The sequence below is a fragment of the Pseudonaja textilis genome, chromosome 16, assembly GCF_049901715.1.
Source record: "Pseudonaja textilis isolate UNSWEBS1 chromosome 16, rPseTex1.2, whole genome shotgun sequence".
In the NCBI taxonomy this organism is placed as follows: Eukaryota; Metazoa; Chordata; class Lepidosauria; order Squamata; family Elapidae; genus Pseudonaja; species Pseudonaja textilis.
In genome coordinates, this window is record NC_142005.1 from 5974750 (window position 1) to 6254784 (window position 280035).

General features: G+C 48.2%; 9 protein-coding genes across 44 annotated transcripts in view; 5 read left to right on the plus strand and 4 right to left on the minus strand.

Annotated features, from left to right (window-relative positions):
• RTN3 (reticulon 3) overlaps nucleotides 1–18962 on the plus strand; it is a 40774-nt gene extending 21812 nt beyond the window's left edge. Inside the window, exons 3-9 of the mRNA XM_087913709.1 lie at nucleotides 3196–5121; nucleotides 11213–11420; nucleotides 12178–12316; nucleotides 13355–13424; nucleotides 15794–15840; nucleotides 16769–16827; nucleotides 17795–18962. Of these exons, the coding sequence (XP_087769835.1) occupies nucleotides 3196–5121; nucleotides 11213–11420; nucleotides 12178–12316; nucleotides 13355–13424; nucleotides 15794–15840; nucleotides 16769–16827; nucleotides 17795–17840 (2495 nt within the window). The 3' untranslated portion in view covers nucleotides 17841–18962. The remainder of the gene's footprint in view (nucleotides 1–3195; nucleotides 5122–11212; nucleotides 11421–12177; nucleotides 12317–13354; nucleotides 13425–15793; nucleotides 15841–16768; nucleotides 16828–17794) is intronic.
• Nucleotides 18963–23927: 4965 nt separating this feature from the next.
• On the minus strand, nucleotides 23928–35907 carry ZFTA (zinc finger translocation associated). Of its 3 annotated transcripts, none has more exons than XM_087913668.1 (5): nucleotides 35817–35907; nucleotides 30804–31283; nucleotides 28285–28671; nucleotides 26360–26782; nucleotides 23928–25236 (listed from the first exon to the last, which is right to left on the minus strand). In XM_087913668.1, the coding sequence occupies exons 1-5, from the start codon at nucleotides 35890–35892 to the stop codon at nucleotides 24713–24715; spliced, it is 1890 nt and encodes a 629-aa protein (XP_087769794.1). In that variant the 5' UTR covers nucleotides 35893–35907; the 3' UTR covers nucleotides 23928–24712. The 3 variants fall into 3 exon arrangements, with proteins under 3 accessions (XP_087769794.1, XP_087769795.1, XP_026572191.2); XM_087913669.1 differs by lacking the exon at nucleotides 35817–35907 and adding an exon at nucleotides 35384–35660; XM_026716406.2 differs by lacking the exon at nucleotides 35817–35907 and adding an exon at nucleotides 34028–34135.
• SPINDOC (spindlin interactor and repressor of chromatin binding) lies at nucleotides 28312–50680 on the plus strand. Of its 4 annotated transcripts, none has more exons than XM_087913677.1 (9): nucleotides 28561–28689; nucleotides 37467–37533; nucleotides 41016–41213; nucleotides 42996–43274; nucleotides 43370–43471; nucleotides 45118–45213; nucleotides 46804–46923; nucleotides 47895–47945; nucleotides 49066–50680. In XM_087913677.1, exons 3-9 carry the CDS (start codon nucleotides 41057–41059, stop codon nucleotides 49497–49499), a joined length of 1239 nt encoding a protein of 412 aa, XP_087769803.1. In that variant the 5' UTR covers nucleotides 28561–28689; nucleotides 37467–37533; nucleotides 41016–41056; the 3' UTR covers nucleotides 49500–50680. The 4 variants fall into 4 exon arrangements, with proteins under 4 accessions (XP_087769805.1, XP_087769803.1, XP_026572233.1 ...); XM_026716448.2 differs by lacking the exon at nucleotides 28561–28689 and adding an exon at nucleotides 35727–36140; XM_087913679.1 differs by lacking the exon at nucleotides 43370–43471 and having other exon boundaries at nucleotides 28312–28689.
• A 4472-nt stretch (nucleotides 50681–55152) lies between these two features.
• Nucleotides 55153–67037, minus strand: LOC113446598 (dual specificity protein phosphatase 10-like). The gene is made up of 4 exons (XM_087913672.1): nucleotides 66784–67037; nucleotides 58843–60041; nucleotides 57233–57532; nucleotides 55153–55937 (listed from the first exon to the last, which is right to left on the minus strand). The coding sequence occupies exons 2-4, from the start codon at nucleotides 60026–60028 to the stop codon at nucleotides 55672–55674; spliced, it is 1752 nt and encodes a 583-aa protein (XP_087769798.1). The 5' UTR covers nucleotides 60029–60041; nucleotides 66784–67037; the 3' UTR covers nucleotides 55153–55671.
• A 13198-nt stretch (nucleotides 67038–80235) lies between these two features.
• Nucleotides 80236–198364, plus strand: MARK2 (microtubule affinity regulating kinase 2). 16 transcript variants are annotated; one of them, XM_087913647.1, is made up of 19 exons: nucleotides 80236–80820; nucleotides 157023–157202; nucleotides 158443–158496; nucleotides 160398–160446; nucleotides 161877–161942; nucleotides 164863–164933; nucleotides 166652–166708; nucleotides 169035–169271; nucleotides 171244–171363; nucleotides 178611–178710; nucleotides 179489–179601; nucleotides 182094–182226; nucleotides 183634–183812; nucleotides 184797–184894; nucleotides 187443–187601; nucleotides 189044–189295; nucleotides 191414–191440; nucleotides 195178–195222; nucleotides 196010–198364. In XM_087913647.1, exons 1-19 carry the CDS (start codon nucleotides 80767–80769, stop codon nucleotides 196374–196376), a joined length of 2361 nt encoding a protein of 786 aa, XP_087769773.1. In that variant the 5' UTR covers nucleotides 80236–80766; the 3' UTR covers nucleotides 196377–198364. The 16 variants fall into 16 exon arrangements, with proteins under 16 accessions (XP_087769773.1, XP_087769776.1, XP_087769783.1 ...); XM_087913656.1 differs by lacking the exon at nucleotides 80236–80820 and adding an exon at nucleotides 82215–82233; XM_087913654.1 differs by lacking the exon at nucleotides 80236–80820 and adding an exon at nucleotides 82454–82625.
• Nucleotides 198365–198896: 532 nt separating this feature from the next.
• RCOR2 (REST corepressor 2) lies at nucleotides 198897–212912 on the minus strand. The gene is made up of 12 exons (XM_026716500.2): nucleotides 212740–212912; nucleotides 209551–209607; nucleotides 208548–208628; nucleotides 207190–207242; nucleotides 206841–207002; nucleotides 205034–205158; nucleotides 203978–204047; nucleotides 203183–203398; nucleotides 201848–201925; nucleotides 201021–201078; nucleotides 199959–200179; nucleotides 198897–199860 (listed from the first exon to the last, which is right to left on the minus strand). The coding sequence occupies exons 1-12, from the start codon at nucleotides 212852–212854 to the stop codon at nucleotides 199510–199512; spliced, it is 1587 nt and encodes a 528-aa protein (XP_026572285.2). The 5' UTR covers nucleotides 212855–212912; the 3' UTR covers nucleotides 198897–199509.
• Nucleotides 212913–234490: 21578 nt separating this feature from the next.
• On the plus strand, nucleotides 234491–244323 carry NAA40 (N-alpha-acetyltransferase 40, NatD catalytic subunit). 6 transcript variants are annotated; one of them, XM_087913699.1, is made up of 9 exons: nucleotides 234491–234554; nucleotides 236464–236592; nucleotides 236739–236857; nucleotides 238699–238751; nucleotides 238956–239051; nucleotides 240315–240473; nucleotides 241524–241607; nucleotides 242570–242647; nucleotides 242901–244323. In XM_087913699.1, exons 3-9 carry the CDS (start codon nucleotides 236819–236821, stop codon nucleotides 243040–243042), a joined length of 651 nt encoding a protein of 216 aa, XP_087769825.1. In that variant the 5' UTR covers nucleotides 234491–234554; nucleotides 236464–236592; nucleotides 236739–236818; the 3' UTR covers nucleotides 243043–244323. The 6 variants fall into 6 exon arrangements, with proteins under 6 accessions (XP_087769825.1, XP_087769824.1, XP_026572198.1 ...); XM_087913698.1 differs by having other exon boundaries at nucleotides 236762–236857; XM_026716413.2 differs by lacking the exon at nucleotides 236464–236592.
• Nucleotides 244324–250691: 6368 nt separating this feature from the next.
• On the plus strand, nucleotides 250692–262443 carry OTUB1 (OTU deubiquitinase, ubiquitin aldehyde binding 1). The gene is made up of 7 exons (XM_087913693.1): nucleotides 250692–251042; nucleotides 257800–257861; nucleotides 258546–258644; nucleotides 259461–259579; nucleotides 259715–259799; nucleotides 260319–260513; nucleotides 261942–262443. The coding sequence occupies exons 1-7, from the start codon at nucleotides 250736–250738 to the stop codon at nucleotides 262137–262139; spliced, it is 1065 nt and encodes a 354-aa protein (XP_087769819.1). The 5' UTR covers nucleotides 250692–250735; the 3' UTR covers nucleotides 262140–262443.
• Nucleotides 262444–264410: 1967 nt separating this feature from the next.
• MACROD1 (mono-ADP ribosylhydrolase 1) overlaps nucleotides 264411–280035 on the minus strand; it is a 195053-nt gene continuing 179428 nt past the window's right edge. For 2 of the 11 annotated variants that reach the window (XM_087913688.1, XM_087913691.1), the window contains 7 exons: nucleotides 275691–275807; nucleotides 268288–268409; nucleotides 266896–266926; nucleotides 266741–266814; nucleotides 266204–266285; nucleotides 265941–265972; nucleotides 264411–264588 (listed from right to left, as the gene is read on the minus strand). In XM_087913688.1, the coding sequence (XP_087769814.1) occupies nucleotides 265968–265972; nucleotides 266204–266285; nucleotides 266741–266814; nucleotides 266896–266926; nucleotides 268288–268409; nucleotides 275691–275807 (431 nt within the window). In that variant the 3' untranslated portion in view covers nucleotides 264411–264588; nucleotides 265941–265967. Of the gene's footprint in view, nucleotides 264592–265940; nucleotides 266034–266203; nucleotides 266286–266740; nucleotides 266815–266895; nucleotides 266927–268287; nucleotides 268410–275690; nucleotides 275808–280035 lie in introns of all 11 variants that reach the window. The other 9 variants (XM_087913689.1, XM_087913692.1, XM_087913682.1 and 6 more) reach the window with 5 other exon arrangements.

A 280035-nucleotide genomic window follows, 5' to 3' on the forward strand; every position in this document is an offset into this window, starting at 1 on the left:
AATGCACGTTGAGGCTGAGTTGCCTTGTTCTGAGAGTTCCGCTCACAGGTGTGTTTCCAGTTTTCAGGGGTCGAACACGAAAGACTCCATGTTCAACTGCAAATATTAAAGGTGTTGCGAAGGTCACACTAGAAGTGCCTGCAGGCTGGAGCATGTTTTCCCCTGGCTTCCCATTGATCAATGGTGCAATCCGATGTTAAGTGATAGGTGGTGTGTATTAAGATTGCAAAAATTGCCTTTATCTCTTAAATCTAACGGGGGAAGCTGACCATAATCTTCCTTTAACTCCTGGAGAACACAGTTCCTATATCCCTTAAGCACGATGTCCGATTGAAGAGAATATTTGTAACTTGGGGTTGAACCTTGAGAGAGCAAACCCCATTCTCGTGTACCACTGATGACGTTACCCAGTTGGGTCGTGAAACGTCTTAAAGAAAAGCACCGATAGCTCAGAAAACAACCCTGCATTAATATTTCCTGCATCTTTCCCTGCGCTTGTTTAAGAAAACAGCCTGTCTTGTGGGTGATTTCGGAAGACAAATCTCCTGCGTAACCAAAAAAGATGTGGGGGGTTTTTTCCCAGTGTGTGTGTGTGTGGGGGGGATGATGCCTTCAGGAGTTGGCACACCATTCCACTTTGATAATCCCTGCCCACACCCAGGAAAAATGAGCTTCCCTGAATTTAGCCCAGCTAATTTTCTTTTTGGGCTTGGAACTTCGGTTGCCTTGATTCTGCGTATTCTCCTAATCTAGTGCCTTCTAGATAGTTTAGGATTACGGTTGGGATTTCTGAAAGTTGCAGCTGGGTCATGTCCGGAAATGGATGTTCCCGCTTGGGGAATGGAATTCCTTGGCATTCGTGAGAAAATAGATGTTTGGATTTGGGATCTGTTTGGCTCAATAGCACTTAGACTTACGTATCACTTCCCAGTGCTTCCCAGCCCTCTCCAAGCACAGTTTACAGAGTCAGCCTCTTGCCCCCAGAAATCTGGGTCTTTATTTTACCGACCTCGGAAGGACGGAAGGCTGAGTCAACCTTGAGCCGGTCAGGATTGAACTGCTGGCAGAGTTAGCCTGAAATATTGCATTATAACCACGAGGGAGGGAGGGTAATAGCAATAGTACTTAGACTTATATACCGCTTCAAAGTGCTTTACAGTCCTCTCTTAGTAGTTTACAGAGTCAGCCTCTTGCCCTCAACAATCTGGCTCCTCCTTTTAGCCACTTCAGAAGGACAGAAGCCTGAGTCAGCCTTGAGCCTGGTGAGGTTCGAGCTGCTGGCAGCCAGCAGTCAGCAGAAGTAGCCTGCAGTACTGCTTTCCAACCACCGCATCACCATCTCCAATACGGGTAGTCCTCCAGTTACAACTGTAGTTAAGCCTGGCAGTTACCATTTTTAAGTCGTGACGGTCATAAATCAAGGCACCAGGTGAGCAGACCTGACTTTACGACCATTCCCCCCCCCCCCAGCAATCATTAAATGAGCATTTGGTTGTTAAGCGAACTCATACACAATCGGCATTTACCGCAAGAAACTTGGAAGAAACGCCGGTTTCTGGCCAACGCGTTGTAAATCGTGGTCATTAGACCATGATATGTTGCAAATGGTTGTAAGGGCTCCCAAAACACAGTCATGTGACCTTTGTGGTGGTGGGAGCAACATCAGAACTTCAAAACCAGGTTGTAAATAGGGGTTTTTTTGGGGGGAGGGTCATCATAACCTTGAACGGTTGCAAGTTGAGAATTACCTTTCCAGGTTGCTCAGTTCTTTCCTGGCCTTGGTGATGTTGGACATGAATTTTGAAACTTGATACAAGCAAAGCAGGTATTCCACCTATATTCTCCCCTCCCCTCCCTCCCCCCAGGTCATCTGGCCCGTTATCTTTCAGGGTTGTAGCTGGAAGAAACAATACAGCGACTCCTCGACTTACGACCACAGTTGAGCCCAGAATTTCTGTTGCTCAGCAGGACGGCTGTTAAGGGGACTTTTTACCTTGTTTTACCACGTTTCTTTGCCACGGTTGTTATAAGTGAATCGCTGCAGTTTCGTTAAAGTTAGTCACAAGGTTGTTAAGGGAATCTAGCTTTCCCCGTTGACTAGGCTTGTCGGAAGGGCACTAAAGGGGATTGGGTGACACTTACACACACACACACACACACACACACCCTGGGGATGCTGCGACCGTCGTAAATATGACCCAGTTGCCAAATGTCCGAATTTTGATCATGGAGGTGCTGCAACGGTCGTTAAGTGTGGAAAAAAACGGTCGTGAGTCCCTTTTTCCAGTGCCATTGTGACTTCAAACGTTCACTAAATGAACTGTTGTAAAGGACTATCTATAGTAAATAAACAGCAAATGCATCTCACTCCCTTCCAGCACTGATGGTGTTAAATAGTTTGGTGATGAAACATCTGCGAGCAAGAAGTTTTGAACCGTTCACTCCATAAACTGTTGTAATGATATATTTGCTTTAGGAGTAGCACAAAGTAGATCAGACAAAAGTAAGCGTTGATCCCAAAGTAGCCGTAGAAATAAGATATACCGCAAGGGGAAACCCAGGTTGTATCATTCCGACAACGTCTGTCTGACCTGCAAAGCACCCGACAACCTTCTACAACAGGGCTCTCCAAACTTGACAGCTTTAAGACTTGTGGGCTTCAACTCCCAGAATTCCTCCTCCTCCAGTCTTGTTAGCTCAGGAATTCTGGGAGTTGGAAGTCCACAAGTCTTAAAGCTGTCAGGTTTGGAGAGCCTTGTTCAAACAACCTGTTGAGACAGTTTTATTTGCATTTGGGGCAGGGGTGGCTGCTTCTGTTCACCTGCCCAGCATGATCTGTTCTTTTGCCTTTCTCTCTCTGGCTGACTTCGGCTGTGTCCCTCCCATGAAATTAAATGTTGGTCACTATTTATTTATTTTTTTACGTTTACATGGATTGCAGCCTCCCTACGATGTTCCTGTCCTTCAGGGGGACGGTCTTATGCATGCGCGCAGAGTTTGGTAGGGTAGAATCGTGGCTTTCGTTTCGTGACGAGCATGTTGCCTGCTTGATTGTGGCATTTTTGTCGCCGATCCTGTGTGCGTCCTTCTCTCTCTCTCTCTCTGTATCCCCGTTTCAATCGGGGGATCTTCCTGGGTCCGGTTCAGCTTGCCGGATGCAGTTCCCTGCTCCTTTCCTGTCTTCTTTCCCATCAGCTGGAGTTTATTTAACACATTCCGGGAATCAGAGGGAAGCCAACAGCAAATCTGCTCTCCCCAAAGACCAATCCGAGGAAGTCTTGGAAGGACCAAAACAAGGAAGCGTCCAAGGGACCAAGGAAGGTTCAAGGATAGAGACCGTATCGGTGGGATCTCCTCGCCAAATGGAATTGCCCTTTTCGGTTGGATCCAAAATGCATAGCTGCGGCCCCATCACGGAAGCGACTCCTCCGCGGGAGAATTTCAAAGGAGCTAGTTCTCTGGATGGTAAGACAGATCAGAATGGATGCCAGCCAGAAGCAGAACGAGCGTCAAAAGGAGACACCACCTTTGCACTGTTGGCCAACTCGGAAGACGAACACGAGAAGGTTCCTTCTGAGATTCTCGGTTCACATTCCACGGCGTCTCCCAGGGTCGCCGTTGAGCCACCCGTGGAAAAAGACTCCCCCGAATCTCCCTTTGAGGTCATTGCTGACCAACTGGAATTTGATACGGAGTTCAAAGAGGTCCTGACCAGCAATTCCAAGGAGATCGGGAGCAACTGGGTGATACACGGCGAAAGGGAGCTGTTGACTGACATCCCAGAAGACAGCATTTGCGAGTTCCAGGCAAAACCCCGTAGCAGCGGGCGGCCTCCCTCAGGACCGGGGCTCTCTCGCCAGTCTTCAGGCACCACGGCGGCTCTAGAGGAAGTCTCCAAATGTGTCCGTGAACTGCACAGCTTCACCAACGAGCTGCTTAACTGGGACTTGATTCCCAAGGACCTGGAAGACAAGGGGGATGACTTTATCAACGCAGGCTTTAAGGCCTCGTCCACCGAAACCAGCGGCGGTGTTCCAGAACCGGTGGCGAGGCCTAGCGATATGGAAACTGGCAAGGCTCACCAGCCTGTGACAATCAGCCTCCACCCAAAAGGCAAGCCGTCTCCAAAAGTAGAGAAGAATCAAGCCACGGTTGGCCAAGCCATAGCTACAGTGAAAAGTGCTCCTCCGGAAGCCGTCCAGATGACAGCCGAGCTCTCCTGGCCAAATCCATGCTTGCCTGAAGCCGCCGATGCGGATAGCTCTGGAGAATCTGACGACACGGTCATTGAAGATGCTCCAGATGACCTGACATTCCCGAATAAGCTGGTGGTTGAGAATTGCCAGGGGTTCTCCAAACTCACAGGCTCTTCTGAAGCAGAAATTGAATATATAGACGAGGAGGAGGCATCTGATGAGCTTCAGGAAGACCAAATGGCCTCCCAGTCCTTGGAAAGCCGTTGGCGATTTGCTGATGAGTTCAAAGCAATCCAGCCGGCGGAGAGACTCTCTCCTGCATCTCAGCCCTCCAGAGAACCTTCTAAAGCCAAGCAGGCATTCGATGCTGGGGAACTGGAGGTGCCGAGGAAGACTCCCAAGGCCGAAGATCCTTCGAGGAAGATCACTTTGGACAGCGTCAAAGAGGTGGTGTGCCCCGACGGGCTGGGCAGTGAGAGTTTTATGGACTTCATGAAGGAGTGCTTGAAATCCAAAGGGGGTGAGTCTCCCGAAGACCCAGTGGAGATGTTCTCGGAGGCCGAGCTGAAGGCGGCTCGTTCCCAAGGAGCGTGGCCCTACTTCCAGCAGCCGCCCCAAGCCAAGCCAGATTTCGAACACGAGCACATCACCATCACAGCCCTCAAAGAGGTGGGGAGGAAAGGCGAGATGGAGAGGCCTGCGCTCTTCTCTCCCCCCAGAGGGAGGCATTCCAGACAGTACTGTGAGTTCCCGCCCGATGCTCCAGCGAAGTCTGCCTTGGAGAAGAGACCTCTCTGCCTCGAGCAGGCCGTCGACGTGATGCTGGTTCCCGCCAGTGTCAGTCTTGGGAAAACTTCTCACCCGCTTGCTCCCGAGCCGTCGTCCGTACTACACGCCATTACCAAATTACTGGCTCAATTCTCAGGTAAACCACACAAGAAGGTAATGATGTGGCTTGCATGTGGCTTCCTGCGTTTCCGTGGCTATTGGGTTATTGATCCAATTCAGTGTGTGGAGTGTGAAGGATGTGTGTTTGTGTTTATTTTCGTGGTCATGATGTGCACTGAAGCTGGTGTTTGATTTCGTTGTACGAGGTGCAAGGACAATAAAATAAACAAAAACTAAAGTAAACTGAAACTACATTTATTTCCACTGGGGTGACAGTGGACACTTGGATAAGCTTACTTTTACCTTCTTATTTGTAAAATTAATAATATTATTTTTAATAACAACAACAATAATAATAATAAGCAGCATTCTGATGAAGTTTCATTTCCAAAGACACTTTTGTCGCACATACAAAAATCTTTTTGCTTTCTAAAAATATTATCCCATTTATCCGTTTAGAACTTTCTCGCATCACAATCTTGTTAAGCTTTTGGCTTCTAAATTGAAATTCTTTTAAGATAGTAGTTTTTTTCCCCCATTCTACTTACAAAATGAAGATAGCTCACCGAGTATCTTTTGTTCTTTCAGAATATCTCTCTTAAGTTGTAAATTAGTTGTATCCAAAAGTGTATAAGAAAGCGAGGTTTCTGTAGGTCGTATCCATAAAGGCTGCGTAACGATTTTGGGTCACGTTGGTTTCCTTAGCGGGTCTCTTGCAAGAGCAAATCTACATGTTAAGATCCAATTAAACTGATTTCTTGCTGAAAAGTTATGTACAAGAATCTTCTCAACTAACAATCAGCAGCTGCTTGGAGTTAGATAAGGCTCAACAGAATAGCAAGGAGGTTGGACTTAGTCCGTTTATGGCTACGTAAGGATTCTAGGCTGGTTCCTCTTTTGACTCGGCCTCCAGTTTCTGCCAGCTCCCAAGCTGTTCAATGCACAATCGAGTGCAAGAACCTCAGTTCTTGAGATCTAACTATCCACAGTTCAAGAGGCTGATCTCCTGACTTCTTCCTTCTCCAGAGAGAACCTTATCAGCCCGGCTGCTAATTTCGCCACGACGCTTTCCCCACTCATGAAATGCTCACGGAGACAACTAAATTGCACAGACTCTCACCAAGATCAGTCACTAAATTAGAGCTTTCTAGGCAAGAACTACAGGTAATCCTCAACTTACAACCAGCTGCTTGGTGACTGTTACGATGGACCCACAAGTGATTTACAACCTGATTTCGAAGTCTATGATGGGTACACACGCACACACACTTTAATGCTTTTTGACAGTTTCTGGCATCTGTTTTTCCAGCAAAAAATGCCCATTAGGTAAAATGGATTCGCTTAATGACTGTCGTGTTTGCTTAGGGACTGCAATCACAACCGTCATCCTGGACCAATTATGGCCGTAAGTCGAGGACTACCTGTAACGTATGACGGGGATAGTCCTCCAAAACTGCACCCCGTAAACTATTGACAGTGAATTTGCAGCCGTTTTTTTTTTTAATCCAGTGACTATTTCTAATAACGAAGAAAATTCAAAGCAGTTGGTTAGGAAGGGAACCAGTCCAGCTATTAGGATTGGGGTGGGGGGGCATCCCAGGACTTTGGGGCTGTCCCAAAAAGGAGGGAGGTGAACTTATTATCCAAAGCACCTGAAGGCGGGAAGTTGATTAAAGAGAGATCCAACCCAGAACTGAAGAGAAACCCGAGAGAACAGTTCATCAGCAGAACCGCTTGCCTTCATCGCGGGAGGTTTTCAAGAAGAGATTGTCTGAAATAATATAAGGACTCCTGCCTCGAGCAGGGGTTGGACTAGAAGGCCTCCGATGTCCCTTCCAGCCCTACAATTCTAGGTTTTGTTTTGGGGTGGTGGGGCAGAGGAAGAGCCATTGGTGGGATTTCGCACAACTGGTCAAAGAGTGTGGGAGCTTCCTAACCCTGGAGCTAAAAATCTGGCAAAAATGTTACGTGTGTTTTCTCTCACCAAGTATTCCGAAGATCTCCCCTGCATCTGTAGTTTAGATCAGAATGGGGTTTGAACATGGCATGGTATAAAAAAAATAAAAATAAAAGAGATGTTTTTGATATCCCAGAAGGAAAACATGGGAAGGGCTGCGCGCTCAGTTTGGGGAGATGGCATCTTTAACAATAGATAGAAGGGGCCGACACCCCCCCTCACCCCTTTCCCCCCACCCCCCTCTCCTTTCTAGGTCATGGAGCCTCCAAAGGATGGGCTTTGATAAACTTTTATTCTTGGCTAGCTGCCTGTGGCCCATGGACCCCCTGAAGGGGGAGTGGATTTCCACCCAGCCACCCAAACAGAGGAAGCCTTGTGTCGCGTTGTAAATGCCGCTTCTGTGTTGCTCCCACGAGTCTGGGTTCTTTTTTGGGGAGGGGGGATTGAGGAGGGGGGCTTGTCTGAGTTTAGCCCCATATGCTTTTTCTGTGTGCAAAGCCTGAGCTCTTATTCTCCAGATCTCTGGCTTAGATGGGGGTCCCAGCATTCAATAACACCGATAACGCTGGTAATGGCCCTCGATGTGCGACCCACATTTCTGTGGTGAAGGGAACAGCATTTGTCAAGCGAGTTTTTGCTCCCCATTTTAGAACCTTTCTTCCTGCAGTGGTCGTAAGTGTGAAAAACGGTCCTAATAAGTCCCGTTGCAACTTCAAAAGATCACTAAACGAACGGTCGTAAGTGGAGGACTACCTGCATTGTAAACTGGGAGGATTTTGAAATATAGGGGAGAGGCGGTTGGTGGCTAAATAAATAGATAAAACGGTTGAAAGAGTAGTCTTGTATCTCAGTTGAATCTGCTCTTTGAGGAATATAAATTGCATTTGTTATATGTGCATTTTCCACATCAAAACGCTCTCAGTTTGCTCTCTTAAGTAGGAAAGCTTAAATTACCAGGCCTGCAGTATAAAGCTGCAAAGCCCTGAAATCGCCCCCTTTTCGGTTTTTGGAAAAGCAGGAGAAAAAGGAAGAGATCAGGCGAAGACAAACCAAAAAAGTTTTTTTTATTGTTTGGCATTTAAATCCCCCCCCTCCTCTCCACAGCATTATCCAAAAATTTAAGAAACAGGGATGTTTGCATTCTACCTTTCCTCTCCTTAAAAAGAGCTGAAATGCAGGATTTTAGTGCAAAAGTAAATTGCGATGAAAACTTTATAAAAAACTCTGTCAACAATCAAGTTGAAATCTACAAAAGCTTCCTTTTTTAAAAAAAAAGAAAACCTTGTCTCACTTAATACTGGCTGTGCCTATTCTCCACAAAAATATTCTGGAAACAGAATTATTATCGGTGTATTTCTTTTATTACAAATAACTGTGGTACTCCGTGTTCAGAAACTTCCTCCTGAGGAGAATGGAAGAAGAATTAAGAGAGGGTTTTATTCCGTCATAATTTTTTTTTTTTTTTGAAAGCTTCTGTGTTGCTTCTCGACAGTCTTAATGAATTGGAGATTGCAATTCCCAACTGTTGTGACTAGAGGCTGATTTTATGTGACTACGACTACAAATCTGTGTCAACTTTTTTTTTTTTAAAAAAAAGATTTTCTATTCCTTTTTTTCTTTCCTTTATATTTTGAAACTGATTGTGATGACCCAGAGGGGTGTGGCACAAAGGCAACACAGTCAGATGATCAGTAGGAGTCCCTTTATTAGCTCCAACTTTGCCCCCAATGTCCTCATTACCTTCTGGCTGGAGAAAAACACTCCCAGGAACAGCCTTTGACTGCAGAGAATCAAGTCCAAAACGTGGTCAACAAAAACTGTAATTATAAGTCCAATCAAGGCAAAATGAGGTAATTAGTCTGGCAGGGCAGGAGCAAGAATTCCAGACCCGAAGGAACGGCAATAACTCAACACGGTTGGGAGGACACCAGGAACATAGATAGCTAAAGTCAACAATTTAAGTCAGGTTTGCTCCCAGTAGCTGCAGCACTCAGCTTGCATCTCTTTTAAACTCTTCCCAGCTGTGGCTAATGAAGGGATTCAGGGCCCTTTCCTCCCCCCGTAAGCCATGCAACTCATGTTGCTCCCTTCTCCGTTCCTCCCTGCGTGCCCTAGAATGAAGAGGGGGTGGGCCTGGGTCTTCCTCCGAACTCCCTCTCCCTTGTTCTCCCTCCCTCCTGCTCTGCCCAGCCGGACTTTGCCCTTCCCCAGTTTCCTCCACAGCCAACGGAGCCACACTCCCACTCCCTGTGTCAGTTGTTCGTCTTCCTCCTTGGATTCAGACTCCAACAGGGGCGTGACACTGATTCAGATGGGGGGGCGGGCTTCCCTTTAGTTTAAAATGAGAACCTGAATGCATCGTTAGAAGGCTGCAAAACAGCCCAATTGTAAATGCAGGTAGTCCTTGACTTACCACAAACGAGCTCAAAATTTCTGTGGCTAAGGGAAGCATTTGTTAAGTGAGCTTTGCCCCATCCTATGACCTTCTTTGCCACTGTTATTAAGCTAATCACAGTTGTCAAATAGGTCACACGGTTGTTAAGTGAATCTGGCTTTGACTTGGCTTGTCAGAAGGGTCCCCACAGTGGGTCACTGTGACCGTCATAAATATGAACCCATTGCCAAGCGCCTGAAATTTTAAAATCGCTTGACCCTGGGGGACGTTGCGACGGCCGTAAGTGTGAAAAACGGTCCTAAGTCACTTTTTTTCCCCCAGGGGCGTTGTAACTTAGAACTGTCACTCAGTGAACTGTGGTGAGTCGAGGACTCCCCTTAGTTGTTATTTGTTTTTATTTTTTTATTTTCAAATTTAAACACTGCCCATCTGGCTGCGCAATGTAGAGGTTTCCCCTGCAGGGCTGTTGTGCTCCCTTTTATCGTGGATAGCAATAGACTTATATACCGCTTCACGGCGCTTTCCAGCCCTCTCTAAGCGGTTTACGGAGTCAGCCTCTTTCCCCTAACAGTCTGGGTCCTCATTTTACCCACTTCGGAAGGACGGAAGGCTGAGTCAACCTGGAGCCAGTCAGGATTGAACTGCTGGCAGAGTTAGCCTGCAATACTGCATTCTGGGAGGGAGGGAGGGAGGGAAGGAAAGGAAGGAAGGAAGGAAGGAAGGAATAGTACGTAGACTTATATACTGCTTCACAGTGCTTTATAGGGCTCTAAGCGGTTTTACAGAGTCAGCCTCTTGCCCCCAACAATTTAGGTCCTCATTTTACCCACCTCAGAAGGATGGAAGGCTGAGTCAATCTTGAGCTGGTCAGAATTGAACTGCTGGCAGTTGGCAGAATTAACCTGCAATGCTGCATTCTAACCAGAAGGAAGGAAGGAAGGAAGGAAGGAAGGAAGGAAAATAGATAGCAATAGTCGTAGAGTTATATACCGCTTCACAGTGCTTTACAGGGCTCTAAGCGGTTTACAGAGTCGGCCTCTTGCCCCCAACCATTGTGGTCCTCATTTTACTCACCTCGGAAGGACGGAAGGCTGAGTCAATCTTGAGCTGGTCAGAATTGAACTGCTGGCAGTTGGCAGAATTAACCTGCAATGCTGCATTCTAACCAGAAGGAAGGAAGGAAGGAAGGAAGGAAGGAAGGAAGGAAGGAAGGAAGGAAGGAAGGAAGGAAGGAAGGAAGGAAAATAGCAATAGTACGTAGAGTTATATACCGCTTCACAGTGCTTTACAGGGCTCTAAGCGGTTTACAGAGTCGACCTCTTGCCCCCAACCATTGTGGTCCTCATTTTACTCACCTCGGAAGGACGGAAGGCTGAGTCAATCTTGAGCTGGTCAGAATTGAACTGCTGGCAGTTGGCAGAATTAACCTGCAATGCTGCATTCTAACCAGAAGGAAGGAAGGAAGGAAGGAAGGAAGGAAGGAAGGAAGGAAGGAAGGAAGGAAGGAAGGAAAATAGCAATAGTACGTAGAGTTATATACCGCTTCACAGTGCTTTACAGGGCTCTAAGCGGTTTACAGAGTCGGCCTCTTGCCCCCAACCATTGTGGTCCTCATTTTACCCACCTCGGAAGGACGGAAGGCTGAGCCAACCTTGAGCCTAGTGAGACTCGAACTGCCAAATTGCAGGCAGCAGAGGCCGCCTGCAGTGCCGCCCCTCCAAACCCTGCGCCCCCCCGCGGCTCTCCTCCGCTAACTCTCTCCCGCTTCCTCCCCAGTGCGAGATCTGATCTTCTGGAGGGACGTCAAGAAGACGGGCACCGTCTTCAGCACCACCCTAATCCTGCTGCTCTCCCTGGCCGCCTTCAGCGTCATCAGCGTCGTCTCGTACCTCATCCTGGCCCTGCTCTCCGTCACCATCTGCTTCCGGGTCTACAAGTCCGTCATCCAAGCGGTGCAAAAATCCGAAGATGGCCACCCCTTCAAGTGAGCGGGCTTTGGGGGGGGTCCCCCTTTGGGTCTCTTCTGCCCGCGGTTGTCCCTTCTGTGAGACGGGCAGATCTCCACGGAGTGGTTTGGGGTTCCCAGGGGCCCTCCGAGTGCTGGACAAGAGCGTATTCAATGTGCGTTTATGGGGCACAATAAAGAATAAACACTGTTGTGCGGCGTTTCTCAACCTCTGCAACCTTTAAGGTGTGTGTCCCAGAGGTGCTTTTATTTTCATTTTTTTCAAGAGGCAACTGGACTTTCGCTTCTCATCCAGGGAGCTTCTTCAGCTCTGACTGGATGGTGGGGAATGGAAGGGTTTAGACTCCTTGCAAGACAGCTGGTCATTTGCATCCTTTTTAGAGAGCCGTTGAGGCCACTTGGGAGGTTCACCTGTGTCCTCGGGGTCACCTGAGTGGTGCAAATGGGTGTGGAAGGACCCATTGATCTGAGGACAGAGATTTACCTGAGGACACAGCTGGTCATTTGCATCCTTTCAGAGGGTCCTTGAGGCCACTTGGAGGTTCATCTGTGTCCTCAGGGTCGCCTGAGTGGTGCAAATGGGTATGGAAGGACCCATTGACCTGAGGACAGAGATTTACCTGAGGACACAGCTGGTCATTTGCATCCTTTCAGAGGGTCCTTGAGGCCGCTGGGAGGTTCACCTGTGTCCTCGGGGTCACTAAGGGATCAGCCGTAAGCTGAAGACTACCTCTGTGTTTCCTTCGCTGTGACACTCTCCCCCTTCCCTCCTCAGAGCCTACCTAGACATGGACGTCACTCTCTCCTCCGAGACCTTCCATCACTACGTCAGCGCCGCCCTGGTCCACATCAATCACATCCTGAAAGCCATCCTGCGCCTCTTCCTGGTGGAAGATTTGGTGGATTCACTGAAGGTCAGCGCCAGGCCTGACTCGGGCATTTGGGCCAAGGGTGCTTTGCCGGGAGCGTGGAACGGTTGGCGGGTGGTAACTCAGCAGGAGGCAAGGGGCTTCCATTCCTCACTCTCTTGGGGGCAGAGACTAAGCGGCTTCCCACCCCTTTTCCTAACCTTGTTGAGTTTGGGCTTAGTGTTGAGGTGGGGAATCATTGGGCACATTAAAAACGTGAACTAAGCAGCTTCCCAGGTAAGCCACAGGTAGCCCTGTAGGGAAGGGGCTGGCTTCTCTTTTCCCTTCTCGGAGGAGGAGAAAGGGGTGGCTCCCTCCACCCCGCCCCACTTCGTCTACTAGAGGTGCAGTGGCCTAGCACCGCAATGGCAAACCTATGGCACGTGCCACTTCTGCCAGCACCTGGAAGAGCCCCACTGCGCATGCATGCCCACCGCCCGCCCGCCAGTTGATCGTTGGGAATCTGGCATGCATACACGGGGCGGTGTGTGTGTCTTACAAGCATGCTCAGGGGGCGTGAGGGGAGGCGCATGCATTGCCTTCCGGGTGCTGGCATGGGAGCGCACGCGCAGTTTTCGGCATGGGAGCCCCAAAAGGGAAGCTGCCACTGGCCTAGCGGTTAAGACACCGGGCTTGTCACCAGAAGGTTGACCATTCGAGACCCCGGCACCTTGCAAAGGGGTGAGCTCCCGTTCCTTGCTCCAGCTCCCACTCCTCCCCCCCCCCCAGCAGTTTGAAAGCGTGCGAAATGCGAGTAGATAAATAGGTACCACTCTGGCGGGAAGGCTGCAGCGTTCTGTGCCCCTTTGGCCTAGAGTCATGCTGGCCACATGAAGACGGGCGCATCTTCGGACAGCTCTGGCTCCCTTGGTTAAGACACGGAGGTGAGCAACCGTCCCTAAAGTCGGACACCGGTGGGCAGAGGAAAACCTGACCGCTATCAAAAGAGATTTGGCCGCCCCAGTTTCACTGTTCAGTGCCCCCGAGCGCACACGCCTGCCCTCCCACTCTTGCTAACTCTGCCCTGTCCTGTTTGGTCTGCAGCTCGCAGTCGTCATGTGGCTGATGACGTACGTCGGGGCCATTTTTAATGGGATCACCCTCCTCATCCTTGGTAAGTTGCAAACAGAGATAGAGGTGAAAGCATGGACGGCTCCCCAGTGACCAGGCAGGCAGTCAGGGGGCCGAGACCCCCATTTGCTTCCTCCTCCGTTCGTTACTCTTTGTTTTGGTTTTAGATTTATATCCCATGCTTCATTGGGGACCTCAAAAGGGCGTTTGTTTTTCCCCAGAACCACAGCCCTGTGAGGTAGGCTGACTTGAGGGGGATGGACAGGCCCAGAGTCTCTCGGGGAGCTTCTTGAGGCTGAGGGGAGGACTTGAACCCAGGTCTCTCCAGTACTACCAGTCTGTCACCTTCCCCTCTACAGCACCCCACCTCTTCCAAAATATATTTTAATTTATTATACTTTAATGTTTAAATGTGTTTTTATTTTATTTCTACTTTATTTTAATTTATTTTAAATTTTATTTTATTTTTATTTCATTTCTATTCTATTTTATTCATAACCCATCTCTCTACCAAGTGACTCCAGGCGGCTTTGATTGATTCTTAAGTTTGCTCTCGAAAGTACGCAGCCCGATAAAGGAAGAGACATCAGGAAGGAGAAGGTTTTTTTAAAAAAGAGAAAAAACGTTATCTAAGGCACCTGTTTGAAAAACTGGCAGTTCTTATGCCCATCCAGAATGAAAAATGGTCTGGGTAGCATGATAAGAAAAGGGACATCAGCAATGGCCAAAGCTAAAAAAAAAGCCTTTCTTTGCTTGACCGCATGATAAAACAGCCCAAGAAAGGTTTAAATGACCCTCCATCGCCTTCTACTGCTGTGGATTTCCTGCCAGCCCTAAACCTTCCTCTTTTTGAGTGTCTAGAGATGATGGTTCTTGCCTAATTTGTTAGAGTAGAGTAGAGTAGAGAATGGGATGGGATGGGATGGAATAAGAATAGCACAGCATAGCATAGAATGAGGAAAAGGAATGGAATAGCTTTTTCAGAAAATAGAATAGGATATTGGAATAAAGAGTAGAGTAGAATAGAATATAGGGGATAGAAATTAGAATAGAATTAGAATAGAATGGAATGGAATGGAATAGAATGGAATAGAATGGAATAGAATGGAATAAGAATAGCATAGAATGAGGAACAGGAATGGAATAGATTTTTCAGAAAATAGAATAGGATATTGGAATAAAGAGTAGAGTAGAATAGAATATAGGGGATAGAAATTAGAATAGAATTAGAATGGAATGGAATGGAATAGAATGGAATAAGAATAGCATAGAATGAGGAACAGGAATGGAATAGATTTTTCAGAAAATAGAATAGGATATTGGAATAAGAGTAGAGTAGAATAGAATATAGGGGATAGAAATTAGAATAGAATTAGAATAGAATGGAATGGAATGGAATAGAATGGAATAGAATGGAATAGAATGGAATAAGAATAGCATAGAATGAGGAACAGGAATGGAATAGATTTTTCAGAAAATAGAATAGGATATTGGAATAAAGAGTAGAGTAGAATAGAATATAGGGGATAGAAATTAGAATAGAATTAGAATAGAATGGAATGGAATGGAATAGAATGGAATAGAATGGAATAGAATGGAATAAGAATAGCATAGAATGAGGAACAGGAATGGAATAGATTTTTTAGAAAATAGAATAGGATATTGGAATGAAGAGTAGAGTAGAATAGAATAGAAGAATAGAATATAGGGGATAGAAATTAGAATAGAATAGAATAGAATAGAATAGAATAGAATAGAATAGAATAGAATAGAATAGAATAGAATAGAATAGAATAGAATAGAATAGAATAGAATAACAGAGTTGGAAGGGACCTTGGAGGTCTTCTAGTCTAATTCCCTGCTGAGGCAGGAAACCCTACACCCATTTCAGACAAATGCTTATCCAACATCTTTTTAAGAACTTCCAATGTTGGAGCATTCACAACTTCTGGAGGCGAGCAGTTCCACGGGTTAACTCTTCTCACTGTCGGGAAATATCTCCTCAGTTCTAGGTTGCCCTCTCTCCTTGATTAGTTTCCATCCGTTGCTTCTTGTCCTGCCTTCAGGGGCTTTGGAGAATAGCTTGACTCCCTCTTCTTCTTTAGTGGCAGCCCCTGAGATATTGGAAGGCTGTTATCGTGGTCCTTCTTTTCATCGGACCAGACACACCCGGTTCCTGCAGCCGTCCTTCGTTACGTTTGAGCCTCCAGTCCCCTAATCAAAAATCCCACAGCTTCCCCGCAGCTTCCCCGCTTCTGAGGGAAAGAGCATCTACCGTAGAGAGGCCTGCTTTCAATTCTGAGGCCTGTCCTCAATTTTTTTAAGTAGCTTTTGGAGATCTGTTGATTGGCCCCACAGCCTCTCTGGAATCAAGCTTCACCCCATTTGACCTCTTTTTTCTTCTTTTTTTAGGGGAATTGCTGGTTTTCAGCATGCCGGTCGTTTATGAGAAATATAAGGTAAGGTAACTTCGGTCCCAAGAATTCTGGGCAAGCCATTTAGGAATATTAATAATAATGATAATGATAATAGGGTTTGTGTCTCCCAGGATTGCTGAAATAATGGGATTTTGGAGAAAGTTGATGACTTTGACAATATTAAGGGACTTTGGCCACTTCCTGGCTTTTTTTTATCTAGATAAAACAACAACAGGGAATCGCAAACTTCTTCTCAAGCTTTGAAACATGCAGAGAACAGGGCAGTGTGTTCAAAAAAAAAAAAAAAAGAGGAACAGAATTTGTGATCCCATTTTGGGGGCATCTGGACAGCTTGTTAGGACTGGAAGAGTAAATAAGAACGGAAGGCGATGTGTTTTATTTCTTCTTTATTTTTCAAGCATGGAATATTGCTGCATTCTTTTTCAGCATTTTATTCCCTCTCGCGTTGTTTTTTTAAATGGGGAACAGAAAATTAAGAGGATGGGGACTTGTGTTGAAAGTCTAAAGATAGGGTTTTCCCTACCTCGGGCACCTTTTAAGACATGTAGATTTCAACTCTCAGAATTCCCAAGCCGGCAAGGCACAAAGCAGGACTGGCTGGGGAATTCTGGGAGTTGGTCCACATGTCTTCAAGTGCCCGAGGTCGGAAAACACTGGCCTAAAAGCAGGGGGCGACAGACCAGAATGGGAGAGAGGAGGAGGGGGGGTCAAACACATCATCAGTCTTGAGTCTCTTCAAGCCCACAAGAGATCTGAGGCCAGGCCACCATGAATTCCATTGAAATCCCAATATGTTTGGACAGCAATTCACATTCTTGTAGAGAGAATAACCTTGTAATAAACTTTTCATTTGAACTGCTACCACCTTGGGCAGAGTTGTATAAAATTTGACAATGTATGACCCTCTTTGCTGTCCCTGACTACCTTCCCTGTTGCCTTTGGTCCTCAGACTCAGATCGACCATTATGTCGGGATCATCCGGGATCAAGCCAAATCCGCCATGACAAAGTGAGTAGCGTGAAAAGACACTGAGAGCAGTTCTAGGCAGTCTCTGAGGTGGAAATGAAGAAGGCTCTGTCTCATAGTTGTGAGGCATTTCTCCCCACTGCCAGCTGCTCAGAATGGGTGGAGGTGGTTTAGGTGTGCTAAGGGGGGTGGGGGTCTGTCCCAGGACTCCCCTTGGCCCTTAGCCCAAACTGAGGTAGTTGGGCTTCACAGGGGAGGAGGGAAGGAAGGAAGGAAGGAATGGAGAGTGGGAGGGAAGAAGGAAGAGGAGGAAGGGCAAAGAAAAATGTGAAGGAAAGGAAGGGATCGACATACGGGAAGGAAAGAGAGAGATGATAAATAGGATGGATGGATGGAAGGAAGGAATGAAAAGGAGGAATAGTGGGTTGGAAGAAGGAAAAGAGGGAGGGGAAAGAAAAATGAGAAGGAAGGGAAGGAGAAAGGGATCGACAGATGGGAAGGGAAGAGAGAGATGATAGAGGAAGGAAGGAAGAAAGGAAGGAAAAGGAGAAACTGGGTTGGAAGAAGGAAAAGAGGGATGGGAAGGAAAGAGATGGAGGAAGGAAGGGAGGGAGGGAGGGAAGGAAATTTCACTTTGCTGGACAATCAAAAATCGTAGCCTCCACATTTGACAATCAAATATGAAACCTCTTAAAAATAATTGGGGGATTACGGATATTAAAAATGCTCAAAGGGCTATTAACCGTCCTCCCCTTCTGTTTTTACCTTTATCTCTTTTTTTCTCCCTCCCCTGGGCTGGTGAAGGCTCTCAGAAGCAAATACTCTTCTGTTTTAAGCTTCCTCAGTCCCTCCCAGAGGCCAAAAAAAAAAAGGAGGCCTTTGCAAGCCGTTCAATCTCCGTCCTTAAAAAAAGAATTGAAAATCGGCTGCAGCCAGAACCCACCGGGGAGTTTTCCGCGGCGCTGCTCCTCCGTTCTCAGGGCCTTTCGTTCTCTCTTTCTTCCCCCAGGATCCAAGCGAAGCTGCCCGGCACCGTGAAGAAAAAGCCCGAATAATCTTCTCCGGCACACGAAGACCCAGCCATTAACAAAATCCACACCACCACCACCAACAACAACAACAAAAAAAACAAATTTACTCCCTTTGTGTCATGGCTATAATCACTGTTACTCGTATCTTATGAAGGAACTTGCCAAGTCAGCTTGATGTCTGCGTTCCAAGCTTACTGATTGTGTTTTATTATTATTATTATAATATTGTTATTATTATTATTATTATTACCATCATCATCCTCACCCCTTCCCTCCCCAAAAGCCGAAACACTGAGCTCTTCGTAATGCACTGGAATAATCATGAACTGGTTTATCGGGTAGTTTTAAAAACTTGAGAAAAGGGGGGTGGGTGGGTGACGGCTTTGGAAAGAGCCCCCTGCAAGCGGGGGGGGGGGAATCCTTGGAGATAAACACCCCCACCTCCCACCACCCCCCCATCGTTCCTCAGTTTCCCCCCAGAGGGAAGGAAAGTTTCCCTTCGCTCCCCCCACCCTCCTTCCCTGGTGAAATGTGGGGTCTCCAATTTGGGTAGGTGGGTGGGTGGATGAAGGAATCTGCTGCACCAGCTTTGCAGCTTCCTTATCCCCCCCCCAAAAGATGTTCTTAATTAAGGAAGCTCTGGGCAGCCTTTCTCTCCCCCCAAAAAAATAGAAATATTCTGCGTCCCCCATCGTGACTTCGCTCCTTCTCTTTCTTTTAGCTCATCCTCCATTTTTTCTTCCTTCCCTCCACCCGAATCCTGTATATATATTTTTTTCTTCCTCCGGTGTGTGATCCTGAACTGAAAAAAAAAAAAAAGTCTGCAACTGCTGTAACAAATGGCTGTCCTAAAAACACACACACACACACACACACACAAAAATTCAAACCCCCCCCCCTCCACTTCCCTCTTTTTCATCCCGTTTTAGCCTCAAAAGGCAGCCAGGAATCCCTCCCTCTTCTTCCTTCAAAGACCTTCCCTCGTTTTTTCGTTTTTTTCTTTTCCCCTTCCCCTTTTCTCGATTCTTGCTTTGGGAAAAAAAGAGAGAGAGAGAGAGAGAGGAGCATGGCCAAAATTCAGATTCAGGGAAGAGCAAAGAGGCTAGTCCTCGTGGAGGTGCGCAGCCTTTGGGGCAGAGAAAGTTTTTTTTAAGTAAAATAAAATAAATTCCCGGGGATTTCCATGGCTGTTTTCCCTTTCCAGCGAAAATGGAAACTTAACTGGGCTTTGAAAGAGAGAGAAATAAAGAGGCCGTATTTGTTGACAGGCTGACAATTGAAGGGTAGGGGGATTTTTTTGGGGGGGAGGAAAGACCCCAAAAGAAATAGGAAGCTGATATAGGAAGGGTTGCCTTCCCCACCCCAGCCGAGGCTGCCCCGGTTCCTTCCCCTTCCCGCAACCCACCCACCCAGGCTCGGGGAAGGGAGACCCTCGACGAATCTGGCTCAGTAAGAGCACCCCACCAAGGAGAAAAGCCCCACGGGGTAGAGCGGCCGGCTGGTTCTTGGGGTGCCACTCAGGCACCCCGTTTTTTTCCCCCCCGAAAAAGAATTGCAGGCATTTCCAACATGCTTCTATGCCACCCTCTGCTCCCGAGGAGAACCCCCCTAAGCCTCTGATTTCTCTCTCCCCTTCAAAAAAAAACCCCTCCCCACCTTTCCCCCTCCCCAAAATACCCCTTTTAAAAGCCTTTTTCTGCACCCAGATGCTTCCAACATCTGTTCCCGTCACCGCTGTGTTTGCCTGCTGTGGAACAAGACGCCCTTTTGCGCCCGGGCAGACTTTATTTTTTATTTTTAAAAGAATGTATAACGTAGATGGCAAAAAACAAGAATTACCCACAACGGCCCTTCGCATCCGATGTGCTTTATAATGGGACGGGGGGCGCCAGGAAAGCTTGAGGCTTAACAGTGTGGGGTGTGGGGGGGGGGAAGAGGGGGGGTTCTCGACTGTCCTTTGATGTGGTGTTGAATAATAAAGGAGCACTTGGTGATCTCGAATCTTTGGTTTGCCCCCCCAAAAAAATAAGAGAGCAACACGAAACCGGGACGGTGGCGTCGTCCTTTCGAGGCAGCGCTTGTGGATTTTGAAACGCTTCAAAACTTTTTTTTTTTTGCAATTAGAAAAAATGAAGGCAATTAACCCTCTTTTGGGGGGATGGTGGCCCTTCCCCCATGCCCTCAAATCTGTTGTGCTTTTGGGGGTCCGGTTGCCTTCATTTTTTAATGGCACAGCAGCGTCCGCTAAAGAGTAACCAGTTTATATTTCATATTTCTTAACACACGGTGTGGCGGTGAAGGCGTCAAACTAGAATAGAGGCCTTCAAACTTGGCAACAGCTATGCTGGCTGGAAAATTCTGGGCGTTGGAAGTCCATAAGTCTTTAAAAATTGCCAAGTTTGGGGACCCCTGAGCTAGGAGATGGGGAGTTCTAGTACCACTTTGGGCACAAAGCCAGCTGGGTCACCCTGGGCCGGCCCCATTCTTCCAGCCCTAAGAAGGTGGCAATGGCAAAACCCTTCAGAAAAACCTTGCCAAGAGGTTTCTCTAGGCAGATTCCGAGAATCAGACACAACTAAATGGAAAGGGTGGGTGGGATCAGCTTAAGAACAATTGAATGACCCATATTTACTTCCTACTTAATTTGGAAGGTTGCCCCTCCCAAAAAAACCCCAACCCCCCCAAATAGTTCCATCGTTGGTGCTGAGCAAGGGCCAGCCTGGTTGAGTTCTTCCCTGGCATTGCGTTTGTCTTAAGACGCGTTTCCAAGATTGGCGGCTTTTAAGACTTGTGGCTTTTCGACTCCCAGAATTCCCCAGCCTGGATTTCCTTGATGGGTGGGGGATTCTGGGAGTTGGAAGTCCACAAGTCTTTTAAAAAGTTAACCCTTTTGGAGAGCCCTGGTTTAAGATGAGGAATGCGACAACTTGCTTGATTGCCGACGCCAGAATCGGCCCACGGTTGAGCTCCCATCAAATGGCTAGAAACGGCAAAGCAGCTGGTCATCCACTCCATTTTGGGGGGAAGGACACTCCAGAGGCAAAAGGTCACCTCAGCTGGACAACAGCCGAAGGCCACAGGCACAGCCACCTGGAAGTGAAGAGAAAACCTGCAAAACGGCAAAATCTTGTATTTTCTGATCCAACATCTTCGCCTTCCATGATGGCAGATTGCTTCCTTCTCCTCTCCAGAGATGGCCAGGATTCGAACGCACTTCCTTGCCCATCCCCCCCCTTTGAAAATAGCCCATCTGGGGATCTCCCAGTCTTGGCACTCGATCTCATACTGCAAAACCAGATCCACACGATCTAGTGTTTTGTTTTTAAACTCCCACAGCAGCAAAAGGGAAAACTCGTGAGGCCCCAAAACTTTGCAAAGAAGGAGCCTTCGGAGTTGCGTTTTAAAATAGCAGAACTTTTAAAGGGATTTTTCCCCCCCTTCCTTCCATAACCTGTTTTTACAAAATGTTGTGCTCGTATATATAATATATATATAATATAAAAACATTTTGTATCGATGCAAAACACTTTCCCCACCACAAGCAACGGAGACAAAAGTTCCCACACAGTCACAAGGTTGTCATCATCGGCGATGGGGGTTTTTTTGGTGGCAAAACTCTTTGAGGACATAAACCGGGCCAGCCACGAAACTGGCCATTTAGGGACGATGAATGGAAGGAAGAAACGAGGCGACATCATTTTGGGAAGAGAGGAAAAAGCAGGCAACTCTCGTTCGCCAAAAATATGGGTGTGCCTGGTTTATAGATGGCTCCTTTTTCGTCCACAAAGCAAACCTTGGGAGCTGTTGAAAAACCAGTTTATCCCGCTGCGAGTTCTACCAGCAGGAGCCCCGCCGAATCTAGCGGAGAATTTTCTGCGTAATTACTCTCAATAAAAAAAAAAAAAAATTAAAAGTTCAGGGACCCTTCGGGGCAACGGCTGCAAAAACAGTTAGGATCGCTTTGGCTGTTTTGAGGCAACGCAGAATATCAAAGCGACGCCAGCAGCTTTTAGGGTGGCTTGAGCCCGAGAGCTAACATACAGTTTGATTGCCCTCCGATTGCAGCCTGCAACTCTATAAAAGACCGGGTGAAAATTGGGCACATATATTATTATTATTTTTGCGGATGAGCCCGGGCACCCCTAGGATGCAGGGTCGCAGGCAAGAAGTTCCAGAAGGTGTAATTCAAGAAGATCCGGAAAGTCTTTTAATGACGATTGGTGGTTTAGTCGTTTTTTGGCTCAGCAATCCAGTTAAACCAAGTCAGTTTCCCAGATCAGCCAGTCACTCTAATATGCCAAATCCTTTTTTTTCCCCCTCTCATCTCCTACCAATTTGATCCCTAATAAAGGAAAATATTTGTAGCTCAGGGTTAAAATAAGGTGGTGCCCTCTGAGCTTGGTTGTTTTCCTGCAGATGTTTCATAACCCAGCTAGATAACGTCATCAGTGCTAGAAGCACCATTTGAAACAAACCTTGCTAACACTGATGAAGTTACCAAGTTGGGTCCTGAAACGTCTGCAAGAAAACAATCTAGCTCAGAGAGCCCCAGTGTCCCCACTGTCCTTCCTCCTCCCCTTTTTCTTCACAATCCCAACTCCCTTCTAGCACTGATGACGTTACCCAGCTGGGTCATGAAACGTCTGCAAGAAAAGCAACAAGCTTAGGAACTCTTCCATTTGATCCCCGCTTCTTTCCAAAGTCCTGTTTCCTGAAAGACCCTCCTTGCTGGCCCATTACAGGTCAAACAATTTGGGTGCAGCCTAGAGGGTCTTCCGAGAAAGCCCACCCCTCTCCTTCCTTCTCCACCAGCAGACGTAGTCTCCCATCATTTCTTAGCCAGGATTTATATCTACCGTTCCAAATTGTGCCCTGTTCTTTGGAAGGATCTGCAACCCGCTTACTACTTGCTGCAGAAGGAAAACCCAGGGCTCGGATGGAGGTCCTCCGTGGTCTCAAACTACACAGGAACCGAACCTGGAATCCAGGAGGACCGAAGTGCCAAAATTCATAGCAGAAGAGCAAAGACCTGCAGAACCATCTATACGAGACACGTTTGATTGTTTTTCCTGGACTGCATTAGTTGGGATATTTCAAAGGGTTGGTTCAATTCTTCACGGAAGAAAACGTGACCGATGCCGCTTCTATGCCTGGCATGGTCACGAAACCCAGAATCAATCGATTTATCTTGTGATGGGTCAGCTCTTCGACACCTGCTTTCAAGTACAGCACCAAGAGAAAACTGCGAACTCAGCTCAATTTTTTCCCTGGGATTTTCCTTTAAGTGGCGCCACCTAAGCCCAGCCCCTCCCCCCCCCTCCGGTTCTGGGTGCAAGTCACCGTTATTCAGCTTTGGGGCGCAGGAGAAACAGAATTCATAATATCCTCAGAGAAATTCTCCTGTGGCAGGGGTGGCTAACCTTTTTGGGTTCCTGTGCTGTAAACTGCACGCGTGCCAGAAGGCAATGCGCCCTCCCACCACGCCTGCATGCATGCACGATCCCTGTCGCCCCTTTACCTGCATTGCGCATGCGCGCGCCTCCCAGGCTGATTTTTCAGCCTCCCAGAAACTCAAGGGAAGCCTCTGCAGCCTTTGTAGGCCGAAAAATGGGTCACTTCCTGTATTTCTGTAAATACAGGAAGTGATGAAACGGGCCTGTTTTTCGGCCTACAAAGGCTGCAGAGGCTTCCCTCGAGCCTCTGGGAGGCCGAGAAAGGCCCCAAACAGGCCGAAAAAATCAGCTGGAAGGCACACGCATACACAGTGGAGATAAGTTTGGCTGGGGCTCATGTGCCCGCACAAAATGGCTCTGCGTGCCACCTTTGGCGCCCGTGCCATAGGTTCACCATCCCAGTCCTATAGGCTTTGGAATAAAAAGGCCTTGCTTATTGCAGGGCACTGTTGCAAAACTGAAAGCTTAAGAATAAGCACCACCCGCCCACAATGCCTGGCGCTAATCCCTCCCACGTCACAACTCCGCTTCCCACCGCAGGCTGGCCAACATTTCCTCCACTCCTTCTCCCGCCTGTTCCGCTTTCTTTGTTTCTTAACGCTTGATTCCAGAGGAGAAATCCCTGTGGGTTTGTAGCATGCAACTTCCCCAAAAAAAATTTTCTTCCTTTTTTTTTTTTTTAAAGAAGGAAAACCTAAAAGGCTGGCCCGTCTGCACCAGGTCCATAACACCTGAGTTCCAGGTAAGGGTTATTATTATTCTTAGGCCCAGCCTTGGCTTGGAGAGCTGCTTTCTAATCCTGAGCAACAACTGTGGTAAGGCAAGGATGTTTTTTTTCCCCAAAAAAAACTAGTTGACAACCGAAGCTGCCGCAGGCCGGCTCGTACCTCTGAATACCGCAACACAAGAATCCCAAATAAAATAAAATAAAACCACATCTACCAGCCTATTAAGTGCTTTCCTGAAGCAAAGTCGCAGGAGAAGGAACGCCATGCGTGAAGGTTCAGCAGCTCACACGCCTGCTATTTCGTTCCCCGCCCCCCAACGACGATTACAGTTTCAAGATAAAGTCTACCTCTCGATTTTCCATTCCTGACATCCTTGCATTTTTTTTCCCTGTTTGGCTTGATTTTTTTTGTGTGTGTTTTCCAGCTCTCCATGTACCATAAGCTCCTAGCCCCCAAGTTTTCGGAGTCAAAAATCTCTGCAGCCCAGAGAGGCAAAACAAAAAAAATAATAATATTGTCGCTGCTGGAACACAACATGCAATGAAACAAATTCTCCAGACGTGAAGGAAAAGAATAATTTTGGGGCCTCTGCAAGCGTCGGCTCCAGTCGCAGCTTCTCCGAAAAACACCCTCTCGGCTGTCGGCAGGGAGAGGAGAAACCGTTCTGATTCACCGTTTTTTTTTTTTTCCCCAATGGTGCCAAGAGCCCGTTTGGCTAAACGGCACACAGAGAGAGTTTGTAACCCAACGCCATTTTCCCTGCCTCTTTCGTGCCGGGCTTAACGTCCCGAGTTTCGGAATTGATGCCCGCAGCGGGCGTTTTGGGACCTGTCGCCCTGTCGCGCCTGGCGATGCGCTCGTTTTCGCTGTAAGCTTCGAGGATTGTCTGTTTCTCCAGCTCGGTGTACTCCAGAGAGAACCGATGCACCTGGAGGATGTGCCGTTTGATGGTGCTGACTTTTAGGGTGGCCAATGTGCCCCCGCACACCATGCAGATCAAACCGTGTTTCTGCTCGTCGTAGTCCATCAGGTACTGCACCCGCCAGCGAGGCTGGTAGTTCCGGCGTTGGCTCCGGCGAGACAGGGCCCCGGCCGGCGTGGAGGCAACCCCTGGAGACGACGGCTGAGGCAGGGCCAGCCTTTCTGCTCCGGGTGCCTCTTCCTCCCTCTTAGGAGTGGCCCAGGCCTCCGGGGAATCCTCTGGAGAGGCAGGTGGCTTGTAAACACGCTGCGATTCGGCTGGAAAGCGAGAACAAAAGAGAGTGACGAGCTTGTCAGGGACAATTGTGCTTTTATGCAAAGGGACAGAGGCTGGGATTCCTCACTGGTTCTTCCCCTTTTCAGCTTGAAGCGATGCTGTTCAACGTTTGCAACTTTAAAGGATCTAGACTTTAACTCCAAGAATTAAGGTGGGTGGACTTCAACTCCCAGAATCCCCCAGCCAGCATGCTTTGATATATGTAGACTTCAATTCCCAGAATCCCCCAGCCATCCTGCTTTAAGATAGATGGACTTCAACTCCTTAGAATTAAGATAGATGGACTTCAATTCCCAGAATCCCCCAGCCATCCTACTTTAAGATAGATGGACTTCAACTCCCAGAATTAAGATAGATGGACTTCAATTCCCAGAATCCCCCAGCCATCCTGCTTTAAAATAGATGGACTTCAACTCCTAGAATTAAGATAGATGGACTTCAATTCCCAGAATTCCCCAGCTATCTGCTTCAAGATAGATGGACTTCAATTCCCACAATCCCCCCCCATCAGCATGCTTTAAGATGGGTAGACTTCAACTCTCAGAATCTCCCAGCCAGCTCTAACCCTAATCCATGCTGAAGGGCGAATCCTGGAAAAGTCCATTTTAAAGTTACCATGGTTGAGAATCACTCAGTCACGTGCCTCACTTTTAAAACAAAAACCTGTACAGCGACCAGGGCAGTTCCATCCTCCTCATGACAACCTATACCTATAGGGACGCGATGGCTCAGGGGCTAAGACGCTGAGCCTGTCAATCAGAAAGGTCAGCAGTTTGGCGGTTCAAATCCCTAGCGCCTCATCACGGAGCGAGCTCCCGTTCCTTGTCCCAGCTTCTGCCAACCTAGCAGTTCAAAAGCACGTTCAAAAAATGCAAGTAGAAAAATAGGGACCCCTTTGGTGGGAAGGGAACCGCGTTCCGTGCGCCTTCGTCGTTTAGTCCTGCCACATAACCATGGAAACGTCTTTGGACAGTGCTGGCTCTCTGGCTTTGCAACGGAGAGCAGCTCCCCCTAGAGCCGGAAAGGACTAGCACGGATGTGCGAGGGGAACCTTTTTACCTTTACCATGACACCTGTGTAACCCACGTACAGGCGTTCCCTCACCTTGGTCCGCCTCCGCATCCGTTTCCGGCTGGGAGTCGTCGGCGTCCGTAAGACGGGCCACCTTTTGGTTCCACTCCTGCACGATGAGAGCTTTGACGTGGTGACTGAGCTGCGTGGAGTCGGGGTGCTTCTGCTGGATGTGCCTCTTGATGGTGCTCATTTTGAGCGTGGCCAGGGTGCTCCCACAAACCATGCACACCAACCCGTGGCGCAGCCCATTGTAGTCCATTAAATACTCCACCCGCCAGTGTTCCTGGAAGTAGCGGCGGTGGTCTCGGCCGCGGGCCGGAACACGAGGGCTGCTCCCTTCCGAGTCCCACGGGCCGGCCTCATCCATCCCTTCCTCTGCCGGGGGGCGATCTGGGGAAGTCGAAGAGTCCAGCTCTTTCGTGCTCAGATCCTGCTGGGCAGACATGCCAGTTTCTGGATGGGCAATGAAAAACAGAAAAAAAACATACGATGAACGGTTGCAGGAAATGGGCCTGGCTAGTCTAGGGAAGAGAAGGACCAGGGGAGACAGGATAGTAGCCTTCCAATATTTGAGGGGCTGCCCCAGAGAGGAGGAAGGGGGTCAAGCTGTTTTCAAAAGCACCAGACAAGGAATAATGGATGGAAACTGATCGAGGAGAGATTCAACCTAGAAATAAAGAGGAATTTTCTGACAGGGAGAACAATCAACCAATAGAACGGAAGTTGCCTTCAGAAGTTGTGGGAGCTTCATCCCTGGAGGCTTTCAAGAAGAGACTGGACTGCCACCTGTCAGAAATGGTGCAGGGTCTCCTGCTTAGACGGGTGGGGGGGTGGCAAGTGGTTCCACTGGTTAATTGTTCTCACTGTCAATAAATTTCTCCTTAGTTCTAGCTTGCTTCTCTCGATTACTTTCCATCCGTCGCTGCTTCTTTTTTTATAAGTTTTATTTTATTTTATTTGAAATACATGCAATTCATCTTTCATTTAACGGTGTGACAAAAACCTTGTGCAATAACACTTAAATCTGGCAACCATATTCATCACTTCGATATTAATTCTTTATTCTTATCCTTAATGAGATACATAATATTTCTATCACTCTAACACTCCTCTTCTTATCGTGTTTAATTCTAAAAACCTATTTTCTGTATTTCGCTAGTCTATTAGCTCCTTCTAGCTTTCATATTTTTTTCCTCTGGCCATCGATAAAATAGTTCCCGTATCTGGTAATATTCAGTTTGCTCCTTCTCTTTAATTGCAAGCGCTCATCTATTCATTCCTGCACATTCTGAATATTTTTCTGATCACGTTTTCACCAGTAGGAATCTCTTCACTTTTTCCCATCTGTTGCTTCTTGTCCTGTTGCCAATAGGTTCATCCCCCTCGTCTTCTTTTTTTCCATTTTATTTATTTATTTTTTAAAAATTGCATATCTGTTTACATTGTTAACAGTACTGTGTCATTAATAATACATATATTTACACTTATTCCTGTACGTTAATTCTTATTTCTGTGTTCTACCCATTTGTGCCATCTATCCCAAACCGTTTAATATTCCGATTCGTCCTTGCCTTTTAATTCCGCTGGGAGTTTATCAATCTCAGCACAGTTTTTTTGTATCCGGTTCTCTTCAGATGGTATCTTTTGTTTTCCAGCCCTGTGCAAAAACTATCCTCGCCGCCGTTATTATACGTAAAATGATGTATTTGTTTGCTAAATTTCACCCTTAATTATTCCTAATCAAAATATTTCAGGTTTAAAATTCTATTTGGTGTTCTGTAATTTCTTGTAAGCGTCTTTGTATCTTCATCCAATATTTTCTATCTTTTGGGCATTGCCACCACATGTGAAAAAATGTTCCATCTTTTTGTTTGACCTCCTTTTCTTTGGGCAGCCCCTCAAATATTGGAACGCTGCTGTCACGTCACCCCTTAGTCCTGCCATATCTGTCTCACCTGCATCCTCTACATTTCTCGCCTCAGCTCCCAACACCAACTCTCGAGAGTTCCATGCCTCCAGGATAGCCCCCTTCTCGGCCGGGGTGAAGCCAAGAGAAGTGGGGTGCGCCTCCATCACGTGACGCTTGATGTCGTCCAGGTTCAAACTGGGCAGAGAGGAACCGCACATCATACAGAAGAGACGGTTGCCCTGGGGATCGTAGTCCATCAGGAATTCGGACTGGAACCAGCTCTGCAACGATTGCTTCAAATACTGCTCCAAACTCTGGGACTCGCCCTCCGAGGAAGATTTCAGGGTGAGGCTGGAGGAGCGGTGTGCCCCACGAGAGGGAAGAGGAGCCGGCCCACGGCATCTCCGGCGGCTTCCATCCAGGGAGACCTCTCCTGTGTGGAACAAGACAGGTAAAACAATTTATTTTTTCCCATTCTCCAGAAAGTTCCATTCTGTTGTCGAAAATCAGAATTTGTTGGGAGTGTTTTAGAAAAAGGAACAGAGCTGGAAGCGGCTGGGAATGAAATGGGAAGGGCTCAACCCCCCTCCTTGTTGGCTGGAGTTTGTACCAGAAGGAAATGAAGGAAGAGTTAGAACTGGCCAGACAGGTTATAGAATTGTGTTTGTTTTTGATTTTTCCTAACTTAGAAGCCCTCCTTGAACTCTGTAAGGACACCCTTCTTTTTCATTTTTTTTTAAGTTATTTCAATGTTTGTTTAATGTGCTGCCACATATTCAACATTTGACAGCAGCCTTCAAATACTGAAATAAGTAGGGGGGAAAAAACAGTCTGCAATTCCACCTGTTCGGAGCAGCTCTGGAAATACATGTAAAGCCCCCACACAACGATCACCTGAAAAGGTGGCTGACATTTTTAAATGAATTAAAATCAAAGAATGGGAAGTCAAAGAAGCTTGTTCAAGAAACCAGAGAGAGAGATAGAGAGAGATAGAGATAAGAGTTTTTTAACTCCATGGTCTTGCTTTATAAATATCTCCTGATTTTTTTCAGGAAGATCGATCGATCGATAGATTGATAGATCGATAGATAGATGATAGATACATAGACAGAAAGATAGAGATAGATAGATAGATAGATAGATAGATAGATAGATGATAGTTAGATAGATGATTAGATTACATAGATGATAGATTAGATAGACGATTGATATAGATAACATAGATGATATATAGATAGATGATAGATATCTTATCTCTTATCTATCATCTATCAATAATCTAAGATATCTATCTCATTTGATATGTATGTATGTATGTATGTATGTATAGATAGATAAGATACAGGACAGATGATATAGATAGATGATAGATAAGAGATGAGCTAGACAGAGATATAGATGAGATATAGGTAGATAGATAGACGAGATATAAATATACAGAGAGAGATAGACAGACAGACAAACAGATACGATAGAGATAGATAGATAGATAGATAGATATAGATAAATAGATAGATAGATAGATAGATAGATAGATAGATAGATAGATAGACAGATAGATAGATAGAATAAGAGATGATAGAGATCAAGACCATGTCTGTGCTTTCAAGTTAATTTTTTTTGAAGTGATTTCCTGAACATATCTCTGCATTTTTCTTGGCAAGAGTTCAAGAGTGGTTTGCCATTGCCTTCTTTCCCAGGGCTGAGCGAGGGTGACTGGCCCAAGGTCACCAGCCAGCTTTGTTTTTAAGGTGGGTCAAGAACTCACCATTTCCCATTTTCTAGCCTGGTGCTCTTAGCACTACACCAAATTGTCTCTCTAGATAGATATTAGATAGATAAATACTAGAAATTAAACAGAAATTAGATAGATGTTAGATAGAAATTAGACAAAAGAGTAGAAATTAGATAAAGATTAGAAATTAAAGATTAGAAATTAGATAAAAGATTAGAAATTAGGTAAAGATTAGAAATTAAAGATTACACATTGGACAAAAGATCAGAAATTAGATAAAGATTAGAAATTAAAGATTAGAAATTATATAAAGGATTAGAAATTAAAGATTAGAAATTAGAGACAAGACTAGAAATTAGATAAAGATTAGAAATTAAAGATTAGAAATTAGATAAAAGATCAGAAATTAGATAAAGATTAAAAATTAGATAAAGATTAGGAATTAAATATTAGAAATTATATAAAAGGTTAAAAATTAAAGATTAGAAATTAGATAAAGATTAGAAATTAAAGATTAAAAACTAGATAAAAGATCAGAAATTAGGTGAAGATTAGAAATTAAAGATTAGAATTAGATAAAAGATTAGACATTAAAGATAATTAGAAATTAAAAATCAGAAATTTGATGGAAATTTTGATAAAAATTAGAAATCCGATCGATACGGTAGATACATTTGGTAGCCACCCAACATGAGTTCTTCATTAACCTACCTGCATTTCCTGCTTTAAACTCCCAACAAGCGGACTTTGGGGCGTTCCAGTCCAGGCCAAAACCAGAGCCACCCACCCACCCAAATCTAGAATCCTGTCCCGAAAGATGCCCATCCTACCGTGATCCCTGGGGGGCGCCCCGGATCCCTTGGCAGCCTCACGGGCCCCCTCCGTCTCCATCTCCAGGCCCAGGTGTGCATCCCAACTATTCATGATGACTTCCTTCTCCTGGGTGCTCCAGGTGAGGGAGTACGCGTGTTTCTGTCGAATGTGCCTCTTGATGGTGCTCAGTTTGAGCGTGGCCAGCGAGCTGCCGCACACCATGCAGATCATGCCATGACGCGCCGCATTGAAGTCCATCAAGTATTCGGCCCGCCAGTGCTCGTGGTAATACCGCCGGTGGTCCCGCCCGGGAATCCGGCTTTTGCCAGGCCTGGACGCTCGCGCTTCGCAATGGTCCGAATATTTGCGTCCTCCGGCCAAGAGGGACATGGGATCCTTTTTGGTAATCCCCCGTAGCAAGCCGTTCCCAGCGGGACGCAAGAGATGTCCAGAGCTTGACTCACCGCTATGTTGGGAATCCGGACAGGTGGAATCTCCTGGTGAGATAAGATACAAAGGCTCAGTTTTATTGAATAGAATAGAATAGAATAGAATAGAATAGAATAGAATAGAATAGAATAGAATACATTCATCAAGAACCGTAAGATACAACACTTAGTGATAGTCATAGGTTACTAATCAGCAATCAAATCATACTAGAAAACAATAAAACAATATAAATTGTAAGGATACAACATGGTTACTTTATTCCTTTATTGTGATTGCACCTTGTACAATGAAATTAAATGCCATCTTCAGTGTACCTTATACATACAAAAACAAGACAAAAACAGACATCCTTTGCATTCTATACAACTGAACTGAAAACCTTTGATATTGCGTTAATGTTGCACTATACAGCAGAATTCAGCTCTGGGATAGCAGCTGTTTTTCAGCTTGTTTGTCCTTGATTTTAATGTCCTGCACTATCTGCCAGGTAGTCCTTGAATTTGGACCAGAATTGGCAGCAGAATTTCTGTGGTTAAGCAAGGCCGTTGCTAAGGAAGCTGCGCTAGATTTGGTCGCCTTTTTGGCATGTCAATTGTTCAACGAATCACATTTTGCAAACCTGAGTTGGCTTGTCGGAAGGAAGCCGGCTGGGAGGGTCTATAGATTGCTATAGATTAACAGAGTTGGAAAGAACCTTGTAGGTCATCTAGTCCAACCCCCACCCAAGCAGGAGACCCTGCACCATTTCTGACAGGTGGAAGTCCAGTCTCTTCTTGAAAGCCTCCAGGGATGAAGCTTCCACAACTTCTGAAGGCAACTTTTGTTCCATGGGTTGATGGTTCTCACTGTCAGAAAGTATCTCCTTATTTCCAGGTTGAATCTCTCCTTGTTCAGTTTCCATCCATTATTCCTTGTCTGGCCTTCGGGTGCTTTGGAGAATAGCTTGACCCCTTCCTCCTCTCTGGGGCAGCCCCTCAAATATTGGAAGGCTGATCTCCTGTCTCCCCTGGTCCTTCTCTTCCTTAGAGTAGCCATGCTGATCACAGGAGCCCAGGACCACAGGTTGTAAAGACATGCTGGTTGCCAGATGACCCAAGCTTTGATCAGCTGGTTTACCGGGATTTGGTTACCGTGGAGAAGCTGCAACGGTCGTAAAAGGGGAGAACTGGTCATCAGTCACTGTTTTCACTGCCGTTGTAACTTCCGTCACTAAATGAATGGGGACATGCTGAGGTTTACTTGTATGGAAGGCAACCACGGGAGAAGCTGGCCACCCAAAATTTGATTTGTGTAAGTGCCAAGGGCTATCAGTCTTGATGACCCTGGGGTGGCCCCTAAAGGATATTTGCTGAGTGACCAGTAGGCTTCCTTGGACAGTTGGTGGGCCACTAGAATTGTCCACCTTTGGTGGACATGAGGGATGACAGAGGAGGAGAAGGGAGAAGAAATGCAGGAAATTCTCGACTTGCAACCATTCGTTTACTGACTGTTACAACGGCTCTGAAAACAGTGACTTACGGCCATCATCCACACTTACGACCGTTCCGGCATCCCCTGAGTGGGTGGGTGTCTCTCCCAGTGGACATCTTCAGAGGTAGTGTGTTTGTGTGTGGTGGTTGTGTGGGTGGACTTCTGTGTGTGTGTGTGTGTGTGTGTGTGTGTGTGTGTGTGTGTGCGTCTCCCAATGGACACCTTCAGAGTGAATGTGTGTTTGTTGTGTGGGTGGACTTCTCTCCCAGTATTTGTGTGTGTGTGTGGGGGTGTCATCTTCAAAGTGAGTGAGTGTGTTAGTGTTTTTGTTGTGTTTGTTTGTGGGTGTCTATCTCTCCCAGTGGACATCTTCCGGGTGAGTGAGATTGTGCGTGTACGTGTTTGTGTCCCAGAGGACACCTTCGGAGTGAGTGAGATTGTGCCTGTGTGTACGTGTGTGTGTGTCTGTGTGTTTGTGTGTTGTGTCCCGTCTCGATGGACACCTCCTTCCAAAACCAGCAACCAGCAGTCTCCCTTCTTTTACAAGACAACAATCGAACCGGGGACACACACACACACACATGCACACACCCCACTGAAGGGGGCACTCGCCCCACAGTCCCAAGAGCAGAACTGATGCTCAACCCCAAAGACAACCCCAACCCAAACGGTCCCCCCCCAAAAAAAAAAACCTGAGGAAGGAAACCAAAAAGGGGCTGGCACAACTCTGGAAGTTTTGTGCAAAATCCAGAGAGCTGGGGCAGTAAAGCAGAGAGGATTGGGGGGTGGGGGGGTTCCCTCCTTCCAGATGGTCCCAGGAGGAGGAGGAGGAGGAGGAAGGAGGAAGGGGGGGCCCTTGCACCAGGCTACACCCCCCCCCTCAACCAAGCCAGGGAGGGGCTGGCCAGGTGAAGGGGGGGGGGAAGGGGATGCATTTTAAGCGGTGATTGTTGTTTGTTGTTATCTTCCTGCCCTCCTTTCTCTCCCTCTCATCCCCTTTTCTTGGGAAGCCCCCCCCTCCTTCTTTCCTCCCCCCCCCCCCACAAAGCTTGGGAGGCCCCCTCCCGCCTCCTTCCTTCCTCTTTGCAGTGGTTTTGAACGGGGCAGCCTTATTTCAAAGGAGGGGCAGGGGAAGAAGATTGGGGGGGGGAGGATATGGGGGGGAGGGGGCCACTTTCTACGCAAGCAGGGCCAGCAGGTGGCGCGGATGGAGAAACTGGGGCAGTTGTGGGGTGGGGGGGGGGGAGGAGGAGAGGAGTGGAGGATGGGTTGGTGGAAAGCAGAGGTCTCCGTTTTGCAAAGGGCTCCCTTTTGTTCTCACCTGAATCCAGGGGTTCCTGCTTGATGGAAAGCCGGGGGGGCTCCATGCCTGCCCCTCCGCTCGCTCCGACCGCCTCCCTCTCTCTCTTTTAGACCTCCATCGCCCCCCCACACACACACACTCTTCCCTTCCTCTCTTTTGCACCGATCGATCCCTCCTCCTCGCTCGGTTGCAATTGCATGCAATTTTTCAACTCTTTCCCCACCCCCGAATAATCATAAATAAAATGCAATATATATCTCTCTATATGTACATATATAGCGATCGATTCGGGCCGATAATTGCAAAAATCGCCTCGTCCGAGCCGCGCTTTTGCAAAGCGGGTGTCCCCACCACCACCACCACCCCCGTCCCTCCCCTTCTTTCTTCCCCGCCTGCGGCCGAGCGAGGCAGCGAGCAGGCTCCGGCTTAGCCAGGGTGGGGAAACCTTTCCCCCCGGGGCCCCTGGGGCTCCTTGCAAGGCTCCTGGGTAAATTTAAAGGGAACGCAGCCTATTTCTGCAGCGGGGGGTGGGGGCGCGGAGGGAGAAGGGGAACCAGAAGAGGGGAGGGTGGGGGGGGGCGAAAGAAATCAAATAGATAATGATATTAATACACGGTTTGCACGCTCACCAAGCCCTTCTTCCCCCCCCCCTGCTAAATCGTGCAGGGATGCACGCGTGTGCGCATTGTATATTTTGCACGCTATTGGTGTTAATTTTGCACGCTATATTGTGCTAATCGGGTTTTCCCAGCGGACGGGGGGGGTAGGTGGGAAGGACGTGGCCCTTGTGCCCCCCCCTCTTCCATGGGCAGCATTCGCTGGTCGCTTTGCAACGGAGAGGGGGAATCGAGACGCGTGCACGCACACGTTCAGACGTGCCCAAACCCAGCTTTTTTTTTAAAAAAAAAAGCAGGGGCTCTCTGGAGAGAGCAGTCTCCCAACGATGGGACTACAAGGCCCATCCTCCTCCTCCTCATGCAGCACGGTCAGCGGGGAAGCTGGGCCCGGGAGAGTTTGGGGGACGCTCCCAAATTGCAAGCCCAGGAAGTGGGGGGTGGATGGAGGAGGGTTGCTGGGACTCCCCCCCCCCCTGCGACCAGCAGCCCAGCCCCTGCAGGAGGAAGGGGGGCGTTTGTTTTCATCTTGTGATGGCATCAAAAGGGGCCGAAGTTCCACCGGTGAAGCTCACGCCATGCTGGAGAGAAGAGCCCGCTTTGCAAGCTGTCAAAGGCGGGAGGAGCCCAGAATTAACCTGGCCCCGTTGAAACAGCTGGGGGAGCTGACTTCGGGCGGAGGGAGGCTCATCGTACATTTAAATAAACCTTCCCTCTTTGCACGGTCGAGGCAGAGCTTCCCCGTTCAGGAGCAGCTTACCTGCAACTAGGAAGCAGGTAGAAACTGAGAAGTTCGCTTTCTATACGTCATTGCCTTGGGTTTTTTTTCCCTCTTCCCCCTCCCCAAATTGAGGGTCTTCATTAATGCAAAAAAAAAAAAAACGACTCGAGGGGGGACTTTTCACTCCCAATTCGCGTTGGGCTTCTTTTCTGCATTCTTTCCGAATGTTTTCCCTTGCAGTTGCGCCGCTTTCCCGACAGGTGGCAGCCGTCCCTGCCTCTCCGGCCTCTCTCATCCACGCTCTCCCACTCCACTCGGTCCCTTGTCGCCGATTGGCCTTGCGCCAGAAAAAGGGGCGGAGAAAGAAGCCGACGCGCGGCTGGCCATTGGCTGACGGGGGACCGGGCTCGCCGAACGTGAGAGCCAAGAGCAAAAAACAAAACAAAAACAGAGTATCCCCCTTAAAGCTCACGTGACGTCAACCGGAAAGGCGCCCTCCTGCCTCCGACGCCGCGTCTGCGCGCTCTCCATTGGGGCGGGCTTTCCATAGAGGCGCGGGAGGTTCTACAGACGGGCACGCGGCCCTCAGCCGCTCTAAAGCGGAAGTTCCGGCTACCTCTCCGGAGGGGGGAAAGGGAAGGCCCTTCGGACAATGGGACCATAGAGCAGCCAGGGAGCGGGAGTGGTCCGGCCGAAGGGGGCCGCTCTATGGGGCTGGGAGCCGCCATGCTCTATGATGCGCGGCGGGGGCCGCAGCCGCAGAAGCGCCGAGGAGGCCCAGCAGCTGCGCAGCCAGGTAGGAGCTCTCGGGATGGGGGGGTCTCCAGCCCCCACCGCCTCCCCCACCGCCCGGGAGGGGCAAGGCAGCGGGAAAGCAGGGTAGCCCCTCAGTGTGGGGGAGGGGCTGCTATTCTCCCCTGGGGGTGGCTGGTATTAAACCCCCCCATTACTCACCTGAGAGGGGCTGAAGTAGCCCCCCCCATCCAAAAACATCCCTTGAGTGTATTCCCCCCCAAAAAAAGGACTTTGGGGGGCTTTTCATCCCCCCTGAAAAGCAAACCCCCCCCCCAAGATATGAGGAAGGGGCGGAGGTCTCTTCTCTCCCCCACCCTCGTTTACAAGTGGGGAGCTGAAAACTCCTCCTACATCCCCTCCCTCCAAAGACACCCCCATTCCCCCATTTGCTTCTTTGGCCGCAGGAAAGAGGGGAGGGGGCAGCTCCATGCAGGTGCCAAATCACCTGGTTGGGGGTGGAGGGGGCGAGGGGGCGGGGGGTGTCTCTCTCCCAGGTTCCATGAGCAGGTGGTCTTTCCCCCCATTCAAAGACAACAAGGGGGAAACGTGGGGTGGGGGGTGCATGCAAATAAAGCAGCTTCCCTGGCTTTGAGGTGGGGTGGGGCTGCTCATCCCCACCTGGGGAGGTGTGGGGAAAGCCCCTCAGGTGAGTCTGGAAGAGGTGGGCGAGGGAGGAGGAGATGCCTGGAAAAGGCTTGGAAAAGATGGAGGGGAAGGTTTGGGGAGGGGCAAATGAGGGGGGGGGAAGCCTGAAGAATATTTGTGGGAGGGGGCCGGAGGGTGGGGAGGGGGCGGTTGTCCCAGGTTTAGGAGGCTGAGTGAGAATCTAAGCTGAACGGGTCCTTGGCTCTTCTGCTTAAAAAGTCCAGAACTGAATCTGAATGGAGACCAGAAAAATAAGAGAGAAGTGGATGTTGAAAAAAAAAAAACCCACACAAAAGCAAAACTCTATCTGATGGTGTGTGGGTGGGATTTTTTTTTTAATTGGGGGGGGGGCATGCAGTGAATTTAGTGATTCACTAATTTGGAATTCAGGGGAAAGTAGAAAAAAACAGGGGTGGAAAGATGGCTGTGTGTGTGTGTGCGCGCAAACAAGTTTTGTGCATTGAGATTTGGTGGGATGAAAGATGAATTTAAACAAAGTGAGCGATAAGGCTGTGTTTGGAGCAAAAGGTTTCTTCTTCAGAGACAGAAAGTGAAATTATTCTGTCTTGATTGATAACGTAAGCTTCCCTTTAGGAATGTTTGTCCTCAAGGGGTGGGCAACTGATTATATTATCTTTTTTTCCCCCTTCTCTCTGATTTTGGTTAATGTCCTTTGTTTTAGTCTGTGCTGATTGGTTTCTGGAGCTGAGCCCTTTCGATCACCCAATTCAGGGAGTCCTTTGTTGTAGGTAAGACAATCCGAATTCTCTTGTTTTTGTGAAAGTCTCAGAAAGCGATGGCAGTCGGCTGACCAGGCCTCCGTTTAGAAGCTAATTAGTGACTAGCTTAGTTATTCAAGCTAGCTAGTGCTTGGTTGGAAGACTACTTGGTAATCCAAGGATTGTTGGTTAGACTAAATACTCCCTGGAAGAAAACCAGGACAGGCTATTTCCAAATTCCATAAGGTTTCCTTTCATTGCATATTGTACCAATTTAGACTTTTAACTTAGGCCAAAGCATAACCGCTTGTGTTGCCGTTTAACTGGGATCAGTAGGATAGACACAATATTTTGCATTCCATTATTTTTAACCTTGCATGGTTAACTTTCGAGCGGGAGGGTGCTTCTTTTATTTATGCTAAAAAAAAATTCCTGCAGGCAAAAAAAAAAGGATTAGAAATGGGGCTTTTTAAGTATTTTTTTTAACTTTTTTTTTTTTAAAAAAAAATTGGATTTCCCAAGAAGAGCAAGTATATAATTGGCTTCAAACTGAACATCAGGGAATAGCCAGAACCTGCAAAGATGAAGTGAGGAAAGCTAAGGCTCAAACTGAATTAAGCCTTGTGACAAAAAGTCAAAAATAACAAAAAAAAGCTTCTTTCGACATGTAAAAAAGAAGAAAAAAGTCAAGGAATCGATAGTAATGGGGGAAAGTGGCAAGAAAGTGACCAGCAACAGAGAGAAAGCAGAACTTCTTAGTTCCTTTTTTTGTATCTGTCTTTACACAGAAGGGGGAACAAGAGTGCAACCTATCAAAACCAGGTTAGGAATAACAATATCTTAAAGAAAGCTAAAAGGGGTGTGGATGGTTTGTGAGTTGTGTTAACCTAATTAGGTCTTCCCGGGTTGGGCAGGTGATAGATCCTACTTTTCAGACCATCATCTTTCTTTTAATGACCCCATAATCCCTTGCGAAGTGGAGTCTAGGCAACTGAATGGAGCTAGCAATGCGTTTACTGGCCGGATGCCCTTCCTGCCACCGGTGCGGAGTTCTGTTCAGCAGATACATTCTCATTGCGCCCAGAGAGAGAAATAGCTGCCTCTACCTAGGATCAAACTCACAGCCTCCTGCTTATGAGGCGAGAGCTCCACCTCTAGGCCAGCGCACCCAAGATCCTACTTTCAGATGACCCTGTAAAGTTTCTTTGTTTGTTTGGAGCGTGACATCTTTGAGGAACACAATAACTGGTTTAGATTTAGGAGGGTTGTGATAATACAGTTGATTCTTGGACCGTGCACGTGAAACAGTCTCCAGTTTCCATGCGCTTGCCCTCACATTCCTTCCGAACCTCTTATGAAAAAAACAACAACGTACAGCTTGGGAAGGAGTTCTTTTGAGATGGGCAACCGTATAAATTAATTGAATAACTAAATAAATACACACCCGGGCTTCCTCCCTCCGCGCCTCTCATCTTGTGTAATAGTACAGGTTCCGTTTCACTTCATTTGCTCCTAAGATTTTTGTCCTTTTTAGTTTGCGTGCTCAAAACACAAAGCCTTTTTTGTCTCTTCAAAGTAAAATAGCAACCTTTGAAGTTGAGGAATCCAAAAGCGGCGGGGGAGTAAAAAAAAAATGGTGGCTTCTTTCAAAACCATTCTGCAAGGTTGTTGTTTTTGTGTAGACCCCGATTCTGCTTATTCCTCTCTTCTCACATTAATCTTTCCCCTCTTAGTTTCTACATTTAAATACAGGTAGTCCTCAACTTACACCTGTTTGTTTAATGATCATTCAACTGTAGAGATCTCCAAAATTGGGCACGTTAAGACTTGTGGACTTCAGCTCCCAGAATTCCTCAGCCAGCATGGCTGACGGAGAAATCCCGGAACCACAAATCTTACGGTTATGCCTGAGGGATTCTGGGAGTTGAAGTCCAACAGATTCACAGTTGGCAAGTTAAGGAAACCGCCTTAGGGCATTATAAGAATGAGCTTCTTCCAGCTAGTGACTTGCTGGTTGAGTTTCTACGGTAGGAGGTCTCCCAACTTGGCAGCTTTGTGGACTTCAACTCCCAGAATTCTACCATGCTGGCTGGGGAATTCTGGGACTTGAAGTCCACACGTCTTAAAAAGTGGCCAAGTTGGGAGGCCTCTCCTACTGTATTGGCATAAATGGCAATTACGGTTGCAAAAGCCCAACATCTACCCCCCCCCCCAAAAAAAACCACTAGATGAGAAAAAAGCAGATCTATTTAATGTCTGAATACATGCTGGTAGATAGCCAGATGTTATGGTTTTGGGGAATGACCTTGAGGAATTGGCTGAAAAGATGCTGCCTAGGGACCGGTCAGATAAGAGGCCTCAGCCGGACAATGGACAGAACAAGAAGCTCAAGAGAGACATCCTTCCCTAAGCTCACAATATCCCGCTAATGTAGATGTACAATAAACTAGAATTGGATTATCTGGCTCTGCCTCTTGTGTGGTCTCTCTGGTTAGACCGACGCTGTTATCTAAAACTATAGATACAGATGTTCCCTTAAGGGACTGGTGGAGTCCTTGGCTGCTATCAATAGGCCTTGATTCAGCCTGAAACCTGCTTTGTCTGTTGGGAAAGTCCCTTCACTGGGGTGTGTTGAAATGCCCAAATCTTGGGGCCTTGGCAGCAAGCCGGGATAAACCTTTTCGTGTTCGTTGAGAAGAACTTCGGCTGTTTGATTGTGGTTTGTTAATCAGGCTCAAGAACAGCCAGCTAAAAAGGACGGACGAGCTGCTTCTCTTTCGTAGTTAGCTGCTGGTGTGTTTGCAGTAAAAGCCTGTGAAGGAAATCAGACCGTGGTCTGTTTCTCTGCCTAAGCCTCCCTTCTATATAGGCAGGCCTCGTTTAGTGACTGTTCAGTGAAAGTTGCAACGGCCCTGAACAAGGGGACCTGCGAGTCTTTTCCAGACTTAGACAACTGAGGCAGCGTTCCCATGGTCACGGGATCCAAATCCAGACTCTTGGCAACTTATCGTGTTTATGACGGTGCTGCAACGGCCGTAAAGTTTGGAAAAAAACAACAGCTAGGGCTGTTGCAACTTCAGTCACTAAACGAACTGCTGTAAGTCGGCTGCCTGTGTAAAAGGCACCCTGTTTGCTAAGCAAGACAGTGGAGTGAGTTTCGCCCCCTTTTACAGCCTTTCTCACCACGGTCGTTAAGTGAATCACTGCCATTGTCGAGCTAGCCACACAGACATTAAGTGAATCAGGGTTCCCCCGTTGTCTAGCTCATCGGAAGGCCGCAAAAGGGAGATCGCGGGACCCTGTCATAAATACAAGTGGGTTGCCAAGCGCCTGATCAGGGCAGCCACGGGGATGCCATGACGGTCATAAGTGTGAGAAATGTTCCTAGGGTCACTTTTTTTTCAATGCCGTTGTAACTTCCAAGTGGTCGCTAAACAAAAAATGGTTGCAAGTCCAGTACCCGTGCTTCCTTTCTCTCTCGACGGCTGATATCATTTCCATCTCTTCCACAGTCGGGATCCGGGGTGTCTGCTCTGCCGCCTCCAGATCTCTCATGGCGCTGAAGGCGGAGGCCCCCTTGACGGACTACACCGAAGTCGCTTCAGCCATCTCACGCTTCAGGGACAAGGAGAAGATGGCTGTTGATTCCCGGCTGCACCTCCGCCCCTCGGGGAGGCAGGATGGAGCCCTTGTGAGCCCCATGGAGAAAGGTGGGGGTGTCTTTTCTCACAAGGATGCGTGGGTGGCCCTGGGGAGACAACCCAACAAGGGATGTCCGGAGCCCTGGGCAGAGACAAGGCACTGGACAACCAATATTTATAAGCACCGGAGTGTCAGGATTCCACCAATTGCCCTAATTCAATCACGATTCTCGAGCCAAACTTCAAAAAACTTCCGAGGGTTTATTAGAGGCGACCTACTGGCGCTGCCCTGTATGAATCCAACTCTGGCCTATGTCATTTACAGTGACCCTGTTTCCCCCCTCCCACCTGCGTGTGTCACAAATCAGATTCTCCAACTGAGCACCTTCACGGTCTGGGTGTCATCAATCACGTTCTCCAGTTAAATATATCCGCGGGCAAAAGCTCTGGTATTTGAGTTACATTCTTTTAAAGCTTAAGAGTTGGAATGTGCTTTGGCTTCCAAACTGCTGCACTGTTCCTCCAGATTTCCTTCCTCCTTTCCCCCTTTTTTATGGCAACTACTAAAACAGGCATAGGAACGTTTTGTGAGTTGACATGGGGATTTTAAGAAGGGAAGCGAGCTGTCTAATCCAAAGTGAGAGAGAGGTTTAGGATTAGGGCACGTTGAAGCGCTGGCGTGTAGCGTAAATCTTTGGCAAGAAGGAACGGTACAGGGGTTCTTGGAAAGCCGCCTGTTTTGGTTTATTTACGTTCCACCTTTATTACTTAAGTAAGTAACTCAAGGTGACAAACATATGTAATCCTCCTTCCTCTTTCTGCTCCTCCTCCTCCTCCTCTTTTGCCCACAACAACCTGTGTAGCGAGTAGGGTTGAAAGAGGGATTGGCCCAAAGTCACCCAGCCAGCTTTCATGGTTATGGTGGAACTAGAACTCACCGTCTCCTGGTGATTGGCCCAAAGTCACCCAGCCAGCTTTCGTGGCTAACCAGAACTAGAATTCACAATCTCCTGGTGATTGGCCCAAAGTCACCCAGCCAACTTTCATGGCTAACCAGAACTAGAATTCACAATCTCCTGGTGATTGGCCCAAAGTCACCCAGCCAGCTTTCATGGTTATGGTGGAACTAGAACTCACCGTCTCCTGGTGATTGGCCCAAAGTCACCCAGCCAGCTTTCATGGCTAACCAGAACTAGAACTCACCGTCTCCTGGTGATTGTCCCAAAGTCACCCAGCCAGCTTTCATGGTTATGGTGGAACTAGAACTCACCGTCTCCTGGTGATTGGCCCAAAGTCACCCAGCCAGCTTTCATGGTTATGGTGGAACTAGAACTCACTGTCTCCTGGTGATTGGCCCAAAGTCACCCAGCCAGCTTTCATGGTTATGGTGGAACTAGAACTCACCGTCTCCTGGTGATTGGCCAAAAGTCACCCAGCCAGCTTTCATGACTAACCAGAACTAGAACTCACCGTCTCCTGGTGATTGGCCCAAAGTCACCCAGCCAGCTTTCATGACTAACCAGAACTAGAACTCACCATCTCCTGGTTTTCACCAAAGACCAGGCCTTTTTCCTAGCTTTCATGCTTGGCTGGGGCATTCCAAAAATATCAGAGGGTCTTCCAGTTCAGGGGCCTTCAAACATGACAGCTTTAAGACTTGTGGACTTCAACTCCCAGAATTCCTCCTCTGGTCATGTTAGCTCAGGAATTCTGGGTGTTGAAGTCCGCCAGTCTTAAAACTTGCCAGATTGATAAAACCCTTGCGCTAAAGAGAAAATCCGAGTTGTAGAACCCTCTCTAGGTGCGAGTTTGCGGTTCTCAATAAAACCCCTATTTTTCTCCTCCCCGCAGGACAATACCCGTTTTCCGACTCGGACAGCCAGGATGAGCTCGGGATCTCCTGGAAGCAGGAATACTTAGTAGCCGAGAATCCGGACGACAGCCGGCTGGTGTGCATGGTGTGCGGGGGCTTCTTGGCCACCTCCGGCCCCGCGGCGGCCCACCAGCACATCCTGCAGCAACACGCGCACTCGCTGGACTTCACCCTGGAGGAGAAGCGCAACATCCTGGAAGGCTGGAGCGAAGGGGCCGTGCTGCCTCCCGCCGGCGATTCACCGCCTCCCTCCGCAGGTAAGCGCCTCCCGGCCGCCGTCGTGGCGTGACCCTCCCCCGGATCGGAAGGGCCAACCATCTTCTGATTCCGTTTCTGGCCCTTCCCATCCCAGGCGGCCCCGGCGAGAACAAGCAGCCTGCCGAAATCGAAGTCCTCCTTGATACGGAGGAAGTGCCCGTGAGCCGGAAGCGCGGGCCTGTCCACGCACGCCGCGGTGAGTGCTAGGTCACAGAAGGTGGCCGGAGGCTGCCTAGAGCGGCCCTTTTCACAGCCCCGGGCCACCTCCCTGCACCCCAGGGGTCCTTGACTTACGACCACGGTTGGGACTGAGATATCCGTGGCTACACGGGCAAACGAAGCCGTGCCCTGTTTTCCATCCGGCATCCCGAAGCAAAAACCGCGGCCTTGGCGGTCCTTCATGCGGTCATTAAGCCAATCTAGTCCGCTCCTCGAATTTTCTTGTTGGAAACCGGCGGGGAAGGCCTCCAACAGCCACCTCTCGATGCCGGGACGGTTGTTAGCGGGAGGGGCCCGTTGTCGCATCTCCCTTTTTGCCTTCCACCCCAGCGCCCTGCTATCTTCCCAACGCATCGTCGTAAGTCAACGGCTGCTGGCTGTTCTTTCAAAAAAAAAAAAAATTACCAATTACCCCGTCCCCCGAACCTGCCACCTGGGAAAGTGCGTGTCTTTTTGCAAACCCGCCTTGTTGTGAACAGTCGCACCGTGCCAGGAATTCGTGTTGTGAGTGTGTTTGTTGGCCGGCTGTCGGAATTCCTCCCCGCCTCTCCCGGCTGCAAAAGATTCCCTCGCCCTGAGCTGACCTCAGACCGAGAAAACAAAAAACCCCGATCCCCTCTTTCTCGGTGTCTGTCAAAGAGGCTGCTCAGGGATAGGTAGGTAGATATAATCCCAGCATCCTTTGCTGCAAGGCTAAGCTCCTGGGGGGGTGGGGGCTTCTGGGAGCTGTAGTCCACCCGCTGGAGAATCCCAAAATTCCCCCTCCCCCTACTGTTTTTCCCTAGCCAGGTGGCTGCAAAAGAGACTAACTCGGCTACAGGCAGGTAATCCTAGACTTACAACCCTTTCGGTCGTTAAGGGGGTTTTCTTCGTCCCTGTTTTTGTTTTTTGCGACCCCTCTCAGTGCAGTCATTAAGTAAACCGCCCCGTCCGTTAAGCGAGAGACCCGGTTACCCCCCAAAAAAGACGGGAATGAAGCCCGCCAATCCTGCTCCCTTTTGGCAACTCAGGTCGCCCTTGGTTTACGACCGCCCGCGGAGCCCCCAAGCTTCCGCCCGCTAAGCGAGACGGCTGTCAGAGTTGAAACTTTGCCCCCGTTTCACGGCGTTTCTTGCCACGGTCGTTCAGCGAATCATCGCAGTTGAATGAATCCGGCTTCCCCGTGGATTTTCCCTGTCAGGAGGTTGCAAAAGGCGGACTGTCATAAATACAAGTCGGTTGCCAAGCACCTGCATATTTCATGACGTGCCCCGTGGTTGTAAAGTGTGAAAGAAGCGGTCCCAGGTCACTTTTTCTCCCCCACCCCCCACCCCCCAGTAGGCGTAAGTAAACGAACCGTTGTAAGTTGAGGACTACCTGCGTCAGTCTTTACCCTTAGCTTGGCAAAGTAGCACGGAACAAGCCACGAACGTCTCCGAAATGCCTCGGTATTGTTTTGTCTCCACGCTAAAAGCTGCCGCTTCCTAACCGCGTCTTCTGTGCGTCTCTGTCCTCCTTTTTTGGTTTTGGTGTTTTTGGTCGTGAAAAGAAACCAGATCCTTTTCCTTCCCGAAGCTGCCCCCGCCCCATTAAAAGACCCCCGACTGAACCCCCCCGTGCTTTTCTCGTCTTCTCTCTTCGCAGCGGAGGGCTTGCACGTAGACGCCGAGCGGCGACTTTCCGTCCGACAGAGGCTACCCGCCAAGGATTCGAGGGGCCAGGAGCCCGTGGAGGCTGCAGGTAACGCGGGGTTTGCCACGGAACCGGTTGTGGCGTGTAGCTTTTGCGGGGGTTTTCCTTCCCTCTCTGTCCCCCCCACCACCACCTCTTTTGTGTGCGCTGAGCAGCGGTGGGATTCAAATTTTTTTGCTAACGGTTCTGTTGCTGGGCGTGGCAGGGCAAGGTTACTGCAAAATCCCCCTTCCCTCCCCACCCCACTAGCCTGCTTTCCAGCTCCGTTCTCCTGCGCAGGGCAACCAAAGAATACCCTGCCGATCAAATGTGGCTTGATGGGTGTGGCGTTTTGTGGGTGTGGCTTTGCGGGCATGGTGTGTGGCTTGGTGGGCGTGGCCTGGTGGGCGTGGCAGGAGGATACTGTAAAATCTCCATTCCCTCCCCACCCCACTAACCTGCTTTCCAGCTCTGTTGTCCTGTGCAGGGCAACCAAAGGAGACCCAGACGATCAACTGGGACTCAATGGGAGGCAGAGGAGAGATGGGGTTGGCGGGGCCAGTCCGAGGTGGGATGGGCCGGTTCTCCAAACGACTCAAAATTTCCGCTACCGGTTCTTTAGAACCCGTCAGAACCGGCTGAATCCCACCTCTGGTGCTGAGCTCTGTTTTAATGCCAAAACAAAGGGTTTGTTCAACAAACTCAGGAGGTGTTCCTCCAGCCTTTCAAAACTCAGGTTTCTAGCCCTCATGTAAAGCAAAGGGAAGCTTGAAAGCTGCCCAGATTGGAGGAGGATGTGATTCTATAGAGATGGCAATGTTGGACTTGGATCAAAAATGAAAGTTTGGCTTGTTTGCCTAGCTTTCAAGCGAGAGACGTTTTGTCAAATAAGCACCATATTTTGTACGAAATAAGAGGCTCGGGTGTTTCTTTGCCAGATATATCTCCAGTCCCACAACTCGGTGGTGCTTCATACTCAAGTTAGCTTTTCTTTCTGTGTGCAGTTCACAATCCCTTTTCTACTTCGTTTTGAACTCCCTGCCCTACCTGTTAGTGTTTCTAGTCCTCAAGGTCCTGGAGGAAGCCACGAAAAATGCCCTCCGTTGATTTTTAATGCTGCTTGGAAATGTTATTCAGGGCTTGAATAAAATTGTAACTTTGATTGGATTAGAGCAGTGGGAGAGGTCGCAAGGCTTATTCTTTTAACAGATGAACAGAGTTGGAAGGGACCTTGTAGGTCATCTAGTCCGACCCGCCCAAGTCGGAGACCCCATTTATCACAAAAGCCAGTACAATTAAGAAATACTCAAAGGAGTATCTAGTTGCAAAATAATAGAATAAAATAATAACAAATAAAATCTCTGCTGATTAGATTTACATCCTGCCACGTCAGATCAATCCTCGGCTTACGACCACCATTAAGCCCAACATTTCTGTTGCTAAGTGAAACAGTGAATAAGTTTTGCCCCCATTTTAACGACCTTTCTTGCCACGGTTGTTAAGCGAACCACGGCAGTTGTGAAGTTAACAACGGTTGTTAAATGAAACTGGTTTCCCCCTTGGCTTGGTCAGTTGCCAAGCCTCTGCATTTTCATCACACGACCAAAGGTTTTAAAGGGTGAAAAAAATCATATATATTTTTTTGGTTTTTCTCCCTAGGAAAAGAGTGGCTTTCGGAATGCGGCCTCCCCAGTTCGGCTCCGGCTGAGATCCGGATTTTCACCGATGGCTCCTTCCCCGCTGGATTCACCCTGAAGCTGTACTGCCGTTCTCAGCCAGGTGGGTGTGGAAACTCTCAAAACTAGTGGTGCGAATCTTGCTTTTTTTTTTAAAAAAAAAGACTCTGGAAATATTGGCGCTGTCCCGGGCTCGGCACAGATCAGGAGGTTTTTAATCTACAACTGATGTACCAGGCCAAGGTCAGTCGGCAATCTCCAGTATCTTGCCCTGATATCTCGGCAATTCTAGCATGGAAAACCTCTTCCCTTTGGTTTGGTTTTTATTTTATTTTTACGTTAAAAAGAGATGGTTTAGACAGAGTGGTGGCCTCCCCTTTCTGTTCCAGAGAATTGTTTCCTTAGCTCTTCGCTTTGTTCCATTTTTCCTTTGCTATTTATTCTTCTTATCTTCTTTATTCCCCCTTTTATTCATATTATTATTATTACTATTATTATTATTATTTACGAAACTCAGTCATCTGAACTTTTAAAAATGTATCACCACTGTTATTGATCAATTACTATTATTATTTAAATACGAAACTCAGTCAACTGAACTTTTAAAAATGTATCACCACTGTTATTGATCAATTATTATTATTATTTAAACGTGAAACTCAGTGGGGATGCTGCAATGGTCGTTAAGTGTGAAAAAGGGTCATCGGTTACTTTTTTCAGTGACACTGTAACTTTGAACTGTCACTAAAGGAACTGTTGTAAGTCGAGGACTACCTCTATTCAGTCTCCAGCTGAATTGGATTGGGAGACATACATACACACATACACACGCACACACACCTTTTTTTCAAGCACCAGAGTGACTGCAAACGGCTTCTAAACAAACGGTCATAAGTGGAGGACCGCTTGTAACCAAAGACGCTGCCTCCTTTTGGTGTCTGACTCGATAATTTGCTCCTCAAAGCTGCAGAAAACTGCTTGTCTGGGGGTGGGGATGGGGGGGACGGGACAGGAAGCTGAGTATTTGGAGGGTGCATCCCCCACAATGACCGCTGTGGTGTGTTTGGGTTGCAGAGCCATCGCAAGGCCCCGGAGCGAAGGCAAACCCCAGGAAAAAAACCGTGGGTAAGTGTGAACCTTCGTTTCTCTCGAACGTCGCATCTTTGTTTGACCTCAGGTTGCGTTTCCTTGGGCGGAGAAGGGATCCGCAGTGGGTTTCCCTCTGCCAGAGGTCACTCCTATCGTCCGGTAAAAGATTCCTCTCTCTTCCAAGGAAAGGGGATTTCTGTGCTGTCCGTTGATCCGTGTGGGTTTGGGAACCAATTAAGAAGAGGTGCCTGTTTCTCTCCATCTATTTTTTTTTTAAAAAGTCACTAGTCCTCATTGTTTTGGGGGGTGGGGAATCAATTGCACAGAAACTGGGAATGTTTGCAGAGAATTTGATGGTTGATCGAGCAGAAATTAGCATCCCATGTCCAAGGGGGAAGTGGAGAGAAGCCAACAATTTGACTCCCCTTCGCTGGGTTCCCGGCCATCTTTGTGTGCCAATTCCGTCCTTGGGGACAGATTTTGGAAATGTGATCACTTCCTGTTAAAATTATAGGAACCTGAAACACACCACAGCTGGATCCGGCCAGAACCGCCTATCCAGCTGCCTCACGGAGGCTTCGGCATTCTGGGAAATTGACAAATACGGGGAAGAAAGTCAAATATTTCGCTGCCTTGTGGTTCTTCCTTAAGGGAGCCCGTTCCTGATTTTAGAGGCTGCAAAGAACAGCAGCCATTGCAAAAAGAATAGGAGTTGGAAGGGATCTCAGAGGTCTTCTAGTCCAACCCCTCTTGCTCAAGACAAAAAGGCTTATTTGTTCATGGGCCCAAAACTTCTGTCACTAGATGAGACATTTGTTAAGTGAGTTCTGCCCCCACAGTTGTGAAGTCAATCAAGGCAGTTGATAAGTTAGTAAGCCAGTCGTTAAGTGAATCTGGCTTCCCCATTGACTTTGTCGCAAAAGGAGATCATGGGACCCTTGGACACTGCAACCGTCGTAAGTATGAATCTGTGGCCAAGCGTCTGACTTCTGATCACGTGACCACAGTGCGTGTAACGGTCGTGAGTGCAAAAAAAAAACCCCGGCCATGAGTTCCCTTTTCCCACGGTGCCATTGTAACCCCGGTCACTAAACAGGATGGTTGTAAGTCGAGGATTGACTAACCGATGACGCGCGCCCTTGCCTCTCTTCCCCAGATCGCGACTGCTCCGTTTCCCTGTTGCGGCTTCACTCCAGGGACGCTGCCAGCCACCTCCACCCAAGCCAGGACACCCTCTCCCCCCGTTGCCCGCTGGGCAGCTCCGCCGACAGCCGCCCCAAAGACTGTGGGGCAGTTCGGGGAGCGGCCCGACGGGGGAGCCCTGCTGGCAAGGAGGCCTCCACCGCCCTGGAGAAAGGCTTCAACCCCAGGTGGCGGGCGCGGTTCCTGGTGGACTTCGACGCCGCCACCGGCCACCTGGTCTGCATGGTTTGCGAGTACCCCTTGCGACGCATCTGCCTGGCCACCGTCAAGCAGCACATCCTCCAGTGCCACGCCGAGACGCTCCAGATGCCCCGCGAAGTCCGGCGTACCATCCGCGAAGTCTGGGAGAACCGGTGCCAGCCCTCCGCCCAGGCCCCAAGGAAGTGAGGGGGGGGGCTCTCCAATCCCGCTTGACTCGGGGAGCCACGAGAAAGGGTTAAAGGAGACCAAATTTGGGTGGACCAGGCAGGCGCCCAGGGGGGCGGAGCTTGAGAGGAGGCTCCACCCCTTTCCTCGGAAAGCTCCGCCCCGACACTCTTCACTCCTAATCTCCTTTTGCTGGAGGAGAGAACAGATTCTGAGCTAACTCTGCCGCTGTTGTTTTTTTTCCAAGTCTTAATTCTTATTTTTTTTTTTATTCTTATTATTTGTTTCTATTTTCAACTTTGCTTTTCCGTCCTAAGCAGAAGCAGCTCTGATTTCTCTCTGGCCCCAGGCTTTCTTTCTTCCTTCCTTTTTTTTCCTCCTTCTCGCCGGCGAAATCCCACACCGCAAGAGAAGGGAAAACGGAGAACGGGAGTCGCCGTTAAATCCGCAAGTCGCGATGGGAGCGTTTTGCCACCGCCTTCCCCTTATTTCAGGGTCGGTTCATTAAAAAGAAAAAAGAAACTCAGGGGGAAATCCTTTTTTTTGAGTTGCAGTCAGACCCTTTTGCCTTTTTTTATTATTGTTATCTCTTTTTTTTTTTATGTCCGTCTCCGCAAAAGCTGCAGGAAGAAATAAGATGTAGTCATTGCTGGGATTATCATTTTCATCGCCAGCAGCGCTGTGTTTCTGCGGTTAAAGGGACGCTGTGCTTTGGTTCCCTGGTTTAACCAAATATCAACCTGGGCTTTTCAAACAGATTCATAAACCACAGGGAGCAGTAAAATTATATTTTACGTTCTACAAGCGGTCTCCTTTCTATCGATGTGCATTTTTGAGTTCTGTGTTCCGGTTACCGTTTCACTTGTGCTCCTGCAGGGGGGGAAAAGGGGGAGAATTTCTCTTTTGTTCGAATCCTGTAGCGGCAAAAAGGTGCCCAGAGACATAAACTCTGCTGAACAAAATCCCTTCGGCCGCTTTACAGTTTTGCAACTCTGCCCACCACCGCTGGGGTGTGTCCAGCTTAAGCAGAGCCTGGCTTTGAAAACCAGCGTGGGAAGAAGCTGCAATCGTTCTGTTTGTGCCTTTATTTATCCAGGTGTCGGTCCAACAGGTGCAAGCCAGGAAGCCAAGCGAGATTTGTTTTTTTCCCTTTATTCAAAAGTGGCCGGAAGTTCTTGCTGTAATAAATGAAAGCAGGTTTATATAACGGAGTTGACTCTTAAAAGGTAGAGGAAGGACAACTGATGTCCTCTCCTATATTCCAGGGATTTACAATAAAACCACTGAAAAATCTATTTTCTTTCTACCCCCCACTCCTTTGGGGGATTGCTTGCAGTTTCAGAGTCCACCACTTGAGGGGGGCCTTTGACTTGTAAAAGGAGTCAGGGAGAGGAGAGAGGACCAAATCCTAGAGAAGACTTCCCTGCATAATTGGAATTCTCAGATATACCGTATTTCCCCATGTATAAGCCACCCCTTTTTCCAAAATTTTCAAGCCCAAAAAGTAGGGGGTGGCATATACAAAGCAGGTACACTTTTTTATACGTGAAAAATGCATAAAATAATAAAGTAGGAATAAACTGGTTTTCCAGCAGTATGCTATACTTTTTGTAAAAATTGTACGTGATGATACGATTACGAGTGCGAGTACGCGATAGAAATGCATACGCTAGGCATCGGCCTGAATGCTTCGTTCCTACTCTCGTTCCGATCACGTAGATTGCTAGCGTCGCCGCACCGCTTTGGCGTCATGACCGAAGTTGTAGATCTAGACGTCGAATTTTGTTTCTTTGTAAATTTTCTTTCTTCATAACTTGTTTCTCTAATAAAATATTTTTTTCAAAACTTCACAGTCCAAAAATTGGGGGTGGCTTATACAAAGGGGGTGCTTATACATGGGGAAATACGGTATTTGCTTCTGTGTTCTGACTCCCCCAAAAACAGATAGAGAGCACCTATGATGCAAGAGGCATGTTTTCTGCCTGCCTGCATTGTCACACATCCTACATAAAAGTGGAATTAGCAATTCTCCTAGTGCTGTGACGCGTGCCAGAGGTATCATGCAAAGCCCCCTCTAAAAGCATGCGCGCCATCCCCAACTGCTGGTTTCTGGCGTGCAAGGCCCTCTCTGCCGGCCAGGTGGTCTTCATGGGTGCTGGAGTACCCGAAAAACAGCCTGAAAGCGTCCAAAAACAGGTCCCAAAACAGCCCCCCCAAAAGGCATGCAAATACCGGGCAGCTGGTCTTTGGGGTGTCTGGCACTCCGGCATGCACGTCTGTTCCGGTTTAAGCACTTGGTGCCCAAAAGGTTGACCATCACTGTCCTAGGGCGAATTAAATCTTGCCAGTGATGGTACACTACCGGTTTGGCCCGGTTCCCACGAACCGGTAATAAAAAAAGAAGAGAGAAGCGCAGAATCGGCCCCTCCCGTTCACCCCTGGGCTTTTCTTTATCCTCTCAGCTGATTGGCACTGCAGGCCTCAGCTGGTGTGGGGAAAGCTGCCTGCATGCATCACCAAACCAGTAGCGGAACGGGTGGGACCCCACGGCTGAATCTCGCACACGCAACACACACAAACACACCCCCAAAGCCACGTCAAATATTTGGACGTTGCCAATGGATGGAAGAGAAGTCAGAATAGCGTTGAATGTTGTTTTATCAGACCCGCTCTTGTTTCCTGTCCTGGAGATGCTTTGATGGAGGCAACGGAGTTAAAACGGGGCCATTTTGGGTGTGGGGGGACCTGGGAGCCCTTCCCCCCACCCACCCCTGCCCTCCCCCTTCAAAAGAGACGCTCATTACAAAAGCAGAAATGACATTTAATAAATTAAGGGAAGACTTTTACAGTCGGGCCCAATAAATAACAAAAGCAAGGTCCAGAGAGAAGAGAAACAGGAAGGCAGGAGGAGGAACCAAACGGCGAGAGGCAGTATTGTTTTCAGTACAAAATAGTCTAAAAAGAGAGAAATAAGAGGAGAAATTGGACTTGCTACCCAACACCGTCACAACTGCTACACGGAAAGGGGGTGTTGCTCGGATCAGGGATCACGGAAGCAAAGCCAGGAGCGCAGGTTTACGGAGGCCGGTGTGTGTATACACACACACACACACGCACATGCAGATACAAAATCAGCCATTAAGCTTTGCGTGTGCATTGAAAGGTGTGTTTTTGTTGGGTTTTATTTTTCTGAGTCGCCTTTTTCAGAAACGGAATCTGTGTTTCGCAATTTAGCTGCTGTTTCCCGCCTCGCCTCTTTTTATTTATTTATTTTTTTGAAAGAAAAAAGAAAACCCTGATCAGGCTTTCAAAATATTTGGGGGAAGAAAGGGAAATAAATCAATTGGCTTAGCCGAAGAGGCTAAACTTAAAAAGTTGTGATGTCATTCTGAAGTGGGCAGACTTTTAAAACGCAGGCTCTGCTTGTCTGGGGCAAGTCGCGGATTCTGAAACTTGTTTCCTTGCTTTTAACCCCCTAAATCAGGGGTCCTCAAACTTGATAACTTTTAAGACTTCTGGACTTCCAACTTCCAGCCAGCGTTTTTTAAAAATTCTATGATTGCTAGTCTCAATTGCAATTGGCAAGTGACCACCAGGAGGCAGTATGTGACTTGGTTTTGTCTTATATAATCCCACACTGCCTCCTGGTGGTCATTCTAAGTAAGGACACACACAACAAAGGGCAAGAAATTAGCTTGGTTCGGAATTTCTGGGCGTTGAAGTCCACAAGTCTTAAAGTTGCCAAGTTTGGAGACCTCCGCCCTAAATCTATTCAATTTCTCTCCCTTTCTTTGCCAGACCCCTTCCAAGTTTTCATCATCCGGTGTGCTGGAAAAAAAATATATGATTTCCCACGCTGACCTTCATGGAAGCTTCTGCAGCAAAAGATAAGCTTGTTCCTTTACCCACCTATTCCCAGGCTCATCCTAATCAATATTTTTCCCCATTACAGGTAGCCTTACAACCACAATCGAGCCAAACACTATGCGAGACCGTTGTTAAGTGAGTTGACTTTTTTCTTTTCTTTTTTGGCTACAGTTCAGTGAACTTTTGTAGCTGTTAAGTGAATCCTATAGTCCCAAAGCAAATCTGACTTGGCCCAAGCGCCCAAATTCTGCCCCGGGGATGCTTGCAAACAGTCGCAAAATGTGAAAACTGGTCATAAGTCGCTTCCCCCCACCCCCCAGTGCTGTTGTAAATTTGAGCAGTCACTACACGGTTATAAGTCGAGGACTACCCGTACCCCAATCCTGGGAATTTCCAGAGGGTCTGTAAAATCTTGCCGCTGGCAGTATTCAGAATAAAAAAAATAAGAGATCCGGCTGCTCCAACCAAGAATAGGAACAGCGCTAAAAAACACACAAATCTAGACACTTCAAAGAGAGACAAACATGGAAACTACGAAGATATTTTTTTTATCACAGTTGGGTGGCTATTTTGTCGCTTTTGGCCTGGTGAGTGTGGAAATGGAGGGCCTGCCGGCTGCCCACTCCTCGTTGCATCTCCCCCTCCCCAGTTTTCTAAAAACCACATATATTTTTCCCCTCCCCGATCTATGCTCACTTGGCAGGTTGTAGCTGGTGATGGGTTAGAGAGAAACGAGACTCCTTGGAAGACCATTGAAAGCCACAGGGCCTGCGGCAGCAGCTCTTTGCATTCCCCATTTTTGGGGGGAAGGGGGGCATGGGGACTTTAAGACGAGCCCCACCCCTTCCGATTAAAAATATGTGTTTATGTATTGCATCTGAAGTCAGAAGTGAGCTTTTAACCCTCCCCCAATGGATTCCAGGCATCTGGAAATGGGTATATAAACTTTATAACCTGTGGACTTCGACTCCCAGAATTCCTCAGCACAGCCCGCTCAAGAATTCTGGGAGTTGAAGTCCTGCAGGTTGTAAAATTGCCTACTCCTCCCCTGCTCTGTTGAGATAGCGGCCTCTGTTGTCACTGCCTGCCGAGGATGATGGGAAGGGTAGTCTCCCTCACCAGTAGGAAGACGTAGCCTCCTTTCTGTCCCTTTGCGTTCTTCCTAAACATTTAAAAACTTTTTGTTTTGTTTTCGCAGAGACCCTGCCAAGATGGGGAGGTGGGCTACTTTAACTGTGCTCAGAGAGGGGGGGGGGCTCCTGTTTCTCATCCCTCCCCCCACTCCCCTCCTTTAAACCCTCAGTCCACATAGTCAGAAACCGATGCAAAGTTTTGGATCTGCACCTGGGAGGCGGGCAACGTAACTGCCACTTGCGGCTCGTTAAAGCAGCTGCCTCTTAATTTTTTTTTTTTCCCCCACCCAGGAAAAAGCTGGTTTAGAAAGCCTGCAGCGATCGGCCGCCTCGATCCGTTGCAAAACCTCATATTTTTTTTGCCATCGGTTCTGAAATGCTGCGCAACCCTCGTGACAAGAGACAGGGGCAGAAATTGGGGAAGGGGGTGGAAGAGAAAAAGGGAGGCCTGGCTGCCCCCCCCACACCTTTCCTTAAGCGGGGGAGGGAAGGATGATTGTCCCACTCCTAGTTTTCAATTTGTAGGAAGGGTGTGGTTTTTTTTTTGTTAGCCCAGAAGGAAAGCCAGTGCAGTGTCCAGTTTGGGGAATGCGTTCCACCCTCATCCCCCCACACCCCATTTAAACCCCCCCCTCCCCATCAAACCCTCCTTATAGATGCACAAACACAGACAATTGGCAAATGCACAAGAAATCGGGATATACTGCTGTCCACAGCATAGACAGGAAGTGACCTGGATCTTTTCTTTGAAGAAGAAAAAAAAAGGCAGTGGTAAGGAAATAGCTCCCTCTAATTTACACACACACACACACACACACACACACACCCAATAAATTAACCTGGCACACAACAGCCCCAACCCAGTCACTCCCCCTTCCCTTCCCACCTGGATGCCAAAGGTAAACCAGCTTGGAAAAGCCACGGGTGGGCGGTTGAAACCGCAGCCGCCGCCGCTTAAATTTTGTGCCGCCCAGACCCACAAAAACCAAGCTTACGGCAACCTTGCGCGTTGGGACGCACATCTACGAGGTTCTGGATTTGGCAGTCGCCTTTGCCGCTTTGACCGTCTTGGGGAGTGGGGGGGCTGCAATCCTCCTGCTGCCTCCCTACCCCTTATTGCACGCCCCTCCCGCTTTTGTTTGTCCCTAGCCCTGAGAGTTGACGGAGATCACCCGGTGGCGCTCCATCCCAGTTCACACCTCCGTCTCCACGCCAGCCAGCTTGGGGGTGAGGATGCGGGGCGTGACGCCGGCGTTGAGGTCCGTTTCGAACTGCAAAAGTTGCCCCATGAAGTTCAGGTTGGGCGAGATGACGGGCCGGCGGCCCTTGACGTACTTGTAGGCGTCGCCCATGGTCATCAAGGTGTGCTTCATCAGGTAGGCGATGACGATGGTGGCGGAGCGTGAGACGCCAGCCTGGCAGTGGACAAGGACTCCCTTGCCACTCTGGTGGGCTTCCTCTGGAGTTGGGGAGAGAAACGGCAGCGTTAAGAGGCAGGATGTGCTCAGGGACTCCACACTTGGCCCCTTTAAGAGTTGTGGACTTCAACTCCCAGAATTCCCCAGCCAGCTTTTTTTGGAAATTTATTCTATGACTCTGTTGCTTAGTGACAGACTTTCTAGTCTCAGTTGCAATTGGCAAGTGACCCACCAGGAGGCAGTATGTGACTTGGTTTTGTCTTACATAATCCCACACTGCCTCCTGGTGGTCATTCTAAGTAAGGACATGCACAACAAAGAGCCAGAAATTGCGGAATTGAGGAATTGCGGCCAAAATTTCTGTTGCCAAGGGAGACATTCGTTCGCTGAATTTTGTCCCATTTTACAACCTTCCTTGCCTCAATTATTAAATGAACCACTGCAGTTGTTAAAAGGAACACAGTTGTCACGTGAAATCTGGCTTCCCCGTTGAGTTTGCTCGTCCGAATGGTCGCCAAAGCGGATATACCTACACAACCCCAGGGACGCTGCCACCACCCTAAAGGTGGTTTGGGTGTCAAGCATCCCAGGGTAAATCATGTGATGCTGCAACGGTCGTAAGAGTGGAAAACGGCCATAAAAGACCCCCTTTTTTTTTCCAGCGCCGTTCTAACTTCGAAAGGATTGCCTGTTCTCCCTCTTAACTTTTTTCTTTCCTGTTCCCCAGATGTTAATCCCCCTCCCCCACTGAGATCTGAAATGTTTCCTGCAGAGAATTAGGGGTAGGTATGAGGATTTCCTTCCAGCATTTCCAGAGGTGGGATTCAGCCGGTTCACATCGGTTCTAGAGAACCGGTAGCAGAAATGTTGAGTAGTTCAGAGAACCGGCTAATATCGCCTCTGACTGGCCCCGCCCCCATCTATTCTCCGCCTCCCAAGTCCCAGCTGATTGGCTGGGTCTCCTTTGGTTGCCCTGCACAGGAGAACGGAGCTGGAAAGCAGGTTAGTGGGGTGGGGAGGGAAGGGAAGGGGGATTTTGCAGTATATCCTTCCCCTGCCACGCCCACCAAGCCACACCCACAGAACACCACGCCCACCAAGCCACACCCACAGCTAATGGGATGGGTCTCCTTTGGTTGCTCTGCACAGGAGAACGGACCTGGAAAGCAGGTTAGTGGGGCGGGGAGGGAAGGGGGATTTTGCAGTATCCTTCCCCTGTGACGTCAACCAAGCCAAGCCCCACCAAGCCACGCCCGTGGAACTAGTAAGAATGTGTGAATCCCACCCTATTTCCCACTTATGGGCTCCCCAACCTGGGTCAAGATTCGGCTCGTACCGATGAACTCAAACGCCTCCTCAAAATATTGCCGCAGGTCCTGTCGGTTGTTGTCGGTGGCCGGTAAGCGCTTGTAACGGAGGCGCCCGCTCTCGGCGTGGTAGAGCGGCAGGTGGGTTGTGACGTTGAGAACATGGCCCACGTTGAGGTGGAGTAAAATCTCCAGGTTCTGGGCGTCCCGCTCATTGCCCAGGTAGAGGAAGGGGAGGATGGGGCTCAGTTCGGCGTTCTCCAAGTCGGGGGTCAGCGGAGAGCCCACCTCGTTCGAGATCTCCGGAGCATCCAACCCGATCGGACTGCCTGCGGCCAAAACACGAAACGTGAGGGTGGCATTCCTGCTCGCGGGGCACAACGGAGACGTGGCGTTCAAATGCGTGGCAAAAGGGGAGGGGTGGAGGCACAGGAGATCAAGGTGCTTTCTCCCCCTCTCTACCTTTCCAATCCCGCCAGGTAAGATCCGGGGGAGGGTCTCCAAATGGCCCCCTTTCAGACTTGTGGTCTTCAACTCCCAGAATTCCCTAAGAGCTCATTTCTGGCTCTTTGTTGTGCGTGTTCTTACTTAGACCGACCACCAGGAGGCAGCGTGGGATTATATAAGGACAAAACCGGTCACCTATCCTGCCTCCTAGTGGTTGCTTACCAACTGCAACTGAGAGCCGCAATTCTGTCGTAAAGTTTTTTTTTTAAAAAAAAAATGCTGGCTGGGGAATTCTGGGAGTTGAAGTCCACAAGGGGTCAAGTTTGGCAGATGAAAAGCTTCCCTAGATTGGAAACGGAGGAGCGGGGGGTGGGGGGGAGAAGGATAAAAGATGCTTTGCCCGTTATATCAAGCTACCAGCAGGACAAGCTTCGTCCTGGTTCAATCAAAGCTTCCTCGTCGGGACTGGGAAGCAAGGCATGATGGGAGTTGTAGTTTTAGGGGGAATGACAGGTGCACTTGTCTCCGCCCTCCTCCTTAGCTCCTCCCCTCATTCAGCTGGCTAAAAGTAGGGCATCTCAAAGCATCCCTCCCAGGTTTTATTCTTATTCTTATTTTTTTCAGAATGGGCCTTGGGGATAGCAAGGGGGGTGGGGGTGGGAATGTTTTGCTGAACTACAACTCCCAGCATACCTTGCACGTGGCTCTCCCAGCAGACTCCTGGTTCAAACCACATCTGGAAAGAATTGCCTTGTTTCTCCCTGTTTTAAAGTGTTTAAACACTGCTCCAGGGGTGGCCCCTTAAATGAAAAACAAGGATATATCCCACTCTTCTTCTCCTCCTCCTCCTCCTCCTCTTCTTCTTCTTCTCCTCTTCTTCTTCTTCTTCTTCTTCTTCCTCTCCTTTTCCTTCTTCTTCAGATCTTCTTCAAATCTTCTCCATTGGCAAAAGGGGCTTATTTAGAAGGAGCTTGCTCCCACGCAGAGGGAGATAGGTGCGTTTTTAAGGTAGACTTCTCCTGAACCAAGAGGCTCTAACTTAGCATTCTTGCCTGCTGGGCCTGGTGTTCCCCTCCCTCCTTCCCTCCCTCTCTCTCCGCCCTTCAAGCTTAACGGCCACATCAAATCCTATCTTGAAACAAGGTTTAAACACAAAATGTCTCCCACAGTCCAGGTGTTTTTTTCTCCTTACCTCTCTTCCCAAGTCCTTGCTCATCTTTGTGCACCAAATCCAGGACCAGGTGCAGGTTCTGCGTAGGCGGGGCTGCCTTGGGCAGCTTGGGGGGGCTAGCCGGGGGAGATTCCAGGACCCCCCTGCAGCCAGACCCCTCCTTGGACCACAGGCACTGCCGCGAGGAAGAGTCCCGCCCGTCACAGGTGCCCCTGGATGACAGGAAGTCTAGCACAGCCAGTTTCCCTTGCTGGAACCGTCGCCGTCCCGGCGCGTCGGCAACTCCGAAGCGCATGGCTCCCTGCAGCTGAGCCTTGGTGAACTCCACCAGGTTGCGGCAGTCCAGGATCAAGGGAGAGGATTGCGGCTGGACCCACGGCGTCGTCGTGTTTATCTTCTTGTCCAGCTCGTTGGGCCAGACGTTGTGGCTGGTGTAGTTGTCCCCTTCTTCCTCCTCCTCCTCCTCCTCTTCTCCGTCCCCGCCGTAGCAGCTGGGCGCCGGCGAGGACCCCACCCGGGGGTCGTAGGCCACGATGGGGTCACTGCTGCAGAAGCTGGAGGAGGAGCTGACCGACTTGACCGAGAGGTTGCACGCCAGGCAGGCCAGGGAGCGCAAAGCCACGGGGCCACAGAAGCACCCCAGCTTCTTCACGGCCTGCGGACTGCAGGCCGGGCAGCCCAGGGAGCGCAGGCTGGACCGGCTGGAGAAGCAGCCCAGGGAGCGCAGTCCGGACTTGGCGCCAGCGTCTTCGCAGCGCATCAGCCGCCAGCAGCCCCAGCAGCCGCATTTCAAAGGGTGCATGGTGGTGGCGGGGCTGGAGAGCGTGGAGCTGGGGGTAGCATCCCCCGAAGGGTCGGCGTTCTCCTTGAGGCCCCCCCGCTTCTTGAGTCTGGCCTCAGTCAGCAGCGCCTTCAGCTGCGGCGTCAGCGGGGCTTTCCTCTCGCCCTGCTTAGCGTCCGCCGGCGGCCAGGCTGAGCCACGCTCGGGCCCTCGTCCCTGAGGCTTGAGGTCAAGGGTGTGAGAATGGCCGGGGAGAAGGATGCTGCTCCGGCGGAGGCTTTCGCAGGGGTCCTGGCCCACGGCGGAGGGCGAGAGGGGCTTCTCCCCGCCACTGCCGTGGGTGACGAAGGTGTGAGTGAGGCGTAGGGCTAAAGTCTTGGGCCTCTGCAGCACCCCGATCCGCTCTTCGAGGGGCGAGGGTGGCATTGGGAAAGCTGAGCTGCGGGGAAAAGGAAGAGGCCAAAGGGAGGTTAGTACCGTGGTCTCCCCTCCCCAAATTCCTAGCGTGCAGGGGGAGGCCTCCCAAGGAGTAAGGCTTGAGGGGGGGGACTCCCCCTCCCAGAATTCCCCAGCCAGCAAGCTTGCAAAATTTACTAAACAGCTAAATGGATTCGCCGTGCAGGAGAGGCCACAGGGCGCAATTCAGCCCTCAGCCACCCGGGCAGGTTTGCAAAGCTGGTGTTCTGAAAGCTGGCTGGGGGGTGGCGGGGGATTCTGGGAGTTGAAGTTCATGACCCTTAAAGCATGGCAGCTGGGGAATTCTGGGAGTTCTGGGAGGGAGGGAGGGAGGGAAAAGGGTGGAAGGAAGGAAGGAAGGAAAAATTGGGAGGGAGGGAAGGAAAGGAAGAAGGGAGGGAGGGAGGGAGGAAGGAAGGAAGGAAGGAATGAAAAAGGGTGGAAGGAAGGGAGGAAGGAAAAATTAAGAGGGAGGGGGAGAAGGAAGGAAAAATTAGGAGGAGGAAGGAAGGAAGGAAGGAAGGAAGGAAGGAAGGAAAATTAAGGGGGAGGGAGGGAAAAGGGTGGAAGGAAGCAAGGAAGGAAAAATTAAGAGCGAGGGAAGGAAGGAAAGGGAGGGAGGAAGGAAGGAAGGAAGGGAAAAGGGTGAAAGGAAGGGAGGAAGGAAAAATTAAGAGAGGGAGGGAGGGAAGGAAGGAAAGGAGAGGAGAAGGAAGGAAGGAAAAACTAAGTGAGGGAAGGAAAGAAAGAGAGGAAGGAAGGAAACGAAGGAGAAACTAAGAGGGAAGGAAGGAAAGAAAGAGGAAGGAAGGGAGTAGATGAGGTGTGGATGGAAGGAAGGAAGGAAAAAGGGTGGAAGGAAGGGTGGAAGGAAAAAATAAGAGGGAGGGAGGAAGGAAGGAAAGGAGAGGAGAAGGAAGGAAGGAAAAATTAAGAGGGAGGGAGGGAAGGAAGGAAAGGAGGAAGGAAGAAGGAAGGAAAGAAAAGGAAGGAAAAGTTAAGAGGGAGGGAGGGAAAAGGGTGGAAGGAAGCAAGAAAGGAAAATTAAGAGCGAGGGAAGGAAGGAAAGGAGAGGAAGGAAGGAAGGAAGGAAGGAAGGAAAAGTGGAAGGAAGGGAGGAAGGAAAAATTAAGAGGGGGGGAGAAGGAAGGAAGGAAAAATTAAGAGGGAGGGAGGAAGGAAGGAAAGGAGAGAAGAAGGAAGGAAAAACTAAGGAAAGAAAGGAGAGAGGAAGGAAGGAAAGGAAGGAAGGAGAAACTAAGAGGGAAGGAAGGGAAGAAAGAGAGGAAGGAAGGGAGTAGATGAGGTGTGGATGGAAGGGAGGAAGGAAAAATGAAGAGACGAAGGAAGGGATCAACCCCACCATTAACATCCCTCGTTCAATACCTCCTGCTATTATTTCAAACCCTGAAGACCCCCCCAGCCCCCAGCCCTTCTATTTACTGATGCTTCCCGCCTGGCGGCCACCCTCCGTGCCCCCACCCCCCACAGCCACCCAGTCGTAATCCAATAACATTTCGATGCGTTTAGGCTCACTTCTTTTTACGGCCCAGCGTTTTTTGGCAAGGCTTTTCCTCTGTCAGGTTTCCAGCTTTCTAAAGCCAGATCGTATTCTGGGTCACAGGTGCTCCTAGCCATGCAGCAAACACCCCTGCAACTCCAGGCGGAGGAGCCCATGTTTACAATACAGCCCAGAGAGCCTTATGCCCATTTCAGGGACCTGGAGACTGAGGCCAGGATAGGGAAGAGGTGGTTTTTTTTTACAATTGCTGGGACACGGCTGAATTTTGCATTTATTTATTTTTTTGCAAAATCCTTTTCCAAGCTACTTTGTCTGTTCCTAGCACAAATTTCCAACAAATCCTGAAATCTTCCATCTTGCAGAACTCAAACTAATCGTTTTCTTAAAAAAATAATAAATAAATAACATTTGGGGGATTTGAACACATTTGTCACCCTCGGCCCTTCCCTTCCGGAAGACACCTGCTTCCGTCTCACCCCAACAAAACACACGCCCCAATTCGAATTGCAATCCAGATTTTTATCCAGGGATCTACGGGTGGTCCTCATGCTACGATCACACATTTCTGCCGTTAAGGGAAACATTGGCTAAGTGAGTTTTCGCCCCATTTCTCCCCGAACTTTCTTGCCACCGTTGTTAAGTGAATCATTGCAATTTAGTCACACGGTTATTAAGTGAGACTGGCTTCCCCGTTGACTTTGGCTTGTCAAAAGGTCGCCCAAGGGGATCACGTGACACCCAGGACACTGAAAACCGTCATAAGTACGAGTCAGTGGCCAAGCATGTTAATTTTTATCAGGTGACCAGGGGGAGGCTGCAACGGTCGTAAGTGTGAAAAACGGTAGTAACTTAAGTCCCTTTTTTCAGTGCACTTCAAACGATCACTAAAAACAAACTTATAAACTGAGAATTACCTGTATTTTGCTTATAACTACCTGTTGACTAATCCCAATTCATCAAAGTAATCCCCAACCCTCTCTGGAGCAGTTGCACCCTCAAATCTACCATATAAATTCCTTGGCATGCTGCTTTCTCTTCCTGTCCCACCAACTGGCACGAATGACCAATGCCCAACAAGTCTGCTTTTCACACACACACACGCACACACACACACACACACACACAACCAGCACGACGTAACCTTGGTCCATGAGTAGTTCCACAGGTGTGCAAATCCTCTGCATTTAGGTGAACGTTGCGTTTGCACAAAGCCACGTTCAAGTCCATCGGTCGATCCCATCCCATTCCCCTGCTCAGCCCTGAATCTCTGAGGCCTACCTCGCAGGGGTGTGGAGAGATTGGGGGGAGGAGGGGGGGCTTGAAAAACAGCTCCTACTGCTTCAGGATCTGTTTGCAGCTCCTCCGTGGTGAATCTGTGCAAAGCAAGGCAGGTTCTTTGCATGCACGTTTTGACACACTTCAGTGCCGGCTTGTTGAATAATAATATTGTTTAAAGACAGGCTTTGCTCACACAAAACATATAGACACACACACACACGCACACATGGGCACATGCGGGCATTTTCCCTCTCCAGAGCTTACCTTTTTGACCTGTCCCACAGCCCACTAGGTTCCCTTAAGGCACTTTTCCTTCCTTTCAGCCGGAGAAAGTTGGACAATGTCTCTAAAAATACCGACCTGAGCTCAGAGGCTGGCATGGTGATGAGGACATTGGGGCTTCTTGGGTTTCACCCCGGGATGAGCTCACCGTTTGGCCCAGGAGATGCTGGGCAACTTTCTTGGGGGGGGGGCAGGGGGGGGCGAAGCAGGGCGGGCGAGGAGGAAGAGACAGGCAGCGAAACCAGCCAGGGGTGAAGGAAGAGCTAAAGATTTCGCAGGACTTAAGAAAAAGAAAAATGGGATGGGAATCTGTCTCTTTGCAGGACGAGGTTTCTCAGCCTCAGCAGCTTTAACATGGGTGGGCTTCAACTCCCAGGATCCCCCAGCCAGTATGATTTAAGAGGGGTGGGCTTCAACTCCCAGGATCCCCCAGCCAGCATGATTTAAGAGGGTGGGCTTCAACTCCCAGGATCCCCCAATCTGCATGCTTTAAGCTGGATGGATTTCAACTCCCAGAATCCCCCAATCTGCATGCTTTAAGCTGGATGGATTTCAACTCCCAGAATCCCCCAGCCAGTATGATTTAAGAGGGTGGGCTTCAACTCCCAGAATCCCCAATCTGCATGCTTTAAGAGGGTGGAATTTGACTCCCAGAATCCCCAGCCAGTATGATTTAAGAGGGTGGGCTTCAACTCCCAGAATCCCCCAATCTGCATGCTTTAAGAGGGGTGGAATTTGACTCCCAGAATCCCCAGCCAGCATGCAGCATGCTTTAAGAGGGGTGGACTTCCCCTTTCTCCTTGCCTTAAGAGGGGTGGACTTCAACTCCCAGAATCCCCCAGTCTGCATGCTTTAACAGGTGGAATTTAACTCCCAGAATCCCCTAGCCAGCATGCTTTAAGAGGGGTGGACTTCCCCTTTCTCCTTGCCTTAAGAGGGGTGGACTTCAACTCCCAGAATCCCCCAGTCTGCAAGCTTTCAGATAGGTGTTGTTGGGAGTTGAAGTCCTCCCATCTGTAAAGGTGTCAATTTTGAGGAAAACCGGCTGTATGATCTCCAACTGCCAAGGATGAAAGATCGGTGCGGGCATTTCTCCACCCTGGCTTGGTGGGTGAAAGCCCCACCGGTCTCTCTGGCCACTTCCTAGCCCTTCTGGGTTGGCCAACGATGGGTCTCCAGCCACGGCATCTTCACGGAGTGTGTGCCGTGGAGACAAGCCCTGGTGTCCGCCAATCAGAGCAGAGCCTCTGAAGTTGGCTTGTTAGAAATCAGCGGGCTGATTTGTGCTGCTGTGCCCAGAGGAAGAAGTCGGAACAGCCAATAAAAACATCCTCCGAAGGACGTGGCCCATCTCAATAAGCCAGTTTGCCTCCAACAAACCATGGTGATGCCAAAATGAGGGTCCCCCTGCGATGACATCACACATGCCCACCAAGATTGCAAACTCGATTCGGGTAGTAAGATATGAAAGCATCTTGACTGGGGCATTCTGGGAGTTGAAGTCCACCCCTCTTAAACCCTTCTGGATGGGGGATTCTGGGAGTTGTAGTCCACCCATATTAAAGCCTGCTGGATGGGGGATTCTGGGAGTTGAAGTCCACCCCTATTAAAGCCTGCTGGATGGGGGATTCTGGGAGTTGAAGCCCACCCATATTAAAGCCTGCTGGATGGGGGATTCTGGGGGTTGAAGCCCACCCATCCTAAAGCCTGCTGGATGGGAGATTCTGGGGGTTGAAGCCCACCCATCCTAAAGTGTGCTGGATGGGGGATTCTGGGAGTTGAAGTCCACCCATATTAAAGCCTGCTGGATGGGGGATTCTGGGAGTTGAAGTCCACCCATATTAAAGCCTGCTGGATGGGGCATTCTGGGAGTTGAAATCCACCCCTCTTAAACCTGCCAAGGTTGAGAAATACTGCTATAGATTGAGGACACTACAATCGAATCTAAGATGGGATGCAAAGACACACATCTAACTGTGAGAAAAGACACAACCCAGCAGTGTTTCAACAAACCAGCTTATCAGAAAAACAAAAAGAGTTCCTGCTTTACATAAGCGAAGCCTCACGTTCAACTCCCAGAATCCCTTGGCAGAGCTTTTGAAAATCTCCAATCTAAATCCCCGGAGATTTTGTCGCAAGTCAAGCATCATCAACAATGCGCTACCCATTACGCAGGTGAAAAAACTGAGGCTGGGAGAACCCTCCTTGCCAATGGATAGCTCAACCCAGTCACTTAAAAACAACAACTTAGTTTCAACAGCTTTGACCCAAACTCCCTTTTTTCTGCAAAAGCAGCATGTAAAACTTTAAAAAAAACATAATTGCCTACCCCCACCTTATTCACTCTACAGGTGTGTCCCTTCTAAAACATCATCTACACAACTTCAACACCTCAAGTGTGTCTACATCACCCCCCCCTCTCTTGCGTCATCTAATCTACAAATATTGTGCAACTACCGAATTGTTAAAACAAAACATGAAAAAAATGAAACAGAGAAGCTGATATCAACTTATTTAATTTCTGTCTCGCCTTTGCACCCAGAACCTTGCCCTTTTGAAGGAGGAGGTGGGTTGTTGTCTTTAAACACACTTCCCCCCACACACACAGACACATACACACACACACACATCTAATTAAAAATCCCTGCACCGAATTAAAAATTTAATTAAAAAAATAATAATAACGTGAAGCTCAGCCACCGGGGTTCCTTTGTTTTACCCAATCTCTTTCTTGGTGCCAATCCCCTGCCTGTGGATGGACACACACACACACACACACAGAGACATGCAAACCCCAACACACATACACACAAACACACACAGCAGCAGCCACCTTTGCAACCAACCCTGTGTGGCATCACAGGCTTAAAAATAACCCCTGGTGTCATAAGTCATGAGGCTCCTTGCTTTAAAACTCCAGGCTTCATAGCTAGAATGCAAAACAGAAAACCCACCCCTGCACCCCCAAAAATCCTCTGAGCATCCCTAAGAGCCTTTTGCCCCCCTCCCTCCCTCCTCCGTCTCCCACGCACCCCCGGGGAAGACGACCTGTCACAACAACCAAGACAGCCACCACAATTCACCCACGCAGCTTTCCTCTCTTCGCCCCCTCCCACCTGCACCCCAATCCTGCACCCCCCCCCTCATCTTCCTCTGCCCGGGTACCTTTGTGGCTGCGGGGTGCAGGCCTGGAAGACCCCCTCTGCACCCACCCACCCAAATAGGGCAATGGGACAGCCCCCTTTCTATTCTCTTTCTCCCCACCCACCCCCTTAATGCGAAAACAAAACAAAACCCACCCAGGGGATGCAATTCGCCTTCGGCTCCCCCAACCGGTGGACGCGTGGGGTATAGGGGCGTTTGTTGGGGGGGGCAGTTTCCACCGTTAGAGACCCCCGTTGCTTTTCCTGGCCCCCCCCCCACCCCAGGGTCCAGTTTCTCCCATGCACCGCGCAACACAAATTGCGTTAAGCGCAACGGCGGGGCTTCCTCCCTTCCCGCTCCCAATCTCTCCCCCACCTTTGCAAAAGTGGGAGGGGCAACAAAAAAAAACAAAGCAAGCATCTTCGTGTCCGCCCCCCTTTTTCCCCACGCAGCCCCCTCCCTCTCCTTCCTCCCCCTCCCAGGTGTGTTTTGCACTCACCTGCATCACATCCTCCAGCCGAAAATCATTGAAGGCGAGAGGATCGCTCGATCCCGGATGGGTCCCGGGCTCCGGATCCCTCCTTTTGGCAGGCTGCTTTTGCAAACGCGCGGGGATCGCTCCCTCCCTCCCGTCTGGTTGCGAAGTTGTGTTGTGTTGTGTTGTTGTTGTTTTTTCTTCTCCCCCCTCCCCTTTTCCTCCCCTGCTCGGGGCGGGCGTGAGGCTCCGGCTGGGGAAAGCAGGGCAGGCGCGGATGCGGGGGGGTGAGTTGGAGCCGCTTGCTGGCAGGGTGACCTCATCGTCCGCCAATCAGAAGCCGGCCCGGCTCTCCCGGGGAAGGGTGACGTCACGGGGCGGCACGTGACCCGGCAGGTGGGTCCATTCACTGGGACGCAGGCGGCAAAGGGAGACCCCCCCTTGGCAAACGTGGGGGGGGGATTTTTGCAAGGGGGGTGGGTGGGCTGGGGGTCCCACGCCGTGCATTTTTCCAGGATGCACCCAGAGAAAGGTGGAGTGCAATGCACTCACTATTACAGCCTCTTAATTCTCCCCCCCAATTAATATTATTATTCGGGTTTGTTTGTTTTTAAATTCTAATTATTATATTGTTGCTGTTATTATTGCATTTTGTGCTATTATTATTATTATTATTATTATTATTATTATTATTATTATTATTATTATTATTCGACCCTGTGGGAGCTTCATCCCTGGAAGCTTTCAAGAAGAGACTGGGCTGCCACCTGTCAGAAACGGTGTGGGGGCGGGGGTTGGACTAGATCAGGGGTCTCCAACCTTGGCAACTTGAAGACTTGTGGATTTCAACTCCCAGAATTCCTCAGCCAGCAAAGTTGCCTGAGGAATTCTGGGAGTTGAAGTCCACAAGTCTTCAAGTTACCAAGGTCGGAGACCTCTGGACTAGATGACCTACAAGGTCCCTTCCAGCTCTATTCTGATGGATTCAACCTCGAAATCCTGACAGTGAGAACATCGATCGAACTTGATGGGACAGAAGCTGCCTTCGGAAGTGGTGGGAGCTTCGTCCGTGGAAGCTTTCAAGAAGAGACAACTCAGAAATGGTGTACAGTCTCCTGGTTAGGCGGGGGTTGGACTAGATGACCTACAAGGTCCCTTCCAACTCTTCTATATGTTATTCGTTCTATTCTTTCTATTCTACATTCTATTCTATTTTATTCTTTATATTCTACATTCTATTCTATTCTGTATTCTATTATATTCATTTTTTTTTAGATGGTATCGTATTTTATTAAAAGCCATATAAATTGGGTTGGTAAATCCATCCTGCCTTTTGATCTGTAACTCAAGGCAGTGATGGTCATCGATGCCAGGTAATAATTAACTGATTTAATTTGATATTTCATTTGATATTAATTTCATATTTAATACTGTTAATTTGATAGTTCATTCTGTGGTAAGATAGCAACAGCCCTTAGACTTATATCCCGCTTCACAGTCTTTTACAGCCCGCTCTAATAAGCGGTTTACAGAGTCCGTATATTGTCCTCAATAATCTGGGTCCAAGATGGATGACCAATGCATTTTATGAATAAAGTTGATATTTAGTTCAATATTAATAATAAATCATCAAAGGTAACCATTATAAATGATATAATGGCACAGGGAAAAAAAACAATTTAGGGCCACTTAAGGGGGAATATTTGTGGCTCAGGGTTGAATCAAGGTTATGACCATTTTTCAGACTTATGACCACTGCAGTATCCCTATGGCCACATGATTAAAATTCAGACACTTGGTATCTGACTCATATTTATGACGGAGGCAGTGTCTCGGTATCTTGTGAACAAAGGAACAAATATGGTACTTACTTGCCCTATTTTTTAAGCAACAATTACCGTGTTTCTCCAACAATACGGTCTCCACCAATAGGAAGGCCCAGCGTGATTTCTAGGCATGAGATGAAATTAAGCCCCGCTCCCAAAATTTAGGCCTATTTAAACCATGCGTTTCCCCGCCATTTCTCACATCGTTTGTTAGAACTACACGAGCTGAAGAGAAAGGGGGGGGGAGGTAGCCCAGGCTAGAATACCCCGAGAGCCGATAGAAGCTCCCCGAAGGCAGAGTCCCCAGCCGCTTCGGTGCGTGGCGTGGCATGGCCGCCCGTGTCCCCTCGCCTTTAGGGCAGTCTCTTTCGGGTGATGGAAGCTCCCCAAATGCAGTCACCAGCTACTTCGATCGGCCGGTAGAAGCGGCCTCGGGCAAGTGCGCACACACACACACACTCCCCTCGCCCCGAGGCCGCTTCTGCCGGCCGATCGAAGTGGCTGGTGACTGCATTTGGGGAGCTTCCTTCGCCCCAAAAGACTGCCCTAAAGGCGAGGGGACACGGGTAGTCACTTCACGGCCTGAAGCGGCTGGGGACTCTGCTTTCGGGGAGCTTTCGTCAGCCGATAGAAGCGGCCTCGTGGCGAGGTACGTGTGCATGGGCCGCTCTAGGTGAGGGTGGAAATTAAGTCACCCCTGAAAAGAGGGCCTAGCCGTTTTTTCAGGGGTCAAAAAGAAAATAAGGCCTAGCCTTATTTTGTGAGAAACACGGTAGATATCTTCATATTAATTTGATATTTAATTCAATCTTAATGTGGCATTTCATTCAATATTAATGTGGTATTTATTTCAATATTAATTTGATATTGAATTCAATATTAATGATGATCCCTCAAAGGTAATCCTTGTAAATATCAACTAATAGTGCAAAAGATGAACAGATACAACTTGCCCTATTTTTGCAAAATAGGTTGTAGAGATGGACCCCGATAGTCCTCGACTTATGACTGTAAGAGGAACCAGGATTTCCGTGGCTAAAACGGGTCGGGCTGCTTAGGCGAATCTCACCCGCATTTTTTGCCTGTAACTTCAAACACCCAAAAGGTGTTAAAAACAGGTGCATTTTGACAGCTTGCGGGACAATCGGACTGAAATATTTAGATGCCACCAGAGAGAGAGAGAGAGAGAGAGAGGGAAAAAATGGAGAAATAGGGGAAATGCACAGTTTTACACACACACACACACACACACACACACACACACACTGTGTGATGGTGTTTTCTTTGAAAATCCCCCCACTCATCTCTGTTTCTCTTTTGTCTGGGGCTGGGCTGGGCTGGTGGGGGGGGAATTTCTGCATTCGCTCAACCTCAGACCCAAATTTGCTGTGTGTGACTCAACTCCCAGCCTGCCACAACAGGGGTGAGTCTATACATCGGTCACTGGAATGGTGTGCGCGTGTGTCATCTTGGGCGTGTGTCATGCACTTGTGACACACACAGACACACACACTGCTCTCTGCCCGGCCCTGTATGCTCACCCTTGGCAGCCTGGTGCTGAGAATCTGGGTTAGCCAAAACGGCCCTTTGCCATTTAGCTAGAGATGCTAACGTGAGCCCAACCCTGGAGCAGAGGCCAAATGGCAGGGGGACAAGAAAGGTCCTCAGGTAGACTGCCCCAGCCCTTGGAAGCTACACACACACACACATACACACGCACACACACACGGTAGACCAGCTCTGGTCAGGGCAAAACTTGGCACCGCGTGAACTGGTTTGGTAATCCTTTTTTCTGAAACCCATCGCACTACCGCCGGCCCCTCCCACATCCTGTGACTACAAATTCCATCATTTAATTGCATGTTGCAGGAAGAAGAAGCTGTTTCTCTGGTCTGACCAGTGAATTGGTTTGTCACTCTGGCTTTCGCAGGAAAAAAAAATCCAAGCCCTGTTTTCCTTCCTTCCTTCCTTCCTTCCTTCCTTCCTCCTCCTCCATCTCTCCTTCCTTCCCTCTCTCCCTCCCTCTTCTCTTTTCCTTCTTTCTTTCCATCCTCTCTTTCCCTTCCTTCCTTCCTCCCTCTTTCCTTCCATTTCTTCCTTCCTTTTTCTTCCTTCCTCCATCCTTTTGTCCCTCTTTTTCTTTTCCTTCTTTTTCTCTCCCTTCCTCTATCCCTCTCTCCCTCTTTCCTTCTTCCTCTCTTTCCCTTCCTTCCTTCCTCCCTCTTTCCTTCCATTTCTTCCTTTTTCTTCCTTCCTCCATCCTTTTGTCCCTCTTTTTCTTTTCCTTCTTTTTTCTCTCCCTTCCTCTATCCCCCTCTCCCTCTTTCCTTCTTCCTCTCTTTCCCTTCCTTCCTTCCTCCCTCTCTTTCTTTCCAATTCTTTCTTTTTTCTTTCTTTTCCTTCCTCCATCCCTCTTCTCTTTTCCTCCTTTCCGTCCCTTCCTTTATCCCTCTTCCTTTTTTCCTTCTTCTTCTCTTTCCCTTCCTTCTTCCTTCTCTCCCTCTTCCCTTCCCCTTCTTTCCTTCCTCTCTCTTTCTTTTCCTTCCTTCCCCCAAACTTTTCTGTATTGTTCCAGCCCCTCTTGTTCCCACGGGAACTGGGGAAACCATTGTGGGGTGCAGCATCCTACATCCATCCACCTTGTACCATTCCAACCATGGAAATTGTGGTTTTCTTCTCCCAGGTTTTGGCTTGAACGTGGAGGCACCCATCTGCCGGACATCCGGTCTCCAACACTTGTCATCCCTCCCCTCCTCTCTCTATACCCCCTCTTTTTAAAACAGGTAGCCATCACGGCTGGATTAACCAAAACACAGCAGGCTTAATGTCCCCATTTATCAGCCCCAACCAAAAAGAACGGGACGACTCTTTTTCACCCACGCTGGGACCTCCCCGATATTTTCGGCTCCTGGCCTCAAGTGCCTGGGGTCTGCCAGCTTCCAGCACCATCTACATCCTTGTTCCTGTCCCCTTTCTTCTTTCTCGTGCAGGTACCCGAAGGAAGATGTTTACACCTGCCCGTTTAGGCAGAACCGTTTCTAAAATTGGCCCTGTCTCTGCCTGGAAGCTTCCCAGAAAATTCCTGCGGATGAGTGATCTCACACACACACGCACACACACACACACACACACCTGTGGGATCAATCGATCTCCAGCCAACGTAATCTCGTCCTTTTCACACGCTCCCAATAGCCTCCCCCTCCCCACCTGGGAAGGAGGAGCTGGGTGCCTCCCAGCGGTGCGGGTTTTGTCTTTTAATAATCCCCTTACTGCACAAAAACCTGTCCAGCCACATCCAGGGGTGTTTGTTTACCTTGCGATATGCAAACACCCTTGGGTGCCGAATAGATTTTGGGAGCGGATGCTGAACGCAGAGCTTAAAATGCAAAATCTCCTTCGGATGCCAGCCTTCTCTCGTTTTTTTGGGGTGGGAATTGTGTTTCTTAATCCATTGGAAATCCATTTGGCCATGGTTGGGTTTCCTGGCTCGCTGTCATGCCCCGGTTGGAATCTGATTCCGAGGGGGAGGTCAAACAGCTGACAGGAAGTGCGAGTATGGTTTTGGGGGCTGTGGAGGAAATGGGAAGGGCACAGTCCAGTTGGGCATTCAGAGGAAGAGGCCCACCCTGTCTTCATCCTAGGGCATTGCAGGGAGGAACGGAGAAGGGAGCAACGTGAGTTGTGTGGTTTACGGGGAAGGAAAGGGCCCTGATCCCCTTCTTTGCCTGCAGCTGGGAAGACTATTTAAAAGGGCAAACTGCGCACAGCAAAGTTGCTGGAAGCAAAGCGTGAAATTATTCTGGTTTGTCAAGTCTTATCCAGGGGTGGGATTCGCATTTTTTTACAACCGGTTCCGTGGACATGGCTTAGGTGGTGGGCATGGCTTGGTGGTCATGTGACTGGGTGGACATGGCTTGGTGGTCATGTTATTGGCTGGATGTGGCCAACTCAATATCACTCACATTGAGGCACGCATCTCCTCGCCTGGCCTCTCATGACTGTGGGGATGCTGCAACAGTCATAAGTGTGAAAAATGGTTACAAGTCACTTTTTTCAATGGTCACTCCACATAAGCAAATACCAGCAAAGGAAGGGACAAAAACTCCAGAGACGTCCCTGAGACAGGAAGTCTAGTCCTGCCAAGAATGTAATAAGGGTTAACGGAGAGGCAGTTTCTGTAAGCAACACCAGAATGTTTCCTTCCTGCCTTCCTTACAGGATTAGCCCAGTAATTTCTTCTAACAACCGGTTCTCCCAACTGTTTAGGATGTTAACAACCGGTTCTAGCGAATAGGTGCAAACTGGTAGAATCCCACCTCTGGTCTTATCTGAGTTCTGGCATCCTCCCAACTGTGTGTATTTCATTATCTTTTGACGTCTTCAATCCCTTATCCTGCCCTGTCTCGTTAATTGCTGCAATGTGGTTTGCGCTGGTTTTTATTTATAATTTATATGTACTTTGAGTTCAAACTAAATTTCTTCCCTTTAAAAACTGTTCTTGGGAGAGTATTTTTTTCTCCAGCTGATGATAACTGGACATTGTGGGCCAAGTTGGAGGAATTATAGGGACTTTACCTACTTTTGTGACTTTGTTCCTTTTGTGCCACACCCTGGGTCATCACACTCGCTTTTAAGAATTCCCGGTTGAATTTTACGCTTTTCGCCTTGATCGGGGTTTGTTGTTTGTGGACTGGATAACATGGCTTATTGGTGCTGAATGGTTTCGAAACAGACCCTCATCGTAGAGGCACATTCCACACCATCAAGGATAAATCAAAGTTTTTATTTATATACGGATATATAATGCAGCAAAAAGGAGATCCAGAAATTTAATTACATGGGTGAAGTGTGAGACAGGAGATAAACGCTTCCAACTTTGCGTCTAAGTTACAGGTGGTCCCCAACTTTACAACCACCACGGAGCCTGAAATCTCTGTTGGCTAAGTGAGGAATTTGTTAAGTGAGCTTCATCCCATTTTATGACCTTGCAGTTATTAAATTAGTAATACAGTTGTTAAGGGAATCTGACTTCCTTCATTGACTTGGCTTATCAGAAGGTCGTAAAAGGGAGAACATTGCAACCGTTGTAGATATGAGTCCGTTGCCAAGTGTTTGAATTTTTGATCGCATGGCCATGGGGAGGCTGTGACGGTCGTAAGTGTGAAAAATGCTCCTAACCCTGGTTCAACCCCGAGCTTCAAATATTCTCCTTTTCAAATATTCTCCTGTTCAGCGGCGTTATAACTTCAAATGGTCTCTAAATGAATTGTTGTAAGTCGAGGACTACCTGTATTAATGACGCTTAGTTGAGAAGGTGCGAATATTTCACAGGGCATTGACCTCCGGAAGCAAAGGGAATTAAGAAGTGGAGCCTCCCTAGCCCACAGTAGTCTACCCCGATGGCTTAGGATACCTTATGAAATTCGAGTTGTTGTGTGTTCAGAGCTTTCCGGAGGCCTGAAAGTGACAACCATTGTGGGAACAAGGCAGGCCTAGATAAATACGTTATCCTAATCCAGGGTGTTTTTCACGGTTAAGTCCACAAAAGTGAAACAGATCGACGAAACCTCGATAGGGCTTACTCTGTGGGGCGAATGAGCCCTTTCGGTTCCTCCCCGCAGTTTCAGGAAGGAGGTTGTTCACCCAACCAATTGTGGTTTCACTTTCTCTCCCTGGTAAACCTGGAGGAAAGCTATCTGGATGAAAATAATGGTTAGAATATAGACTTATCAGAGCTGGAAGGGATTTCGGAGGTCTTCTAGTCCAACCCCTTTACTTGAGAAGGAAACCCTGTACCACTTCAGACAAAGGGTTGCCCAATCTCTTCTGTAAAAGCTGCTTTTTAGAAGGGAAGGGAAGGGAAGGGAAGGGAAGGGAAGGGAAGGGAAGGGGAAGGAAGAAAGGAAAGAAAGAAGGAAGAGAAGGAAGGAAGGGAAGAAGGAAGGGAAGGAAGGAAGGATGGAAAGAAGGAAGGAAAGAAGTAAAGGCTGGAAGGGAAGAAGGAAGGGAAGGAAGGATGGAAGGGAAGAAGGAAGGAAGGGGAAGGAAGGGTGGAAAGAAGGAAGGAAAGAAGTAAGGAAGGAAAGAAGAAAGGAAAGAAGGAAGGAAGAAGGAAGGAAGGAAGAAGGAAGAAAAAGGAAGGAAGGAAGAAAGGAAGGAAGGAAGGAAGGAAAGAAAGAAAGAAAGAAAGAAAGAAAGAAAGAAAGAGAAAGAAAGAAGGAAGGAAAGAGGAAAGAAGGAAGGGAAGGAAGGAAGAAAAGAAGGAAGGAACACAAGAGTTGAAAAGGACCCTGGAGATCTTCTAGTCCAACCCCCTTACTCGAGCATGAGACCCTATTTCAGACAAATGGCTGTCCAATCTCTTCTTAAAAACCTTCAATGTCTGAGCACCCACAACTTCTGGTGGTGAGATGTTCCACTGGTTAATTGTCCTCCCTGGCAGGAAATTCCTCCTTTAATTCCCGCTCGCTTCTCTCCTTGATCAGTTTCCATCCGTTGCTCCTCGTCCTGCCTTCTGGGGCCTTGGAGAGTAGCTTGACTCCTCCTTTTTGGGGGGCAGCCCTTGAAATATTGAAAGACAGCTATCACATCCTCCGCCCCTTGGTCCTTCTTTTCTCTAGCCGACCCAGCCGCCGTTCTTCACAAGTTTTAACCTTGCTTGAAAGATTAAACTCCCCCTGTACGAAAGCACAGCTTGTTGCTATGGGTTAACTGGGTGTTGTTTGTTGCTGTTGTTGTTGTCATATTTTCAGGCTCTCAAAAGCACACAACAACATTTATTTTTATTTTTATTTTTGCATTAAGCATCTTCGAGCCAGGCATTTCCATCCAAGTCCTTGAGCACCGGGGTAACAAAGCCAGGGGGGAACGTTGCGTGTGACATGCGCATCTCCCTTGTGGATTCATCCCAGCTGGCCTATCTCGGCACACACATAAAAAGTCCCCCCCCCCATTTCAGCTTCTTTGCCCCCCAAGGCGGGCTGGGGGGGGGGGAAATGAAACCATGATGTCATTTCTGGCCAATGGGAGCCCTTTCCTTTCACCCCAGTTGTAAATCTTCCTTTTTATTTATTTGGACAGATTTCTTCAAGCTTTTGTGTCTCCGTCAGTAAACTCCCAGAGAGAAAAAAGGATGGAATGAACAATTTTTTTAAAAAAAAATCATTTTAGAAAAAAATGAGAGGCGTTTTCGAAATATGGTACATCAAGAATTATTCTTTTATTGTTAGGCCTTCCGTAACCTTGTTAGAGACCGAAGAGATCGTTCTTTCTCTCTCATTTTTTTTTCTTTCTCTCATTCTCTATCACATTCTGTCTCTTTTTGACTTTTTCTCTCATTCTTCCCCTTATTCTCTTTCATTCTCTCTCTTATACTCTCATTCTTTTTCCTCTCTCTCATTCTCTCTCTTATTCTCTCTCATTTCTTATTTCTCTCTCTTTCTCTTATTCTCTCTTTCATATACTCTTATTTTTTTCTCTCTCTCATTCTTTCTCTTCTCTCATTTGTTTTTCCTCATTCGTTTTTCTTTCTCTTCTTCTTGCTCATTCTTCCTTTTTCTCTCCTTATTCTCTCTCTTTGTATTTTAGACTGGGCAGCTTTGTGTATAATTGTTGGTTCAGTTTCCAGCATTCTGTGGTGTTTTTTTTTTTTTTCATTGCTCCTAAGGAATTTTCTTGCCAAATTATGAATTTCACTTTCCTTATGCATCAAGATTGCTATATTTAGACAGAGGGAGTAGAGAGGTCCTTAATTAACTTGATGGAAATTCTGAGCCTGCTCCCTTTCAAAAGAATAAAATGGAAATTATCTCATTTTGCAAACCAGTCTGCTAAAGTGCGTCTCCTACTTTACAAGTCTTGCGTGAAAGACGCCAATGAGAACTAGGAACTTGGATCATTTGATGATGAATAACACCCAGCCTGCTTTGGAAGCCTGAATTTTGCCCCTTGTGGCTGAATGAGGTATTGCAAAATCAAGATGGAACATAGGACGAAATACTATATTTCCTGACAACGAGAACAATTATTCAGTGTTTAATTGAAGTTTAATTGAACAATTATTCAATTATTCGGCGATCCAACACTGGAAGTTTTTAAGAAGAGACTGGACAGTAATTATTTAGGGTCTCCCCTGCTTGGGCTGGATTGGGTTGGACTAGAAACCTCTAGGATCCTTTCCAATATGGTTTTATTGTTAAGCAGTTATAATGATTTGTATAGGAGATACCACCACCTGATGGCACAGTGAGAAATTGCAGCCTCTATGGGGAAAACAAAGCAACAGCTGTACAGTGGAATCTACTACAGTAGAAGAAATATTGCTCTCTGGTGGCTGAATCTGGTATTGCGATCACAATATGGAAAATTCCCAGAGATTACATGTTGCCCTATTTAACTCATCGAACCTGCAATACAACTAAAGGCTCAATGAGTAAAATAGGGCCATATAATGGAATTTAAGAGGAACGCCCCTGGTGGCTCGATGTGGAACTGCAACTTCAAGAGGGAAAATAGGGCAATGCAAGTAGTCCTCGACTTATGACCACAATGGAGCCCTAGATTTATGTTGCCAAGCGAGACATTTGTTAGGTGAGTTTGGTCCCCTTTTGCGACCTTTCTTGCCACAGGTGTTAAGTGAATCATTATAGTGTTATTCAATTAGTTACATGGTTGTTAAGTGAATCCTCTCTTCCCCCATTGATTTTGCTCATCAAAGGGTTGCAAAAAAAAGGGGATCACGTGACCCTGAAACGGTCATAAATACAAGTCGGTTGCCAAGTGTCCGAATTCTGATCACATGACCATGGCGATGCTGCAACAGTCATAAGTGTGAAAACTGCTCATAAGTCTCTCTTTCCATCGCAACTCTGAACGGTCACTAAAAAAAAACCTGTTGTAAGTCGAGGACTACCTGTATAATGGTGCCAAGTGGCTGCATTTTGATTATGTGACTGTTGGGATGCTGCATGGTTGTAGAGGTGAGGACTGGCCATCAGTCACTTTTTTTCAGGGCCATTGTAGCCAGCCAACATCCTGGACTAAAAATTGGTTAATCCCAAAGATAATTTACAAGGTTGATTTGAAAGGATCAGCGCAAGAATTCTCTATTTCTAAAGAAGAAATCTCTCTATATATCAATAATCTATATATCTACATATATACATACATACGTATATATAGTCAAATATCTATAGCAGGACTACTAGATTCTTAACAGCTTTGTTCCTTAGGCCATCTGTCTTATAAACTCACAGGATTCATTTTTCTCACCATGTACATGTATGCATCCGAACTAGACTATGATGTTTCTTTGTGTCATGTCTGTGTGTGCAACTGTGCATGTGGGTATATGTATAATGGTTATCCTTTGTGAGCTGAATGCAATGAAATTTCATTTTAAGGTATGCTGATCAGTGTACATTTAAAATGATGAAGTTTCTATTCTATTCTAATTCTACCGTATTCTATTCTATATTTTACTATTCTATTCTGTTATTAATTCTTATCCCATTTTTGTTTTATACAATTCTTAATCTATTCTTTTTCTATTCGTATTCTATTCTATTTCTATGTTCTATTCTATTCTTATTAATTCTTATGCTATTCCTATGCTATTACGCTATTCTATTATTTTATTCTTAATCTAGTCTTATTCTATTCTATTACATTCTATTCTAATTAATTGTTATGCTATTCCTATGCTATTACGCTATTCTATTATTCTATTCTTAATCTAGTCGTATTCTATTCTATTACTATATTCTATTCTAATTAATTGTTATGCTATTCCTATGCTATTCTTATGCTGTTCTATTCTTAATTTAGTCTTGTTCTATTCTATTTCTATATTCTATTCTTATTAATTCTTATTCTATTTCTGTGCTATTCCTATTTTATTCTATTCTTATTCTATTTCTGTATTCTATTCTATTCTTATTAATTATGCTATTCCTATGCTACTCTATTCTTATGCTATTGTATTCTTACGTTATTCTATTCTTATTCTATTCTTCTCCTTATTCTTAATCTAGTCTTATTCGACTCCACTCGACTCCACTGCATTCCATTCCAAGGCAAGGCAGGGTTCTATTTTGTTTTCTCACATGTTTTAAATAAGAAACTAGGAAAATGTCTTATCTCATTTGCGAAGGAGAGGCAGATTCTGGTTGTCTGGAAACCAGGCGGCTTCATAATAATCTGAGGGATCAGCTCAGACCTAGTTTCACCTGTCATGCTTAGCCAGCTTAACAGAAACGGCTCCCAATTCCTGCCCACCTCTTCTAGTAGACACCCTCTGCCTGCGGTTGTGACAAATTGTGGTGACAAAGCGACAAGATAAAGGTGCTTAGGATACACAATGACCCAATTCCCATATCACAATCAGTCCTAAGTATTTACTTTTGGTTTAGTGTGGAGTATGTGGGGAAATTTCCATGGGTTTCTATGGGATCTAATACAGGTAGTCCTTGACTTACAACAGTTCATTTAGTGACTATTTGAAATTACACTGGCATTTGATGAAAAGAAATATCCACAAATCTTAAGGATACCAGAGTTCATTTGGTCAAGGGAATTCTGGGAGTGGAAGTCCACATATCATAAGGCTGGTAGGGTTGGTTGCTAACTGGGCTAGCTAGCCTGTTTTTCTTCCCATAATGCAAGGGTCTGCAAACTTGACAGGTTTAAGACTTGTGGATTTCAACTCCCAGAATTCCGGAACTAACACGACCGGAGGAGGAATTCTGGGAGTCGAAGTCCACAAGTCTTAAAGATGCCAAGTTTGAAAGACCCCTGCCATTAAATGTGCAGCCAACCTGTAAAATTGCTTGGGAAATGAATGGGTGCAAAGCTGAAAATTACACCTCTCCGCTCTAGAATGCACCACTAGAGGGCAGCACAAAACCACGAAAAAAAAAAATCAAACTCTTCAGCCCTCTAGTGGTCATGCAGGGTTTGGCAGGCTAACTTTGGTGCTGTGTACTAGTAAACGGAATAAGATGCGCTTAAAAATCATTCAGCTCACAGCGGAAGGGATCATCAAATTCAATTAAAAGGCAACTTTTCCATTTTTTTTGCAGAGGCTAACCAGGGTAATTTTCCAGATAGAGATGCAGGCATTAAATAAATCAGTATTAATAAATCAGGTTTGTCCTGGCCAGCTCTGCAATCTGAATTTAAAAATCGACGTATCTTTATGCTGGTACTTGATCGCCGATCAGGAATATATTATCTTCGGGAAAATAAAACCTCACCCACTTCGCCTCTTTCCGTAAAATTCTGAGCCCGTTCGGCTATTTTCGTCTCTAGGAAAGGAAAAAAAAAGGTTCGGGTATTTCCGACTAGAACCGAACGCTTCCCCCCCCCCCTCCCTTTAAAAAAAAAATACCGTCCCCATTGATTTCCGGAAGTGCTTTATTTATTTATTTTCCCGTTTTCTTCCACCTTGACTTTCTGTCCAATCGCAAAGCAGTACAACCCTTTACCCCGCCCCCCCCCTTTCCTCCCTTTTATTTTATTTTTTCCCACCCGCCTTCCTCGTCTTTTTTTTTCCCCTCAGCCAATCAGATCGCCCGCCCAGCCTCTTCGGCTTTTTCCGAGAACCGTGGGAAGCGTCGCCGCCGCCGCTACCTCTCGGCTGTTTCCGACAGCTCGGCGGAAGTTGCCGAAGCCCGGCTGAGGAGGCCATATTGGGAGCCGCCGCTGTGTGAATCCGAGGGGCGGCAAGTGGCGTCCTGGCACCGGCGGCGGTGGAGGGAAGACGGTGCCGGAGCCCAACGAAGGAGGCCCGGCGGGGCTTGGCGACGTCCAGCCGGCCCAAGACGCCCTTCAGACGGCCGGGTTTCCCCAGCGGTGTTTTTATCTTCCGGCGCGGCCTGGTCTCTAGCGCCTCATCCCCGGCCTCGCGTGATCCGGCAAGCCGGGCACCCTTCACCCCAGCCCGGCTTAGAAGGGGAGCCTTATGCCGCGTCGGTGGTCGTGCCTTCCGACCGCCCAGTGAGCCCCGCTTCCCCCATGCTGGTGGCTTGGCCGCCCCCCTCGCCCTGAGGAGGAGGAGGAGGAGGAGGAGGAAAAGAAGAGGAAGAAGACCCCCGAGCTCTTCCAGCTGGGCCAGGGAGCAGGAAGAGGGGAAGGCGCTGAGCAGCTGGGGGGACCCCCCCTCAGGCCTTTGCCAAGGGGAGCCATGTCGAACAGCGGCCGCAGCCCTCTGCCCACCGTGACGGAGAACCTGGAGCAGGTAAAGACGGGGAGGGGGGCACAATGTAGGTGGGGGCGGGTAGGGCTGGGAGCAATGACTGGGGGTCTTTGGGGTGTCCCCCAGCGAATTGGAGATCTGGGGAAGAGCTGGGTTGCCTTTGGGGGCTTCAAACTCCTGCCCCACCTAAGCTGGGGGAAGGTTTAAATGGCCCCTCCCTTTAATCTTGCCATGCTGGTGAGGGGGAGGGTATTGGGGTGCCCTCACCCCCCCAAAAAAAATCGCCTGTTGCTGGAGCTGGAAGGAGCACTTGATGGGAGAGAAGGGGTTTTTTTGGGGGGTCTGTTTCTTCTAAGATTTGGGGAAGAAGCTGGGATTTCCCCCTTTCTTGGCAAAGGGCAACGAGAAGAAGGGCCTGTCTGGCTGCTTGCAGTGAGGCAGAGAAATGGGCTTTGCTGCATTTGGGGTGATCCAGAGGGGAAAATGGGAAAGGGGTAACTTTGCCCCACCTCACCTCACACCACTGGTTTCTGAATTGGTCCGTCTGAATTGGGAATTGGGAGTGGGGGTGGGGTGGGGGTTCCCTTGGCTTCGTCCCTCTGTGCCCCGCCAGAAAAGAATCCCTTTGCGAACACGGAAGCCAAGGAAGGAAGATGGTTGCTTTCCTTCCCCTCTTAAACTGGTTCTGCTGCTTTTGGGTGGGTGGGTGAGTCTGTCTTTCCCTTCCAAAATGTCTGCCTGTGTTTTAAAAATCTGTTCAGAGAGGCACAGAGCGAGGCTGGTGAAACATCTGGAGGATTCTTGACACCCCCCGAGGAATGGATTTGTGCCAAGGTTTGAGACGAGGTTCTCTTCCCAAAGGTGATTCCGTGGCCTTCGGAGGAAGAAGGGGAAACCGGTTGTAAATAAAGCGATTTCCCCGGGGAGGGAAGGAGCCTGTGTGGGTGACTTTGCCCTCACACCTGCTTAGGAGGTAGCTAACCCGGTTTCGCAGGGTGCCTTGGTCAGCCACCGAGAGACAGGAGGCATGAGAGAAAGGTTTCTTGGATCCAAGGAAGAGGCAGTGGAAGGTAATCTTGTTAGAGATCTTCCCCTCTTGTTTATTTTTTCTCTAGAGGAGCAAGCAGGCTGGGAAGCTGTGCTTCTGGAACCCAGAGCAGGGTAACCCCTTCCCTGCGCCTTTACGTTTCAACTATCGGTCCAACCTGGCGTGGTGATTGTGGGAGATGCGATCTAAAGGCTAAAACATGAGAAAGGTGCTTGGTGATCACTTCCTGTCGTACTGGGCTAGAAAAAGGTGCCCAACCTTTAAAAGACTTTTGTGGGTTTCAACTCCCGGAATGGTGGTGAGCATTGGCTGGCTGGGGAATTCTGGGAACTGGAGTCCACAACTCTCTTAAAAGCTGCCAAGGTTGGGCCCACCCCTGTGCTGGAAGGCTCCTTCGCCTTTTCAAGGTAAATGTTTGGTGGATTTAATTTGGCTCGTTCAAGCAGCTGAAGAATTGCATGGATTACTAAAAGGATCCAAAACCCGGAACTTGGGTTAATGCATGCCTGTAATCTTGCCTCTGGTGTACGGTTTATATTGAGCAATCGGTTCATTTTACTTTCATGTGGTACGGGGTGGATGCTGTGGCAGCCTCTGCAGAATCTACTTCCATATAAAGAGCGCAGGAAGTTAAAAGAAGGTGAGGTGGTGAAACCACTCTTAGTGCTAAGTTGATTCCTCATCGAGGTGGCTTCAACACTCAGCCGAAGTCTGTCTGGAACAAGGCAAATGGGCCCTTCAATCCAAGGTTGGAACCTCTTAAAAACTATGGAGTAGGACAGAAGTACCACCTGTGCAGGTACCTTTTTAATACACAAAAGTTGTACATTTTTACGAAGGGCAGGTTTGACACCATCCCAGTGCATAATGTCACTGGAAACTCTGATTTCCTGCTGTGGATCTACTTTAATGGCAGTAACCCTTTGTAAATAGCACACTTCAGAAATCAAAAATACTACTCCAGGAAGAATCCATACCTCTTACCAGTGTTAGACAAAACACCGTGTCCTTATTGTTCTGTCAGTTGTGGGACGGGGAGTGTAATAGTAGCCGGAGCTCAAAATTAAGCGGATAGTTTGTTTTGCCAGGGTTTGTTAGGTGAACCGCTGTGTCTGAACTCACGCCTTGTGTTGAACCATAAACCATGGTTTACAAACCACAGGCAGTAGCTGGGTTTATATAATGTTCCAAAGCCAGACCAGAGTTAACCCACTGTTGGTTTAATGCGTCAGGCCTTCCCAGGCAGATCTTTCTTGGCATTCTCACTTGTTGCTTCTCAGCTGTTTTCACAAATCATTGGATTAAGAAGCCAGCATATAAATCACTGAGGTAAACGCATGTATGAATTGCTCTTGGCTAACTGTCCTTACCACTGTTTTCAAATGAAGCATTTTAAAGAAAGAACGCAGACAAGGAGAAGTAGAAGATTAGAAGGGTAAAAATGCAAGAAGACAGAAGTAATGGTGGTGTCCTAAATGCCCTTTTGCCACTGTGTTTTTCGCTTTCTTCTTTGCCTGTGGGTAGACCCGAGATCTTGGAAGAGTTTGCGGAGACAGAGTGGCGTAGCACAGTATTTCTCAAGCTTGGGAACTTTTTGACTGGGGAATTCTGGGAGTGGAAGCCCACACCTCTTAAAAGTTCCCAAGCTTGAAAAACACAGATACGGGATGCTCCGGACGAGAAGGAACCGACGGCTCATTTCTTGCCTCCTTCACTGTGATCTTTTGCAAGGCAGAATTGGGGATGGCATGACGGGTGGTCATCCGAACTCTGTGGAGGACAAATGACAGGACGCGTGCAAAGCCTGCTCTCCCCCCACCCCGCCCCAGGTGACAATTTCCTTTTTAAGCAAGCATGGTAAAAGGCTGGGGATTTATAAAGATGATACTTCATCCAGGACAGGGGAGTCAGCTGGGGAGTCCTGGAAGGTACGAAGGGTCTCCAGGTGGCTGTGAGAAGAGGCGATCTGTTCCCATCAGGAATTTCTTCTCCCAAGGAAGCTGAGTAAATGGTTGGAGGTGAGCATGCCTACCGTTAGCTCCCTCGTGGTGGCTGCTTTTTAAGGAGAAGCCATACGCATCCATTGTGCCTTTCCTCCTACACACGTTTCTTGGCTGCCCACAGACCCAGTGTTAGCTGAGAGCCGAGCAGAAAAGCCGCCTTCCCACCCTTTTCTTTCCTTGTTCATTCCCTGCACGCAAGTTTCTCTCTCTTCTCTCTCTCTCTCTCTCTCTTCTCTCTGTCGGCTTCCTGTTTTTGTGGTTGCTCTTCGCAGCTTCCGCAATCTCTCTCTCTCTCTCTCTCTCGAATTGCGTTAGAGGGGCAATTTATTTGTGGATTGTCCCAGGTGGGTCACCCCTGTCTTTGAAGACAAAGCGAGGTGTGGCTGCAAGTGAAAATCCCCCTCCCCTGTTTAAAAAACCAGGGGGGTCTTCATCCTGCCAGTGACCCTCACTGATCGTTGTAGAGTTTTGTGTGTCTTTCAGCGGGCAGCACTCCGTTTGAGTTTCCCAGTGGAAGATACGAAATATTGGGGAGGGGGACCCAATTATAGCAGTCCTCGACTTACGGCCACAACGGAGCCCGAAATTTCCGTGGCTAACCGAGGCCCTTGTTAAGCGAGCTTCGCCCCGTTTTACGACCTTTCTCGCTGCAGTGATTGAAGTGCGTCACCTCAGTTAAGTGTTGATTTTCCTTGTCAGAAGTCACTTTTTTTTCCCAAGTGCTGTTCCAACCTTGAATGGTCACTAAACAAATTGTTGTAAGTCGGGGACCACCTGTAAGTCAGATTTGATGCTTCTGATTCATAAGCTCTTCCCCCCACACACACACACACTCTTAAATCCACCTGTGGCAATAGTTGTGCCAGTTTAACTCAAGGCCCTTTGCTGCTGTCACAAATGGTGAAGATCCAGCTGCATTTTGCATGCTTTTTTATTTTTCAGTTACTTTTTTTGCCTCCTAAAAGAGCTGGATCAGATTGGTGTTGCTTTTCAGCCACAAGATGCTATTTTTCTCTCTTATTTTACTTGGAAAGTCATGTCCTCCTCTGATATCTTCCCTCAACCTAGACAATGCTTCCTTGAACTAAGGTATAATTAACCCAAGGGCAGCCGAATCAGATCTGGTTTGTCCTTGCAAGGCAGATTCCAGAGATGGGAAGTTGAAAACACCCCCCCACCACCCCAAAAAAAAGAAAAGAAAAAGAAAAGTGGCTGAGATCAAACTATTTCTGGATTTTTTTCAGGATTGGTTTTGACCTCGTCTTTTAACTGTGAAGTTCAGTCTGCATAAAGTTTTCCACTTTCTGTGAGGCATATATTTACACCTTGACCATGTCAATCAAGCCTTACTGACCGCCCACCTTTTAAGATTCTGCTCCCTCTAAACTGAAATTTGCAGAATTTTACCAAACGGAGATAGTCCCCCGATTTCAAAATTTGTACCCTAAGTTAAAAGGAAATCTCCATCACGCGCCACTGTCCAAAAAACTCTTAGTGAACCAGGAAATTCAGGTTAGTCTCCAACGCTTGATATCAGTGAACCATCAAAAAGTTTTTAAGTTTTGGTTCATTGCACAGCCAGATGTTCAGACTGGATTTGGCATTTTTGAATCCTTCCCAAGGACCTGGGATAGACAGATGTGGAGGTTTGAATGGTGTAAGCTGTTCCGAGTTGAGCTGCCTTTTTGTAATTGACCAACGGTGGATGTGTCAATGCCAATGGTGTTCATTTGCTATGTTAGTCATGCAGTCAGCCAGATGTTCAGACTGGATTTGGCATTTTTATCCACAAATCGAGTCCTTTCCAAGGCCCTGGGAGAGGCAGATGTGGCTGTTTGGTGGTGTTAAAGGTTACTTTTCAGGATGTAAGCTGTTCCCAAGTCGACCTGCCTTTTGCAATTGACCTGTGGTGGATTTGTCAATGCCGGTGGTGTTTAAGTGGTACACCAGACATTTATCCTAATTGAAACTTTTGCTTGCATATCCTGCTTTAGATGTGGTTTTCTTTAATAAAATCCTAGTTTGTGTTTGCGTTGTCTTATAGCACACTAACCCACAAACCCCATCTTACAATGATATTAGGTTTGTAGATCGTGCTTATTAAAAATTATACTGCTTTTGTGCAGGGTATCACTTGTCTGTGTTATGTGGCCTTCAAAACCTCACAATTATGTGCGTCATCCAGATGTTGGAAAGGGAGTGAAACTCCTCAAACTACCAGCCAGCATGGAGATTCTGGGTGGTGGTGTTCATTCAGCAGGCATTAAGTTGTGGGATCGAAGCTGCCCAAACTTATCTACCTCACAGGGTGGTTGTGTATAACAAATAGGAGAAAAAAAAAACCAATTTATATGAAAGATCAGATTCTGAATTGCCTCCCTCTACAAATGATCCATTTGCTTTTAAAGGAAGAAAGCTTTAATCTCCTGTTTTGACTCCCTGTTTTTCCGCTCTTCAGAATTTAATTTGTATGATTTTTATTTTATTTTTTTGAGATAGGAAGCTGGGGAGCAAGGGGTGGCCATTAAGGCCATAAATGCTACTTTTTGTATTTTGTCCGTCACCATTTCTTTTATCATTCAGCCACAAGGCACTTTTATTACCATTCTCTCAGTCTGCTCTGCTAATACAGTTTTATCTCGTGGCCGTTAAGACGTTAGTAGGATTTGGATTTATGCAGTGGCTTTTGGGATCCCACTTGGAAAAAGACAAGCCTGTGCATAATAATATTTTATTGGGGGAATTAAATACACCCAGAGACCAAGCGTTGGCCATTACCTGCGAGAGAATGAGAACTCAAAAGTGGCAGCCGCCAAGAGTATGTCTTTGCTCTATTAAGCCCTGCTGGACTCTCAATTGTTGGGAGATTTTAAAAAGAAAAAAGACAAGAGGGAGCCGCGCTCAATTTTATGACATTTTCCCCACGCTTAAGCAAATCGCTGTAGTTGTTAAGTGAATCATACAGTCATTAAGCAGACCGGGCTTCTCCGTTGATTCTACTTGTCGGGAGCTGTCTGAGGAAGTCGCAAGCGGCAATCCCATGACCCCAGGATGCCATAACTCTGCTAAATCCATGCTGGTTTTTGAGCGCCTGCATGACGATGACAGAAGGTAGAGATGGTGAGGCACTAGGCCAGTCATAAGTCCCTTTTTTCGGTGTCTTTTCACTTTGAATGGTCACCCAACGACGGGTTGTAAGTCAAGGGGCTCCCCGCCTTCCCTATAAATGGGCCTCTGCTTTGTATCTTTCCTCCTTTTCCGTGGGTGACTCAACCCCAGTCCTTGCTGGCTTCATAGAACGTAGAATGACAAGAGTTGGAAGGGACCTTGGAGGTCTTCTAGTCCAACCCCGTCCACAAGCAGGAGAACCTATACTGCGTGGCTGTCCAGTCTCTTCTTGAAAGCCTCCAGGGACGGAGCGCCCGCAATTTCTGAAGGCAAGTCGTTCCAACTGGTTACTTCTTCTCATTGTTAGGAAATTTCTCCTTAGTTCTAAGGTTGAATCTCTCCTTGATTAATAGAACTGGACGGGGGCTTGGAGGTCATCTAGTCCAACCCCCCCCGCTCAACCAGGAGACACTTTCAGACAAAAACAGCTGTCCAGTCTCCTCTTGAAAAAAAATAAAATAAAATCCAGCGTTGAAGCATTCGCCACTTCGTTCCGCTGCTTCTTTAATTGTTCTCACCGTTAAAAAGTTTCTCCTTAGTTCTGGCCTGCTCCTCTGCCGGATTCGTTTCCCTCCATTGCTTCTCCTCCTGCCTTCGGGGTGCTTTGGGGAACAGGTGGGCCCCCTCCTCTTCTTTGGGGGGGCAGCCCCTCCAATATTGGAAGACTGGCCATCGTGCCTCCCCTGGTCCTCGTTTTTCCCCAGGCTAGCCGTGCCCGATTCCTGCCATCCTCCTCCGTGAGTTTTTCGCTTCCAGCTCCCATCAGCCTCCTCCTCCTCCTCCTCCTCCTCATTTATTTTATTTTTTCCTCTCAGTCTGAACACGCACTTAACTTAAGGCCTGGATTCTCCTCTCCCTCTAAGCATGTGTCTTAGCAACGAGGCCTAAAAAGAATGGCTAACGTGCAAGCGCAGCCTGTACAACAGCATCCTAAATATATCCGTAGCATCCCTTATGTTAGGGGAGTCACAAAAAAAAAACCCGAAAAAAATCTGGGGGGAAGGGAAGCAAAAAAAAAACCCCAAACAACCACCCCCAAAATCTCAAATTCAGCTTTTGTTCTTGGGGGGTTGTCCCAGACTTTCTGACCTTCCCAGTTTTAAGCCAAATTGCAGGCTCGAAGCACCCCATCTATCTAAAAGCCACATTTCGCCCTCGTCTCGTTTGCAATTCTCATTGGCTCCTTGAAAGCAACTAAATTTGGCTTAACATGCAGTCGTGACTGCTACAAAATAGGTTCCCCGCACCCAGCCCCTAGCCCAAATCTTTCCCTTTGCTTGTTTCAAGCTACATTTGTCGAGGCCTAGGAAAACACACACACACACACACACACACACACACACAAAATCCGCTGCAGTTGTCACAGGTAAGCTGCCCAATAAACAACTGGAATTTTAATGTCTTTTTGTCTCCTGTTGAGAGTGGGGGGGGGCTTCCCCCCCTCTCATTCACCCACCAAGCTTTACCTGTGGGGGGTTCCATTGTCCCCACCACCACCCTCCCTACACAGTCCTCGACTTAAGGACCACCATGGAGCCCAATGTTTCCCTCGCTAAAAGAAGATGGCTGTTAAGCGAATTCTGTTCCTTTCTTGTCACCCCCCCGTTGTTATAAGAGAATCCACTGCAGTGGTTCAATTAGGAACCTGGTTATTAAGTGAATCCAGCTTCCTGCATTTGTCGCAAAAGGGGAATCACGTGACACACACCCCGGGATACTGAAATTGTTATAAATAGGAGTCAGTTGCCAAGTGTCGGAATTTGGATCACGTGGGGGTGCAAGGGGTCGTGTGAAAAGCGATCGTAAGTCTCTCTTCCGTGCTGTTATAACTTCAGTCACTAAATGGATAGCTGTAAGTCAAGGACTATCTGTACATGCAGAATATTTGTTTGGTCTCGCCTATTTCCCACCCCCGGGTAAATTCTTCCTATGTGTTAGTTTCACACTTGTTGATTCAAGCTCCTTTAAAAATGAGAAGGGGAGATTTTACTCTTTTCCTTCTGCCCGGATTAAATACTTACACATACACGCTGCTTAAATCCTGTTATATAATGCAGCCGTACAAAATTCTCTTTTTACTGGAAACTTGTGTTCCCAGAGGACATCTGGTTTACTCGCTCAGTTATTCTGACGCTTTTGATGGCATCTCAGCTTCTGCTGTTTCGTGGTCAGCGAAGCCTTGCAGGGCAGCCCCAAAGCCCAATTTGATCCCTTTTCTGTTTGATCTTGACAGTTGCACACACACCACACCCCAAACCTCCCTTGGAGGGGATCTGGCTGCCCTTTGGGTCTTGGGTCCATCACCTCCTCTGGTCAGTCGAGGTGTGGTGGGGGCTGCCAGTTGGAGCTGGAAAAGGCATATGACGCCAGCAATTCCATTTTCCTATGAAATGCGAAATTTGGTGAGGAAGAGCGCAACAAAATACTCCATTGCAAAGCTCTTCTTTTTTTTTCTTGCAGGATCTTTGAATCATCTTAAATATCCCTCCCTCCTCTCTCTTTCTCTCTCTCTCTCTCACACACACACACAGAATAATGCATATGATATGGTAAAATAGCTGGGTGATAGATCTCCTTAGGATACTACGGATAAGGGTTGGTGATATGCTCAGTCCCTGATTTAAACAAAATGACTGATTCATTTCAGTGGGAGGAAGGAAATGAAGGTAATGGGAGAGAGGAAGGAAGGAAGGGAGAGTGGGAAAGAACGGAGGAAGGAAATGAAGGTATGGGGAGGGAGGGAGGAAGTAAAAGGAAAGGAAGTAAATGGATGGAAAAGGGAGAGGAGGAAGGAAGGAAATGAAGGTATGGGAGAGAGGAAGGGAGAGAGGGAAAGAATGAAGGAAGGATATGAAGGTATGGGGAGGGAGGGAGGAAGTAAAAGGATAGGAAGTAAAAGGATGAAAAAGGGAAGGAAGGAAGGAAGGAAGGAAAGGAAGGTATGGGAAGAGAGGGACAGGGGAAGGAAAGGAAAAAGGGAGGAAAGGAAGGTATGGGAAGGAAGAGAGGAAGTAAATGGATGAAAAAGGAAAGAAGGGAAGGGAGGCAGGGAAGGAAGGAAGGAAAGAAGGAAGGAAATGAAAGTATGGGAGGAGAGGGAGAGGAACTAATGGGGAAGGAAGTAAATGGATGAAAAAAGGAGGGAAGGTAGGAAGGAAGGAAGGAAGGAAATGAAGGTATGGGAAAAGAGGGAGGGAGGAAGCGAAAGGAAACGAAGTAAACGGATAAAAAAGGGAAAAGGGAAGAAAAAAGGAAAAGAGAGGGAGTTAGGAAAAGGGGAGAAACCAGGTCTTTCTGCTTAGATCTCATTGTCCTGGGATCACCCTTGTCAAACCCGTCCTGAGCTCAGAGGCCGGAGCGATGGGAGGCTTCCAACCAGGATCCTGAACCTTTTTGCCATCCTGTAAAAAATTCACAGGACATCCACGCTCTGCCTCCTTCCTACCCCCGCCCCCCCCCGGGCCTTTGAAAGTGGCTCTCGCGTTTTGCTTGCTTGCTGGCTGCCATTTCTCTCTCTTCCTTCGCCCCCCTCCTTCCCCCCCCTCTACTCTTTATAGTACAGCAAAGAGGAGCCAGGAAACGCCCGTGATTTATGGATCGCAACTAATGGTCCCAATATCTCTCCTTTCCCTGGGAACGTGGTATCGGTGGGCGGGTGGATAGGTAGCTGGGCGGCCCCAGCATCGATCAGTTCTTAGAGCATTTTCACCGGCGGGTCTTTCATTCCTCCGATAAAGCAAGGAAAGTTCCCGCACTTAGCTTTTCTTCAGAAGGGCGGAGAAGACAGGTAATGTTTCTCCCAGGCCAAACTGGTCCAACCGGTTCCCTTTAATGGTCGGTATTCTTTATTTTCCTTTTTTTTTTTCTTTAGTGCTCGGACGGGAGAGAGAAAGCAAGGGGGGAAATATTAAAACTGCAGGTAACATTAGAAGCCTCCTTACTCTTGTTTTCTGGGGCAAGAATCGCTTCTTTGCTTCCATTTTCTGGCCAATTTGATGTTATTTTGTTTCAGGTGTTCGTCCCAAAAAATACTGACCGACTCCGACAGAGATCGGCACTTAACGACCACAATTGGGGCGCCGGTGGGGGTGGGGCAGAACTTCCGTCACTAAGCAAGGTGAAAGTTCAGTGAGTCAATTTTAGGATCTTTTTTTGCCATGGTTGTTAAGCGAATCACTATGTTAACTGAATCGTAGATTGTTAAGTGAATCCGATTTCTCCCTTTTGACTTTCTCCTTGACCTTTCTTCAAAGCCTCTATAACTCAACAGGTTGATTAATAATCATTTTTATTCTTATAAATCAGAGTGAATGTTTGTAGGGCCAGCAACCCCCTATTCCGTTTTATCTATATATATGGTTTTGGTTTTATTTCAATTCATCTCCGGTCAGTGACTCTAGGCAGCTTGCAATTCAGTAAATATAGTACGATTAAAAGTTTAGATGTTCACAGATCAGCAATCTCCTCGCAGCCCTGATTAAAAGTTTAAAAACACAATAAAAGCAGTAAACCAGTAACACATTAAAAACATCCAATTCAATATACAGGCAGTATATTGACTGAGAGCAACGCTTCCATTGCTTAGCGAGGTAGTAGTTAAGTGACCTTTTTTGCCACCGTTGTTGAGCGAATCACCACATTTGTTAAGGTTTGTAACACGGTCGTTAAATGAACCCGCCTTCCCAATGGACTTTGCTGGTCAGAAGATCGCAAAAGGGGATCACGTAACCCCCAGCACGCTGCAAACGTCATAAATACGAGTCAGTTGCCAAGCATCTGAAATTTGATCGCGTGACTATGGAGATGCTGCAAAGGTCGTAAGTGTGAAAAACGGTCATAAGTTGCATTTTTCAGTGCCGTTGTAATTTTGGTCACTAAGTGAACTGTTTTTTTAAAAAAAATTTCTACTATTACATTTATTTAGTGTTTAATAAACATTGTGTTGTCTGGGTTATTTTGTTTGCTTAACAATCACAATCACAATACAAATTATATTCCTAATCTTTACCCCTTTTTTCCCCCAGCCATTGATAAAATAAATTCCATGTTTGACAGTCTCCTATTATCTTCTAACTTTGAACTAAGGGAACTGCTGTTGTAAATCGAGGACTGCCTGTACGCAAGGTTTTTTATTTTCGAAAGAAAAAGTCTGATCGAGCCATCTTAGGTAGGATTTAGTTCACAAAGCAAAGCGCCCTCTGGGTATAAATCTAGTTTTAATTAAAACTACCTGAATAGTCCAGCTAAGACTTTTTTCCTGGTACTTTTTTTGAAACTTTCTGGTTGTTGTTTTTTTTTTGTCGTTGTTTCTTTCAATCCCTCTCTCAGACATCATCATAATCCTCCTTAAAGTTCCGTTGGAGCACAGAATGTCCTGTACCCGTTTCAGTTCAGAAAATCCATTTTTCTCCACTCCCTCCTACCCACCTACCTGGGTGTCTGGCTTTGCCTAGTAACATAATGGGAGTTCTGTGGGCCCGGTTGGTGTTTTTAATACGAATATTTTGAAATGGAAATAAAAGCTTCTCGTTTAGCTTTTGCTTCGCTTCACTTTACAGGTTGTGCGTCGCGCTGCCAGCCACACCTGAGGAGCTAAATTGCTGGGTTTGGGCTGGAATCGTAATGTGGATGCATAAATAAATGATCCAGGATTGCAGCTGCTTGACGTAATTGCCCTTTGCAGCTTCACAATAGAACCGGAGTAAGAACTGTAGGTCACTTGTGATAAAAGAAAAAGTCCAGACCGGCCTTTTGTGCTTCTTTTAGCACTATATAGGTCAGTGATGGTCAACCTTTCCAGCACCGAGGGCCCAAACCGGAACGCACATGTATGCTCGTGCATGTGCACATGACAGAGTGCCGGAAAACCAAAGACCAGCTGGCTAGTGCGCGCATGCCTGTTTTGGGGGCGTTTTGGGGGCCATTTTGGGGGTGTTTTGGGCCTGAAAATAGCCCCCAAAATGTCCAAAAAAGGGCCATTTTTTCAGGCCTTTTTGGCTGGTTTTTTGGCCATTTTCAGGTTGTTTTTTGCACCGAAAAGGGCCCCAAAACAGCTGGAAAACGGCCTGGAAACCAGGCTGCTTTTGGGGTATTTTCTGGGCCATTTTTAGAGTGATTTTCACACCAAAAACGTCCTGGAAAATGTCCTCTTTTTTTGCCTGTTTTTCGAGCTATTTTCTGGCGCTCCGTGCCCGCAAAGACCAGCTGGATGGCGCGCATGCCAGAAACCAGAAGAGCAGCTGGCGAGACGGCTCTGTGTGCCACACATACCGTAGGTTCGCCATCACGGATATAGGTAGTCCTCGACTTACAACAGTTCACTTAGTGTCCGTTTGAAGTTACAATGGCACTGACGCAAGGGACTTATGACGTTTTCCCACACAGGCTGGATTCACTTAACAACTGTGTTACTGATTCAACAACTACAGTGATTCCCTTCACGGATGTGGCAAGAAATGTCAATAAGATGGGACAAAACTAATTTAACAAATGTCTCGCTTAGCGGCATGCATTTTGGCCTCGATTGTGGCCATTGAGTCGAGGACTGCCTGTCGGATTGTAATCAAGGGTAGTTCACTAAGTTTTACAGGGCGTCTTCGCCTTATGACCTGAACAACTGAGGCCGAAATTTCCCTTGTGAAGCAAGACAGTCGTTAATCAAGTTTTACTCCATTTTACAACCTTTCTTGCCTCCATGGTTAATTGAATCCCTGCAGTTGCTAAGTTAGTAACGCAGATTGTTCAGTGAATCTGGCTTCCCCGTGGGCTTTGCTTGCCAAAGCGGGAATCGCATGACCTTGGGACACTGTCACCGTCGTAAATGTGAGTCAGTTACCAAGCGTCCGAATTTTGATCGCATGACCAATGGTGGTAAGTGTGAAAAACGGCCGTAAGTCCTTTTTTCCCAGTGGCCTTGTGACTTCAAACAGCCACTAAGTGAACTGTTGTAAGTCGAGGCCTACCTATACAGTCGTGTAGCTGAATCCTCTGTGTGTATTTGCACCCAGGTGTTTTTTCCACCACGAAATAATTCGTTTGTCAAGATTTCAAAGTTTCTTTGATCTTTACCCCAGGACCCATCTCTGAAACTACACAGAATGTTTTAATATCTGCAGTATTTTCCAGATGCTCAGATTGATCTCTATTTTTATCTCCTTATATCTTTTCGCAGAATTAAGTAATGTTCCTTTTAAAAGACGTGCAAAATAGAATCTTCTTCCTTCTTAAAGTGTACTCCTGCCCCAAAGATAGAGGAACATCTTTACTTTAAAACGAAACTTTCTACTAGAAAGACACGCTTATAGATAGAGCACTTCCTTTTTTTTCCCCCGAAAGCTTTATTCAAATTTTTTAAAAAATATGCGAAGCAGCAGAAGAAAACGAAAAAGAAAGAGGAAAGAGGAAGGAACAAAACAATATTGCGGAGTGTAAACAGAAAGAACTATCGAGAAAAATAATCCTGATACGGATCAAAATTAGTAACCCTTTGAACTGGAGTAAAACACAGCAAACAGCAATTCTGTCATAAACGAAGCTGATCATGAAGAACCAAGGTTAAAATTTCAGTTTCAACCAACAACTCCTCAAGAGTGATTTCCAATTAGATACAAAGCTAGATAAAGTCTTTTCTTTCACCAAAGCGATCAATTCCACCATCTGCACCAAGTCCCGTCACTCCCGTTGTCCATCCTTCCACTGGGGGTATATTTGAATCCTCCTACCTTATAAAGAACCTTTTCTGATATAAGAAAACAGTTCTGTTTTTTCTTTCCTTCCCCAAACTGGTTTATTCATCAAACCTAAAAGAAAAGCTTTTTTTTACATATTTGCACATTTTAAGATTTCCATTCCTGATTTTCAACCTGTTTTTTTTTAACCGTGGTTGCTAAGTGAATCACTGCCATCGTTAAATGAGGCCACGCAGTCATTAAGCAAATCTAGATTTTTTTTTTCATTGCTTGCCAGAAGCCAGCTGAGAAGGTGGCAAATGGTAATCACCTGATCCCAAGGTGTACTGCACCTGTCATAAATACAATGGCCCCGTGCCTGAATTTTAATCAGGTGATCGTGGGGATACTATGACAGTCATAACTGTTGCAAGCCCCGACCCCTTTTTATTTCCAGTGCTGCTGTAACTTCAGTCACTAAACAAATGACTGCAAGTCAAAGACGACTTGGAACTTCTCCAATGCAGGTGGTCCTCGAGATACATCCACAACTGAGCCCAAAATTTACCTTGCCAAGTGAGACCTTTGTTAAAGTGAATTTTTGCTCTGTTTTACGGCCTCGAATCATTGCATTGGTTAAGCTAGCTTAACCAATGCCAGTCTGGCTTCCCCATTGACTTGAGTTATGAGAAAATCGCAGAAGGGAATTGTGTGATCATAACTTGGAATGAGTCGTTAAATGAACTGTTGTAACGTCCCGGTGGAAATGTCTCACTTCAGAAACTTCCTGTTTGCCTGATCAGATCATTTATCCGTCTGATCTTTTGAAATCTTGGCTAAAGAATAATTCCTTCCCAACCCCCCGACATCCCGGTGTGTATATTCTCCCCCTCTTTTTTTTTCTCTTTTTTTAACTTTAAGGGCCCTTTGGGGATTGAACCCAGGGCCACCTGTGAACCAAGCTGGATAGCCTGAATTTCATTACTTTCCCCCCCAAAAATGAAATGGCTGTGGTGCTTTAAGCTACTCTGCATGAGTCAGAGGAGATAGGGGAAAGGCTGTACAAACACTCTGTAATTAAGGCAGGACAAACCCCGGACTATAAATTTGGGAGTGTGTTTTTGATGGGGCGGAAAAGGACCTTACTTAGCAGAGTTGACTTTTCTTGACCCGGCTGCCAGCGGTTGAAGGCGATTCCCGGCAGAAGAGACTCCCCAAAGGCAGCTGCCCACAAAACAACAGGTAATGCTTACCACAAAACCGTTGTGTAAGGTTTGGGTGGTCCCTACCCCAGTTCTGTGGATGGAAGGGAGAACCTGTCCTGCTCGCTGAGATTGGAGATGCTAAGCCCAGTCTGATTCATCTATTCTAGTGGGAGGTGGGCCCATTTTTCTCCTTGTATTTAAGTCCACGCTGCACGTCTCTCTACAAGAAAACAATGCAAAGTGTGTTAAATTAAAATAAAGCCAGGAACCAGGAATATTTTCGGCTTTACTGTGTGCTCCAAATATCTTCCTGCATCGAATGGCTGACTTAGAATTCATAAGTGATGTCAAACTGGGTTTGTAAATGGCTAGCTCGTTACAGATAATATTTTTGGTGTATGGGCTCTTTATAATGATGATTAACTCTTATTAATTTGAGGATTGGTCCCTGTTTATTGCTAGACGTTAAAGGATGGGATGCAGATAATTTGAATATTATCTAATACACCTCCCGCCTTGTGGCTTGCAAAGCTTTTCTTGTTTTTTTCTTGCCATTCCTGCCTTTTACTTGTCTTAGTGCTTTCTAGAGATGTGCAAAAAAACACTGTTATGTTTGTGGTTTTGTTGTGCTCTCTGAGCTTCGTTGTTTTCCTGCAGACATTTCACTACCCAGCTAGGTAACCTCAACAGTGCTCTCTTCAAGGAAACTCCTTGTATATAAACAGAGCAAACCCCACTCCCTTCCAATATGGATAATGTAACCTAGCTGGGTAATGAAATGTCTGCAAGAAAGCATCTAAGCTGAGAGACGACCTCACAGAACTTCTCCTTCTTTTCCTCCATTTTGCAAGCCTCACTGCCTTCTACACTGTTAATGTTACCTGACTGGGTAATAAAACGTCTGTAAGAAAACCACCAAAGGACCCTCACAATTCAACCCCCGGGCTACAAATAATTCTCTTTTCATTTTTATGTTTATGATGTACACCCCCCCAGAGTCATTACTTGAGGTGGAAAGCTATAGAAATCAAATAAATCAAAACACTTTGAGATGGTAAGAATCCTGAATACATGTAGTTGTTTGACAGTCATTTAGAGACCATTCAAAGTTACAAAGTGACTTATGACAATTTTTCACACTTACGACCTTTGCAGCAGCCCCATGATCATCATCTTCATCTTAATTTAACAATCCCACAATCCCTTGCGGGCTAGAGTCTGGGCAACTGAATGGAGCTAGCAGAGTGTTTTACTGGCCGGATGCCCTTCCTGTTGCCGGTGGGAATTTTGTCCGGCAGATAATAAATCTCATTCTGCCCAGAGAAGAGAAATATCTGCCTCTACCTGATTGCGAGGCGAGAGCTCTGCCTCTAGGCCACCGCACGATCACGTGATTAAAATTGAGATGCTTGGCAGCCGGTTCGTGCTTACGACGGTGGCTGTGTTCCTGGGTCATATGATCCCCTTTTTGCGACCTTTTGGCCAGCAAAATCGCCTGGGAAGCTCGATTCACTTAACAGCCGTGTTTCTCACTTACCACCTGCAGTGATTCACGTAACAAGTGTGGCAAGAAGGGTTGTAAAATGGGGCAAACAAACGTCTCGCTTAAGAACGGAAACGTTGGGCCCAATCGTGGTTGTAAGTCGAGGACTGCCTGTATCGAGCCGCGTTCTTAGCCCAGTGTTACTAGAGGCGGTCAGATCAACGAGAAGCCTTTTTTTTATATAATACTAATAATTCTCCCCCTCCCCACATAAATCTGCCTACTTTTTCTTGGGGAAGTGCTCCTTGTCAATGAGAGGTTAGCGCTGTCATTACCCTTTCCTGAAAGAACAGTGCTGTACATGAAAAAAGCATTAAAAAGGGCCAGAGCCTTAAATAAAGCTGACAGTGTAAAGATTTAATACATTTCTCAGAGTAACAGAGCGATGTTTCATTCGCTGGACACAGACCCTGGGGCACAAAAGCATCTTCCACTCTTGGCGGGGCGGGAAAATAAAGCATGTTCGTTTCTAAGAAACCATTAGCTTTTTTCCCTTTGAAAAAATAAAGTATTAGATTTGTAAAGTAGATTATCCTTCCCATCGATAGATACCAGAATGGCCAATTCGGGCTGTAAACCGGCCGTGCGGTTGGGTTTGCAGGCTCTCTAAAGCATCGAGGAAGTTTATGAACCTGTGGTGTGAGATATTGTGGTCCGGTTTCATTGCCCTGTTGTCGTTTCGTTGCCTTGCTGTGAGTCTCCCTGCATTGAACGTGGAGCGTTGTTATCAACTTGCAGCCATTGGTTTAGTGATCGTTGGTTTAGTTACAGCGGCACGCACACACGCACAAAAAGTGATTTAAGATCCTTTTTCACACCTACAGCCGTGATCAAAATTCAGATGCTTGGCAACTGACTCATATTTACGACGGTTGCAATTTCTCGGGGTCATGCGGTCCCCTTTTGCGGCCTTCTGATGAAGCCAGATTTACTGAATAATCGTCGTTGCTCACATGACTAACTATAGCGATTCACTTAACAACTGTTGCAGGAAAGGTTGTAAAATGGTACAAAACTCGTTTAACGATTGTCTCGCTTAGCAGCAGAAATGTTGGGCCTCGGTTGTGGACAGCCATTTGTCTGAAATGGGATAGGGCTTCTCCATTGAGCAGGAGGTTGGACTAGAAGACCTCCAAAGCCCCTTCCACCTCGTGTTATTCTGGTTTTTTTAGTGTTGGTTTTTCTCAGAAGTTTTAGGGAAGAGGGGGCACTGCCCGTTCTTGGTGCCTATGATGGGTTAGTTGCTGCTTTTCCCCCAAGCCCATGTGCACATATATACGTGTGCAGGCTGTGATGCCTTAGTTATTTATTTTTATTGATTACATTTATATATGACCCATTTCGCAGTTCCTACCCTACGTAGGTGTCATGCCTCTGGTGGAGACTGACTCTGAGGGAGAGGAGGAACAGCTGACAGGGAGTAGAAGTGTGGCTCCGGAGGTTGTGGAGGAGGCTGGGGAAGGGCAGAGGCCGTCTGGGCAGTCAGAGGAGGACCCAGGCCCATCCCCTCTCCATCCTAGGGCCCGCAGGGAGGAGAGGATCAGGGAGAGACTGGTCTAAGGGGGAGGAGAGGGCCTTGATCCTCTTCATGGGCTGCAGCTGTGACAACTGGATAGAGGACAGACATGCGTATGGGCCAGCGCTGGAAACAAAGCATGGAAATATCTCTAGTTTATGGTTCCTCTCTGAGTTTGGCATCCTTCCCGGCGTGTGTTCTGATATCTGTGGACGTCCTCCAGCCCTTATCTTGCCTGGTTTGTGTTCCTTCTTCTTATAACTGTTTGTGTGGGAGTTTTTTTGTCTTCCATCAAGGATACTTGGAGCTTTGGAAGCAAACTGAAGGAATAAAAGGGGCTTCACCTATTTTCTGGGACTGTGTTTGTTTTGTATCCCACCCTGGGCCATCACAATAGGCTAATTCTTACAAACAGCCCAATTCTGAACCTCCTGTCACTGAGATGAGTGGCACGTAACATTTCCTAAATAATAATTCCTGATGCTGAAGTAAACCTTTTTACAGTCTGGTTCTCCTTAGTGTTAGATCAGAGCATTTTTTAAAAAAAACTGGTTATCTTTTCAGGGATTTGATTTCATCAGGGGCAGTTTAATATTTCTTCATGTAAGTCCTGTAAAAGAGAAAAAAAAGAGAGAGGGGAAAAAAAAATTCTTCAAGTGCCTGTATAAATGTTGAAGAACACTGTCCAGCGTCTCTCTCATAAGAGGTGGTTTCCAAGTTCAAAAGATCCTAGAGGTGTGAAGAAATTCAAAATATAGTGTTGACACCCCGAGAAATGCAGAAAGGAAAGCCACTTCCTCTTTCGACATTCTGCTTCCTGTCTTGTTGCAAAATTGCTTTTAAAGCAGGCTTAGGATAAACCCTTTTTCCTACAGTCTCTGCCCCACCTTCTCGGCCAGACCCATTAGAAGATAATTTGCTTAGTCTTTTAAGCTGTTTAATTAATTGATTCATTAAGCATGTGGATCTTTCGTTCAAAGCTCTCAGGGAATCGTGGAACAAACAGTGAAATGGAACCAAACCTCAAAGTTTTGGCAGATTTCATGGTTTATGATGCCTGTTCAAAGCAGGGAGATAATTTTACTAGAACTTCACACAGTCGCACAAAGCAGCAGTAAGAATAAAAGCTCTGGCTGTCAAACTTTGCAGGATTTCCCACCTGTGTGCGGCTTTTTATGGGTGCCAGAAATAAACCCACCCCTGCCTTTGAACAAGTACAATAACGGGGTAGTCCTCGAGTTATGACCACAATTGAGGAAGAACAGATTTCTGTCAATAAGTGAGGCATTGGTTAGGTGAATTTTGCCCCATTTTTGCAACCTTTCTTGCCACCGTTGTTATTAAGTTAGTGGCACCATTGTTAAGCCAGTCTTATCTTTCCTCTCGACGTTGCTCGTCAGAAAGTCGCCAAAGGGGATCCCACGACCCACACTGCGACCATCATAAATATGAGTCTGTTCCCAAAAGTCTGAATTTTGATCCCTCGACCGTGGGGATGCTACAACCGTTGTAATTATGGAAAATAAGTCATAAAGTCGCTTTTTTTTTCTCACTGCCAACGAGAATATATCTGCTGGGCGGCAGGGAGCAAAACCTCCGCATCGGTGACAAGAAAGGCCTCCGGCCAGTAAACACTCAGCTCCATTCAGTCGCCCAGACTCCACCCCTCAAGGGATTATGGGGTTGTTAAAAGAAGATGGGTGATTATTGCAACTTCGAACGGTCACTAAGTGAACCGTTGTAAGTGGAGGACTGCCCGTATTTCCTTGTACGTTTTCCTTTCTATCGCATTAAACGATATTAGAGGCGTTTTCAGGGCATTTTAAGAAGGGTGGGTGGGCGCCCGCTGCCCCAAAATGTATGTTGTGTATCTCTGCTATTTGCGGAGGATCTGTTCGTTCTACCAGATGACCTGCGAAAACAGAACATGTGGCTGAGCTGTTTTTTTTTAACTTTCCTGCTCAGGGTTCTTTTAAACTAAACGGCTCTTGTCTTTTAACTCTCCAGGACAGCGTAAATCGCCCCCCACTCCCACCCCCAGAGGGAGAAAGGGGGGGGGGGAGAAAGTCTTTAACCTTAATTATTCTGATTGCTCCCTTATGGAGCCAGAATGCTAATTGATTTCGAGGCTGGATCCAGTCCTGGCTTTGCAAACAGACCGGGGGGGGGGGGGAAGGGACTTAGGGCCGTTTTTCACACTTATGACCGTTGCAGCCTCCCCTGTGATATAACTTCAGATGCTTATTTATGACGGTCGCAGTGTCACATGATCCCCTTGGGGGAAGCCAGATTCACTTAACAGCCGTGTGACTAGCTTAACAACTGCAAGCGCTTCGCTTCACAACCGTGAAGAAAGAAAGGTTGTCAAACGGGGCAAAACCCACAGATTTCTCATTTAGCAACGAAAGTGTTGGGCTCAATTGTGGTGGTAGGTCGAGGACTTCCTGTACAGGCTGTCCTCGACTTGAGACCACAATCAGCGTCAGACTTTCCCTTTGCTAATCAAAGCGTTAAGGGAGTCACACCCAATTTGATGACCGTTTTTCCTCAGTTTTAAACGGAATCGTTGCAGTTGTTAAGTGAATCCCGCCATTAAGCGAATCCGGCTTCCCAGATTGAGTTCTCGTTGCGAGCCTGTGAGGAAAGGTCACAAAGGGAGACGACTTGACCCCGGTGATGCTGCAGATGTCATAAATTTGTGGCGGTTGCGAAGTCCCCGATTTTTTTTCCCCCATGAGTGTGAGGACGCTCTGAGTGTGTGAAGCATGAGGACGGCTGCGAGTCACTTTTTTCAGTGTCGTCGTAACTTCGAACAGTCGCTAAATGTTTGTTTGCCAAAAACACTTCCACCTCTTTGCTACGGTAGCTTTTTAAAAATTGCTTTTAATCGGGGACTGCACCAAGAAGCAAAAAAAGGACACATTTTTGGGCTCCAAAAGCTGTAAGTCACTTTTTTTCAGGGACGTTGTGACTTCAAACGGTTGCTAAAGGAATTATTGTAAGTGGAGGATTCTTTGTACAACGAACAGAGGCCAGAAACGGTTGATTTTTGGGGGGGAAAAAGAAACCCCGATATTAAACAAACCAGGGCATTGTCAATGAAGCCAGGCCGTGACAGATCCAGGGCCTGACTCAGCGTCCCAGGTGTTTGCATCCCAGGTGATCTAAATGCTGTCTGCGTGGAATTTTTTTTTTACAGCAATATATTAAGTGGGTCAAAAGCTGACTCAGTAAAGAACATTTGAGCACCTTTGGGACAACCATGACTGAGAATCTCCATAGACACATTTTCCTCTATGTATTCTGTGTGTGTGTGTGTGTGTGTGTGTGTGTAGATACCCTGTTTCCCAGAAAATACGTCCTACCCTGAAAGTAAGTCCTAGCTTGATTTTTAACACATGTTCCCAATATAAGCTCCACCCCTCAAATAAGCCCTAATTAAGATCCCGCCCACGCCAGAGTGGACGGATAAAAATTACGATAGGGTGGGGTGGAGCTGCCCTACTACTTACCCTTAGATAGTTGTAGCCAGGCCTTGCACAACCCGACACCTGCCTGGATGGCCCATCTCTTCTGCAGCCGGCAAGGCTTCCCTGAAGGCCTCTCCGGCTGAGAACAAAGCTCTGGATCGATCCAGAGCTGTTATCCGCTGCATAGGCTTTCAGGAAAGCCTTACTGGCCGCAGAAGGAGTTCCCGAAAGCCTCTGACAGCGAAAAGGAGGCTGGGGGTGACACGAACAAGTGAGGTTAGTCGGTGGATGACATCCCCCGAAAATAAGACCTGGTGCCCTTTTTGGTGGCAAAAAAATAAATAAGACAGGGTCTTATTTTCGGGAAAAACATGGTATATATTTATGTGAGTTATGTATGTGTATGGGTAGAGATATGCTTTCTCTTGAGAGCAGGCAACAGAATTTCATTTTTTTTTTTTAATTAAAAATAAAGATGACTTTATTCTTTTCATACTTCGGGCCACTGAAACATCCCCAAGGTCATTTGATCAAAATTCGGACGCTTGGCAACCGACTCATATTTATGACGGCTGCAGTGTCCTGGGCGTGTGTGTGTGTCCTGTGATTCCCCTTTTGCGACCTTTTGACAAGCGAAATCAACCGGGGGGAGGGGCAGTTCCACTTAACAACCAGGTTCACTAACTGAACAACTGCCGTGGTTCGCTTAACAAACGTGCCAAGAAAGGCTGTAAAAGGGTGGGCAAAATTTGCTTTTAAGAGGGGTCTCGCTTAGCAACGGAAACTTCAGGCTCCGTTTGTCGCTTCCCCTTTTTCCCCAGCGCCAGTGCAGATTTGGACGGCCGCTAAATGAATCTTTGTAAAACCGAGGAGCGGTCGGATTCCTCGCAGCGTGCCTCAGAGGAACGAACTGGAAATCGGTGGTTTTCGGCGCTCTCTCCAGGTGAAAGGTTGTGCATCAGATGCTTTTGGAGTTGGGAAAGGATTTTATTTTTTTTCCTGATCAGGAAAACTTTTCAAAGTGGAGGCAGATCGCCGTTCCTGGAAAAGGCGCTGCGAAATGGTCATTAGAGGGTATTTGCCCAGGATTAGTCTCTGGCCTTCCTCAATTAATTCTGTAAAGGTGAGCTATAAACACGTTCAATAAACAGAACAGAGGAATCATGGATTTTGTACTTTTATCTTTGCTCCGTTTGCGGGCAGCCCGGATGCAGCTGTCTCGTGGAAGGAGATAGGAAGGCTGCATGGAAGATAGGACCCCTATGCAGGTAAACCTCGACTTACGACCACAACGGAGCCCCAGATTCCTCTTGTGAAAGTCCACTTTGCTCACCTCGACAGAATTTTACAACCTTTCTTGCCTCCCGGTTCTGTAGTTGTTAAGTCAGGGACGGCGGTTGTTAAGCAGATCTAGCTTCCCCGTTTTTGCTTGTTGGAACGGTCGCAAAAGAGAATCCAGGACCCTGAAACCATCATAAATACGAGTCGTTTGCCAAGGGACAGAACTTTGATCCTCGTGGGGAGGCTGCAGCGGTCGTAAGTGTGGAAAAATGGTCATAAGTTGCTTATTGTAGTGCTGTTGTAACTTTGAAAACAGTCACTAAACAAAACCGCTGTGCGTTGAGGACTACCTGTATTTGAAATGATCGAATAGTAAGCAGTTCCTATGAGTTAGAACAATTCACCAGTGGAACTGCTTGCCACCAGAAGTGGTGGGTGCTCTATCAGTGGAGGCTCTTTTAAGAAGAGAACGGACAGCCACTTGCCTGGAATGATGCAGGATCTCCGCCTTGAGAAGAGGGTTGGACTAGAAGACCTCCAAAGGTCTCTTCCCACCCTGTTATTCGGCTGTGCTCTTTTCCTCCCTCCCTTTCTTCTCCGTCTCTGGATGTTTTCCAGAAAAGATTGGACAACCACTTGTCTGAAATGGTACTATAGGGCCGTGATGGCGAACCTATGGCATGCGTGCCACCGGTGGCAGGCAGAGCCACTTGTGTGGGCACGCGAGCCCGAGACAAACCTACCTGTACTGCGCATGTGCGCGCCTCCCAACAGATTTTGGGCCTGTTTGAGGCCATTTTCGTCCTCCCGGAAGTTCGGGAGGCCAAAAAACGGCCCTTCCGGAAATACCAGAAGGGCCGAAACGAGCCCATTTTTCTACCTCCTGAGGCTCCAGAGGCTTCCCTCGAGCCTCCAGGAGGGCGAAGACGTCCTCTCCCGGGCTCCCGAGGCCCTCCGAAGGCTGAAAATGGGCACTTCCGGTATTTCCGGAAGGCCCGTTTTCCGGCCTCCTGAGCCTGCGTTGCATTGTGGGTGCGCTTTCAGCACACTACACCAAAAAGGTTCGCTGTCACTGCTGTAGGGTCTCCTGCTTGATCCAGGCAGGGGTAGGACTAGAGGACCTCCAAGGCCCCTTCCAACGCCATTGTTCTGTTACCTCCCGAGTCACCTTCGACTTCCGTGGAGAAAAAAGATGACTTAGAATCCATCCCAAGAGAATCCCCGTTCGTCTGTTTTTGTGGCTCCGCCGCTTATAGTCTCTCCCCCCGCCCCCAGCCTCTGAGCTCCATAGTACACAGAAAGCAACCCTCACGTCAAGTGAAGCAGCTTGGGACGACTCCATTGTGCGCCAGGACAGTGGGACATTGTAGTGGAACTAATTAAGCCACCACAACAACAAACAGCAACAACAAAAACAGAGCTGGGTACTCAAGGGTTGAAAGAGTTTTGGGTTCAGCGTGAGTTGAGCCGGTATTTACAAAGCCGCCGTTTGGGGGATTGGAGTCTTGATCGCTTGCCTGATCTCAAAGGGGGAATCGAGCTGCTTGAAAGTCAGTCAAGGGCATAAGTGATTAATTAAACTGTTAATTAAGCAGTAACGCAATGGGGTGTGTGTGTGTGTATGTGTGTGTGTGCAGATAGATAAGAGAGATGATTGATGGATAGAAGGATAGTTAGGATAGAGAGTGAGAGATAAAGAGATAGAGAGATGAGAGAGAGATGGTAGATGAGGAAGAGAGAGATGAGAGAGATGATAGACAGATGAGAGAGAGAGAGAGAGAGAGATGGTAGATGAGGGAGGGAGAGATGAGAGAGGTGATTGATAGACAGACAGATATGGAGAGGACAGAGAGAGAGAGATGGAGAGATGATACAGAGAGAAGAGAAGATTAGATAGATAGATAGATAGATAGATAGATAGATAGATAGATAGATATGATAGAGAGATGATAGATGATAGATGATAGACATGATCGATTATCTGTCTGCCCTTCCATCTGTCTAGCTGATTATCTAAATACACACACACACACACACACACACACACATATAACAGCAAATGTATATAGTGAAGCAACTTTAGTAAAGAAATCATTTTTTTTTAAAGATGGCTGGTCAAACTTTCCAGCAGATGTCCCATTATTTCTCTCCTAATGAAGTTTTCTTGAGCATCGAGAGGGTCCCCTGTTTTAGGATGACTTCTGTTGCTTCCATTCAGTTGGTCTCCTTCTCCTCCTCTTCCTCTTCCTCCTCCTCTTTTCTTTCTTTTCTTTCTTTCTCCTCTCCCTCTTCTTCCTCTCCCTCTCCCCTCTCTTCTTTCTTTTCTTTCTTTTTCTTTCTTTCTCCTCTCCCTCTTCTTCCTCTTCCCCTCCTCTTCCTCCTCCTCTCCTCCTCCTCCTCCTCCTCCTCCTCTTCCCCCTCCCCTCTTCCCCCTCCTCTCTTCTCTTTTTTCTTTTCTTTCTCTCTTTTTCTTTCTCTCTTTTTCTGTCTTTCTCCTCTCCCTCTTCTTCCTCTTCCTCTCTTAAACCATTCTCCTCTTTTTAGAAAGAATTTTAAAATAATAATAATAATAATAATAATAATAATAATTCCCCGGTCTCCTTTCTGTTTTTCCCTTCCACCCCCCTCGGGGTCTCTCCTTTTTTCCCTGCCTGGCTGCAGAGAGTCCAGCTTCTTTGCTTCTCAGTGCTCCCTTTTCCCAGCTGCGGCTGTGTCTCACTGCATTATTTGCCCACAAGGTATGTTCAGTTTCTGGAACCCGGCCAGCCTCCTTGTTTGTCTGCTGAAATGAGCTGGGGTGATGGTGAGAAGAGACGGGACTCGGGAGCGGAAGGCGCTGTCCCATCCATCCCCTCCCTTGTAGCGTCCGAGGGGATCCGGTGGCTGCCAAAACAGCAGCAGGACGCCTTCTCTGAAATTTGCAAATCTCTCTCTGTCTCTCCTCTCTCTCCTCTCTCTCTGTTTCTCTCTTCTCTCTCTCCTCTTTCTCTGTTTCTCCTCTTTCTATCTCTTCTCTCTGTGTCTCTCTTCTCTCTCTCTCTCTCCTCTCTCTCTGTTTCTCTCTTTTTTCTATCTCTTCTCTTTCTCTCTCTGTCTCTCTCTTCTGTCTCTCTTTTCTCTCTCTCTCTTCTCTCTATGTGTGTCTCTGTTTCTCTCTCTCTTTTTTCTCTGTCTCTCCCTGTCTCTCTCTGTCTTCTCTCTTTCTCTCTCTCTCTCTCTTGGGGGGGGGGGGGGGCTGGCAGGAAGAGGCGGTGCTTTAGCCGTATACAGGGAAGTAACCTTTTGCTTCCTTTGCAAGGAAACAGCAGCCTGCTTAGAAGCCGCGGCAGCAAGCCCACCTCCACTGACGGCTCCCCCCATGACAGCGGCAATATGGAGACGACTTAATGGGTTGGTGAGTCCTGAGGGGGACTCCCGGGTTGTGCGGGGGGGGGGGTGCTGGCTTTCCTCCGCTGCGCAGGGCTCCGAGAGGCCGCAGTTGGCGACTTTTCCCTGTTGCTTGTTGTGGCGAGAGGATGGGGGGGGGGCAGGCTAGGTCACGGCTCCTTCGTTTTCTTCTTCCTCCCCTCCCCCAGATGTTGTCGGTTTCTCCGGTCATCTATCTGGTCCTCTTTTGGAGGGCAGCTTTTTGTTGAGGTCTTGTAAAACAGGGAAGGCGTTGGACAACAAACTGCCCAACCGGTATTCTGACTGGAAGGAATTGGGCTGGAGTTGTAATCCATCACATTGGGAGGAGTCCCAACACCCAGAGCGGTATTTGAAGTTTGTATTTAGCAATCCAGTAAATCTCTTTCTCTCCCCTCCCTCTCCTCTTTCCCCCTCCTCTTCCCTCTTCCTCTCTCCCCTCCCCTCCCCACCCCCTCCCCTCCTCCCCATCTCATCTTCCCTCCTTCCCTCCCCTCTCTTCCCTCCCCTCCTCACCCTCTTCTCCCCTCCCCATCCTCTCCTCTTTCCCCCCTCCCCGTCCCCTCCTCTTCCCTCCTCCCCTCCCTCCCTCTTCTCTCTTCCTTCAGAAGGCAATCAAATCCTGCCATTAAGTCGGAAGGATGATCGTTTCTGTAAACTCATCCTTTCCTCTTCTGCGATGTAGCAGTCCCGAATATGGGTCTGTCTCGGGTCTCCTTCCGCCTTTGGCCCTAAGCATGCTGGCTTCCCATGCCTAACCTTCAGAGCAGTCTTATGCTGCGCGGTCTGAAGTTGTAACCGGCAATTAGGAAAGTAAAACCGGCGGTTAGGACCGCATGGACCCTAGGCCTTAGCCGTATCCCATAAAAAGCCCTCCACTTGCAACCTCAGCCGGGCCCAGAATTTCCACGGTTAAGCAAGATGGTTGCTAAGCGAGTTGCACCCAATTTTACGTCCTTTTACCGCCATCCCCACAAACCGTGAGGGTTGCTGCCATGGTCGTAAGTGTGAAGGCTGGTTGTCAGTGTAACTTCCGAACGGCCGTAAGCCGAGGACTTCCTGTAGAAAGGCTAAGCCGGCCGTGTGGAAGTTGAGGCATCGCGAACTGGAATCTCACAAGGCTTTGTAGCTCTGAGGACGGCTTGAATGAAGCGCAAATAAACTGTCCGGGTTGAGAAGTTCCTGTTTTTCATTCCCAGGATCTTTGGATGGAGTCTGGGGGAAAAAAAAGTTTGAATGAGATCTTGAGCTTGTGAAGGGAGGAAGAAACAGCAGTTGTCTTATATGCGCCTGGCCAGTCCTGCTATTAACAGCTCCTTTTATACCTCAGCTATTTTTACAGACGGCATGACTACTTGGGCCAGCCAGGAAAACAGAGGTGCCTTAGTTCGGTGTCCTTGAATAATGTCCAAGCATGTCGTTGCTTGTACCCTCCTCCTCTGCCTCCTCTTCTTCCTCCTCCTTTTCCCTGAGTGATGGACAGTGAGAAAGGCAAATAAAAAAAACACATTCCGTTTCGAATGCTTTCAGCACTTTGCCTTAATTCAGCCTACAACCGTGATGGCGAACTTACGGCACGCGTGCCGCAAGTGGCACGCAGAGCCATTTGTGCTGGCATGCGAGCCACAGGAAAAAACTTACCTCACTGCGCATGCGCGCGCCTCACAGTGATTTTTTCAGCTGGTTTTGGGCCTTTTTCGCCCTCCCAGAGACTTGGGAAAAGCCTCTGGGAGGCTTTTCAGGACAAATAATAGGCCCGTTTCGTCTAAACAGGCCTATTATTCGTCCTGAAAAGCCTCGCAGAAGCTTTTTCCACGCCTCTGGGAGGCTGAAAAAGGCCTCAACCCAGCCGAAAAATCAGCAGCGCAGTGCAGGTAAGGGTGGGGATTGCAGAAGGCACATTAATGCATGCGCACACACAATTTTTGGCACAAGAGCCCAAAAAGGTTAGCCACCACTGGCCTACAGGTATCCCTCGACATAACCACAGTCTGTTTAGTGACCATTCAAACTTACAACAGCGCTGGGGGAAAAAAGCGCCGGACAACTGTTTTTCACACTTAATCCCCGCAGTCTCCAAATTCAGACGCTCTGCAACTGACTCATATTTATGACAGTCGCAGTGTCCCGGGGTGGGGGATAGGGTGTCATGTGACACACACACACACACACCCCATTTGACAAGCCAAGTTTACTGGGGAAATCCAGGTTCACTTCCCAGTCCTGTTGTCCATTTAACGACTGAGGCGATTTGCTTAAATAACATCCGTGGCAAGATAAGTCGTTGAAAACGGGGCAAAACCTCACCCAAGCCCATTCCTCGCTTGGCACCCTAAATCCCTGGGAGCTCAATTGCAGCCATAAGCCGAGGACCACCTGTATACTTAGCAAGGGGCAAGGTCTCTTCCAACACTCAAAATTCTCCCTCGTATCTCACGAGAAGCCTTGACTGAAGGTGGACACCCCCAGCTTGTCCAGGGTGCGCTCAAAAATGCCCGCTGCAAAATACTGTCAGAACGCCAGAAGTGTGAGACTGAAGGACATCCTCTCTGCCTCCAGCCACACACACACACACACACACACACACCAGACTCAGGTTGTCTGAATCTGGTAGAATTTGAGCTCTGCTGTTGGCCACGTATCTTCTCTGGTGTTTTCCTTCTTTCTTTGGTGCCCATGATTCCACGTTTACCCTTGCAAGAAGACCCCCGATTCTGTATTGCGACGTGTCTGAGACAAAAAACACGACTTGGGGACCCTCGTTGAGTTTTTAACACAGCACAAAAAAAAAACCCCATCGGTTGCTCTCTTTCTTCTTTGGAAGAGATTGCGAAGACCAGACTCCTCTCTAGAGCACAGAAAAACTCCCCCAGACCGTTCTCATCCTGGTCATTCATATTTCGAATTGTTACCATCAGGGAGGCGTTATAGGTGTCTTAAAATGAGGACTAATAGACTGAGAAACAGTTTATTTTCCAAGGCAATAATTGTCCTGAATCAAACAGTGCATTTGTGATTTAGCCCTATGTATATAATGACATTTTTAAACTATTTAACACTAAATGTTTTAGATAGGTTTTAGACTATTATTATTATTATTATTATTATTATTATTATTATTATTATTATTATTATTATTTGCTATTTGTTATTACTTTATTTTACTTTTTAAATACTGTGTAGTGTGATTGTGATGTGGTGTTTGGGGCACTGTGCTGGAGTAGCTTTCAAATTTCATTGTATTTTGAATGCAATGACAATAAAGCTATTCTATTCTATTCTATTCTATTCCTTCATTCCAATATCTATTCTGTTCTATTCTGTTCCATTCTAATATTCTGTCATTTTCTGGATGCTGCTTTTATTTATTCCCTCCCAAGCTTGATGACATCAGGAAGATAAATAGGAATAAAGGAACGTCCCAGCATCCCAGTTCCCTGTTATTTGCTCCGATGGTTTTGCAGATGGATTTGGGGTTTTGTTTACATCGTTGAATGGTTGGTTATAGGCAGTGAAAGAGACCCCGGGGTCTCCGGTGCGAGATGGTGAGAGTCCCTGCAAGGGCTCTTCCCTAGCATTGTGCAATTCCCCTTTTCCTTGCAGTCCATCCCAGGCTGAGTGTCCAGGATCTCCAGGGAGGAAAGGTTCCTTCTGCGTGGATTTTGTTTTAAAGGCCCATGTTTTGTCCTCTCTTTCCACTTTGCAATTTTGCTCTTTACAGCTGGCGGCTGCCGTTTTGCCCTTTTGAGGACTGCGGTGATGTTTGGCAGGGTTGTTAAGCTGTCTTCCGGGGCAGGGGGCGGGGGGGAGGAATTTTATAGAAGGAGGCCCGTGGCCAGTTCTTGTTGACTGAGGATTGAAAAGCACCCACACAAAGGTCATAAGTGACAGGGAAAGAAATCCTGGACGGATGTTAAGAGTATCCTAAGGTGGTTTGAAAAAGAGAACTGATTTTCAGGACAGAGTGACAAGCCCCCCCGCCTCCACCCCCAATTACAGGCCGTCCTCAATTTAGGACCACAGTTGAGCCCACTGTTGCTAAGCAAGACATTTGTCGAGTGAATTTTCCCCTGGTTTTTACCGCCTTCCTTGACACTGTTGTTAAGTGGATCGCCGTGGTTGTGTTCAGTTAAGTCCCATGGTTGTGAAAGGAAGCTGGGCTTTCCCCATGGACTTTGCTGCCCGGAAGGTCGTAAAACGAGGACCATGTGACACACATCCCCACCCGGACGCTGTGATGGTCATAAATACGAACTAGTTGCCAAGAGTCCGAATTTTAATCAGGTCGCCATGGCGGGGGAGTGCTACAACAGTCATAAGTGTGAAAAAAGGTCCTGTTTTATTGGTGCCATGGTAACTAGAGAGCCTAAGTTTGTTGGAAATGGTATTGGCGGGGGGGGGTGGCCCCTGATTGAGCGGGGGGTCAGACTAGAAGACCTCCAAGGTCCCTTCCAACTCTGTTATTCTGTCCTCGTTGCTCCCTGAGCTCCGTGGTTTTCTCGCAGACGTTTCATCACCAAACTAGGCAACGTCATCAGATGTTAATGGCTGCGGATTCTCAGCTCACTCAAGACAACGTTGGCCAGAGGCTCACGTGAAGAGGAAGGCCCCGTGCTGCGATTTCCTCTCTTACTCGGCTCTGGGACATGTGTTAACCCTGCTTGAAGGATAAATATCTTTGGAGCCTTTGCAGGCATATGAAGCTGAGCATTAATTTTGAACTTCCTTACTCGCGACCTAATCTTGGGAGAGCAGAGATTCCTTGGACTTCGATGTTTTTAATTTCTGGAAAACTTCAGCTTGGAAGGACAATGGAAGTTTGGAGACGCTGTCAAATCAGGATTTCAAAACCTGACCAGGTTTTAAGAGGGCAGGACTTCAACTCCCAGAATTCCCGAGCCAGCCTGGCTGACTGGGGAATTCTGGGAATTGAAGTCCAGACATCTTCTTATTGCTAAGTTTGTCATAAACAGAACTGAAACAGTAGGTTAGAGAAAGAGGCAGGCTCAAAATTAAAACCCTTCCAGAAACACAATTGCTTGGTCATCTAAAACAAAACAAAACAAAAAATTGATTCCACCAAGAAACATGGAATTCTGCCATCCCAGGATTAATTTCTGACGCTTCATAAATGTCTGGCAACACAATTCAGGAATTTCCTTTACGACTGAGAGCACGACAGATTTTATACTTCAAAATCCCCCCCTTTTCCCCCTCCTCTCCTTAAGAATTGGGATTACAAACGGGTTAAAACAGCAAATCCTCTTCCTTTTCTCTCTTCCTCGACTCGTCTTCCTTTCTGCTGACTCAATTATGAATATGTTTTATATTTTTCAGCAGCTCTTTTTTTTTCTCTTTGCTCTTGCAGTGATCATCCTTCAGCTTGAGCCTGGATTCGAAACTTGGCAGGGGGGCAGACTTTGAGGGGACACGGAGACAATTGCGAAAGGGGCAAAAAAAAATTGGACATTTCCCAAATTTAGTTGGATGTGGTGGGGGATATATCGCTTTTCCCTCCACCCTGCAAAGAATCCCCCTCCCCACCAGTCCTCCTGCCTTTGTAAACAAGCTTCCCCATATATTCTGGCTCGTAAGTGGCTCTTATCTGGATGTGAAGGGTTTGAGCTAAAGCAAAACCCGTTGGCCAACTCAAGAGGTACTGGCACAAAACTGAAGTTTGCGATTGAAATGTGATTAACTGTCCCTCCAAACAGATGGCGTTGTGCCTTTTGCAGAAGGTGTAGCTGGAGAACATTTGCCCGCTGACGTCCTCAGGTTCATAACACAATCGAGCATGCAATAATATATATATTGCATCTACGCAGCGTTGCAGAAAACGCTGGGGTCTCGGTCGCACAACCGTAGCAAGCCAGCATTGCAAAGCATTTATGGTTAGAGATTTATGGTGATTCTCAGTAGCTTAGTTCCGATTTGGAATGAATTCTGGATTTTCTTTTCTTTTCCCGGTGAGTTTCTAGGCACAGGTAGACTTCCCACCACACTCGAGCCCAGAATTTATGTTGCTAAGCGAGACATTTGTTAAAGTGATAGGTTTTGCCCCCATTTTACGACTCTTCTTGCCGTGTTTGTTAAGTGCGATTGTTAAATGAGTAAGACGGTTGTTAAGTGAATCTTGCTCCCCCCCCATTGATTTTGTCAGAAGGTCGCAAAAGGGGATCATGTGCAACTCTTGTCAGGATTCCAGCAATCGCCCTAATTCAATCATGATTCTCGAGCCAAACTTCAAAGAACTTCAAAGGATTCATTAGAGGTGACATACTGGCCCTGCCCTGTATGAAGCCAACTCTGGCCTACGTCATTCACAGGACCCTGTGACCCTGTTTTTCCCTCTCCCCCCCCGGGGGGGGGGGTCTCATAAACCAGACTCTCCAATTGAGCCAGATCACAAGCTAGGTGTCAACAATCACGTTCCCCAGTTAAATATATTCGTGGGCAAAAGCTCTGGTATTTCAGTTACAATGTTTTAAAGAGAAGAGTTGGAATGTGCTTTGTCTTCCAAACTGCTGCACTGCTTTTCCAGAGTTTCTTCCTCCTTTCCCCCTTTTTTATGGCAACTACTAAAACAGGCATAGGAACGTTTTAATGAGTTAAAAACCGTCCTAAATATGAGCCAGTTGTTAAGCATCTGAATTTTGATCACGTAACCCTGGGGACGCTACAACGTGAAAAACGGTCATGTCCCTTTTTTCAGTGCCGGTGTCACTTTGAATGGTCACTGAATGAACTGTGGTAAGTCGAGGACTGCCTTGTGCTGTAGCAGGAGAATTCTGGGAGCGTGGTTGAAAATAATAAAGGGAGGATCGTCTGTAAAATTCTCTGAAGCGGAATCTTAATCGATCATCCGCTTTAATCCAAAAATCGTTGCTAGAAAAATGCAGTACGACCGGAAAAAAGGACGGGAAGATTTCCTTACAGTTTCTGCCTCGTACCCGTGGGACTACTTAGAGGTAAGCCCTTAGACAGCCACTATGTCTTACAGCCTGGCTTGCTTATTTGAGTTCCTACGCCCCTCGGCAGGTAGTCCTTGACTTGCGACCACAGTCGAGCCCCAGATTTCCGTCTCTGAGCAAGGCAAAGGGATTGAGCTTGTCCCAATTTGTTTTGACCACTGTTAAGGGAATCACTGCAGTTGTTAAGGTAGTAACTCGGTTGTGAAGGGAATCTGGTTTCCACCATTGAGTTGGCTGGTCAGACGGGGATTGCGCGACTTTGCAAACGGGGATCGCGCAACCCCAAGACACTGCCGTCATCTTTTAGCGAGCCTATAATCCCTTGTGGGTTGGAATCTGGGCAATTGAATGGAGCTAGCAGAGTGTTTAATTGGCCGGATACCCTTCCTGGTTGCCAGTACGGAGTTTTGTTCAGCTGATAATATTCTCGCTGTGCCCGGAGAGAGAAATACCTGCCTCTACCTAGGATCGAACTCACAGCCTCCTGAATGTTGAGGCCAGAGCTCCACCCCTAGGCCTCCGCACCACTCCGACCCCCGGGACACTGTAACCGTCATAAACATGAGCCAGTTGCCAAAGCGTCAGAATTTTGATCACGTGACCATGGGAGGGGAAGATTGTCGTGTCAGAAGCGTGAGAAACGGTCATAGGTCGCTTCCCCCCCCCTGCAGTGGCGCTGTAATTTTCGGCCACTAAACGAATGGTTGCAAGTCGAGGACTACCTGTGATTGCTTTTAGACGCTCCGCAGGAAGGAACCTGGTTGTTTTGAGCCCTGATCTTACAAGTTGCTTTCCCTGAAATCGAACCAGGATGATTGTAGTTCCAGGCCTGGGGAGGAAATTAATGGCCTAGTTTTTATGAGAGCTTGCGATCAACTGGCGGCGGGCGGATCCCTTCCCTAGATCTCCCTGATGGACATCTCTGCGCACACACACACACACACACACACACAGAGAGAGAGAGAGAGAGAGAGATTCAGCTGTTCTCCTTTTTGAGGGGGCTTGTTTTCCTGGCTGCTCAACCTGAAGGATGCATCCTTCTCCTGTCCCGTCCCCCCCCTTTCCCCACAGCTCAATTTCACAGGAAGAAGGATGAACGTAATAGAGAAGCTTTCCAAACCGCCCAGGGTGCTCGGTCTCTGCAGTGCACCAAGATGCCTCCGTCTGCAGGATCCGTAGGGGGAAGGAACACCAGGGCGTGGAAGCCGGGGGGACATTCTGCTCCAGAGCCAGCTCTGCGTGCGCACTCTCCAGACAGAACCTGTTGCAGGTTCCGTCTGGGTAGGCAGGGGAGGAAGAGGCCCAATGCTAAAATCAAGCTGGCTGCATCTGTCACCCTGGGAAAACACTCGGGAAAGCAACGGTGATGCTGCCCAGTTGGGTCATGAAACGTCTGCAGGAAAACCAAGGACTCCACAGTTCTAGTCCTCCTCCTCCTCCTCCTCCTCCTCCTCCTCCTCCTCCAACTGCCCTCCTAGCACTGATGCTGTTACCTAGTTGGGTCATGAAATGTCTTCAGGAAAACCTCCCAAGCTTAGAGAGCACCAAGGACCCTCCACCGTCCTCCTCTTCCTCCTCTTCATCTCCACAATCCCCATTACCTTCAGGCACTGATGATGTTACCTGGTTGGGTAATGAAATGTCTGCAAGAAAACCGCCAAGCTCACAAAGCACCGAGGACCACGGTCATTCTCCTTCTCCTCCAACCCCACTCTCTTCTAGCACTGATGATGTTACCTAGTTGGGTCATGAAATGTCTGCAGGAAAACCATCAAGCTCAGAGAACACTGAGGACCCCACAGTTCCAGTCCTCCTCCTTCTCTTCCTCCTCCAACCGCACCACCTTCTAGCACTGATGATGTTACCTAGTTGGGTCATGAAACGGCTGCAGGAAAAACCACCAAGCTCAGAAAGCACCAAGGACCCCACCATCCTCCTCTTCCTCCTCCCCACTCCCTTCCAGCACTGATGAAGTTCCCTAGTTGGGTTATGTAGCACCTGCAAGAAAACCACCAAGCCCAGAGAGCGCCAAGCACCCCTCATTTCCAGCCTGAGCTACAAACATGATCTCCTGCATTGAAAAAACCCAGTTCAATGTGGGCAGCTTTGAGCTGGAGGCTCTTTTCCTTTCTCTCTCTCTCTCTCTCTCTCTCTCTCTCTCTCTCTCTCTCTTCCCCCTAATTGCTTGCTAATTGATTCTTGGTGTTCTTGTCCCTCCAAGTGGCCAACCCTCCTGTGACTTTTTCCACACTAAGCAAAACGTCTGGAGAATCCCAGCTCCCTTTAATTAAGGAAGGGGCTTTCTCCATCCTCGCAGGTCAGAGGGGAAGTTGTGGAAAAGGAACGATCTCGGGCACCCATTTCTTCCCAGCTCCATAAACCACAGTGTAGAAGCTGGTTTAACCAGCCATAATCGGCTGGCTTTTCACCACAGTACAGAGAAAAAGCTTAGCCGTGCTGTGTAACTTAGCGTGATACGTGGCTCGGTGGGGATGTGCGGCTATTGCATGGCTGTGTGTGGACAACTGTTGGTGCCCTTTCTTGAAGTTCAAGCCTCCGATGCTTTGGCCCGCTCCCTGTTTGCAGAATCACAGAATTGTGGCCTTGGGAGGGTCCTCCCAAAGACCATCCAATCCAATCCAACCCGTCGCCCCAAAGTTGGTACTAGAGGAAGCTCCCCTCGCAGATCTGTGAATGTTTTTTTGTTTTCTCCTAGCAAAGCTTCAAACCTGTGTGTGTGTGTGTGTATGCATGTAGTTGACAGCTTAACTCTACAACAGGTGAATAATGTATAGCCTCCTTCCCCAACCCAGCTGAACTCTGACCCCATAGCCTTTGGAAAGGGTGGGGGTGGAAGCAAAAAATTTTAAAAAAAGAAAAGCTCAAATTTCCATTTTGATCAGCTTTGCCCCACTCTTGCCTCGTCGTGTGTTCTTGCAAAAAAAAAAAAAAAGGACTTTTTTTTGAGTGGGGGGGGTCCTGAAAACGATGAAACGGGTCCTTCCTTCGTAGCCGTAAATGACCGTCCGCAGGCATGGAAGATTCGAGCCACGGCCGGACTTCCGAAAAGGCCCGTTTGAGAGAGTATCTGAGCGGCTTCAACCCACCAGCTGGATGCAGTGGGTTGAATTTGGAAGCCGCCCCTCCAGACAGACCTCGCCAGCTTCGGGCTGCTGTTGCCGGCGTCTCCGCAGAGTTGGCACACTTCCTGGTGTGCAGTGGATCTTGTGGTGCATACAAAGCCGTCCTCTCCCCCCCCCCACACCACCCTTTCCTCCTCCTTCCCCCCCCCCTTTCCCTCCCTCGGCTGTTTCTGTATGATTGACATCCTGCCAGGGTAGAGGCAGAATTGCTTCACTCCAGAACGGTGCTTGTAAACAAGGATAAGCATTGTGTGACTCTTTCAGCCCGGTGCTGGGTCGGAGTTCCTGACTCCAAAGAAAAAAAAGAAAAAGAGCCTTTAAATGCTACTTCCAGCTTGGGTGCAAACACCGGAGGCCTCTGGGCTGGTTTCCCAAATGGCCAGGTTGTTGGGAGGAGCAGAGTCACAAGGGCATTGGCTTTTGAATGGCAAAGGACAACAAGAGTCCTGAAGGAGAGGAGGAATCAGAGCCCAGGGAGGGCTCCGGGCCCCAGCCCCACCGCCTCCCGGCAGGAAGTTTTCACACAGCCCACCTCCATTTAGCCCGAATTTCCTCGGCACACTTTCTAAGCAGTTGAATTTAGCAGGGAGCTGGAATTCAAGAAAGGCCGCGGCTCATATAAGCGTGGGGGACCAATCCTATACTTGCCTTCTTCTTCTTTTTTTAGTGTCGTTGGGACTTTGAACACCCTGGTGGCGCAGTGGTTAGAATGCAGTATTGCAGGCTAATTCTGCCGACTGCCAGCAGTTCAGTCCTGACCGACTCAAGGTCGACTCAGCCTTCCATCCTTCCGAGGTGGGTAAAATGTGGAGGACTCGGTTGGTTGGCAAGAGGCTGACTCTGTAAACCGCTTAGAAGGCCCTACAAAGCACTGTGAAGCGGTATATAAGTCAAGGTGGTGTTATTTCCCTCCCTCCCTCCCTCCTTCCTTCCTTCCTTCCTTCCTTCCTTCCCGTTAGAATGCACTATTGCAGGCTCTCTGCCCACTGCCAGGAGTTCAATCCTGACCACCTCAAGGTTGACTCGGCCTTCCATCCTTCCAAGGTCGCTAAAATGAGGACTCAGATGGTTGGCAAGAGGCTGACTCTGTAAACCGCTTAGAAGGCCCTACAAAGCACTGTGAAGCGGTATATAAGTCAAGGTGTTGTTCCTATTTCCCTTCCTCCCTCTTTCCTTCCTTCCTTCCTTCCTTCCTTCCTTCCTTCCTTCCTTCCTTCCTTCCTTCCTTCCTTCCTTCCTTCCCGTTAGAATGCATTATTGCAGGCTCTCTGCCGACTGCCAGCAGTTCAATCCTGACCACCTCAAGGTTGACTCGGCCTTCCATCCTTCCAAGGTCGCTAAAATGAGGACTCAGATGGTTGGCAAGAGGCTGACTCTGTAAACCGCTTAGAGAGGGCTGTTTTGCACGTGAAGCAAGATATATAGGCTTAGGAGCTATTGCTACTGCTGTATATTTCTAGGTTCCTGGTAGATTTCCGTCTTCTCGAAAGCAGGGAACTCTCATCGCCAGCCTCTCACCCTTGAAACCAAAAGGCCTTGAATTTTCTGTTGCTGTGGAAATGGCCCGTGCTTAGCCGAACCCTTCCAAGCGTGTTCGTATGTGTGCGTGCCTGTATGTAATGTTTACGGTGCCGGAGACACTCATTCACTGAACGCAGGAGGAGAGGAGAGAATTTTGCACAAACGGGAAGCTTTGATATCTCCTGTCCTGGCAGGGCCCTGGGCAAAGAGGTGCCTGATTACACAGGATGAGTCAACAGCTATTCCAGACGGTTGTCTCTGCTTAATTCCTCTCCCGAAAACAGCGGGTGGATTTTTGCATGTCTTGCAGCCATCTTTCACCGGTGGCCCCGAGGTTGCCTTTTGCCCGCCTGGCTTCTTCAGTGTTGCTTGCCTGGCAGCTCCTTCCCACCCCGGCAGGATGTGCATGCATGGAACAGGGGTGGGGAACGATGGGCCCTTTGGGGACTTCAGCTCCCAGAATGCCTGAGCCAGCCATGCGCTGTGGTTAGAATGCAGCATTGCAGCCTGAACTCTGCCGGCAACCGGCAGTTCGATCCTGACCGGCTCAAGGTTGATTCAACCTTCCGTCCTTCCAAGGCCGCTAAAATGAGGAGCCGGATGGTTGGGGGCAAGAGGTGGACTCTGTAAACCGCTTAGAGAGGGCTGTTGAGCATAATATATAATAGTATAGTATATAAGTTTAAGGACTATTGCTATTGCCCTCCCTTCTTTTCTTCCTCCCTCCCTCCCTTCTTTCTTTCTTTCTTTTCTCCCTCCCTTTTTTCCTCCCTCCTTTCTTTCCTCCCTCCCTCCTTTCTTTCCTCCCTCCCTCCCTTCCTTCTTTCCTCCCTCCCTCCTTTCTTTTCTTTCTCCCTCCCTCCCTCCTTTCTTTCTTTCTTTCTTTCTTTCCTTCCTTCCTTCCTTCCTTCCTTCCTTCCTTCCTTCCTTCTTCCTTTCCTCCCTCCCTCCTTTCTTTCTTTCCTCCCTCCCTCCTTTCTTTCTTTCCTCCTTCCCTCCCTCCCTTCCTTTTTTCCTCCCTCCCTCCCTTCCTAGTGGTTAGAATGCAGCATTGCAGGCTGCCCATAGCCAGCAGTTCAATCCTGACCGGCTCAAGGTTGACTCCGCCTTCCATCCTTCCGAGGTCAGTAAAATGAGGAACCAGGTGGCTGCGGGCAAGAGGCGGACTCCGTCAACCGCTATCCAACACGGCGAAGGGGTATATATATATATATAACTCCAAGTGGTATTGCTATTGCTAGACCCAACGTAGAGCCGCCGCTCGCCCAGCTGACTCCCCCAGTCTAAGTGGGTGAACCTCCACTTGCAGAATCCAAGCTTCAAACCTTTGCTGGCTAAGGGATTCTGGGAGTTGAAGTCTGACAATCTGGAGAGGGTTGGCCAAGGCTGCATGAGCAGGAAGCTGGGCCTTTGTCCCCGCTGTGATTGCCAGTACAGTAAGGTGCTTAAAAGAGCGTTAAAACTAATAAATAACTAATCCATAAAAAGCCGGTCTTGAACAGACACGCACAGAGCAGTATGGAGCTGTGGCAATAATTAGATTACGTGCCCCCCAGCACTCAAAATTCTCGGAGTGCTTTAAATGCCTTTTGTGTGCCCACAGCGGCCCTCTCTCCTTGAATACCTGAGCGGTACGGTGGTGCTTTTGTTCCAACAGTTTTGCCTGAACTTTTTTCTTTTTTAATTGCCTACAACGCACGGCACGCAGGCTGGGGGGAAAAAAAAAAGAAAAGAAAAGAAAAGAAAAATCAGTCCAGCCCTGTAAGCGAACTAAAGGCACGTTCTTTCCTGTTACTTCAAGACGATTATCTCCTTTGCTCCATCCACCCACGCGCCATCCATTTTTTATTGAAATTTAGACCGTATAAAGTCCTGGGGGAAGAATTCCTCACGGTTGTTTTTTTCCTCGATTTAGCCCTGCCCCAAGGAGCAGCACGCAACACAAATGTGCCCAAATCATGCGGGCAGGAAGACCAGAAAATGGAAATCCTATCCCATCTACTTTTTATACATTATAAAGGTTTATCTACTTTTTATACCAGAACAACTAAACATAAAGACAGCTTTTTTCCCCGCGTGCCATAACTCTGCTAAACAACTAACTCCCACAACACTGTCAAACTACTTAGTAAGACTGTATTACTATTCTATTACTATTCAGAGTCCGTGGGAGAAGTGGATTCCTTTAATTGACCGATGAACAGAGTTGGAAGGGACTTTGTACATCATCTAGTTCAACACCACCACCACCCGCCGCCGCCTAAGGAGATCCATAACAACCACATCATTTGCTTAACAACTGTAGCGATGCGCTTAGCAACCAGGGCAAAAATGGTCGTAAAATCAGGCACCATCCTGGGAATTCTGGCCTTAATTTTGATCAGAAGTCAAGGGTTATACATGTAGAATATACAGCTGATAAAATGGCTATCAGACTCTGGTGAAGAGAAAGACGAGGGGTGACCTGATAGCAGTTTTCCAATATTTGAGGGGGGGGTCTTACAAAAAACAGGGTTCAACCTCTTCGCCAAAGCCCCTGAAGGCAGGACAAGTAGCAACGGATGGAAACCGATCAAGGAGAGAAGCAACCTGGAACTAAGGAGAAATTTCTTGATAGTGGGAATAATGAATCGGTAGAACAGAAGTTGTGGGCGCTCCAACGCTGGAGGGTTTTTAAAGAAGAGATTGGACAGTCGTTTGTCTGAAGTGACATAGGGTCTCTCCTGCTGGAGCAGGGGGCTGGACTAGGAGACCTCTGAGGTCCCTTCCAACTTTGTTATTCTGCTCAATCCAGAGAGCCAAATGATTGGCAGGTGTGTGTGTGTGTGATTTGATAGCAGACTGTCAGTATTTTGAGGGGCTGCCACAGAGAAGAGGGGGGTCAGCCTATTTTCCAGGGCACCTGAAGGCAGGACAAGAAGCAATGGGTGGAAACCAATCAAGGAGAGAAGCAACCTAGAACAACAGCTGCCAACCGGTGAGCTGTGAGAAAATGTTGGTGGGCCACAGAGAATTCTCGCCCCCAGAGCACCCCCGACAAAGCAACTAATTCAGGCTGCGCAGAAACACAAGGCTGTGCCATCCACATGGCCAGCGGGAACCCTCTCCGCCCACTCACTCCTTACCCAGTAAACTTGCCTGCTAAATTTCTATTTTTCCTTTTTCCGACCATCAGCTGTTCTGCTGTGCCAGGAGATTTAGATTAGCTAGGAAGCAGGAAGTGGTTGGATTTCTTGCTTTCCAGCTAGTCTTTAGATCTTCCGCTCTGCTTTTAAGCACAGCCGAACCTCCCTTAGGACTGAAGGTTCTGTTTTTCAGTGCAGTTTGAGAGACTGAGCTAGCCGATGGCAGATAGATAGATCCCTGAATGATTCTGTGAGCAACTCAATCTGCCTGCCTGCTTTGCCTGATTTTGGGTAAAAGTTGCTCTTTTTTAATAAAAATTTCAATATTTACATACATGGTGTTTTAGATAATTTTGTGAGTTTGCTTGCAAGCAAATTTTATGTGACAGACTGAGCTAGCCAATGGCAGATAGATAGATCTCTGAATGAATCTGTGATTCTGTGAACAACTCAATCTGCCTGCCTGCTTTGCCTGATTTGGGGTAAACATTGCTCCTTTTTTAATAAAAAATTCAATATTTATATAGATATTTATAATATTTACATACAAGCCATGCCCAGCCAGTCACATGGTCACCAAGCCACACCCACAAATTAGGCCACGCCCGCAGAACCGGTCAGTGGTCCCTGGGATTTAAAATTATGAGTTTGGTGGTCCCTGAGGTCCAGAAGGTTGGCGACCCCTGGACTAGATGACCTCAAAGGTCCCACCGAACTCTGTTATTCCGTTACCTGTTGTTTTTAAAGGAAGTCCAACCCAAAGCAAAGGAAGGAACGTTGTGCCCAGCCAGCCCAACACCCACATATCTGAAGCCAGTCAGCGGTGGGACCAGAGCGTTAGATTTCATCTACTTCTAGAAAGTCTGTGGGGGTTTCCCAGGAAAATATTCTGGTACGAAGGATGCTTCTCTTGCCTTCTGCTTATCGGAGGATGAGCAGCTCCGAGCATCTTTCGTAGCCCTTGAAAATGAAACGATCGGAGCCCAGGCAAAGCTGTGCCCTCAAAAAGAGGAGAGAAGGTTTGTGAGAACAAGTTTGGCTAGAAATACAACTCCGACGGGGGTTAGAGAGGTGGAGGCGTGAGAGAAAGCTGCAGTTCTGAACAGGCTGGTAGTTGTGTGTGCTCTGAGTGTGTGTGCGTGCGTGCGTGCGTGTGTGCCCCTGCAAACAGAAACCAGGCAACTCACTTGCCTCACCCATGGGCCGTCTGCAACCAACCCTGAATTATCTTTGTCTGGGAGGGGGGGGGAAAACATACCAAGAGCATTTGGAAAAGAGCCCATTTTTTATTTTATTTTTTACATTAAGCCTTTTGAACGATTGTGTGTGTGTCACCATTCCCCGAATCTCTTTCTTTCCCTTCTGGAGGCTAGAAAAGAGACTGTGATTTCTAGTCCATCCCCTCCCCCCCTTAGCCATAAAAGCTGGTTGGGTGAGTTTGGAACAATTGCCGGGAGGCTGTGAGTTCTAGTGCTGCCTTAGGCATGAGATTTGGCTGAGTAATGTTGGGCCAATCCCCAGGACACACACGGGGACGGACACACACTCACACACACACACACAGTTCTAGTCCCGCCTTAGGTGACTTTGGGCCAATCACCAGGAGACAGTGAGTTCTAGTTCTGCCTTAGGTGACTGGGCCAATCCCCAGGGGAAGTTCTAGTCCCGCCTTAGGCAAGAAATCTTGCTAGGTGACTTTGGGCCAATCCCAGGACACAGGAAGTTCTAGTCCCGCCTTAGGTGACTTTGGGCCAATCACCAGGAGACAGTGAGTTCTAGTTCTGCCTTAGGTGACTGGGCCAATCCCCAGGGGAAGTTCTAGTCCCGCCTTAGGCAAGAAATCTTGCTAGGTGACTTTGGGCCAATCCCAGGACACAGGAAGTTCTAGTCCCGCCTTAGGTGACTTTGGGCCAATCACCAGGAGACAGTGAGTTCTAGTTCTGCCTTAGGTGACTGGGCCAATCCCCAGGGGACAATTCCAGTCCCGCCTTAGGCAAGAAATCTTGCTAGGTGACTTTGGGCCAATCCCAGGACACAGGAAGTTCTAGTCCCGCCTTAGGTGACTTTGGGCCAATCACCAGGAGACAGTGAGTTCTAGTTCTGCCTTAGGTGACTGGGCCAATCCCCAGGGGACAATTCCAGTCCCGCCTTAGGCAAGAAATCTTGCTAGGTGACTTTGGGCCAATCCCAGGACACAGGAAGTTCTTGTTCCGCCTTAGGTGACTTTGGGCCAATCACCAGGAGACAGGGAGTTCTAGTCCCGCCTTAGGCACGAAAGCTGGCTGGATGACTTCAGGCCAGGTGGCGAATTCTAGTCCTGCCTCCTTCATGAAAAGCAAGCCATTTGCGTTACTTTGAGTCAGTGGTTCTCTCTCAACCCAACCCGCCTCACCGTTGTTGCAGGGAAAAAGGAGGAGGAGGAAGGAGCGTTAGGTATGTTCGTCACCTTGAACTTATTTATAAAACTAATGGTGAGATTAAAAAAAACAAAACACCAATCTAAACAGAAGTATGAACCAGCAAGGCATCAAGGCTCCTTTTTCATTCATTGAACAAGCAAACCTGGACGGATGCAATATCCGTGGTTGCTTTTCCAAGAGACCAAAACACCCAAGAAAGGTGAGATTGAGGCGGGTTTCCTCCGGAAGACGGACTCCCAGGCAGTAGAGTTGCTCATTCGAACAGATTTACAGTATCATCATCATTAACAGCATGAGTTTCCGATTTGTCCTCTGTTCAAGCCACTTTCTCAATATCCTTTCTCCGGGGGTGGGGGAGTCGTCTTGCAAGCTTTAAATGTATTTCTCATGTTGCTGGATTATTATTCCTATTAATTGATCTCACTAATGACTTCCCCGGATTTCATTGGGCTGGTCGGTGGGATGCCGTCTGTGATGTGTTCTTACAATTAGCGACGAGTCTTAAAAGTTGATGGGCAGGAGAAGTCTCATCCTAGGTGATTTAATGGCCATCAAAATAGAGCAGCCTCCGCAGGCAGGGTCGATTGAGTAGGCCAGGGTTTTGCTGGGGAAAGCCCTGGGATCGCCTTATTAATATTACCAAAACCGAAAGCCGACTTTCCCCCCCCCCATCCCATTTTTGGTTTCTGTGTACGCACCACTGAGAAAAAAAAGGGGATTTGGAGATGTCACAGATGTGCCGTATTTTCGTCCCACGATTCCTGCCTTCCGGAAGTGGATCAGATTCGGTATAAAGAGGCAGGTTTGCCAACTCAAAAAAAGACAAAAGCACCACAGCCAAACACCAGCAAGTGGAAGCTGGACAGTCTGGGCTCAGCCGGGGAGGTGGATTCCCCTTAAGTTGTGTTGTGGCTTTTATTGCAAGAAACAGCTCTGAGTTTGGGGTGCGTGGGCAAATGAACAGAAGATGACTGCTTGACTTTGAGCCAATCACCAGGAGACAGTGAGTTCTAGTTCTGCCCTTTAAGCGTGAAAGCTGGCTGGGTGATCTTGGGTCAATCACCAGGAGACAGTGAGTTCTAGTTCTGCCCTTTAAGCGTGAAGGCTGGCTGGGTGATCTTGGGTCAATCACCAGGAGACGGTGAGTTCTAGTTCTACCCTTTAAGTGTGAAAGCTGTCTGGGTGATCTTGGGTCAATCACCAGGAGACAGTGAGTTCTAGTTCTGCCTTGGACATGAAAGTTGTCTGGGTGATTTTTGGGCCAATCACCAGGAGACAGTGAGTTCTAGTTCTGCCCTTTAAGCGTGAAAGCTGGCTGGGTGATCTTGGGTCAATCACCAGGAGACACTGAGTTCTAGTTCTGCCCTTCAAGCGTGAAAGCTGGCTGGGTGATCTTGGGTCAATCACCAGGAGACAGTGAGTTCTAGTTCTGCCTTCAGCATGATAAGCCAGCTGGTTGACTTTGGGCCAATCACTAGGCAGCACTAAATTCTAGTCCTGTCTTAGGCTTAAAAGCTGGCTGGGTGACTATGGGCCAAGACCCAGGAGACAGTGAATTCTAGTCCACCTGAGGCACGGCTTAGCATCTCCTTGTCACTATCCCATTTCCAGCGGACAGGGTGGGAGGCATTAATTTTTCAATAAACCTAGACTCTCTGGCTACTGGTGGGGACTACAACACGAATATGTGACTGAAGGAAAACCAGCGAGGTTTTAGGCGGGACCCAAAGTGGCCTCAAAGGAAATCCTGGTTGGAAACAATTGAACAGAAGACACGCAACGCTCCTTGTAGTGTCCTCACTCTGATGCTATTCAGGCTATCCCAAATTATTGTCTGACGGTCACAAAAAGGGGATTGCATGATCCTAGGACACCGCTGCCGTCATTAATACGAACCGGTTGCCCGAATTGTGGTCGAATTACCGTGAAGATACCGCAATGGTCATAAGTGTAAAAAATGGTCATAAGTCACCTTTATTTTCCTCCAGCGCCGTTCTAACTTCAAACGGCACCTAAACGAACAGTTGTACACTGAGGACTCACCTGAGTTCTCTTGCCATTGCTGTGTTTCCTTTTCACCTCCCTCACTCTCTTCAGAGAGAGAAAGAGAGAGAAAGATACGAAGGATTTGTCATGCTGCTAACTTGCAAATGTTAAGTAGCTCATTTTGTCGGGTCAAAAATAACAATTGTTCGGTTGGGCCACTGCAGGAGTGGGCTGGCTTTCTACTGGGGAGTTGGGAGACCTTGTTTTTTGCATAAATTTGATGTTTAAGAGCAGAGGTCTCCAAACTTGGCAACTTAGAATATAATACTTTATTATAGAATAGAATTCTTTTATTGGCCAGGTGTGATGGGACACACAAGGGATTTGTCTTGGTGCAAATGCTCTCAGTGTACATAAAAGAAAAGAAACATTCGTCAAGAGTAAAGAATTGAATTGAATTAGGATAGGATAGGATAGGATAGGATAGGATAGAATTCTTTATGGGCCAAGTGTGGTTGTTTACATAAGGGATTTGTCTTGGTGCAAATGCTCTCAGTGCACCTAAAAGAAAAGAGACATTCGTCAAGAGTCAAGAATCGTCAGGTACAACACTTAATAATAGCCATAAAGTACAATAAGCAATTGAATAATACTAAGAAATAGTCCATATAAATCGTAAGGATACAAGGGACAAAGTTACAGTCCTACAATCACAAGTGGGAGGGGATGGGTGATAAGGAGCGATGAGAAGATTAACAGTGATAGTAGTGCAGACTTTGTAAATAGTTGGACAGTGTTGAGGGAATTATTTGTTGAGCAGAGTGATGGCGTTGGGGGGAAAAACTGTCCTTGTGTCTAGTTGTTCTGGTGTGCAGGGCTCTATAGCGTCGTTTTGAGGGAAGTGGTTGAAACAGTTTATATGTCCGGGATGTGAGGGGTCTGTAGATATTTTCACAGCCCACTTTTTGACTCGTGCAGTATCCAGGTCCTCCATGGAAGGCAGGTTGGTAGTAATTGTTTTTTCTGCAGTCCTAATTACCTTCTGGAGTCTGTATCTGTCCTGTTGGGTTGCAGAGCCAAACCAGACAGTTATAGAGGTGCAGATGACAGACTCAATGATTCCTCTGTAGAACTGGATCAGCAGCTCCTTGGGCAGTTTGAGCTTTCTGAATTGGTGCAGAAAGTACATTCTTTGTTGTGCTTTTTTGATGATGTTTTTGATGTTAGGTGTCCATTTTAGGTCATGTGATATAGTAGAACCTAGAAATTTGAAGGTCTCTACTGTTGATTCTGTGTTGTCTAGTATTGTAAGAGGTAGTATTGCTTTAAGACTTTTTAAGACTTGTGGACTTCAACTCCCAGAATTCTATGCTGGCTGGAGAATTCTGGGAGTTGAAGTCTGCAAATCTTAAAGTTGTCAATTTTGAGGAAGCACAATCAGAAAAAAAAAAAAGCAATGGGACAGTTTTCACTCTCTTCCCAATCCGTTCTCCGCTTGCATCATAGGATATAAATGCTCTCCTTACTTAATAATAACTTTAATATATTGCCCTACCATTGAATAGGCAGTCCTTGGCTTAGAGCGATTTGTTTAGTCACAACGGTCGTGCAAAAAGTGATTTAGGACTATTTTTCACACTTAACGACCGTTGCAGCATTCCCCATGGTCACGTGATCAGAATGTGGATGCTTGGCAACTGGCATGTACTTATGACGGTTGCATCATCCTGGGGTCACGTGATCCCCTTTTGGGACCTTCTGACCAGCAGTGTCAATGGGGAAGCCAGATTCACTTAACGGCAGCGTTACTCAGTTAACAACTGCAGAGATTCACTTAAGAATGGTGGCGAGAAAAGTTGCAAATGGTGCAAAACTCGCTTAGCAACTGTCTAGTAACAAAAAGCTCGTGCTCCGTTGTAACTTGAGGAATACCTGCATAGACCCAAGCTTGCTGTAAATAGATAACAGTTTGCTGTGCTACTGGAGAGGAAGAATAAGTTACGATAACAGCCCTAGACAAGGTTTAATTGCTGTAATTCGTAGTAAATAAAGTCGTTTTAAACAATTAAGCAGCTGCATTTTACTTCTCCCTATGGATTTGTCGATACTTAGCCTCCTTTCAGGCTTGAACCTATGATGTTTTGATTGACATAAAGGAAAAAAAAACGGGGTGATTTCTTGTTTCTGTTTGGTTCTTCTCTATAAAATAAAAATATTCCAGGATTGCTGGTAGTAACGAGCAAGGAAAGAGATATGATTTACCACCCGAATGATAGCGAACAAGATAATTAAGAAATATTTGTGTACTAATGAGGCTGTTATCACCCAAAAGAAAAGGCTTTTGGTGGGATCTTTTCATCTTCAAAGGGAATAAGCACTTAATTAGGAACATCAGTAGAAGTAAGACTGGGGACGTTAATCAGATTTGGGAAGATCCACAGGAAGTTGTCTTAAAAACCAGATCAGGCCATTATAACAACTGAACCGGTGTAGCTTCATATTCTCTACGTCAGGGGTTCTGCGAACTTGGCGACTTCAAGACTCGTGGACTTCAACTCCCAGAATTCCCCAGCCAGTAATTTAATAGCCACCTCGAGAGTTGGAGTCACCTAAACACAGTTTGTGGGAGCCTTGAGAGAATTCGGGGACGTGAAGAGGGAGGGGGGGGTTAACCGAATTTGCGAGGGAGAGAGGTTTCACAGGGAGGCCCTACCACCTGGGACTCGGCAAACGCGAGTCCTTGACAGATGGCACCCCAGCCCAGCTTCTCTGCCAGATCTAATAGAGTGGGTTGATTCTAATCAAAAGAGAAGCAGCTCCTCAGATAATCCCGTCCGATGCCCCGCCAACGCCATAAATTGCGCTTGGTCCTCGGCTTATGGCCACAACGGAGGCCAAAATTTCTCTGGTGGAGCGAGACGGTCGGCGTTCCAGAAAAACCCAACTCCGGTTAAAAATGAAAAACAAAAAGACATTCGTTAAGCGAGCTTCGTCCCATTTTACGACCTTTCTCGCCACCGTTGTTACGTGAATCGCTGCAGCTGACATGCTGGTAACCCGGTCCTTAAGCGACTCTGGTCAGAAGGTCGCAAAATCACGGGACATAGCGACAGTCGTAAATGTGAACCCGTTGCCCAGCACGTGGATTTGGATCCCGCGGCCAAGGGGATGCTGCAGCGGTCGTCAGCGTGGGGGAAACGGTCCCAGAGTCACTCTTTTTTTCAGTGCTGTTGTAGCTTTGACCAGCCACTAAATGAACCGCTGTAAGTCGAGGATGACCTGGACTGGTTAAATCCAGGGGAAGGAATCTGGGGAATATGACAGACGGGCAGTTTTCTCTTTAATACGCCTGCCGGCTTCGTCCGGGCGGTCAAAACTGTCCCCGACCCCACCCTCAAAAGCCGTCTCTTCTGCAGATAAATTCCAGCGTGTGTTTTCTGTCCTTTCCCCGGTGAGGCGATTGATTTGAGGAGCTCGTAGATGCACGAGATGCGGTGGATCTCCGGCCCTGGAAACCCCAAGACTGCCGAAGCGGGGAATCCCCTGTGACGGTTGGCGTGAGACAGAGCAGAGGGAAGTGAGAGCGCCAAAGACATGGAAGCATTTAAAGGGTTTGAGACCTTAGGGATACCCCTCTCCCCCCCCGGCAAGTTTTCTGCATCTGAGACAAGCTTTACCTGGGGAGGGTGGCGGGGGGCAAAGCTGGACACTGGCGAGCAAGGGGCAAGGAAGACCCCCCCCCTTCCTTTCAAACACACTCCGTGACACGCCGTACCTGCTGGCCTTTTTCCCAATTTAGTTTGGCTCATTGTCGTTGCACCTCATCGCGCAAAATGAAATGCCATATTCCGTGTGCGTTTATAACTATAAAAATAAAAACCCAAACCCACATCCTTTGCATTCTGTACGATTGAATTAAAAAAAAACCCTGATATCGCATTAGTATTGCACTTTAAAGTAGAATTCAGTAGAATTACTGCCCTGGGATAGAAGCTGTTTTTCAGCCTTTTTGCCCTTGTTTTTATTACTATCCTGTATCGTCTGCCAGATGGTAATAGTTCAAAAAATGGGTTCCCAGGATGAGATGGATCTTTGGGGATGTTTTGAACTTTCTTAAGGCAGCGGGAGCTATGAAGCTCTTCCAAAGAGGGAAGAGGGCAGCCAAGGATCCTTTGGGCAATGACATTCACCCTCTGGAGTGCCGTCCTTTCTGCCCTGGTGCAATTGGCAAACCAAGACACAGATGCGCCGTAAGTTAAGATACTCTCTATGGCAGGGGTCTCCAACCTTGGCAACTTTAAGCCTGGAGGACTTTCAACTCCTGGGAGTTGAAAGTCCTCCAGGCTTAAAGTTGCCGAGGTTGGAGACCTGCTCTATGGTGCAGCGATAGAAAGTCACCAGCCGGTTTTCATTCCGTTACGGTTTCCTGAGAAATTCTAAAGCAAACAGGCCACCAAGCTTGGGCAACCTCTATTTTCTTGCTTTAAGATACTTAATCGTGGCCGTAAGTTGAGGACTGCCTTTCCTCTCATCCGTCTTTCCTCTTTCCCAACGAGGAAGCGAGGCTCCTCTCCTGTTTTCCTTGCCCAACTATTTTGGCTTTGACACCTGAGCCGAGAACTGTGACCCGGCCTTTCCGTCCTCCAAACCCAGCACTTGTTCGGTCCCCATCATCCCCTGCCAGCCCAGACCCTGAAGTTGGGAAGAGCAGCTGTGGTGCAGGCTTGTCTGGAGCCTCTATGATTTTGGCTCCTGTTCAGCTAGGGTGGGGGTGTGGTGGGGGGGAGGCTTTTGTTTTGCTAATTGCAGGGTTAGGAAAGAGCACCAGTGACTCATGGTTTTTATTTCTGCTCTGGATATTGAAGAGAGAGAGAGAGAGAGAGAAAAAAAGGATGGGTTGGAAAAAAAAAAACCTCACAATTAGGCTCATAGCCTTGGAAATCTACCAATTTCGGACCGTCGTGAAGGTTGTGATGTTTGCACGGATTTCCCCGCACCCCCCATCCCCAATTCTCTCCTACAAAATTCTCCCTCCCCTTCCCTAAATGGATAGAAAAGAGGAATAAGGAATGATGTATAGGGAAAAATGTAAATGTATGTGTTATTGATGACATAATACTGTAAATAGAGATACGTAATTTTTTTAAAAATAAATTAATAATAATACTAAGACTTGTGGACTTCAACTCCCAGAATTCCCAAGCTAACATGACTGGAATTCTGGGAGTTGAAGTCCACAAGTGTTTTAAAGCTGTCAAGTTTGAAGGCCCCTGTTTTAAAGCATCAAAATGAGAGAGAAATAGGGAAGGAGGGAAGACCAATCGTATTCCAGCCTTCCAGGTAATCCTTGACTTACAGCGGTTCATTTAGTCACTGTTGGGAATTACAACAGCACCGAAACAAAGTGACTTAGGGCCATTTTTCTCGTTGATGACCACGGCAGCCTCCCCCCATTGGCCACATGATTTACATTCGGATGCTTTGACCTACCGGTTCATATTTACGACGGTCACCCAGGGGGTCATGCAATCCCCTTTTGCAACTTCCTGACCAGCAAAAGTCAATGGGGGAAAAAAGCCAAGCGCAGGCTTAACCACCAGGTGACTTCTTTAAACAATTGCGGCGATTCCCTTCACAACGAAGGCAAGAAAGCAGGCCAAAACTCACAATGCAAAGCGTCTCACTTAGCGACATCAATCCTGGGCTCCGTTATGGCCGTAAGTCGAGGGCAGCCTGCGTTGACAATGGTTGCAGCCTCCCGGGGGTTGTCAGGTGACTGCGACCTTTCCGGCTGGATGAGCAAGAGTCAATGAAGGATTCATTTAACGACCGCATGATTCATTTAACGGGGAAGCGGGAAGTTCAGATCAGAAGACGGAGGAGGGATGGGGCATCCTCGTTTGGACCAGAGCCCCGTGGCTCCACCGTAGTCTGGAAGTTGGCACGGCCTTATCTTCTGCAAACCAGCTGCTGCCAGATCCGTGCGATGGCCTTTGGCTGGACAGTTAGCAACAGAGGGAGCTAAATTCCAAGCAAATATTTCCTCAATGAGTCTGGCCTGGAACCTGGATTTGAATCCAAGGCCGAGTGAGGTTGGATTGTCAGGTGGGGCTTAGTTTGTCTCTTTCTCTCTCTCTCCTCACCCCCCTTTGGAAAATACCAAGTGATGGAAAGTGATGGAGGACACTTCTCAAATATACTTGATGTTCTTTGAAAAGGAGGCGGGGAAAAATCCAACCTTAAATTCCATCTTTGGGCTTTTAGCAATAGTAATAGCACTTAGACTTGTATATTGCTTTATAGTGCTTCCCAGCCCTCTCTGAGCAGTTTACAGTGTCAGCCTCTTGCCCCCAACGGTCTGGGTCCTCCTCATTTTACCCACCTTGGAAGGACGGAAGGCTGAGTCCACCTTGAGCCTGGTGGGATTTGAAGTGCCAAATTGCAGTCAGCCGGCGGTCAGCAGAAACAGCCTGCAGTACCGCGCTCCCTGCGCCACCGAGGCTCCTTTCAGTTGAAGATGGTGGCGTGGCCCTGGTACGATTCTGGGACGCCATCCCCTCGTCTTTCAGAAACACCTGTTTCCTCTTAGCAAGCCATTGTTTATTTCAGAATGCAGGAATCGTCTCAGAAAAGAGCCAGGGGCTGATTTATTTGTGTGTGTGTGTGTGTGTGTGTGTGTTGCTGCACAATTCTTGGAAGCCAGTTGTAATAGACTGGAGGCTTTCTCCGTGAGGCCACCGAAGTTTTTTTCAAGTGGATAAAACTTGGGCCAGTAGCCTTACCTGGTTCCTTCTCGGCCTCCCAGGTAGAGACTGCAAGGAATATAAGGATCCTGAAATCTGGTTTAAGCAAGCGTTCTGCCTCGCCCTTTCCGTAGAAATAGTCAGGTGCTTAAACTTTTCCGATTAAGGTTTGGGTATGAAGGGCGAGACGACTGCAATAGTGAGCTATCTCTTAAAGGTCTCTCCTCCCCTTCCTTTTCTCCCCCCTCCCTCTCTCTTCATTTCTTTTCCTTCCACTTTCCAGATGAGGAACTGTTTCATGGGAGATTTCAACAGACTTGCCAACAAAAAATAAAAATTAAAAAAAAAAAGCCACAATGTGTGTGGAAGAGCAGTGTGGTGAAATGCGTTTCCCTGTTTCGCGTAAAGCAGGTTCTTTTTTTTTTTTCCTCTCTCCAATCTGGGCCACTTTTTTTAAAAAAAATATAGTTTATTAGTTTTTACAATTAAAACCAACCAACAATACATACACAAATAAACAAAAGAAAGGAAAGAAAAGAAGGAAAAATTCAGAAGAAAGCAAAAAAGAAAAACGGAAAGAAAAGGAAAAAAAAAGAGAAGGTCAAAAGTATTCTTATTTTTACAGTTTGCAAGATCTTTTTTCATAACCTTAATTTATGTCATGTACACACACCTGGCTGGGGAATTCTGGGAGTTGAAGTCCACACCTCTTAAAAGTAGCCCCGGTTGAAAAACCCTGGAGTACCAAAAAAAGATAATATTTGTAGCTCAGGGTTGAACTGTGAGGTCTTTGGGCCTCTCTGAGCTTGGTGGTTTTCTCGCAGAAGTTTTATTACCCAACTAGGTAACATCATCGGTGCTAAAAATGCAGTGGAAGCGAGCAAACCCTGCTCCCTTTTAAGCACTGATGGTGTTAGCTAGTTGGGTAATGAAACGTCGGCAAGAAAGCAGCCAAGGACCCTACCGTGTCGATTTGTTTCTTGCGACAACCACCTCCCGTCCGTGTCTCTCGCAGAACACTTTTAACGTGTTTGCACAATCAAAGAATTAATGGAGTTCTGCATGAATTCCTTCCGTTCCCCTTTTACCGCAGCAAAACAAACCCAGGCTGTAATTAACCATGACTTCCCATCACCTCCAAAAGAAAAAGGCTGTTCAGGGTTTTCCAAACGAACCTAGATCAAAAACAGGTTTAAACCTTCCTTAATATGTGCATTGGTTGGTTGGTTGGTTGACTCAATTTCTACGGCTGCCTCTCTTGCCTTGTGAGGCTGGGCAGCTAAAAAGACCATCAACAAAAGAGTTTAAAAACCTACCATGGTCGCTGAGGGTAACCCCAAACAGAACAATCTACAAAAAATCTCTCAGCAGACCATATCTATCTAACCGCTTGGTCCCAGTTGACAATGGTTTCCTGCTTCAGATGTCTCGGGGAAACCGTGGTTTGCTGACTCACAGGGAGGGGGACACGTGAAATAAACGCGTGTCTGTATTTATGGCATCGAAACCTCGAACTTTCCAAGTGTAATTCAGGTATTTTATTGAAGTCCTTTTAATCCGGTCGTTTCCCGAGGAAAGTAGCATGGATGCACCTCCCTCCGTTAATTGAGTAATTAATTGCAAACCCTCTGAACTTCCCCAGTATGTCATTGTTCAGATTTGTTGCAACACCCAGATTTCTTATCCAACCTGTGAATAGTTTTGAAGCATGCTTGCTGTAAAATTCAGGGATTTGCAAATGCCGGCCTGTCCTTCAGCTGTAGCAGCTCCCTTGCTGTTCTTCTCTCCCAGACCAGCCTACCTTATAGGGTTGTTGTTATCATGGGTGTGGGGAGAAAAATATAACGAAGGGACCCTGGGATAAGGCCACCTGGAACTCCCGAAGGAAAAATTGGAGATAAATCTCATTAACAAAGGCCCAGAGAAGGTTCTTTGTGAGCTACTGAGAAGACAAGGGGAAAGAAAATCCCATACACATAAATCCCATAAAATCCCTTGAGTTACGACCACAACACAAAGCCCAGAATTTACGTTGCTAAGTGAAACAAGTGAGTTTTCCCTCCATGTTACGACCTTTCTTGCCACCGCGGTTAAGTCATTGCATTGGTGAAGTTAGTCGCCTGGCCGCGAAGGGATAAATCTGCCTTCCCCGTCGACTTCGCTTTGTCTGAAGGTCACAAAAGCGGATCGCGCGATCCCAGGAATACCGCAACCGTCACAAATATGAACCGGTTGCCGAATTCGTCGGAGTGTTGATCGCGTGACTGGGGGGGAACGCCACAGTGGGCCTAAGTGTGAAAAATGGTGCTAAAATCGCTTCCCCGCAGTGCTGTCGTAACGAAATGAACTTTTGTAAGTCAAGGATTACCTGTATCTGCTGCACAATCACGAATTTAATCCAAGGTTAATGATTGTTGGGGCCAACCTGAGACTGTTTACTTGGTTGGTTGCTTGACTTGACTTGACGGATCGGTGAGTGTCAGAGAGGGTGTGGAATGAATCACCTCCAGAAGTTGTAGTTGTGCCCCAACTCTGGAGGTTTTCAAGAAGAGATTGGACCATATAAGGACTCTTGCCTTGAGCAGGGGGCTGGACTGGATGACCTCCAAGGTCCCTTCCAACTCTTGTTATTCTGTTACTTCCACGCCCTCGCCAACCTCTTTTACAAGACGGACTGGAAGGAAAGCAGAATTTCCTCCTCTGCGGCCTCCTTTGGTCCGAGTTAAATTGCCTTATCTCCTTCGGTTAATTCTTCAGCGGGTGTTTATTCAGATCAGAACAAACATACTGCTGAGAGAGAGGAGGGGGAACAAACAGAACTGGAATCACGGTTTGGAGTAACAGGATGAACCAGTTGTGGCAGGAGACCGGAAGATTTGCGCTAAGTGAGTGTGTGGTGGAGGAGGAACTTTCTCCGGTGTTTGAGCTTCAGCCCAAACTAACAAGTCGTCCTCAGCTTGCGACCAAATTGGGACCAGAGTTTCCATTGGTAAGCTAGGCAGTTGTTAAATGAGTCGTGCAGTTGTTAAATAAATCAGGCTTCCCCCCTTGGAGTTTGCTGGACGAAAGAAAATCTCAAATGGCCGTCATAGAATACCTGGATGCTACAACAGTTTGTAAAATACATGCCATTCGCCAAGCGCTCAAATTTCGTTCACATGACCATGGAGATACCGCGAAGGTCATAAGTACGAGGGCCAGTGGTAAGTCACGTTTTTCGGTGCTGTTGTAACTTTGAATGGCGCTAAATGAGTTTTTGTAAGTCGAGGACTACCAAAAAATACCCCCAAATATACCCACCCACCCACCCGGCAGTATAAGCAGGGTTCTGAAAGCAAGGTTGTTTTCGTAAAGTAAATACAAACTCAAATAATTAATTCTTCCTGAGTTAATTCTGGCCAGTTTATTCCACAGCCTCTGTTTTTCAGCTATTAAATCCTGAAATTTTACAGGTTTTTCCAGTTCCTTCTCTCTTTTTTTTTTTTTTTTTTTGAGCTACTCAGCTGTCATCTGGTATTGCCACATCTGTAAGTAAAACCTATACTAGCAAAAAGTAAACATTATTATTATCATCATCTTTTTCACTTTCTGGGTTCTCTCCTTCCAAATTCCTTTGGTGTTTAGGGAACAGTGAGGCAGATAGATAGATAGATAGATAGATAGATAGATGGATGGATGGATGGATGGATGGATGGATGGATGGATGGATGGATGGATGGATGGATGGATGGATGGATGGATAGATAGATAGATAGATAGATAGATAGATAGATAGATAGATAGATAGATAGATAGATAGATGATTGATAGAAATAGACAGGTGAGAGGTAGGTAGAGAGAGATACGAAATAGATAATAGGTAGAGAGAGGTGGAAGGTAGGTAGATAGAAGAGAGAGACAGGTAGGTAGGTAGGTAGGTAGAGAGAAAGATAAACATAATAGCTAGCTAGGTAGAGAGAGATAGTAGGTAGGTAGGTAGACAGAAAGAAGAGAGAGATAGGTAGAGAAACAGATAGATAATAGGTAGGTAGGTAAGTAGACAGAGAAGAGAGACAGGTAGGTAGGTAGAGAGAAAGAGATAAGAAACAGATAATAGAAGAGAAGGGGGGAGTGTGTGTGTGTGTGTGTGTGTGTGTGTGTGTATCTGAAAATACAGAGATTTTGAAATTCTCACCAGGTCTATGGCCATCCCTCTGTCAAACCTTAGTTAGAGAGAGGGAGGAATAAAATGAGGTGAGGAAGTAACCCAGGTGTTCAGAGGCTTTCAAAAATGAAAACAAAATGCTTACACTCTGTTTTTGCGCTTTTGCTGATATTTATTTAATGCGTGGTTTCTGTAGCCCACCTCTGTCACAATGGAATGTGAAATGCACCACTGCTATTTATGTGCTGCCCTTGAGATGTACCATATCGATGTATGATACGAGGAAATGTGTGTAGAGGGAAATGGAGAAAAAGAATTTAACCTTTTTTTTAATGGAGAAAGCACTCGGAATAGGGAGTTCGGCTCAAATAGCTTTCCAAATAGGGTTGCAGCCTCAAAAATAGGTGAAGTCCTTGACTTGCAACAGTTTAGTGACTATTGAGAGTTACAACAGCACACAAAAAGGGTGATTTGTGACCATTTTTCACATTTAGGACCGTTGCAGCATTCATCAGGGTCACGTGATCAAAATTCAGGTGCTTGGCAACTGCTTCGCATTTAGGACGGTTTTTGCAGTGTCCCAAGGTCACCTTTTACGATCTTTGGACGAGCAAAATCAAGCCAAATTCACTTAACAACTCCGTGAGTAACTTAACAACTGCAGTGATTCACTTAACAACTGGGGCAGTAAATATCGTAAAATGGGGCAAAAGTCACTTAATAATTGTCATGCTTAGTTTGGACTCGATTGCGGTCTTAAGTCAAAGAATACTTGCGCACCCGGAGTCAACTGAATCACAAGGCTTGAATTTTCGGGCTGAATTTTGATTTTAACATTCTTCTAGGCTTCCTTCCCCATGCATGAAAAGCTGTGCAATGGTCCGTAAACGAGGGCATAAGCAGGAAAAAGAAAGAGGGTTCACACATTACCCACAAGCCAAAATGTGGTTTGTTTGACTTGCTTAGGAAATTTAATTTTAGGAAATTTTGTTTTGCTGGCAAGCCGTAGTTTAAGCTTGTTGTGTGGCCTCAGCCAGTTCTAAGTTCAGAATCAAAACACCGGTGACAATGCTGTCACGTAACACAAATCCAGAAACTCAGTAAGTCCAGACACTCCCAGGCAATGAGAATAATACAGCATCAGGGGTGGGGCGATTTTTTGTTTTTGGTGCCGGGACAAATTACACACAAGTGCAGATTATTGACTTAGAACAATAAGTGCAACTGTGTGCTGGGGACAAGAACAATATCCAGCTGTGTACAGCCATAACTTGCTGGCAAGAGCTCGAAGCATGTCAGGTCACTGCCACAAAATTATACCTTCCCAGCCAGTTCAAAGCTCTGGTCTCCAAAATAAAATAAAAAATAAAAAAAAATGGGGCGGCCAGAATAAGGGTTGGTTTGTTCTTGTTCTTCCCTTTTGTTTCTGTGCCCTGTGGCACTCCGGGAAAAAAACACCAGGCCAATCCTTGTGCGCTGTAACAGAATACCAGAGTTGGAAAGGGACCTTGGAGGTCATCAAGCCCAACCCGCTGCCCTCGCAGGAATCCTATGCTACTTCTGACAGATGGCTGTCCAGTCTTTTTTTAAAAGCCTCCGCTGTTGGGGCACCCACCATTTCTGAAGGCAATTTGTTCCACTGGTTAATTGTTCCCACTGTCAGGAATTTTCTCCTTAATTTCCATCCGTTGCTTCTTCAGGTGTTTTTTTTTGGGGGGAGGGGAGGAACAGGTTGACTCCCCACCCCCTTCTTTATCGCAGCCCCTCGGATAATGGAACACTACTATCATGTCACCTCTAGTCCTTCTTTTCACTAGACTAGTGAAAAAGTTTACACTCATCTCTGCGGGGGATGAGTCTAACAAATTGAGATGAGGTGGACCAATGGTTGCTTTCGTGGTGTGGAGACCATAACTTGATCCTCATCACCAATAAGACCAAGGAGCTGATAGTGGACTATAGAAGGATCAGATCAGACCTCCAGCCCTGGCTTATCCGTGGAGACCGAGTGGAGCAAGTGGCCAGTTTGAAGTTTCTGGGTGTTACCCTAAAAGAGGACCTGACCTGGGGGACCAACATTGCAGCCCTGGTCAGAAGGGCCCAGCAGAGATTAGACTACCTGAGGCTTCCCAGGAAACAACAACGGAATGGAAAACTGCTGGGGACCTTCTACCGCTGCACCAGAGAGAGTATCTTAATTCACTGCACCTCTGTAGGGTTTGCCAATTGCACGGGGGCAGATAGGAAAGTGCTCCAGAGGGTGAATGTCATGGCCCAGAGGATCCTGGGTTGCCCTCTCCCCTCTTTGGAAGAGCTTCATAGCTCCCGCTGCCTTAAGAAAGTTCAAAACATCCCCAAAGATCCATCTCATCCTGGGAACCCTTTTTTTCTGAACTATTACCATCTGGCAGCCGGTACAGGACAATAATAAAAACAAGGACAAATAGGCTGAAAAACAGCTTCTATCCCAGGGCAGTAGCTCTTTTGCATTCTGCTGCAGAGTGCAGTGTTGGTGCAACGTCGGGGGTTTTCGGTTCAATGTGTGGAGGGTGAAGGATGTGCGTTTGTGTTTATTTTCATGGTCCTGATGTGCACTGAAGAGGGTGTTTGATTTCGTTGTACGAGGTGCAAATGACAATAAAGTAAACTAAACTAAATTTAAACTAAACTAGACCTACCCAATCCCAACTTGAATTTCTTGGTGTCTCTGAGTAGAAGAGAAAGGGCATCTCGCAAAGTCCTCCGTGATGGTAGGGAGACATCACAACCGTGTGGGTTTTTTTTTTCTTTTTTTTTAATAACCGGAGCCTCTTGGAGCCGAGAGAGTGTGGGTGAGAGAATTACCCCAGGTGCATCCTTTCTCTCTCTCTTTTTTTTTCATGTAAATGAACACGTGCCACGTACGGAGAAAAAGCTAACCGCACACTTGAATTACAAGAAGAAGAAAATCTGTGGCTTGCTCCTCCTTCAAGAGGACTTCACCAAGGAGAGCGTTCTCACAACGGGCATTTCTGATTTTTTTCCCTTGTAAATCTTGAAGAAGAACAGAATAGAAGAATTGGAGGGAACCTCAGAGGTCTTCTAGTCCAACCCCCTGCTCAAACAGGAGACCCCTACACCATTTGTCCAATCCCTTCTTAAAAACCTTCAAGGAAGGAAGGAAAGGAAAGGAAGAAAGGAAGGAAGGGAAGGAAGGGAAGGAAGGAAGGAAGGAAGGAAGGAGTTGGAAGGGACCTTGGAGGTCTTTTAGTCTAACCCCCTGTCAAGCAGAAGACCCTATATACCATTTCAGACAAATGGTTGCCCATTTGTCTCTTCCGATGACTCCAGAACTCACTTAACAACCAGGGCGATTTGCTTAACAATCACAGCAAAAATCGACTCATTTAGCCACCGCCCTGTTTAGCGAAAGCAGTTTGGGTCCCAAATGTCATATGTTGAGGTCTACCTGAGTGGCAAATCTTGGCCAAAGCGAAATTTAAAGGGTGGTCCATCCACTAAGCAGGATGATCCTTTGTTAGGGTTGTGACTTCCCACCTCCACCTCCCGTTTGCTGTCGTGTATACAGGTAGTCCTTTACCTACAACAGTTCATTTAGTGACTATTCGAAGTCACAGCAGCACTGAAACATGTGGCTTATGACCGTTTTTCCATAGTTACAACCTCTGCAGTGCCCCCTATGGTCACGTGATCAAAATGCAGGCGCTTGGCAACTGACTCGTATTTATGACGGTCACCGCGTCCCGGGCTCACCGCGATCCGCTTTTGCGACCTTCTGGCCAGCAGAGTCAATGGGGGAAGCCAGATTCACTTAACGACCGGGTTACCAGCCTATCAACTGCAGTGATTCACTTCGCCGCTGTGGCAAGAAAAAGGGGGCAAAACTCACTGAGCAAATGTCTCACTTAACAGAAACGTTTGAGCTCAGTAAGCCGAGGGCTACCCGCTGTTTTTAATTGCAGAAGAAGGCTAATAAATCCTGGGATGATTTTATCTATGCAATCAGGTTTGGCCGGGGAGAAATTTGCTCCCAGTTGAGAAGCAGTGAGAATTTTGTTTAGCTGCCTTAATTGTGCCAGTTCCTTGTTCCCTAAAATATTTAATTCATGTTTTACTAGTTCCATCTGATTCTTGCCATTTCAATTTTTTGTGGGGGTCTTTCCGTAGTTCCAATTCTAATCTTTTATATTATTATTCTAATTCCTTTCTTCTCTCCTCCTTTTGCCCTATTTCTCCTTCCTGTACAGAAAGTTCGCTTACTCTCTCTGAAATATGCCTTGGTATTATCCCATCCATTTTGCAGGGACGTTTCTCCATTTTTATTTCCTTTGAAGAGGAATTCCCATTTCTTTCTCTCGTTTTCTTTATGAACTCTTTTATCTTCCAATATTGACTGTTTTAATGCCCCATCTTGATTTTCTTGTTCGACTTTTCCACTTTGCTTTTATTGGGTTATGGCAGGGGTCTTCAAACTCGACAGCTTTGAAGACCTGTGGATTTCAACTCCCAGAATTCCTCTTCCTCCAGTCATGTTAGCTCAGGAATTCTGGGAGTCGAAGTCCACAAGTCTTAAACTTGCCAAGTTTGAAGAGCCTAGGATTTTGTTCTGCCCAGATGTTTGCCTCCACTTCTTATTTCTTGTATATTCTCTTGTAATTCCAGTGAACATCCATGTCATGTCAATTCTCGACCATGATTTCTGGATTGAGAATTTTTGGAATCGAAAAGGAGAATTGAAATCGTTGAGAAATTCTGCAATCCGAATTGGCTTTGGTGCAGACCTGGAGCTTGCAAGCATCCTCAAGTCTACATTATTTGTGCCTCTCTCGCTCTCTCTTGTCGTCCCCGTTTGCAGCAGGAACGCAGGCAGGCCTCGTCTGACTGCAGCCATCTGGCGCAGGGTTTGCAGATCAGTGCCAGGCCTCTTGCATTTACATCAGCAGGGAGAGATTTATTTGGGGGGGCTGTTTGCTTTCGAAAGCCCAACCTTTGTGGGGGTGTCTCGCAGGAAACAAAAAAAAAACTGGGTTGAAGAAGCATCATGCACCCAGTGCAAATATTCATGATCGTGAAACGATCCACCACAGAGCCCATTTTCTCCACTGCTACGCGAAACAGCTGCTAAGTGAGTTTTGCCCTGTTTTCCGACTGGCATCTTCTCGAAGGTTCCTTTTTATTTGGATAGTCAACTGGCACAACTGGGGAATCCTGAATCTGCAATAAGTAAAAACTACAAAATCCATCCCCTGCACCATCCGTCCCATCATCACATCACGTGCTCCAGTCACCGTCCCAAGTTAAGACTTCCTCTCACTTAGGCGCAACACAACCTGACCTTGAATCAGAAAAAGAATGTTGTTATGTCTAACTAGATACACTCCAATATATTCCCCCCTCCCACTTTCCCAGGCTCAGTTGTGGCAGCGTGGGAACATCTCTGGTCTCAATATGGCTTCCCAAGCTGACAACGTGGTTGTTAAGTGAATCCATTTGCTGATCGGAAAGTCACAAAAGGGGATCGCGTGACCCCGGGGGACGCTGCAACCGTCATAAATATGAACCAGTCACCAAGCATCCAGATTATTATTTTTTTAGACCACGTGACCGTGGGGAATGCTCGGTCACGGGTATGGAAAATGGCCATAATTCACTTTTGTTTTCAGCGACGTTGTGACTTTGGACGGTCACTCAGTGAACTGTTGTATGTCAAGGACTACTTGGAATTGGAGCTTCAGATTCAGGGTGCTTTTGTGGAGTCCCAAGTGGGCCTGTGCTGAGCTCTTGGTATAAACCTCCAGTTCTTGTTTCCAACTGTTGGCTCTTCCATTTATGTTGAGACTCTGGAAAGAGTGCAGAGAGGACCAACCAAGAGGATTAGGGGGCTGGAGGATAAAATAGATGAAGAACGGTTGCAGGAACTGGGTATGTCTGGTCTAATGGAAAGAAGGACTTAGGGGAGACATGATAGCAGTCTTCCAATGTCTCAGGGGCTGCCCCAAAGAAGAGGGAGTCAAGCTATTCTCCAAAGCACCTGAGGGCAAAACAAGAAGCCATGGATGGAAACTAAGCAAGGAGAGAAGAAACCTAGAACTCAGGAGGAATTTCCTGACTGTGAGAACAATTGACCAGTGGAACAACTTGCCACCAGAAGCTGTAGGTGCTTCATCACTGGAGGTTTCCAAGAAGAGATTGGACAGCCATTCGTTCTGAAATGGTCTAGGGTTCCCTGCTCAAGCAGGGGCTGGACTAGAAGACCTCCAAGGTCCCTTCAAACTCTCGTTATTAGGTTATTTTCCCTTGCTACACGAGGCACGCCAGTTACTAAGTCCCTGGATTTTAATCATGTGACTGTGGTGATACTGCAGTGGCTGTAAGCAGGTTTTGTAGGTCACTTTGAACAGTCGCTAAACGAATTGTTGTAAGTCAGGGACTGCCTCTATTTTTTTGTAATGTTAATAACTGATGGTAAAAGACAGAAATATCTACAGCTCAGCTATTTCCATTGTCAGCTTACAACTTAGTTGCTGCACCTGTGCAGGCAAGGTGATTTGAAATACCACGGCCTCCATTTTCCAGAAGTTGTTTGCTAAAGCTTTTAGTAGGTTTATTTTTTTTTTCCACTTGCTTTTTGTCTTAATATTGTGGCTACAATCGCAATCCTGATTTTTTTTTTTTAACCTTCTATTGATCCCAGTTAAATACGAAACGCCTTAATAATTCATTGTCTCTGTTCCTGATTGATTTTTGCCTTTTTAAGTAGCTTGAGATATTAATTTCAAATGGAAGGGGGAAATCTAAATATTTCTGCCTGGAAATAGCCGGTAATGCTTTCCGTCCCCAATCCCCACTGGTTGAAGTAAGAATTTTGGGACTTTAAGTCGGTGCCTGAGTTTGTCGATTTCCTTTGTGATGCACCGATCTCTCTGGGTTTTAGAGACCAGGGTCTGTCCTTTTTTTTTATTATTAATCAGTACATTGCTCTGGGAATCTTTGTGGTTGAAAAGCCAGGTATAAATATTTCAAATCCGGGCATGGGGTAGGGGAAGAGAGTACAAATGTTTGAAAAGAAGCCGCCAAGAGATAAGACTTACGATGGACTTCTTAGAAATGGAATTTGCAGAAGACAGACAGGTGATACTAGAGTTTTCCTTCACGGAACTACTTTAAGGGGGGAAAAAAATCGGGGGAAATACGATTTTAAAGAAATGGAGCTTTTTTTTTTTCCAAACAAAACAACACGGAAGTAAGACACCTCCATGGGACCTCAAGGCATTACGTGCTCATTTTATGACCAGCTTGCAAGTCAAACAGGACAAAGAAGGAGCAATGGAGCTTTTTAGTCTGAGACTGGCTGCTGCTGCTGTTTTCTATGGGGACGGCCCTTGTCAGTCCTTGGCTTGCAGGTTGGTTGGGTTGCTAAACAACCCGAATGGGATAAGGAGAGAGAGAGGAGAGAAAAGGAGAGAGACAGACAGAAAGACAACAAAAAAAGGGGAAAGTCGAACCCACGGCACTGTGCAAGGTGTTCATAATGCAATGCTTCTCTGTAAAATTCTGAATAAAATATTTTAAAATATCTGAGATTGGATGTGGGAGTCAAAAGCAAAGCCTCAGAGCCTACTTATGTGGAGTTTGCACTCTGCATATCGAGAACAAATGGAAGGAAGGAAGGAAGGAAGGAAGGAAAGGAAGGAAGGAAGGAAGGAAGGAAGGAAGGAGTGGGTGAGTAGCGGGGAGGAGGAAGGGGGAGAGGAGAAGGAAAGAAGGAAGGAGCAAGTAGCAAGAGGGGAGGAAGGGGAAGAGGGGAAGGAAGGAAGGAAGGAAGGAAGGAAGGAAGGAAGGAAGGAAGGAAGGAAGGAAGGAAGTTAGTTGTGTGAACAAGCTACATTGCATTTTGCAGAAAATCCTTTCTGTGCTGGTGAATGCTTTATCTTCCATGCAGGAGATCCAAACTTCAGCTTCTGGCCTTTGGGGTTTGGGGAGGTGCTAAGAAGAGCTGTCAGTATTAGAGGTGACTTTGAGCCCGGTAGACCTGCGGTCTGGCGACATACAGGTAGTCGTGATCACAATTGGAAGCAGAATTTATGTTGCTAAGCAAGGCTGAGAGAGGAGATTTTTGCAACCTTTTTTTGCCTTGGTTGTTAAATGAATCAGTGCAGTCGTTAAGTGAAATGCGGTTGTTAAAGCAAATCCAGCTTATGACTGTTTTTCACACTTACAACTTATACCTCCCTCTTGGTCACGGGACCAAAATCCAGGCAGGTGGCAGGTGGCTCGTATTTACGACCGGTTGCAGCATCCTGGGGTCACCTGATCCCTTTTTGGGATCTTCTGAGACGTGATGTCAATGGAGCCAGGTTCGCTTAACAAACCGTGCGGCGAACTTAACAGCCAACAACCGAGTCAAGGGAGGTCGTAACTTGGGGCAGAATTCATTGAACAATTGTCTTGCTTAGCAATGGGCATTTTGGGCCGAATTAATGGTCGTAAGGCGAGAACTGTTTATACTCAAGAGAGGGAGTTGCTTTGCATACGCAGCAGGAAGGCAGGCAGAGGTGATTTGTGCTTTGGTTTTTCAGGTTATCATCCCCCCAAAGCTTTCTCCTTAAGGTTAGAAAATCAATTTCTAAAGTTGGCTCTGGGTTGTTGGTTTTTTTGGCTTGGAATCTGAATTAATTCGTTGCTCCTGCAAATTACAGACCCGTTAAAATCGCTTGTGTCGTATTAAAAATATGACTCTTGAAAATGGCTCTTGCTGGGTTTCCCTGGTGCCATCACTGCTTAGTAACATGCTACCTTTCTAGGCTACCTATACAGATGAATAGAGTTGGAAGGGACCTTGTAGGTCATCTAGTCCAACCCCCTGCTTAAGCAGGAGACCCTATACCATTTCTGATAGACAGCAGTCCGGTCTCTTCTTGAAAGCCTCCAGTGATGAAGCTCCCATAACATCCAAAGGAAACTTCTGTTCCAACAGCTGATTGCTCTCACTGTTATAAAAATCTCCTTATTTCCCGGTTGAATCTCTCCTTGTTCAGTTTCCATGCATTATTCCTTGTCTGGCCTTCAGGTGCTTTAGAAAACAGCTTGACCCCTTCCTCCTCTCTGGGGCCGCCCCTCAAATATTGGAAGATGCTATCCTGTCTCCCCTGGTCCTTCTCTAGACTAGCCATGCCCAGTTCCTGCAACCGTTCTTCATATCTTTTAGCCTCCGTCCCCTCATCATCCTGGTTGCTCTTCTCTACACCCTTTCCAGAGTCTCAACATTGTTTTTTATAGTGTGGTGATCAAAACTGGATGCAATATTCTAGGTGTGGCCTTATTAAGGGTTTATAGAGTGGTATTGGTCCGCATTTTCCCAATTCCCTGGACGAGCGAAGCTCGGCTGCCATAGCCCTGCTCCAAACTCACATGCCGTAGGTACCCAAGGCCGTTTCTGGTCAGCACATCTGTGAGCTGCTCGTAAGTCCAAAAGAAAAATAAAGTCTTTCAGAATACCGGATATTTATTATTCAGCACATTGAGGTCTCCGGGAACCTCTTAACCATGGAAAGAAATAACCCCACAGCAAGTTAGTTCATCTGCGAGAATTTTGAAAGAGCGCCAGGGCTTGGCCGAATGCGATGCTCGCTGCAGGACAGGAAGCTTTGGCTGAAAGATTGGGAAGCTGCCTGTGTGTGTGTGTGTGTGTGTGTGTGTGTGTGTGTGTGTCTTGTCCTGTGGAGAGGTGGTTGCGATGCTTAATAAAGTCTCTGGAGCCAGCAGGATGAAATGGAAGGAAGGAAGGAAGGAGAAAAAGGAAAGAAAGAAAGAAAGAAAGAAAGGAAGGAAGGAAGGAAGGAAGGAAGGAAGGAAGGAAGGAAGGAAGGAAGGAAGGAAAGAGAAAGAAAGAAAGAAAGAGAAAGAAAGAAAGAAAGAAAGAAAGAAAGAAAGATGGTAGTCCTCACTTTATGACCATTCATTTACCAACTTAAAGCGAGGCAGCGAAAGGGATGTGGATCAAAGGAGGGATTCTCTCTGTTGCTTCTTCTCAGGGGTTCTTCTGGCATTGCATTCACCTGTCAAAACAGCGCTGCTGGTAGTCCTCGACTTACGACCACAATTGAGCCCACCATTATGGTTGCTAAGTGAAACATTTGTAAAGTGAGATTGTGAGAGAAAATACCAAGCTTGGAAAACACCAAGGGACCCCCCCACAGTCCTCCTCCTCTTCCTCTTTTGCTCTGCCGCCTCCTCTCTGCAAACCCCTTTCCCTTGTAGCACTGACGACATTACCTGGTTGGGTCATGAAACGTCTGCAAGAAAACCATCAAGCTCAGAGAACCCCCCCCCCCAAATTCGACAGTTCTCTTCCTCCCCTCTTCCTCCCCCTCTTCCATCATCATCACCGCCACCACAAACCCCATGTCCTACTAGCACTGTTGGTGTCACCTAGTAGGATAAGCGAAATGTCTGCAAAAAACTAACCAAGCTCAAGAGCATAAATGACACCCACAGTTCAACTCTGGGGTACAAATATTCTCCTTTATTGGCAAAAGTCTGCCTCTCCTCTTCCCCCCCTTCTTTCTTTTTCTCTCTCTCCCTCCCTCCCTCTCTTTCTGTCCCTTTCTCTCCCTCCCTCTTTCCCTTTCTTTTCTCTCTCTCTCTCTCTCTCCCTCCCCCTTCTTCCCCTCTGGCACTCCCTTATCTCAAAAAAACAAACCAAATCTCTCATTCAGCAGGTTGCTGCTGCCTGGGCTCAGCAGCAGCGCCAACTGGCTCCGTCAGCGCTCCGGATCACCTGATGGCAGGTCAAAGGGGTAACGTCATTGTTCCTCTCTCTCTCTCTCTCTTCCTCCCCCCCTCTACTTCGCAAAGGCCTGCCTGCCATTTGCCTGGGTGGGGCAGGCTCCTTCCTGTGGGGGAGAACCCGACACCCTCCCAAGTTCCATCTTTCTCCTCCCACCCCCTGAAAAGCAGGTTTTGCCTCCATTTCCCTTTCTCCTCCAGGGCGCGGAGGAACCCGTCCGCCGTCCGGTTCCTCTTGGATGCAGCTCTCCTCCGGGAGGTCCTGCCCGGTCTTCTCTTTCGGCGAAAAGGATTATTTGTCTAACATTTACTGACGGCTCTTGTTTCGTCCTCTTCGGCTTCTCCCATCCCTTCCTCCTCTCCAAACTCAACGGGGAAGGTGGTGGTGGGGGGAAACTCCCGCAGACTTGGCAAAGCAGCCCAGGTGTACTTTGCCTCGGCACAACTCCGCCAAAGTTGCGAAAGGGCTGCCGCAGCTCAGGTATCGGGAGGTGGAGACTCCGCGCCGGTTGGATGAGGAAGGCCAGCATTTCCTCCCTGCAGGCCGCGGTTGTACTTTGCTCCTTGGAGAAGGTGGTGCTCCGGGCCAGCAGCCCACAAAGCCGTATAATGCGTCGGCAGAGGCCATTCCCACGGGGCAGCCTGGCCTTTTGAGCCCATTTTGATACATTGCTTCACCGCCGGGGGACCCCCCCGAAGGAATCGGGCATCTTGAATGCTTTGCTCCCCCCACCCCAAAGGCCTGCATGGATCATTGAGGGAAAAGAGCCTGTCCCCCCCCTTCCCCACCCGGCTGGCAACGTCTCTCCGGCTGGCAACGGGCCGCCACGGAGGAGCAAAGGAGGCAGCGGCAGGCCGAGAGGCTGCCGTGCGGAAGGGCGAGAGGAGACAGTCTTTAATGAGCGGAGAAAACGGATACCGAGTGACAATGGGAGTAGTAAGTCTCGAGTTATTTGCCACTCTTCGCGGGCTTTTGGGGGGCCTGTTCTGGAATTTGGGGTAGGGTCTCAAGTCTTTATACAAATCCGCCTTTGATTGCTTTATTGAATGCCTCGGGCTGGTTGGCTTAGGGGGTCTCCAACTCAACAGCGTCCATCCCGTCTCTGAATCTTGCTCTCGTTGCCGGATTTTAAAAAATCCCCTCCAAATCTTTTAAAGCTTGTTAAGACGAGCAATCTGGAATGATTTGGGGAGTCTTTGAGCCTGGGAAAGTTCTTTTTTTCCCCTCCCTTCCTCTTCTGGTGTTCCTTCTCTTCTTCCACGGTAGGAGAACAGAGTGAGGAAGAGGCTAAAGAAAAAAGTCTTTATTTCTTTGAGGAATTTTATGTGGTTCCCCCTCTAGGGAACTGTGATTTGGGAAGGGGCCCGATCATTTTTAAACAGAGCTCACTAGCGAAAATTTTAAAAAAAAATTCTCCTGAAAAAAATTAACTTTTGGTAACTTAGCATAGGACTGTGAGCTTTTTTGCTTTTAAAAATCCCCATGGATTAATTCTTTAATCACTTGATGGACATTTTTCTATCAGCAAATCCACAATTAGTGGATTTTTTTTGGGGGGTGGGGGCAAGAATTATCTTGCAGCACCAGAAGTAGAAACAGAAATTCGCCATTTGTAGGCAGAAAGAAAAATCTCTCCATTCCAAGGGCCTCGTTTTTTTTTTCCTTTACTCCAAGAAAGAGACGCCATTAAAATGTCTCCAGTCCCCCAAAACGCCTTGTTGCTGCTTTCAAGAAATCCTCCAGGATTTGGGGGAGGCAGATGCTTTCAAAAGCCACTCATCACTCGTTGGCGAGCTAATGATTGGCATCTCCTAAAATGGCCTAAAAAACCCCTCAGGTGGGGCACCCAGAGGACATCTCCCCCCCCCCATGTTGCTGGACCCAAGGCCCCAAAAGCCCACCTGGGGAAAACCAACCCCAACCGATCTGGAGCGAGCAAAGTTGGAGTTCTTTGGCCTCGCCCTCTTCTCTCGCAGGTGTAAGTTGATCTTAAGGGCTTTTCAAAAGCGGTGAAACAGAAGATCCGTGGGCTTTTTCACGGATGCGTTTCCTGCTCGGAAGACCAACCTTGCCCTTCTGGCTCGTTCTCTTCGAGGTGGTACTGGGGTGGAAAGGAGTTTGTCATTCCTTAGGAGTCGTGATTTTCTTTTCTTTTTTTTTTCTTTTTGTTTGGAGCTCGTCTGAATCACCCGTCAGAAAAAGGGGGAGACGCCTTTCGGCATCATCTAAAGGAGTGGCAGCTTTGAAAAGCCAAATGCTCTCGGTGCTCAGGGAATCATTTCTGCTCCCGGCCGGAAATTGGCCATAACAGGATAAAGATCATCCCCGTAAACACGAGGCAGTCCTCAATTTAACGCCCAAATTTGACCCTCAAATTTCGGCTGCTAAGAGAGACATTTGTCCCGTTTTACGCACCGTTCCTGGCTACCTTTGTCCAATGAATCATTGACATTGCTCAGTTAGTAACCCGGTTGTTGAGTGAATCTGGTTTTCCCGCTGACATGGCTGTGGCTGCAGTGTCCCAGTGTCACTGACGAGCAAAGTCAGCGTTGTCCGCTTAACAACGGTGTTAACTAACTTCGCAACCGCTGTGATTCACAAGGGTGGCAAGAAAAAAAAACGGGGCGGACTCCACTTGACATGTCTCGCTCAGCGGGAGACAGGTTGGGTTCGATTGTGGTCGTAAGTTGAGGGCGGCCTGGTAACTAGCCAGTGGACCAGTTCCCTGACCCCGGGACACCGCCACTGTCCGAAACCCATCATAAGTATGAGTCGGTTGCCAAAGGCGGTCGAATTTTAATATTGCACGACTGCCGGGATTTCGCACTGCGGTTGCAAGCGTGGGGAAATGGTCCTACGTCGCTTTTATCAGTGCCGTTATGACTTCAAACGGTCACTAAATGAATGGTTGTTAAGTGGGAGGGCAACCTGTGCTTTAGCGGCTCTGGGAGGAGTTTCCCGGCCTTTTCCAAACAGCGTGAATCATGAAATGGAGTTAAGAGAGGAATTTATAGCGTAATAAACCGGCTTTTATAGCGTAATAATTCGGCGTGCGATCTCAGGCCTTTTTAACAAGCCGGTTTGCAGAAGCATGCTTCGCACCCAGGCAGTCCTCAACTTTCAACAGTTGGCTTAGTGACCGTTCTAAGTTACAACGGCACCAAACAAAGTGACTTAGTTTTTCACACTTTCACAACCGTAGCAGCTTCCCCGGATTCACGGGATCAAAATTTCAGAGGCTTGGCAACTGACTCATATTTATGACGGTCGCAGTGTCACCGTCAAGCAAAGTCAGTGTTGTTCACTTCACAACTGGGTTGCTAACTGAACAGCCGCTGTGATTTCACAAGGGTGGCAAGAAAACAGGACAGAATCTGCTTAATACACGTCTTGCTTAGCACAACTGTGGTCGTAAGTTGAGGACAGCCAGGGAAGTCAGTCAGTGGTCCACGACCATCTCTGATCCTTCTTCTTCTCCCTTCTTGGTTTTAGCCGTTCCCCCTTTGCCGGATGGAGCCCATAAGCAAGACAAATCACATTATCGCACCGTGCACTAACACAATTTCCGCCTCGCTACCGCCTGTTCCAGCCCTGCGCTTTGCAATAAAACAGCCTGCCTTTTCCAGCCATTTTGGCGTTGCGTTTGCTGCCGGTGTAACCCCTGGTGTGTTTTCCCTTACTTAAGACCTGTGGCTTTGCACTCTCCCATTTCTTTTAAAATGGTCTTTTAATTCAACGGTTTATTTAGCTCTTCGTATATTCCAACATTAGCTGCCTTGCGATTAAAAAAAGCCCTGGGCTTTTTTTTTTCCTTTAAACTTCTAAAAAAAAAAAACCAACCCTGAAGAGTTTGTTTCGGGGTGGGTTGTGCAGAGTGTGTTTGTTAGCAAAATATTGACGTTTGACCAACCTCTGCAAAGAGAAAGAATAGAATAGAATAACCGAGTTGGAAGGGACCTTGGAGGTCATCTAGTCCAACACGCTGCTTACACCACTTCAGACAAAGGGTTATCCTGCTATGTATCACACAAACTTACTTATTTATTAGCTGACTCTAACCAACCCTGAATACTTTCCATACAGGTTGTCCACAATTTACAAGCACAACTGAGTCCAAAATTTATGTTGTTAGGTGAGAAATTTGTTCAAATGAGTTTTGCCCCATTCTATGACTTTTCTTACCACCACTGACCCACATTTATGACGGTTGCCCTGTCCCCAGAATCCCCTTTTGCGACTTTCTGACAATCAAAGCCAACAGGGAAGACAGATTCACTTAACGACCGGGTCACTAACTGAACAACTGGAGCGATTCACTTAACAAACGTGGCGAGAGAAGTCGTAAAATGGGACAAACTTCACTTAGTAACAGAAATCTTGGGCTCGATTGTGGTGGCAAGCGGAGGATTTACCTGCATAGGGTTTCCTGCTTAAGGCAAGGGGTTGGACTAGAAGACCTCCAAGGCCCCTTCCAACTCTCAAGCTTCTGTTTCTCTCACTTGGTGAGCCGGAAGAGCTGGAAAGAGAAAGAAAAGCGGCATTGTATGGATGTCTGGAAACAAGCTATGTTGCTCCCACCTGACAGCCTAAACAGGTACTTGATGGCTCAAGGTTTTCCCAGAGATAATGGATTTCATCTTTTATTCATTGATAAAGCTTTTGTGCTTGGGCAAGAAACATTTTTAAAAATGTGTTATCGTAGAAGTGATTCTTAGGGGGAAAGTCTCTCTCTCTCTCTCAAAGTAGCAGAGCTTGCATTAGGCTTTTGTGGTTATTCAGGAAGTGTGTTCCAAATCCAGAGATGGAATACGGGTGGTCCTCGACTTATGACCACCATTGAGCCCCCAAATTTCTGTGGCTAAGTGAGACATTTGCTTAGTGAGTTTTGCCCCCTTTTCTTGCCGCCTTTTGTTAAGTCGGCCACAGTTAAGTGAGTAACCGTTGTTAAGTGAACCTGGGCTTCCCCGTAGACATGGCTTGGTCAGAAGGTCGCAAAAAGGGGATTTACGTGACCCCGGGACTCTGCAGCCATCATAAAGAGGAGTCACTCGTCCAAGCCTCTGAATTTTGATCAGGTGACCGTGGAGGGGGGTTGGGGGTGCAGTGGTCGCAAGGCTGAAAAATTGGTCATAAGTCGCTCTTTTTCAAGTGCCGTCGTAACCTTGAATGGTCGCTAAATAAACTGTTGTAAGTCGAGGACTACGTGTACCTGTGGGTATGCATGGATGGATAGAATGTGTTAAGAAAGGCGGTTGCCCTCATGCCATCCTGCTAGCCACCCTCGGACCTCTCAGGATGTTGGGAAAAATTGGGATTCGGTGGGCTCTTTGGCCTGGTTAGGATGTTTTATAATGGTTTTGTTAGATATTGAAAGGGCTGTGATGGCAGGGCCTCAGCAAAAAATTTACATATTCCACGAAGGGAATTTCAACTAAACATTGGGGCAGGTGGGACCGTTTGTGGTGGGATAAACTGATACAGAACTGACGACCTCTAAGGTTCTGTTCGGTTCTATTCTATTCTATTCCATTCTATTCCATTCCATTCCATTCCATTCCATTCCTCTATTCTGTTCTGTTCTGTTCTGTTCTGATCCATTCTATTCTATTCCATTCCATTCCATTCCATTCCATTCCATTCCTCTGTTCTATTCTATTCTATTCTATTCTATTCTATTCTATTCTATTCTATTCTATTCTATTCTATTCTATTCTTTTACAGAATAACGGAACAAGATTAGATTAGATTAGATTAGATTAGATTAGATTAGATTAGATTAGATTAGATTAGATTAGATTAGATTAGATTAGATTAAGAGTTGGAAGGGATCTTGTAGGTCATCTAGTCCAACCCCCCACCCAAGCAGGAAACCCTGTAGTACCATTTCCAACCAATGGCAGTCCAATAAAATTCTATTCTACTCCATATTTTACTTTACATTCTATTCTATTATTTTACAGAATAACAGAATTTCTATTCTATTCTGTACTCTATTCTCTTCTACTCTCCTTTCTGTTCTAGTCTATTTTCTATTCTATTATTTTACAGAATTACAGAATAACATTCTATTCTATTCTGTATTCTATCCCATTCTATTCTATTCATCCGTACATAATCCCCCAAATAAAAAATATCCCAGCTGTTCCTAGTTTAACAGCGTTTGTGCAGGTTGTGTTCAGGCACTGTAGGACCAGGAAACTGGTCAGAAAACTACAGGATAGCTTGGTTTTTTTTTTTAATAATGCTTTTTTCCTTTTTACACTCGTTGCTATCCTGAAATACCAACTGTCAAATCTGTGGTGCTGCCTTTAGCTGTTGCATCTGTGATCCTCTTCCCCGTCAAATAATCCTTTATTAGACCTGCTCGGTGGGGTGTTAACGAAGCGCCGTCTCCTCTGGAAAAGAGCAGGCCAACAGTCGCAGCCAGGGGTCGAGTGCGGGCGAAGTCATAAAATATGATTTATGCAGGCCGTCTAATTAGCAGGGCTGCCCGCCCACCCTCCAGAACTGATTCACGTTGACTTTAATCAGTCAGCTCGTTAACCCTGAGAAACACGAGGCTCCTTCCGTGAATAGGGGGAGGGGGGGTGGGGGTTCGGAGCCCATATTTTCGGGGGGACACCGCATGGCACTCCTAATTGCCTGGTGGACAATTGCTGGGGAACATGGAATAGAATAAGAAAGAATAGAATAGAACAGAAAAGGAATAGTCTAGACTAGAACAGAACAGAACAGAATTAGGACTAGACTAGACTAGACTAGACTAGACTAGACTAGACTAGACTAGACTAGAATAGAATAGAATAGAATAGAATAGGGAATAGAGTATAGTAGAATAGAATAGAATAGAATAGAATAGAATAGAATAGAATAGAATAGAATAGAATAAGGAATAGACTAGACTAGACTAGACTAGACTAGAATAGAATAGAATAGAATAGAATAGAATAGAATAGAATAATTAAAATAAAATAATAAAATAAATAAAATAGAGCAGAACAGAATAAGGAATAGACTAGACTAGACTAGACTAGACTAGACTAGACTAGACTAGACTAGAATAGAATAGAATAGAATAGAATAGAATAGAATAGAATAGAATAGAATAGAATACTTTATTGGCCAAGTGTGATTGGACACACAAGGAATTTGTCTTTGGTGCAAATGCTCTCAGTGTACATAGAAGAAAAGAGACATTTGTCAAGAGTCAAGAATCATCAGGCACAACACTTAATGACAGTCATAGGGTACAATAAGCAATCAAATCATACTAGGAAACAGTCCATATAAATCGTAAGGATACAAGCGACAAAGTTACAGTCCTACAATCACAAGTGGGAGGGGATGGGAGATAAGGAGCGATGAGAAGAGTAATAGTAATAGTAGTGCAGACTTTGTAAATAGTTGGACAGTATTGAGGGAATTATTTGTTTAGCGGAGTGATGGCATTTGGGGAAAACACTCATTGTGTCTAATTGTTCTGGTGTGCAGGGCTCTCTAGCGTCGTTTTGAGGGTGAGAGTTGAAGCAGTTTATGACCAGGATGTGAGGGGTCTGTAGATATTTTCCCAGCCCTCTTTTTGACTCAGGGTGCAGGATACAGGTCCTCCTTGGGAGGCAGGTTGGTGGTAGTGATTGTCTCAGCAGTGGTTTGAAGAAGAGCTAACAATGGATTTTTGGCGTGGAGTAGGTCTAAAGTAATGTTCCTAAATCGGAGGGGCTGCCCCAAAGAAGAGGAGGGGGGGTCAAGCTGTTCTTCAAAGCCCCAGAAGGCAGGAGAAGAAGCAACGGAGGGAAACTAATCAAGGAGAGAAGCAACCTAAAAATAAGGAGGAATTTCCTGACTGTGAGGACGATTAATCAGCGGAACGGCTTGCCTCCAGAAATCGCGGTGCTCCATCACTGGAAGTTTTAAGAAGAGATTGGGCAGCCATTTGTCTGGAATGGGCTAGGGTCTCCTGCTTGAGCAGGGGGTTGGACTAGATGATCTCCATGGTCCCTTCCAGAATAACTCTCTCATTCTGTATTCTTGCATTCAAAGATACCAAAAAAATCCCCTTCCGACTCCAGGATTACGTTCTATCCTTGAGGGCCAAAACTGGTGGCAGTGGAAAAATAATGGGTTGTTGTTGTTTTTTTAAAGAGACCGGACAGCCACTTTGTCTGATATGGTATTAAGTCTTTTGTTTGAGCAGCGGGGTTGGACTAGCAGACCTCCAAGGTCCCTTGCAACTTGGTTATTCTGTTAAAGCAAGGTCGACAGGTTGGAAAAGCCTGACGGTTATTTGGCTCCTGCTCAAGGCTGTCCAGTCTCTTGCAATGGTGGGGGTGGTGGTTTGGTTGCTATCTCTTGTCTTAATGGAAACCCTAAACACCCCTTCAGACAAACGGTTATTATCCCATCTTTTCTTAAAAACTTCCGATGTTGGAGCAGTTTTACAACTTCCGGAGGCAAAGTTAACTTAACCTGTTGCAGGGATTCACTTAGCAACCGGGCAAGCCAGGGGGTCAAAACGGGACGAAACTGGGATTTATTTTATCAATGGTTAGGCAAAAAAATACGGAAATGAAATATTAGAGAATTTTATAATACAAGGATAACAGAATTATACAGAACATAATATAAAAATGTACTACTGTTGGATGGACTTCGGATGACGTAATGAATTGTTATAGTATAAATTAAAATCTTGAATATCTCGTATAAAATGATGGAATAATAGTTTAGTCAAATAAATGATTAACACTGATAATTATACATATATATATTAGATTGAGAATATGAGAATTTATACAAACTGTAAGTGAGGACTATGGAGAGGATGCACAAAAGATTTGTAACCAACCGACATGCTGTATGTATGTAACTGGAAGATGGTTTTAGGTTTTGTTTGTGTATGTTTGCCTAAAAATAAAAATTCTTTTTAAAAACGGGGCGAAACTTACTTTCACCACTGTCTGGCTTAGCAGCAGAAAGGCCAGGCTCAGTTGTGGTCATAAGTCGAGGACTGTCTGTATGGCAGGCAAATCGGAGTTGCCTAAAAAAAGAATTCATCTCAATTCTTTCTCTCTCTCTTTTTCCCTTCCATCTTTTCAGCCGGCCTTGGGACACCCAGACGCCAAGCCCAGCGCCAAGACCAACATGCTGAGAGGCCGCATCCCTGCAACCTCCGCTGACGAGCAACCCCACATTGGGAACTACCGCCTGCTGAAGACCATCGGCAAGGGCAATTTTGCCAAAGTCAAGTTGGCGCGTCATGTCTTGACGGGGAAAGAGGTGAGGGCATCTCCGGGCGGGAAGCCAGAAAGAAGCGACAGGCCTAACTTGCTTGTTGGGAATCCCTGGGTCTGTTTAGACCTTGCCCGTCAGAAATGCACAAAAGCGGATCACGTGTCCTCGAGACACAGCAACGGTCATAAGTATGGACCAGTCTCCAAGCTTCCGAATTTGGATCACATGACCGCGGGGATGCTTCAAAGGTCTTAACTGCAAATAACGGTCCTAGGTCACTTTTTTCAGTGCCGTTGTAACTTTGAACGGACACTAAATGAATTGTAGGATTATCTATATTTGCTGCCTATTTCACCGGGGGGGGGGGGGTTACACTAAGCCACATGAATGACTGAATGAATGGATGGATGTGGGTGGATGGATGGATGGATGATAGAGATGATAGCGAGAGAGATGAGAGAGAGATTGGATGGATGGATGGATGTGGATGAATGGATGGATGATAGAGATGATAGTGAGAGAAATGAGAGAGTGATATGATGGATGGATGGATGTGGGTGGATGGATGGATGGATGATAGAGATGATAGCGAGAGAGATGAGAGAGATATGATGGATGGATGGATGATAGAGATAACAGAGAGAGATGAGAGAGATGGATGGATGGATGGATGATAGAGATGATAGATGGACGGACAGACGGATGGATGGATAGATAGATGATGGATAGATGATAGATAGATAATTGATAGATAGATGGATAGAAAGAAAGAAAGAAAGAAAGAAAGAAAGAAAGAAAGAAAGAAAGAAAGAAAGAAAGAAAGAAAGAAAGAAAGTACAAACAGAACAGAGGCAAACCAAAAGAACAATAAAGTAAACAATGCAAAGAAACACAATGAGATTAAATACATCAGCATGATAAACAAAAAAGATAGGTGGGTGGAGAAAAGTGGGAGGGGCTGGAGGGGGGTATCCGCCATCAGTCTGGCAGCCACTTCCAGTTTGTCTAAATTTCACCCCCCCCACCCCCAAATCCTTCAAAATCACCCAGGGAAGGTAATTCTAACGTAGTAGCTGTTGCCGCTGAAAGTCCCATTTTTAGCTGTCCGTAGAAATGGGCTTCCCCGAAATCTTCCTTTTTCAGAGTGCCAGGAAATGCTGGTTGTTCTGCGGAGCCTTAGAGACCCCCAGAAGGGGCAAATGGCCCTTAATCGTACAAGCTTCTTTTTTGCTACCATTCAGACAGGCCTGTCTGTGACTATTTTTGGTGCTGTTTTCTCACTCAGGTGGCTGTGAAAATAATCGACAAGACGCAGTTGAATTCCTCCAGCTTACAGAAGGTAAGGAGGCGGTTTTCTGGCTTTACGAATGTGCAGCGGCCCTTATTTCCTTCGGGGTGGACCCCCTGTGCCAAATGGCTGGCTTTTTAAATCTCGCTTTTTGTTTCTTAACGGAGGGGTGAAGTGATTGGCTGAGAGTCCCTGATGTCAGAGAAGGATCCTGCGGTTGGTGGGAAAGTAGAAAAGCCTGAAAGATGCCCTGGATTGGAGTAATTGGAAGAAAAATGCAAGGGAAGCCTTCGCGATCCCAAATGCATGGGGGGCTTTTTTTGGATGTAGTTGGAGGCCTGGTCCTCTCTCCCCTGATGAGAGGTTTCAGGATTGTGCAAGATTTGAGACCTTCCTACCTCCAGTTCTCATGAGCCTCAGCCAGTGGGGGATGCTGGGATTTGTTGGTCTATATCCAGACAACGTTCCCTTCCCTTCTCTTACTTTTCTGTCTTGTCTTCCTTTCCTTTCCTTTCCTTACCATTCCATTCTATTCCTTTCTACTTTTCTCTTTTTTCTTTCTCTTCCCTTCCCCTTCCTTCCTTCCTTCCTTCCTCTCTCCCTTTCCTTTCCCCTTTTATCTTCCTTTCCTCTCCTCTCCATTCCTTTCTACTTTCCTTTCTCTTTTCTCTCCTTCTTTTTCTCTTCCCTTCCCTTCCCCTTCCTTTCTTCCTTCCTCTCTCCCTTTCCTTTCCCGTTTTATCTTCCTCTCCTCTCCTCTCCTCTCCTCTCCTCTCCTCTCTTTTCCATTCCTTTCTACTTTCCTTTCTCTTTTCTCTCCTTCTTTTTCCCTTCCCTTCCCCTTCCTTCCTTCCTTCCTTCCTTCCTTCCTTCCTTCCTTCCTCTCTCCCTTTCCTTTCCCCTTTTATCTTCCTTTCCTCTCCTCTCCATTCCTTTCTACTTTCCTTTCTCTTTTCTCTCCTTCTTTTTCTCTTCCCTTCCCTTCCCCTTCCTTCCTTCCTTCCTCTCTCCCTTTCCTTTCCTGTTTTATCTTCCTCTCCTCTCCTCTCCTCTCCTCTCCTCTCCTCTCCTCTCCTCTCTTTTCCATTCCTTTCTACTTTCCTTTCTCTTTTCTCTCCTTCTTTTTCCCTTCCCTTCCCCTTCCTTCCTTCCTTCCTTCCTTCCTTCCTTCCTTCCTTCCTTCCTTCCTTCCTTCCTTCCTTCCTCTCTCCCCTTTCCTTTCCCCTTTTATCTTCCTTTCCTCTCTCCTCTCCTCTCTTTTCCATTCCTTTCTACTTTCCGTTCTCTTTTCTCTCCTTCTTTTTCCCTTCCCTTCCCCTTCCTTCCTTCCTTCCTTCCTTCCTTCCTTCCTTCCTTCCTTCCTTCCTCTCTCCTTTCCTTTCCCCTTTTATCTTCCTTTCCTCTCTCCTCTCCTCTCTTTTCCATTCCTTTCTACTTTCCGTTCTCTTTTCTCTCCTTCTTTTTCTCTTCCCTTCCCTTCCTTTCCCCTTCCTTCCTCTCTCCCTTTCCTTTCCCCTTTTATCTTCCTTTCCTCTCCTCTCCCCTCTTTTCCTTTCTTCTATCTTCCTTCCCTTCCTTTCTCTTTTTCCCTTCCCTTCTGTCTTGTCTTCCTTTCCTTTTCCTCTCCTTTCATCCGACTTCCTTCCCTTCCCTTCTTGTGGATGGACTTCAGCTCCCAGAACTCCCCAGCCAGCCTGTTTTAGGATCTGTGGACTTCCATGTTCCAGAACCCCCCCAGCCAGCATTCCGCAAAGTCCCTCCTCCCCAGGCGTTTTGGTGCCAGGAGATGAATTCTGGGAATTGGCAGTTTCAGCGCACCCAGAAGAGACCCCATGGCTGTGTGTGTGTGCGTGTGCGTGTGTGTAAGGCTGCTTCCAGATAGGGGAGCACAGCCATGAAGAGGCCTGTGAGTAACTCTCCCTGTTGCGTTTCCTCCTCCTCTTTTCCTCCAGCTTTTCCGGGAAGTGCGAATAATGAAGGTTCTGAATCACCCGAACATAGGTGAGAATGCTAGCCCCAGTTCCCTCCCCCCTCCCTCCCCTCTTGTTTGCTTCCCCTCCCCACTTCCAGATGTTGCACTTCCTTATCTGCCAGTCATGGCATCGAGCAGCCGATGGGCCCGGCCTGCCAAGCCTCACGCCAGCCTTTCGTTGCTCTCCACGTCTGGATTTGCTGCCCGGAGCGTGAGAAAGTTCGTTTCCCGCACATCTGGCACATCTGGAGAATGGGGGTCTCCCTTGCCCCCGATCCCGATCCCAAAAACCGCGGGATTCTGCGACACGGCCGTAGAAAAGCCCCGCCGCCACCTCCTCGTGGCTCCGGGAGCCTCTTGAGTTGGGGTCTGCCACCCCTCCCTCTGGTAGTGCCATTCCCCAACCACGGGTCACCCTCCACTTACGGCAGTTCATTTAGCGACCGTTCAAAGTTACAAACAAATCCTGCCTGCCAGAAACCGGTCGGCAAGGTTGCGAATGCTTTTTTTTTTTTTCCAGGGTGGCGGGAGGTCCCGTGGCCAAAAAAATGATTCGGGAGGGTCTAGGACAACTCACCCCGGCTGACTCGCCACGGGCTGACCACCGGTGGTCCTCGACTTAACAACCGTTCATTTAGTGGCCGTTGGAAGTTACAACGGCCCTGGGAAACGTGGCATGCCACCCTTTTTCACGCTTGCGACCACTGGAGAATTCCCAGGGTCACGCGATCCAAATCCAGCCGCTTGGCAACGGACTCCTATTTATGACGGGTGCCACTTAACAACTGCAGCGATTCCCTTAACCCCCGTGGCAAGGAAGGTCGTAAAACGAGACAAGCTTTGACGTATTGATTTGTTTTTATTTATTAGTTTAGGGGATTGATATTGCCGCCCATTCGCCCACGGCAACTCGAGGCGGTTTACAGAATATAAAGCCTCATATAAAAGCAATAAAACTAATGAGAGTCCTGTAATCAATTAATATCATAAAATCACCCCCCAGCCCCGCCCTGGCGATAGCACCTCACACAAGCCATTCAATGGGCTCCATCCCGCTCTGGGTTCCCCAGGCCCGCTGGCAGAACCAGGTTTTCAGCGCCTTCCGGAATTAGAGACGGGGCCAATTTAATCTCAGAGAGAGGGGGCCACCACAGAAAAGGCCCTTCTTCTAGGTCCCACCGGGGGTATTTCCCTCAGAGACAAGACCCGCAGCATTCGCTGGCTCCCTGCAGCAGTTCACCTAACAAATGCGGCAAGAAAACCTAAGTTGTCTCGCTTAGCGACGGAAATGTTGGGACTTCGTTGTGGTCGTAAGCCGAGGACTGCCTGTAATGGCTTCTTCTTAACCTGCAGCCGCGTTTCCTCTCTCTTCCCGAGCCTGGCGTGTCCGCTTCCTTTCTTTGACCAGGTGTTTCTAATCTTTCTCCCCCCCTTATTTTTTATTTTTTTTGCCTTTCAGTTAAATTATTTGAAGTCATAGAGACGGATAAAACGCTGTACCTCGTCATGGAATACGCCAGTGGGGGTGAGTGCGTGTCGCTTTCCCCCACCCCAGCTCCAAATTCCAGGAATCTGATGGGATCTGCTCTCGCTGTACATTAAACAGTACCTTCATCAAGAATCCTAAGACACCAACACTGAATCGTAGCCATAGGATACTAGATAAGCAATCAAATCATACTAGGAAACTAAATGAAACAATATAAATCCTGACGATACAAGGTTATAGTCATAAGTAGGTAATAGTAAGGATGAGAAGAAGAATAGTAATGCAGTCGTAGTAAATAGTTTGACAGTGTTGTGGAAATTAGTTGTTTAGCAGAGTGGTGGCAGACAGGAAGGAAGGAAAATTGGAGAATAGAATAGAATAAAATAGAATTCTTTATTGGCCAAGTGTGATTGGACACACAAGGAATTTGTTTTCGGTGCATAAGCTCTCAGTGTACATAGAAAATATATTCATCAAGAATCCTAAGACACAACACTGAATCGTAGCCATAGGATACTAAATAAGCAATCAAATCATACTAGGAAACTAAATAAAACAATATAAATCGTGACGATACAAGGTTATAGTCCTAAGTAGGTAATAGGAAGGATGAGAAGAAGAATAGTAATGCAGTTGTAGTAAATAGTTTGACGGTGTTGTGGAAATTAGTTGTTTAGCAGAGTGGTGGCAGACGAAGGAAGGAAGGAGAGGGAGGGAGGGAAGGAAGGAAGGAAAATTGGAGAATAGAATAGAATAGAATAGAATAGAATAGAATAGAATAGAATAGAATAGAATAGAATAGAATAGAATAGAATAGAATAGGATTCTTTGTTGGCCAAGTGTGATTGGACACACAAGGAATTTGTTTTCGGTGCATAAGCTCTCAGTGTACATAAAAAATATATTCATCAAGAATCCTAAGACACAACACTGAATCATAGTCATAGGATACTAAATAAGCAATCAAATCATACTAGGAAACTAAATAAAACAATATAAATCATGAAGATACAAGCAACAAGGTTATAGTCATAAGTGGGAGGAGGTAGGTAATAGGAAGGAAGAGAAGAATGGTAATATAGTCTTAAGTAATACACGCTAAGCCCTAATGCAGTTAGCTGGGTTTTATGCTTAGCCTGATTCTTTATAATTACTTAATAATATTTAACAAATTTAAATAAATGCATGTAGAGGAAGCCCTTGACTTACAACGGTGTGTTTAGTGACAGTTCGAAGTTACAACGGCACTGACTTATGGCCATTTTTCACACTTGCAGCATCCTCATGGCCACATGATTGAAATTCGGATACTTGGCAACTGACTCATATTTATGACGGTCTCAGTGTCCCCAAGGGTCACGCGATCCCCTTTTGTGACCTTCTGACAAGCAAAGTCAACGGGGGAAGCCCGATTCGCTTAACGACCGTGTTACTAGCTTAACCACTGCAGGGACTGACTTAACAAACGTGGCAAGAAAGGCTGTAAAATGGCGGCAAAACTTCACTTGCGTGGCAAGACAAGTTGTCCAATGGGGCCAAAGCTCACTTTGACAAATGTCTCCCTTAGCAACATAAATTTAGGGCTCAATGGCAGTTACAAGGCGAGGACTATCTATCAAGTAAAATTAAGTAAACAAAAGCGATAAGCAAGTGATTTCTCCCAGGAAAGACAAAAAAACCAGCAATTTAAATCTGATGTTTAAAAAAAAAAAGGGTGCGTATGTGTGAAGCACCCCTTGTTGTTATGACGAGGATGGATGGCGATTTGTAAATTGGGGGGGGGCTTTCTCCCCTCGTTCCTGCTGCATTGAGTGGCCCCCTGAATCCCTGGAGGCTCCAGACAGTCTTCCTGAGAGGGGCATATGGTCCATTAGAGGTAACAAAAGCCTTCGCCGGCAACAGATGGGCGAAAGCTATCCATGCCTCTTGGGGTACCTGGAGGTGGCACAGATGAGATCAAAGTAAGACAGCTGGCTTGGGGGGGAGGGGGGGGTCTGCTTTTCCCAAAGAAAGCCAGGTGGGGATCAAGGCCCACCCAAGCAGAAAATGGGCCCCTCCTGGTTTCGCCTGATTCTGCCAGATAAAATACCCTGATCCATCCGTCGGAGGGGGACTATATAGGGATTTCTGTCCAGCCAGCAACATTTCTGTAAGCAGGGTCTCTAGGGAGGATAGAAGGAGGCCTGGCGGGAAGGCTCTACCTGTCAGGTAGAGTAGGAGACAACCTCAGTTCCTCCAGGTGCTACCTGCCTTGCCCCCACCCCCACCCACCCCCCAAAAAATAGCCCAAGCGATGGTTTTGGTAGCAGCAGCTGAGAAAGTGTTTGAGACAGAAATCAGCAGTTTTAGAGCGACGGCTCTCAACGTCAGCAGTGTTTAAAGATATGTGGACTTCCGCCTCCCAGAATTCCCCAGCCAGTGTGCTTTTAAAAGGTGGCTTTCCATGCCCGGAATTCCCTGGGCAGAATGCTTTTAAAATGGGTGAACTTCAGCTGCCACTATCCTGCAGCCAGCATGCTTTAAGGTGGCTTGGAAACTGCCAGAATTCCCTAGCCAGCATGCTTTATGGTGGCTGGACTTCCGGCTGGGGAATTCTGGGAGTTGAAGTCCACCCACCTTAAAGTAGCCAAGGTCGAGAAACACTTGTTGCAAGCCAAACTTCCTCACGTGTCTAGGTGTGGTGGTATCCCAACAGCACAAAATAATTTTTTAAAAAAATGGTTAGTTTTTCTTGCCATTGCTCCTTATCCCATCTCTCTCCCTCACCGGTTTTCCTGAATTATGTGCCATTTTGTTCCAAATAGAAAAAGAGCTTCATTACTCTCTCTCTCTCTCTCTCTCTCTCTCTCTCTCTCTCTCTCTCTTTCTCTCTCTCTCTCTCTCTCTCTCTTTCTCTCTCTCTCTTTCTCTTTCTCCCTCTTTCTCTCTCTCTTTCTCTTTCTCTCTCTTCCTCCAGGCGAAGTCTTTGACTACTTAGTGGCTCATGGAAGAATGAAAGAGAAGGAAGCGCGTGCAAAATTCCGACAGGTGAGCGCTACGCCACTTTTTATGAACCTGCGAAAAAGCCGGTAAGGGGATCTCTGCCACCATTAACTGCCTGGCAAAAAAAGGAAAAATGGCATTTGAAAACGGAAGCTGCTATTCCATGATAGCTATAACTTCATTCTGGAAAATTTCTCCTCCTTTGCTGGCCGCCTCCCCAGTGGTGTGTTGTTGAAGAGTATATGAAAGAGACACACACACACACACACCCCAAAAATATTCCCCTTTTCAACCAGACCAAAACACCGTTTTTTTAGTCCAATTGGCCAATTGGGCTTGTGGTTTTACCTCCCTTTGGTTTGCAAAGGTGTTTTGGAAAGTCCTTCCATTCATCCAGATGTTGACAACACAAACTTTTTAAAAAGCTTTTTAAAAAGCTTTTTTAACGCCCCTTAGTTGCCCTCCCAAACTGGAAAGCAAAATTCTCACAGAACCTGCGAAGCAGCAGGCTCCTTGCAACAATGAAAGCGTTAGGATGCAAGCTCTTGACCCTCATTTCCCAGAGGTCACGTCAAGGCCAGGCCTCCCCGCTGCCTTTGGTTTTCTTTCTTACGCAATCCTGGTTTAAAGGAGAGGATGTTGGTTTCTCATTCAGCCAGCTTTTGGAAACACCTGTTCCCCAGGCCAGAGAATCCCCTCCCTCTTGGGCCCTCCATGCCTCGTTCTCCTTTCCTGATAAAGCCGCCTTAACTAACGGACGTCGCTGTGTCGCGGGTGAAAATGTGAAAATCGCTTCCGGAACATCGCAAAACAAGATGGAGCTGGAAAATTAAACTGGGAAAGGGATTTGGGAACTGAAGAGCAGTGGGCGGGAGGGAAGAGAGGAAGGGGGAGCCTCACTGGGTCATTGCTGCAAGAACTTTGGCACCCACCCCCCAGGAAAAGTCAACCCACCCACTTCACAGACCTGCTTTTCTGGATAGCACTTAGCAATAGCCCTTAGACTTATATACTGCTTCACAGTGTTTCACAGCCCTCTCTAAGCGGTTTACAGAGTCAGCCTCTTGCCCTCAACAATCTGGGTCCTCCTCATTTTACCCACCTCGGAAGGATGGAAGGTTGAATCAATTTAAGCTGGTCAGGATTGAACTTCCTGGCTGTGGGTAGAGTTAGCCTGCAATATTGTATTCTAATCCCAGGGAGGGAGGGAAGGGAAGGAAGGAAGGAAGGAAGGAAGGAAGGAAGGAAGGAAGGAAGAAAGATAGCAATAGCGCTTAGACTTCACAGTGCGTAGCCTCTCTCCAAGCGGTTTACAGAGTCAGCCTCTTGCCCCTCAACAATCCAGGTCCTCATTTTACCCACCTCGGAAGGACGTAAGTCTGAGGCAACCTTGAGCCTGGTGAGATTCGAACTGCCAAATTGCAGGCAGCCGGCAGTCCGCCGAAGCAGCCTGCAGTACCGCACTCTTAACCACGGCGTCACCGAGGCTCATTGGTGCTTGGATGCTGCGATGAGGCCTAATTTATGCAGCTCATTTTTGCTTTCTTGGAAAAGACACCCCACTCCCCTCCCTGTGCACCCACTTCTTCGCTCCCCCTTCCAACTCCGAGCGACGGGGTGGTGGTGGGGGCAACGCCAAAGAGGGTCTGAAAAATATTGGGGTTGATGCGATACCCGAGTGAGGCTGGTTTACCCCGATGCAGAAATTGCCATATATATTTTTTTTCACCCTTCTTCTTCTTCTTCTTCTTCTTCCCTTCCAGATAGTTTCTGCTGTGCAGTACTGTCACCAAAAATTCATTGTACATAGAGACTTGAAGGTAAGTGTGGGGGAAAAAAGGAGGGAAGGCCTCAGTTTACCCTTTGCCAAAGCGGAGCTCCGGCCGGGCCGTGCTCTGCTTTTAGTAGGGGGAGCCCTCAAACAAAATTTGGAACAAGGATCTAGTTCTCAAGACCAGAGTAGACCTTGCAAGGGCTCTCCGGTGGAGATGGAAGAGCCCCTCCGGCGCTCACCCACCCACCCCCCAGCGTTGTCGTCTCCTCCCCCCTGCAGGAGGGGCCTGGGGCTTTTATCGCCAAGGAGGAGGCGTGTCCCTGTAGCCAGCGAGTCTTAGCTTGTCTTCAAGGGAAAAAGGCCCTTTAGAAACCTGGAAAGAGTGCAGAGGCGAGCAAGAAAGACGGCGAAGGGCCTGGAAGCCAAAACCTTATAAAAAGAGAAGGGTTGCACGAAGCAGCCAATATCTAGGGTAACCAAAGAGAAGGCTGGAGGGGCGGCTTCGTGATAGCTGCCTCCCAAGACGTGAGGGGCTTCACGGAGAAAGCAGGTAAGGGGGTCAAGCGTCCCCTGAAGGCAGGACGCAGAAGCAACGGATGGAAACTGAGCAAGGAGAGAAGCAACCTGGAATGAAGGAGAAATTTCCTAACAATTGAGAACCATTAACCAGTGGAACTGCTTGCCAGTAGAAATGGTGGTTGCTCCCATCCCTGGAGGTGTTTGAGAAGAGGCTGGACAGCCGTTTTGTCCAGCATGGTACGGCGTCTCCTGTTTGAGCAGGGGGGGTTGGACTAGAAGACCTTTTCCAACTCTCGATAATCTCGCTCTTCGGATTGGCGTTGGCGGCTTGGCCTGACTTTCTAAGCCTCTGGCCCCACCGGATCCTTCCCATCAACCGTTCTGGGGTAACGTGGCTGACGGCCCTTGGGTGGAAAGTTTTAGGGCACGTTTTTCTTGCCCAGCCAGATGCTCTCGAGGTGCCTTTTCATCCACGGCCAGCCAGCATCTGGAGGCAGAGCCCAGGACAGCTGGAGCTGGTGGCTTCTGCCCTCAATCCTCACTTCTTCCCACCCCCCCAAGGGTATATCAAATTCCGTGCCCCCTTCTGCTTATTGTGAACATTAATATTGAATATCAAGACACACACACACACACAGACACACAAAACACAGGCACACACACACCCCTCCTCCTCGTTTCCTCCGAGCCTGAAGCCGTTTGAGCAAAGTAGATCTCGGGCTTTCAAAGCCAGAATCCAACAACTCACCCACGGCCGGCTTGACGCGGCCAAACCCACCGCGGCCAGATAACGAGGATAAGTAACCATATCACAGCCACGCTCCACGGATTAACAGGCATTAGGCAGCCCTAAGAGAATTCAGAGGTTTAGCAAAGCGAGGGCACGAGAGCTTGCCGGGAGGAAAGCAAAGGGGAAAAAAATGGTGACAAAACAAAGCAGAGCTAAGGAAACAATTCTGTGGTACAGAAACGGGAGGCAGGAACAGCCACTCCGTCTAACCAGATACAGATGAACAAGAGTTGGAAGGGGCCTTGTAGGTCATCTAGTCCAACCCCCTGCTGCAGCAGGAGACTGTGTACCATTTCAGACAAATCTCTTTGGCTCTAGGTTTCTCCTTAGTTCTGAGTTGGTTCTCTCCTGGGTTAGTTTCCATCCATTGCTTCCTGTCTTGCCTTCTGGTGTTTTAACAGATTAACAGAGTTGGAAGGGGCCTTGTAGGTCATCTAGTCCAACCCCCTGCTGCAGCAGGAGACTGTGTACCATTTCAGACAAATCTCTTTGGCTCTAGGTTTCTCCTTAGTTCTGAGTTGGTTCTCTCCTGGGTTAGTTTCCATCCATTGCTTCCTGTCTTGCCTTCTGGTGTTTTAACAGATTAACAGAGTTGGAAGGGACCTTGTAGGTCATCCAATCCAACCCCACCCCACCCCAGTCCAAGGAGGAGTCCCTACCCCATTTCTGACAGGTGTCAGTCCAGTCTCTTCTTGAAAGCTTCCAGTGATGGAGCTCCTACAACTTCTGAAGGCAACTTCTGTTCCATTAGTTGATTGTCCTAAGTTTCTCCTTATTTCAAAGCTGAATCTCTCCTTGATCAGTTCCCATCAATCGTTCCTTGTCTGGCCTTTGGGTGCCTTGGAAAACAGCTTGACCCCCTTCCTCCTCTCTGGGGCAGCCCCTCAAATGTTGGAAGATGCTCTCCTGTCTCCCCTGGTCCTTCTCTTCACTAGACTAGCCAGGCCCAGTTCCTGCAACCGTTCCCCGTATGTTTGAGCCTCCAGTTCCCTGATTATCTTGGTTACTCAGCCCTTCGCAGTTTCTCCCCGTTTCCACTCCCTTCTCCTCTTCTCCCCACCAGGCAGAAAATCTGCTGTTAGATGCCGACATGAACATCAAGATTGCAGACTTTGGTTTCAGCAACGAATTCACGTTCGGCAACAAGCTTGACACGTTCTGCGGGAGCCCCCCGTACGCTGCGCCTGAATTGTTCCAGGGCAAGAAGTACGACGGGCCCGAAGTGGACGTCTGGAGCCTCGGGGTTATCCTCTACACACTGGTCAGCGGCTCCCTGCCTTTTGACGGGCAGAACCTCAAGGTACCTCCACCTCCTGCCTCGGACAGGAAGGGCGGTGCAGAGACAGGTGGGGAGGGCAGGATAAGATGATTGGCAAGTTCCCTCCCTTCTATCCGGGGCGTGGCCTATTGTCTGGGATGCTGCACATCCTTTTCACGATCTGTTTTCCTTGTTACCTTTCTGTTCTGACCGACGCCCTTTTCCAACAAATCAAACACAATCCAAAAGGAACAGAAACCTTGTAAAATGCTTTTGCAAAAGAATTAACTGTGATAATCACAAGCCTTGCCAAACTGCGTGAGACTTGCCAAAAGATAACAGACAAGAAATAATTTGCAATACAAGAATCTTCAAATACAAACTCAGGATACTGGAATGCCCACGAGTCTGGAGTTTCAAAACGTCTTTGCCTTCTGCAAAGGACGTTCGTTTCACAGCTGGCTTTTATCTTCTTGAGGGAGGGGCCATTACCGTAAAAGCCTTACTCCTGAGTCACCCGTGCTGTTATAGCTGCTCTTTCCTACGAGCAGCCCTGCGCGCACGCGCACGCGCACTTGGCACAGGCTCCTCAGGAACCTCCTCATCGCTGCTGCCAACCCCCACAATCTCTGAAGGTAGCAGTCCACTCTCTAATGGTCCTGCCCCCTCATCTGAGTCCTCGCTCTCCTCAACTGTCCACACACCTGGTGCCAGCTAACCCAACACCTGGAAGGGGGCTTCATGGTACCCAAAGCAGAACATCCAGATTCCGTCACAGTTTTGTTCCAAATAGCATCAACCTTGTAAACTCTCAAGTTTCCTTTTTCCACTATGTATTCACAATGGGTTAGTGTGTGGGTGGGTGTGGCTGGGTGCAGGTATATATGTGCGTATGTATATAGCATGTGTATATGTGTTTGAGTAGATATATAGCCGTGATGGTGAAGCTATGCACGCAAGCCGCAGGCAAACCTACCTCATTGCGCATACGCATGCTTCACAGCTGATTTTTCTACTGATTTCAGGCCTTTCTCAGCCTCCCAGAGCTTGGAAAAAAAGCCTCTGCAAGGCTTTTCAGGATGTATAGGCCCGTTTTGTCACTTCCTGTAATATCGGAAGTGACGAAACGGGCCTCTTATTCGTCCTGAAAAGCCTTGCAGAGGCTTTTTCCAAGCCTCTGGGAGGCCGAAAAAGGCCTCAAACCAGCTGGAAAAATCAGCTGTGAGGCGCAGTGCAGGTGTGTGTGTGTGGGGGGGATCAGGTGTGCATGCGCAGGGGTCACGCATTGCATTCTAGTTGCTGGGACCTTGAGTGCGTGTGCGCTAATGTGCACAATTTTTGGCACAGGAGCCCAAAAAGGTTAGTTTCTCTTGAGAGCAGGCAACAAAATTTCATTTTTTAAATGTGGGCCAGTGTGCTCACAAAAAATGACAAAAGTTATCTAAGGAGACAAGCTGAACCCACCAACATCTCCGGGCCCCAGTTTTGATTTAATCATCAGCAACTTCATTTAACGACCCCATAATCCCTTGCGGGTGGAGTCCAAGCAACTGAATGGAGCTAGCAGAGTGTTTTTACTGGCCGGGTACCCTTCCTGTCGCCAGTACCGAGTTTTGTTCGGCAGACGATATTCTCAGAGAGAGAAATATATCTGCCTCTACCTAGGATGGAACTCACAGCCTCCTGATGGTGAGGCGAGAGCTCCACCTCTAGGCCACCGACACATCTACAAAAACCCACCTCTCTCCTCCCATGCAAATCATATTTATTGTTTGGGTTGGATTGGATTTTCTATAGCTTCCCATCTCAGCAAACGACTCTGGGTGGCTCACAATTCAGAAACCTATGTTGCAATTAAAATATTTTTTCAAAAAAAAAAAACATTTAACATAAAGCTTCTAGCTCTCTTGAAGGAGAATAGGTGCACGCCTGCAACGGTCCTTTTCTAATCCTGTTAAAAATAAATGTTTGTGTCTCTCCCCGCCACACCCCCAAATCACTTTTCCTTTTGCAGGAGCTGCGAGAACGGGTTTTGAGGGGAAAGTATCGCATCCCCTTCTACATGTCCACGGACTGCGAGAACCTGCTGAAAAAATTCCTCATCCTGAACCCAAGCAAGAGAGGCACTTTAGAGGTGAGCACATGGAAGTGAGCCCCGAGGAAACGCTAATAAAAATCAGGTCCCCCCTTTGGAGTTTCTTGGGAAGGAGCCTCCCGAAGGATCCTTGGAGATCAATAAAAGAGAATTATTTTGTAGCTCAGGGCTGAAATGATGGGTCTTTGGTGGTCTCTGAGCTTGGTGGTTTTCTTGAAGACATTTCATGACCCAACTAGGCAATCTCATCAGTGCTAGAAGGGAGAAGGATTTCCTCTCTGCAAGCAAGCTACTTGTATATAAACAAGTAAAGCAAAGCCCCCTCAATTCTAGCCCTGATGATGTTACCTAGTTGGGTCATGAAACGTCTGCAAGAAAACCGCCAAGCTCAGAGAGCACCAAGGACCCCACAGTTCTCCTCCTCCCCTTCCTTCCTTCCTTCCTTCCTTCCTTCCTTCCTTCCTTCCCTCCCTCTTCCTCACAAACTCCCCTCCCTTCTAGCACTGATGATGTTACCTAGTTGGGTCATGAAACGTCTGCAAGAAAACCGCCAAGCTCAGAGAGCACCAAGGACCCCACAGTTCTCCTTCTCCTTTTCAAGCCCCACTCCTTTCTAGCACTGATGCTGTTAGCCCTTAGACTTATATACCGCTTCACAGTGCTTTCCAGCCCTTCCTAAGCAATTTACAGAGTCAGCCTCTGGCCCCCAACAATTTGGGTCCTCATTTTACCCACCTCGGAAGGATGGAAGGCTGAGTCAACCACGAGCCTGGTGGGATTTGAACTGCCCAATTGTAGGCAGCTGGCTGCAGAAGTAGCTTGCAGTGCTGCACTCTAACCACTGCCCCACCGAGGCTTGTAGCTGGGTCGTGAAATGTCTGCAAGGAAACAACCTAGGTCAGGGAGCCATCAGCCTTGGATATCTTCTGCTGAGACGGGCTACGTTTTTGCAAAGTCGTTGAGGCTGGTTCATCGAACCTCAGTGAGGCCCTACTGTCTGCACAACATGTCTCCCTGGATTAGTAAGGGAGGGGTTGAACCCATAACCATGTCTCCCAGGCTAATTAATATCCCCCCACCCCACCCCAGTCAGTTCTGTCTGGTTTAATTGCTAACCATCTGCTGGAGAAGAATCCGTATGTAAGGGCTATAAAAATTGGGGATTTGATCACTCCGCATCCCAGCAGGCACAGCTGCCCAGGGGTGAAAGGGTAGAAGAGGACAAAGTACGGTCACCTCCTTAACTCTGCCCACAACCATAGCAAATCTCAACAAGGCCACCCCATTTTTTTGTTTCAATCGTTTATCTAATGACTAGTTCGACACCCGTGCTTCGCTACGAAACTATGTGGTCGGGCTTAGTTTGGGGGAGGAAAATAAGAGGGGGAATTCTGCCTCTGCCTACCAGCATTCACCTGGCTAGCATCCTGTCTGTGTGGGAGAGAGTCGAGGGCTGTTTGGAAACTGAAAGAATATTTGCTTTTTGAGCAAGAAGGAGACAGCAAGGAGCCTGGGCGTGGCTTAGCTCAACCGTTCTGTACTAAAGCTGCTTGGTTGCTGTGAAACTGAAACTCCTCTCCTCTGCTTGTGTTTTGCACGTGGAACAGATTTTTTTTCAGGTGGGGAGGGGGAGTAGAGCTCCTTAGCATCAGAGTGTGTTGTTAATAATAATAATAATAATAATAATAATAATAATAATAATAATAATAATAATAATATAAGAAATACTCTAAATGCTCTGAGGGTCATTTGGAAAAATCCTTTCTTAGTGAGCACCTAGAAGCCAAGAGGAACATAGGTGCCAAATTTCAAGTTTGTAGGCTTTACAGTTCTGGAGATTTTGTGATGATGCCTGAGTGGTATTTCGTTTTTATATAGATATATATAGATTGTAGCAGAGATGCTATCTTAGCCCTTTTTCCACCAGTGCTAAAGGTGTGAGAAGGAACAGCTTCCCGTTTGATTAAGATGTTGGTAATGGTTTGTTTTCTGATGAAGAGGGATAAGGGTTTACAGGTAGCCCTCGACTTAATGACCACAATGGAGCCCAAAGTTTACATCGCTAAGAAAGACGTTCATTAAGTGAGTTTTGCCATAGCTGTTAAGTGAATCAGTGCAGTTGTTCAGAGAGTCACACAGTTGTTAAGTGAATTTGGCTCCCCCCGTTGACTTCACTCGTTGGAAGGTCGCAAAAGGGGATCATGTGACAACCCTCCCCCCGGAGAAATGTCATGACCGTCATAAATACGAGTCAGTGGCCAAGTGTCTGGATTTGGACCACGGGGACACTGCAACGGTCGTAGGTGTGAAAATTGGTCCCCAAGTCCCTTTTTTTTTTCCTTCCAGTGCCATTGTAACGTTGAACAGTCACTAAACAAACTGTCATAAGTGGAGGACTCCCTGTGCTTGGCAAAGCGCCTGACTAGGTTGGTTGTCTTGCACAAACGTAACCAGTAGGTGGAGTTCACAGAACACACACTCGGCCTGGGCAGTGAAAGACTCCTGGCCACCAAGTGGGTGGGTGATGTTTAGTTTCGTTGACTTTATTGTCATTGTCCCTCGTGCAACAAAATTAAATACCATCTTCAGTGTCCAATTTATGACTGTGGAAATAAAATACAAGCACACGTCCTTCGCATGCTATACATTGAATTAAAAACCCCTGATATTGCATTGATGTTGCACTATACAGTAGAATTCGGTAGAGTTACTGTCCTGGGATAGAAGCTGTTTTTCAGCCTATTTGTCCTTGTTTTTATTATCCTGTATCGTCTGCCAGGTGATAATAGTTCAAAAAAAGGATTCCCAGGATGAGATGGATCTTTGAGGATGTTTTGAGCTTTCTTAAGGCAGCGGGAGCTCTGAAGCTCTTCCAAAGAGGGGAGAGGGCAACCCAGGATCCTCTGGGCCATGACATTCACCCTCTGGAGTGCTGTCCTACCAGCCACTATCTATTAATCTTGGCTCATCTTTCTGGGCCTTCCAAAAGCCAGACTGTTTGGTGAATGGTGGTCCCATGTATGTTGTGTGAACGTGGTGAGTTAATGCAGCAAACCCTGCATGTGCGCGTGAAGTCCTGACCTCAGGGCCCCTTTCGGCAGCCACGTGGCCCGGCTCATCCAAAATTCATCAACAGATGTCCGGATCGTGACTTGCCCAAAGGTTGACTGTTCCTCGCCTGCCGGATGTTCTCAAGATTGTTGCGTGGCAGTTAATCAAAGCTGCTTTTGGAGGCGCACGGGATTAATCTCAGGCGCTCACCCGTGGGAAGCCCAGCCTTTCCGCGGTTGCCCTGGCCTTGGATGGGCTCCCCTTGTGCAAAATTTATCCTCTCTTCTCCTTCCCTTCTACTAATTTCCTTCCCTTCCCTTCTTCTATCATTCTTTCCTTCTCTTCCTTTCTATCTCCTTTCCTTCTTTCCTTTCTCTTTCCTTCTATCTTTCTTTCCTTCCTTTCTATCTCCTTCTTTTCCCTTCCCTTTCCTTCTATCTTTCTTTCCTTCTTTTCTATCTCTTTTCCTTCTTCTTTCCTTTCCTTTCCTTTCCTTCTATCTTTCTTTATTCCTCCTTTCCTTCTATCTTCCTTTCTTTCTCCTTTCCTTCTCCTTTCCTTTCCTTTCCTTTCCTTTCCTTTCCTTTCCTTCTGTCTTCCTTTCTTTCTCCTTTTATCTCCTTTCCTTCTTTCCTTTCTCTTTCCTTCTATCTTTCTTTCCTTCCTTTCTATCTCCTTCTTTTCCCTTCCCTTTCCTTCTATCTTTCTTTCCTTCTTTTCTATCTCTTTTCCTTCTTCTTTCCTTTCCTTTCCTTTCCTTCTATCTTTCTTTATTCCTCCTTTCCTTCTATCTTCCTTTCTTTCTCCTTTCCTTCTTTCCTTTCCTTTCCTTTCCTTCTGTCTTCCTTTCTTTCTCCTTTTATCTCCTTTCCTTCTTTCCTTTCCTTCCTTTCTATCTCCTTCTCTTCCCTTCCCTTTCCTTCTATCTTTCTTTCCTTCTTCTTTCCTTTCCTTCTATCTTCCTTTATTCCTCCTTTCCTTTTCTTCTTTCCTTTCCTTTCCTTTCCTTCTATCTTCCTTTCTTTCTCCTTTTATCTCCTTTTCTTCTTTCCTTTCCTTCCTTTCTATCTCCTTTCCTTTCCTCCATCTTTTTCCCTTCCTTCCACCTTTCCTCTCCCTTTCCTTGCTTCTCCATCACTGGAGGTTTTCAAGAAGAGGCTGGACATCTCCTTGCCTGAAATGCTATAGCCTCTCCTACTCGTTCTGAGGGTTGGTCTAGATGACCTCCAAGATCTTTTCCAACTCTGCTGTTCTATGTTCTGCATTCCCTTCTCTCTCCTCTCCTCTCCCCCAGATTCACTTAACAACCGTGTTACTAAATGAACAGCTGCAGCGATTCATTTAACAACGGCGGCAAGAATTGTAAAATGGGGGCAAAACTCACTTAACGACTGCATGAATGTTAGGCTCAGATGTAGTCTCAAGTCGAGGACTACTTGTTAATGGTTACAGAGTCGTGGGCCAAAAGCCAAGCGCTCTTCCATCACCGGATTCGTTGCTCATTTCAGCAGAGCGCATTGATCTTTGCACAATGCGTTGTTCAATCAACAAGTCCATCACGATCTTGCAAAATTTAATTTCACAATTAGTGGTTGTGGGGAAACGGGCGCCAGCTTCTCCCTTTGTTACAGGGGCGATCAATCACTGCCATGAATAGCTGCTGATTTTGGGATCAGAAAAGGCCTCTTCACACTTCAGAAAGGCAGAAAATAAGCTGGGCGGAGGTGATTCAACAAACGTCTTCAGCGAAAGCGACAGGAATCCTGGCTCCCTTGCTGGCGTTCTTGTCTTTTTCCGAAAGCACGGCTTTAAAAACACGGCGATTGGGGTCCAGCTGTTGTGATTCATCAACAATGGCTTATTGTTAACTCTGGGCAAACCTAGCCAGTTGTGGTTTAACAGAACAATATAACAGAGTTGGAAAGGATGAACGGTGGCAGGAACTGGGCCTGGCTAGTCCAGGGAAGAGAAGGACCAGGGGAGGCAGGAGAGCATCTTCCAATATTTGAAGGGCTGCCCCAGAAAGGAGGAAGGGGGGGTCAAGATATTCTCCAAAGCACCTGAACGCCAAACAAGGAATAATGGATGGAAACTGAACAAGGAGAGATTCAACCTGGAAATAAGGAGAAACTTAGGACAATCAACTAATGGAACATAAGTTGCCTTTGGAAGATATGAGAGATTCATCCCTGGAGGCTTTCAAGAAGAGGCTGGACTGCCACCTGTCAGAAATTGTTGGGCTGGGGGTTGGGCTAGATGACCTAGAAGGTCCCTTCCAACTCGGTTAATCTGATAGTCCAGCGCTCTACTCGGGCAAGAAACCCTGTACCACTTCAGACAAATGCTTGCCCAATCTCTTCTTTAAAACTTCCAGTGTTGAAGGACCTACAACTTCTGCTGTTCTCTCACTGTCAGGAAATTTTTTTCCTTAATTCCGGGTTGCTCCTCTCCTTGATTAGTTTCCATCCTTTGCCTCCAGGATCTTGGGAGAATAGGCTGGCCCCCCCTCTCTTCTTTGGGGCAGCCCCTGAAATATTGAAACCCTGCTATCAGGTCTCCCCTAGTCCTTCTTTTCATCGAACAAAACATACCCAATTCCTGCAGCCGTTCTCCGTATGTTGTAGCCTCCAGTCCCCTAATCCTCTTTGTTGCTCTTCTCTGCACTCTTTTTCTAGAGTCTCCACGTCTTTTTCACATCGTGGCGACCAAAACTGGTCTATTCTGGCTTAGCCTCGTGTGTTAAACAACCGGGGTGACTTTTAGGGAGCACCTCCCGTTTTCCTGAGCATTTTGACTTGCCAAACCGTTTCTGGCCACCACTGTTATTGTCGGGTTTACTCTTTAATTTCCTGAAACTCATCCTGGCTGGTTCTGAGAAGGCCCCATTCATTTTCCGCTCCTTTGCCACCCCGCTTTTGTCTGGCTTCAAGGGCCCCAATGGCTTCCCGGTGTGAAGAGGTAATTTCCCAAGCCTATTATTATTATTATTATTATTATTATTATTATTATTATTATTTTCCCTTAAGCTTTCCCAACAGGGAGGCTGTTTTACACCAGCTGACCACGAGGCATCCGTTCTGCCACTCCAGGGTGAAGAGGGTTCACGTGGATTTGAAAGCAGGAATGGGGGGGGGGGGGCCGTTTTTCAGACAAGCAGATTTCCCAAGGGTGGGTGGGTGGACACACATTAGCAAATACGCCCCCGATTTTTCTGGAAGATGGGAGGGAGGGAGGAGGAGAATGCAAGGCAGAAAGAAAATCTCCTTTGGAAATGTTGGCACGTCTTGCCTGTTGTTTACCGGAGCTGGTTCTCTGCTCAAGCACACTGGTGTGTCTCGTTTCTCTTCCCTCGGGCATACAGGCAGTCCTCAACTTACGACCGCAGTCGAGCCCAAATTTTACGTTCCTAAGCAGGACAGTTGCCAGATGAGTTTTGTCCCGTTTTACAGAACTTTCTGGCCACCGCAGGCCTGCAAGTACTGGATTCTAACCATTGGGAGGGAGGGAAGGGAAGGAGGGAGGGCAATAGTATTTAGACTTATATCCTGCTTCGCAGCCCTCTCTAAGCGATTTACAGAGTCAGCCTCTGGCCCCCAACAATCTGGGTCCTCATTTTACCGAACTTGGAAGGATGGAGGGCTGAGTCAACCTTGAGCCAGTCAGGATCGAACTGCTGGCAGTGGGCAGCCTGCAATTCTGGATTCTAACCACTGGGAGGGAGGGAGGGCAATGGTACTTAGATTTATATACCACTTCACAGTGTTTTCTGTCCCTCTCTAAGCAGTTTACAGAATCAGCCTCTTGCCCCCAACAATCTGGGTCCTCATTTTACCCACCACGGAAGGTTGAGTCAACCTTAACCTAAAGGGAGCTTCCCACCACCACGTCCCGTGGTGGCATTTCCACTTTTCAAAGAAAAAAAGGCTCCAGCTTTGGGGGAAAAAAAACACTGATTCTTACTTTAATATCCTTCTAACAGAAATATGAGTTGTGTGCTTGCTTTAAACAACAACAACAAAAAAAAAACCAGAAGACCTTCTGAGCCATCCACCCTCCACGTCAGAACGGTGGGCCCCATAACACGATTGGTGGACTTCAACTCCCAGAATTCCTGAGCCCAGCGTGGGATTTGAAGCCCACAAGTTCATAACGGTTAACGTTGTGTCCCCCACCCACACACACACACACTGTGTGGTTCTAAACATCTGCCTCTCCTCCTCCCCCCCCCCCTGCAGCAAATCATGAAAGACCGCTGGATGAATGTGGGTCACGAGGACGACGAATTGAAGCCTTACGTGGAACCTCTGCCAGACTACAAGGACCCCCGGCGGACAGGTAACCACGTGAGGAGAAGGGTGATGGGTCAGGCCAGGCCAGGGGTGCCAAACTCAAGGCCCACGGGCCAAATTCGGGGTTGCGTCGAGCTGGCCACGCCCACCTTTGCCACGTTTTCCCCTCCCAAGGTCAAACACAAACCCGACGTCAACTCATAAAATATTTCTCTGGTCTTGTTAGAGTTGCCAACGAAAAGGGAGGGGGGAGCAGTGCGGCAGCTTGGAAATCGAAAGTGCATTCCGCAAATAGTCTTCAAAGATAGTAACTAGGTGATCAAAGTTTCTGCCACGCAAAATTCTAACTGGAGAACATGATGGATGACTCTGGGCTATGGAGGTGTCCCATTGGAGAATATGAATTACGATACACCCAGGGGGTGGAGGGAAAACCAGGGTCAAGGGTGGCAATGAATGATGTGTCTCAGAGTTGGCTACACCCAGGCAGCCCCGGACATGTGAACTCCCAATAAATCCTTTTGAAGTTTGGCTCGAGACTCGTGATTAAATTGGGGGGAGCTGCTGGAATCCTGTCACCTGATGCGACCCTCAAGGAAATGAAGCTTGGCACCCCTGGGTTTTTGGCGATCCTCACTTGATGGGTGTCCCTTACAAAGACAACCCTGTGAGGTGGACTGGGCTGAGAGAGAATGATCGCTAGGTGGGACTTTTCACCTTCTGAGCAACTGGGGGAGGGGTGGCAACTTTCCTGCAAGATGGTTTTGACTCTCCTCCTCCTCCTCCTCTTCTCCCCTGCCCCCTCCTCCTCCTCCACCCTCCAGAGCTCATGATTTCTATGGGCTACACCCGGGAAGAAATTCAAGAGTCCTTAGTCAGCCAGAAGTACAATGAAGTGATGGCGACGTACCTGCTGCTAGGCTACAAAAACTCAGAGGTGAGTGCGATTGGAAGGAGAGGGGAGGCGGTTGTCCACACGCGTCTAGCTTCTGAAGGGCAACCTGCAGGGGCGGTTTGCACACCCACCCACCCACACACACACACACAAGCAAGCAGGCTGGTTAGTCATGTTGCTTATCTCCTGTTGAAGTCAGCTCTTCCGTTTATGTTGAGACTCTGGAAAGGGTGCAGAGAAGAGCAACAAAGAGGATTAGGGGGCGGGAGGTTAAAACATAGGAAGAACAGTTGTAGGAACTGGGTATGTCCAGTTTAATAAAAAAAGAGGACCGGGGGTGATAGTACAGTAGAGTACAGTAGAGTACAGTAGAGTGAATAGAATATAGAATGGAATGGAATGGAATAGAATAAGGAATAGAATAGAATAGAATAGAATAGAATAGAATAGGGAATAGAATAGAATAGAATAGAATAGAATAGAATAGAATAGAATAGAATAGAATAGAATAGAATAGAAAACAGAATAGAATAGAATAGAATAGAATAGAATAGAATAGAATAGAATAGAATAGAATAAGGAATAGAATAAGGAATAGAATAAGGAATAGAAAACAGAATAGAATAGAATAAGGAATAGAAAACAGAATAGAATATGGAATAGAATAGAATAAGGAATAGAATAGAATATGGAATAGAATAGAATAGAATTAAGGAATGGAGTGGAATAGAATAGAATAGGGAATAGAATAGAATAGAATAGAATAGAATAGAATAGAATAGAAACAATAGAATAGAATAGAATAGGGAATAGAAAAATAGAATAGAATAGAATTCTTTATCAGCCAAGTGTGATTGGACGCACAAGGAATCTGTCTTTGGTGCAAATGCTCTCAGGGTACATAAAAGAAAAGAGACATTCGTCAAGAGTCAAGGATCCTCAGGCACAACACTTAATTAATAGTCCTAGGGTACAATATCCAAAAAGGATAGCAGTCTTGCAGTATTTGAGGGGCTGCCCCAAAGAAGAGGGGGCCAAAGCTATTCTCCAGGACAAGAAGCAACGGAGGGAAACTAGTCAAGGAGAGAAGCGATCTGGAATTGAGAAGCTCCCTGACAGTGGGGACAATTAGCCATCGGAACAGCCGGCCTCCACACGTTGTGGGTGCTCCAACACGGGAGGATTTTAAGGAGAATCACGACAGCCATTTGTCTGAAAGGGTTTCCTGCTTGAGCAGAGGGCTGGACTAGAAGGTCTCCCAGGTCCCTTCCAAATATTCTGTTAATTCTGCTGAATGTCTTAAGTAGAAGCTTCCAACTTACTCTCTGCGTGTGGCAACCTGGCACCAACGCCTGCCTCCAGTTGGCAGCTGCCTCCACCCACCCCTGGGCTTGCTGGCTGCTGCTCGTTCGCAGGGATAGAATTTTGCATCTGCCATGCCAGGCTGCCCTGGTTAAGCGTGTGATTGACAGGTGGCGCCCCGCTGAATGCAATGAGAGGAACCCTGGACCTCTTTTTGTCATATCGCTGGAGATCCCTGGAGAAGAGGATTTTATTCTTTATTTCTTAGCAGCCTTCCGGTCCTCGTGCATCTTCTAAGAAAGTTTTCCCTGCAGTTTGCGTTTTCCACACAGCAAGTCTCAAATGCCCCTTTTGTTCATCAATCCTCTCCCTGGAAAATTTAAAAAGAAATAAGCCATGGAGAACAAGCAGGGTTAAAATGCCTTTTTGGATGGAAGAAGTGTAAAAGAGAGAGGGAGGGGGAAGGGAAGGGAAGGAAGGAAGGAAGGAAGATGGAAATGAGGAATGAAGGAGATGAGGTGGGGATAGAAGAGGAAGGAAGGAAAGAGATAGATGAGATGAGGTGTGGATGGAAGGAAGGAAGGAAGATGGAAATGAGGAATGAAGGAGATGAGGTGGATAGAAAGGGAAAGAAGGAAGGAAGGAAGGAGATGAGGTGTGGATAGAAGAGGAAGGAAGGAAAGAGATAGATGAGATGAGGTGTGGATGGAAGGAAGGAAGATGGAAATGAGGAATGAAGGAGATCAGGTGGATAGAAAGGGAAAGAAGGAAGGAAGGAGATGAGTGTGGATGGAAGGAAGGAGGGAGGGAAGGAAGGAAGGAAAGAGATAGTCTTTGCAAAGAAGATAAAAGTTTGCAAAGTTTTGCAAAGAAGATCAAAACCAATTACAAACTCATGGAAAGCAAGAAGAAATGAAACAAAAAGTGAAGAAAGAAAGAAGAAAAGAGATGGGAAGAAGAAACCTTTTAATTTCTTTTGCAGCAAACGCAGTCGCAACAGATGCTTCGGTTCCAAAAGAAAGCCGCCCCTTTTTCGTTAATCCAAGTTTTCTGTTCCAAGCTCCGGCAGTCCCAGCATAAACTTCTCTTTTCCTCCGTGCAACGGAAAACATCTTCACTTCCTTTTTTGGGTGGGGGGACCTCTGCCTGCGAGGGCTTGCGCGAGAAGCCCCCTCTGGGGGCTGGAGCCTTTTCTGACATCCCCCCCACCCCCTTTTTCCCTGCTCCTCCAGCTCGACAACGACAGCAGTACCCTCAAGCCTCGCCCCCAGCCGGAGCTCGCCAACAGCATGGTCCCCTCCCCTTCGCACAAGGTACAACGCAGCATCTCCGCCAACCCCAAGCAGCGCCGCTTAAGTGACCAGGGTGAGTTTCTTCCGCTCCGGGGGTCCCCCTCGTTCTGGGCCAAGCGGGGAGGCTGTCCTGCACTAGAGGGGGGAGGGGATTGTATTGACTATTCCCAACCTTTTATCGTGGGGTTTTTTTTTTATAAGTAACTCAAGGTGTCGAAGATTCCTTCCTTCTCTTATTTTTCCCTACAACGACAACCCTGTGAGGTGGGTTGGGCTGAGAGAGAGAGAGAGAATGATGGCCCGCAAGTCACCCAGCCAGCTTTCGTGCCTAAGGCGGGACTAGAACTCACTGTCTCCTGGTGATTGCACCCAAGTCACCCAGCTGGATTTCATACCTAAGGAAGAGACTAGAAGTCACCGTCTCCTGGTGATTGGCCCAGAGTTACCCAGCCAGCTTTCATGCCTAAGGTGGGACTAGAACTCCCAGTCTCTTGGTGATTGGCCCAGAGTCACCTAGCCGGCTTTTGTGCCTAAGGCAGGACTAGAACTCACTGTCTCCTAGTGATTGCACCCAAGTCACCCAACTGTTTCATGCCTAAGGAAGAGACTAGAACTCCCAGTCTCCTGGTGATTGGCCCAAAGTCACCCAGCTGGCTTTCCTGCCTAAGGCAGGACTAGAACTCACTGTCTCCTGGTGATTGCACCCAAGTCACCCAGCTGTTTCATGCCTAAGGAAGAGACTAGAACTCACCGTCTCCTGGTGATTGGCCCAGAGTCACCCAGCCAGCTTTCATGCCTAAAGTGGGACTAGAACTCACCGTCTCCCAGCATTATAGATAGCCAGTTTCGTGTTGTGGTAAAGGTGGTGGCTTAGAAATCATAGACAGTGAGTTCTCGTCCCGCCCTAGGCATGAAAGCTGGATGGGTGATTTTGGACCAATTACTGGGAGGTGGTGAGTTCCAGTCCTGCCTTAGCCATGAAAGCTGGATGGGTGTCTTTGGACCAATCACCAGGAGACGGTGAGTTCTAGTCCTGCCTTAAGCATGAAAGCTGACCGGGTGACTTTGGGCCAGTCCCTCTCTCTCAGCCCAACCCCCAACTCACAGGGTTGTTGTGATGCAAAAAATGGGGGGGGGGTGAGGTCGCCACCTTGGGTTCACCAAACACATGTGGGTGGGTGGGTGGGTGTGCAATCGTGTGCGTGTGTGTATAAATCAATGAAAAGGCATCTAACAACACCAAAACAATAGTATTTTCCTTCACCCTTGTTGAGTTTTCGACGTAAACCGCCTGGAAACTTTTCGATTTGGCCACCCTAATGAGTTCATCGTCGCCATCCGGGGGTGGGTGGGTTTCACCTTTGGGAGGGTCTCGGGAGGGAGGGGTCTTCTTTTGCCCCCAAAGGACAGCCCTCCTCCCTCCCTCCCTCCCTCCTTCTTGCACCAGGCCCTCACTGTTCTCCTTTTCCTCTGCCCGCAGTACCCAACCTCCCGACGTCCACGTCTTACTCCAAGAAAACGCAGGCCGCCAACGCTGAGAACAAGAGGCCCGAAGAAGAGAGGGAGGCTGGGCGTAGCAAGGCTGGAAGCACCGTCAAAGTGCCCGCCAGCCCCCTGCCCAGCCTGGAGAGGAAGAAAAGCACCCCGATGCCCTCCACGGTCAGTGCCCGAAGACCCCCCCTCCCCACCTGTGGGCTTTGCGGGGGGGGAGGAGCTCCATCGCTGAATCTATAACCGCCTGTCCAGGGTGGCTACTCAGGAATTTATTATCCGGGTAGTCCTTGACCTATGGCCTTAATGGAATCCTCTTAAGACGTGACCGCCGTAAATCGAGGCAGTCACGTGACCAAGCTGAGCTCAGGACCTGTCTTGGTGTGGGGTCACAAGGTGGACAGCGCGTGGATCGTAAAGCGAGCCTGTTGATTCGCGCGGATGTTTTTAGCTTAAAAAGTACGGAAAGTGTCAAAAAAAGAGCCGTATCAGTTGAACAGTCAGTAGCCAAGTTCTCCAAAAATAGTTATTTAATTGGTGGCGGGGATATCCTTGCATAGAACCGGGTTATAAATACCGTTTTTTTGAAGGGGGAGGTCTGTCGTAACTTCAGACGGTCGCTAAGCAAGTTGTCATAAGTCGAGGACTGCCTGTATTGCTGTACCCGTATAAAGGCTGCATTACAGGTAGTCCTTGACTTAACAGCCACAATTGAGGCTCAACCTCTGTGTGGCTCAGTGAAATAATTTGGGAGGCCGGTTTTTGCCTCCTTTTACGACTTTTCTTGCCCCCGTTGCTAAGTGAATTGGGGCCACTGCTAAGTTAATCAGCACGGTCGTGAAGCTAATCTGGCTTCCCCGTGGACAGGAGGTCGCAGAAGGAGATCACATTGCAACCGTCATAAGTATGAGTCAGTGCCCAAGCATCTGAATTTTGATCATACGGGTGGGGGATGCTACAACGGTCATTAAGTGTGAAAAACGGTCGCAAGTCCCTTTTTTCAGTGCCGTTGTAACTTTGAGCAGTCACTCGATGCAGTGTTGTAAGTCGAGGACCACCTTAGAGGCTTTTTTTCTGGGTTGGAAATCTGCTGCCGGCATGCCAACCCTGGCCGGCGGCCATCCCTCACTTGGCGTCTCTCCTCGTTTGCAGAACAGCGTTCTCTCGACCAGCACAAATCGGAGCCGCAATTCCCCCATGCTGGACCGCGCCAGCTTGGGCCAGAACTCGATACAGAACGGCAAAGATAGGTAAGGAGGAAGAGGAGGAGGAGGTGGGAAGTCAGCCCTGACCACCCCAGAGGTTGCCCCGACCGAGGAATAAAAGCGTTTGCATTTTAAACCAGGAATAAAAGTGTTTCTATTTAAACCAGGGTTTCAAAGTGTTTCCATTTTAAACCAGGAACAAAAGTGTTTTTATTTAAACCAGGGTTTCAAAATGTTTGCATTTTAAACCAGGAACAAAAGTGTTTCCATTTTAAACCAGGAACAAAGGTGTTTCTATTTTAAACCAGGGTTTTCGACCCTTAGTCACTTTTTTAAGATTTGTAGACTTGGATATTGAGTTAAAATTTGCTTTTTCTAATCTTTTTTTTATTGATACTTTTTTTTCCCCTTTAATATATAAGAACTCCTACCTTGAGCAGGAGGCTGGACTGGATGACCTCCAAGGTCCCTTCCAACTGTTATTGTTCTGTTATTTCTGTTACCCAAGCGCTTAGTCAACAGTGGCCTGAGTCCATTTCCTTTTACAAATTAATAATAATTGTGCTAGTAATAATAGCAGCAGTAATCCTAGTAAAAGTTTTTTATTCTTATTTAAAGTGGTATAGTTTCCCCCCTTCCCTTCTCCTGCCCCAAAGCACCGCAACCCCTTTTCAAAATTACTTGGATCTAAATCAGAGGTCTCCAATCTTGGCCAACTTTTAAGACTTGTAGAGACTTCCACTCCCAACGTTCTCCCGGTCACCATATTGGAGTGGCAAAGCTTTGGATGACCACTCGAGGGCGGCAAAGAGATGTGAATTCCCTTGCTGCCATCTAGTGGCCATTTCAGTGAATTGGATTTAGTGAGTTGGTTTCCCAGAATGCCCAGGACTGGCTGGAGAATTCTGGGAGCTGAAGTCCACAAGTCTTAAAGTTGGCCAAGTTGGGGGACCCCGGATCTAAATCAAGCCCGTATCAATGTCCCACCCGTGGCCTCAACCCAGCCACCACCACCCGCCTTCCGAGCAGGAATGACCCTCGTGGAAGTGGTCCCCTCTTGGGGGTGCAGAAGAGTTGCTAAAAAGACCCACACCTTCCCCCCCCACGCCCCCCTCACTGGATACTACCCCTGGACGGATAAGGCGAGGGGGGACACCTCCTCTTACGTCCATTTGGTGAGAGAGGGGGGGGGGGTTCCGTTACTTCCGCTGCAGGCCGGCCCTCTTCCCCGAATTCCCGCCCCGAAGTCCTTTCCCACGGGTCTCCTCGGAATACTTTTCCCTTAGCGAGCAAGGAGCAGCTCTCGGCCCGTCATTCCTGTGACCTGCACGCATTCACACACCCACCCACACACCCACATGTATATATTTTCATGCCTTTAACGCCCCCCCCCCCCTTTGGACCCGACCCCCTGGTCTTCCTTCAAAACCTCAGTCATGCATCCATTCCCCCCCCTCCCCCGTCGCCCTTGCTCCCCCCCCCCCCATCCCACTGACACAACCTCCATTTGCCTCCATTTCCTGTGGCATCTAGTGGGGGTTGCTTGACTCATATACATATATACTGGGTTGTGTATTGTATATTTGCTTTTCACCCCTCCTCCCCCCCCCCGGAATGACCTCCTGGCGGCTCAATCTGTGGCGTGGCGGGGCTGATGGTGGGGACCACCTCTCCCCACACCCACCCCTTTTAGCTGATGAAGGGATGGATAGGATGAGGAGGGAGGAGGAAGAAAAGAAGAATGGGATTGGTAGGGAAAAAGGGAAGAAAGGAAAGGAAGATAGAAGGAGGAAAAGAAAGGAAGATAGAAGGAAAGGAAAGGAAGATAGGAAGGGAAAAGATAGAAGGAGCAAAGGAAGATAGAAGAAGGCAAGGAAATTAGAAGGAGGAAGGGGAAGGGAAAGGAAAGGAAAGGAAAGGAAAGGAAAGGAAAGGAAAGGAAAGGAAAGGAAGATAGAAGAAGGAAAAGAAGATAGAAGAAAGAAAGGAAAGGAAAATAGAAGAAGGACAGGAAGATAGAAGAAGGGAAGGACAGGCAGTTAGAAGAAGGAAAGGAAAGGAAGATAGAAGGAAAGGAAAAGAAGATAGAAGAAAGAAAGGAAAATGGAAGAAGGAAAAGAATATAGAAGAAGGAAAGGAAAGGAAAATAGAAGGAAAGGAAAAGTATATAGAAGAAGGAAAGGAAAGGAAGATAGAAGAAGGAAAGGAAAAGAAGATAGGAGGAGGAAAGGAAAATAGAAGGAAAGGAAAGGAAGATAGAAGGAAAGGAAAAGAAGATAGAACGAGGAAAGGAAAATAGAAGGAAAGGAAAGGAAGATAGAAGAAGGAAAGGAAAGGAAAAGAAAGGAAAGACGTAGCCCCGACAATTACTAGCTGCAGTTGGGCAACATCACTGGATAGTCTGGGGTGGTTGGTGGGGCCTGCTGCAGATTTCATCTGCCAACCCGCTTCTTCACCCCTTTTCCCCCTCCTCTCATTCTCCCCCCCCCCCCAGCCTTTCCCTCCCACCCACCCCCCACCCCGTTTTCTCTCCTTGGTTTGGACTTTGGCTTCTCCCTGGCTTGATTTTATTTTTTCTCCCCCTCCCCCCCAGCCTAACCACTCCGGGCTCCAGGGCCTCCACCGCCTCCGCCTCCGCCGCCGTGAGCTCCGCGCGCCCGCGACAGCACCAGAAATCCATGTCCGCCTCGGTGCACCCCTCCAAGCCCACGCTGCCCCCCACCGACAATCACTGCGAGGCCCAGCGACCTAGGCAAGTGGGCAGCTGTGGGCACCTGGGGGTCTTTCCTTCCCTCCTCTCCTGCTTCCTGCCCTCCAGGTCTCACCAGCTGCCCCCCTTGGTTTCATTGTTCTGCGTCCCTTCCTGGCCCCAGAGCCATAACCCTTGCGGTGGGGGGCAGGGCTGCCTAGAGGGGATCGGGGCAGAAGAGGTTGGGGAGGGGGGTCTGTCCTGAGACCTGGGAGCTCATCCTGTTGGGTGGGTTGCCCCCCTATTTTTTAGGCAGGGGTCCCCAAACTTGGCCAACTTTAAGACTTGTGGACATTCTCCCAGTCATCATATTGGAGTGGCAAAGCTTTGAATGACCACTAGAGGGCAGCAAAGAGATGTGCATCTCTTTGCTGCCCTCTAGTGGACATTTCAGCAAGTTGGATTCCCAGAATTCCCATGGAGAATTCGGGGACTTGAAGTCCACAAGTCCTAAAAGTTGGGCAAGTTTGGAGACCTCTGGCCTAAAGGCTTGAAGGGGGGGGAAACACGGTTTCATGGTGTCTTTCCTCAACATGCCCTCCACCTCTTCATGGCCCTGGGTCCCCGGGTTCCAATTGCCCTACGATCCTGGCTCGTTTGGGACCCACCGGCCAGGACAATGTTGGCGATTCCTACTGGGTTTGCTTCCCCCTCTCCATGCCCGGGACAAAGGGAATCCATTTTGTAGGTAGTCCTCTACTTGCGAAGGCAAGCGGGACCATAACGCCTTCCGTCACCAAGCAGTGGAGTCATTAAGTGAAACATCGGCTGACCACTCCTGATTTCACAGTCTTTTGGGCCTCGGTAGTTAAGTCAACCCAGCTTCCCCACCGTCAGGGTGGAAGCCTCCTGTCAACTCAAAAATATTTCTCTGGTCTTTTAGAGTTGTCAGCAGAAAGGGAGTGGGGGGAAGCAGTGCATTCCTTAAATGCTTCAGATAATTGCTAGGCAGCCGAAGCTTCTGGCGCTCAAGATTATTACTGGAGAGCATGATTGATGACTCTGGGCTATGGATGTGTCCCGTTGGAGAATATACATCCAAGGGTGGGGGGAAGACCAAGGCCAAAGAGTCAGCTACACCCAGGTAGCACCAACATGGACACTCCTAATAAATTAATTTCTTTTTTTAACTCTGAGAGACGCGGCTAGAGACTCGAGATTTGAAATGGGGGTGAATTGTCGGAGCCCTGACACCCCCTCCATCTTCATCCTTGGGGGAGAAACCCCCGGGATACCATCTAAAAATGGCTTGTCAGGCCTGACCCAATGGATCGGCTCTCCGCTCACCCCCTCCCCAGGAACCCCAAACCAGCATTCGTGGGTTGGACATGGCTTCTCTCTCCCTTCGCCACCCACACCTCCCGAGTCAGCGGAGGGGCGGAGGGTCTCTCCGTCTGGCCTCCCCTGACTGACCTCCTCCTCCTCCTCCTCCTCTTTCCCCACAGCACAGCCCCCCAGCGGGCTCCCGTGGCCTCCCCCTCCGCCCACAACATCAGCAGCGCCCTCCCCGAGCGCACCAACTTCCCACGAGGCATCCAGAGCCGCAGCACTTTCCACGCCGGGCAGCTCCGGCCGGTCCGGGACCAGCAGAACCTCTCTTACGGACTGACCCCCGCCTCGCCTTCGGGCAACAGCCAAGGCCGGAGAGGGGCTTCGGGCAGCCTCTTCAGCAAGTTCACCTCCAAGTTCGTACGCAGGTGAGCCGGGGAAGGGCGGGAGCAGAGCATCCGGGGTGGCGTGACTGCATGGAGGGGGGAGGGCGGGGGCAGGGTGAGCGTGAGATGGGACAGACACCCCCGGTTTCTCCTCCCCTATCAGAAACGTCCCTGCTGTTCTCAGGGGCTCCGAGGGGCGCATGCTGGCTGATTCTTTGTGTGTGTCGGACCCCCCGCTGCCCCTCCCTCTCTCCCTCCCCTCCCACAGATCCCCACCACGATGTCACAGCGCCCACAGTCCGCTGTCTGCTGCGGTGGCGGAGGGGTTAAGAGTGCAGTACTGCGGGCGACTTCTGCCGGCTGCCTACAATTGGGCAGTTTGAGTCTCACCAGGCTCCAGGTGGACTCAGCCTTCCTTCCTTCCAAGGTTGGTCCAATGAGGACCCCGACTGTTGGGGGCAAGAGGCTGACTCTGTCAACCGCTTAGAGAGGGCTGTGAAGCACTATAAAGCGGTACATAAGTATAAGAGCCTCGGTGGCGCAGTGGTTAGAGTGCAGTACTGCAAGCTACTCCTACTGCAGTTGGGCAGATCGAATCCCACCGGGCTCCAGGTGGACTCAGCCTTCCTTCCTTCCAAGGTGGGCGAAAGGAAGACACAGATATGCTAACTCTTGCTTTGAGAGGGCTGTAAAAGCGCGATAAAGCGGTATATAATCGTGCTATTGCTATAAGGGCTGTTGCTATTGGTCCACACTCAGATCGCGCACACACTCCAGGTGGTGCCAAGAAACCAAAGCTGCCACCAGCTCTTTTAAGGGGGGGAGGTGAACTCACCCAGCTTTCAGATGCCCCCCCCCCCACCAGGGCTCCACAGGGCTGGGGCACAACCTCTCCCTAGCAAGATCCAGAAAGGGGGCCCTCGACCCCCAAGTGGGTCTGGGATGCAAGAACAGCCTAGACATCTCCCCTCCCCCAAAAGAGGAGACTTTCTTTGGACTAACACCGCTGGGGAATGACAAGCTATCATTCAGGGTGGCTTAGCCAGCATTGTCCCTGCAAAGCCCAGGATGGAGTGGGTGGGAGGGCTCCTGATCACAGGACCCCTGTAGCACTAAGAATAACAAGAGTTGGAAGGAAGGGGAGGTGGTGGCTCGGGGGCTAAAGACGCTGAGCCTGTCGATCAGAAAGGTCGGCAGTTCGGCGGTTCGAATCCCTAGTGCCGCATCATGGAGTGAGCTCCCGTTCGAAACCATGTAAAAAAAAAAAAAACTTGGTTTTCTCAACCTCGGGCCCTTTTAGGATGGGCGGACTTCAACTCCCAGAATCCTCCTTCCACCTTCTGCTGGTTCTGATCTCTGCTCTGCCGGCTGGGGAATTCTGGGAGTTGAGGTCCACCCATCTTAAAAGGCATCCGAGGTTATGAAACACCAAAATAGTCTAGTTAGTATTGGAAGAAGGCCCGAAATCAGACAAGGCTGCGAGCCCAAACCACAAACTGTGTGTGTGTCTGTGTCTGTGTGTGTGTGTGTGTGTGTGTGTGTGTTCGAGAGGCTGTTTTGTAAACCAACCTCCTCCTTCGCAAGGCCCCAAGAGGAGGGGAGGGAGTCTGGGAAGAGGGGGGGGGAATGACCCACCTCGGTGCAGTCCAACGCCTCCTGTCTCCAGCCCCCACCCCCATTTCTTTTGCTGTGTGTTTTTGACCTTCCTTCCTGCCCACCCCGTCAACTCACCCCCCGTCCTTCTGTGGGTCCTTCCCTGGGCAGCCTCCAGCCAGAGGGGGCTACGGGGCGGGAGAGAGCAGGGGTGACCCCAGCCACCCCGGGTTCCACCGCACTCCCTCTCGCCTTCCGAAAGAGGTGACCGGGGATTTCGGGGAGCCCCACCCACCCAAGACAGATCCCAGTTTGAAACACAGGGAGGCTGTCCGTCTTTCTGCGTTGGACGGAAGGAATGAAAAAACGGGGGGAGGGGTGTTCACATCAGCCTCCCTTTCTTCAAAGACAGCCCCAGAACCAATCTGGGGAGGGGAGGGAAGGGGGCACCGGCCTATTCCGGGGACCCGTGGCTTGTTCATTTCACACTTTTCACGCTTGCTCATCCACCCACCTCTGTGTTTTTTTCCTCCCCCCTCCCTTTTTTTTTACCCCCTCCCCTTCTAGAAATCTGTCTTTCAGGTTTGCCAGAAGGTAGGCGTTCGTCACTCTGGAATTTGTTCTTTTCCCTCCTCTTCCTCCTCCTCCTCCTCCTTCCTCTCATGCAACACTCACCTCCTCCCTGCCAGCTTCTCTCGCTCTCTCGCTCTCTCTCTTTCTCTCGCTCTCTCTGTCCCCCCCCCCCCGACCCACGATGGCCAAGGGTGGCTGTGTGTGAACGCAGAGGGCACCCTTAAAGGGACAGTTTGGTAGCGGTGGTGGTCTTATTAGCTTTTGGCCTGCAGGAAGGGAAGCCCACCGGGATGTGGGGGAGGGGGCTGTTTCCACTCGGTCCCATCTGGGTCGCCAATAAGTTGTCCCGGCGTTGGATTAACCGTACGAGAAGGCTGTCTCTTTAAAGGTGGTTCTCCATCTTTGTGGTTTTTGCCTTGGCTGGGCCTCTGCTCTTTCTAACCAGACTCTTCCCCCCCCACCCCCACCCCCCTTCCCCTCTCCTGCCCCACACTAATCCCTCTTCTCCCTGCATGGTGGCGGTTAGGAGGAGCTGGGCTATATCCCTCTGCTCTGCTGCTGGACGCTGCCTTGAAGGTTCAGGCTTAGCTTGCGGGAGGTGGGCGAACAGGGATTCAGCCCATCCAGGGGAACTTCACGGTCCTCCCCGGGGATGAAAATGGGGAGTAGGGGGTTTGCACACACCCCTAAGGGGAAGTTGCTAGCCATGGCGCAGGTTGCAGTGATCTCTTTTCAAGGGGAAAAAAGTGAGATCACAAAGGTAAATTTACAAGAGCCACTTTGGCCTGGTGGTTAAGTTGCTGGGCTAGGAACCAGGCGCCTTGAGCGTTCTAGTCCTGCCGTAGACCCAGCCAGGTGGCTTTGAGCCAGTTCCTCCCCCCTCTCTCTCAGCCCTCGTGAGGTTGTTGTTGGGGATAAAATAGGAGGAGGAAGGATTAGGTACGTTCACCCGCTGAACAGTAAGTAAGAAATCTGGAATCAAAATAAAGAGAGAAAACTGGCTTTGGGCTGTCTAGATAGTCCTTGACGTACAGCCACAACCGAGCCCAAGGTTTCTGCTGCTAAGTGAGACATTACGTTCAGTGAGTTTTTTGCCCCGTTTTACGACCTCGCTTGCCACGGTTGTTAAGTGAATCGCCGCCATTGTTAAGTTAATCGGAGGGTTCTTAAGTGAATTTGGCTTCACTCACTGACTTTGCTTGTCAAAAGGTCGAAAAAGGGGATCATGTGACACACACCACCACCACCCCGGGATTCTGCGACCGTCATAAATACGAACCAGTGCCGTTGTAACTTCAGACGGTCACTAAATGAACTGTTGTAAGTCGGGGAATTGCCTGTGTAGCGTTCCCATACGTTTCCTCTCTCCAATTGGGAGGAAGTTGTGCTGTCAGTTTTCAGCGGTCACTTCTACAGAGTCGTGTGTGCGAGAGCTGCGAGATGCCGGGCTTAAGTAAATGGAATCAAGCCAGCTTCATCCACTCGCATGAACTCGGGTTTAAACGGAAATAAGCAGAATTGTGTTGTTGTTTTTTTGCTTCAGTAACATCTGCTTCCTGGCAGCCCTTTGCATTCCCCCCAAGGAAGGAAAGGAAGGAAGGAAGAAGGGAGGAAGGAAAGAAAGAAACAAAAAAGAAAGGGAGGAAGGGATAAGGGGAGAGGGAGAGAAGGAAGAAAAGAAAGAAGAAGAAAAAGAGAAAAGAGAAAGGAGGGAAAGAAGGAAGAGAGAGGGAAGGAAGGAAGAAAAGGAAGGAAGGGAAGGAAGAAAAGAAAAGAAGGAAGGGATAAAGGGTGAGGGAGAGAAGGAAGAAAAGAAAGAAGAAGAAAAAGAAAAGGAAGGAAAGAAGAAAGGGAAGGAAGAAAGGGAAGGAAGAAAAGAAAGAGAAAGAAAGGAAGGAGGGATAAAGGGGGAGGGAGAGAAGGAACAAAAGAAAGAAGAAGAAAAAGAAAAAAGAAAGGGAGAGAAGGAAGGAAGGAAGAAAGAGGGAAGGAAGAAAAGAAAAAGAAAGCAAGATCCTTTTTTATTAACCTTCAACTTTCCAACCTGGTACAGCAACGGTGTTGACCTACAAAATTGACCCCAGAGTCCTTCTCTTGGAGCAGAGCTGGGCAGAATAGAGAATGCGTATGTGTGAATTCCACCCCACCCCCACCCACCCCCCCAAAAGAGGGGAGGGGTATTACAAGATAGCCCTCCCCCTTCTCAACCTGCAACCCTCTGCTGAGAGAAACAGAGTCCCAAGGGCTCTGGAGTTGCCTTGCTTTGCCTTTTGCACAGGGAGGGCGCGATGCTCGCGCACGAGAGCCTCTCCTGAAAGTGATGGGCAGAGGGAAAGAGCCCCCTTTCAAGGCGCATGGGCCCAGAAGGGTTAGGAGCACCCCAGCACACTGGGCCACGGTTGTCCCCAAAAGGAGCTTTTTGCAAAAGGCAGCTGGACTTTCGTGGGCTTTAAAAGCGTTTTGCTTCTCGCCCGAGAAGCTTTTTCTGTTCTTCTTGGATGAAGGAAGGAAGAGAAAGGAAGAAAAATGGACAGAAGGGAAAAGAAAAAGGAACAGAAGGAAGGAAAGAGAAAACAAAAAAAAGAAGGAAGGAAGGAAGGAAAAAAGAAAGATTAGGAAGAGAAGAAAGGAAAGAAAAAGGAAAGAAGGAAGCAAAAAGGAAGGAAGAGAAAGGAAAATGGAAAGAAGGAAAAGAAAAAGGAAGAAAAGGAAAGAGAAGACAAAGGGAAGGAAGGAAACAAAGATTAGGAAGAGAAGGAAGGAAGCAAAAAGGAAGGAAAATGGAAAGAAGGAAAAGAAAAAGGAAGAAAAGGAAAGAAGGAAAGGAAGGAAGGAAAAAGAAAGATTAGGAAGAGAAGAAAGGAAAGAAAAAGGAAAGAAGGAAACAAAAAAGGTAGGAAGAGAAAGGAAGGAAAATAGAAAGAATGAAAAAAAAGGAAGGAAAGGAAAGAGAAAACAAAAAAGAAGGGAAGGAAGGAAAAAGAAAGAAAAATTAGGAAGAGAGGGAAGGAAAGAAAAAGGCAAAGGAAACAAAAAAGGAAGGAAGAGAAAGGAAGGAAAGTGGAAATAAAGAAAAGAAGAGAAGGAAGGAAAGAGAGAGAAAAGGAAGGCCTCTGAGTCAGGCTGGCTTTGGGGGAGCGTTCCCCCAAACTGGCAGGATCCGAACCAAAGCGAAGGAGATGAAATGGGGCAGCTCCCCACAAAATGCAGCCCTTTCCCACATCGGTCATGGCCAGAAAGAGAGGCCGATTCAGCCGCGCCGCTGTCGGAGGTCGTGCCGATCTTTCCTTAGGAGAGGCTGGGGTTGAACCCTTGGCTCTTCAGACCACCCAGTGGGGTTCGTGGCAGACCTCCCTAGCGTCCAGACCAGGAGCCCCCCCCCCCCGCCTCACTCCGCGGCTCAGCCTGTTCCCCACCTCCTGCCCTTCCTCTTTCCTCCCTCGCTTTTGTCCGTGGCTTCTACTACTCTGTGGGAATGGATTAGAGAAACGGTGCTTGCACCCAGCCAAACAAACCCAAGGCTGATCCCTGTAGCTTTCCCCGTGTCCGTCCGTCCGTCCCCCGAAAGAGGCTGCTTTGGCTGATCCCAGCATGCAGAACGACAACCGAGAGGGGCTGCCCGCTCTGCCTGGGGGCCCCACCGCCCCTTAGCCCCCCTTTGAATAACCCCCCATGGCTTGGGCGAAAAACAAAAACCAGGGGCAGGAAGTGCTAACTTGGAGGGTGCTGATGGCTTGTCTCCTGCTCTGTTTTTTGAGGAACCCGCATGAGCCCGAAAGCAAAGACCGCGTGGAGACCCTCAGGTGAGACGCGGCCAGGGCTGGGAGGGGCTTCCCACCCGCTCGGGCCCACTCGGTCTGTTTCTCTAGCAGGGCCAGGCTGCTCCTTGGCACCTTCCTCCCTTCTTACACCTCTTCCTTGCCCTGACCTCTTTCTCTCTCTCTTCCTCCTCCTCCTCCTCCCCCTCCCCTTTAGTCTAGCCTTGATGATGTTACCTAGTTTGGTAATGAAATGTCCGCAAGAAAATAACTACCCTTGGAGAGCGCCTCAGAGTCTTCCTCCTCTGCCGCCAGTCTAGCACTGATGATATGACCTTGTAGGGTAATTAAATGTCCGCAAGAAAAGAACCGTGCTCAGAGACACCGCGGTCATCATCCTCTTCCTCCCACCTCCTCTGGCACTGATGAGGTTACCCAGTTTGGTAATAAAACATCTGCCAGAAAATAACCACCCTTGGAGAACACTAAGGACCTTGCAGTCCTCCTCCTCCTCCTCCTCCTCTCCAAACCCCCACCTCTAGACTAGCACTGATGATGTTACCTAGTTGGGTCACGAAACGTCTGCGTGAAAACGCCTCTGCTTAGAGAGCACCAAGGACCCCACAGTTGTTCCTCCTCCTCTTCTAATTCTTTTTCTTTTCATCTCTCCTCTTCCCCCACCCACCCCAGCTCTTCTGGGTCACGTTCTGGTCACGGATCGGACTGGGGCAGCGCACCGGTGCCCGTCGGAAGGGCGGTGGGGCGGGGGGAGAAGAATTCCTCCTCCCTCCTCACCCTTTTCCCTTTCTCCTCTCCCCCCTCCCCCTGGCAGGCCTCACATGATGGGTAGTGGCGGCGGGGGCGGCGAGAAAGACCGGGACGAGAACCGGGACGCCAAGCCGCGGTCGCTGCGCTTCACCTGGAGCATGAAGACGACCAGCTCCATGGAGCCCAACGAGATGATGAAGGAGATCCGGAAGGTGCTGGATGCGAACAGTTGCCAGTGCGAGCTGCAGGAAAAGTACATGCTGCTGTGCATGCACGGCTCCCCGGGCCACGAGGCCTTCGTGCAGTGGGAGATGGAAGTCTGCAAACTGCCCCGCCTCTCGCTCAACGGCGTCCGCTTCAAGCGGATATCGGGCACTTCCATGGCCTTCAAGAACATTGCGTCCAAAATCGCCAACGAACTCAAGCTTTAACGGGCCAAACCCCCCTCTCCCCCCCCCCCACACCGGGAGAAAAAGAAGGGGAGGGGGGGGCCCTGCGCTTGGCCCGCACATGCGACGGAAGGGGAGGGGGGAAGTGTCAGGAGGAAAGACGGCCGCGGCTTCCCAAGAAGGGGGTCCCGGGTGCCGGGCCATACAAGGCAAAGCGGGCGGAGGGGCGGGCAGGGCGAAAAGTGGGGGAGGGAGAAGCTGGGGGATTTCCCCAACATGCCTCTCCATCTCCCCCCCTCCCTTCCCACTGATGGATCTCCATGGAGACAGGGTGCGTGGGATTGTGGTTGGCAGCCACCTAGCTGGTCTCCGTGGCAACAGGAACGGGAGGGTACCCAGGAGCTGTCTGTCTGGATGAGGGAAAGCATCCCTTTTGGTCTCCGTGGCGACCGTGGTACTTTTTCTTCCTTGTTTTTTTATTTTTAATTTTTTTTTTTACCCTTCTTCCTCTCTTCCCCTTCCCCCCTCCCTTCAACCCCCCAGTTTCCTTCTTGTACACAAGACAGGGTTGGCCGTGTTACCAAACTGCAACCCCCCCCCCCCAAAAAAGGGGGTCCTTTTAGAGCGGCAGCTGGCAGGAGGCGGTCAGGGATGGTGAATGGGGGGGGAGACCCTTCGCTGGGGGGAAAACGGGGGGGACGGACGGAGGGTCTCGCTGGGCAGGTTGGCGCAGGACGGTGTGTCCGTCTGCCAACGACAAGGAGCCAAGGGAACTCCTTGCTGCCCAGCCAAGGTGTTTCTCTCACACCCACCAACCTGGTCCCTGCAGATGACACAACCCCCCCCCCCCCATACACACACACACACCGCCAACAAAAGACCCACACACTCCTCCCAAGGATCTCTCTTTTTTTTTTGGCTCTTCCTTGCTAATTGGGGGTTGAATGGAGGGGGGGGGGGCTTGGTTGTTGAGATGGCACAGCAAACCTGATCCATCCCTCCTTTGTGCCCCAACCCCCCCCCTTTCCATGTTCCCCCCTCCCCTTTATACAGGCATGGTGGTAGAGGGTCACTCCCTGGGCTGGTTAGCACCCTGTTTACACACACACACACACAGCGTCCAACCCCCGGGGGACGCACCACCCCCCGCCCCCACCCGTGCAAACGTTTCCTTGTCCCGAATGCTGCATCACTCCACTCCAGGGGGGAGGGCTTAGCCTTCCCTTCCCCTGGCATGCCCAAAAATGGGGGGGGGGGGGCACACCAGAAGCTGGCTGTGGAACAGGCCTGCTTTGGTGGGGGGCAGCACAGCCAGGGGGTTTACACACACACACGCACGCACGCGCATGATCCCACATTCCTTTGGGATGTTCAGGATGGGTTGAAGAGCTTTAGGCCCCCGTCACAGGTACGCTGCTGCCCTTGGCTTTCTGGAGAGAGAAGGGGGTGGGGCGGGGGAAATGACCCATGGCTTCTGTTCCTTCCAATCCCCCGCCCTCCCCAATTTTTATTTCCCTTTCCAAAGCACAAGAGCAAAAGAAGAAGAAGAAAACCAGGAAAAGAAAAGGAAAAAAAAAAAAGGCTGCCTTCTTTTTGGCTTGGCACTCTCTCTGGGTTTCTTTCGTTGTCACCTTTGACCCCCGCCCCCTGCCCCCCGCCCCTCTCTTGAGAATGTATTTTTGGTCCTGGGGAGGGGGCTCTGCATCCCCTTCACTGACACACACACACACACACACGTACACGCCTGGTTTGTATATAACTGTACTGATACCTCGGTTTTTGTGAGTGGTTATTTTTTTTGGGGGGGTGGGGTGGGCTTGTTTTAATTTCTCATCACAACATTGCCTTTTTTTAAAAAAGAAAGAAGATCATGTCCTCCTTTTGGGGAGGGGGAGGTCATCTCTTCCCCTCCCGTCCTTCCCTTCTCTTTCTTTCTTTCTTCCTTCCTTTCTCTCTCTCTCTCTCTCTCTAAAGGATGCTGCCGTTTGATGTAGTTTTACAGGTTCTAGATTAAAACTTTCCAGAAAGCATCTCTCTAGCGTCAGATTCCTATTTTCGGTTCCATGTTTGCTCCCATCCTACTTGAGGTTCCCATCCCAACTTGACCCAAGGGACAGCAGTTTGGGCAGCCCAGCCCACCCAATCCCCCACCCCCAGGACTTGGGGACCAGCAATTTTTTGGGGGGGGGGAGGGAAAGGGGAAGCAGACTCCTTCCTGCTCCGGCCGGAGAACCTTGCCGGTTTTCTTATTAAAGCCAAAGAAATTTAAAAAAAAGAACCACCTGCTCCAAGCCTGTTTTTCCAAAATGATGGGGAGGGGGGGAAACTGGGGGAGGGGTGCTCTTCCTTGGATAACATCCCAACTCCAAAATGATTGGGGGGGGGGGAGAGAAAGAGGATGCATCTGGGGGTTATCCCTTCCTCCCCCGCTACTTTCCAATCAAGCACCATCCCGAAAACTTGTACCAAAATATCTTTTATTGAAAATGCCACGCGGGACTCTTAAAGAGAGACGTCAGCGCTGAGCTGTCCGGCGAAGGGGCCGGGGTGGGGGGGGTTTGCTAGGTTCGAAGAAAGTTTTTTTTTATTTTTGAAGGGGGGGGACACGTAAACGGTCCTGTTCCTTCCTCTTAAGGCGATCGACAGCTGACCCTCGGACGCTCGCACGCTGCTGCTTCCAGGAAGGGAAGAGATGAGTAAGTACAGAGCAGATCGGGGCTTTTTCGTCCTCCGTGTAGAAATTCCAAGTCCTCCTTCTCCGGCATGGGGATATCTGGTTCGGAAGCAGTCGGCCTCTTCCCCCCCCCATCCCCAAAATTGGGAGACATGCCCCCCCCGCTCAAATCATCGTCACCCCCTTCTTTCCAAGCAAGGGAAACATATCCTGTCCAGTCCTATTCCAAAACTACATCTTCTACTGTTTTCTCTTTAACCCACCAAGCCCCCTGCCCCAATGCCAGCATCACCCCATCCAGGGCTGCCAGCTTTCCAAACTATGAGAGAGGGGAGGGCAGGAGTGGAAAGCCCCCCACACACACACCCTCTTTCTCCTGCTCCCCCCTACTTCGTCCCCCTTCCCACTGCGTTCACCCCACGCCCGTACCATTCGTACTGTTCCCTGCCGAGCCCCACCCACCGGGGCCGCAGCGAGGCTGGCGCAGGGGGTCCCCCCGCTTCAGAGGGACCCCAAGGAAGGCAGAGGGGGCGGCTCGCCCGTCCCGCTGAGCAGCGTTGGGGGGTGCTGGGCTCCCCTCTGCGTGGCCTGGCGAGACCCCGCGGGCCGGATGAGCGGAGGCGGCAGCTGGTTGACCGAAAGTCTGGGCTGCAGGAAGCGGCCTTGCTGCAGGGGGGGCGGCTGGCGGTGCAGCATGGGGGCGGTCGGCAGGGTGGGCCTCAGCAAAGGGGGAGGCTGGGAGAGTGCCACGGGGGGAGGCCGGGCGGAGGCGGGGGGGGGAAGCGCAGGAGGAGGCTGGGGCGGCTGGCTTGGAGGCGGCTGCACAGATCGCGATACAGCGGTGATCTGGACCTGGAAGGATGAGAGGAATGACGTCAGCGCCATGCCGGGTACCCCAACGGTGCCCGGGATCCCCCCCCCCAAAAAAAGGCCTTCCCCCTCCCCCTGACCTCGTCCTCTTCCTCGCTGCTGCTCTTCTGCTCCTGGGGGGGAGAGCTGCCGTGGGCGGGGCCCGGACTCAGGCCTTCCTGCTCCGCCTCCCACTCCTGCAGCACCTCCTCCAAGTTAAACCGCCGGCGGTAGCTGACGAAGAAGGTTTTCACCTGCGCCACCGTCTTGTTGCTGATCACTTCGGCGATGGCTTGGAAGTCTTTGCCGTATTTCCGGATGGCTGCCGCGGGAAGGGGGGGGAGGGGGAGAAAAGCCAAGGTTGAACAGGACGCCCTGCATAGCGCCACATGGCCAGCAAGAACGTGGCACCCTGTCTCTTGTGTGGAAGCCGACAGAACTTGGGACAAAGGCTCCCTGGTGCCCCCAGGGGGAAACTGCTTATTTATCCTACTGGGGGGTGGGGGGGGTCTCCCACCCATTCCACATGGTGGCCTAGAGCAGGAGTCGCCAACCTTTTGGACCTCGGGGACCACCAAACTCAAATAATTTTAAATCCCAGGAAGCACTTAACTGGTTTTGTAGGTGTGGCCTAATTTGTGGGTGTGGTTTGGTGGTCATGTGACTGGATGGGCATGGCTTGTATGTAAATATTTATATAAATATTGAATTTTTTTATATAAAAAAGCAACTTTTACTCAAAATCAGGCAGATTGAGTTGCTCACAGAATCATTCAGGGATCTATCTATCTGCCATCGGCTAGCTCAGTCTGTCACATAAAATTTGTTTGCCGTGAGTCTGCACTGAATAACAGAACCTTCAGTCCTAAGGGAGGTTCAGCTGTGCTTAAAAGCAGAGCCGAAGATCTAAAGACTAGCTAGAAATCTAACCGTTTCCTGCTTCCTGGCTAATCTAAATCTCCCGGCACAGCAGAACAGCTGATTGTCGGAAAAAAGAAAAATAGCAATTTAGCAGGCAAGTTTACCGGGTAAGGAGTGAGTGGGCGGAGAGGGTTCCCGCGGGCCATGTGGGCGGCGCGGCCTGGATTAATTGCTTTGGGGGGTTGCTCTGGGGGTGAGATTTCTCTGCGGCCCACCTTCTGATGCGAGTGGGGAAAACTCACCCTGCACTGCCAGCAGCTGCTCATCGGTCGTCCAGCGGGAGTTGAACTTGATGTTAGTCTGCAAAATGTACCAGTTTGAATTGAATCTCGGGGGGGGGGACACCCTTTTTGACCCTGCCCCCCCCCACAGAGCACTTTGGAACCCCAAAACCAGGAAAGCACTGCCCCCTCCCCCAAAATCCCACAGGGGGGTCCTCCTGCTGCTCTCTCCAAATATTGCCCCCAATTCAATTACACAAATACTAGGGACTAAGGCGGGATAGAACTAAGGCGGGACTAGAACTCACTGCCTCCTAGTGATTGGCCCAAAGTCTCTCAGTCATCTTTCACGCCTAAGGCGGGACTAGAACTCACTGCCTCCTGGTGATTGGCCCAAAGTCTCCCAGTCATCTTTCACGCCTAAGGCGGGACTAGAACTCACTGCCTCCTGGTGATTGGCCCAAAGTCTCCCAGTCATCTTTCACACCTAAGGCGGGACTAGAACTCACTGCCTCCTGGTGATTGGCTCAACATCTTCCAGTCAGTTTTCACACCTAAGGCGGGACTAGAACTAGAGTTTCCAGGTGATTGGCTCAACGTCTCCCAGTCAAAGGCGGGACTAGAGTTCCCCCACCTAGTTCCTAGCCTGGAGCCTAGGCCTGGCTGGGCCAAAATGGCTCCCTTACTTTTAAATAAATCCAAACAACGTTTCCCCTGTTGCCCTACCGCCTATTTTGGGGAGCACGAGGTTGGACCTCTCTCCTGTCCCCCCTGCCCTGAATGAATTGGGGCGCTCACGTTCTTCCCTCCCTGGAGCTCCCCGCATTGGCACACAGGCGAGCGCTCACCTCGGTTGGACGCAGTTTGTGTATCCCCTCGCCAAGCGCCTGCTTCATGCTGCTGTTGATCTGCTTGATGCTCTGCACCTAGCGCAGAAGGGATGGGGAGTCTCAGAACAGGGGGTGGGTGGGTTCCAATTTGGGGGCGGGTGAACACCCCCCCCCCGGCAAGCTTAAAGGATGTAAGAGGAGACCCCAAAGGAGCTGGAGATAAAACTACAACAACCTAAAACTAGGGTGAAATTTCCTGACAGAACAATTAACCCGTGGAACTCCTCGCCTCCGGAAGTTGTGCCTGCTCCAACACTGGAAGTTTTTAAGAAGACTTTGGGATTAACCATTGTCTGAAGTGGTGTAGGGTTTTCTGCCTAGGAGGTGGGTTGGACTAGAAGACCTCCAAGGTCCCTTCCAACTCTGTGATTCCATTCCATTCTGTTCTGTTGTATTATCTGCCTCCGATTCTATTCTATATTTTATTCTCTACTTCTTATTCTATTCTAATTTCTAATTCTATTCTATATTCTAATCTCTATTTATTCTGTTCTAATTTCTAGTTCTATTCTAATTTTATTCTATATTTTATTCTCTACTTCTTATTCTATTCTAATTTCTAATTCTATTCTATATTCTAATCTCTATTTATTCTGTTCTAATTTCTAGTTCTATTCTAATTTTATTCTATATTTTATTCTCTACTTCTTATTCTAATTTCTAATTGTATTCTATATTCTAATCTTTACTTATTCTGTTCTAATTCTATTCTAATTTTATTCTATATTTTATTCTCTACTTATTCTAATTTCTAGTTCTATTCTAATTTTAATCTATATTTTATTCTCTACTTATTCTATTCTAATTTCTAATTCTATTCTATATTCTAATCTTTACTTATTCTGTTCTAATTCTATTCTAATTTTATTCTATATTTTATTCTCTACTTATTCTATTCTAATTTCTAATTTTATTCTATATTCTAATCTCTACTTATTATTCTGTTCTAATTTCTAATTCTATTCTAATCTATATTGTATTCTCTACTTTGTTCTGCTTTCTAATTCTGTTCTATATTTTATTCTCTACTTCTTATTCTAAATTCCAATTCTATTCTAATTTTATTTCATTCTATTTTCTATTCCTATTCTGTTTTCTGTTCCTATTTCTATTCTATTCCCCACTTCAAATGGAAGAAAGTCAACACTTAAAAGTCGGCTTCTATTCTGCGCCCCCGTGACTTTAGCGATCCTCGCCTGCCAAGGACACCTTTTAAAAAATAAGGAACCCCATTCAAATCTTTTTTTTTTTAAAAAAAATATTTACATAAGATTTTGGATTGGAACTGGGTACCTGGCGTTTGAGCGAAACCAGCTGGGAGTCCAGGTGGCGCAAGGTGAGCAGGGCCACGTCAGGGCTGGTGGAAAGTCCCGTGATACCTTCTTGGCTCAGATACATGCCCTTCGGGGGGCGCCGGCGAGCACGGAGAGGATGATGCCGATATTGGGGCAGCTGCACCTCCTTCTTCATGGGCCCAGGTTTGCTGCTGGGGGGCTTCGGATAACCAGGCTGGAGGGGGGGGGAGAGGGGGGGAGAGGGATGAAACGGGAGGCTGTGGGGAAGTCGACTTCCACGCGCTTCTTGAACCGCTCTCAAAAAGCAGGGTCACCCCCATCTCCATGTCGTAAGATGAGGATGCCAGGCAGAGCTTCTCTTTCCCAGAACACCTCTGGCTCTTGATCCGGTACCGGGAGTCCTCGATTTTGCGACCCAAATTCCGTGGCTGAGTGAGACCGTCGGCAAAGCGAGTTTCGCTCCGTTTTACGACCGTTCTCACTGCGGTGGTTTGTCGCCGTTAATTGAGCAACCCGGTTGTTAAGTGAATCTGGCTTCCCCCATCGATGATGGGGAGGCCCGCAAAAGGGAGGCACTGCGACCGTCATAAAAGACGGGTCGTTTGCCCCGCGCCTGAGTTTTGATCCAGTGACGGCGGGAGATGCTGCGAGGCTGGTGAAAAACAGCCATTTTTCTCCCATGCCGTTGTACCTTCCGACCGTTGTTAAACGGAAGGTTATAAGTCGAGGGCTTCCTGTAATTAGTACCCGGTTGGACTCCCGTCTGCACAAGGGAGCCTTCCTCATCCCTTACCTCCTTCTTGGGATCCATGGTATCAAATTCCCCTTCACTGGCCTGCCGGGGGTCTTCTAATTCATCGTTGCTGTGGGGAAGAAAATGCGACCCCTTGAAGTGGAGTCTTTCCCAGCCACCCCAGACTTACCTATCCTAGATCCTGTTTCCACCTAATCGGGGGTTTAATCCTAGTTTGTTCCCGGCTTCCAGATGCAAAGTCCCGTAAAAACACATCTCTGTGGTTGGCCTGTTTCTTCATCTGTGTCTTCCCCTCTCTCTCTCTCTCTCTCTCTCTCTCACACACACACACACACACACTTTCTCTCCCTTTCTCTTCTCACATGCTTACTCACTTTTTCTACCCCACTCCCTTTCTTTCTCTTTCTTTCTCTCTTCTCTCCCTCGCTCTTTCTTCTCTCTCACACACAGATACCTTTTCTCTTTCTCTTTTTCTCCCCTTTCTCTCACATTTTTCTCACTCTCACTTTCTCTTGTTTTCCCACACTCACTCTTCCTCTTTCTTTCTCGCTCTCTTTTTCTACCCCTCTCCCTCTCTCACACACACACACGTTTTTCTCTCTCACTTTCTCATCTCCCTCTTCTCACACACTCACTTCCACTCTTCCTTTCTCACTCTATTTCTCTACCTCTCTCTCTCATTCTCTCTCCCTCACTCTGTTTCTCCTCTCTCACGCACACTTTTTCTACCCCTCTCCCTCTCTCACACACACACATTTTTTTCTCTCACTTTCTCATCTCCCTCTTCTCACACACTCACTTCCACTCTTCCTTTCTCACTCTATTTCTCTATCTCCTTCTCTCATTCTCTCTCCCTCACTCTGTTTCTCCTCTCTCACACACACTTTTTCTCTTTTTCTCCCCTTTCTCCCTCTCTCACACTTTCTTTTCTCTCCCTCTCTCTCTCACACACACACACAGCCCTGAAGAGCTACAGGAGACCATTTTGGGGTGTGTGTGTGTGACATAACCACCTACCAAGCTCTCCCGATCGCCCCAAAACAAGCCCATTCCTTCCTTACGCCCCGTGCCAGACAGATCCCTTTAGTAGATTACCTGTCATCCTTTTCTTTCCTGCTGAGCAATTTGCGGGCTTGGCGATCCATCACGCTTGTCCGACTTCTGGTCTTTTTCCAAGAGTAGTAATATTTCACCAGGCTGGGAATTAACTTGTCAGGAAGCTACACAAGATGGATGGATGGATGGAGAGAGAGAGACAGACAGACAGAAAAGTTGGTGCCTCGGTTGTTATAAGGTGATGATCACCCGGTCAGGCTTCTCCTGAGAGGGTTTATGGTCAAGAAATCCAGCCTCTAAGCTTTTGTGTAATGATCCGCCCTCAGTGTTTGGCCAACCTTGTGGGTTTGGCTTCACACACAATGCAATTGAAATTTTTTCAGTTGCCAAGCGTCTGAATTTTGATCACATGACCACGGGGAGGCTGCAATGGTCATTAAGTGTGAAAAATGGTCATAAGTCCCTTTTTTCAGTGCCGTTGTAACTTCAAAAGGTCACTAAGTGAACTATTGTAAGTCAAGGACTACCTGCAACTGAAAACATCTCATTCATTCATCCATTTTCACTATTTTTTTCCCCTTTTTTCTTAGATTCAAGTTATATCAATCAACTTCATTGGCTATTATGTCAAGTTATGTCAATCAACTTCACTGGTTATCAATGTCAAGTTATGTCAATCAACTTCATCATTGGCTATCGTTATGTCAAGTAATGCCAATCAGCTTTATTGGCTATTATGTCAAGTTATGTTAATCAACTTCATTGGCTATAGTTATATCAAGTTATGTCAATCAACTTCATTGGCTATTGTTATGTCAAGTTATGTTAATCAACTTCATTGGCTATAGTTATGTCAACCAGCTTCATTGGCTATCATTATGTCAATCAACTTCATTCGTTATGTCAAGTTATGTCAATCAACTTCATTGGCTATAGTTATGTCAATCAACTTCATCAGTTATAGTTATGTCAATCAACTTCATTGGCTATAGTTATACCAAGTTATGTCAATAACTTCATTGGCTATCATGTCAATCAACTTCATTCGTTATGTCAAGTTATGTCAATCAACTTCATTGGCTATAGTTATGTCAATCAACTTCATCAGTTATAGTTATGTCAATCAACTTCATTGGCTATAGTTATACCAAGTTATGTCAATAACTTCATTGTCTATCATGTCAATCAACTTCATTGGCTATCGTTATGTCAATCAACTTCATTGGCTATCATATCAATCAACTTCATTGGCTATCATGTCAAGTTATGTCAATCAACTTCATTGGCTATCATGTCAATCAACTTCATTGGCTATCATGTCAATCAACTTCATTGGCTATAGTTATGTCAATCAATTTGATCAGCTATAGTTATGTCAATCAACTTCATTGGCTATCATGTCAATCAACTTCATTGGCTATCATGTCAATCAACTTCATTGGCTATAGTTATGTCAATCAATTTCATCGGCTATAGTTATGTCAATCAACTTCATTGGCTATCATGTCAATCAACTTCATTGGCTATAGTTATGTCAATCAATTTCATCCAGCTATAGTTATGTCAATCAACTTCATTGGCTATCATGTCAATCAACTTCATTGGCTATCATGTCAAGTTATGTCAATCAACTTCATTGGCTATCATGTCAATCAACTTCATTGGCTATAGTTATGTCAATCAATTTCATCAGCTATAGTTATGTCAATCAACTTCACTGGCTATCGTTACATCAAGTTATGTCATTGGCTGTCAGATAAGAAAGAAAAGAGTGACATGGTTTGAACCCGTCTCACCACAGCAGTGCCGTAACCACTGGGTGAGGCCGAATGGGGCATTTATTTACCATCTGCTGGATGCGAGCAAAACTTTTGCCGTGGAAGCTGAAGGCTTGTTCGAAGAGGACTTTGTCCTCCACCGTCCATTCATCGGGGAACGGCGTGAAGTTGGCTAAATCGGCCAGCGACTTCTCCACGTCGTGTTTATGCCACAGGAGCATCCCCAGAGCCTGTTTTGGGAAGGGGGAAAGAAAAAAGAGATTGAGACCGCGGACGTGGGGGGAAAAAAAACCCTGTTTCTCCCCAGCCCGAAGAGGTGGGAGTCCCTTTAAAATAAGTTTCTAGTCCCCGTGGGAAAGCTGAACTTGAACAGGACGGGAAGTTTGGCTGGGCCTTTAATGCTATTTCTTTGTTTACCTGTTCGATGTTGTAGCCATGCTTTTCCTTGGCCATGGCGATGTATTTGTCCACTAGGGGGAGTAAGAGAGAAAATTCAGGCTCTGGAAAGGGGGCGGAGCAATAAATCAGTAAGACAAGTAGTCCTTGATTTACGATGGTTCGTTTAGTGTCCGTCTGACAGGTTACAAGAGGACGGGGGAAAAAAAGTTGACTTTTTTCAGTGCCCTTGTCAAGGGACCCAGGTTTTTGGCAACGTAGCTGATTCTGTAATCTGCTCAGAGGGGGCCCTAAAATTATTTTAAAGCGGTATACAGGTGGTCCCTGACTTACGACTGCTCATTTAGTGACCATTCAAAGTTATGACGTCGCTGGGAAAAAGTGACTTATGACCATTTTTCGACAGTGACGAACTTTGCAGCCATCCCCACGATCGTGGGATTAAAATTCAGAATTGTGGCAAGGATATGCAAGGTCGCAAAATGGGGCCAGGCTCACTTAACAACATAAAATCTGGGGCTCAATCACGGTCATTAAGTCGAGGACTACCTGCGTAAGTCTTACGGCTATCGTCCGAAGGTCGTAAAAGGGAAACACGTAACCCCAGGGGACACCGTCAGAAATAAGAGCCGGTCTGCATTTTAATCACCTGACCACGGGGAATGGTGCAACGGTGGTAAGTGTGAAAAACGGTCCGAAGTCACGTTTTTCAGTGCCGTTGTAACTTTGGGCGGTCGCTTAATGAACAGTCGTAAGACGAGGACTCCCTTTGTTGGACACCACCTTCGTTTCCAATCTCACAACAACGCTGGGAAAAGGTTTTAGCTGCAGCCCTTCCGCTGCTCCTCCGCCATCCTTTCAGGGGGTGCCGCTCCCAAGTGACCCCTCGGGACCCCCAAACCCCAACCCCGATGCCCCCCCCAGCCCCCCCCCCACTCTTCAGCAAAGGCTGAACTGCCTCCTGCTGCCAATTCACACCCCCCTCCCCGCCACAAGCTTCCTATACCAGCCAGATTAAAAAACCTGGGAGCGCATGAACGGCATAACAATTGCTTCTAGAGGGAGGGGGAACTGCCAATCAAAGGCTGTGCTACCAGATGAGGGTGGAATAGATGGAATCCCACCCCCCCTCCTAGAAAACCCTGGGCAAGGTTGCTTCTGGAGGTGAGGAGGGGGCTCCAAGCAGTAGGGAAGAGAGAGAGAGAGAGGGTGAGAGAAACTGTCAATTCACGCGAAGATCAAAATAGCTTGGAGGAGGAAGGCTCTGGTGATGGGTGGGGGGGGCAATTGGGGGTGGGTGGGGGTCACAATAAGGCAGAGGCCATTGATTTGAGGGTCCCTTCCTGCTCTTCTCACCGGGGAGGGGGCTTCGCACTCACATTTGGCGTCAGAAACACAGTGGTTGGGGGACCAAACCAGCATCCCTTTCAGCTCCTTGTTGCTGTACCGAGCTGGGCTCTCTGGGTAGACAAAAGAGGAGAGGGGCCATTAAGGGACACACACGCGCACACACACACACAGAGACAGAGGCCAAATCCCTCTCCCCATCCCCAAAGGAGGGGGAGAGGAGAATGGACAGGGGAGGAGGGGGGGTCAAGAAGCCTGCCCATCCTTCCCTGCACCCTAAGCGGCCATCCTCATTCACGCTTGCTGCTTTGGTCTTTATTTATTATTATTATTATTATTATTATTATTATTATTATTATTATTATTATTATTATTATTGTTGTTGTTGTTGTTGTTGTTGTTGTTGCATTATTATTATTATTATTATTATTATTATTATTATTATTATTATTCAACGGGCACTCCTCCCAACCCACAAAAAATAGACAAACACACACTTGGCCAGCGTGCAAGAAGGGTCTTCACCTCCACCTAAGAGTCCCCTCACTAAGAGCCAAAGGCTTAAAGAGGTTAATTTAAGGGAGGGGGCAGGCAGGACTGCAAGGATGGAAAGGAGACCACAGGTAGAGGTTTATTTTATTTTATTTTATTTCCAGAGAGGGATGCCTTTGGAGAGTGGGGGGGAAGAGGGGGAAACTGCCAGGAAGGTGGCCAAGGGGCAAGCGGAGAGAGGTCACAAAGACACACACACACACACACCTCCCCCAAGTCACCCCGCCCTTTTTCTGGCCTGCTCCTTCTAGAAGGATTATGTGTATTTACTTAGCGTAGGTCACTTGCAATCCGGGATGCAAAAATTTAGTTTAAATAAAGAAGGAAGGGGGGGGGGAGAAAGCAAGCTTTCCCATTTGCCTGCAGCCCGGCAAAAGAGTGTGTGTGTGTGTGTGTGTGTGTGTGTGGGAGTGGGGGTTGTTCCTTCCCTGCCCTCTCTCCCCTCCCCTCTTCCCTCCCCCCCCACACTCCTCCTTTTTTTACCTGGTTTGCACTCCGGAATGGCTGCCTGGTAATCTGCTCCCACACGGATCATGCTATCTGCGCGAAGGAACAAGAGAGGGCAAAACAACAATAACAACAACAACAAAATAACTCTCAAGTTAAGGGGAAGGAGGGGGGAAGGAGGGGGAGGGGGACACACAAGGGGCTTCCTGAGGGGGGCTGAGTTGCCAAGCAACCTGCCCCCAGGTGCCCGGAAGTCGGGCTCGCTTGCCTCCCAACCCCCACCCCATTTGGATCCAACATCTGGGGGAAGCTTTGGCCAAAGGGGGGCGGATTTGCAGGCGTGTTAAAACAACGGCAACCCCCTCCCCATGCCAAAAGCCCCCCTTTTCCCCTTTCTATGTTTGGCTTCCTTGGCCTGCTGATGGGGGCTGGGAGGTGGCTGAGCGGAGACCACTTGGGGGCCCAAGGGAGCCTTCTCCTTCCCCCCACCCCTCATATTCTCTCCCCTCCCCCACTAACCAGCCCTCTGATCCTCTCCAAAGTGAAGCCAGAGGAGAGTTGGGGAAGAGCCCCCCAGGCTGGAGCCCCTCCCCCAACTCCTGGTCCTTGCCTGCTGTCTTAGCATTCAGGCCACCGTGTGTCCCTGAATCGTAGACCTTTGGGGCTGGAGAATCAAGGCCCCCTTGGGGCGCCCCCAAAAAAACAATAAGAGAATAACTGAGAAACCTGCCATTAAAGTTTGAGCCTCCCCACCATCTATTCCCGCCTCCCCAGCAGCTTCTGTCCTTTTGATTGGGCTTTCTTTCCTTCCTTCCTTCCCTTTTCCTCCCCTTTGTTACTCCTTCCTCCCTCTTCTTTCCGTCCCCTCCCCTTCATTACTCCCTCTCCCTCCTTCCTTCCCTCCCCTTTGTTACTCTTGCCTTACTGCCCAGCCGCCTTTCTGCCTTTCTTCCTTCCCTTTCCTCTCCCTCCTCCTCCCTCCCTCCCACCCTCCCTTTCCTTCCCCTTCATTACTCCTCCATCATCTCCTTCCTTCCTCTTCCTTCTCTTCCCCTCCCCTTCATTACTCAATCTCCTTCCTTCCTTCCTTTCTCTTCCTTCTTTCTTTCCATCCCCTTCATTACTCCATCTCCCTCCTTCCTTCCTTTCTCTTCCTTTCCTTCCCCTTCATTACTCAATCTCCTTCCTTCCTTCCTTTCTCTTCCTTCCCCTTCCTTCTCTTTCCTTCCCCTTCATTACTCAATCTCCTTCCTTCCTTTCTTTCCTTCCTCTTCATTACTCCCATCTCCCTCCTTCCTTCCTTTCTCTTCCCTTTCCTTCCCCTTCATTACTCCGTCTCCCTTCTTCCTTCCCCTTCCTTCTCTTTCCTTCCCCTTCATTACTCAATCTCCTTCTTTCCTTTCTCTTCCTTCTTTCTTTCCTTCCCCTTCATTACTCCATCTCCCTCCTTCCTTCCTTCCTTCCCCTTCCTTCTCTTTCCTTCCCCTTCATTACTCAATCTCCTTCCTTCCTTTCTCTTCCTTCTTTCTTTCCTTCCCCTTCATTACTCCAACTCCCTCCTTCCTTCTTTCCTTCCCCTTCCTTCCCTTCCTTCTCTTTCCTTCCCCTTCATTACTCCATCTCCTTCCTTCCTTCCTTCCTTCCTTCCTTCCTTCCTTCCTTCCTTCCTTCTCTTTCCTTCCCCTCCATTACTCCACCTCCCTTTCCTCCCTCGTCTGATATCCTCAAACAGCTGCTAAGCAGCAGCAAGATCTGGAAACATTTAGCCAATGACATGCCAAGGAGCTCCCAAGCTTCCCCTTCCTGGCACAAGGTCCCAGGAACACATGTGTGTGGGGGGTGGGTTTTTTTTGGGGGGCAGCTGGGAAGGATCTCAGAATTGGGGTAACTTCCACCCTCCAGCCTCTCTCTCTCTCTCTTTTTTTAATCCCGGGATGGGATCGGAGAGGTGGCTGTGGGCCATTTCAACTCCCAAACACCTTGTGGCTTCTGGGTGTGTGTGTGTGTGTGTGTGTGTGTCGTGCAACCTCTGTTCCTCCCCCCCACGGAGACACAATACCTCCCGCCTTTCGTGGGGAAAACCCAGGTAGCTTTGGCCCTTGGTGGGCCTTTCCAGGGAGGTGGGGATGACTTGACAGAGACAGATGGCATCTGAAAAGAGCCCGAGAGCTGTCCTTCCCTGCCCCCCCCCTCCACCAAGGAAGTAGTCATTGGGGGGAGGGCTGGAATTAGCAAACGCTTGCCCAGAAGCCCCCAAAAGGTGGGCGGGGGGGGCGGTCTGCTAGCTGACCAAGGTGGGAAGGGAGGTTGGATTCCCCACCCCAGGAAAACACGGATCCCAGCAGTAGCCTTGCAAGCACGCTTCTCCTTCCACCCGCCCCCCCATCCGAGAAGCGTGGCTGCGTGAGGAATAGACGCCCCCCCCCTCCCCAGCCCCAGGCATGGGGAGGCTCCTTCCACATCCCCTCCCTAGAGATGCTAAACAAAAGCCGGTGGGGGCGGTGCAGGAAGCTTAGCACCCCCGCCCGCCCGCCATGCCTAAAGGGTAGGAAGAGCTAAGGGTTGGCTGGGGGGGTGTTAAACCCAATGGAGCGCTCTCAAAGCCAACTTCCCCATTTTAGGCTTGGGGGGGAATGGGAAGGAGGAGGGGGCGGGAAAGCGGCCCGGAGCATCCTTTCTCCTCCTCGCCCCCACTGGCGGACCGGGGGCGGGCAAGGAGATCGCCCAAAGGTACCCCCGACGGCGGGGGAGGAGGGGGGGCAGGGCATTGTCTCACCCGGGAGCGGGGAGGGGGAAGGGAGGGCTGCAAGGCTTCCCCCCACGCGACCCAGACCTCCGGCCTCCCCTTCTCCACCCCAGCCCACCACCCGCCCCCCGCATAAACTCCGCGCCCCCAGTCCCGCGCTGCCCACCCCTTTCGCCCACCGCCTCATTGTTATGGTTGGGCTGGCAAGTTGCGGGCCAGCCAATGGAGGAGGAAGAGGGGGTTTCCAGATCAGACCCCCCACTTTCCCCACCACCACACACACACGCGTCGTGTCCCACCCCCGGATTCCCCCCACCCCAGCAGGGCGAAGGCGGATGGGGCAGAGCGCAAAGCAGGGCGGCGAGGTCCCCCCGTTGCCCCCCATTGGGGTCCTCACCCAGGGGGCTCTGGACCCCGGTGGGGACCCCGATCCTCCTCTTCCTCCTCCCCTCCTTCCCTGACGCCCCCCGCAGGCTCACCGTGCGAGTGCTCCTCCTCGCTGCTTTCGTCCTCGGAGTTGGGGTGGGTGCCGTTGGTCGCCGACTTGGCCCGGCTCCTGGAGAGGATCCCCGATTTTTCCATGACGGAAGGCATCGCTCGCTCCGGCCTCTCGGGGAAGACGGAGCCCCGGTGCCCGCCGCCCCCTCCCCGCCTCCCACCGTGTGCCCCGACTCCCCAAATTCAGAGCCGCCCGAGAACCAGCATCGCTCGGCGGCGGAGGGAGGGAGGCAGGCAGGCAGGCGCAAAGGGGCGAAGTTGGGCGGGCCGGGAGGACTCCCCGACCCAGAAGCCCCGGCCGGCCGGCTGGCTGGCTGGCCGGGTGGGTGGGTTGCGCCGAGGCTTCTCCTCCTCCTCCTCCTCTCTTCTTCCTCGCCGCGCGCGCTCCGCTTCCCCTCCCTTCTTCTCGCGTGGGATTCCCACCCACCCGCCGCCGCCGCCGCTGCCGCCGCCGCCTTGCAAAGTTACGTTAAACTTCCCCGGACCGGGCGCAGGCGGAGCGAGAAGGGGCGGCGGAGGTGGGGGGGTGTGTGGAAAGCCTCAAGGGCCGCCGAGTCCCGGGGGTGGGGGAGTGGAGACCGAGGGGGAGAGGAGGAAGAGGAGGAGGAGGAGGAGGAGTGGGCAGGGGGCGTCGCCGAGAAGGACCCCGGATGCTCTCCCTAAAAACACGGGGAAAACAGAAGGGGGGGATCTTTTTTTTTTAAAAAAAGAAAAGACCAGAGAAAGCTGAAAAAACGGGGGAGGGGCTTTTCTTTGCCCCCTGGAAGCGCCCCCTCGAGCCCTTAAAACAGCCTCTGTGCGCGTGCCCCCTTCCCCCTTCTTTGGGGAGATGCAGCAACTTGGGCAAGGGGGAGGTTGCAACTCCCGAGTTGCAAAGGGGAGAAAGGCGAGTTCTGCACCCCACCCCGCCCCCACCCCCGTTTCCAGGCCCCCCGGCCCTTGAAGCGCAAAATAAAAATAATAAAAATAAAAGTTGCGGCCGAGGGCTCCTTGCGAGCGCTGTTCCCTTCTCCTCCTTCCTCCTCTTCCTCCTCCTCCTCCCGCCGCCGCCACCCGCTCCTTCCCCTCCCGCGCGCACAATGAGTCGCAGCCCGGCGCTTTCCCTCCTCCTCCTCCTCCCCCCCCCCAGCCGCCCCCTCCGCCCCGCTCTGCCTCTCCGGCTGCTGGTTGGGAGAAAGTAGATCCAGTCCCCCGCCTGCCTTCGCACCTCCTCCTCCTCCTCCTCCTCCTCCTCCCCCAGACCCTTCCGCCGCCCGCCTGCCTGCACATCTGGCCAGAGGCGCGCGGAGGCGAGGAGGAGGGGGAGGACGGAGGCAGGCTGCGCCGGCGCGGGAGAGGGTGAGAGGGAGGGAGGGAGGGAGGGAGAGAAAGGGAAAGGGGGGAGGAAAAGGGAGGGAGGGGAGGAGAGAGAGAGAGAGAGAGCGCTCCAGATGTGCGCGGCTGGGGAGCCGGCCAGCCGGCCAGAGTGGGGGGCGCGCCCCATGGCAAGGTCAAGCCGAGGGACCCCACCTCTGGCGAGACCGCCTCTCCCCTCCCCTTCCCCCTCCCGTCCCCCTGGGGTGTGTATGCGGGGCAGCCCCTTTGCAACGTGGGGAGGGGAGCGAGCGAAGCCGGGGTCCCTTTCCCCGGGCACGTGGGAGTCGCGCTCCGGTCCTTTCCAGCCGCATCCCCCTCCCGCCCGTCCCCCCTTTTTGTGTGGGGGGGGGGAGGGGGCCGACAAATAGACAAAAGCTGGACCACCCTCCCCTTCTTCTTCCCCATTGAGGGACCCCTCGCTCTTTGCAGACCCTTAGGGGCAGGGGGGGTCCTCCCCTCTCTTGATTCCCCCCCTCCCTCCCCAAAGAATCCAAGCCTCCCACCCCGCAGCCCCCACCCGACCCTGCGTGAGCATCATTCCCCACCCCCACCCCGTTTTAAGAAGCCCCCCTTCCCGTCTGGCTGTGGGGCGAGGGGGTGATTCCCCCCCTCCTCCCCTGCATGAAATGGCCCGGTGGATAGAAGAGGGGGGGGCGTTTCTGGAGCGACTGGTCACCACCGCCTCCCCTCCCCCCCCCTTGTGCCATCTCAATGGCAATGGAGGGATGGCTGAACCAACCTCTCCCTTCCGTGTTATTTTTTTTGGGGGGGGGTCTCAGAGGCTTGAAATGCTGCCCTCCAGCAAAGTTTCCAAAAATTATAGGGTGATGGCCGTTTTTTTTTTTCTTTCTTTCTGGGAGGAGTTTGCAAAGGGGAAGGGAAAAGGCTAGGGTGAAATTTGGGGGAGAGTTGTATTTCCAGAGTATATTCATCGGGTGTGTAAAAAAATTTTTTTTGGGGGAATTATTTAGGAACAGTTCACAGGTTTGCAGAGTTCTCGGGATATTTTTAACCGGGTTCGCTGAAGATGGCGCATTCACACCTTACCCTAGGCTTGGGAGGTGGTTTAATCTTGGGTTTGCGTTTTGAGCGTGGCTAAGCGTGTTGCGAGAACTTTGTGAACCTAGAAACCAGGCGTTCCCTTGTGCCTCCTTAGCCTGACTCGACCCAGACTTGTTCTGATTAAAAAAATTTTTTTTTTACTTCTGCATCCTTCTGGGTATTAAATTTGGGGTATTCTTAGACAGCAATCTCTCTCCTTTGATTCCCCAAGAAGTAAACCGAGATCCTAAGCCAGGAATATCTAGGACAACAGCTGATTTAACGGCCTAGGGCAGTTTTTAAAAACTTTTAAAATGAGTGAACTTTAATTTCCAGAATTCTGGGAGTTTAAAAAAAAAAAAAAACCATCTTAAAGCACACTGGCTGGGGAATTCTGGGAGTTGAAGTCCACCCCTCCTAAAGCAAGCTGGTTGGGGGAATAAAGCTGGAAGGGACCTTGGAGGTCCTCTAGTCCAGCCCCCTGCCCAAGCCTATGCCCATTTCAGATTTTCTTTCCTTGATGGGTTTCGATCCGTTGCTTCTTGTCCTGCCTTCTGGTGCTTTGGCGAATAGGTGAACCCCCTCATATATTGGACCACGGCTATCATGTCACCCCCAGTCCTTCTTTTCATTAAACTGGCCACACCCAGTTCCTACAACCCTTCTTCATAAACTTCTTCCAGCATTAAACCATAATTCTGCTTTTTTTTTTGGCTCAAAACCTCATTCGAAACTTCAGTGGAAGTTCCCATAATCTGCCATCACTGTCTCTTTCAGTTTGCTTTGGTCTGTTTTTCCTTCCTCCTCTTTTTTTGGGGTGTGTGTGTGGGGGGTGTCTTATTTAGAAGGTGTCTGGTTCCATTTCACAAAATACGACCCTGGGATACTTCCGCTCGGTGAAGTTGCAACAGCCCTGAAAAAAGTGGCCGATTTCCGTTTTTCACACTTGCGTGGATCATGGGATCATGGTAGCTCCTATTTATGATGGTCGTAGCGTCTTGGGGGGTGGGGAGTGTCATATGATCCCCTTTTGCGACCTCCTGATGAGCTATCTCCACGAGGGAAACCAGATTGCCTTAAAAACAACCTTGTGACTCATTTAACGGCCGCAGAGACCCCACTTCGGTGTGGCAAGAGAGGTGGTAAAAATAAGGACAAAAAAAATTGACTTAATTTAACACCTGTAATCCCCTCTCCGATGGGGCCGCTGTGCTTTTCTCTCCATCCAAACCCGAAAACAGGGTGCAAATTTTATTCCCCCCCCCCGTTCCCCTTTGCGCGGCCCCTGCCCTCGATTTGAGGGAGAACAGCCCCACGCCCCAGTGAGAAGAAAGGGAACAATAGCTGCAGAAGCGAAGGAGAGGAAAATGGGGGGGGGAGGAAAATCCTGCCCCTTCCCCCACGTTTTGGAAAAGCACTTTGATGTCAAAGCATGGGGGGGGGGCTGTAAAATTGGGGAAGGGGCTACCTCTGGGGTCTTGGAGGAGAATTTCGATTGTTTCCTGGTCAATTAGCTGGATTCCTCAATTTGCATGCAAAGATTGGAGGGGGTTTTTTTTGGTTATCTTGGGAAAGAGGTGAAGAGAAAAGGGTTTGCCCCCCCCCCAGATGGGAGGGTCTCTTCAGGGCTTTCATTTTTCACAGAGGAGGGGGCAACCACATGCCCTGGGGGTGGGGGAAGGGGAGAAGGGGACAAATCTAGCCCAATTTGTCCACGGTACCATGGACTATAGGTAGCCCTCGGCTTACAGTGGAACCGCCAAATTTCTAACCAAGACCTTTCGCGGAAGTAAGCTTGGCTCCATTTGACGGCCTGCCTTTGCCCACGGTTGCAAAGTGAGAACCACTGCCCGTCGTTAAACGAGTAACACGCCTGTTAAGCGAATTCCAGCTTCCCCTGTTGACTGTCACAAAAGGGGATGTCATAAATACGTTCCGAATTTTTATCACGAGGCTGCAACGGTCGTTAAGTGTAAAACATGGTCATCAGTCGTCCCCCTTTTTTTTTTGCGTCGAGCGGATGCTAAATGAACTGTTGTAAGTTGAGGATTGCCTTTAGTTCGCTGTGGCTAGTGCCTTTTTCTGGAACAAAGGAAAGACTTTTTTCCTTTCAGAATGGTGGATCGACAAATCTTAACCTTTCTGGCATTGCTACATACAGGTTGGAGGGGGAAGAGGGGTGGGATTTCTTCCCCCCCCCCCAAACAGAGGAAAATGTCTCCCCTCCCTCCCCCCCCAAACCCACCTGGGGTTCTTTTCGCTTGCTATCTGCCCCCCCTACCCTTTGACGGTGCTCCCCTTAAATGGCTTTGCCTGACAAGGGGAAGGTGGGTTTGAGTTATATCCAGCCTCTCCTGACGGTGAATCTGGCATGCTGGACACGTCAGGGCTTGTGCCAGGAGCCTCCACCATAAGCGTGGCGATACGGAGATCTCTTGTGCCACAGCCAAATGAACCCCCAGCTTTTTTTTTTTCCTCCCACCATATTTTGCCAAGACAGCCAGTTGGTCCAAGAGAACAGAAGAAGAGCAGGAAGAAGCAAGCTCTGGCTGGGAAGGACTGGAGAGCCCAGGTTATGGAGGAAGGAAGGAAGGAAGGAGGGAGGGAGGGAGGGAGGGAGGGAGGGAGGAAGGAAGGAAGGAAGGAAGGAAGGAAGGAGAGGAAGGGAGGGAGGGAGGGAGGGAGGGAGGGAGGGAGGAAGGAAGGAAGGAGAGAAGGAGAGGAAGGGAGGGAGGGAAGGGAAAGAAGGAAGGAAGGAAGGAAGGAAGGAAGGAAGGAAGGAAGGAGAGGAAGGGAGGGAGGGAGGGAGGGAGGAAGGAAGGAAGGAGAGAAGGAGAGGAAGGGAGGGAGGGAAGGGAAAGAAGGAAGGAAGGAAGGAAGGAAGGAAGGAAGGAAGGAAGGAAGGAAGGAAGGAAGGAAGGAGAGGGAGGGAGGAAGGAAGGAAGGAAGGAAGGAGAGAAGGAGAGGAAGGGAGGGAGGGAAGGGAAAGAAGGAAGGAAGGAAGGAAGGAAGGAAGGAAGGAAGGAAGGAAGGAAAGAAGGAGAGGAAGGGAGGGAGGGAAGGGAAAGAAAGGAAGGAAGGAAGGAACGAAGGAAGGAAGGAAGGAAGGAAGGAAAAATAGCAGAATAACATAGTTGGAAGGGACCTTGGAGATCTTCTAGTCCAACCCCCTGCTCAAATAAGAGAGACCCTATACCATTCTGGATAAATGGCCACCCAATCTCTTCCTGGAAGCCTCCGGGGATGAAGCTCCCACAACTTCTGAAGGCAACTTCTGTTAATTGTTCTCACTGTCAGAAAATTCCTCCTTATTTCCAGGTTGAACCTCTCCTTGTTCAGTTTCCATCCATTGTTCCTTCTCTGGCCTTCAGGTGCCTTGGAGAATAGCTTGACTCCCTTCCTCCTCCTCTCTGGGGCAGCCCCTCAAATACTGGAAGACTGCCATCCTGTCTCCCCTGGTCCTTCTCTTCCCTAAACTAGCCAAACCCAGTTCCTGCAACTGTTCTTCGTATGTTTTAAGTCTCCAGCCCTTTAATCATCTTGGTTGTTCTTCTCTGCACTCTTTCCAGAGCCTCAACATCTTTTTTATAGTGCAGTAACCGAAACTGGATCCCGTATTCCAGGTGTGAGTGAGACTAATTGGTTCTTGAGGTCTGAGATGGCTGGATTCCCCCATATATATATATATATGTATGTATGTATGTATGTATGTATGTATGTATGTATGTATGTATATGTATATGTATATGTATATGTATCTCCGACGGAAAACAATACCTAGAACGAATTCCAGATTAACGACACTGAAAAGCAAGTCAAAAACACACATTTTATTTTGGGGTCTCAGCCAGGCTTCGTATTTTAGCGAGGGCCCCCGTCTTTCCTCGCGCGCTGTTTGAAAGACCAAAGCCTGTTCTCGGCTCGAGAATTTAAGAAAACAAAGTGTCCCGGATTTCGACAACCTCAGGGAAAGAAGGAAGCGTACCTGCCACCCGAAATGTGTAAAAAATAAAAATACAAAAAGTAAAAATAGGGTGAGATTGGAGGAGTGGATCTCTGAAAGTCTGCTTCAGGATATCTCTCTCTATATATTTTAATTCTCTCCTCCTGAGATTAGGAGAAGGACTTGCTAACTCAGCCCCTGACAAAGGCCGGGGAAAGAAAGCCCGCTCTACCGCCCCCCCCCGCCCCCCAGCCTCATTTCCCCAGATCCTCCCCCTCTAAATCGGGGCTACCTCCTCCGTCCAGCGCCCGAACTAGCCTGCTTGTCTCTTTCCCTTCCCCTTCAACCTTCATTTTCCTTTCCTGCTTCTCCTAACCCTCTTCCTCCCTCCCTCCCGCTGCATTTGCCCTCCCACTGGAGCAAGAGAAAGCAATTGCATTGTCTAAATAGACACCTGCTCACTTGCCTCTCTCCTTCTGTGTGTACAATACCCCACCCACCCTCTCTCTCTCTCTCTCTCTCTCTCCCCCTTTCTCTGTCTCTCTCTGTGTCTTCCTTTTCTCTCTCTTTCTCTCTCTCTCTCTTTCTCCTTATCTCCCGTTTCTCTGTCTTTCTTTTCTCCCCCCTTTCTCTCTCTCTCTCTCTTTCCTTCTCCCCCTTTCTCTCTCTCTCTTTCTTTTCTCTCTCTTTCTCCCCACCCCCTCTCTCTCTCTCTCACACACACACCCCATAGCAACAGGCCTGGGAGCGTAGCTGCTGCTGGAGAAAAGAGCTTCAAATAAGAGCCCCTGGCTTGGTGGTGCCGTTTGCAAGAGGAAGCCAACTGGGTTTGCCGTGCGACTGAAGCAGGAGGCTAAACCCTTGCAAAGGAAGGTCGCTGTTATAAAATCAGAATATCTCTCTCTCTGTCTCTGTCTCTCTCCCTCTCTCTCTGTCTCTCTCTCTCTCTCTGTCTCTGCCTCTCTTTCTCTCTGTCTCTCTCTTTCTGTCTCCCCTCTCTCTCTGTCTCTGTCTCTCTCTCTGTCTCTTTCTTTCTCTCTGTCTCTCTCTCCCTCTCTCTGTCTCTCTCTCTCCCCCTCTCTCTGTCTCTGTCTCTGTCTCTCTCTGTCTCTTTCTTTCTCTCTCTGTCTCTCTCTCCCTCTCTCTGTCTCTCTCTCTCTCTCTCTCTCTCTCTCTCTCTTTCTCTCTCTCTCTCTCTCTGTCTCCCTCTCTCTGTGTCTCTGTCTCTGTCTCTCTCTCTCTGTCTCTCTCTCTCTGTCTCTCTCTCCCTCTCTCTCTGTCTCTCTCTCTCTCTCTCTCTCTCTCTGTCTCTGTCTCTCACACACACACAAACACACACACTCTTCCTTGCTGAAATCCTGCTTGCCCTCCAGTTTTTATACCACCTTTGGAGTTCTCTCCAAACTAGCCAGCCTGGGGAGAGAGTTGAGTCCAATCATGGGCCAGGGGCCATGTTTGCGGAAACCCCCAGCCAAAATATGTGGGTGTTTTCCTCCTGGGAAGAGGAGAACTGCGGGGGAGAGGGAGGCGAAGGTTCGAGGGATGAGGTCTGGCTTTGGAGAGGTCGGTTTTCTGGAGAAGGACGGCCTTCCTACATTCAGGGGGAGTGTGGGTCTGGGTGTGGGTCACCCTCGGGACAGCGGGACGTTTTAAAGCAGAGGCCTCCAAACTTGGTCAACTTTAAGACTTGTGGACTTCAACTCCCTGAATTCGCCAGCCAGCCAGCCACCAACCACTCCCCACTCTCTCTCTTTCCCTCTCTCTCCCTTTAGCCTCTCTTTCTTCCAACTCTTTTTCCTGGAGGACCATGCGTAGAAGGGCTACCAGCTATGCTGGCTGGAGAATTCTGGGAGTTGAAGTCCATAAGCCTTAAAGTTGGCCAAGGTTGGAGGCCTCTGCTTTAAAGCCTGCTTAAACCTTGCAAATCGAACCTACCGTTGCAACGGCGCTGAAAAAATATCATTTCCCCCCCACACACACACACTTAACGCCCATCCCCATGGTTACGGGATCAACATTCAGACCCTTAGCAACCCGGTTCATATTTATGACCGTCGCTGTATCCCGGGTGGGGGGATGTGTCATGTGATTCCCCTTTTGTGACCTTCTGATTAACAAAAATCCATTCACTTAACAACCGGGTGACTTAACTTATCAGCTGCAGTGATTCGCTTAACAGCGGTGGCAAGGCAGGTCGTAAAATGCAGCAAAATTCACTTTTAGCAAAGATCTCACTTCACGATGGAAATGTTGGGCTCCATTGTGGTCGTAAGTGCGAGGACTGCCTGTACGAGTCTCACTGCTATGGCCAGAAGGTTGCAAAAGGGAGTCGCAGAACACTGCAACCGTCATAAATATGAGTCCCATTGCAAGCACCTGAATTTTGATCACAGGATCCCTGGGGGTGCTGTTCACTTCAAAGCCGCCCCCCCTTCCCCCCTGTGTTTAGCAATTCTGGCTGCCATTGTGGTCGTAAGTCGAGGGATACCCGTACCTTGCCACGGCCACGCTGAGTTCCGTTGACTGCAGAGACGTGGAACAGAGCTGGGAGTTCAGCTCGCCGAGCAAAGTGCTGAGAAAGGCGCGTTGTGTTCTGACCCAAGCTTAATGAAACACAAACGGAAAGCAAACCTATTTTAATGCAACGCTGGGAATTACTTGCATTCACAGCCAGATCTAATTATAAACAGTGCTGTAGAATGCTGCCAAAAACAGATTAATTGCCAATGAATGATAACATAAGCCAACCAAAGTCCCATAAAAAAAACAACCAGACTTCACAGAGCTTCAAGAAGGACTCGGAATCTAATTGAACTGCTTTGCTTCCTGCAAAGCGTTCGTCATTGAGGTCTGACTTTTATCCCTTGTGGGAGAGGCAATCACCTCCCAGCCCTACTCCCGAGTCGGCCATTTTGTCTTAGCTGCTCTTGCCTTCTGGCAGCTCTGTGCATGCACACACTGGGAACAGGCTCCCCTTGTTCCTCTGCCTCGCTGCTGCCAGACTCCAGAGGCTCCAGAGTCAGCACACCCTGGCCCCATCTCTGCATCGGATGCAGGACCCTCGTTCGAGTCCTCTCCAGACCCCCTGACTGGTCCCCTTTCTTCCTCACTGTCTGACTTTGCCGCCGGCTGCCGGCGAACCAGAACCTGTTGGTGCAGCCAGCCAGGCCACGAAAGCAAGACACCACTTCTGCCGGTGTGATACAGAAACGCCTGTGTTGTGTATGTGCGCCTCCCTTGCACTCTGCGCATGCCTTCGCTCTCGCTCCCTTTCTGGAACGCTCATGTGCAAGCACCAACGCCAATCCCATTCTCCTCCGACGCTGAGGATTTTCCACCGATTTTTTTTTCCCCCCAAGCCAACTATAATCAAAGCGCCTAAATTTAGAAGCGACCAGCCGAGCTGATCAACTCTCCCCTCCCATGGGGTGGGGAGGGGCTGTGGGTTGAGGTTTCGGGAGGCGCCTGGATCTGGAGGCCACCGCCAAGGATCCCTGAGAAGGATCCCACCCTCGCCAGCCGCCTTCCTTGCACAGGCTGGTTTCTTCTCCCGTCAAGATGAAAGGGAACACATATGGCTTGTGCACGGACGTGTGTCCGTGTGTGCGCGCGCAAGGCAGGCATTCCCGCTGGCGGATCGGCTGGTTCTGAATCACCGGCGAAGGGGGGGTGGGTTTTCAGAACCCCCAAAGGCTCCAGGGGGCTGAATAATTGCAATGCTGGAGAGAGAGGCGGATGGTCAGCAGAGACTCCGTTGCGTTTCTATCCTGGTCAAGGTTGCAAGCCAGGATAGCCCTCTCCAAGCCACAGGATGTCAGCTTTTCACAAAGCAGGCCAGGTCAGGAAACAGAAATGGAAGAATTCTCCTTTGTTGGTGTAAGTTCTACGAACAGAATCCTGGAAGCCAAATGGCATTTCCTATGCCTGCCTTCTACGCCAAAGAGAGTCAATCTTGAGGTTCTTTCTCACCTCTTCCTGTTTTCCCGGGGGCAAGTCCATGTTTTCCTTGCAGTCTCCACCTCCTTTTGTCATGACCATCTTTGTGGTCTTCTGAACTAAACGTTGGCCTGAGCAGGAATGAGACAAGACGGTCCTTCGTGAACTCAACCCTTCCCTCCCATCATATTCTCCCATCTATACCCAGAAATGCTGGTCATTGCTTCATCCTTCTTGGCAATGTTTTTCAACCTTAGCAACGTTAAGAGGGGTGGACTTCAACTCCCAGGATTTCCCAGCCAGCACGCTTTAAGAGGGGTGGACTTCAACTCCCAGAATCCCCCGGCCAGCATGTTTTAAGAGGGGTGAACTTCAACTCCCAGAATTCCCCAGGCAGCATGTTTTAAGAGGGGTGGACTTCAACTCCCAGAATCCCCGGCCAGCATGTTTTAAGAGGGGTGAACTTCAACTCCCAGAATTCCCCAGGCAGCATGTTTTAAGAGGGGTGGACTTCAACTCCCAGAATCCCCCAGCCAGCATGTTTTAAGAGGGGTGGACTTCAACTCCCAGAATCCCCAGCCAGTACATTTTTAGAGGGTGGACTTCAACTCCCAGAATCCTCCAGCCAGCATGTTTTAAGAGGGTGGACTTCCACTCCCAGAATCCCCCAGCCAGCATGTTTTAAGAGGGTGGACTTCAACTCCCAGAATCCCCCAGCCAGCACATTTTAAGAGGGGTGGACTTCAACTCCCAGAATCCCCCAGCCAGTACATTTTTAGAGGTGTGGACTTCAACTCCCAGAATCCTCCAGCCAGCATGTTTTAAGAGGGGTGGACTTCCACTCCCAGAATCCCCCAGCCAGCATGCTTTAAGAGGGGTGGACTTCAACTCCCAGAATCCCCTAGCCAGCATGTTTTAAGAGGGGTGGACTTCAACTCCCAGAATCCCCCAGCCAGCATGTTTTAAGAGGGGTGGGCTTCAAGCTGGCTAGGGAATTCTGGGAGTTGAAGTCCACAAGTCTTCAAGTTGCCAAGGTTGGAGACCCCTGCTTTAAGAACCAGATCTCAACCTTGGCAACCTGAAGACAGATGGATTCCCACCTCCCAGAATTCTGAAAGAAAGCATTTGAATTCTGGGAGTTGAAGTCCACCATCTGTAAGCTGACAAGAGAAATCCAAGGCCATCTGGCTGACCTTGGTCCAGTCACTCCCTCAGAGCCCCAGGAAGGAAGAGAGAAGGCCAAAGCTCTTCTGATCCCTTGCCAAAAAAACCCTGCGGGGATGGTTGCAGTCCAAGCCAGGGATCTCCAACCTTGGCCACTTTAAGACTTGTGGGCTTCAGCTTGCGGGCTGAGGAATTCTGGGAGTTGAAGTCCACAAGTCTTAAAATCGCCAAAGTTGCTGGCTGAGGAATTCTGGGAGTTGAAGTCCACAAGTCTTAAAATCGCCAAAGTTGCTGGCTGAGGAATTCTGGGAGTTGAAGTCCACAAGTCTTAAAGTAGCCAAGGTTGGAGACCCCTGGAATTCCAAGCGGTCATTGGGAGTCCACAATGACCCCCAAAGTGTGTGCATACACACATACACACACACACACACACACACACACACACGCCTTATGAAGGGGCATATGATCTTTCCCAGCTAAGTGGAAACTTCAAACTGGCTTCGTTCTTGGGAGAAATGATTGAATTCATCCATTTGACCTTCAGGGCGAATTATAAATACTCCTCGACTTACAACCCTTTCTTTAAGCAAGCGTTCGAGGTTACAATAGCCCTGGAACAAAAAACAAAAAAAAGTGACTTAGGACCGATCCTCGCACTTAACACAACCGTTGCAGAAGGGGGGCTTGCCCCGTATTTACCACGGTTCGCAAGGACTTCCCAGGGTGATGGAATGGCCGTTGGCGACTTTCCCAGCCGGCTTCTGGCGTGAAGAGCCAAAGGGAGGAAAGCCTGGTTCGCTTAACGACCGTGGGGAAAAAACAAACAACAACAGTCACTCGCCGCCTTGTTTTGCAACGGAAATGGCGGTCGTAAGTCAAGCCAGGAGAATCAATAGCTGTGCATCTCTCCTTGTTGAGGGAAAGCTGGGAGGTGCCTCCTTCCAAAGACGAAACCCACCCACCCCATTTTCTCCAAAGACACACACCCCCAATTTTTTTTTTTTCTCCAAATGCAAAGTTGACTTTTGCAAAACATGTCAGCCCTGGTCAAACCTCCCCCCCCACCCCACCCCTTTTTTCCCCCCTTCTCTTTGAGATGCTTCCTTCTCTTCTTCCATCTTCCCATCCAGGCCTTCTGGCTGGCTTCTCCCGCACCCAAGCCCACCCCGGCACAAAAGGCAAGGGGGGGGGGCGGTTTGTGTGGGGGTGGGGGGAGAAATGTGGGGGGGGAATAAATTCAGGAGAGACAGGCTCCCTCTTTTGTGCAGTCACACAAAGAACAAGGGCTCTAGAGGGAGATGCCATCTGCTCCTTTGCAACCTGACTTTCTTAAAGAGACAGCCCCCCCTTTTTTTTTCCTTTCCCCCCCCCCCGCCACCCCTCTCCAAGCCAAAGGGAAATTATTATAATTATTACGGGGAGAGGTGCTATGGGGAGCGAAGATGGAGAGGGAGACCAGGAGCAAGTTTTTTCCTGATCTAAATTCGGAGGGTTTGGAGGGGGGGTTTTTTTTGGTGGGGGGGGGGGAGGGACGGAGCGCGATCTCTTCGTCTTTATCTTTTAATCGTGGTGGGGGGAAAGCCCCCTGGAACAGCTGCCAAGGTTAGCTTTCCTAGCATCACCAAACTCCCCCCCCTTAATAGGTACTGGGGAACCTGCCAGATCAGGGGTGGGACCAACCAAACCGCCCAGGGGCGTTGGGGTGTCACCCAGCTGACTGCAGGGGTGGGGGTGGGGGATGGGGGAAAGGAATCAAACTCCCCTCCCCTTGCGATTTCAACTCTTTGATTAGGGTCCCTTCCATCTGCTCCCTGGGGCTGTGAAGGAGCCGTCCAGCCCAGGGCCGGAGGGGTTAAGCGTTTAGAAGTGGCAGCTGCGCCTCTGGCCAAACAGTGCCAAGCCATCCCCTGCCTTGGGTGGTTGGCGGGGGGAGGGTGAGAGGAGGAGGAAGGGAATAGAGAGGAGGAGGAGGATAAAATAGGAAAAGGGGGGGAGGAAGAGGGGGAAGGAGAGGAGGAGGAGAAAAAGGAAAGGGAGGGGAGGAAGGAGGGGAGGAAGAGGGGAGGGAGGGAAAGGAAGAGGAGGAAGAGGAGAAAGAGAGGAGGAGGACGGGGAGGAAGGAGGGGAGGAAGACAGGGAAGGAGAAGAGGAGGATAACAAAGGAAAAGGAGGAAGGGAATGGAGAGGAGGAAGAGGAGGAGGAGGAGGGAGGAAGGGGGAGAAGGAGATGAGGAGGATAAAAGGAAAAGGAGGGAAGGAAGGAAGGGGAAGGAGGAAGAGGACGGGTGAGGAGGAGGGAGGGAAAGGAGGAGGAGGAAGAGGAGAAGAGAGGAGGGGAGAAAGGAGGAGAGGTGGAGGAGGAGGAGGAAAAGGAAAAGGAGGGAAGGAAAGGGGAGGAGAAGAGAGAAGGAAGGGAAAGTAGGAGAAGGAAAAGGAGAAAAAGGTGAGGAAGAGGAAAAGGGGAAGGAGAGAGGGAGGGAAGGGAAAGGAGGGGAAGAGAAAGCAGGAAAGGGGGGAAGGAAAGGGGAGGAGAGGAGAGGAGATGAGGAAGGAGGAGGAGGAGGAGGAGCAGGAAAAGGAGAAGAAAGGAAAGGGAGGGGAGGAAGAGGGGAAGGAGAGGAGGAGGAGGAGGGAGGGAGGGAGGGAGGCTTCAGAGAGGCTGCCTGGTCTCCTCCGTTCAGCCCAGCCAGGAATGGAGGCTGCATTCAACTGCAGGATCTCTCAGCCAGGAAGTATCGGGTGGAGGATGCACCCAGGCTGGGGAAGGAGGCGAGATGAACGCAGGGAGCGGAAAGGAAGGAGGACCAAGCGGTGGAGCCAAAGGGCATCAGGGAAGAGAGAGAGCTCAGCGGAGTTTGGGGGATCCGATCTACCCCAACCCCCACTTTTCCCCCACCCGGGTCATTTTCCTCTTTGGAGGGAAGAGCCGGAAGGGAGACGGGTCGGGGCCCCTTCTCCGGAAGAAGAACATGGGAAGGCAGCCAAGCCGGTGAAATGAGCTTTGGCTTCTCTTGCTGTTACCTTGGCCTTTCCCTGGAGACGGGTTACATGAGCTGGCTGTGCGAGGAACCTCTGTCTCACACACACACACACACACACACACACACACACACACACACACACAGAGAGAGAGAGAGAGAGAAAACAAGAGAGAGAAAGAGAGAGAGAAAGCAAGAGCAAAAGACAAAGAGACAGAGAGAAAGTGATAAAGAAAGAGAAACAAGAGAGAAAGAGGGAGCGAGAAAGAGAAAGAAAAAGCAAGAGCAAAAGAGAAAGAGAGAGAGAAAGAGGGAGCGAGAGAGAAAAGAGAAGAAAAAAACAAGAGCAAAAGGCGGAGAGAAAGCGAGACGGAGAAAGAAAGAGAACAAAAGAGATTGAAACAGGGAGTGAGAAAGAAAGAGAAAAAAAGAGAGAGAAAGAAAAAAGAGCAAAAGACAAAGAGACAGAGAAAAAGAGTGAAAAAAAAGAAAGAGCGCGAGAAAGAGAAAGGAAGAGGAGAGGGATAAAGAGAAACAAAGAAGAGAAAGGGGGGAAAGAGAGAAAGAGTGGAGGGAGAGAGAAAGAGGGAGAAAGAGCGCGAGAGAGAGAAAGGAAGAGGAGAGAGATAAAGAGAAACAAAGAAGAGAAAGGGGGGAAAGAGAGAAAGAGGGAGAAAGAGAGAGAGAGAGAGGAAGATGCGAAACCACTGTAAACCCATATTGGTTGCCAAGTTGCCCCAGTTTTGATCACATGATCAGGAGGATGTTGGGATGGTCGTAAGTGTGGTTTTGTGAGTCGTCACGTTTTTTTGATCTCCTTGGGACTTCTAGCGGTCCCTCCACAGACGGTTGCAAGTCAAGGACTACCTCTATCGTTGTTGTTTTTTTTCCTGGGACTCACCCAGAAAACAGTTGGGAAATTCAAAATCAGAGAGCGAGCCTGAATGTGTTGGAATCATTCCGGGGGGAGGAGGTGAAAACGAGAATTAGAACCAGAATCAAGGGGGGGACACACAGAGAAAGAGAGAGAGAGAGAGAAACCCCCCTAATGGCACAAGGCCATTTCTCTCGCACAAACGTCTGTTTTATTCACAAGCCGGTGCCTTTTGATCATCTCCGTTTGTGCAGAAACACCCGATTCTGCTGGGGAGTTAAAAACAAGGGAGGGCGGAATTCTTTTCATGTTTTAGAAGGAGGAAGGAATCGAGAAGAGGAGGCGATATCATTTCCCTCTAGCAAAGACCGGGGGCGATGGGTTGTGGTGTTGTTTTGTTTGTAGTTTGTTGTGATGGCAGGGGTGGGGGCGAGGGGGGGGCAGGTTTCAAGGTGACGGCAAAAATCAGAGAAAATGCAAAAATGAAGCTGAGCTTCCTGTTGTTTTTATATTTTCTTGTGGTGAGAAGAAAGATTGATGATGGTTATTTTTCCCCCCTGTATTTTTGGAAGGGTTAGACAGCTTGCGAGTGAAAAAAGGAGATTTTTTTTTTTAAAAATATTGCCCGTTTGAGATGGGGCTCTGCATAAGCTAAATTCCTTTCGCTTTGATCTCTCCTTGCTTTTTTTTTCCTCCTTCTTCTCTTCCTCAATTTCTCTTTTCTGAGCAGCTTTGATTGGATGGCTACCGACTAATATGGATGCACTGGGCTGTGTAGCTATTCTTATTCTTACTACTACTAGTAGTATTATCTACTATCAAGGTGTTGTGAACTCCTAGGCATCCTTCTCAATATGAGTAGGTAGCTCTAGAACAGAGATAGACTGAGATTTCTCCATCAATCTCTTCTACCTGGATGGGTTAGGAATTTCAGAGTCTCCTTGGTTTGTTAACAATAGAAAGGCATCCGTTGAGTTGGGTCCTCCCTGGCAACATTTTGGCCTGGGCTGTATGGCTCCCTGGATTGTAGAGTAAACTCGTTTTGGGGATTTGTATCATGTTTTGCCTCGTAACATAAGAGGATGGGTTCAACGGCATACTAAAGCGCTAGCTTGGTTGGTTAAAACTAACTATTTGTGCAAAGTGGGAAGACAGGAAGAAGGACGGAAAGAAGAGAGGGATGGAGGGAGAAAGGGACTGGGAAGGAAGGAAGGAAGGAAGGAAGGAAGGAAGGAAGGAAGGAAGGAAGGAAGGAAGGGAGGGAGGGAGGGAGGGAGAAAGGGACTGGGAAGGAAGGAAGGAAGGAAGAGAGGGATGGAGGAAGAAAGAGGGAGTGGGAAGGAAGGAAAGAAAGGGATAGAGAGAGCGACTAGGAAGGAAGGAAGGAAGGAAAAGGGATGGAGGGAGAAAGGGACTGGGAAGGAAGGAAGGGAGGGAGGAAGAGAGGGAGGGAGGAAGAAAGGGACTGGGAAGGAAGGAAGGAAGGAAGAGAGGATGGAGGGAGAAAGGGACTGGGAAGGAAGGAAGGAAGGAAAAGAGGGATGGAGGGAGAAAGGGACTGGGAAGGAGGGAAGGAAGGAAGAGAGAGATGGGGAGAAAAGGGGGACTGGGAAGGAAGGAAAGAAAGAAGAAAAGAGGGATGGAGGGAGAAAGGGACTGGGAAGGAAGGAAAGAAAAGGGATAGAGAGAGGGACTGGGAAGGAAGAAGGAAGGAAGGAAGAGAGTGATGGAGTGAGAAAGAGCGGCTAGGAAGGAAGGAAGGAGTGTGGATGGAAGGGAAGAAAGGGAGTAAACAAAGGAAGAAAAGAAATAGTATGGATAGAAGGAAGGAAAAGAAGGGAGAAGGAAAATCCGTCCACAGGTAAGATGGAAAGGGGATTTCTGTACAATACAATCCATAGTCGGTCTTATGACCTCCTTAAGGGGGTGGGGGGTCTGTCTACTTTCCAAGCAAGGCAGGGGGTCAGGGCTCCCATCCTGCTTTGCCCCAGTGCTGCTTCCTTGATGCCAGACTTTCAGGAATCCTGGGTTGGGGGTGAGGGAGTCAACAGACGGCGGGGGAAGACCAGCAGAAACCCAAACTATACTCCCACTGCCTGCCAGAGACATTGCTGGGCCGAACCTCAAGGCCATCGAGTATGGGAATGGAATGCCGCCCCTGGCCGAGCCCGCCAAGAAGCAGAAGGGTTACCAAAACAATTTGTTTGAAATCGGACACCAGGAAGATAATCGGAGAGGTGGAGGGGGGCGGGGGAAGGACCTGGGAAAAGGGGAAAGTAAGGAGGCTGTTTTTCTGCCCAAACCTCAGATCTGACTTCTTTTATTCTCCCCTATCTCGTAACCGCTTGGCTTTAGTAAAAATACTCCTTTCACCGTAAATTGCAGCTGAAAGTTCTTTCTTTCTTAAATGACCGAGTCAGGACAAAGTCCCACATTTAAGCCAGTTGGTTTAAAGTCAGGACAGACACAGACTTCAGAGAGTAATTAGGACTGCAGAAAACATAATGGCTACCAACCTGCCTTCCATCGAGGATCTGTACGTTGCAGGAGTCAAAAAGAGGGCTGGGAAAATACCTACAGACCCCTCACATCCCGGACACAAACTGTTTCAACTCCTTCCCTCAAAATGACACTATAGAGGCCTGCACACCAGAACAACTAGACTCAAGGGGAGTTTTTTCCCTCAAATGCCATCCCTCTGCTAAACAAATAATTCCCTCAACACTGTCAAACTGTTTACTAAGTCTGCACTACTATTACTATTAATCTTCCCATCCTTCCTTTCACCCATCTCCTCCCACTTATGACTGTGTGATTTTAACTTTGTTGCTTGTATCTTAACAATTTATATTGTCTGTTTCCTAGTATGATTTGATTGCTTATTGTATCCTATGACCATCATTAAGTGTTGTACCTTATGATTCTTGATGAATGTATCTTTTCTTTGGTGTATACTGAGAGTATTTGCAACAAGACTAATTCCTTGTGTGTCCAATCACACTTGGCCAATAAATAATTCTACTCTACTCTACTCTACTCTACTCTACTCTACTCTACTAATTCTAATTCTATTATTCTATTCTATTCTATTCTATTCTATTCTACTTTACTCTACTCTACTCTACTCTCTACTGCCATTTGTCAGAAATGGTGTAGGGTCTCTCGCTTGGGTAGGGGGTTGGACTAGATGACCTAAAAGGTACCTTCCAACTCTGATTATCTATTCTATTCTATTCTATTCTATTCTATTCTATTCTATTCTATTCTATTCTATTCTCTGCAGTAAAAAGATCCACCTGGAAAAATGTCCTATATACCACAGGGATCCTGCAACAGATGTCAGATCACAGAGGGAAGGATGAGGAGTTGGAGACTTGGGGTGGGGGGGAGCGAGGACTGAACCCCAGCCCACTCCCAGAAGAAAGTACCCGACCGAAAGCCCAGTGGTCAACCAGAGTCCGGAGATTGAAGGAATGGGATAAACCTCCCGCCCGGAATAACTTTTAACCAAGGGAGCCGATTCCAAGAGGTCGAGATCTCCTGAAGTGGCCAGATGTAGAGCAGACCAGGGTGGCCTCTGTCACCCATCTGGCTCTGCCACCCACTCGTTTTCGGCGCTGTCGTAACTTTGCATGGTCACTAAATGAACTGTCGTGAGTCGAGGACTCCCTGCATTTGAATCTTTAGCAAGGGCATTTTGTTGTTGTTAATCGTGTCCGACCCGTCGTGACACCCTGGACAACGTTCCTCCAGGCCTTCCTGTCCTCTACCATCCTCCAGAGTCCATTTAAGTTCACGCCGACTGCTTCAAATGACTCCATCCAGCCCCCTCCTTCTCTGCCGTCCCCTTCTTCTTCTTCTTTTGCCCTCAATCGTTCCCAGCATTAGGTGTCAATTCATAAAACATTCCTAGGCCTGTTTTAGTAGTTGCCATAAAAAAAAAAGGGTGGGGGGAGGAAGGAAATCTGGAAGAGCAGTTTGAACGCGGAAGTACATTCCAACTCTTCTCTTTAAAAGATTGTAATACAAATACCAGAGCTTTCCCCCCCCCCCGAATATATTGAATTGGAGAACATGATTGATGAACACCCAGCACGTAATTGGAGAATGTGATTGATGACACCCAGCCCGTGAAAGGGCTCAATTGGAGAATCTGGTTGATGAGACCCCCAGGGGGGAGAGGGGGAAACAGGGTCACAGGGGACTGTAAATTAAGTATGCCAGGGTTGGCTGAATATAGGGCAGTGCCAGTATATCGCCTCTAATGAATTCTTTGAAGTTTGTTGAAGTTTGGCTGGGGAATCATGATTAATTAGAGCGATTGCTGGAATCCTGACATTTGGCTCTTCTCCAGCGAGTCCTTCTTCCTTCCCATGAGGTGGCCAAAGTCTTTGAGTTTCATCTTCAGGATCCAGCCTTCTAAAGAGCAGCCAGGGTGGATCTCCTCTGGGACTGACCGGTTGGATGGCCTTGCAGTCCAAGGGGCTCGCAGGAGTCTCCTCCAGCCCCAGAATTCAAAGGCCTCCATTCTTTGGCGCTCAGCCTTCCATACGGTCCAACTATACAGGGGCATGATAGGACCCTGTAAAATGTCCCCCAGGGGCTAAACTGCCATTCCTGGGAAGCATCTGGGATTCTGACTTAAAGTCCAGCCTGTGCCATCTACCACTTCGATTTAGGGTCTGCCAGCCCAGCCTTTTCCCCACCCACTCCTGGCTGGGAAAAATGGCAGGAAGGGGTCAACTCCTAAGGGTTTTCTACTAGTTAGTTTTTATTTTGAGGGGGGGTAGGCTGGATTATCTTCATCACGAGCTCCCTCTGGTGCCTGCTTGAGATTCCTAGCAGGTACAAAGGTCCTTTTAGCTACTTATCACTTATCTGATTGCAGAAGGATTTGGAAGGAAGTTGAGCACTCCATACTTAAAACTCCAGTCATTAAAAAAAAATCAGATTTATTTTTTTTTGGAAGGAGGAAGGATTGCAAAGGAAAGGATTTTTGAAGAAGCTTTCCACCAAAGGTCTGTCTTGGAAAAAAAAAAGAAAGTTTCGCTGATGAATCTCCCTTTCTGGAGCTTTATAAGGGCGCAAGGATCATGGTAGTACATTCCTAAAATATGTCTTATTGAGTTTATCCAGATTTTGGGGGGCAGCGGTTATTCAATTTGGGGATTTAAAAACAGAGATTTAAAGGAAGCCATGAATTAATTACCCATGAGAAGGGCAAGGGGAAAAAAAAAACGAGGCAAGGAAGACACAGGTGTGATTTGCACTGGATTTGTAATCCTCAAGGCAACTTTAAGATGGGTGGACTTCAGCTCCCAGAATTCCCCATCCAAAGAAAAGTTTATGGACTTTGCAAATTGAAATATCAATGGTTTCTGTTGGGTGGATGTATTGTTGCTCAAAGTTTGCTCAAACACGCAGTGTTTTGCAGCATTCACACAACACACTAAACCTGGATTTTAATCTGGGTTAATTTGGAGGGAGGGGTGTTATCAGGCTGTGTGAAAGCAGCCCCCTTGGCTAGTTTATGATTCAAGGCCCTGGAGAAATCTCGAAATAAGGAAATTCACTGGTTGGGTTAAATGTGAATGGCACCGAGGGAACCTGAAGGTTTGATTTATTTATATTTCAACTTTGCCATTCAGGAGAGATTTTAAGATTTTCTTTTTGTGGGGGGAAAAGGGGGTTGGGTGTTCTCTCAGGTAAAGTTCATGTATATTTGCTCGCCTCTTACTTTTCTGGGGGTGGAAGGTAAATTAGAATGTTGTCTGCCATCATAGTTTGATTTAATCAATAGTTAAATAAAAACAGACACCTTCACTGGCTATAGTAAAAGCAAAGTAGTTTTCTGACTATACTTTTTTATTTCATTTCATTTATTTTATTTTATTTATGTATTGCATTTTATATTTTATTTTATTTTCCACAACTTCTTTCATTCATATTATTAATCAATACTGAATTAATATTAACCAAGATTAACATGTCATATTTTTGTTGTTGTTGTTGTTGCTCTAGCCAATCAGCGGCTAAGAAATTCAATTTTCCCCACCCCCTCTCGCCCGCGGAACTCGAGTTAAAGGGCGGGGTTTAGGGAAAAGGGCGGAGCGAGTACAAGAACGTGAGTGCGCACGCGCACTCTCTTCTCTACCTTTTTTTGTGTGTCCGCGCTTTCCCGCTCTTTTCGCCTTCCTTTCCCCCCCTCCCACTATTCTCCCGCCTATTATTTCCTCCTCGGCGCACGCGTCCGAGAAGAGGCGCGTCCTGCCCCCTTCCGCCCTCTCTTTTTGCCCTTTCTCCTCGCTGCGCAGGCGCGGCGAGGGGGCCTCGCGCAACGCGTCCGGGGGTTCTTTAGGCCGCGCTTTGCCTTTCCCCGCCGTTTTTTTTTTTTTAGGGGGAGGGGGTGTGTGTCCGCGCAGGCGCAGTACCTTATCTCCGCCCTTTCGGGTCACTCATCATTGGGGAGGCTGTGGGGGGCTCGCGGTCGCCATCACCATGGGGGTAAGGGGGTTGAGGGAGGGAGGGGGCAGAGTTGGAGTCGGAGGGGGCGAGAGGAACCGCGAGGGGATCACATTTGAGGAGGGGGCCACTAAGGGGGAGCTGAATGTAACGGTGGGGGACTGGGGGGTCATAATTGGGGGAGAATTTGAGGTAATGGGATGAAAAGCCTGGCCTGAGGGGTGAGAAAGGATATGGGGGGGGGCAGGCTATAAATTGGGGAGGGGGCTGGGGGGAGAGAAAAACTGGGTGGGGGGGGTTGTCAGGATCAAGATGAGGAAGAAATGGGTTATTCTAATTTATACAGCTGCTCACCTCCAGAGAGTTTCGATATATCTCCCTTAGGGGTGAAAATGGGGGTCGGCGGGGCTTATATTTTAAATATTCAGCAGAGTTTGGGAGGGGGGTGGAAAAAAAACCTTTTGTAAAGTCCTTGGAGTGACTTTTCCCTCCTGGCCTCCCAAGAGGGTGCTAGACTACAGTTCCCATCCTCCACAGCCAAAGGGGGGGAGGCATCTTACACAGTCGAGGGGTGGGTTTGGGGTGACAAGGATATTGGACGGATGGACAGACAGACATAAACAGATGATTGATAGATAGAGATACAGACAAAGACAGGCATAGAGAGACATAGATAATAGACAGATAAATATATGGATGATAGATGTGGATAGATATAGACAGACATTGATAAATAGTTGATAGATATCAAGGCAAAGAATATGCTTAATACTCCTATAATATATATTATATCTCTAATACAATACAATACTACAATATAATTTACACACATAGATATCAAGGCAAAGAATATGCTTAATACTCCTATAATATATATTATATATCTAATACAATACAATACTACAATATAATTTACACACATAGATATCAAGGCAAAGAATATGCTTAATACTCCTATAATATATATTATATATCTAATACAATACAATACTACAATATAATTTACACACAGATATCAAGGCAAAGAATATGCTTAATACTCCTATAATATATATTATATATCCAATACAATACTACAATATAATTCACACACACACACACATATTTAAAAGAAGAAACACATCCTGTTTATATATTTATATAATATTTATATAATTATATTATTACTATACATAATTTTAAGTTCCGGAGATTGCAGGATGTCTGTTTCTTTTATTTTATAGGCATATTGGGCGCATTCTCTGCCTTGAGTTATTGGTGAAATTAATAGAAGCAGAGTAAAAATAAAACATATGGACTTTAGATATATACGTGCACATATATATATAGTATGCAGGTTATGTATGTGAAGTACATATTTTGTTTTATTTTTACTCTGCTTCTATTAATTTCACCAATAAGTGGGGAACCAACCCAAAGTCACCCAGCTGGCTTTCATTCCTCAGGTGGGGATAGAACTCACTCTGTCCTGGTTTCTACCCTGGTGCCTTAACCACTAAACCAAACTCTCTTTGTAAAATTTGGAATCTGACTAATTAAAGTGGGGGTAAATAAGAAAAAGGCTCGGAGGTAGGATAAAAAGAATTTAACGGCACCCATAAAACAAAACATGTTGTGCTCAAACTGCTAAACCTTTTTTTGTGCCTTATGGGAATGGCGTGCTTCATGCCAGCTACAGGTTCCCCCAGTGTTAGAATACAAGCTGTGCCACCCCTATTTTAGCCTACCCCGATTCATTGTACAAACCAGTTGGAACGTGGGAGACATATTAATGAAAAGTTCAGGAAGAGTCACAGAGGTGGCCAGTACAGGTAACTCTTGACTTAAAACCATTTTGTTTGGTGACCATTCAAAGTTACAACAGCACTGAAAAAACTGACTCATGACCGTTTTTTCAAAATGATCAAAATTCAAACGTTTGGCAACTGGCATGTCGTTATGTCTGTTGCAGTGTCCCAGGGTCATGGGATCCCCTTTTGCAACCTTCTGACAAGCAAAGTCAATGGGGAAGCCAGATTCACTTAACATCCGTGTGACTATAACAACTGCAGTGATTCGCTTAACAACTGTGTCAAGAAAGGTAAAGTGGGAAGTTCACTTGGAACTGTCTCGCTTAGCAACAGAAATTTTGGGGCTCAATTGTCGTAAACGGAGGACTACCTGTGTCATGGATGAAGCCTTAATAGATGGGGAACTGTTCAGTTCTGTTTGTGTGTTGTGTCTTAGCATTTCAACCCTCCTGGTTGCAGAGGAAGTCCAGTAAAGGGAAGGAGAAGAAGCAGAAACGGCTGGAGGAACGGGCAGCCATGGATGCTGTCTGTGCCAAGGTTGATGCAGCAAATAAAGTGAGTTTTTCTCCTTTATTCCATGTCTTTATTATTATTTTACCCTGCAAAGTATGCCTTCCAGTTTCCAACGCCCTTGCGGCTATAAATAAAACACCTTGCATAAAAGCAAATTAATACAGTTAAAATCTGGGGAACGGTGCAGTGCAGTCGTGTCCAACCTTGGCCGCTTTAAGACTTGTGGGCTTCAACTCCCAGCATTCCCATTTGGTGGGAGAATTCTGGGAGTTGAAGTCCACAAGTCTTAAAATTTGCCAAAGTTGGACACCCTTGATACAATGGTGAGAAAAGCAACTCGACTTCAGATTCCACTCACCACCTCTTACTTACTTACTGAATGGCTTTACCACAATAATTGCATAATTTAGAAATGTGTGACGTGGGGAAAATAAGAAAGCTTTCCTGTGCAGGCATGACTTATTGAGAGTAGAATTTCCGTTGCTAAGCAAGGCAGCTATTAAGTGAGCCCTGCCTGATGTGATGACCTTCAGTGATATTATTTTTCTAATATAGGGAGTTGTCAACTTACGACCATTGATTCAGCGACTGTTCAGAGTTACAACGGTGCTGAAAGAAGGGAGTTACAAGTGGTCCTGAAAATTTCTGAGAAGCCATTTGGAGTAAGGAAGGAAAGTCTTAGGGAAGTCCTGGGTTTAAGGTGTTCTTTGAATCCAGCTGTTGCCTTGTAGTTTATGGTTGCCTGCTGGTATCACCAACCTGTCCAGACCTAATTCGAAAGGTTGGACTCCTGGGGATTGAAGCATTATTTTTTAAACAGTGTTTTGAAGGTGGGAGAAGACAGATCTGTGAGTTTATTTCTTGCCTGACATGAAGGAATCGGTGAGATCAAAGTCTTGTCCTCTAGGATGGTTCTGGTGTTTAGAGAAGAAATGGATTAAAGCCACTTGGACAATCTGATTGTTAGTAGATGCTGGTTAGAATAAAGATATAAATATAAATAAACTTTTTAATTTCAACAGAAGAAAATGCAAGCAGAAGAAAGGAAGTTCCACCCCACCCCAACCCCCCAAAATAACCTCTGTAAATTTAGTGTCTGGTCTATTCATGAACAAGACACTTTCCTATCACATCGAAGTTAAGGCAGTTTAGCTGATCAATTCCTGCAGAAAATGGGATCAGCTGAAGGTAGTCTACCTGCATCAGGCAGTCCTCAACTTATGGCCATTCATTTAGTGACCATTTGAACTTAAGACATCACTGAAATAAGTGACTTACGACTGATCTAGCCTCCCTGCAGTGACATGGTCAGAATTCAGGATCTTGGTAACTGGCATGGATTTAGGACGGTTGCCACGTCCCAGAATCACATGATCCCCATTTGGTGATCTTCCCAGATGACTTCTGACGAAGTCAACCTTGATAATATAACAAGAGGCCAGGCATTTTATTGCCTTGATCTTGATCCTTAATGTTCCAAAGCAAAAAGTTAGAAAGTCGTGCTTTTAATAGAGCAACCTGTGGAAGGGACCTTGGAGGTCTTTTAGTCCAACCCCCTGCTCAAGTAGGAGACCTCATGCCATTCTAGACAAATGGCTGTCCAGTCTCTCCTTGAAAACTTCCAGTGTTGGAGCTCCCACAACTTCCGAAGGCAATTTATTCCACAGATAAATTGTTATCACTGTCAGGAAATTTCTCCTTATTTCTAGGTTGGATCTCTCCTTGATTAGTTTTCCATCCATTGTTTCTTGTTTTGCCTTCAGGTGTTTTGGGAGACAGGTGGACCCCCTCTTCTTTGGGGCAGCCCCTCAGAGATAGAGCACTGCCTCAGTGTTTTGACATCAACGTTGTAGTTTGTCTAATGACTTCCTTTCTTTGTACAGCTGGGAGACCCCTTGGAAGCTTTTCCTGTGTTCAAGAAATACGACAGAAACGGGTGAGTGAAAGGTCCCTGTCCTTTTTTTGAGGGGAGAGATTCGAATTCAGGCCTCTCCCTCTGTGATAAAATAATGGCAAAGCCTCACTCTTGTCCTGCTTGGCATTTCCTATCTCACAACCCCCAGATTTAATTGCATTTCCACAAGTAATCCTAACCACATATTGTTCTTTCTTCCTTCCTTTTGCTCTCTTTTCGTTACAGGCTGAATGTTTCCATCGAGTGCAAACGCGTCTCCAGTTTGGAACCGGCGACTCTCGACTGGGCGTTTGAGCTGACCAAAACAAACATGCAGACCTTGTAAGTCCATAAGGCAGGGGTGGGATTCTACCAGTTCGCCCCTATTCACCAGAACGGGTTGTTAACATTCTAAGCAGTTCTGAGAACTGGTTGTTAGAAGAAATTACTGGGCTAATCCTGTAAGGAAGGCAGGAAGGAAACATTCTGGGGTTGCTTACAGAAACTGCCTCTCTGTTAACCCTTATTACATTCTTGGCAGGACTAGACTTCCGGTCTCAGGAACGTCTCTGGAGTTTTTTTCCCCTCCTTTGCTGGCACTTTGCTTGCGTGGAGTGACCATTCAAATTTACAATGGCACAGAAAAAGTGACTTATGACCATTTTTCACACTTACGACTGTTGCAGCATCCCCAACAGTCATGAGAGGCCAGGCGAGGAGATGCATGCCTCGATGTGAGTGATATTGAGTTGGCCACGCCCAGCCAATAACATGACCACCAAGCCACGCCCACCACCTAAGGCACGCCCACAGAACCAGTTGTTAAAAAATTTGAATCCCACCCCTGCCATAAGGGTACCCAGAGATAATGGGAGGCTGATGGGCAGCCATGACCAGCAATTGTGGTATGAGCAAAAAGGTAGTTCAATCTCACACTTCTGGTTCAAGGGAGAGGAAAAAAATGCTCAAAAGTACAAGGTGGACCTTGGCTTAACAGCAGCTTGTTTAATGACTGTTCTACGTTACCACAGCACTGGAAAAGTGACTTACAAGTAACTTAAAACGGTTATGACCATTACAGCATCCCCATGGTCATGTGATTTACATTCAACCGCTTGGCAACTGACTTGAATTTACGACGGTTGCAGTGTCCCAAGGTCACGTGATCCCCTCTTGCGACCTTCTGACGAGCAAAGTCAACAAGGGAAGCCAGATTCACTTAACAACCCTGTTCCTAACTTCACAACTTCAGGGATTCACTTAACAATTGTGGCAAGAAAGGCCATAAAATGGGGTAAAGTTCACTTAGCAGCTGTCTCGCTTCACAACAGAAAGGTTGGGCTCCCTTGTGGTTATAAGTCGAGGACGACCTGTGCAAGGATCCGTGGTATGTCCTTTTTCAGTGTTGTAACTTTGAGCGGTCAGTGAACATAAATGGTTGTCAGTCAAGGATTACCTGTAGTGTCTACATGGACACCAAGAATCAGAGGCGCTTCCGAAAAGGATCACTACACAAGGATTCCCAGCTCCCCTGAATAGAAGGTGGTCGATCCCATCCTGAAGGACATTCTCGTTTCTCTTTTTTTTTTCTATCCTCCTTCAAAGGTATGAGCAGAGCGAGTGGGGTTGGAAAGACCGGGAAAAACGGGACGAAATGACCGACGACCGGGCTTGGTACTTAATCGCTTTGGAAAACGGCTCCCTCCCTGTGGCATTCTCACACTTCCGCTTTGACGTCGAATATGGAGAGGAGGTTCTCTATTGGTAGGGCTTCCCCCTTGGGATTTCAGCTACTGGATTGCCGGCTTCATCAGGCTGGAACGTCCGAAAATGTGGGACGGGATGAAATAGAATGGAATGGGAGGAGGATTAATAGAATGGAGTGGAATGGAATAGAAAATATGGAATGAAATGGGAAAGGAACGGAATAAGAATTAATAGAATAAGAGTTGATAGAATAAAAATTAATGGAATGGAATAAGAATTAATGGAATGGAATAGAAAAATGGAACAGAATAAAAATGAACAATAATAGGATAGTAATAGAATAGAATTAATAGAATAGAATGGAATAGAAAGTACAGAATAGAACATATGGAAAGGAATGGCATGGAATAGAATGCAGAAAAAATGCAGAGTAGAACATAACAGCAGTAGCACTTAGACTTATATACCGCTTCCCAGTGCCTTTACGGCCCCTCTCTAAGCGGTTTACAGAGTCAGTCTGTTGCCTTAACAATCTGGCTCCTCATTTTAACGACCTCAGAGGGATGGAAGGTTTGAGTCAACCTTGAGCCCGTTAGGATCGAACTCCAGGCTGTGGGCAGAGTTGGCCTGCAATACTGCATTCTAACCACTGCGCCACCAAGGCTCTATGATGGAAAGGAGAATTTGTGCCTGCAAAACACAACAAACCCAAAAATCTGTGCTGTGTGCCAACCATGCCCTTTTAACGTGACCCCTAAGTGCGTTTCACATTACCCCCATATTTGGCACTTCGTCAGTTATTTTCATCTCTATTTGGTCTTCTTGTTTCAAGCTTATCAGTCACTGGATCTCCAAGCAAGCTTTCAGTATTTATTTAGATGTTTAAATAGTTGCAAGCACTGATTTCAAATTGAAACAAATGTTTTATGGGTTGTTGTATTTTTTCCTTGATTGAAAGATGTTCCCTTCTCCTAAACAGGGGCGAAGTCTTTGGAAGGTGTTTCCAAATTCGACATTTTGTACTTCAAATGGCAATAACAAAGATCTTAGATGGCACTGCTGGGATGTTGATATTTGCTTACGTATTTCTCTCTTTCTTTGCTCTAGTTATGAAATACAGCTGGAAAGCCGAGCAAGAAGGAGAGGCCTTGGCAAGTTTCTCATCCAGATCCTGCAGCTCGTGGCAAATAGGTAAGGTTGTGCTTCCCCATAGTTTCTACAAATCACCCCAGTCTCCCTGCGGATTTTACTCTGTTAGTAGTTGCTGATTGTAAAAAGCCAGCGCTGTCCAAAGACATATTCCACGGTGATGTGGCCATCATGACGTCTTTGAGTGCTGTGACCTTCCTGCCAAAGTGGTACCTATTTATCCACTTGCATTTGCATGCTTTCAACCTGCTGGGTTGGCAGGAGCTGAAGCTAAGATGGGAACTCGCCCCGTCACAAAGTGCTCGGGTCTCGTACCTGGGCTGTTGGTTTTCCAGTTGACAAGTCCAGCGTCTTAACTGTTGAGCCACACAAGCCAATCTCTTTGGGGCAAACTTTATTGAAGTTTAACAAGACTAACTCTCCACATTAAAACCTGTGATATTCCAACCTGAATGTTACAGTTTTCACTTAGCCATGAGCGGGCTCAATATATCTCTTAATTTATTCTTTCCTAAACTAACACGATTGATGTACTGATAAGGAAATACAACACTGCATTTTCTACAGCAGGAGTAGAGCCACAATCCACAAGCAAAACCAGGCACACTTAACACATGTCAAATATAAGAGAACACAAGATGGAAGCAGCCTTTAACACAACAGCTTCATTCCTGGTTCCTTCAAAGTGCTTGGATTTTAAAACAGGATTTTGACTTCTACTTAAGCAGTTAGTATTGGATTAGATTTGTTAAGATTTGCAGTGCTGTGGGAATCAAAATTCAGTGGCAATAATGCTTCACGTGCCACATGGAAAGAGAATAGGATCATTCTTGGATAAATACACCGAAGTGCGTTTAATTTCTCCTTTTGTACAGAACTAGAAATTAATCCAAAAGATGAAGCTTCTTAGGAACTATACTGCCTTTTTTTTTTTTTTTTTTGGCTTTTCCTTCCCGTTTTTCTCTCATCCTTTTCTGATTTTGGCTCTCCCTGACTTTTCTTAGCACACAGATGAAGAAGGTCATGTTAACAGTCTTCAAACATAACCACGGAGCCAATCAGTTCTTCAGAGAAGCTTTACAGTAAGTAAAAGATTTGACTTAATTGTTATCTTTTTCCAAGGCAGGAAGAACAAGGGGATTGCTGGATAATTGGGGTTTTTAAAAAAACCACCGTTTTCACACATCGCCTCCTTGCTTAGATCAGAGCGTTCACCCTGTTAAAATTATTTTGACCAAACTGTTTCTAACATCTATTGATAAAACACCAGCTGGAAGGTCTATGTCTAGGCCTGCTTTTTTAAAAATAAATAAATAAATTGTCGTGACCCTTTAGATTTGAAATAGACGATACCTCACCGAGCATGTCTGGCTGCTGTGGGGAAGACTGCTCCTACGAAATCCTCAGCCGGAGGACCAAATTTGGCGAGAGCCAGCAGGCTCACCTGGGCACTCCGTGTGGGGGCTGCTGCCATTGAGGTGCTCCTTCGCGCCCTCCGAAATAACCCATCGCCCGCCCTCCAACGTCAGACGCGTGCCTTCCTCGTGGCTTCTCTTGACTGTCCCCCCGGCCTCTCCACATTCTTGCTGCATCCTCAAGTCAAGGAAGACAGAACTCCTGGGTCACATCCCGGATCCCGGGAACCGAGATCTTCCTCCCTATAGGAGGCCCTTTCAGTCAAAGCCGAGCCGTACTTTTAGGCCCGGTCTTGCTTCCCTGCAGCCTGGAACTGAAGGTGGGAATCTTGCGAGGGGTTTTTCTTTTCCCTTCTTTTTCTTTTTCCATGGAAAATTGATGGGCTCCCTTTCAAAAGGCGTTGACAAGAATGGCGAGCCCGTTGTCTGTGGATGAAGGATAGACTTTGGGGGTGGCATATCAAGGCGACTTTTGAGATGGTTCTGTGTTCCTTCTGGGGCTGTTTCCCACTTTTTGTGTCTGAATCATTTGCAACACTGGGTTGATAGTTTTGTCGGAGAACCCACAGCAGGTTTTTAAAAAGAATGTACTTCCTCTAAACCCATTACTGGGAAGATCTTCTTTAGGTGAGTATATCAAAGCAACTCTGGGCTTTATAGGAGGAGGAGGAGGAGGGATCCACACAGATTTTTAGAACAGGATCCTAAGTATAACATGGTGCCTCTGGTTCTACTTCCCTCCTTGTGTGTTGGAGAGCACTATTGCATGATTTCTTCTGAGCCAGCTGTGCTAGAAGCAACTTGGAGCGGTTTTGTTGTCTGAAAGTTCCCAGTAGAAGCAGGTGTGCAAGAGCAAATCATTCTAGTTCACTAGGAGTGTGTCCTGATTGTTCAGGAGATCCTCTAGCCCGTTGGTTTCGGAACTAAAAACTCTCAGCATACACGACGATCCCATAAATATACGTTGGTTTAATCAACATCTTGAATTTCTTTTTAGACTTCTCCACTGATGGATTTCTCTCCCCCTCCCCTCCCAAAAAAGGGGGAAAGGTGATTGAGCATGTTGAGTGTGGCATGCAAAATACTTTACATTTTGAAGGTGAAACAATACTTTTGTATATCTAGTGGGTGTTGCCTCTTTTTTATTTTTTTTTGCATTTTGGGGTAGTTTTGTTTCACAGAACAAATTTCGGAATAACTACTCTTATAAAACCAGCAACGTTTGCTGGAATAAAAGGGAACAACCTGTGTTTTTTTTTTTTTTAATGAAAAGGGTCAACTGGAATGGGGGGAGGGGGTGCAGTTTGTCTGTTTTTCAAAATAAACATTCTGTTTGATCTCCAGTGGGTTGTTCCTTTGCGATGCATTCTGTGGCTCTTTTTAAAAGAGTGCCGTGGTGCTGTTTTCCCTAAGCATTATAGTCCAGGGTTGTTGTTTTTTTTTGTATTGAACAATTGGATAAGTTCCTCTCTCTCCCATCTGAATACTTTTCTGTGCACCACTATAAAAAACCAAATGAAAAACCACCAATTCTGTTCTTTGGTTCAGGTGTTTTCATTCCTTCTTGTTCTATTGGATGCTGGCTCTCACCCTCCCAAGACCTGTTTAAAAAACGGGTATCTGAGTTTGCAAATGCAAGTGAGATGCAAGCCGGAAAAAAAAATGGAAGCGATCCCTTTGTATGTCGAAAATAAGCTTTCGGTGTGGTAACTCTAAGCCTTTTCTTTCTGAATTCTGGGAGTCCACACATACGCTCACAGGGGAATTCTGGGAGTTGGAAGTCCAGACCTCTTCCAAGTAGCCATGGTTGAGAGACATTGGCTTAGCAGATGCGGTTGTGGAGAGCAGGGCCCTCGTTGAATCAACGGTTTACATCCAAAGACGGTTTAATTGCTGGCAGGATGGCCCAGGAAGCATGGCTGCTCTTGCCACCTGAGACCTGCCAGAATAAGCTAAAAATAGAAACGTTGAGCTAAGGAGAGGTTGACAAGCAGCCAGCATACTATTTTTCCCTGGCAATTGGGTAAGCCAGCCAGGTGATAACGTAATGCCTCACGGTGCGTGGTCCAGAAAATTGGGCTAATTGCACAAACAATGGTTAGTTTCACTAGGGGCAGATGTATCATGCAAACACAGCTGCGGTTTTATCTTCTGCGCCGGCAGCTTCCTTTGTCTGGAAGCTGAAATGTATCTGCCAGAGATCCCACCTTGCGGCTCAGCTGACAAAAAAAAAGGCCAGCTTCTTGGCACCTCTAAGGCTTGGCCAGTCTTGCTCCCTGCCAGTAATTGGACTCAACATTTCACCATCTTGTTCCCTGCCCCTGGCTGTCAAAAACAATCTTTTTAAAAAAAAAACACAGTCCCTGAATACTTTTATTAATTACCTTGTCTCATCCCAGCAGGGAGTGAACAGCCTTCCTAGAGATAATACTTGATAATAAATGGATATAAGCAATAAAAGCCGAAGATAAGGATCAGTTAAGAGCCTTGCAGAAATAAATGTTGGTTCTTATCTGATTATCTGAGAGTATTCTGCTGAGACTTCTGTTCAAAGACAGACAGACACACACACACACACACACACACACACACACACACTGAACAAGCCAGGTTATCTGAGAAGGCTTGGCAAAGGAGCATTTATAGGTCTGATAGCTTATTCTCCGCCACCCAAAGGTTAAGAACGATGTTCAATCAATTGAATTGAATGACTGCTGTAAACTAGTGGGCTTCCTCCAATTTGTGGCCTAGTGGTTAAAGCACCAGGCTACAAAGCTAGTCCCACCTTAGGCATAAAAGCCAGCTGGATGACTTTGGGCCAATCACCAGGAGACGGTGAGTTCTAGTTCCGCCTTAGGCATGGAAGCCGGCTGGTGACTTTGGGCCAATCCTTCTCCCAGCCCCATTTGCCTTACAGGGTTGTTGGGAGCGGGGTAAAAAGTAGGAAGATTGTGAGGTTTGCCATTGTTGAGTTACTTGTAAAAATAATAAAGGCAGGATATAAATTATATATAGGGGCTCAGAGACTAAGACACTGAGCTTGTTGATCAGAAAGGTCGACAGGTTGGCAGTTCGAATCCCGAGCGCCGCGTAACGGAGCGAGCTCCTGTTCCTTGTCCCAGCTTCTGCCAACCTAGCAGTTCGAAAGCATGTCAAAAATGCAAGTAGAAAAATAGGGACCGCTTTGGTCACAGCGTTCCGTGCGCCTTCGGCTTTTAGTCCTGCCGGCCACATGACCACGGAGACGTCTTTGGACAGCGCTGGCTCCTCTTCGGCTTTGTAACGGAGATGAGCAGCGCCCCCTAGAGCCGGAAACAACCAACATGGATGTGCGAGGGGAGCCCTTTACCTTTATAAATTATATAGACTCTTCCAAAGTTCCCATCAAGTGTGGCTGTCTCCACCAGCAAGGAACCAAAACAAATGCGTCGTTTCATGCACTGATGTTTGTTTGCACCTTGTTGCCAACTCCAAGGTGTAACCTTCTGCTGGATAGAAAGTCAACCCCGTCCTCTTCTGGTTAAAGGTTGCCTATCCAAGACAACCCACCACCCTTGCTTGCCTTCCTTTCTCTTTCAAAAGTGCCGGTTTCTTTAGCAGTCGACGCAACTTGGGATGAAAAATTTTGGGCAGTCTCCAAGGAGGCAGGCTAACCTTTCTGCTACTGGCATGTCTTAGGCTGGTGTATTTCTCATAATTGCGGCCCCGGCTGGCAGGGATTCCCTCCCTTGTCACTTGGATAAGTGACAGTCTCCTTTTTGGAAGCAAAGCCAAACAGAATGTTGTCTGTCCTATATACTCTTGGCTGCCTTTGAAAGACGTCGGGAAGGAGGGGATGCTGGCTGAACGGAGAGGGGAAACTGCAGTGGAAGCGGATTGGAAAACCTGTCCAGGTGGTCCTCGACTTACGGCTGTCAGCTTTGGAAGCCATATGCCAAACGCTGACAACGGCCACAATTGTGCCCAACATTGCCATGGCTAAGCAAAAGAGTTATTAAGTGAGTTCACCCCGTTTTACAACCTTGGCATGGTTAAGGGAATCATTGCAGTTCTGACCTTAGTGACCCAGTTGTTAAGTGAGTCTGGCTTCTGCATTGACCACACAAAGGGTGATCAGTGACCTCAGGACTCTGCAGCCATCATAAATACGAGTTAGTTGCCCCGCATCTGAGTTTGGATTAGGTGACCACTGGGATGCTGCAATGGGTTGTAAGAGTGAAAAGTGGTCACGTCACTTTTTCCAGGTGCCATTGTACTTCAAACGGTCCCTAAATGAACAGTTGAAAGTCAAAGGAGACCTGTATGTGCCTTTTCCAACAACCACCTGCGTGTTTGTGTACATTGAAAGATGAGGATTGGATCCATCTTCAATGTTAATGGCTAGAAATTGTTCGGATGTCTGTTTGCAAACCTCCCACAACTGTCAAAGAAAAGAAACTTCATCGTTTTGTAAAATTCCCCCCCAATTCCAGAAGAAAATAATTCAAGCCGACATGAGCACGTTCATCATCCTCTCAAAGGGGTATAAATTCAGACGCGATATATATATTTTGTTAAAAATCTGAAAAAGTGCCCCAAGGACTTCTTTTGACACGGTTTGTGAATCCAGGCGGTGCATTAGAGGTTTGCTAGCGGCTAGAGCGGCCTTACTCTATGGGTACTTGATCCAAGTGTAGGTCGCCTGCTATCCTTGCCTCGCCGGAAGTACGTTCTACACATGGCTGGTTCTCTATGGAATCTTAGCATTGGCCAATGGAGGAACTGCAACTCTTGAGCGGAAGTGCCGTCTTTCCTTAGCTTGCTCTATGGTGTGCCGGCTGGAGCGGCTTCTGGTTTAATCTTCCGGCTTTGGCCGTGGAGGATAGAAAGCCGCTTCTCGCAAGAGCGGCGTCGGTTCAAGGAGAGACCGAGGACGGAGACTTCAGGGCCAGCCGCTCCCATCCTTGAGCCCTCCAGGGCCAAGGGGTGTAGACATGTCGCAGGTAGCCCTCCTGGCAGAGGATGATGGGGTTTGTAGTCCTGCACGACTGAAGGGGAGCTTGGACGAGTCTCTTGGGGGGAACTAAGTGGAGAAGGGAGGGTGGGGGTTGAAAAGGGTGTGTGTGGGGGGGGTGGGCCAGGGGTCGCCCTGAGAAGGGAGTCATGAAATCCGGCAGGTCCCCCAGTGGAGGATGAGGCAGGTGGTGCAATTCTCCCATTAATATATTAATACCTTATTCAAGAGTAATTCACTCTTAATTAAAGATGTTTGGAGGATAAATATCTGGACAGAGACAATTGGAGGTAAATAGATGAAAATATATAAACTCTATACAGCTAAGATCCAAGATAATAACCCGAGTGTAGGTTCAGCGATAAGCATCTATTATGGAATAATTATTTTGCAGTGTTTCCAAATAATTGTGAACAAGCAATATTGTAAAATTGGGCTCATTGCTTCGCTTTTAGTGATGCCTGGATATGTGAGCTGCCTTTATTTTTTGAAGAGTGTTCAAGTCACTGGGTCTACAATAAAATCTCTGGATTGGCAAAATGTTCATAAATTAATATAGTTTGCTTAAATGTGTTAACAAATCTAAGCAAACTAATGGTTCTTATAGACTGAATGTACAGCGCAGTATTGATTGGGTTTATTTTAATGATGGTTTTGTGGCTAAACCATATTTGGTTAGTTATCACACAATGTGGTATAAACCATGTTTTCAAACCTTTATAGTTAAATGGACATATGAGATTAAGCCAGAAATAAACTGCAATCTGGTTTTAGCATGCTTTTATAGATATAGATCACTTTTTTTTCCTGCTATTTACAAGTTGCAAAAAGGCTATAGAATAATTATATTGATTTTTGTTTTGAAATATGTTGTCTTGAGTTTCCTAAGGAAAAGTCCCTGAATTTTGCTTTCCTGGATGCTCAAATAATTTGAATAATTATAATAACATTGAATAATTCCTTTGATGTTAATAAAAGCCTTTAAATGTTATTTCCATGTTTCTTTAATTTTTGCTTGTTTTCACCAAAGTGTTGCTTGAAATGGATAGTAAACAATTATATATGCAAAATTTGCAAAAGGAAGGGATACGTTGACAATCTGAATAAATGTTTCCTAATTATAAATAATTCTGCAATAGTTTTGTCTAACCCTTTGTGTAATCTGATAGAAAAACCCCACACATTTTGGAGTGCTTCCATTTAGCTGTGAATAAGCAAATTTAATTAGTGTTTTAATTATAGCGCTGATCTGTGGTAGAACCAATTAACATAGATCTCAATGTTGCTGAAATTATATTTGCTTTTTTTAAAAAAAACACTTTAAGGGTCCAGTGCAGCAAAAACAGCTTTCATCTGGGATATATTGAGCTATTGAAATATTGTGAAGATTTCCCACATCTTGCATATGGCAGGGCAAATATTTCGGAAAGAGGCAAAGGGTTATGATACGTTGGACTTGCCTTAAAAATACTGCAGTCACACATGAAGAATACTCAAGTGATCAATCGATATTCGGCAGCAGGGCTAATGGCTCATGCCAAAGGATTTTTTTTGGATTTTTTGGGAATTTTTTTGCGCCTTTGGCAAACAACATTGTGGCCTGCAAACTACAGTGGTAGGAACCATGTACTGTAATTAGAACCAATTTCATCTAGCAGTGAAAGCACCAGACTAGAAACCAGGAAACGGAGAGCGCTAGTCTTGCCTTAAGCAAGGCACGAAAACCATCTGGGTTACTTTGGGTCAGTCCTTCCCTCTCAGCCCAGCCCACTTCACAGGATTGTTGTGGGGAAAATAGAAGGAGGGTGGCAGAATATCAGGTATCTTTGCTGCCTTGGGTTATTCATAAAAAAAAAAATCAGGATTTTAAAAAAGAAATCCTAAAACCTAAATTGTAGTGTAGTAAGCTGTACCAAAAAGTCAGAACAGTGTTTCTCAACAAATTGAAGATGTGTGGTGTTTGAAATGTCAGGAACTGAGGAATGCAATTTGGAAAATAGCATTTTATACACACACACACAGAGTTTCCATCCCATATGGTTTGAGGACCTCATTGAATAACAGGGTTGGAAGGGACCTTGCAGGTCAGGTCTGTGCAACCCTCTCTGCTCAAGGCCTACAGACACTCAAACGTTTATTGATATAGTTATTAAATCTGCTTGCCGCCCATCTCACACGGCAACTCTTGGCGGCTTTAACCATGATAAAAAGCCAACAATACAAAAAAGCATATTTAATAACACAACACCATGAAAATAACAATTATCCACTATAACTAAAAGATGGAAACGGAGGGAGGTGGGATCTGTTATTGAATCTGCTGTTTGCAGCAATTTGGAGGACTGGTCTTAATCAAAAAGCCCCTTTGGACTGGAGGGTTGGTGCAGTGAGGGCCGCTTTAAAATATCTATCTCTATCCATTCATCCATCTATCTATCTCCGTCCAGCTTTATTTCTATCCATTCATCATCTTTTTATCTGTATCTACCTATCAATCATCTACCTACCTACCTACCTCTTCTATCTATCCAGCCATCATCCATGCCTTTCTATCCATCTATAATCTAACCGAATCTTATCAATCATCTATTCCCCCCCGAAAAACCCCTCCCCCCCCCGCCCCGGATCTCCTGCAGCGGCTTTTCCCCTTTTGCAAAATGAACCTTGGAGAATCCTTTGGATGGGGAAGGGAGCACGTGGGGGGCGTGGCGTGGCCAGGAAGTGACGTCAGCTGCCGGGGCGCCCATGCGGCCTGTGTTGTGATGGCCTCACAAGCGCCGGCATGGCGACCCCTCCTTCCCCCATTGTGGGGAGGGCGAGGCGAGGGGTGGGGGAGTCAGACGGTGGGAGGGGCGGGAGAGCCTCTTCCTTCCTTCGTTCCTCCCCCAGCGCTTCATTATGTTGCCGAGGGGGCGGCGGTTGCCATGGAAAGAGAAGGCGGCCTAAGCGCTTCCGGGGCGGCGCCCGCCTCCGACCCGGAAGCGCCTCCTCTCTGCAGGGTTGCCAGCGCGAAGATGGCGGCGGAGGAGCCTCAACAACAACCGGAGCCCGTCGGAGGGGACACGGACGGTGAGGGCGGGGTGATCCGCTGGTCTTCGGGTGGAGTGGAGGGCGGGTCGGGCGTTGTGAACTGGGGCAAAGGCCCCTTCCGTCTGGGAGGCCGCACTAGTCGGGTGGCTTCTTCTTCCGGAGGCCCCCCCTCCCTCAGCAAGAGCGCTGCCCCCTCCTCTTCCTCCCCCCCCGCCCGTTCAGCTCGGTCTCCTTGGCAACGGCGCGGGAGGGGCTCCGGCCGCCCTCGGTCACCTTGGAAACCGCCACCTTTCCCCCTCCCGCCGCTCCCCCCACCCCCGAAGGCCGTCTCCGTCGCCATGGAAACGTCCCGCCCGGCGCACCTGGCGAGGAAGGGATGACTGGGCGCCCGGCCGGGATGACTGCGGGGCCCATCCGCCCCAGCCCTGGGGATGATGGGCGCTGAGGAAGGCTGGGGTGGTGGTGCGGGGCTTGTGTAGGAGCCCCGGAGCCCCGCGGGGGGGGGGAATGATGGAGGCGCCGCCTTCCCGGCTGCACCCTGGTGGAGGTACTGTACTGACGGTGTTCCCTAGCTGGGTCAGGAGAGGTCTGCAAGGAAAGCCCCCGCCCAAGCTCAGGCAGCCCCAAGGCCACCATAGTCCCCTTCCTCCTCCTCCTCCATTCCCTGGTGACGTTACCTAATGAAACCTCTGCATGGGAACGAGCCAGCTCAGAGAGCCCCAAGGACCCACACAAGAAAACCCTGAGTGCAAGTATTCCCTTCTGTCCACTTTATATACAAATGGATAAACAGTGGATAAGCAAAGCCCACTCCCTTCTGGCACTGATGATGTTCCCTAGTTGGCTCACGAGACGTCTGCAAGTAAACCACTAAACTCAATCGAGCACCAAGGCCACCATAGTCTCCTTCCTCTTTCCCCCCACCCTCCAGCAAATCTCTATCCCTTCTAGCACTGATGATGTTACCTAGTCTTCCCAAGGATCCTTCAACCCAACCCTGAGCTTCAAATATTCTTTTATCAGTACTCATAGTTGTACATTGTAGAAAGACTAACAGGTAATCATATATATTCATAGATAAACAAGCCAGCTCAGAAGAAATCCTCATTTCAAACCTGTGCTGCAAATATTATCTTTTATAGGCTTAACCTTGGGGGGGGGGGGGTGTTTGCATCTGGTTTAAGTGGGTTTCCCCAGCCCAACCCTTTTCTTATAGGGTGAGTCTACAGAATAACAGACCTTGGAGTGGAGGTCTTCTAGTCCAGTGGTCGCCAACCAGTGGACCGGGGACCACTGGTGGTCCATGAGAAAATGTTGGTGGTCCGCAGAGAAATGTCACTCCCAAAGCAATTAATCCAGGCTGCGCAGGAACACAAGGCTGCGCTGCCCACATGGCCCGTGGGAACACAAGGCTTGCGTCGCTTGTATTGCAAACAACACGAGGTAGTGAGGGGAGGGGGGAAGGCTGAGGCTGAGCCGGCAAAGACTCCTTTCTGGCAGAGTTTGGGGGAGAGAAAGAAAGACTTCTGCTGCTTCTGCTGCTTTCCTTGCATGAAGCCAAAAGTCTCTCTCTCCTCTTGAGAGTGGAACTGGAGACGGCATCCTGCAATCCCAAATAAAGAATGATCGATGGGTCGGAAATCGGGGTGGGGAATTTTCCTGCAGACTTTGGGGGGGGATTTTCCCAGGGTCTCTGCTGCTTTCTGCAGAGACCCTGGGAAAATGTCAGCAAGCCACGTCAGTCAAAATTCATACTAGTGATCCGCAGGACTTCAAATTATGACTTTGGTGATCCATGAGGTCCAAAAGGTTGGCGACCCCTGTTCCAGTCCAACTCTCTGCTGGATCAGAACACCTTACACCATTTCAGACAAATCGTTGTCCAATCTCTTCTGGAAAACCTTTTGTGATGGAGCACTCACAACTCTAGGAATCTGGGAATGTGGGGAACGTGCATGAAAATCCCTTTATCTGCATTTACAGCTTGAGTTTGCTCCTTCTAACCTTGGTTTGTTCCTTTTGAGGCTTAGCATTATTCTCCCTCGCTCTTTACCCCCCAAATATTAGGAGATAAAATTTAGCCCCCTTGTTCGAGTTTGCTCCCTTGAAATAATTTACAAACTAGATGTTTTTTTTTCTTCTGATTCTAAGCCCCTCCCCCCCCCCAAAAAAATGGGGTGCTCATCCATCACTTTGTATATTGCATGAATCAGTCTTATGTGGGAACTTTGCTTGTCTTAACAGGTTCTGTGTTTGGTGCACCACTTTATGCCGCGATCTGCTTTTTAAATTTCGAACGAATGAAGGAATGTGTTTTGTGGACAGTATTTTGAGCTGAAGTCTCAGTGTTGAAAACAATGGCTGTGGGTTAATACAGTCAGGTTCATTTCAGGTTCTAGGCACTCTGATTAAATCAGGATTTGTTTTATTTGCTCAGGTATAGCATGTTACCTGAATAGAGCCAGAGGATTGGCATGTTGTGTGAAAACAACCAGGAATACCCTTTCCTTTTTATCCATCTTATCTGTTTTCTCCTCATATTCCTCACACTTCAAATTATGATTCCCCTCCCTGGTTTTTGTTAAAGTGTTTTTTCAAAAATGTAATTTTTTTCTTTCAAAGTGTGTATAACTGATCCCTTTTGTCTCTGAGTTGTTGGGCTGCAAGCAACCTAATGTTGCCTTATAAGACAATCTCTATATTAGAGATTGCAGTTTGTGTAGTAGAATAATAGAAATAAGCTTGGAGTGAAGTTGAACTTTATTGTGTTTGTGACATCCTGGCCAAAATGTGGCAGGCTACTCTTTTTCTGTCTTTACAATTGATGCATGCAGTACATACTTTAGTCTCTTTCTCTCTTTACTCTGAATGCACGATTAAACCAGTCACTCGCTCCACGTTTTTAATATTTATAAAAAGCATTCTGTGAAAACCTTGAGTCAAGGATTAGTGTGGACATGAATATGGTTCTAACTGTGCTAGGTAGAAAATTGTGACTTGAAATATAAGAGGAATAAATGGTTAAAAAGCATGAAATAATACAAAATAACAGAGTTGCAAGGGACCTAGGAGGTCTTCTATCCAATCCCCTGCTGTACTATAATTTATAATGTAATGGGTGAAATAAAAATGGGCAACAATATAATCTGAATGACGATGATTTAAGTCTTGTGTGGAGTTGATGAATGCACGTTAGTGAAGCAGGCGTTGAGGTAATTACAAATGAAAGCGTTGGTATAAACAGATGAATTAATGTCACTGATTAGGGACGCTGGGAAAAAAAAATGGTACAACGTTCTGCATGATTGTGATCCAGGGAAAATGATCAAGTAAAATTAATGAGTGGATGGGAAGAAAGGAATGGGTGGGTAGACTGGCTCTTTAATACATCTATGGATAAAATGTGTAAGAAATTGTGGTCTGAGAATAGCGCCGATTGGGATATGAACGTTGCCTTATTGGCTGATTTGCAGGAAGATTGTGAAATGGAAGAAGAAATGTGGAACTGAAAATCAATGTAACAAAGAAACAAGGGAGTTGCGTCTGAAGGGGAAAATGGAGTGAACAATTGCACACTCTACGTAATTGGTGAAAAGCCGGAAGAAATAAATAAATTTGGGTGCTTTGGACGTTTTAGGGACGAGAAATAAAGAAATTTTCAAAGATTGTTTATGAGTTTGCTGTCCAGAGTTAGTGGCAGCTATACCAATTGAATGAATGAATGGAAAAGCCGAGAGAGAAAACTAGTGGTTATTACTGTTTATTAAGAAGATTAATGCAGAGTTTCCCAACCTTAGCAACTTTAAGATGCCTGGGCTTAAAGACGTGCTGGCTGGGGAATTCTGGGGGTTGAAGTCCACACAACTTAAAGTCACCAGGTTGGGAAATCCCCTCTTTAGTGTTTGTTGAAGGATGCAACGGTATCATGTGTGTTTTCTGCTGACTTTCTTTCCAGAAATCAGAGTTTATATATGTCAGGAGAAACACGCAGAGCAGTTGAACACAAGGAAGGCACTAAGGAAAACTTGCATTAAAATAAAAAAAAGGGGTCAGGAATTGACGGATATTAAATATTTGTGGGGTGGAATAAAAGCAAGCAAGCGGCTGGTGGTTTGGCCATATAGAGAGGTTTGGCCATATGGATTGTGAAACAGAAATATATAGGTAGCTGTGTGAATGTACTGCAGGGAGGGATATTCAGCAAGGTATGTTCATTTGGAGTGCGTGAGATCCCCCAAAGGAGAGAGACGATAAAGCACAAAAGGCAATTTATTCAGAAAGGGGAGAAGGCAATATTTGGTAAGGGCAGAAAAGTGTTGAGGAATATGGGGGATGTTGCTAATTTAAACTTGATCCTCTTTCCTTTATCTCAGACTTTCAGTTCCTCTTCTTTACCACCTTGTACAGGTTTTTCTGTGCTTTGCATAAAGTTACTTAGCCCCAGAGTGGGACGAGTATGTATTCGATTAAAGTTTTGTGTATCAGCTGCCTGAGCTGGCAGCTGCTGCCTGATAATTTGCCAATTTAGTTGTTAAAAAGTAAAGTCTGCAGTGAGTCCAGCTCAAATCTAGATGACCTCATGTTGTTTTTCTTGGCAATAGGATAGAAGTGGTCTGCCACTAGTTTTTCTCTTTCTCTCTCTCTCTCTTTCTCTCATTTAAGGACGAATCGGAGCCCAGACAAGGTCAGGCGGTCCCATCTGCATTGTGTTTTTAAGTGATCGAATCAATAGAAATTAAGTAATTTTCTGCAAATGTCCATGTTAGGGAAAGCTCTCTGCCTGCTCTTGAACTGGCTTTAACAGAAAGAAGCGTAGGACTCCATGTTGCGTGGCTGGCTGGCTGGCTGGTTTTTTGTTGCTGTTTGTCTGGAACAGATCTGATTTCCTCCAGAATGGATTTTAAAAAGACGGAGCTAATCCTCTGGAAGGCTCCACTGATAAATACAAACTACAGGGAGTCCTCGACTTAACGGCCACAATTGAGCTCAACATTTCTGCCGTTGAGTGAGGCATTTGGTAAGGGAGTTTTGCTCCGTTTTACGGCCTTTCTTGCCTCGGTTGTTAAGTGAATCACTGCAGTTGATAAGCTGTTAAGTGAATCTGGCTTCCCCATTGTCAGAGAGTCACCAAAGGGGAATCACACAACCCTGGGACACGGCAACTGTCATAAATATGAGTCCAGTTGCCGAGGCGTCTGAATTTTGTTCGCGTGACTCTGGGGACGCTGCAAAGGTCGTAACTCTGTGAAAAAACGGTCATAAGTCATTTTCTTTTCAGTGCCGTCATGACTTTGAATGGTCACGAAACAAACTATTTGCAAGTCAAGGGCTGCCTGTATTTTTGCTTCCCAAGGCCCTCCTCCAAATCGGTTCCGTCGATGAGCAGCGAGGCCCGTTTCTCAGACAGACCAGGAGCAAAACGTCTTCAAGGAAAACCCTGTTTGTCTTTGTGAAAAAGCACCTGGGGGGACATTTTCCATTCACTTACATATTTTCTCTGTTTCCTGTGTCCTACTTTGCTCAGGAATAGATCGGGCGTCCCCTTCTTAACGGAGCCTGACATGTCCCTCCTGTCCTTGGGGGGAATTATTATTATTATTATTATTTTTAAACTCTCTTAACTGATGAATCTGGATTGAGTGTCCGCTGGGTCCAAGGTAATTTTGGCGGCAAGGCCAGCCGGCTGCAATCTGGCCCAGGGTTTTGTGAAGGCTGCAGGCTGGGAAAAAAAAGAGACGCTCCTCCACTGCAGTAGCATCCCAGCACCCGCGACATGGAATGGCCCCAGATCAGGTTTCATGGTTTTCTGCAGCCTTGGCAGCTGCCGCCGAGTCAACGGTGCCAGGGGAAAGGAGGACGGTTGCCTGGCTGGCTGGCTTGCAAAGCTGCTCATCCAGCAAGCAGGTTGCTTTGTGTGTGTGTGTGAGAGAGAGAGAGAGAGGGAGAGAGAGAGAAAGAAAGAGAGGGAGAGGGAGAGAGAGAGGGAGAGAGAGAGCAGCCTTGGGAGGGGCTGGCTTGGCTTCGAGGAGGGCAGCGGAGTTCAGGCTTCCCGATGGAGCCCACCCTGGCGCCTGGCCCCGAAAGGGGGGCTGCGAGGAGGGCTTTCTACCCGAGGCAATTCCTCATCTGTGCGGCGACGGGATGGGCCACTTGCGCCTCCTCGCTAGGAGCCCAGTGTCGCAGAGGGGGCTGCTCCAGACTCAGGAGCTGTGGAGAAGGTGGGGTGGATGTTTTGTACGTTAATTGCTTTGTGTGTGTGTGTGTGTGTGTGTGTTTGTTTTTTTAATCTCAAGTTTTGGGAAGGCCGGCTCGGCCCGGGAAGCTGATCTGCGTTCTTTGAAATCCTGGCCTGTTAAAACTTTAACTCATGGAAGATGTAACAGCGTCTTGGATGCGAAGCATGAGGCGAAAATAAAATCCAGCATCCTGCTTCACAAACGCCCATTAAGGGGAGGGACGTGTCGATTCCTTCTTTTGCAAAATAAATAAAATAACATAAAAATAATTGCCTTGTTGCCCTTTGACATTTTTGCCAGGCGAGTTTCTTAATTGTTTTTTTTTTTTTGACAACCTTTTAGCTCAGGCAGATCCGTTCAGCCCTTGGCCTTACTTGCCTCTTGGTTATTGGCACTGCAAGCCGGCACATCTGGAAGGGCCAAGATTAGAGAGAGGGAGGGAGCTTCTGGAACAACATCTGTTTGGGTTTTGGGTTTGTTTGTTTTTTTCTCCCCCCTTAATCTCAGGGGCAGGAGGAGGATTGTAAATTCTCAAGTGGTTTTGTTCTCTTCCGTTCCAGGAGTGAATTGCTTGGCCTACGATGAAGCCATAATGGCCCAACAGGACCGCATTCAGCAGGAGGTGAGCCCTGATCCCCCCAAATTATGCACGTTCTTTGTAGACGCGCTTCAGGCTAAAGTTGAGGGATTCCTCTGCCTTGTGTTCTGCCCATTACCGCCTTCCTTGTACCTCTCCGAGGTCCCGCATCGTTTCCTGGGAGTTTCCCTACCGCCATCCCTTGAACTGCTCAAGGGATACAGGGTGGACTTAGGACCAGTCCCTTAGCAACCGTTCAAAGTTGCGACAGGCCCCCAGAAGTTACTCATGGCCGAAGTTCCAATTCTCCCCCCTCCCAAATTTACAGCCATTTGCTGTGTTTACATCTGTTTCTTGGCCAAAAAAAAAGGCTGAACGCTGGGTTCATTTAACAAGCACGGTCGTCCCTTAACCACGGTGATCCACTTAGCAACCGCCGCAAAAGAAACACTCCGGGGTTAAGTCGAGAACCGTCTTTTACAAGGACCCGGATAGTTAGGGGCAATACGCCGACTCTGTGAAACCGCTTAGAGAGGGCTGCACAGCACCGTAAAGCGGTACGCAAGTCTAAGTGCTGCTGTTATTGCTCTCGATGGTGTGTTTCTCCAGGTAGGTGGCGGCCGGCAGTGTGTTTGGATGATCTCTGTTTGCCATGAGCGTGTTCACAAGTGCCTGCGGCCTTCGTTGCCACACTGGGCGGCTGTGTTGATTCAGCCTCTTTCTTTGCAGATTGCTGTCCAGAACCCTTTAGTCTCAGAGAGGATGGAGTTGACCGTCCTGTATAAGGAGTATGCGGACGATGACCATGTATACCAGCAGAAGATCAAGGTGAGAGGCCCCTGGAGCCGACTCTGGGCGGCTGGGGGTGGAAGTAGCCGGAGCATCTTCTGCGGGGAGGGGAGGGGGGAGGGGGGGAACCTCAATTTGGTTAGTTGTTTAACTAGAGGGGAGGGAGTGGATCAGGGGTCTCTCCAAACTTGGCAAGTTTTAAGCGTCGAGAACTTCAGCTCCCAGAATTCCTCAGGCAGTTTGTCTCCAAACTTGGCAGCTATCCCTAAGGTGGCTGGTTGGGGGATTCTGGGAGCTGAGATCCCCAAGTTTGGAGAGAACCCTGAGACAGACCTGAGCTCAAAGAAGAATAGAATAGAAAATTAGAATAGAATTACGAAAGGATAGAATAGAATAGAATAGAACAGAACAGAACAGAACAGAACAGAACAGAACAGAACAGAACAGAATAGAATAGAATAGAATAGAATAGAATAGAATAGAATAGAATAGAATAATGGAAGTATAGAATTATGAAAGAATAGAATTATGAAAAAATAGAATTATGAAAGGATAGAATAGAATAATTATAGAATAGAATAATTAGAATAGAATAGAATAGAATTCAGAATAGAATAGAATAGAATAGAATAGAATAGAATAGAATAGAATAGAATAGAATAGAATAATGGAAGTATAGAATTACAAAAGAATAAAATTATGAAAGAATAGAATTATGAAAGAACGGAGGAGATAGGAAACAGAATAGAAGGAGTGGTAAGGGGCCTTGGAGGTCTTCTAGTCCAGCCCCCCGCTTAGGCAGGAAACCCTGGAGAAGCTGAGCTCCCTCCCTCTCTCTTCCTTCTCCCGGCCCAGGATCTGCTGAAGAAGTATTCCTACATTCGGAAAACGAGGCCGGACGGGAACTGCTTCTACCGAGCGTTTGGCTTTTCCCACCTGGAGGCTCTACTGGAGGACGGCAAGGAGCTGCAGCGGTAGGCTGGGGAATCCCGGGACGGGGAAGGCGGGGAGGGGGATCCCCCCGAGACCAGCGGATGTGAAGGCGCCAGCCCAGTGCAGAAATTCACGCTTTTTGGGGTGTGTGTGTGTGTGTGTGTGTATCGTTTCAGCTTCAAGGAAGTGGCGGCGAAAAGCAAAGAGGTGCTGGTTTCGCAGGGCTTCACGGAATTCACCATTGAGGACTTCCATAACACGGTGAGGCCCCTTTGAAGGCCACTGCTGGCCAGCCTGGCCGGGGGTGATGGGAGTTGGGGGTCTAACCCAGGGGAGGGGGGGGTCTCCAAGCTTGTCAACTTTGAAGGCTTTGTGCACCTCGTCTCCGATGCGAATCAGAATTGGGGCGCTCGGCAACCGCTTCGTATTCATGACGGTCGCAGCATCCCCGGCTTTACACTGTCCTCCTTTTGCGGCCTTCTGAGGAGCAGAGTCAGCGGGCAAGGAAGGTTCACTTAACCAACTGGGTTCCTAACTTAACCTTTTCACTTAATGACTGTGGTAAAAGGAAGGTCGTATAAAATGGGGCAAAGCTCCCTGAACTTAGCAACCCACTTAGCAACCGAAATGTATGGCTGTAAGCCAAGGAAATGGACAGGTGAGAGGCAGGCACCCCCTTGGCAGGAAGGAGAAAGCCTGGGAGTTTGCGGGGGTGGGTGGGGAGGGGTGAGGTGTTGGAACCCCCCGCCCCCCTCAAATTTCTCGGTCGAATCCCTGCAGTTCATGGACCTGATCGAGCAAGTGGAGAAACAGACCACGGTGGCGGAGCTGTTGGGCTCCTTCAACGACCAGAGCACCTCCGATTACCTTGTCGTCTACCTACGGCTGCTGACGTCCGGCTACTTGCAACGGGAGAACAAGTTTTTCGAGCACTTCATCGAGGGAGGACGGAGCATAAAGGAGTTCTGCCAGCAGGTCAGTTGCGGGGGCTGCGCGGGGTGGGGGGCAAGGAAAAGGGGAATGAGTAATTCAGGGCTGGAGGGGAAGAGAAAGAAGGCAGAGCTGAGGCCTTAGCAGGGCTTCCTCTCTGCGTTCAGAGGTCTTGGGCTCTTCCGGTTTCACCTATAGTTATTGTGAATGGAGCTTCTAGTCCTCATGATCGAGAGGAAGGAAGAGGCGTGTTTGCACATGGACTTTGGGAGCAATGATTTTAATGTCTGTCAGACTGAAATTACTAACTGTTGGTTGGCCTAGAACAGGTTTTCTCAACTGCGGCGGCTTTAAGATGGGGGGGCCCTTCAACCCCCAGAGTTCTCCCCACATCTTGAAGCCGCCAAGGTTGACAAAGTGGCCTTAGAGGTAAAGATACGGCGGTGATGATAATCACCTGTGATTACTGGCAATAGATTGGCTGGAATTTCGAAGTCACCATTGCAACGACACCCCATTTAGCAGGCCTTCGTGATGGGGGGGGGAGTATTGGATCCAACAACGGGGTACCCTTCCTCCTTTGAGGAAGGACTGCACCAGCACGGAAAAGTTGGGGAGAACGGTCTGCGTGCAGGGAAAAGCCTGGGCCACGTAGCCAAAGACTCCCCAAACTGTGGGGCCTCCACTGCCCTCAGCTCCCCAATGGGGAAGGGGTCGTGCAAATGACCGAGAACCCCGGAGTGGGGGTGATGGGGAGGGGGGCACCATGTTGTGTAATCATGGATGGGTCCAAGGTCAGGCTTTGGGGGGGATCTTCCTCCACTTTGCAGGATTATGTGCAGCTCGGACGGCAAATGAGGCCTCCGCAGATCCAGCAAGTTTCTCTTTTTATATATAAAACTTACAGGCCCTCTTACCTCAAAGGGAACTCGGGCCTGTGTTTCTAGTCCTCTTGAAGGTGAAAGAGCCCAGCCGATTGGGGGCGCAACTCCTCCTCAATGTCTGCCTGGGGACCCAAACCGCCTGTCGAGCCCAAATTGACATCTGCGTAGCCATTTTATTTAGCCTTAGTTTATATTCCTTTTCTTTCTTTCTGGTTATGGGGGGCGGGGGGAGGGTTTGGGGCTTGCCACACTCCTAAGGTAGGAAGAGGGGAGACAGAGAGAATTGTTTAGGCTGGGTGGTTCTCCTTCCGGTGGGAACGAAAGCTGAGACCTGGAGGTGAAGATGGATGGCACCAAGAAATGTCGATTTGCTTCTATGGGAGGATGTGACTTTTGGGGGCTGTTTCTAATTTCCGTGGTGTAATTCTTGAGTCATGTCAGATCCGGAATTGACCACAAGAGTTTGCCAATTTTAACGCTTTCTGAGAGAAAAGGGGCGGTCCTGGAAGGCGGTCTTCGCTCTTTTCTGTCTAAACGGACGCCATCGCTTGGGCTTCTCTTCCCGGCCCGCCCTCCCCGTCTCTTCCAGGAGGTGGAGCCCATGTGCAAGGAGAGCGACCACATCCACATCATCGCCCTGGCTCAGGCCCTCAACGTCTCCATCCTGGTGGAGTACATGGATCGGGGCGAGGGCGGGGCCACCAACCCCCACGTCTTCCCCGAAGGCTCCGAGCCCAAAGTGTATCTACTCTACAGACCGGGACACTACGACATCCTGTATAAATAGACGGGGGGGGGTAGGAGCGAGGCAGGTGGCTGGTCAGTCAGCCCACCCACCCCCCTTCTCCCCTCCTATCTCTCTCTCTCTCTCCCTCCCCCCTGCTGATGTTCCCCCCCCCGCCCCCCACCCGTGTTTTTCCCACCCACCCACCCCCCATCCCTCTCGCCGGGCAGCCTCGTCTGTGCTTGTAAATGGTGATCGTTCCTGCTGCCCGTCTCGCTCACTTGGTTTGTTTATTATTATATATTTTTCCCTGCTTTTGTTGCTACGCTCTTCTTCTGTGTTTTATTAAAGGGGAGGCTGGTGAGACCACCTTTCTTTCCCCCCGCTTCTCTCTAGTGTTTCTGGGAGAGGGAGCCCCCAGCCCACGACGGAGGAGGGCGCACGGGCCCCTTAGGGCGGGGGGGTCTCCAACCGTGGCCACTTTAAGACCGGAGGGGGGGGACGACTGCCAACTTGAAAAGACGATCCGGCTGATGAGGGATTCAACTTGGAAGTCCATAAAAGTCCTTAAAAGTTGCCACGGTTGGAGACCCCGAAGGGCACACAAGCCCGCAATCTTTCTTTTTTTAAAAAAAAAATATGCAGAATCGGCAGGCCGCACCCCGCAAGATCCTAGTCCTCAAGTTTGGGAGGAAATAACCATTTTTAGCAGGGAAATGGGCAGGGCAGCTCTGGATGTGGCTTCCGTCTTTCAGGAGGAGACCGGCTGGTTGTCCCTTCCGTAGAGGTCACTCACTTCCTCATCGGGGAGTTCCCTGAATTTAATTCCGATCCCTTTTGGGGCTTTTCCCCCCCCTTTTAAATGTAAGGCTGTCATCTACAGGGAGTCCTCGGCTTATAAAAAATTCGTTTAGCGACCGTTTGAAGTTACAACAGCCCTGGAAAAAGGGGCCATTTTTCACATGGACGACCGTTGCAGTCTCCCCTGGTCACCCGATCGACGTTCTGAGGCTCGGTCACTGGTTCGTATTTTCGGTTAACAACTCTGGCAAGGAAGGTCGTGAAAAGAAAGGCGAAACTCGGACGTCCTCTCTTAGCGAGAGAAATTCCGGGCTCAACTGTGGCCGTAGGTTGAGGACTTCCTGCACCCTGAGGGGCTTTTTTTGGGGCCTGGAAGCCGAGATGGGCTAACGTTGTGATCTGGGAACGGCGGCTCAGCTGGAGGTGGGGGCTGGCCCACCGAAGCTCTTTGGCAAGGCAGGAACCCCCCCACCCCCACCCCCAAACTGCACCGCACAAGGCTGCAGCCGGGTAGAAAAAGTCCATTTGGTGACATTTTTCTCCCCCCTTGGCCAGGGACCCCTCCTCTTGAGGGGGCTCGTGTGTGCCGCTCAACAGTTTGTGCGTTCGCACGTTGTGTGCCGGTCAGGTCGTGCTTGTGTGGAGCGCAGGAAAACCACAGCGTGGTGGGAGGTGACTTGCCAGCCTCTCGGGAGGAGAGGAAGGAAAAAAGCGCTCCCCTGGAGCTGCCCCCCCTCCGTGGTTTGCTCTGCCTGAGGCCCCCGCCGGACGGTGCCATTTTGCTCCCTAACACACACACACACACACACACAGACAGACAGACAGACAGACAGACTTTCCCTGCTAGTTTTTCAGGTCCTCCTCATAATCCCACCCTGCCCTCTTTCCCCCCTTCCCCCAACCCCCCAAGAGCTGCTGGTGTCGGGGGACAAGCCTTCTTGAACGTTGCATTATTTTACAAAATGGCTTTTCCGTTCCCCCAGAAGTGAGAACTGGCCTTCCCCCCTTGAAGCAGCTGAGCTCAGAGGTAACGGCAGCTTGTCTGCGGTTGAGCCATCCCCTGGGCAGCTGGGGGAGGGGGAGGGTTTTGCATCGTGCCCCCAGGGCCGTCCCTTGGCCGCTGGCCGGCGGCATCTAGCAAGCCACTGCCCTGTTTTTTTTTTTTTTTTGCCACCGTGCCAAAGCGAGCAGGAAAGTCTCGGCTTCGGGTCTTTCGTCCCGGTTTCTCTGCGGAGGCGCAGAACGAGGGCCGGCTTCTTTTTCCCCCTGGTTTTAGCCTCTTTCGCAGAAAATTGCCAAGGACAGCACAGTGGTCTGCCAAAAGGAGCGGCCCGAAACTCTCCGTCGCTTTAAGTCTAGCCGGGATAGGCCGGGAGGCGGGGGGTCAAGTAGGTAGGCGGGTGTAATTCTGTGTGTGTGTGTGTGTGTGTGTGTAAGTACTGTGTATGTGGGTGTTTCACACAGGACCCCAGTCCCGCTGCTACTCACTCGCCCCCATCCACCCACCGGGCTTTTACCAGCGACACGACTGGATCCTCTTTTCATTTTTATTCCGGCATTGCGCCCGATCGCGCCTGGGGAAGAAGAAGAAGAGGGGGGGGGCTGTTTTCTCCTAGCTTGGAAAAGATCCGGCGTCTCCGTCTGCAGGGAGGCCGCGGGATTTGCAGGGAGCCACTTCAGAGCTTTGAGGACGGAGGTTCCTCACCGGCATCTGCTGGGAAAAAGGAGGATTTCGGGTAAGCGTCCCGTTTTCCGACAAAGCACCTGCCCCGGGTGAGCCCCGGGTGCCAAAAAAACCACCGTGGGTCAGTTGTGGCACCTTCAGGGGGGAGGCGGGCAAGTCCTGACTTCAGCGATGGAGAAAAGGACAGTGGGTCAAACGTTTTCACAGTGAAGCGGGCAGCGGGCACAGGAGTAAATAAACCTAAAATCTGTTTTAAGCTTGACCTGCGTTTGCCTAGTGCAGAGAAAAACATGATCCACTGTTGATCCTCCTCCTCCTCCTCTTAAAATTGCTTTCTCTTCTGACTTCGTGGGGATGATTCCAGGCCTGTGACTTTACCCAAACGTGGGAACGTTACGCCCTTTAGGAGCCATATCCTGGTTTATTCCTTCCCGTTCTTTTAACCGTCCCTGCTGGGGGCTGAACCCTTCTGAATCTAACGCAAGTCGGACGGGACGGCCTGGCTCTGTGGCTTTGTTGGTGTGAAGGGTGAAAGCAGCGGGGGGGAAATTCTGCATTCTTCATGCAGGTCCAACCCAGAAAGGCTAAAACACCGCGGCAACTTTCATAAAAAGAGAAGAGGCCAGAACGGTGACCGAAAACTGCGGGGAGTTTTATTCTGCTCCTACAGAATTTCTCTCTTGTCACTTGGTTGTGCATAAAAGGAGAAAAGACACACAATTTTCCTTTTGTATCACTTTGCGTGGCCTCGACTTACAACCACATCCGGGTCCATTGTTAAGCAAGGCGGTCGTTCAATTGAGCCATGCCCAATTTTGCGAACTTTTTTTTGAGGGGGGGGCATGTTAAGGAAATCACTGCAGCCGTTAAGGGAATCATGCGGTCGTTAAGCAAATCTGGCTTCCTCCATTGACTTTGCTTGTCATGAGGTCACAAAAGCGGGGCGGGGGGAGATCACAGTGACCCTGGGACACCACAACCTGTCGTAAATACGAACCAATTGCCGAATGTCGCTCACGAGCCCGTGACAACCATTGTAAATACACTACGGTTGCATTGTGGCGTGTGTGTCCAAATATACACACGCCGGTTTGTCAGGCATCCAAATTTTGATCACGTGATGGTCGTAAGCGTGAGGACCAGTTGTACGTCCCTTTTTCTCAGCCTCGTAGCTTCAGTCGCTAAACGAATACGGTTGAATATGTGCGCAGGCCGGGAGATCCCTCCGTGGGCCCTCCGCGTATCTTCCCAACTCGGAGCAGAGGAAACACCCAGTTTTAGTGGGCAGAGAAAACCAGGCTAAGACACTGTTAGGCTCAAGCCACAGCATGCGTTTCCCCACGACTGCACTTTCGCACACCGTGCTGGGAAATGCTTACCGCCTTCGGCGCATGGGACGCGGGGGGTCAGGCTGGAAATGAGAGGAAGGGTGAGGAAGGCTCCCAGAAAGCCCCTCATTGTCCTTTCACCACCTAGATAAATCACGGTTTCTCAATCCAGGCCCACTTTTAAGACGCGTGGATTTCAAGTCCCAGAATTCGTTGCTGGCTGGGGAATTCTGGGAGTTGAAGTCCACGCGTCTTAAAGTGGGCCAGGGTTGGAGAATCACTGACCTAGACAGAGGCCCCGAGCAGTGACTCACCGATGGGAAAATACTTGGGCAGCTTCTCCTTATAAATTTCGTCGTCCTTTTCCAGGAAAACACAGACGATCAGCCGCTCGACCTGGCCAAGATATAACCACGGTTAGCAGGAGGAGGAAGCTGGGGGGAGGTCAGGACGGCACTTTGGAAATGTGCGGGGCCCGCCTTCACACACTGCTTGCACCTGGCCCAATCCAAGTTTAAAGATACCCTTATCTCAAATCAGCATCCGGGTTGAAGGGATTTCTAACACAGGTAAGTCATGGCTCTTCAACTTTTGTCACTTAACGAACAGATATTAAGTAGAGGGCTATAAGTGGAGAGCACCACTCCAAATTCTTTGCATGGGTTTTCTAATAACCCCTTTAAAAGAGATTTTTTCCCCTATCCTACAGTATACACAACCCCCATGCAAGCAAAAGACCAGCTGTTGGCTGAGAAGCTAATATTGTGTGCTTGGTCAGAAAGAGACGCCAGGCAGAGCCAAACCGCGGCTTTATCCAGCTCCTGCCAAGAGGCCTCGGCCCGCCCGTATACCTTGTCCTTGTTGTCTTCTAGCCAGTTGTGTAATGTGTTGAGGACAACCTCCGCAGCATCGTCGTTCGGGTAGCCTGTGAAGGAACATTGGAAGTGGCCGAATACCTGGGCAGGTGTCCTGCCCAGCCTTCCCTCTCCCCTGCCTTGGTACTTACCAAACACCCCGGTGGAAATACAGGGGAAGGCCTGTAGGCAAGAGAGGAAATGGGGAGAGAATGAAGGTTAAAGGACGGGGCTGGACTCCCAATACCAAGTGGTCCCTAAAACTTTCCTCTCGTACGGAGGTGAGAAAAAGGGGCAAATCCTTTTTCCTTCCTCTGCAGCTGGGGAAGCATCAACTTCCAAGGAGGGCGACGTGGGCAAAAGGCGTCTTGTGCAGGAGGGACACTAAATGGGGAACGGAGCCAGAGATCCTTCAGGTCAAAATCGCAGCGAAGTTGAATTGTCTCTCGATTCAGCTGAGAACGTAAATTCTACCGTCCTTCCCTCATCATCTCCCCTCACTCTACCCCCCGCCCCGTTGTTTTGGATGGCGTTTCCCTCAGGGTCTCCTTGAGTAGGGGGTTGGACTAGAAGACCTCTAAGATCCCTTCCAGCCCTGTTAACTCAGCCAATGCGTTGGACTCTTCAGTATCCAAAGCTGGCTGGGCATCGCAGGTCATAAGTCGAGGAGGCTTCTCGAACCTTTGCTAAAAACAGCCTCTGGCTCTTCTCCCGTCCAGGTGGAGCGAGGTTTAAGGTGATCCCCTGGACAGCCTTGGGAGCATCTCCGGGCCTGCGTGGTGGAACGGATGTCTCAGACCTTTATGACTGTATACAAACCCCAACTGGGCCTTCAGCTGTGGCTAGAGAGTGAGCCCGTCGCCTCTCCTCGCCTCTGGTCTTCCTCGACACTCTTTGAGTTGGAGTCTGTCATTGTTTTAGCCAGTGGATTTATTATTGAGCTTCTGCCACAGAAGCAGATTGAGGCTGGGAAAAATGAAAGTGGCTGCTTACCTGCCAAGGTAAGTTCAAATTACAGAGTTGGAAGGGACCTTGTAGGTCATCTAGTCCAACCCCCTGCCCAAACAGGAGACCCTACATCATTCCTGACAGGTGGCAGTCCAGTCTCTTCTTGAAAGCCTCCAGGGATGAAGCTCCCACAACTTCTGAAGGCAACTTCTGTTCTATGGGTTGATCGGGTCTCCCTATTAGAAAAGCTCCTTAAGCAATACTTAGAAATGGATGAATTAGATCCGTGTTTTGCTTCTTTAAGAGGTGTGGACTTCAACTCCCAGAAGCCCCTGCTGGCTGGGGAATTCTGGGAGTTGAAGTCCACCCCTCTTCATTGTAGCCAAGATGGAGAAACGCCGGTCTTATTCATCCATTTCTAAGTAGCATTCAACGAGACAGGCAGCCTCATGACCTCCACGCGTGATGGACTCCAGCTCCCATCGTCCCCAGCTCAAGGGACGGGTGGTGTTGACGAGCGCTGCTGAAGAGAGATCAGGGGACCACCAGGTGACCCCCCCCCCCTTGGGCTTCCAGGTCCTGCTTGGTCTACTCACCACCGTTTGCAGCTTGTTCTCCAAGGCGAGTTTCAAGCTGTTCTTGTAGCAGTCGCTGAGTTCGGTCTGCTGCGAGGGACTGGGCTGGCCCTGGGCGATGGGCCCCACTGTGTGAATCACAACTGGAAGGCAAAAGTGGGGTGTTGCTAGAAGCAGCCCCCCCCTCCCCCAAAGCCCCCTCCCTAACTTGCTCAGAGATCTGAGGGAGAAAAGCAGAGACTTCCAACGAGCGGGGGGGCTCTCTTCCCCGCTTTCCACTTGCAGAGCAGAGCCAGGCCGACTTTGTGATATGCTTGAAATACTTTTACAAATTAGCAAACGAGAGCCTTAAAATAATTTGCTCCATATCCTGGGGGGGGGGGGGCGTTTCCCCCCTCCCTAATCCACAAACATTTATCCTGCGTTAAGGTAGCCATTCTTGGACCTGGTCCACGTTGCTTTCATTTGGCGTGCACTTAGCCACCCACTTAACCAAGCGGCAAGAGATATATATATATATATATATGTGTGTGTGTGTGTGTATTTAATGTCCGCTTTTGTGAAAATGAAGTTTACACACTCGAGCAAATCCAGCCTCGGAATGATTGTCGTTCCCTTTTGGCTCCTTTGGCACAGCGAGATAGAAGCCTTAACGAGGAAGCGATCGTTAGGAACTTGGCCCGTCTCCGGGCCTCCTTTTCCCAAGTTTCCTTTTTTTTTTTTCCCCCTTTTCCCCCACCGAGAGTTTCTGGAAACTCCCTTTTCTGATTCAAAGCTGCAAAAATCCCTTTATCTCTTTAGTTTGAGCCTCCAAGGACCCCTCTCAAAAAAGCCCAAAGAACATTCCTTTGGATTAAACAGATTAAAGAGAGAGAGAGAGAAAAAAAAAAGGCAAAGCTCTCTCACAATCTGTTATCGATGCTTTGAAACCTGGGAGGGTCCGCAGCATCGGTCAGGCATGTGTCACGCACCTTTTACATGGGGAGGAAGAGTTGTTGTCTTGGTGCAAGATGCTTAAGGAAGCACCTGCAAATATATATATATATATATATATATTCAAAACCACCCCTCTTTTATTGGCCTGTTCCTCTCCTTGGGGGGCCCCAGAGTAGCAAAGAGCAACGAGCACATGTGAAAGTGGCTTTGCAAAAGGGGAGAAGGAGGTTAACAAGCCCAGTTGGGGAGGGGAGAGAGGGAGATTGAGTTCCCCCCAAACCTCCTTCCTGTTGCCTCCTAAGAAGTGGCTGATAATGCTCAGGGTGCAAAGGCCGGCTGGGGTCACCAGGGGGGGCCCTCGCGCTAGCAATCCCTTTCCAGGGAGGTGCTGTGGCCTTGTGCCCCTGTTCTGCCTGTGGCGGTGGGGAGCTGGCCTGTTCGGGCGATGGGCCAGGGTCGGCCCCCCCTCCAGGGGTCTGTCCGAGCAGCCGGACCCCTGCGCTCGGTCGCTCCCCGGTGTTTGCCCGCTGACGTGGTTGCCCATCTGCTCCGGAGAAGGCGGGGGAGGCCTTGCCCAGGCTGGGCAGGGGAAGAAGGGGGAGCCACAGCTGAAGGCCCCCTTGTCCCGCCTGAGAGGGGGACGTCCTCATCGGTGTCCCCGATTTAACCTTGGTTTGGGGGGAAATAATTGAGTGCTGGTGCTGGAGAAGGCTCAAAGAATGGGACAATCCTGGAGTGCCTAACGCCAGATTTGTCACACCGGAGGACAAAAGTCACACAAAAAAGACACCTAACTTACTTTGGCCACGTTGCGCGGGGAAATTCGCAGGAGAAAGCCAGGAAGAGTTAGCGGGAAAAGGAAAACCAGGCCGCCCCCTTTTCCCAAAGTCCCAAAGGGCACAAGCTTCGTGGGGGTAAGCAGAGCCAGCCAGGTGAAACCCCTGGGATTTGCCACGGATCCTGCAGAATTGCCAAGAGCTCCCAGCTCCCGGTTTGGTGGCTCGGTTTGTCAAACTCCGGTGCATAATAAACGCACGGAAATGTGTAACGCTCCAAGCCATAAAAGCCTAATTTATAAACTTCCGAAGCTTCTGGATTCAACTTGCGTATTGCGACAAGACCAGGTAAGTGTGTAAATCAAGACACTCTGATTGATAAATAGATTTTAGCCCAACTGCTGAGTTCGCCCAAAACCATCCAGGAACCACGTGGGTTGAATTCCCACGAAGCACCAACTTTTGAAAGGGGGGGTGGCAAGCGAAAAGCTCACAAGGTTTGTGCCCGTGTGGCTCTTTTGTGATGTGGGGAGGGAGGGAAACGGGGGAGAGAGAGGGGGGTTTCTGATCATCCTGTATTGGAAATATTATTCAGGCCTTCAGAGTGACACAGGCCGAGTCGGAGGTTCTTTCAAAGCGACGCCGTGTTTTTATACAAGAGCGGGGAGAGGGAAATCCATATATATATATATATATATGGAAGGTTCTGGGGGAGAAGAAAGGAGAGGGCCCTTCACTCTCTTGTAGAAAGAGACAGGAGAAAGAATGAAAGGAAGAAAAAGAAAGAAAGAAAGAAAAGGAAAGAAATTAGCAGCCCGACCCGTCACGGAGGCAGGCAGGCAGGCAGCCTGGTGTGAAATTCAGTTACAAGGCAGGGAGGTTGGCGAGGAAGCGGAGGGGCAGGAGCCGCTTGAAAAAAAACCAAAAAAGCAGCTTCTCAAAAGAGTTGTGAAGTTTTCCTTCCCAGCACATAATCTCTCTCTCACACACACACACAGACCCCCAAAAGCTGGCAGCGTTAGAACTGGATGGCTGTGCTCCTGAGCAAGTCCAAAGTGCATTTTCGGCCCATCCACTGGGCAAAGGAGGCTGAAGTCCCGTCCCCCGCACACACCTTAAAGCAATTTCTGCACGCGTGTTTTTAACCACGTGCGTGAATTGAGCTGCCGTGGTTTCAGAGGCTTTGTGCGTGGTGGGTCTGTCTACCCACTGGTGGTTTATTTGATAAACCGAATCACGCCTTACAATAGGTGGATGTTAACAGGAGTAAGACCCCCCAAAAAAAAGCTCTTTCGGATGACTAGCCAGCCCCCATCCTTTGGAAGGGGGTCGCCGCCTTTGCAGCCCACCCCCCCGTCCGGTCTTCAGGTCCCCCCCCCGAGCGCATTTCTGGAGGAGGAGGGGGACGAAGCCCAGGGGGGGCCGGGGGAAGGGACCTCCCAACAGGCTCGGCCTTTCCAAACGGGGAGGGGTCGCTTTGGGAGTCCCCCCCCCCCTTTTTTTGTCCTGCCCACGGTGCCTCGGCCGATCCGCGCGTGGGTGCCGAAGCGGCGGGCGACCCTTGCAAAGATCGAGTGGGCGCCTCGCTCCGCCCCCCTTCAGGATCGCCCATGGGGGGGTTCATTGCGCCCCCCACCAAAAAAAGGCCAGGCCCCGCCCCCCCGTACCAGCCCTGCCTCCGAGCCCGGTTCCCACCCGGTGGCAAACCACGGTTTGCTTAAGCTATGATCTCTTGGCATAAGCATGAGTTTAGCTGGAGGAAGGGGCGACGGTCAGGTTGTGGGGGCTGCTTCAGCCCTCGGAAGGCTCACGGGAGGGCAGGTGGCCCCTTCGCCACCCCGAATCCCCCTCCCCAGGTGGGCTCTGGCTCCTCCCACTAGGGGCGTGGCTCTTCCGCCGGTGCGGTGTCGCATCTCTGCCTCCGGCCGTGAAGCTCGCTTCCTCGGCTCACCTGTAAAGCAAAGCCACCCAAGCAAGGAAACCCAACCGCCCTGGGCGAAGCGGGGGGCTGGGGGGGGGGGACCAGGCCAGCAACCGTCCCCCACCTCCCCAGGATCTCTCAGTTGCTCCCCGAGGCAAATCAAAGGGACCGAGCCGGGCTCTGCGCCCCCCCCCCAACACACACACTCCACGGCCCTTCGAGGTGGGAACAGCATTGCAGGAGGAGCCGGGGAAAGCGAGGGGCACCCCGAGAACAGCTGCATCGCCGGAGCTCATTTTAAGGAAGGCAATTTTGCAGCCATTTATTCCTCTTTGCATCCACGCCCCCCAGTTCTTTGCTCTTCCTTTTGTCTGCCTGGTGCACCTGTGGAGGGAGAATTCTGCATCATCACTCTCTGGCATCGGGAGAGCAAAAATCATAAGATGCATTGGACAGACATTTCCCCTCCCCTTCCCCTAATGGTGGGGAGGGGGGGTTGCTAGAAGGGGGAGGGGAAACCCTTGGGCTGTTCTCCAGGCCATTCAAGGAAGGAAGGAAAGAAGGTGAGGGAAGAAGGAAGGAAGGAAGGTGAGGGAAGAAGGAAGGAAGGAAAGAAGGAAAGAAGAAAGGAAAGGAAGGAAGGAAAGAAGGAAGGAAGGAAGGAAAGTGAGGGAAGAAGGAAGGAAGGAAAGAAGAAAGGAAAGGAAGGAAAGAAAGATGGAAGGAAGGAAGGAAGGAAGGAAGGAAGGAAGGAAGGAAGGAAGGAAGGTGAGGGAAGAAGGAAGGAAGGAAAGAAGAAAGGAAAGGAAGGAAGGACAGGAAGGAAATAAAAGGAGGAAGGAAGGTAGCAATAGCGTTTAGACTTGCACTGTGTAAGCCGCCATGGGCGAATAGGCGGCAATATAATTCAAATAAATAAATCAATACTGCTTCCCAGTCCTTCCCAGCCCTCTCTAAGCGATATACAGAGTCAGCATCTTACAACCTGGCTCCTCATTTTACCCACCTTAGAAGGACAGGAGGCGGAGTCAACCTTGAGCCAGTCAGAATCAAACTCCCAGCTGTGGGCCGAGCTAGCCTGCAACGCTGCCTTCTAACCACTGCGCCACCAGGGCTCCTGGCACCCCCCGCCCAACCTGTCCAAGTACCCCCCAACCTTAAAGGGCCAAGAGAGGGTCTCGCTTTGGAGCCTGCTCCTCTGCCTGTTCAACCCCTTTCTGATTTCCCGGGGGGTGGGGTGGGGGGTTCCCCTTTGGCTGCTGCCCCCCTCCCCTGCCAGAAGAGATGCTCCGTTTGGAAAGACAGGTGCTCAGTTCCCCAAATCGTCCCCCTCCACCCCGCCCCGGTCCCTCTTGTCTTCTCCTTCAGCCCCTCCCCTTTCTCTCTCCCCCGGCAAGGCAAGAGGGCAGGGTGACTCGAAGCTGCTGCCAGAGGAAACGGCTCCTGCCTCCGTTGCATGTTAAGCACCTTCGGGCAACGTGCCTGGAATGCGGAGGCCACCAGAGAGGCTGGCGTGGCGTGGCCATGGGGGGGGGGAGTGGGTGGGGACACAGAGAAGGACCTTTGCAGGGGTGGGCGGGTGGGCAAGGGGCAGGCAGGCCCTTCCTTGCAGGATCAGGCTTCCCGTGCCCGCTTTAGAGGACCAAGAAGGCTTGGCACACACCCTCCTTCCCATCGAGGTGGCATCCGGTTCCCCATTTTGGGATTATTGAGGGCAGGAAAGGTTTGAAGAGGATCTTGCAAAGGCCAAACCAGTTGCAATGCAAATGCGCCCCCAGCCCCAAATGCCAGGGGGCAGGTCCTGCCTGGACTTGCCCCCTGGCATTTGGGGCCGGGGCTGGGGGCTTCCAGCTCTTTCTAGCAGCATCGTTTTCCTTCTGTTCTTTTTGAGTCATTTCTCTCATTGGGACCCCATGGAAAAGTGCTGCCCCGGAACAGCGGAACCACCCCGGTTGAACCGTCTTCCCAATCGAAATCACAATCGGAAACGTTACACACTTCCGGATATTTTGGGGCTGCTGGGATAAAGGGTTTTCCAACCCAGGAAAATCTGACCCTGCCCTGAGCAAGGTGGGGGTGGCCTAGAGGATCTCTGAAGGGCCCCACTTTCCTGTCCGAAAAGGCTCGTCGGGAGGCGAACCAAGATGCCCCCCCACTCCCCCCCCGCTTTGCTCACGTAGCGGCTGATGAATCCCGAGCTGCGTTTACGAGCCTCTGATTAATATGCAAATGCCTCATTTACTTAATTCCTTTTTATTAAGAATCAAGCAGGCGACTTTGAAGACGGAGAAGAGGCCGATTTCCCCGGCTCTTCGGAAATGGGACGGCAGAGACGGAAATGTTCCCTCTGCCACTTTTTTTTTTTTTTTAAACGGGGGGTGGGGGGGATTCGGGATACAATCCCACTTTGGGAGGGGTGCGTGTGTGTTTGGATCACATTACAATTCGCCAGGGGCACAATAATTTAGCATGGGGCGGGGCCAAATCTGACAGCTAAGTTTGTTTTAGAGGGGAGGGCCTGCCAATGCCCCACCCCTGCTGATGAAGCTCCACCCTCTGCGGCTGATGCCCCGCCCCTGCTGATGAAGCTCCACCCTCTGTAGATGATGCCCCGCCCCTGCTGATGAAGCTCCACCTTCTGCGGCTGATGCCCCGCCCCTGCCAATGCCCCGCCCCTGCTGATGAAGCTCCACCCTCTGTGCCTGATGCCCCGCCCCTGCCAATGCCCCGCCCCTGCTGATGAAGCTCCACCCTCTGTGCCTGATGCCCCGCCCCTGCCAATGCCCCGCCCCTGCTGATGAAGCTCCACCTTCTGCGGCTGATGCCCCGCCCCTGCCAATGCCCCGCCCCTGCTGATGAAGCCCCACCTTCTGTCACTGATGCCCCGCCTCTTCTGAAGCTCCACCCTCTGTGGCTGATGCCCCACCCCGCCAAGGCCACCCCTTGCCACTGTGGGCCAGGCAGGGTCAGCTGAAGGGCTGGACGCAGCCCGTGGGTCACAAAGCACCAGGTCCAAAACCATCTCCCTCTTTTTGGGCAGCTTCTCCTAGGCTGCTTTCGAAGGAAGCTGGAAAACTGACATCGGTCCTGAGGCTTCACACCCGCCTATCTATCTGGTGAAACTGACAAGGCCACGCGCCTGCACTGTCAGCGGCATCAGAGAGCTGCCAAAAGAGAGAAAGAAAACGGACAGGGACATGAAGAAATGCGTGTTGTCTCTGACCCTGACCTCGCCAGTTGCAGTACTGGGCAGAAGGAGGGCAGCGCCATGAAGCAAAAGCGAGAAGAAAAAGTTGGAGGATGCGAGAGAAACACCTTCCCGGCTCCGGTCAGTTTCACTGCCACTATTCTCAAACACTGCATGATTCAGTAAATTGGGATCTGCCTTCCTGCTTGGCTGTCAATCAAAGCATATTTAACATTGTGCCCAGAGAGGCCTTAAAAATGATTTTCTGAGCTTTAATCTGATTCTAAGGGTCTCTTTGTAGTCAAACTGTCTAATCTGGAGCATTGTTTATGCTGTCAAACAGCTTTCAGAGTTAGCAAGTTCTTAACTTTAAAGGAGATTTTTGCCCTCCTCTGATACAGAGCCGTGATTCAGGGTTCTGAGTTCAGGAATAAAAAATTTGTAGCCACTGGTTTTCAAGGCTAAAAACTCCATTTCTTGATTCCTTCCTTGTACGGATCTGTTTTAACACTCCTGCCCTTTCCTGCACCTCTTTTTCTCCCTCTGACTGAATTCAGTGATTCAGCTAATCGTCCCGTTCAAATGGCCAGTTGCCTCTACTCACATCGAGCTGGGAGACGGTACCCACAGGTGATTTTCGCTTTTCCAGTCTCGCAACCATTCAGTGTCCGGCATTCTTCTTTCAGCAAAGGTCCGGCGGCACGGTGGATGCATCCATCCACTGCGAAAGGAATGAGAAACCAAAAACACAAATGCATACATTGTCAAAATAATAATAATAATAATAATAATAATAATAATAATAATAGTAGTAGTAGTAGTAGTAGTAATAGTAATAGTAATAATAGTAATAATAATAATAGTAATAATGCTGCAATACCAGGTGAGGCACACAGGGAAGAGAAACGGCTAAAAAACAAACCAACCACGGAATATCGTGCTCTGCAAATTGAAGATGAGTAACTATGGAGGAAGAAATCAGTAGTTGTGCTGATACTAACAGGAGCCGTTGGAGCGATACTTAGATACATGGACATTTTGAACTTATTAGACCTGAATATTTTGACTTTGCAAAAAAAAAAAAAAAAACTACCCTCCTTGGAACTGCCTGCTACACTCAGAGGCTACCTGACTAGCTGTCAAATCCAGTCTGAATATCTGGCTGGCTGTGGGACCAAACAAGAACGAGTGACCACCAGCCTGTGGTGGAACCTGCCGATTCAGGGGCAGTGTAGCTCGCTGAACAAGATGGCAAAAAGATTAAAATAAAATTGCAGGGAGGAGTCACAACCGGTCTGCCCTCTCCTTTGGGAAAGTTTCTGCGCCAAGTGGTTGGATTTAGTTCTTTGCAGGGTTGGGGAGAAAGGGATGGGGAGAAGGAAGGAAGGAAGGAAGGAAGGAAGGAAGGAAGGAAGGAAGGAAGGAAGGAAGGAAGGAAAGGAGGGAAGGAGGGAAGGGAAGGGAAGGGAAGGGAAGGGAAGGGAGGAAGGAAGGAAGGAAGGAAGGAAGGAAGGAAGGAAGGAAGGAAGGAAAAAAGGAGAAGGAGGGAAGGAGAGGAAAAGGAAAGGCAGGAAGGAAGGAAGAGAAAATTCAAGGGAGGAAGGGAAGGAAGGACAATGGAGAGGAAGGAAGGAAAGGAAAAAAAGAGGGAGGGAAGGAAGGGAAGGAAGACAGACAGACAGACAGACAAGCTGGTCTGATTCACTCTCTGCTCTCCAGCCATTACAGAGCCCCAATTGATCAGGGAAGTTCATTATTAGCTCATTCTCAGTCCATCTGCTAATCCATAAAACAATATTTGACCAGTTGCGTTCCGAGGGGAGTCGATCGAGGCCGGAGGAGTAGGGAGGCGGTGGTTTTGTCTTAGAGCAGGCTAACTGTCCGCGTTGGGTTAACCCCCGCCATTCGAGAGAGAGAGAGAGAGAAAGGAAGGGATCCCGGTTGAATTCTGGGGGGGTCGATCAGAAGGGTTTCACGTAGAAAGCCAGGCAGAGCAGACGGGGGTTCGACCTCAAATTTGAACCCGGGGCTCTTCTGACATCCTAACCAATGTATTTATGACCCTTGCAGTGTCCCGGGGTCATGTGATTGTCATCCACAACCTTCCCAGGCAGCTTCTGACAAGCCAAGTCAATGAGAGAAGTCAGATGCGCTTAACGGCTGCGTGGTTCGCTTAACGGCTTTGGTTGTCAACAGTGACAAAATTAAAGTTGTAAAATGGTCAAACCTCACCCTAACACAGGGGTGTCCAACCTTGGCAACTTTAAGACTTGTGGACTTCAACTCCCAGAATTCCTCAGCCATAACAACAACAACAATAACAACAACAATAATAATAATAGTTGTTATTATTATGCTGTCGGAATAATGCCGCGTGTAAAGATTCTTACGGAATATTTTTATCCCCAATTGCATCAAAATTGCCCCCATTTGGGGAGGAGGGAAACGTCGCCCTGTGAATATTTTTATTTTAAAAGCCTGCTGGAAAACCCATACATGTCTGGTTGCGTGCATTTTGTCTGCGGTAAATGGGGTTGTTGTTGTTGGGTTTTTTTTCCGCGCTGTTTTCCTAATGCATGCATTTTCTGAAAGTGGTGCTTCCTGACAACATGGTGCATTGTGTTTTCCCTCCAAGCCACACAACAAGCATGGCACAACACAAACCCGTCCCCAAGTGAGCTAAGCCCAAAGCCAGCTCGCCGGTGGAGTTTCGGCTTCTTGCAGTTTCCTCCCCACGACAAAACTGGAAATGCTATTCACCGATTCTTTGGGACGGATTTGCTGAGGATCATAATTCCTTCGTGCCGAGGCTGCGAGGAGAAAGGTGCCCTTGTCACATAAGACTCTAACACAGAGAGACACAATGTGCTGTTGCATTAATATTGTGCGTGGCTCGGCCCTGGTATACCCACCGGCACCCAAAACCCTTGGGGAGTGTTGCATTTTGGTTATTTTAAACCTTTTTTTTTTTTTTTTGCAGTTTCAGAAGGGAAGAGCAAGCAAATAGAAAGAAAGAAAATAAAACCAGGGTGCTTTGCGATGGGAAAACCGAGCGTGACGGATACCCTGCTGTTGGAGCATGTCCGCATTAATGCCAGGGTTGGGCCGGAGCAAGGGGCGAAGGGAGGAAGAGGAGAGGAGGGTTAGGACCGCAGTTTCCTGCTTCGCAATGCAACCAGGGGATTAACCAGGGGGAGAAGCAAAGTGCCCCAAGATTGCAGAATGAGGGCACATGCTTTGATTTTTCTGGCCTTCTGCAAAGCGACAATCCTTTTGGTAGCCCTGTTTCTCCAAGGACCTGGCACAGAAGATGGACAACTTCTACTTTCCTTCTCCCTCTTCTCCTCTTTCTCCTCCTCTTTCTCCCTCTCCCTTTTCTCCTCCTCTTACGCCTTGTCCTTCTCCCTGTCTCTCTTCCTTCTTCTCCCTCTTCTCCTTTCTCCTCTTTCTCCCTCTCCTTCTTCTCCTATTTCTCTTTCTCCTTCCCCCTCTTCTATTTCTCCTCCTATTTCTCCTTCTCTTTCTCCCTCTCCCCCTCCTTTTTCTGCCTCTCCTCCTTTTCCTCCTTCTTCTCCTTCTTCTCCTCTCCTCCTCCTTCTCCTTCCTTCTATCCCACCATCCTTGTTCAGCTGCTGAAGCTTCTTCTTCCCAGTTGATGGCTCCAAACAGGCCTCAAGACCCTTAAAAAAACTTCAATCAGATGGCCAAGGAGCCACGATCTGGAAGTCTCTCCCCATTGCCTCAAGCGTCTATTATGCATGCATTTCACTTTTTTAAAAACTTTATTTTACGAGGCATATAAAAGCGAGGAGAAGAATACAAAACCAGGTGGTAAACTGGATGCGCTTGCTGAAAAAACGGGGTGGGGGGAAATAATTTATAAGCTTGTTGCATAGACCGTTGAAATTTATTGCCGGGGTGGTCAGGAAGCTGTGTGTAGCGCAAGCAGCAAAACGGCTTAGGAAAGCGTAGAGTTGTAGGTGCAGGGAGGCAGAGCAGGGAAGAAGGAAAGAAAAAGAGAAAAGAGAGGAAGAAAAAGAAGAGAGGGAAGGAAGGAAGGAAGAAAAAGAAAGAAAAGAAGAAAGAAAGAAAAGAAGGAAGAGAGAAAGCTAGAAAGAAAGCTAGAAAGCTAGAAAGAAAGAAAGAAAGAAAGAAAGAAAGAAAGAAAGAAAGAAAGAAAGAAAGAAAGAAAGAAAGAAAAGAAGAAAAGGGAGGAGGAGAGGCAGGAGGAGGAAGGGAAGGAGGAGGAGGCTGAGAGGAAGAGGGTGAGGAGGAGGGATGGAGGAAATGGAGAAGGAGAGGAAGAGGAGCAAGATGGAAGAAAAGGAGAGGAAGAGGAAAAAAGAGGAGGGGTGGTGGAAGAAGACGCGCAAGGAGAGAGAGGAGGAAGCTGCTTCAGAGAGTGGCCTTGGGGGATGAGAAGCTCTTTGCAGAAAAAAAGAGACCCACAGCATTGTTTCTTGATCTCGATCCATGACAGGACGAACCGACCCGAAGTCTAAAAGGTCCGCCATGACAGAAGCATCCTAAAAAGGAGATTCGACCTGAGGGAATCTCGTCAACAAATTTGGGGGGATCCCCTTGAGCCCCCCCCGGCCTTCAAAGGACACTTCGGGAGGAGAAAGGGGGGGGGAGGAGGAGGGAATATCCCCAGCGGGAAGCAATAATACCTCCCCCCCCCCCCAAATGTTTGTCACAGTTGCCTTCACACGTTTGGCTTTAGAAGCGACACTGTTGTTGTTGTTGTTACACCTGAGAATTTTATTTTATTTTATTTTTGGGGTCTGTTTTGACAGAAGTGTTTTTAACGTCGAGAACCTTTCAGCTACGGCTCCAGGCTGCAATTTCCACCACCACCACCCCACTCCTTCCTGAAAAGCAGCAAATGAGGGAGTGTTAATAATACTCAGATGATGAAGATGAAGAAGAAGAAGATCTAATAATGTCTG

Coding starts and splice junctions, on each gene's coding strand:
- MARK2 (XM_087913644.1), top strand. CDS start 148,641: ATGCTTTGCTCCCCCCACCCCAAAGGCCTGCATGGATCATTGAGGGAA. Junction 157,203..158,442: donor ATGTCTTGACGGGGAAAGAG/GTGAGGGCATCT, acceptor TTTCTCACTCAG/GTGGCTGTGAAAATAATCGA. Junction 164,934..166,651: donor CGCGTGCAAAATTCCGACAG/GTGAGCGCTACG, acceptor CTTCCCTTCCAG/ATAGTTTCTGCTGTGCAGTA.
- SPINDOC (XM_087913677.1), top strand. CDS start 41,057: ATGGCGCTGAAGGCGGAGGCCCCCTTGACGGACTACACCGAAGTCGCT. Junction 45,214..46,803: donor GGAGCCCGTGGAGGCTGCAG/GTAACGCGGGGT, acceptor TTTTCTCCCTAG/GAAAAGAGTGGCTTTCGGAA. Junction 46,924..47,894: donor GTACTGCCGTTCTCAGCCAG/GTGGGTGTGGAA, acceptor TTTGGGTTGCAG/AGCCATCGCAAGGCCCCGGA.
- OTUB1 (XM_087913693.1), top strand. CDS start 250,736: ATGGCCTCACAAGCGCCGGCATGGCGACCCCTCCTTCCCCCATTGTGG. Junction 258,645..259,460: donor TATACCAGCAGAAGATCAAG/GTGAGAGGCCCC, acceptor CTCCCGGCCCAG/GATCTGCTGAAGAAGTATTC. Junction 259,580..259,714: donor GACGGCAAGGAGCTGCAGCG/GTAGGCTGGGGA, acceptor GTATCGTTTCAG/CTTCAAGGAAGTGGCGGCGA.
- LOC113446598 (XM_087913672.1), bottom strand. CDS start 60,028: ATGCCACCCTCGCCCCTCGAAGAGCGGATCGGGGTGCTGCAGAGGCCC. Junction 57,533..58,842: donor GCAAGGACTTGGGAAGAGAG/GTAAGGAGAAAA, acceptor TTTTGGCCGCAG/GCAGTCCGATCGGGTTGGAT. Junction 55,938..57,232: donor GGAGGCGTTTGAGTTCATCG/GTACGAGCCGAA, acceptor CCCCAACTCCAG/AGGAAGCCCACCAGAGTGGC.
- NAA40 (XM_087913698.1), top strand. CDS start 236,515: ATGGGGAAGCCAGATTCACTTAACATCCGTGTGACTATAACAACTGCA. Junction 236,858..238,698: donor AGGTTGATGCAGCAAATAAA/GTGAGTTTTTCT, acceptor TTCTTTGTACAG/CTGGGAGACCCCTTGGAAGC. Junction 240,474..241,523: donor GGAGAGGAGGTTCTCTATTG/GTAGGGCTTCCC, acceptor TCTTTGCTCTAG/TTATGAAATACAGCTGGAAA.
- RCOR2 (XM_026716500.2), bottom strand. CDS start 212,854: ATGCCTTCCGTCATGGAAAAATCGGGGATCCTCTCCAGGAGCCGGGCC. Junction 207,243..208,547: donor CTGTGTTTCTGACGCCAAAT/GTGAGTGCGAAG, acceptor TACTCCCCCTAG/TGGACAAATACATCGCCATG. Junction 199,861..199,958: donor GCAGCGAGGAAGAGGACGAG/GTCAGGGGGAGG, acceptor TCATCCTTCCAG/GTCCAGATCACCGCTGTATC.
- ZFTA (XM_087913668.1), bottom strand. CDS start 35,892: ATGGAAAGCCCGCCCCAATGGAGAGCGCGCAGACGCGGCGTCGGAGGC. Junction 28,672..30,803: donor GGCGCCCCCCAGGGATCACG/GTAGGATGGGCA, acceptor TGTTCCACACAG/GAGAGGTCTCCCTGGATGGA. Junction 26,783..28,284: donor GAGAAATGTAGAGGATGCAG/GTGAGACAGATA, acceptor TTGCCCATCCAG/AAACTGGCATGTCTGCCCAG.